Below are 288,358 nucleotides of genomic sequence, written 5' to 3'. Positions count from 1 at the left end.
TTTTTTAATTTATTCAGTTTATTATACGTGTTATACGTGCAGGACTCGAGGCTGTGCTTGTCTCACATATAGTTGCTTGCCAGCTTTGCGTGCGTTTGGCAAATTAATGAATAATACAACAGTTATATGTATGAGAGGTGTCTCATCCCACTGATGGGTGGATTAAATCGGTTTTATGTATACATGTGTGTATATATGTGTATGTGTTTATGTGTGTATATGTACATATAAATGTTCAAAAACTGGTTGCATTATACACGGGATTGTTTTGTAGTGTACACATATAATCTATTAATGTGAAAAACTGATACTTCTGGAAATCGGACGACTACGGTGGGCCGGGCACGTAGCCAGAATGTCGGACAATAGCCCGGTGAAAACGGTTCTCAATTGCAATCCGACCGGTACAAGAAGACGTGGCGCGCAGCGAGCACGATGGATCGACCAGGTGGAAGACGATTTGCGGACCCTTCGCAGATTGCGTGGCTGGCGACGCGCGGCCATGGACCGAGTGGAATGGAGGAATCTTTTGTATACGGCACAGGCCACTTCGGCCTTAAACTGTTAATAAATAAATAAATGATACTTCTGGATAGAAGTCAGATCTTCCTCCAATTACAGCTCCTTGGAGATCTCCAATGCAACAACTTACACAAGTCCAACAGGCAGTGACACCAAACTAGGAGAAACGGAAGCGCTGAGGAAAACACGGAGTCTATCGGTTCTTTTTTATTATTTCCCCTTTTCTTAAATAAGCAGGAATTCAAGAATTGTGTGAGTTAAAGGAGACATAAATGGGAGATAGGAATGAAGGTAGAAAACTGAAAAAATGGTAGGTTCTAGTACACATGTGTTATGTTATATATACAAATTGAACCATTAAAATAAATACGCGTCGATTTCCTGCTTAAACGGAATCGAAAGTTTTACTGTAATGTTACAATCCAATTGATACAAACATTACAGTAAGGCGGGGCTAGTTGATGGAACGATGACCTCGGAACATGTCTGGAACTGTACACGAAATGGGTCATCGGAAAGTCAATTGAGCTAACACCTTCCTAAATCCGTGAACCAAGTTATTTGCATGAATGTTTAAATACATGCAAACATCTTTTTTCTGTAAATCACTACCAGCTAGTGGGAGATAGGAAGGTTAACACACACACACACGCGCGCAAAATTTGTTTACGCTGTTGATGTTCCTCTGGCTCCATTTTCGCAATGGTTGCACAATGACTAATAAAACTTACACAATAGTAACAATACACCTTGGTGTTTTGGACCTTGGAGCGTTCCGGTCGAGAAAATGGTCCGAGACCAAATTTGTGGAAGCTCCTTAAAACAGCTGTTCTTACTGTTTTCCGGCGGAGTTGCGCAGACAAACGACGACAGTAGCGAGCCTAAATATGTTAGCCGGCAAGCGACAGTAAAAGACTTCACTTAAACATTTAATTTACACTACTGACTACACTATATCATTGGACTTCAAATTAAACGACGACTAAACATTGAGAACATTAATCCACATATAAGATATGACATAAAAAACATATACATAATGCCCTAATACACGGGGGTCGCTGTAGCGATCGGTTCGCATCTCTTGTCGGAGTTAATGTTCTGAGTACATCTTTTACGGTGTGTTCGCACCTCTTCTTTTCTGCTATCTCTAGAGAACTGTCAAATTGTCAACATAGTTGCCAACAATGCACATTGAACTAATTTCACCCAAAATTTTATCGAAAATACCCAATAGAAATAAAGTTACAATAATTTGAAAGAGATGCAATTTGATTCCGTACATCCAGCCCATTGACCAGAGCGCTTTATCCTGACAAAAACATCTTATTTAAGACTTTTGGGCATGCGCATGAGCATGAGCATGATGCTCGTACAATTAGGATGGGGTAAAGAGTTACACAAATCTGGATTCACCTTAATAAGTGATACGATCTATGTAACTCTCAGATGTGTTGTTATGTGTTTATTGCTCTGGGCAACCGGCTGCCGAGAATTTATGATAGATTTATCATTTTTTTAATTAATTTGGAAATGCTCGGTTTGTAAAAGAGCAACTGAACGTAAGCGACAAAATCCAGACAGCCATATTGTCAAAGTGAACTCAGATACCAAATTTCACATCATTTGGATAATTGAGGGGGTGTACCCCGCTTATTTTGCTTGAAATTATTAAAGTTAGTACTATGGGCAAATATGAGGAAAAAAATTAAATTAAATGCCACTTTTAAAGTAGCACCCCAAAAATTTGAATTTATGCATTTTTTGATGAAAACTACACTACTTAACGTAAAATATTTCTTTTCTTGGTACATTTTCAAAAAATAAATCAAATATATTTCTTACGTATACTTTAAGCACAACCAATCAACATCAAATATTACATGTTGAACCAAACCTTCTAGGTTATCAGGTCATTTCATAAGTAGTAGGTGATCGAATCAAATTAAACTTATTTGAGAAGATGCGAAGAAAGAAGACAGAAAATCGCGACCGAACTAATAACTTTTTATTAACAATATTAGCCTTGAAAAATTGTAAAAAAATTTCGAATGTGTGCAACGCACACACATCACATCAGTTGCGAAAAATCAAAGTTTAGACAATTTAGTAACATTTCATGTATAGACCAAGTTTTCTAGTTATATTTTGTCATGATTGTTACTTTCCTAAAGTAAGCATACAAATGTAGCCAATGCAGTGGTCTTAATCATTCATCGAAGCTGTAAATATACAAGAATCGAAAAACTATTTTTTCATGATATAGAAATCTGAATATATGAACTTTAATGCGTTTTTGCATTCATTCATAAATTGGCTTTGTAGTATGTACCTATTAACAGAATTAAAGTAGGATTGGCTGAGTGGAAATGAATCACGTAAATTTAACTGTTAAATCAATGAATTGATCAAACGTAATTTTTTCGTCTTTGCGCAACGAAAGCACAGATTGCTATCATGCAGGCTACGCATGCAACCGCAAACAAATTAGATATACTTACCTACACATTCGCCTCCAACATTTGAACCCAAGCGAACGGTGTTCAGTTGTACAATGCTCGAATCAAACAAATATGTGTACTTACACACATGTCCATGTACGAATGGAAGATAAGCACAAAGCAAAATGAGTCAACGCTGGTGATGTCTTATGACAAGTGCCATTTAGTACATTCCGAGAAAAAAAACAAATTTTCAAGGTTTGAGATTGAATATCTTGAATCTTATTAATGGTATAAACAATACAGGGAAGACAATTGATGTTTTCAGCTATTCTCTAATTATCTCTCAAATATTACGAAGAACGGTTGACTATATTGCTATATTGACGTATATACTATATTGACGTTTGTTATAAGATAGCACAAATAGTACCACGACGCTATGTTCACTGTGTTTGCATATGGAGCTCGACTGTACAAGCGATTTTATACGTGTTTTATACAAGTTGATGCTTTCGAAATTGTACAGAAAATGTGTGCCTGAAACGAGCACAGCGTAAGGGAAATCATGGTGTTTGATTGGACAAGCTCAGTCGCCTATTGAACGGCACTGGATAGCGTACCTATCTGCCACACTGGCTGTGAAAGCACTTAACGCAGTAGTCTGCCTGCCGTTCAATAGGTAACTGAGCTTGTCCGACCAATTCTGTTCCTTAAATAGTCGATGATGACGTCATTCATAGAAGCGTACGTCGTGCAAGACTTGGGAAGCGCTACCTTCTGTGTGCAAATTCGTGGTATTTTGACTATTTTATGCATTATTTAAATTTTTAATGCCATGATATCAAAAATCTATGAGATTATCCATTGGAATCTGTTCTTAGAAGTATTTTAAGCGATTAAAAGCGAGATGACTGAATTATAAGCGTTTTAAACCTAATCACTTTTCGTTACATACCATTTTTGTTGAATTTGCAATGTGCACCCACAGATCGAAAACAAAAACGTAGTCCTACGTCAACAATTCTTAGCATTTCAAAGAAAGTATCTTTGTTTCTCAAAAAATAGGGAAAGCTGAAGTTTTGAGGCATTTTATCCGAGAAATACACCATTCTTAAAAAATAATTCTGCTCTAGCAAAGAGCAAAATTTACATTTTTTGCAATTTTTTAATGTAAAAAAAACTCAGAAATCGAACGAGGCCTTTGCGATCTTTGTCAGAATACGAGAAGTTGGGGTTCTAGGGCATTTTGTCATACATATCAAATTTAATCATTTTCTTGTGCATATATCTCTATTATTCATCAATCAATTTTTATTTAAAGTAAATTAAATTCTCAGAAACAAAATGGAAATTGATTCGTTGCCTATAAAATTCGGAAACAATAGCCTTTTTGGTATGTTAGCGAATTTCAGATTTCTGTATTATGAAAAATTCGCAGATAATCTGAAATATTTGCACAGATTGGCATTTGTTTTGACCATCGTTGCGGTGCGTTGTGACGATGATTTTGGCGGATTGCATACTGACTTCATCACGTTTGACTGCTGATCATCTGATAAGAGTTGCTTGGAAATAGTAAATATGAATTCCTACCAATTCGACCCATATTAAAACCTCTACAGCATGATAACCACCATTGCACCCCCCCCCCCCACCACGAAAAAATATTTCGCATTAATTCGCTCTAAGCAAGCGACATGTAAAGCAAAATTTATTAGGTAGTTACTTAGTTAGGCTTCGAGTGCACGATTATTCGAAAGAGAAAAGATCTTGTTTAGTTTTTGAGCTTTTTGATAAACTCTAGGTAGCCAGCTACCGAGAGTATCCTATGTTCTCTAAACAAAGGCAATTTAAACTCCAACCAGCCGCCGTAGGAGTATTGCGTAGATACGCTCATGTTCTCTACGTAATTCACCGGAGCGCTAGTATTCAAACAGGTTTCGAATGATTACACGTAATATAGACAAATAATTATGATAGCGCGAAATGGTTCAAGGAAAATGATTTTATTCTTCATATCGGATTGTTTGTAAAATACGCGTAGGGGAGACCATGGCTGGTTGGTCGAAGGTAACGGCTGGAAAGGGTATTTAAAACCCAACAAAATGGTATAGCGGTTTCCAGTGTAACCTTACCTTTGTTTTTGTAAATTGTTTGGTGGAACTTGTGGGTGATATTGTGTTTTCGAGCATACCAAGTAAATTTTCTAAATTTTAAATACTTTGCGTTATTTAGAGTGATTTTCAATCTATTTCCCGAATGATTATATTGTTCGATAGCGCGTGAAAAGAGCTTTCAGTATCCGTATAGATATTACTGCCCATGATCGCAAATCAGTCCCATAAAGATAGGAAATCCCATAGAAAACAGGACAAGTATGCGATCATGGGCAGATTACATCTATCCAGAAACAAAAGTTCTTTTTTAAATAGTTTTTAATAAAATATGCGGTTGGGGTAAGATGGCGGTGCTGCACGCGGGGCAAGTTGGCGGAACTATTTACAGTGCAAAAAAGTCATCAAAAAATTTATTCCTGGAATTCACTCCAAAGTAATAAAATCTTTTTCTTTTCTTTTTTTCGCCAATGTAGGAAACATTTATTCCGGCCAATTGGATGAAGAATTTCGAAAATTTGCTTTTGAATAGGGAGTACGCGTCAAAATCAAAATACCGGGGTATTGAAACTGAAATATAATACCAGATGTCGGTTAATATACAGTTTTCTAGAAAAAACATTCAGCACGTTCTAAAAGGACCCTTGAAATAATTGAATCTCCATTTGATTGCTTAGTTTTTGGCGTATACTTACAAACTGCCAACTTACCCCGGTGCCGGGTAAATTGGTGGCTTTCCCGCGTCACATATTTTTGGCTCTAAAAATGGAGACAATGCATCAAACACTTTAAAAAAAATCAGCGATGTTGCCAAAAGTCTGCCCTTTCATGCCACGTATTCTATTTTGCAAGATCAAAGCGATAAAAATTGCAAACTGAAAACATCTCTAACTAAAGGTGTTTAGTAGTATTATATATAAAATTAAAAATGTAGCATACCAATCAGAAGAGTAAAATAAATAAATAAATCAACACTGCGGTCTAATGTGGCTACGCCACAACGCTTTACTTCGTGTGCTGTCCAAAATCGCTCCGCTCAGTCGGACCTAGACTAATTTATCGACCCTATGATTGAGTAAGTGGTGCAAACGAGGTTTGCTTGCGAGGGGCCGCCGCTTTCGACGGGTAGTCGGCGGCCACCTTGTCCAACGGATCCTCAGCGGTTCCTTGGCCTCTGTTTGAGCTGGCTATGCGGAAAATTTTAAAGCAGTTTCGTCCAAGCTTCATCGAACATGTTTTGTGTCTGGCACATTCGAAAAAAATTTGGACTATTGAATATTTCAGTAATATTTTCTGTATAATAAATTGCAACAGACGATCCAAATATGTTGTATTGTACCCCAAATTGCAAATCATCACTGAGAAATAAATATAACTGGCAGATCAATCATCATATAAAGAACAGCTCATGTTATAACGAAGGAAAATACCAATAAAAATTCAAATTTTTGTACTTTATGATTTAAAATTTTATTATTTCATTATTTGTTTAACATTAACGTATAAGTTAAAATCGGCTTTCACCAATTTCAGGAACGTATTATTCAGCTTATTTTTTAAACAAAACAAAGCAGTTATCGCAGATTTCCGATTTAATTCAAAAGCCCCAAATCATCATGAAAACAGAACAACACACAGTCAATAGTAGTCAGAGAAGGCAAAAGTAAAAAGGAATAGTCTACTCCACTGAAACACAAGACAGTATCGAACTAAGCAAATAAAAATACATGGTTATTAATGAAATGCAATTGAAAAACAACAGACAGTAGAAAATAGTAATTGATCGTAGTGGTTGTTTAACTTAGTTATACAGTAACCTTGCTTCTAATCAAAAAACTATGTTAAGAAATACTGCGATAGAATAAGAAACCGAGTGAAAAAGTCTTATTGTCCCTTACGTTTAATGCCTTTCAATATTAAATCCTTTCGACGTTTTGTTCATTTTGACCTTTTGCCCATTTCTACCTTTTTTTCCTTTAGACCTTTTATCTCTTCGACCTTTTGTTTCTTTCGACCTTTCGTCCTTTCGACCTATTGTACTTGTAGACGTTTTGGCCTTTCGACCTTTGTCTTTAGACTTTTTGTTCTTAAACCAGTTCTTCTGCTTACAATATAGTTCGTCCTTTGTCTGTATGCTTTGATAAGCTGAATGTCTGAAACATTGTTGTTCGTACAACTGCGCGTACCTCGTTGGACAAACATTAAAATTTGTTCTATTATTTCTTAAATTACTGACAGAGCTGTTAAATGAAATTTTATGTATACCATAACAGTCGAAATCTTCATTTACTATCATTCACGTTAACAAAATCGAATAATATTCCAGTCGAAAACTTTGAACCAAGACCCCTATTTGAAACGTTAGAAGTATTCTACTTCATTATCAAAAAGTAATACGGTTTATTAGGAAAAACGTCAAATATGATCCTACACAAAAAACGGTTTCAGGCACATCAGTTTACCCACGTATTTATACCGTATTTATTTATTTGGCGACCTGGATTCAACGAGCATTCAGCCTACAAGAATAGAATGAATAGAAAGAAAGCTGGTCTGGTGTGACCTCTTGACATTAATGGAAATTCAGCAAATTCGCCTACGCCATTATACCACATCCAAAAATGTTTGAGCAACTCGAATTGGTTGACATTCGAGTTTTTCATCTTACGAAATGCTAAAATTACCGTTCAAGAATTTGTTATGGTGCACCGCCATTTCGGCTAACTTCGTTTTTTTAAACAATAAGCAAAGAAAAATGACCCCCTCTCGAGTAGAATAGATGACAAATGGTTCAATTCCGCCAAAACCAACAAACCCAGTCCAACCGAGAGGGTGTAAAATAAAATTACTTGCATCCGAGCCAATAGACCGCAAGCCGCACGCAGAGTTCAACTTGGACCACCGGTTTCCGTTTCAACCAGCACAGCGCATCGTCGTCGCCGTCGTCGGCCGTTCCGCCATGTACGGGCGGCAGCCATAAATGATAAATTAATATTATTATTCATAATAGAAATGCCGGCAATGGTCGTTCCCTGCTCGCAATCGTTTGTGGTGGCGATATTCTCTCAAGACTAAAATTAAAATGCACAACACGACTCCGAATGGTTGTGGTATCGCGTACGTCTTCTTCGGTTGAGCTTCCTTTATTAGTGCTTCAGACTGCTTCAGCTCTGGATCTGGGTTGGTCTGAATAATATCGCGTCCGCGGAAAACCGAAACGGAGCTAATAAAATGTGGTATGTCAAATAAAATTGTATTTATGCTTTTAATTTCCTTCCGTCGGATCCTCGACAATGCAATGGTGTCGCACTGGATGGGTGTCTCGTCTGCGCTGGATTGTAGTTGTCAGGTTGAAATATTTTTATTAATTCAAGCATCCATTGTGCAGTAAGCTACACATACTTGAATGTTATTATAATGTCACATTTCTGCCTTGAACCATCCAACGGGTAGACATTTTAGTTGTCCCACAGTGATTGAGGGCTCTATTGTTAGAGGTAATTCAAACATTGCATCCTGCGGCAAGATCCCGACGAGTAATTTTACCTGCACGCGCTCGCCTTTATAAATATTCATTGCCAACCTGTTTCTAGATCTTATCGATAACATCATTTTCATGTGCCTGAACATGAAAAACATCAATATAATGTAAAACGCAAGCCAATCGCGAAACATGAGCAAGTTTCAGCCCCCATTTCCCCCGTCATGTCCGTACATACCTATAGGTACCAGCGAACGATGACACGCAAAGTACTTTTAGCCGCGGGATCGAGGCTACTCCTAAGCCCAAGGCAGTCAATTTTCGTTAACGGATTTTGCACCTTTGTGAATCTTTTTAACGCTTTTTCTGCTGCAGTGCCCTTTACGTGATTCGTCCTCGACGCCACGACACTTCGGGCTGCTATAAACATTCCTGGTCAACTTGTAGTAATTGAATTAGAACTAGCAGCAGATCTGCGCGTCACGCATCTGCACTGTCGTCACGCTCACTGCCGGGCTACTGGCGGAGCTGTCGCGTCAAACATGTTCCGACCAAGCAAACAGCAGGACAGTCCCTATCAGTTGGATAGCTGACTGGCGTTGCTTGCCCGGTCTTCTCGGTTGGTGCTGGCCGTGCCGGAGTGGTCTCTCATTATGTCTCTTCCATGTCATTCTCACTCGCTAGGGAACGTTTCATCCCGATAGTGGTTGGGAAGCTGGATGCACGATTCAATGCAACAAGCGTGATGACGACGGCAGCAGCGCGCGGTTAGGTCACGAATTGGCGACACGAGAACTCGGGATGTTTGTTGTAAAAGTGCTCCGGATCAACGAATCATGTCCCAGTATTCCCAGGAGAATGATTGTAGTAGGTACGAGAAGGCTTCTTCTAGCTATTTGTTCGCCAATAAAAATAATTGTTCGTGGCTTCGTGAATTGTTTAGAATTGCTAATCCGAAAATTTCGAGCCTTGAAAACTAACGAATTAGTCTATTGAAGAGCAAAGTACCGTCACATTTTACTCAAAGCTTCCTCCACAAACTTCACCGTGTCCGTTTTATCTATTTCCACGCATCCATTTTATTAGAAACACTCGAAACCAGGCCTATTGACTATTGCTACCTGCCACAGCATATCTTGCAGGGAAAAATTACGGTGGCAGTTCACGATAGCGAAGACACACGTAGCTGCATACAGATACCCGGCCATGGGTGGAGCATCAAACAGACTTTCGCATTTTCCGTATCTTTTCTTTTCCGTCAAATTAATGTGCAATTAATTTGAATGTGCTTGCTTATCCGTTCCCTACTCGGGGCCACAAGTCAAATTCGAAGTGACTTCGTAATAAAGTGGCATCAGTTAGTTTAGCATGCAAGTGGAGGAAGGAAATTAGGACCAGTTTTTCTCATATGATTATCATTGCTCGCATCTTTGAAGGCTCTCTCTGGAGAAATGCGCCCATGAATGGAAGACTGAGGCTTATCGACACATTTAACCGGCTAATGTGCTACCATTAGTGATGATAGTAATCCACGTGACCCATTTTTCGTGCACTGATGTTCAGTTGCAACATCCACATACACACACACACACACATGACGATTGTTGATTATCACACAAAACGGTTATTTTGCCGCTGTGTTGCTGCCTGAATGATCAAGGATTTTTTTAAATAACCGGCCCAATCCAATAGAATCCGTTTGTTTCGTTTGAAATTCGTGCTGAGGCCAAAGTCGTGTGACCATTACTTAGTTGTGTTCTTACATGGTTTCGCTCTTCCGATATGACATTTCGCCGCTCATACCTCGCGATCATAGGTTTGTCGCGTGACGAAGAGCTTTGAAGTCGCTCAACCGCGAATAACGAGAATAGCTAGGGATGATTATTTCCTCACATTTGTTGCATATTTTCTAGGACTTATTAGTAGCATTAGAAATGTGAAAATATGTCGAAGTGCATTCATTTACTCTTCAAATGTTCGTGTACATTTTAATACACCAACCGATTTAAATTAATGCCAAGCACAAGTTTTTGAAGAATATTTTTATAGATGTAATGGAAAAACAAATTGGTATACTACAGTGCAGGTTAGGTTGGGAAGCTACACAAGAGAAGAAATGCTGCCAAATAAACCTTTCAGATGCCTCAGATGTAAATTTTGTGACAACTGTGCGTTGCGTTGCGTTGTGACGATGATTCTGGCGAATTGCACACTAACTTCATCATGTTTAACAGTTGATTATCTAAGAAGAGTTGCTTAGGAAATGGTAAGTATGTTACAATCTCAACAGCATGATAGCCATCATTGCTGGCCGCCCCCATCTCCATCGTTTACGGGGAAGATAAAGGATAAGGTTGAGGGGAAGTGTTGATGCTTCACCAACTAAACGGAAGGACGACGATTCACCAGACTCATTCATAGATGTCGCAGAGTTGGAGGCTTAGAAGGGTATAAGATCTAGGATTCGCTCCAAGCGAGCGATGCGACCTGTAAAGCATAGTTTATTATCTAGTTGTTTAGTTAGTCTTCGAGTGCAGGATCACTCGAAAAAGAAAAGATCTCGTCTAGTTTTTGGATCATTTTCAACTCTGGGTAGGCGGTTACCGAGAGTATCCTATGTTTTCTAAACAAAAGCAATTTAAACTCCACGCAGCCGACTGTAGGAGTATTGCCTGGAAAAGTTAATCTTATCTGCGTAATGGGCCAGATCACTATTTATTGCAACAGTATTTAGGCAGATTTCGCTATTTCTTCTCTATGATATATTTTTTGAAAGCAAATACAAAGGATTGTTAACCTGACGCACGGGCTTGTTAGCAATAACGGAACTTGATATTAGATTCATTAAAGCAGTCTTATTGAGGCTGATTTCCGATCAAACATTCATATTTACGGTAGTGTCGTCTCGTTCTGCTATTGTCGGCAAAAGTCATAGCACACAGTCGTTGTCAGTCTAAGGACCATATGTCATCAATAGAGTTAGACTCGTGTATGAGATAGGAGGCTTGTGAGAACTATGTTATCTCACCATTTGATGACCTTTAAATTTGGGACAACTGTGAAATTACATAAATTACATAGGCTGATAACACTTATTCTAATAAAATTTATATCATCTAGGTACCTGAACAATCCTGATACACCTTTTTGTACGTACTTCAACATAGATTTTAATGCCCACTATTTTGGATTCGTCAAATTATAATCATTACTAGCATATACTGGAACCAATACATCTTTGGACGTGAAAATTTACTAAAATATTGGCCATTTTGGAACCCCAATTTAAATTTGGATAATATGCTTTCAAAATTATAACCTGCGCTTCCAAAAACAGTAGCAAATATTAGAAAAAAAAACTCTAGCAAAGAGAAAAACAGCGTTTTTGCAACGTATTCCTCGGCATTGAATGGCAACACGTCCAATGTTACAAGGATATGCAGTGTTCGATTGGATTCATTTTTTGACAGTTAAGCCCTAATCTAGTGGATCCAAAATGGAGTCTCCGCAGTATTATATCTAGAGTTTTTCTAGTGAATACGTACTTTTGTTGGTTAATCTAAACCATTTTCGACTATTGACTGAGTTTTCAGTAAAATCCGCCTTAGCGCACTGGATGGCTACTCCAATGTCATAAGAAACAAAATACAGTCATTTTTCTTTATTTTCTGCTTAGTTTGAACTTATCAAATGGTATTTAAATTTCTTATCATTCTTCAATTCTATTCGTAATAAACATGCTTGTTTCCCTTTCCAATAGTTAGAATCAAGTCTAAATTTCTCAAATCGGCCACTCCAATTAGGCATTGGAAATTTAAATCTAGATGGGATAGCGATAAACATTTTAAGTTTTTAGCCCGCTTATTTTAAAAAAAAATTCTGCGCGAGCTAGATGGCCGATTTTAAGGAACCAAACCACCAATGAAATTGTCGTAAGACACAGATTATTGTGGATCGCAAAAATCCGAAAAGTTACCATTTTGTATATTTTTGAACTATTGTTGTTGACAAAATGAAATAAGGAGGTGTTCTGGACCATCTTTTTGGTAGAAAAAAGCACATATAATTCTTTTAGTGCCTAAAACATGCAGCCGAGGAAGAAATGAGCCCCACGTTGTGACTAAAGTATTTTCAAGGAGAAAACCTGTTTAATCCACCTACTGGTGCAATTGTGCCTTTCTCATTTGTCCCAGCTACACGGAAAAAATTGTTCCCAAAATCGTGAAAAAGTGCTATGAATCCTGGAACAATCATGTTATTCATGTATTCGTGATCTGGTTCATGATACCTAATGTATGTCACGATCCAATATCCGTGTTCGTGAAATAGTTCACGAAATCATGAAATATAATTCTTGTATTCATGAAAAATCCAGCCAGACATTTGGTCGGTGTTAAGTCAGACCGGACCAAGTCGCAAAACATCAAAAAATGAGATAATGATAACACTAGGTAAAGAATTTCTTCAGCTACATTCGAATTTTGGCAGATTTGAAATATGTAACCAGAAACAAGAATTATATCAAAAAATAATTTCCAATTATAACGTAAAGGATGCTGCGATTCAAACTTTAAACCCGTTTTTCTCGAAATCAATATTTTATCACTTGGTCCGGTCTGACTTAACACCGACCATTTCTAAGAAGCAGATGTGAATTCAACTCAAGAACATAACCACTTTCCCGAAGCTTCCGGTTCCGCCGAAGTTGTCCAATGTGGTCAACGTGGGTTTGATTGGGCATCAGTGAGCTGAAACTATAAATCCAAATATTTTCGAACACATTTCATGAAATTTTGCATCTTTTAGATACCATGCTGATTCGATTTATATGGGACTTTCATGCGTGACCCAACTCTTCAACCTGTAACTCCGGAACCGGAAATCGGAATTAAATGAAATTCAATAGCAGCCTATGGGAACGTTTTACCTTTCATTTGAGACTAAGTTTGAAAAAATCGGTTTAGCCATTACTGAGTAACCGATGTGCTTATTTTTGTTCACATACATACATACACACGCACACACGCACAGTGCAGTGGTTTTTAGCGGGTCGGGTGATGGCAGCCCAAACCCGTTCCCTGGGACATTGGGGTTTTTGTACATTTTCCCTCACTCAGGGTTTTCCTGAAATTTTTTTTACTGCTCTCTAAAAAAACACACACACGCACACACACATACGCACACACGCACAGACATTTGCCTAACTTGACGAACTGAGTCGAATGGTATAAGAGGCTCAGCCCTCCGGGCCTCGGATAAAAAGTCGGTTTTCAGAGTGATTGCATAGCCTTTCTATAAAAGAAAGGCAAAAATGAAATATTAAGTGTTTTCCTGAGGATTTGAGGCTAAAAAAATTCAGGAGCATATATTGAGGTCGATGACCACAACAGTAAAGTGATTAATGCAATATTTTCTACAAACTGGTTAATTTTGTTTTGTTGGCGAAACGTACCGCTGAACGAAGTAATATCATTAAACACAATCCTCACATATAGGGGAACGGGGGGTAAGACGGACATGTTAAGGTTATACTCAAATAAAACATAGTAAAAGCATGTTTTTGTCAACATGAAATACTCTATGTTGTAGCTCCATATGTTGGCTTTCGAGTGCCCAGAGGGATTATGTTACAAAAATCAACAAGTATCTTTTTTGAAAGAAATAGAAAACAAAGAAATATCTGCACTTTCTCCAGACTGCGGGTGAAACGGACATATGGTGAGGGTAAGACGGACATATCGCCGAAAGGATGATCACAATACACAATATTAAAATTTACTGTTTCTAGCGGATGTTTTGGATAGTTTGTGGTTCTTCTTAATATATATGTTCAATTCGAGGTGAAAAATAACGGGGTTCAATTTAAAGTTGAAGCAAATGATGTATTTTCTAATATCGTTTTTTCCGTTGTCATAAAGAGAGATATACAATCAGTTCCAATGATCAGTCAAATCATTTATACAAAACTGGAAAGTTACATATTAAATACGCAATTGGTAGCATCAGTTCCTCGATTACACATAGTCAGAATATGGGACCTGCACAAAGTCTTCCACCTTTTCCAGGTCCTAGGAATTCCGTATTCAGCCTCGGTCACATTAACGTACATCTTGCGGTCTACTACATGTGAGACTTCAGCTAACTGGATGGTTCTCCACGTTTGACTGCTAGAATTTCGTTTCTACACGCGAGACATTCATATAAGGATGAATCAATAGAATTAATCAAGACAGGCCGTCTTGCCCCACCAGTACACATATTTTTTAAACGCTTGTACTTATTTACTCGTATAAGAACTTACCTGTTATTTTCCACGAAGATTTCATTTAAGAGTTACATTTTCGAAATAAAAGAAAAAATTCACGAAAAAATTGATTTTTTCCTCGATAAACCTTAAAATCAGAGACGTAAAAATTACATCCGCACGAAGATGCACTGCTAATTATCAATGTTTACTTACATTTTTCGCTTTTAACAATATTAAAGGCCTACTGAGTGCTTCATAATTCAAGGATATCCATAAAGAGAGAGTACTCATATAATGCAATTGAACTTTATATGCTATATGCCTAAAATAACCATGTGTCCGTCTTACCCACAGTTCCCCTACTTTTAAATATTGTATACAATGATATATTTATTATTTCGTCTAATCACATTTTATTTTTTACTTTTTGACGACATTCAATTAGCTAGAGATTACTTAGTAGGGAATTTTATAAAAATGTTAGCGTAATGGTACTCAAATCCGAGCAAGGATGTGAAATATACAGATCGGAAAACTAGAAGTGGCAGGATCATTAGAAACAGGCTTAAAATCTTCAGCCGTGTGATATCCGGTGGCGGCTGAAATCTCTTGCCGTATTTCACCAAAGAATTGACCCACTGGGTTTCTGTCCCCCATGTCGTAAGAGGCTACTAACAACACTTGTGCTGTCAAATGGTGAGATAACATCGTACTTACAAGTTTCCTATCTCATTCCTTCACGTGAGTGTATCGATGACATTTGATCGTTAGACCGGCGTCGGCTGGGTGCTAACAGCTGTAGCATCGGCGTGAGAGGGTGCCAACGGGCGGGGTTCAAAATCCGAACCGTAAAATTTATGCCCCAATCCAAGGTGTGACGCGACCCGTGCCGAGAGATGAATGGCGGGGGGCATTAACACTTCGAACCCCAACTCTACGTAAAACAAGGATTGGGATCCGAAGTGTTGACAAACACCAAGCCACAAACGGAGCCTGTGGGGCACCAGGGCGCACCCCACAGTATTTTTGCCCTTACCCTGCCAAGCGGGGCTCTGACAGGGTTCACTTTCTTTCCCTAGTTATTCGAGGGAACAAAACGGAAAACACTAAAAACACTGTAAACATGAGTTTGGCGATGGAGGTGGTGAACTCCTTTGTCAAAGGAGGTTTGTGAAGTCTTCTCCCAGAGGGGGGTGGGACAGCGGAGCGAACCATTTTTACATTTCTTATAAAAGAAATGTATAGAATTCGCTCAAACCTTCAAGATTTTTTCCGAGGCCCGGAGGGCCGAGTCTTATATACCAATCGACTCAGTCCGACGATTTGGGACAATTTATGTGTGTATGCAACGGACAAACTCTCATTCGTGTTTCTTAGTAATGGCTGAACCGATCTTATCCAAACCAATTTTAAATGACAGGCCTGTCACCCAGACAGAACGCTATTAATTTGTTTTTGATTCTGATGTTTAGTTTCCAGGATATGAATGCTTGAAAGTGCAAAAATTATGTTTTTTGTAATTTACTGCCGAAATTAACGACGTAGATAATCACTTAAAAAGCTTATACGAATACCTTTCGAACGATATATAGAATGTTGAAATCGGACTATTATCAAAAGAGATATTTAACTAATGTTACGGACGAAATATTTTTATCATTTCCCATAGCCAGAAATATGACCAAAAAATGATTTCATAAACGCCAAAACGACAAATTTTAGGTCAATAGTATCCTCAGAGAATTTAATGGATATAATAAGCCCTTTCTTTTGGTATTGTGATTTTACTTATTTATCCGCCTACGAGTAAGATATGTTTATAAATTTTCTTGGAAGTGATTGTATTGAGATGGTGCCTTCAGCTAATTTGTAGCTCTTAATTTTGCGAATAACGTTACTGAAGACATCAAATATCTATTTTAAATACTTCAAAAGTTATGGCTTGTTATTTGTAGATTGCCTGTTGTCCCCTATTTATTGTGCAATATAGCTATAATCCATTTAAATAAGCCAAATATTATTTCGATAAAACGAATTTCATGCTTCACTTTTCTATCTATAACCGCTAGAAATAACCATAAAAAAATTCCAAATTGTCTTGACTGCAAGTTTACTACCTTATAACCATCGGATCGATCTTAAACATATCTCGGAAAATAAAAGCGAAATAAATAACTCCAAGCAGCGGTGTAGCCAAGAGGAGGCTTTGGGGCTTAACAACAACCCGCCTCCGACCGAAAAAAATTGATTGAAGTTAATCATTTATTGATGCTGACTGATTTAATTCAATATTGCAATGGTAATTATCTGATCAGTACATTGATAACCTGTTGTTTTAAACATCATGAAAACCTTTAAATAATTGTGGGAATGAGATCCTTATCTGTAAATGATCTATTGGTCCATTCAAGAGTTCTGAAATCAATCATAACCCTCAGATTTCCTATCACATTGAGTTCACTTTTGAAGGGATGTACTGTAATATGGATTAGCGTCTTTTTTAATAGGAAGCGGAATTGGAATTGTCTATGAAACATAGAACTGCTCACCGAAAAATTACATAACTTTCAACTTTTGTTGATAATGTTTTTATTTTGGGATTATGTCGAGTTGAGGCGAAAATGCAATATGATTACTGCCCATAATCGCAAGTCAATCCCATGTTCTATAGGATATCCTATCTACATGGGACTGATTTGCGATTATGGACAGAACACTGTCCGAAAGTAGGGGAATTTATGAAAAATGGCGATTTTTGTTAGCATTTGGTTTTTGTTCTATTATCAATTATGAATAGGTATAATAAATGTTCGAAATCAGTAATTTAAGGTCAAGATCAGATCATTTTGAAACCTCCAATTTCGGAGGTTTATTATCTTTGATGAATTATACAAACGTTGAACAACACATCATCTGATAAAATTTTTTTGGCGTTATATCCTCCAAGCAGAATTTATGAAGAATTACTCTTATTTTTTTAAAAAATTGATTCTCCATAATGTCAAAACTTCAAAGATGACGGTTTCGGAATTATGCCATTTGGATAGTAAGTTCGAATTTCACCAAACCTTGAGCATGTTTCACCCCTTTCTGGAGCATGTTTTTCTTATTCTAAAGTTCTTAAAGAGCAAAAATAAAAACATTAATTTATTTTTAATTTTTTAGAAATAGTTATCAGACTACATCAAGCTAAGGGAAAAATATTTTAACGGCTTCAGTTTATTATGAAGACAAAAAATGTCCCGATTTAGGCAATGCCCCCATTTTGTCAGCCCAAAATACACCATGTGGCTGATAAAAACGGGTCTTTACTGTATTTATTATTCACTGTGTCCCACATTAATAGGTACATCCCATTTTTTGAGGATATTTTTTTTCAATTGCATCGAACTACACTAATTTTTTGATAGTTTTCAAGGGGTTATTTTATTGACTTCTTCGAAAATTCGGCGAACCTATTCCCATTCGTGCGATAGTTTAAGTTAAAAGGGCGTCCTAAATTAATTGGTGTATACTTAAGGGTTTATATGTTGCAGACGGAGAAAATAAAGAAACTCTCAGCTTTTTTCCTGAACAATATAACAAAAGCTTATTATACAACTTTCCCTATTGAGAAAATTATAAGGTATTTGAAAATTATTAATAGATTTTCAGAGCAGCGTGCACCCAGCGCACTAACGCAAGTGACGGAAGTTAATCGAAAAGTTTCGTGAAAAAGAAAGTTCCAGTAATGATGATGAATTCGCCTAATGGATTTCGAGAGTTTTTTGTTCTTTGGCATTAGGATTAGCGATAATAATTCAAATCAAAGATACTACTAGGAAGTCACTTATAGAAAAAGTCGATATCGAAGTAAAGTTTGAACTATACAGTGTATAGTATACACGCATGCACTTCAGAGGAAGCATGATATCAAGAGCTGAAATTTCAGTGCTTAGATCTCAGTCGCGTTGGAAATTTGAGTAAACGCTATTCAGAGTATGAACTTGAAATCGCATCAAAAGATTTTTTTCTATTTTTTTGGCCTAGCACAACATATATAACCGCTTTAGGAAAATCCATTATTCCCTACACAATGCATTGATTGAAGACTAGATATGTTATAAAGAGGGCATTAGCAATAGTTCGTTTGTATGTCTAATAGACATTGTCTATTTTATGGGCCATTTTTCCTCACCTCCGTTGATTTGGTTTAGCCTTTGAGATTTCTAGCACTATCCTATGCTTATTTGAGTGATTCTCTGAGTTCTGCCACTATCCCATGTCGTATGTGTTATCAAAAACATCGGGAAGCATCAAGTTCTAAATGTTGTCAATCGATATAATATTCGAAGAAAGTGATAAGAATTATAAAATATGTTTCATCACACAGAGATTTTAGATGGTCGTTCCAGAAGAGTGTAGAATCTAATCAAAGACCTAGATATTTGACACATTTCGATTCCTCAATTTCATAGTGTTCAGCTATTGGATGCGGATGATCTTATAGGGATTTTCTAGATGAATGGAATAACATGTACTGCATTCAGGTTGATAAATTTATGGAGAGGAGTTTATCGTTGAAATATCCGATAAGCAAATTCAAATCATATTCCATATCACAAACTATATTTCTTGAGCCATTGTTTGGATAAAACAAAGCTGTATCATCTGCGAAAAAACGTGGTGTGCCTTTCTATTTAAGTCTTCCTAGGTCGTTGATATAAAGAAGAAATAGTAACGGTCCAATATTGCTTCCATGGGGTACTCCTATTTCTACGCCTCTGTACGAACTAGTTACATTGCTAATAGACACGCATTGAAATCTGTTCGACAAGTCGATACGAATTAGATTGTTAGCTAAATCTCTTATGCCATATCGTTCTAGCTTTCCTAACAATATAGAGTGATTGTTAGGACACTAGTCTCGTCTATTCTAACACCTTCGAATACTAAACTTATGGGATCCGTGGATGTCGAGCTCAGGATCGCTTCACGGTACATATATGCATACGTTTGAAGTTGGCTGAAAGCCTTCATGTATCAACCAGTAAATTGCTCAAGGAAGCACTATATTGAGAGTGGGCGAATTACCCAACAATAACAAAAGGCCTCATGATAGCCGTAATTACTCATCGACGCTCGTGTCCCAAGCTGCATTAATTGCACCATTCATACGGTGGTCTAAGCTTCCACCAGGGACGAGACTCCAGGTAACTGGTGAAATTTATGATAGTAAGTTACTTGGCAAGGACCATGAGGAAATGCGAAGAAAGCAATTATCGTCTAGAAGGGACGATAGTAATAAAACTCTCAGACGGTTGCCAAATAATACAGCATTGTGTACGTAGGCGATCCCGGCGAGGCGCAAGTACCGCCACGAAGGCCGTAAAAGATAAAAATAATAATAAAGTGATCTAGCGACGGTCGTGGGAAAATAATCCAACATAAAGGTATCCGGTCTAGACCGATACCAAATAGATAATTTTACCCGCGCCGAAAGATATAGAATTGATTTGTTTACCAGCGCAAAGGGTTTAGGATTTGAATTGTTTACCCACCCTAAAACAGTCTAGAAGGCAGGAACATAATTTGCCGGCCGTACCGAATGGACGGCGGAATGGAATAAAAAAAACACATCACGGTAGGAGTGAGCGAGAAGGTTGGATAGCTAGAACTAAGTAGGTAGGTGAATAGTTAGATTAGGAATGTGTATATATAGTTTTAAGAATATGAAATTAAATCAGTCGTTCAGTCGCTTTTTCCCATAGCAGTGGTTTAGTCGTTTTTCTTTCTAAGTAGAAACCGATGACACGTTTTTCCTTTGTAGTGATTCGCAGTTAAAGAGGTCCCTACCAGCGCCCAGCAGACGTCAATCAAACCAACAGAGGAGTTGGTAGTGAAGTATCCTTTATCATATAATCTATTTCTTTTTTCTCCTTTCCAAGGTACAACCCGCTAGGAAAACCGTAGTCATCATAAGTCGTACTTCCGGCTTATGACCTGCTAGATTTCCCTCCGGGTAAAAGAAATTTTAAAAACCAAAAATAAAATAAATTCTTTATCAAATCCATTAAGGAAGCAAGTGCGAAGCTCAGTAACACGTCGTTGCTAAGCTAGAACCAAGTCGGTTCTAAATCCCAACGACAGTGGACTTGGAACGACCAAAAATGTTATTAATGTGTTTCCAGAGTTTCGAAAAAGGTGTGTTTGTAAGGATATTTTCAAAATGTGTCTTTTTGCAAAGTTTCTTCAGTTCATCAACTTTTTTCGTTATTTGACGAAGTAGGCTTTTGAGTTGTTCATTATTAGGATTATTTTTTACCCTTCTATGGATGGTTGCTTTTAATTTTGATCAGTGTCCATAAGTCAAAACTCATCCACGGACAATATACACCATTGCATTTAATAGTTTTAGAAACTGTCATCAAGCACTGAGTTAGTAGGGAGTTGTATGCAGAAATGATTCTTTTAAAACACGAGTGTACATCATTAATTACCTGGAAGCTATTCATGAAATTTTTGAAATGATTATTAACCCTTAAAGGCGCAAAGCAATTTTTTTCAAATTTTCTGAAAATTGTCTTACAGTTTTAATATGTTACTATGATAATTTTTAGATGGTTTTCGCAATGTTGTTTTAAAACAACATTGCGCATTTAAGGGTTAAGTTTTTCGTGGTTGACTATTGTTTTTGTTAGCCGTACTAGTTATTTTCCTACAACAAATTTATAAGAAAAAATCATTTGAAGGGTGTCACTAGCAGTCCTAAAAACCGTGTCATTTCGCAAACGTGGTACATCGTCGAGTCTACAAACAACGCGATCTAAAATATTAGAACCAGCTGGGCGAGTCGTAAAGGTGTTGGTACACGCAAATTCATAGGATTCAAGAAAATTTAGGTATCTAGTTACAGGATTGTTGTTCGGGAGATTTACTAGTATATTAACGTCACCTACAATGAAATGATTTTGTGTCTTCAGGATGAATATATAAGTTTTCCAAGACAAGAGCTTCTTGTGTTGATTCCTCCCCTTAAAGGATACTCTTGAGCCTTTACGAAAAGCGCATAGCAAATAAAATGCTTTCCCTCTTCCGAAAATTTCTTAAAAATATCAATTCATTATGAATTGATAGTGGAATTAAAAGTTTTTCGAAAACTTGCAATATTTTGCAATTTGCTTGTCAAACAGTTTCTCGAGTCCGGATTTTTCCTCACTGCTGCTATCCCGTGCGATCTGCTGCAAATATTTTGAACATCCATAAACCTTGTCGCGCCATCTACATATATAAATGCATAACATATGAATAATCGTTCCCGAGTAAATAAATTGACTTTTATGATGGCACGACTTCACCTCCGCAGACTCCGGCATGGAATAGATGTTACTCCTGCTTACCAGAATAAATGAAAAAATCGCCCATCCAACCAGCCGCGAAGCGACCGGGCACAGTAAATCAACGCTTTTGGGCAGCCCAGCGGCAGTGTTAGCCCGTTCCTTGCATCCTACCAGGAAGGAAAAAGTTGAACCTCGAACGGATTTGAATACGGTCGGACATCTGCAATGAATCACCGACTTTGGTTGCACTATTCATTCTCATTATAAATTGGACGGTATGTACACGAAGATGTAACGTGATGCAGAAGAAATATACTCTAGAAACTGCAACATTGTGAATATATTCATACTGTTTGTACAGTCGCTAATTAGCTTGAGGAAAAATAACAATTCCCAGAACACGGTCAAGCGAAATGTTTTGGGCTTTCCATCCGATATTGTACAAAAACCAACGCTCCTGCTTGTTCTGGATAGCCTCAAATCTTCATCCAAGATTCAACATTGTAGCCCCAATCCCAACAGGATCCAGATTAATTGAACAAATTCCGAACGTCGGCAATTGGTCTCGACACTGTCGGTGCAAGCAGATAATCACGTAAGCGCAACCCACCTCGCAGACACAGCACCAAATCGGTCAATTTGCATCCACCGGAGCCCACAATCGCATCGTGAGGCGGCGGCCGGCGTCGTCGTCGGCAGTCAACTTATTTCCTAAGGGCATCGATTTCGTGGTGACAAATCATTGCTTCGGATCCGGAGCAACGGAAGAGGGCTGAGCTGCTGTGCTACTGCAGCAAACCAAACGTTGTTGGCCGCAGCAGCATAATATATTAATTTTCTTGTCCTCCTTTCTCGGTTAGTTTTTCGTCGATCATATCATCGTGATGTGTAGGGGAAGCTGGGGGGTAGATGTTCGCTTAAGTGGTTTCCGATTTTATTCTTTTGTTACAAATATTAGTGAAAACTCGACAAACATATGATTACGGCTTAAAAGACAACTGTCAAAATTCTCTTTGAAAGGAAATTCCAGACAAACCGTTATTGGATAAACACAGTTCATAGCAGTTAATGAAAGAGAAAACTTTTCTCTTTTGTTTACTACCAACATCTGTGATTGGCGAGTAACGGTTTGTCCGGAATTTCCTTTCAAAGAGAATTTTGACAGTTGGCTTTTAAGCCGTAATCCTATGTTTGTCGAGAAAAGATGGACCAACCGAATAAATGTCGATTAATAATGGAGCATCCATATGACCCCGTTTCCCCCACCTCGGATGAATGTTGAACGTTTTTCCACACCTATTTCAATTTCAATTTCCTGGCGAGGGAAGGGAGGTGATGACGGCACTGCCTCAGTGCACGGTAGATCGCGTGGATCCTGGGCGTGCGTGATGTTTGCAGGTTCACCGCACAGCAGTGATAGTGTTGAAATTAATAAGAACTAGAAGGATGCTGCTTCGGGCAGTGTTGCTTCAAGGGGGCACAAGTCATAAAGGTGCTAGATGGTATCAGACATGCAGTTCTGTCCGTCCGCTGGTCAGCATAGTGTTCGTTTAGTTTACATGAGACCATGGCACGGCTACTGGCGAATAATTTATTTCTATATAATGTGACGTTTTAATGAATTTTATCTTCATGATCATACTTCTTTTAATAAGTTCAGTTTTGCGCCAGGGCGTCTCAAAGGATGCGATGGTATTGTCGACGTTTTGTTGTCTTCGTTGATTCGCCACCAACGATATTGGTACGTATTGTTTCGCGTTCAATTTAAAGTTTATTTCCAAAAGGATGGAAAATATAGAACAAAAGCATAAAGCTTATATGATTACGTTAATTAGTTGAATTATACAACTTTAAATCAGTAGACAACGGTTATGATAGCACTGTTTAAAAATAATAATTGAATAATTGAACGACAAATCGTTGAACCTCTCAAACAGAACGATACAACGTGCAAGATAATCGAAGCTCTTCATCCCAATTTGCATGATGCTTCTGGTAACTTAGCAGTATTCCTCTGTACACAGCCAAGCCGTTTAGAATTTCTTCTACACCCAAAGGACACCCTGCTTCCTATTTACATCTTCTCACCATCACGAGCATAATTAGTTGTCTGCAGATATCTCTTGAGCTGACCGACAGACGGACACACTGACACCGGGCGCTGCAGCTTCGCGAACGTGAAGTACTTGATCATCCGATGACCAAACGGCGCGGAGAGGTGCGGTGGTTATAACGGTCGAAAAAGCTGTTTAGGGGAAAAGAGACAAATCACATTATGTGCTGGGAATGAGCCAAGATCTGAATACTAAATTATATTCCTTCTCACTTCTTGAGCTAAGATGGCAGCGGCTGATAAGAAAGCGAACAGCAGGATCCAACGAGTAAATGCTGAATCTGTGTTGATAGTTTACATATTTAATATAGCGTACGCTGAAATTTGGAAAGATGACCTTTACGGCATGACGATTTATTTGGTTAGCTTAGATAAAAATTAATTTAATTTCATTGCAAAATTGTATTGTGATCAAAGAAAATGTTACCCCGAATAGAATTGTACATTTCACTGTAACAAGAACTAATTTGTGTTTCGGTCAAAAATTGGTCAAACGAGGATGAGATAGACAAAACTACCTATTCACTCTGATGAGCAACTAGAGAAGAGACTGGAGACCCCATTTGATCCTATTAAAGTGAATGTGTGGTTCAGTAGAATCTTCTTCCTTCTTCTTCGTATTTGTGAAATCTTTTTTCCAAGCACTTTTTCATGAATTGCCCAGCTGCTAGCGAGTTAGGTACGAAGTATAAAACTATTAGAACCTCGAGTATCATTTGATAAGATTCAGTGTATATAATTGATAGAACAAAATACCGCGAATCAGTTACACTTTTATGGTCCAGTTTATATTGTCACGTTACCAAGAAAAAACACCGATCGTAACCAAAAAATAGCAGATCGCAATAAGACGAACAGAAATTACGAATATGTACTATGATAAAACTGCTGACATCATGAACATGAGTCACATTACTCCACGTGTCAAATTAGTAGTAGTAAGTAGTAAGCTCTAAAATAAAATATCACGATAATGTGAATAGAAATTACAAAAATCGTGACTATGATCCTGAAATCATGAACATGAATCACTCTACTCATGACTAAAATATTACAATAACGTCAATAGAGGTTGGGACTAATATCCTGAAATCATGATCATAAAACCCGTTGGTCTGAGAGAAAAATCCGATGTAAATCTCATAAATAAAATAGCACAGTAACGAATTGAGAAATATTAGCAGTACCCTTCTTTTCAACGCTAATTGAGCGTTATTGTGCCCTATAATTGGGCTTTGCCTTTCTCAGTAAACTGGGCATTTAAATTTATCACAGCGATTGCCTTCAAAATGGCTCACAATGTTTCCATAATGCGAAGTTCTGAAACGGTTAGCTTTTAAAAAAATTAAACGACTTTTTAAGAAGTCTTCCTTTTTACTTCCACTATGTTGGATAAATTAGTTGGATAAATTAGTTAAAGTTCAGATGCCTTTTACATATTTTTTTGTGATATGTCAATAAAGTCAAAGAATGCAAATACAAAGTACAATTTGGAATGTTAAAAAAAATTCAAGCGTGATCTCGACACATAGTTTCCAAATCATCAACTTTGAAGGTTTAACAACTTCTAAGAAGCTTTCCAACATAAAAAAACTCATATTTTGATATACTAATTTTGGTGATGAAAACTCCTAAAAGTGGTTATGGAGAAGTAACTCTTCAAAAATAGTATGAGATTTGGTGTCTTCAGCAAAGTTGTTGATAATGTCATTTTAAAATTTTTTGTAGAAAATTGTAGCGGGCTAAATGACTGTTTCCGGTTTCCGTCTACCAATACGCTCCTCAGGACGTTTTAAACAAGTAGCTTTAGCGCTACCCCCGAAGAGCACTACTCGTCAGGTTAGAATTGCCCAGCATGAAACCTAACCTAAGGGCAGGTTATAGAAATGGCGCAAAGGAACGGTAGGTAAACACCAAATGTGAAAAGATGCACTACGTTTCGCGTATAGATGGAGTCACTGCTATGTTTAGCAAAGACACAAGAGAAATGATCGTTATACCAACTCGAAAGCTCATGCACTAAAAACGATCAGTTATCATCACAGGCAGAACTCAATCGAACACTCTTTCCCTCTCGCTTTGTAAGTAATAGTGGGGACTAGAGTCTGTGGTATTATAGAGTCCAGTACAGAGGAATGCGCAACACAGCCTAAAATGATGTCCTCTTCATTGTTTCTAGCACCCACAGTTTTCGCTGTAACTTTGAGTAACTTCAGCCGAGTTACACAGTGGAGTGAATTTAAAACCTACTGTTTCGTGGCTTACAGCACTTTATTCATAATACTATTCCATGTAATTTAATTTGCATTGTTACAAAAAAGTGTAATAAACTGAATACAGTGTCTTGTTTAGGCAATTGAAATATTTCGCCACATTATTATTTTTCTCGACACTAATACTTTTCTTGCATGTTCTCCGAAAGAAGAATGTTTGTTTACTTTGCACGATAGGCCATAGCCATCTGACTGTTCGAGCCTTTATAACATAAACGACGCATTTGGTGGGGACTAATTCCCGATAGCCCATAGGAGTAAACAAACACAAAGAAAATTCAAATCTACGGAAAACGACGCGAAACGTGAGAAATCTTCTCGGACCAAATTTACTACACGGGAAAGCTAATCAACATAAAAATACAAACATTTCAGGTAACACTACTAACAGAAAAACATTTTATTGAACCGATCGAAATTACTGCATTTTATTCTTAACCTAGGTTTTATATATCCATCAGCTTTACATTTTTCGTGTTGCTTCCCTTTCTTGCTAGCTTTCCCCATTTTCTGTCTATGTGCGATCAAAATTTCCTGCTAGCGGATAAAGATGCGCTGAGCAGTATGAATATGCACTCGGCTTTAGCTTTCGAGCGGCAAAGAAAGCTTTCGAAGATTTGAGTATTGTGTGTGTATGGATCTACGTGCACGGATCAATGATCTATTTTTAACTTACATTCGTTATTTCAAGAACAGCGTCGATCTAGCAGAGCTGCATCTCAGCTGGGTGCCGACTGGTATTGCGGTTTCGGCACCGACTTCCTATCGCAAAACAATTGCAACGATGGCGACGAACGGCGTCTACAATCGCGTCGCAATGATGATGCTATTTAGGCCTTTGCCTACCGGGTTCTCAATTTGGCTGACACTTTAACGATGAAGATGGCCATCGCTCTAGCGAAGCGCATTGATCGCTTTACTACTTCCTTCTGACCTTTTACCAAAAGCGTTGGGAACTTTCGAATCGTGGGGTTTGCAGAGTGGTAAACGAGACGCCTGGCGTGCCGAGCGTATGCGTCGCTAGAACGTGGATGGCGGAGAACGTCCAAACTTTCAATAAAAGAAAAGAAGCCGTGTTCCCAAAAAAAAAAACAGTTGAATATCCAAGGCGGCTCATTTTCAAAGATAGCACCGCCGATGAAACACCCAATAAAAATAGGTGACAAGGGACGCGGACGAAAATAGCTGAGCACGGGCCGGCTGGTTTGCCACCTCTTTTTTGGGCGAAGAATTTTGAGGCGACACCTGGTAGTCGCTAGTCGCCGGCGAAATGCCAATTATTTGAATATGCCAATTTTTCTTATTGCTGTATTTTTTCACTTTTCGGATCGAATTTTTCTCTCTGAAAAACCATTTTTCACTAGTTTTAGAATGTACACTGTGTTTCTAGATGTTTTCTGTGCACTTTTATTGTTCTCGCATCGGAAATCGGCGGCTCGTAATGCAAGGAAAAACTTTTTTTTTTCATTTGTCGAAATTCGATTTTCACAAACTGTCACCACTTGCTTCAGTCGAAAATATGCCGAAAAATGCTTTTATAAGCCACTTGGATTTGTATAATCGTTAAATTGCATCGTTATTCACACTTTCGATAACCGGGAGGCAGTAAACTGTGCCAAAAATGATGAAAATTAACCGATTCGAAGGCAGCTCTACAAGAGTTAACCGCTTGCTACGAAGATACACACTCGAATCCCTCAATATGTTACAATGAGCAAGAATTATAGAAAAATTAATTTCAAGTTATAATGTATAGGAAGCTGCGAATCAAACTTCAAACTCGTTTTTCTCGAAGTCAAAACAATGTCACTTAGTCCTTAGTGACTTAACACCGAGCATATAGTCTAATATATTTCGATATTCTGAACACAGAGAGTATTTATGTCTTCTTCAAAATTAGTTATTGAATGTCTTCAACAAAGTTTCTCTTTTAATTTTGATTATAGGGGCGTTAACTTTAGGCTCTTTTTTTCAATTTAGAATTTTTTTAACCTTATCTGCGGGGGTTGGCAATCGAATCTAGGTGAGATGCGTACAAGGCAATCGACTTATCAACTACGCTTTGGCCGCCCCATTCAACAAAGTTGTTTGAAATAGCATTTTCGAAAACTTTGCTGAAGGCATTACCTCTCGAACTTAATTTGTTTGAATTAAATATACTTCATGATTACTTATAGGAGGATTAACCTCCAACATTATTTTATTAGAAAATGTTTTACGTTGTAATGTACTTCAAAGGTACTAAACATCCAAAGTTGACAGTGCTGAAATAATGTGATCGTGACCGTAAACAATTTTTTTCCGACCAGTATTTTTTCTTTTCTTCACTATTAAAGCTCGCAAATCCAAAACGAGTCCTCGTATACAACATTTTATTACACCATTCAATTGAACACAAATATACACCATTAATAGCCACTAAAATGAAATGTTTTTAAATTTAATTATTTCCAATCTTGCTGAAAGGCTATTTATCTATTTGACTAGTGTCAACTAGTCGCACGTTGCTGCGACTTTCAAACCAAATTTGAGTAAGACACAATTTGTTCTAAAGCCCCATCTGGCGGGCAACCAATAGCACATAAACACGCTCCATAACAAATGTCTACTACGTATAAATTTTTACGGCAATCGGTTAAGCCGTTTGAGAGTTCATAAATCATATGCATGCAAACATTGACTTTTATATATATAACTAGCTAATACCCATCGCGCATTGCTGCGACTTTCAATGAAATAGGAGGAAAACACAATTTTTACGCAGCGACATCTAGCGGGTAGATAATCCCCAACCAATAGCACACAAACACGCTCCATCACAAATGCCTACCAAACTAAGATAGATATGGGTCATTCCACGCGAAGTGATAAAAAAAAGATGCAAACTTGAAATCGACCTTCACGGATTTGAACAAAATTTGGAGGAATTGTTTATCTAGGGCCAATATATAAAAACCCAAAATTTTTGTGTCAATTGAACCACCCCTCGGGTCATGAGAGCACCCCCCGTTTTGGAAAATTGCCAAAACCCTTGATTTTCTTTTGATCATATCTCCGATTCTATTTACTCTAGAATCAAACCACAGGATGGCTTTTGAAGAAAATTGTTCAAGGAGTCTATAAAAAATATTATTTTTTGCCGACAGTGTTGCCAACTATGCAATTTTTTCAGTTAAATATTAAAAGTTAATTTTTCTCTCAATACGTATATTTTAATTTTGAAAATTTTAATGCCATCGCGTTCCTCAGACATTTTTACATAAAAAACACTTATCGCCCCAATATAATATGAGCGCATCCTGAGATATACCGTTTTGAAGAGAAAAACTCCGATTTTCTCATATAAAAATCCATTTTCATTGGCCAAAATTGAGAAAATCTTCAAACTGTCATAAAAATCGACCCTGATCTGCTAGAAGCAAACCAAATACGTAGTTTTTCATCATTTCTCGTCTACTTCACGAAAAATTATGTTTGAACTCAGAATACTCAAGTTGGTTTTTTAGTGCTGTGCGCTCGAGATTTTATATGGGAAATTGCGGTTTTTTCTCTTCAAAACGGTGTATCTCAGGATGCGCTCATATTATATTGGGATGATAAGTGTTTTGACATTAAAAATGTCTTACTCCACTATCTGGGGCTAGGTGTCATTCTAAAATCTAAACTATCTCCCATGTAACGAAACTATGTAAGGTTTGCACGCTTATAACTCCGGTATTACTAGATGGATTTTAATCATTCATACACCAATCGATTCAGAAACACCTAACTTAAATATTGGTAATAATTTAATATCTCCCCAATAAAAGTAGACTTTTGGAAATTGGTAAAATTAAAAAGTTCACGAAAAACGGGAAAATTACCATTCGTGAGGCAGATTTCTCAGACACAGCCGTCAAAAGAGGGCAGCTTAGTGACTCAATGAAAGACGAAAAGTCATAAATAGAAGCGACGCATGTCCGTTTAAATCAGTTGTTGCTCTTGTCTCATACGAACAACATCGTCTCCAGGCGATGCAATAAGCGCTATCGATTTTCGGCAACGTTGGCATTTGCACACACTCGCACCTATGTGACTAAACCATATACGGTTAGTTTATAAATAGAGGTGACGCGTACCCGTTTGAATCAGTTTTTGTTCTTATGTCGAACGGGTAAGATCATGGCTGCAGCGTGTGGGCGCTACAATAAGCGGTAGACGCTATGCATTTTCGGCAGCGGTGGCCGTGTGCGGATTTTTCGGGTACCAGCACGGTGTCACAGAATGATTTGCAAAGTGGGTGGGTGGGGTGGTTTGGATTTAATTCAATACGGTGTGTGCTGCTTAAGAGTGTTGCGTTTGAATAAAATATATTTATTTTTATGCATGCGTGTGCGTTGTAACTTGTTAATCCATGTTTACGGCGCTTTGTAGCTGCCTAGGGTAAAGAGCCTATTGGTTTTCATATGTTTCATATTTTGGTTATATGTTTTTTATCAGTAAGGCATCTGGCAACGTGCTTCTGTAGTTATTGCACTGTTCAGCAGCGTAGTATTTTATATAGGGGAGTACACTCAGGTTTTATTACGCGGTATTTTTTACGCGAATTTTGAAATTTCCGCGGTTTTCATTTACGCGTTTTTTTTAAATTTAGGCGGTTTTCATTTGCACGGCCTGTATCCCCTGCGTAAAAAAACCTGAGAGTAATTGCATCGGAAACAATCACATTCCCAGCAGAACTTTTTGTTTTCTAATTTCAAACACTTTTGTTTCGTACTGTACACAACGGAAAATTTTGAAACAGAACTTACCGTCCCAGCAGCAGTTTAGGCGGGTGTTCTTTTTCGATTCAAATTCAAGCCATGTCTTAATCGTTACTGGACTTAAAATTGTTTTCCCAGTTTATCCAGTCAGAGTATCTGTCCTGCCCTATGTATTTAAAACACAGTTCTAATTGCGTTTTAAAGTATACAACAAATAGAACGGTTGGGTATACTAATTTAAATTTTAAAATATATCTGTTTGAAATTATGCAACAAACCGCTGTACTGAAGATATAATTATGTCAGTCCTATTACCACATAAAACACCTATATAACATAAAACGCTGCAGAATTGGTTTAATAATACAATGTTTACACTACAGAGTTATAACACGTTTTAATAATTAGCAACAAGAGAAAATGTCACCAAGATAGCATAAAACCCGTTTTAACTGGTAGTGCGAACGTTGCATAACAATGTAATTTATCAAATAATTTCATTTTTTTCACCACTAATCGATCAAGAAATACTTACACTTAAGATTGTTTACTTAAGTTCATTAGTACATTATTGAAAATTTAAATGGAAAATGAAATTTCATAATTTATGGAGAATCTGTATATTTCCGTTGGCGGGCGTGGGCTTCCTCATCACAGCTCTCAATATGGAAATTTTCTTTTGAATATATTTTCTGGACAGACCAGCCTATTTTTACTAGATGGATCAGCCAAATAATGCCAATCACCTAGTGAGATACTTGATTAATTAATAGATTACCGTTAAAAGACCTTCAATAAATTATGTTTTAATGGGGAGGGTATACAGCAAATTGTAACATATGAAAACAGGCGAGTGAACAAGAACGTGTGTCGATATGTGTGATAGATAAAAAAGCTATATTTTTAATGTCACCGTGGTCGTGTCCTGTACACAACCCTTTAATTTTTGTTCTTTTGCACAAAGTTTTCCGTGGTGTAGTGTCTTTTTGAAAAATTCGTGCATAGGAATCTTCCATGGGTGCATAATCATTAATAAGTGTTGTCTGATGAAACGTCCCATTTTCGGTTGATCCGCATAAAATGGTTACGTATATGCAGAAGCATTTTCACCATAAGAACAACATTAGGGACATCCTGGAAAATGCCAAGTTTCAGCTATTATGAAAAGCACTTCTCCGTATCTTGACATACATTTGCTAATCAGTCAGTCAGGGGTGTGTGGCGATAATTCATGTAAGCGTATCTCTGCACGTAATTGTTTCACTTCTCGAGTAGCTGATCTTACAGAACATTTCCAAAAATCAATAACAACACAATTCGTCTGCAGTCGTTTTCACCGTGTATCTATAGCGGAACGATTTTTAGTTTCTACTCTGGGCGAGATGAGAAGATAGACTGAGCTTAACTAACCGTTGAATAAAATGGTTAATTTTTATATTTTTGTAGTGTTATGCACGTACTAGTATTTTCCCTCTAAAAATGCATTGTGTTAAGATAGAACGGTGATTTTGGGTTTCACCAAAGATGCGTGTGAACCCAATTATAATGTGCGAAATAAAGAAATCAATTAAGTTCAGCTCATGCAATAGCAGCAGTGCTCAATTGCCTACTGTACTCACAGTTGTTTTATTTGCGTATGATTACTGTGTTCTGTGTCTATGTTGTTATCGCGTCCCTCATATTCTCACAGCTTACTTATGTAACTAGAAAATCTTTTTGATTTGATAATTTTAAACGAGAAATTTGAGCTGCATCCGATACCTTCTCATTTTGCTTACAACAAAAGCCAAAAACTGCTCCACCGCTACTAGCAAATAAATCAATCCATGTGTCGCTTTTTCTGCACAGTAGAAGCAAAATATTATGTTCCAAGCTACTGCGTCGAAAAAAATGAGTGACAATTACAAGCAGCAAGTGGCCTATTGTGGTCAAAATTTATTCCTATTTACTTTTCGAGACTTTCCTTAAGATCTATTGTTAAAAGTACAAATGGAGCTAAAGATGGCCATTGTTTACACCATACAATTTCACCATGTTAGACATAGCATGCTGATTATGTTCCAGACCATCAATGGAACAGAAGCGTTTGTTTCGCGAAACGAAATATATCCGCTCACTGTTAAAATACAAATTCTAAATCCCTCCGTGGGTTGGAAGTATTATTCCTGTTATTGTAGCACCTGCAGATCCTATTTTCCTTACCCCTAACCTTACCACTTCCGAAATCCTTCCCATCTGGGAAATGATGAAAAAACGATTCATGGCAAGGCACAGATCTCCGATCTACATGGGGAATGTGCCATTTGAGCCAGACGCTACTGATTCCTGAATACCTACAAATTTAAAAACTTGTAACTATGGCAATTTTACCCTATTTGGACACCGTGGAATAATTTATTTATTTATTAACAGGTTAAGGCCGAAGTGGCCTGTGCCGTATACAAAAGATTCCTCCATTCCACTCGGTCCATGGCCGCGCGTCGCCAGCCACGCAGTCTGCGAAGGGTCCGCAGATCGTCTTCCACCTGGTCGATCCATCGTGCTCGCTGCGCGCCACGTCTTCTTGTACCGGTCGGACTGCAATTGAGAACCGTTTTCACCGGGCTATTGTCCGACATTCTGGCTAAGTGCCCGGCCCACCGTAGTCGTCCGATTTTCGCGGTATGACAGATGGGCGGCTCCCCCAACAGCTGATGCAACTCATGGTTCATTCGCCGTCTCCATGTGCCGTCTTCCATCTGCACTCCACCGTAGATGGTACGCAGCACTTTCCGTTCGAAGACACCAAGTGCGCGTTGATCCTCCACGAGCATGGTCCAGGTCTCGTGCCCGTAGAGAACTACCGGTCTAATCAGCGTCTTGTAGATGGTCAACTTCGAACGAAGGCGAACTCTGTTCGACCGAAGTGTCTTGCGGAGGCCAAAGTAAGCACGATTTCCTGCCACGATGCGTCTACGAATCTCTGCTGGTATCATTGTCGGCGGTCACCAGTGAGCCCAAGTACACGAACTCTTCAACCACCTCGATTTCGTCGCCACCGATGCAAACTCGAAGCGGGCGGTTCTCATTCTCTTCTCGTGAACCTCTTCCTATCATGTACTTTGTCTTCGACGTGTTGATGGCAAGTCCGACGCGCTTGGCTTCTCTTTTCAGTCGGATATAGGCTTCCTCCATCTTCTCAAAGTTTCGTGCAATAATATCAACTTCATCGGCGAAGCCAAGTAGCTGAACGGACTTTGTGAAAATCGTACCACTCGTGTCGATCCCTGCTCTTTTTATTACACCTTCCAGCGCGATGTTGAATAACAGACACGAGAGACCATCACCTTGCCGTAACCCTCTGCGTGATTCGAAGGGACTCAAGAGCGTCCCTGAGACACGTACTACGCACATCACCCGATCCATCGTCGCCTTCACTAATCGCGTCAGTTTGTCCGGGAATCCGTACTCGTGCATAATCTGCCATAGCTGATCTCGATCGATAGTGTCGTATGCGGCTTTGAAGTCGATGAACAAATGACGTGTGGGCACATTTTACTCGCGGCATTTCTGCAGTACTTGACGAAGAGCGAACACCTGGTCCGTGGTAGATCGTTCGCTCATGAAACCCGTCTGGTACTGCCCCACGAACTCTCTTGCAATTGGTGATAGTCGACGGCATAGTATTTGGGAGAGTACCTTGTAGGCGGCGTTCAGCAGGGTGATTGCTCGGTAATTACAGCAATCCAGCTTGTCGCCCTTTTTGTAGATAGGACACACGACACCTTCCATCCACTCCTCCGGTAAAATCTCCTCCTTCCAAATCTTGGTAATCACCCAGTGCAGCGCTTTAGCCAGTGGCTCGCCACCGTATTTTAGTAGCTCGCTTGGTATTTGGTCAACCCCAGCGGCTTTATTATTTTTGAGCCGGGTAATCTCCTCCTGGATTTCTTGGAGATCCGGAGCCGGTAGTGTAATGTCTTCCGCACGTGCTCCCAGGTGTGTTACCGTGCCATCCTCGGTGTCTGCTGCATCGCCGTTCAGGTGTTCTTCGTAGTGCTGCCGCCACCTCTGGATCACCTCACACTGGTCCGTGAGAAGATTCCCGTTTGTATCTCTGCACATGCCGGCCTGTGGTACGTGGCCCCTGCGCGAGCGGTTCAACTTTTCGTAGAATTTCCGTGTGTCTTTAGCGCGGTACAGCTGCTCCATCGCTTCGCGATCTCGGTCTTCCTGCTGGCGCTTTTTGGTCCGGAAAACCGAGTTCTGCCTGTTCCGTGCCTGTTTATATCGCGCCTCGTTCGCCCTCGTGCGGTGTTGCAGCATTCTCGCCCATGCTGCATTCTTCTCTTCGACTAACTGCTCGCATTCGCCGTCGTACCAGTCGCTTCTTCGGTCCGGGCCCACCGTACCAAGTGCAGTGGCTGCGGTGCGGATCGGATATCTCTCCAGCCATCTTCAAGGGCAACTGCACCTAGCTGCTCTTCCGTTGGTAGTGCCACTTCCAACTGCTGCGCGTATTCTTGAGCCACTCTGCCATCTTGTAGCCGCTCGATGTTTAGCCGCGGCGTTCGGCTTCGACGAGAGCTATGCACTGTCGAAAGTTTTGAGCGCAAGCATACTGCAACCAGGTGGTGGTCCGAATCTATATTCGCACTGCGATAAGTGCGGACGTTTGTGATGTCCGAGAAGAATCTACCGTCGATTAGAACGTGGTCGATTTGATTTTTTGTTACTTGGTCCGGTGATCTCCAGGTGACTGTGGATATCTTTGCGAGGGAAGAAGGTGCTTCGGACTACCATTCCACGGGAGGCTGCGAAGTTCACACATCGTTGGCCGTTGTCATTTGATACGGAATGCAGGCTGTTAGGCCCGATCACCGGACTGTACATTGCCTCCCTTCCTACCTGTGCGTTCATGTCGCCGATGACAATTTTCACGTCTCGCAGAGGGTAACCGTCGTATGTCTGCTCCAGCTGCATGTAGAACGCTTCTTTCTCGTCATCGGGTCTCCCTTCGTGTAGGCAGTGCACGTTGATGATGCTGTAGTTGAAGAAACGGCCTTTGATCCTCAACTTGCACATCCTTGCGTTGATCGGCTGCCACCCGATCACACGTTGGCGCTACTTGCCCAGCACTATGAAGCCGGTTCCCAGCTCGTTGGTTGTACCACAGCTCTGGTAGAAGGTAGCCGCTCGATGCCCGCTGCAGCGCCACGATATACCGTGGAATAAGAAGCTGTCGAAATTCGCCTGTCTGGCATGCTATCTGTAGATGTGGCAATATGAGTCAACCGGAGTCTAATAGAAACCACGGACTCACGAGTTTCCCATGGCTGAAGAGATACTAACTCATACTGCACTAGAGGACTTAGGTTTAAAAGGGCCCGGTAGTAATACAAGCCTTGGGGCCCGACGCGGCTCTCGACGGCCCTGGCTGGGTGCCGACTGGTATTGCGGTTTCGGCACCGACTTCCTATCGCAAAACAATTGCAACGATGGCGACGAACGGCGTCTACAATCGCGTCGCAATGATGATGCTATTTAGGCCTTTGCCTACCGGGTTCTCAATTTGGCTGACACTTTAACGATGAAGATGGCCATCGCTCTAGCGAAGCGCATTGATCGCTTTACTACTTCCTTCTGACCTTTTACCTTTCGAATCGTGGGGTTTGCAGAGTGGTAAACGAGACGCCTGGCGTGCCGAGCGTATGCGTCGCTAGAACGTGGATGGCGGAGAACGTCCAAACTTTCAATAAAAGAAAAGAAGCCGTGTTCCCAAAAAAAAAACAGTTGAATATCCAAGGCGGCTCATTTTCAAAGATAGCACCGCCGATGAAACACCCAATAAAAATAGGTGACAAGGGACGCGGACGAAAATAGCTGAGCACGGGCCGGCTGGTTTGCCACCTCTTTTTTGGGCGAAGAATTTTGAGGCGACACCTGGTAGTCGCTAGTCGCCGGCGAAATGCCAATTATTTGAATATGCCAATTTTTCTTATTGCTGTATTTTTTCACTTTTCGGATCGAATTTTTCTCTCTGAAAAACCATTTTTCACTAGTTTTAGAATGTACACTGTGTTTCTAGATGTTTTCTGTGCACTTTTATTGTTCTCGCATCGGAAATCGGCGGCCCGTAATGCAAGGAAAAACTTTTTTTTTTCATTTGTCGAAATTCGATTTTCACAAACTGTCACCACTTGCTTCAGTCGAAAATATGACGAAAAATGCTTTTATAAGCCACTTGGATTTGTATAATCATTAAATTGCATCGTTATTCACACTTTCGATAACCGGGAGGCAGTAAACTGTGCCGAAAATGATGAAAATTAACCGATTCGAAGGCAGCTCTACAAGAGTTAACCGCTTGCTACGAAGATACACACTCGAATCCCTCAATATGTTACAATGAGCAAGAATTATAGAAAAATTAATTTCAAGTTATAATGTATAGGAAGCTGCGAATCAAACTTCAAACTCGTTTTTCTCGAAGTCAAAACAATGTCACTTAGTCCTTAGTGACTTAACACCGAGCATATAGTCTAATATATTTCGATATTCTGAACACAGAGAGTATTTATGTCTTCTTCAAAATTAGTTATTGAATGTCTTCAACAAAGTTTCTCTTTTAATTTTGATTATAGGGGCGTTAACTTTAGGCTCTTTTTTTCAATTTAGAATTTTTTTAACCTTATCTGCGGGGGTTGGCAATCGAATCTAGGTGAGATGCGTACAAGGCAATCGACTTATCAACTACGCTTTGGCCGCCCCATTCAACAAAGTTGTTTGAAATAGCATTTTCGAAAACTTTGCTGAAGGCATTACCTCTCGAACTTAATTTGTTTGAATTAAATATACTTCATGATTACTTATAGGAGGATTAACCTCCAACATTATTTTATTAGAAAATGTTTTACGTTGTAATGTACTTCAAAGGTACTAAACATCCAAAGTTGACAGTGCTGAAATAATGTGATCGTGACCGTAAACAATTTTTTTCCGACCAGTATTTTTTCTTTTCTTCACTATTAAAGCTCGCAAATCCAAAACGAGTCCTCGTATACAACATTTTATTACACCATTCAATTGAACACAAATATACACCATTAATAGCCACTAAAATGAAATGTTTTTAAATTTAATTATTTCCAATCTTGCTGAAAGGCTATTTATCTATTTGACTAGTGTCAACTAGTCGCACGTTGCTGCGACTTTCAAACCAAATTTGAGTAAGACACAATTTGTTCTAAAGCCCCATCTGGCGGGCAACCAATAGCACATAAACACGCTCCATAACAAATGTCTACTACGTATAAATTTTTACGGCAATCGGTTAAGCCGTTTGAGAGTTCATAAATCATATGCATGCAAACATTGACTTTTATATATATAACTAGCTAATACCCATCGCGCGTTGCTGCGACTTTCAATGAAATAGGAGGAAAACACAATTTTTACGCAGCGACATCTAGCGGGTAGATAATCCCCAACCAATAGCACACAAACACGCTCCATCACAAATGCCTACCAAACTAAGATAGATATGGGTCATTCCACGCGAAGTGATCAAAAAAAGATGCAAACTTGAAATCGACCTTCACGGATTTGAACAAAATTTGGAGGAATTGTTTATCTAGGGCCAATATATAAAAACCCAAAATTTTTGTGTCAATTGAACCACCCCTCGGGTCATGAGAGCACCCCCCGTTTTGGAAAATTGCCAAAACCCTTGATTTTCTTTTGATCATATCTCCGATTCTATTTACTCTAGAATCAAACCACAGGATGGCTTTTGAAGAAAATTGTTCAAGGAGTCTATAAAAAATATTATTTTTTGCCGACAGTGTTGCCAACTATGCAATTTTTTCAGTTAAATATTAAAAGTTAATTTTTCTCTCAATACGTATATTTTAATTTTGAAAATTTTAATGCCATCGCGTTCCTCAGACATTTTTACATAAAAAACACTTATCGCCCCAATATAATATGAGCGCATCCTGAGATATACCGTTTTGAAGAGAAAAACTCCGATTTTCTCATATAAAAATCCATTTTCATTGGCCAAAATTGAGAAAATCTTCAAACTGTCATAAAAATCGACCCTGATCTGCTAGAAGCAAACCAAATACGTAGTTTTTCATCATTTCTCGTCTACTTCACGAAAAATTATGTTTGAACTCAGAATACTCAAGTTGGTTTTTTAGTGCTGTGCGCTCGAGATTTTATATGGGAAATTGCGGTTTTTTCTCTTCAAAACGGTGTATCTCAGGATGCGCTCATATTATATTGGGATGATAAGTGTTTTTAATGTAAAAATGTCTGAGGAACGCGATGGCATTAAAATTTTCAAAATTAAAATATACGTATTGAGAGAAAAATTAACTTTTAATATTTAACTGAAAAAATTACATAGTTGGCAACACTGTCGGCAAAAAATAATATTTTTTATAGACTCCTTGAAAGATTTTCTTCCAAAGCCATCTTGTGGTTTGATTCTAGAGTAAATAGAACCGGAGATATGATCAAAAGAAAATCAAGGGTTTTGGCAATTTGCCAAAACGGGGGGTGCTCCCATAACCCGAGGGGTGGTTCAATTGTCACAAAAATTTGGGTTTTTATATATTGGCCTTAGATGAACAATTCCTCTAAATTTTATTCAAATCCGTGGAGGTCGATTACACGTGCCTTGATCACTTCGCATGGAATGACCCATATAGATATAGATAGATCGACAGATGTTATATAAATAATGTTACTTTTATATAATATATTATATAGATTACGAAACAAAAATCAAATACTCATAAAAACCGATCCTGACCAAACGGAAAAAGTAATTTTTCATAATTTTCCTTCTATTTTCCACAAGATTATTATCGTTGTAAATCACATTGAGGTTTTATGTTAACTCTAAGCAGGCCCGTGCGCAGAAAATTCTCCAGAGGGGGGGGTGATGTTTTTAACGCTTAATTTAAAAGAAACGTACAGAAACCCTCAAATTTTGAAGATTTTTTCAGAGGCCTGGACCTAGTCTTGTGAACCAAACGACTCAGCTCAACAAATTGGGTAAATGTTTGTTATCGAGAAGGAGTCATCAAAAGACACCACCGAATAGTGCTCGGAAGGCCCAAAAACGTGAACTTAATTCACTAGAGGTTGTAACACGTCAGGGTAACAATTTAGCACTGGGTGGGATTATACCTATTTGTGGGTATACATTCCGTAGAGTGTATTTGTTGACATGTAAAATTATGCTTACCGCTATTCGGTACCGTTCACTTTTTCATGTAAATTTTGTTCATTTACGCGTATGTGAACGGTTTTGTTCGTGCAGCTAGGTTAGATAATTTTTGTTTTATGTTTATAGATAAATAACATAGGGATTAGTTAGGTCACCGTTCTCCTTTTGCTGTGCAAAAGGTTTTGTTTTGGTCGGGTCGAAGGCGGCCATCGCGGTGATAGTTTTTTTAGTGACAGACCACGGTATATGCAAGACGTCCTCAATAAACCGATCCAATTGTATGAAGTGCGCGTGTGTGACGGAAGATCTTCGTCGGAAAGTGCCGGCCCTTGGTTTGGACACTTATATTGTGTGTGGTGTTGCATCGCCGTCAGGGGAAGCTAATTATAAAGGTGTTTTCGCTTCCCCGGCTAACCGCAAAGGATCCGAACGCATCATTCCGCCCTCGCTGGGAAGGATAAGCCTTGCTCTCCTTCCCAGCTAATAGCCAAGAAGGGCGAAGCAGGGTGGACAGCGGCTCCCCCTGGGAAGAACACTGCGGTATCTTTCGGTATTCTTTGCGAGGAAGGTTCCGAGAAAGGAGCAAAGCTCGCCTCCCTGGCTAATTGTTAAGGACCGCTGCCGGAGCAGCCAACGACCACAGGAGAACGCGGCCGTTGTAGTCCCAGGCGGTTGGAAGCAACCGTCCGCCTTCCCGTCATCGTCACCAGCAGCGGTTCGTAAGAAACGACCAGTGAAGTGTTGAGGAAGAATACACGGTAAAAGTAATATATTTATCTGGTCACTTTTTTTGTTGTTGCGAAAATCCGAAATTCTGTAAAGGCACCTAGGCTGCCCTGAAAAGAAGGGTTCGCCAGGCAATCAGAACCCAAGTAGTGGGCAAACCGCTACATACAAGGTCAAACCATCGAATATATTCACAGGGTATCTTTGGACGAATTGTTTGTTAGAATATTCCCCAAAAACTGATAAGAATTAAAATTAGGCATGGCTTACTACGATCAAACTAAAAAAAATAACTTTTTATGCTGACGGGGTAGAAATTTGGTAATAAAGAAATTTGTTGAACAACTTGAACTTGTAGGACTTAAAGTTATCGATTTATAAAGCGTTTTCTATAGCAACACCCTTAAATTTAGTTTTTTTTAATATAACTTTTTCCACTGTGACTTTTCGTGCGAACCATGTTCCGAACAATTGTGCAGTGCCTTAGAAAACGCTTTATAAATCGATAACATTAAATCCTACTAGTTCAAGTTGTTCAATTAAATTCTTAATTACGAGTATTTCTACAAATTTGTCGAAGACATCAACTTTCTACCTCGTCTGTATAAAAATATAATTTTCTAGCTCAATCTTAGTAAGCCATGCATCAATTCAATTTTATAAGATTGTGGAGAATATTCATACGAACAATTCCTCCAAAGACACCCTGTGAATATATTCGATGGTTTGACCTCTAGTGAACGTTTTTGGTATTTCCGACCACTGTGCGCTGCCTGCTGGCTCGTGGTGGATTTGGATTGGTTTGTAGTAGTTGTTAAGCCATCCGACTAAACTTAAACCTCTTGTATCTCGCAAACCTCATCCATCTGGGGCAACCGTTAAGTACTGTTTTGTGTTCTTACTTATTTTGTTTTGTGTTAATCGTCATGTTTTTGTCCATAGCTACTCTTCCTTACTTGCTGTCCAACCTTCGCGATACATCTGACCTGCGCAGGTCAAATCTATCGTCACCTGTTGAGACATGAACCGATCCGAAAATGTCGACCAAAAGGATTTACATCTGTTTACAGCCACCTTCGCCAGGCTTTCTACCCTTCTTGGTGGTAATCGTTCCTATTTATCTGATAGTTGGTGCTGAGAACTTCTCGGCGGCGGTATTTCACCCTATACCGATGTCCATTTTCGCGATCCGTATTTTTTCTTCCTTAGCTGCCGTTGCTAGCCCGCTATCCGACATCTGCTGTCTACTCACTACTGTTGCTAATATCGAAGTTTGTCGAAACGCAAACCGATCCTTCAGAGAAGCCATCCAACTTGACATACATTCCTTTCCAGCCACCCTCGTCAGGTTCGTCCTAGGTTTCTTCATTGACTTGTTTCTAGAGTGACCGAACTCAAATGACATTTTACTGGTCAAAACGGTTTGCAGTATATTTTTTTCCTGAACAGGAAGTTAATACATTTTCCAAAGTAATTTAAGACCTTCATGGGGGGAGGGGTTGAACCCCCAACCCCCCCCCCCTCCCTTGCGCACGGGCCTGACTCTACGCATTCTCAAAAAATACATTTCAGCAGAAATTCAAAATTATCCAATTTGTGTTTATAGACAATCAACGTAATCAAACTTCGCATCGCATTCGAAGCATTGTCCGTAATCCATATTTCGGCACATCCCTTCAAAAAGAACTCATGATAATTTGACAACTATAGGACCTCGGCTAAGAGTTCAGTTACAAGATTCCCATTATTTTCCATAACTCCTCATGATACCTAAAACAATAGATTCTTAATGTAGTGATCAGACAATATCCATAAAAAAATTATTGTACCATATTTAATTAAATTAGTCAGCTACAGTGGTGTAACTCTTTAAACCAATTTGGGCACTTCAATACTATCTGTCTACAGCACGTAAAAAGTACCAGTCTTAAGTATATTCTACTTCACTCTGATTGTATACCTGACGTTACTGACCCAACTCTTCTTCCTTACAAAAAGAATAAGAACGCAGCTTTTTCGCAAATTTCGGTCGAAATCCCGGGGCCCATGTCCCAACCTAGTAATCCCACCCGTGTAGACTGTACTGAATATTTTGGTATCTCGCAATACCATGCCCTGCTGGATAGTTTCCGAAATTTGCATGGCTTTTTTCCATGCAACATAACTTCGCATTTACAGTTTTTGTGAACTTCGACTTTATTGATGTTGAGCTGAATGCAGAAAATGTAGCTTCCTCGATGATAATTCATTAGCCCATATTAGCCGTTCCACCCATTTGTATCAAACAAAAACTGAGTAATCACTTAAACAGATGAACACATCAAAGATCATCATCATCATTACTAGCGAAGAGCAAGTAAAAGAAGGCCATTACCATTTACCAAGTGCATTAGAAAATTGTACCGGTCTTCGTCTTGATGGGATCTTTCTCGCCCCGAGGCTCCGAATCCGGGCTAAACCGCACAGGAGAAGCCCCCTCCAGAAACGACCTAGGCTGGGAACAGAAATTTCTCTACAATTTATTGAATTTGAACTGGTGGCTTTCCTGCATCGCCGACCGGTGCGGTGGTGCAATTCATTGAATGGCATTGCAAAAATACCAACCGTTCCCAGTCAGAACTCCGTTCTATCCTTCACGTGGTAGATAAAGTCTCCTAAATAGATACGAGTAAAAGTATGGAATGGAAGAGAAATTCTATTGTCTGTGGTTTTCTAAACTATGGAACCCCTTTGGCTATGCGGTGTGGTTGTAATTCTGGGGATCTGGGGATGATAGAAGAATGTAATTCTGAAAACAAATAAGACAAAGATTTTACTTGGTCAGGTAAGGTCCAGTGCAAAACAGCAAAGTTTAATATTTGAAGCATATTTTCAGCACTAATTTACCAGACAATTAAACTTCGCTTGCGTTGGTGTTATCTCCATTCTAGCACTATCAAGCCTTTATGAATGCCGGTGACAAATATCGCTATTGTGAAAGAACGCTGTTGGAATCCTATTAGTAAGTGCAAAGAGCAAATTGTTTACCACTTCATTTCAACAGCTCAAATTTCGAAGCAACAACCTAACAAGCGATTGAAGTTCAAAATGCTTACTGAGGTAGAAATATACTTTCTATAGATCCTGTAATGTAGCTGCCACCGCCGAAAGGCTTTCAGCAGCATCGCATGTGTTGAGCATAGAAATAACCTAAATGCAGTCGAGAATCGGCATTCCAACTAGACGAACCGACCCGTGCAACATTTGCTCCGATCTCCGGTGCAATTCTGGGCCAAAGAGCGCCAATATATTCTCCTTCCCTAAATTTTACCATGCATCGGGGGTCTTTCATATGTGTGCTGAGAAATTAGCATTTCTCGTCTGATTGGTCAGGCTTCGTTTTATTCCATTGCCAGTATCTCTATTCCGGCTGGTCCTTCGAACGTTGGTTCTGCCCAGACCAATCGGGCAGTGTATCGAATGGATCCGCTCTGGATTTGATTTAGTTTCTTATGGCTATATGAAGGTGCTTTACGCTTGACTTGCTGATTATTATTGCCATCTGTTGCTGTGGTCAGGTCCGGTAGTGTTTCGAAACATGTAGGTCCAACTAGTTGAAGCAGAAAATCGAAAAATCAACTTGTGATTAATCTTTTCCGTTCGCAACATCTGAAACCGGAATTCCTCAACAGTTCCCCAAATTTACCATTCCAGCGCTAAATTTATACGCCAGATAAGAGGTGGTTTTAGTGTGGGATCGATAAATAAAACGATCTCATTTCGGGATAAGCCGGGCTTGTAGGATTTGTGACAAACCGGTCAGATTGGCGCGAATTAAAGCAGGTTTGCGCATTTGATTTATGCTTCACGGACGGGTGCATCTTGCAGCGAGTTACTTGGAACAGGCCACTGGCTTCACTATACAGAATGGCAAACATGTGCTCCTCAATCATTTGTGTGCGCTAATTATCCGAACAAATACGATGCTCTCAGGAAGGCAGGGCATCGGTGGTTGTTGATAGGTTTCAATTTACCTTGTAATGTTGGGTGATATTTTGTTTTTTTTTCTACTGGCGAAGGGTAAAACCAGTTGTAGAGAAGGCGTAATAGGTTTGCTGTCGCAATTAGCATCCTACTATAGAGATAAGGGAAGACTCATAATAGTATAGAAACATCTTTTTAAATAAGAATTTTATTTCTGTTTCTTGTACTCAGAACACTTATTTTACATTGGTGTTCTTTTTTAGAGCACATGTTAGATCAACTTCCTAAGTCTTTCACGTTACAAAAATAACCATTGTAGTCCAGTCTATGTTTTATTTTATTTTATTTCAATTATAGAGGTTTCAACCTTAAGGTCATTCGCCTCTTCGGGTTAGAAAAATCTCCTATGAAAAATTTCTAACCCTAAGTGCGGTGTCGTGACTCGAACCCAGGTGCGCTGCGTACAAGGCAATCGATCTACCAACTACGCTACGCCCACTCCATTAGTCCAGTCTAGTCTAGTCTAGTCTACACATACAAACCACTTGCATGAAAGGATCCTTAAAAATCGACATTACTAAAGATTGTGAAACACAAGTATGTTACATATTCATTGAAGCGGCCTATGAAATTTTGTAGCTAAACAACTTAGATATTGGATAATCGCGAGTATTCATGTTTGAAATATACTGTAATTTAAAGAATGAGTACCAATCACTCCATTAAATGCACTCTTATACTAGCTAACAAAAAAAAAAAATTCTAGATTAGTTTCACAATTTCAGATTTTTAGCAAAATATCAGAAAATACAGGAATCGGAATATAATGGCTCAAATGTTGCGTTCCCTGGGGATTTGTACCTTGTCGTGTGTTCTCGTCATTCCCCTGATCGGAATGAAAGGAAGGGGATGGAGGAAGTAGTATTGGAAGAGTGGAAAAACAACAGCACAAAAACAAACAGCAGGTAAGTTAAACTCACAAGTAGTTGAAACAGCCTGCGAGGAAGCCTAAAGCTCTTTACTGCATTGGATAAGGAACTTTAGTAAGTCTCTGAGTTTCAGTCGTCCAAACACGATGTCGTAAGGTAAGGAAAGGACAGCCGAAAACTCGAAATCGTAATTGCGTTACTGTTCGGCACTTATATATCAGATGATATGAGGTTCCGCAGTCGAATTTACAAAGATCACTTGAAAATGCCTCAGCGTGCTGAATAGTTGCCATGTAATAATCGATTTTGTAGTGACCGGTTAAAGCACTGGTCAGCATGCCGCAGTGGAGTTTTGAAAAATATTGTAACTTTTTCGAAATCACTGGACATGGTTATTCTAGAAACGCGACACGTTTGTAGATTTCTCCAAAAATGGTGGTGCTCAGGCGAAGAGCAGGGCAGGATTTTATCTCTTATACAACTTGTCGAAATTGGCAAGGCGGGTTCAGGACCAAAGAAGTCAATTACTGTGCCTGCCGCGGCAAATTCATCAGTCCATTCTTTTACAATAATACCGCTACGTCCGGGCACCCAGACAAGGTAGATAGTGTTGAGAATGATCACTTCTTCGATTTGGGTTCGACACGCGATCACTAGATTGGACCGGACTTGTACTTGGAATAATCTGAGCTAAGGGCCTTTATTGCAACCTGAGTATCGGAGCAGAAGTTTACAACTTTGCCGGACAAGCTCTGTTGAAGGGCCGATTGTACTCAGCACAAAATCACAAAGATTTCTGCTTAGATTACAGTACAATATCTACCTACACCCAAAACTCGGCCGTAATACTTTTACGGTAATGAGAAAAAAATGGTCTAATAGCAAGACGTTTAATACTACAAAGGTCGCAACAAAAAATTCCCTAAACGGCAATACCAACAGATTCAAATCTACTCCATGTCGCACTCATGTTTTATCAATTTTTATACAATAAATATTAACGCATCAAGCTAAGTAAACACAATGTGGATAAGGACGAGTTTCGATTATCTCTACACGACGCATTCCGTATTTGAAGATCGGCTCATACTCGGCTAGCTTTAAAGCACAGTCAGAAAAAAACCGACTAGGAATAGTGGTGGGGTATTTCGGTCGGTGTTAAATTGAAATTTCTATTCTAACAGCAAGATAGTGACTGCACAAAGTATGCACATGCATTGCACAGTCCTTGCCGTCATGTACGGGAAGCAAGACCTACAGTTTGAATCCACGCATTCGAACAGAGGGTCCGGATCCAGACACTTGTCTGGATCTAAGCACCAAATCTGGGCCTGGTTCAGGTCCGTCGCATAAACGCAATCTTAGGTTTACATAGCCTCATTTAGACTAGAGACACTAGTGCAGTCATCACGCTGACGTCGCACAGTTGATCCATTCTTTAAGAAAGTCGGTCATAAATATATACAATGCAAATATCGATACAAAACCATATTTCATAAGTAAATTTTGGGTCGTTGAGTCCAAATCTTGATCCGAAAATTGATTATATCCACCCAATTATCATTATTTTTCGCTCTAACATTTTTAGAGTATCAAATAGTACATGATTTGATGTGCTTGTAAAAAAAGAATCATGATTTTTTGTTAAAAATTCTCGAAACTGCAGCTTTTGTGCTAGAACGCCAAACGCCAAAATCGTTTCCAGTGATCCTGATATCTCGTGAACCAAATAACAGACCAATTTTCAAATTTTGAATCTTGTTTGTGATTGTAATAGCAAGCTCACGACAAAATTTCAAATTAATTGTGAATTTTTCCCCAGAAGCAGAGCTTTCACCATTCATTCAAATTCAATCCGAACGAACCACAATACAGTTCAGTAAAACGCTTGCCTTCACCCCAACCGAATGAATTGCCACTATGGATACCGAAGCAACAACACGAGGAAACAGAAACAGGAACGAATATATCCACACACGCTTGCATAAGCACGTATCATTATAATGATGAACAGTTGTGAGTATCATTGAGAGAGAGGATATCAGTATTCTCTTCTCTCTTGAATAGTGGTTCCTCTTTGCTTGGTTGATTATTTAGTGAAATTGGTTCAAGAACATACAAGCTGTTGAACCATTCAGATTCATTGTGTAATGCTGAATCTGAACATAAAATTCTTCTGGCCATATTAGCGGTTTTCAGCGTCTTTCGCTACGTCAGTTAAGAACATATGGCTTGTGAAGCGGACATTAGGCAACAGGTACCGCTTATTTGATTCTGCTGAGGTTTGAGGGGAAAAAATTGAAGAACTAGTTCAGTTCACGATGCATTATAAATTTAGGGAAATCGTGGATATTCAAACATCGATATACATTTATCAGTTTTTTGGATGTTGGTTCCTCAGACGATTCAGCCCAACACATATAGGTTCATTTTTTTCTAACATTGTATCTCTAGCTTACGAATATTTGAAATTTTATAATCGTGAACCAAAACGAAGTGGTTATAAGCTTGGTTATAAGTTATTCGCATTTAACAAGGACAATATATGTTTCAAACTATGATGTACTACATTCTTTTCCTAAATGTTGTACAGACAGGTTAAATATTAACAAATATAATATTAACCACAAATTCGATGAGCAAGATTTATGACTCCTGATTAAATTGGATACCTACTAACGGAGTGTCTAAAATGTACGGCATATTGTGGAATATTTAATAATCAAAACATTACTTCGAGCTGCGTCTAAAGTTGAGCAGGAATAGCAAAATTACACATGCCCTTTAATCTTTGGGAAGAAATTAGTATCCCGCTTTAATGCTTTAGTGATCTGAACAGATTAGTTCGCTGCAATTATTCCGAGCTTGGCGAATAAAGTTTTATTCGGAATATCCTCCAAATGAATCTTGACAGTTGACTTTAATGCCTATATTCTAAGTTACCCGAGATTTTTATTGCAACCAGGCAACCAAAAATGTTTTCAAATTTTGTTTAAATGGAAAAAATCACACTATATTTTTTTCCTATTCCATCAACATTATTATCCTATCATTCAAATTTGTCAACTGGTTAATAAAAACAATTTAACAAATTGCATTCATTGACATTTAAATAAAACATGATTTACGCAATTCATAGTCATGTGAAATTAAAATTAAATCTAAAACATTTTTGATGCTCGTATATGTCAGGAGCAGAACACGTAAATTTTTACGATTTTTTCTAGTTCTGTGTAATACTAAAAAAACCCCTGAGTTGAACTTGAACAACGACTGGCTTATGAATATTTAAAAATATATTGTATTCCATAAGACAAATTGTTTTTGGTTTAATAATTGAATGTCTTCCAAAACTCGTTGAAATGTAATATGCAAAAGTATTCTGCGTATTAACGATTTTTTTTCAGAATTGATAATTTACTTTTTCAAAAGTTACAAAAGTTTTTCTGTGATCGTTTTTTCTGGTCAGGTCTACCCACCGCGGGAGCGTTGACCAAGGCTTGGGGAGCAAGAGAATTTTAAAATATCAGAACAAAAAACAATGGCATATAACATGCTGTTATCTTTTCTTCCCATATTGTTGAGATTCTTAGTACTAGTTAAAAATATAAAACGATTGTATTTCATGAGCTTTGATTTTTTTTAATGCATTGCTTTTTTGGATTAACTGTACTGATTACATTGCAGGTTCACGTGTCACAAAATCAGCCATAAAAATTATTAGTGTATCTATCTGTGGTGTCCTTGAAGGATTGATTGAAAAAAATTTCTCTTCTTTTTGGAAACGGGAACGATTTTTCCAAAAAAAAACACCATTTTCACCTGAAAAAAATTATTAACAAATCCATAACATTAATATGAAAATTTTGACGAATCGTTCAAGGACACGGCAGTTAAATTACGAACAAGCAAAAATAAAGTTTTGAAATCCGTTGCAAACTCTTTCGGCACTCGTAGTCACCGCAAATATCGTGATAATCGCGTTTAAAGTTTCAAATATAAGCGTAAGGGAGCAAGATGAAAAACGAAATGAAGAAGATGAAAAATTAGCTGATGGGATCGAAACAAATATAAAAAAAAATGAAGTACCAAATGGAACACGTTATTAATAATTGTTGAATTTCGTGCTTGGTAAAGTCTCCACATGTTCCCTTAACCCTATTTGTATTTTCACAATTCGACATATTCAATAGGTTGATGACAAAACTAAAAAAATATTGCACTTGAAAAGCGCACAGAATATCTCGAATAAAAATAATAAAAGACAACAAACACATTCTCGTTATGAGTGCTGCTCTCCGGGGCAGCTGGGCGGCATCATTTTTCGTACCTACATTCGCACCCAGCAAGCAAAGAGAATCTGGGTGCCTAGCTTGCTATGAAGAACGAATGATGCATAGCAGTTGATATCTCTTCGAATGGGAGAGAGAATGAGCAACGGGTACTATTACGCTATGCTCATATACCTACACTATAGAACAGCAATGATTTACCAGCCTCGGTAGTGGTGAACCAAAGCCGTCAACTCCGCAGCTCAGTGGTGAATGGTTCAATAGGGTGTATGTTCGTGAAGCGAAGAACGAATGAAGAGTGTTCGTTCTTTTTCAGCTGATTCGTTTTCCAAGCTCTGCCCAGAAGTTTTTATGAATACAAAGGGTCTTAGCTTCCTCATTCCTACTGTAAAAATAAAGGTTTTCGCATAAATTAAAAAAACCATCATTATGGTACCAATAATTTTAAAAAGAAGCATCAGTTCATGACTTCAAATTTATTTGTAAATTGGAACTACGAACATCGTATGAATCGCAACGGGCTTTCTAAAAAAATCCGTATTCGAGAACATCGTTGTGGTACGAAGTGGAGTGAGTCGTTTGCCTCGTCCATCGAATATTCCGTACCGACACGTATTTCGAAAAGCAGCGTCCAATAAATTAATATAACTTAAGTTGTAATGATCCGATCGAAAAAAAAATGTGAAAATAATAATTAAGCTATATAATTTCAATATCTGAAGTAATAATAAAATAATATAATTTTAAAATGTGAAATATTGTTTTTCGTCTTGTATTATATCTTCAAACATATACAGTATCTTAGACTCTCTAGGCATTTCTGGCGCAGAATTGCGCAACTGAAAACTAGTTTAAGTGGAACTGAATAGTCTGAAGGCCATTTTAAAGAAAAATTCGCAAGGGATATCGTGGGAAAAAGTTAGTTAAAGCCAAGTTCAATATTTGTAGCCAATTTATTCGAATACATATACAAACATACTCATCTTTCTACACTTCATATTCACCAAAACCCGATAATTATCGTTGAATACACAGCTAATAGTTACGTTGTCTGATAAAAAAATATTAATATTGATAACTACAGCTCGACAAAAAAATTCTGACGAGCAATCAATTATCGATATTATTTAACTTATCGGTAAATAACGAACCACCCTATGCATTCATCTATATACTAAAAAAATCAGTTCATTATTTGCAAAATCAACTTTGAAACAATAAAACATACATCCATAACAATATAATCGAGAGACAAAAACACGCTTTTGTCGAAATATTTTTTTTGTATTATTGGCCTATGACCACTGTGCCATGAGGTGATTTGCATGTGAAAGTCATGTAAGAGGGAATAGGTTTTGTCAGACGAATTTTCACCTCACGTACGCCGTTGCGGAGTCTTAAGAAGAAGTTCCTCCAATTATCTTTCTTAACACTATACACCTCTCCGTATTTTAACATGATTTGTTTTATAGCCGAGGAACTAGTACCATCTAGTAATCTTCAATAACTTATACCATATTTGTTCACGGAAAAAAACATTTTAGAACAATTAATGATGCCAGGTACTTTATGGAAATGATGGTTTTCTATTTCTATACATTTCGAAAGTGTTTGAGAGAACTAATCATAGGGATTTGTAGCACCCAGTGTTACAGGGATTAATGATACCTGTTGTATGTTGTATTTTTTTGTATGTGTTGTGAGACTTTTTATTCGTAAAACATGTTTTTCTAGACAAAAGCCCTTAGAAAGTAATCGTACTTGAAAATATTCAAATATAATCACTTCGACGATCACATAAAACCGTTCAAAAAATTTGTAAAAAGATCTTCGAGATGGATTTGAACGCATATTTTCTAATATATTATTTAACTTTTCCAAACCAAATTTTACCAAGTAGCAGATCGCTTGATGGTCGCTGTAGGTATATTCTCGCACGCTTTTCAGTTCATCTTTCCTGTTACTCCAAGGCTACAAAAATTGACATCTATAATGGATTCCCGGCTCTCCCTGCGGTAAATGCGTTTGATACCATTGTTTGTCAGATCTATATTTAGCTTTGCTAGAGCCTTCTTGATCGCCAGACAAAGTCCTTTTGATTCCAGCGTCCACCCGACAATTACGCATGTTCCTGGTTCTTTGAATATTCCAGAATTAAAGTCTCTTCGGCTCCTTGGAAAACGGCTTATTTGATTTTCATAAGCTTAGTCTTTAATGGAAGGTTTAGTAGCAGATTTTGATCTGGTCAAGTTCAAGTCGGTAACGCTACGATCCCATATGAAATCTTTAAATGTCAAAAGCCTTTCGGTAAACCTCATGCATATTGAATATTGAACCACATATAAATCGCCAGTAGTCTGATTTGAATTCAGATTGTATCCTTATCGAAATTATTTTCGAATGCAATAATCGATTCTGTCTCTATCGACTGTTGCATTTTAATCAATTCAGAAGCCGGTCTGTATTAGCCTTTCTATGAGATATTTGTTTGGTAATTCACAGGCGGGTCCTTCCTTCTGCGAACAGTAAACGTTTCATTTGATGTTGGACTGGATCGATGATTTCATTCGAACGTTATATCTACCCGAGAATGGTCAAAATAAAAATAATCATGGGATGACAATTTACAAAACTACCATAATAGTTTTCTATGATGAAAAGCAAAACTATAAAAGCTATTGTTGTTCTATAAAACGGGACATTCTTTTTTTTAAATTTAGGTTATTATAAAAAAATATTTGCCCCCTGATTTTTTCAGCGATTTTTAAGGGGGGGAGGGGGAAATAATTTAAAAAAAAAAGATTTGTAATGGCCTCATGGAAGCGTGAAAGTTTAAAAATCGGGTTTTGAAAAATACCACGAAATGGGGTGGAAATTGAAATGAAAAAATATTTCTGACCTGCATTGGTAACACGCAACGTTACTGTTACAGCAGTCACTGTGCGCAAATTATACTTGCGAGCCATTGTGTTGAATAACTTTAAAAATTAAACAATAAAAATCAGCAAAAATGAGATCAATTTTTTGGCGTAGGACTACGTCTTTGTTTTCGATATTTGTGTACCTAGCGCGCTACGCTTCTATCAATGACGTCATCATCGACTATTTGAGGCTCAAGTTACCTTTTTTAAGCATGTGTTACAATTGAACGCTTGGTAGTGTGCGTAGGAAAATTTGTGTTCAGCTTTACCACCGGATTATCCATTTAAACCTTTTCAAAACTTTTTCAAAAGCACCATCCAGCAAAGGCTATGGTTTTTCCAGCAGGTATTTTGTATGATTTAAATCGTGGTGATCTAAAAAATCGACTGATATTCTTCTTTTAGAGTTTTGGAAAGGTTTAAATGGATAATCCAGAGGCAAAGCTGAACACAAATTTTCCTACGCACACTACCAAGCGTTCAATTCTAACACATGCTTAAAAAAGGTAACTTGAACCTTAAAGAACGGATTTCGGATGTCAAAAGTTTAATCGGATTTGATCAATTACTACAAATAAAATGATCAGATATCCATGAAGGTTTGGTTCAATATGTAACTTTTTTATATTGTAACGACATATAATTAGCAAGGGACTTGGAAGGTGAAGTATTTTTCAAATATTAAGAGCCATAGTACTCAAGGGAGAGCAAGGATTTGAAGTAAGAAAGTTTAGAAAAGCGTGGAGTAGTTAAATGCGAATCACCTGAGTCTGCGGCATGTCCGGACAAGCGTAAAGTCAATTTAATGACCTATGCTGTCGGCTCCGACAGCATAGGTCATTAAATTGACTTTACGCTTGTCCGGACATGCCGCAGACTCAGGTGATTCGCATTTAATGCCAAAAGATCCTGACTACTGCGCTGCAGAAGACAAAAAGCTAAGTAACCGGGAAACTCTAAGCTTGTTCATTGACCCTACTCCACGCTTTTCTAAACTTTCTTACTTCAAATCCTTGCTCTCCCTTGAGTACTATGGCTCTTAATATTTGAAAAATACTTCACCTTCCAAGTCCCTTGCTAATTATATGTCGTTACAATATAAAAAAGGAAAAAGATTGACTCACTATAAGTCGTTAATAAAAAAGGAAAAAATCAATATGTAACGTTCGATGTTGATTGGTTGTGCTTAAACTATACGTAACAAATATATTATAAAATATATTTGATTCATTATTACTCTAAATGTATTAAGAAAATAAATATTTTACATTAAGTAGTATAGTCCTACGTCTACAGTTCGTGCAACCCCATAGGACTGCCCCTTGTAGTTTTTCTACTTGAAAATTAAATTAAATTAATTGAATAAATGATTAAAAACGAGTAAGTTACAATAAGTATTGTAATTGTTACTTACGTAGTAAAACAATCAGTATTTAAACTGGTATTGTCACGAGTCACATTTCCACTAACAGCACGAAATCTGACGAAACGCTAACGACAACCATACAACTGTACCTCACGCCAACTTTGACACTTGCTTCCATGAAGGCTATAAGCAAACTGGCTATACCACCTTTTCCTATTCTTAGTAGGAACTCAAAATTGAATTATGGTTAGGGTCCCAGGTCAGTAAATGCCGAATTCTCGTCTTCACACGGCCCCAAAGAAGGCGTGGGTTACATTTGTACCCCAGTGCAACGTTCTAGGGTTAAGAATCATGCTAAAAAGATTGTTTTTGATTGTAAATGTGACGAAAAAATCATATCAACTAACCCCGGCGGTCGCCAGCAAATAAGCAAATAAATGAAAATTAAATTATTTTAGATCTTATAGAACGCGAATGTTTTTTTTAATAATTCTGCATATCTATCGACATTGGCCATTAATTTTCATAATCAATGTATTTTGACTTCGACACGTACACTCTATGTTCAAAAGCTAATTTTCGAAATTCTTAAGTAAGTCCTAAGTAAGCGACCTTTGCAATATCTCATCTCATCACTAACAATTATAGCATTATACCAGTTTTCAATGCAATGTAGACTTCAATTCGTAACGCGAGAACGCCTCGCGGGTATGCAATCTGAAAATTTCATTAACGTTGTCTATCGACAGGCGTGATGCGACAATTTATGGCAAGAGAACATCAGATTAATACGTTATGACTACGACTGTCAAACATTATTGTTACTTACGTTTTGGGTTTCTAAATATACAGATTTCCAATTACCAAAATTGATGCCATGTTAGTCTATCAAAAACAAAACACTATCTTCATAATTCCTATAAAAGTAATTGTTCATGAATCTCCATACTTTTCCCATTACCCTGAAGTCGTTAAGAAGATTTGTAGACTGCTACTGAAGTAAGAATTTGCTAGTTGTTGTTGTAAATGTAAATAAAATAATCATTACACAACAATACTCGATAGTATCCTATCCAGAGTTAATTCTTTGATAGGCCAATATTTCTAGGCTATTAACTGATTATTCTAAATCGAAGTGTGTTTTAATTTTCGTTTTCTCAAATTGAATCTTCGCTCCGCTTTTTGCTTTACATTTTCGCCGTTACAAATTGCAGCATAACGTTCGGAATACATGTTAATTGCGTAATTAAAGGCGATTTCAGGACAGAACTAGAAAGTTGGAGCTATGAATTCGCCTGTAGTTTCGCAATTAACATGCCTTCGAAACGTTATTGTCCTGAGCGAATAGATTTTTCTGAAAATGACACAACAAATCCTTGGATCATCACTAATCATACATATCGCGAACTGATCAAATCCCGCAAAATGTTCGTTTTTTCGGCATGTCTTTTCTATCTCATTTTTCTTGTTACCGCTTCTCCTATTGCATTTCTCACTTCGCACAAGCTTCTTTATATACTTCGACCAAAGATTGTTTGTATCAGCGTTGCCATAATTGCGGATTTTTCCGCAATCTTGCGGATTTTCCGCAATTTGAAATAGAGTGGCGGATTTTTCTGCGGATTTTCTGCATTTGCGGATTTTTTTGCGGATTTTTCATGAATGAATCAAATGGTTGGCCTTAATTTTTCAATTTTAAATTGTATGTTTAATCACAATACGTACATTATATTAATTAAATTATGCAATCATTGGCGTACAGGAATGTAACTTTGACATATAGGGGAACATGGGGAGACATGACCAGGTTTTCAGCTAAACCTGCATAACTCTCTAAAAAGTTTTCAATCATTCAAAACTCATTGAGATATGATGTAGAAACGTAATGCGCGTGCTCATGATTTTTTTTTGCACAATTTTTAAATTATTTTTGCAAAAGATATAAAAGTTTTTCTGTGAACGTTTTCTCTGATCAACTGCGGGGAGACTTGACCAAGGCCTGGGGAAGCTTGACCAAGCAAAAATTGAAAAACCAGGACAAAAAATAAAGACATAAAACATACTGTAATCCTTTATTCCATATTGTCCAGATCCTCAGGTAACGGTAAAAAATATAAAAGGGTTGCGTTTCATAAATTTCGATTTTTAAATGTATTTCCTTTTAAGGATTATCTGTACTGCTTACATTGCATGTTCACACGTTACGAAATTATCCATACTACTGCTAACTTTGACTACTAATACTAAAATATATAGACTGGTATTTTAGGTGGGATTTTTGTGTGACGTGATTAACGTTCGATGTCGTGAAAATTTTAGTAATAATAATTCCAATGTTCCGATTAATGTAAAATCGTTTCACTATAAGGAATAAGATGTGATATAAGTACTTTGAATGTAATTACTAGTCGAGTGGATATGTCTATAGAAAATTTGAAAAAAAATCCATAATTTGACTTCAATTTATTAATTACGGAATATTTTCTATAAGGAAAGGATTTTTTATTCCAAACTTTTAAAATTGCCTTTTAAAATTACGAAGCATAGAAAAATTTTTGGAACCTAATAGAATTCGTCATAGCCAATAATAGAATTCTGCGCTTGGTCAAGTCTCCCATGTTCCCCTACTCACTTAACTCAGCTAGGAAATTTCCGGAATGAGTAAACAATTGATTTCGAAACGGCAAAGTAAATTTTGGTTGCTGAATTTCAGCGAAATAGTTTCAGCAACCATTGAGAACCCAATAAAAATACATTAAGTGTTGATTATTTTCGACCGTGTTCCTCATCAGCTTGCTGTGGAAAAGCTAAGGCGGACTAGACTGCCGGACTAGCTGACTAATTGGATCTTCTCGTACCTTGCGAACCGTAGCGCCTCGGTGCAACTTGGAACTATACTCTCGGATCCTTTCCACATTTCATCTGGCGTTCCTCAAGGGATTCATCTCGGACCTCTTCTATTTGTGCTCATTGTGAACAACCTCTGCAGTGAATTATCGTCTTCTAAAGTCATGTATGCTGATGATCTGAAAATTTACCGTGTCATAACAACTATGATGGACTGTTGTGCATTGCAAATGGACGTCGATAGGATCATTGACTGGAGTGTAGAGGTGTGCGCCGCGCCACCGATTTCAGGTTAAAATCGGCGGCGCGCCGGCGTCACACCGATGTGCTTAATATTTTTACACGCAACCGTTGGCGCGGCGCGGCGGCGGCGGCGGAACGCACACCTCTACTGGAGTGACAGAAACGGAATGAGTGTGAATATTCAAAAATGCAGCACAATCACTTTTACAGAGTTGGACTCATCAAACGCAACACTATGCATTACAATGGTACGCAGTATTCTAGAATATGGCGTTACTGTTTGAGCTTCTTATCACACCATACATATTATTCGTATCGAACGGGTACAGAAGAACTTTATCAGGTTTTCACTTCGTCGGTTACTCTGGAAAAATCGTTTCCAGCTTCCTCCATATGAAGATCGCTGTACCCTCATCAATCTCCCTACGTTGCGAAACAGAAGGATCTTTCTGCAACGACATTTCATTTTAGACCTTCTGACAGACAACGTAGACTCTCCTGCGCTTCTAGTAAAACTTGACCTCAACGTCCCTGGAAGATTTTTAATGTTTAACCCTTTAAACCTTATGTTTTGAAACTTTTCAATTCGCAAATTTTGATATAATCTTTATATCACAAAATTTTCAATTAACAAATCTTCAAATTTTAAAATATATAAATTTTTAAATGTTTAACTTTTGGAATTCTCAAATATATTTACTTTTGAATTAAATTTTTTTTTTAACAATTATATTTTTAAATTTTTTTGCATTTCAATTTTTAAAATCAGAAATTTCAAATTAAATGTTTAGGTCTGTAAATTTTTAAATGTCCAGTTGAACCTGCAAAAAATTAATATCTTAATTGTTTATTAGATTTTTAAATCTTCAATTTTTTATATTTCTAGGTTTCAAATTTTTAACTTTTTAAATTTTTGAATCCTCAGATTTTAATATTTTTTTTAAATTTTTATATCTTTCAATTTTCAATTTTTGATACCTTTAAACTTATAAACTTTTGAATTTTGAAATGATTTTCTTTTTGAAGTTTTAAATAACTTTTTTTAATATCATAGTTTTTAGATTTTTAAAATATTTAATTTCTAAAATTTATATCATTAAACTTGCAATTTTGAAGCATTTTGATTTTTAAATTCGAGAGTTCCTGAGTTAGATTACTTTTATTTCGATTATAGACGTTTTAACCTTAGGGTTATTTGCCTCCTTTTTCAGGATAGAAAAATCTCTTTATAAAACTCTCTAACTCTATGTGCGAGATTAATAATTGAATCCAAGTGAGCTGCGAACGAGGCAAACGATTTATTATCTACGCTATGCCCGGCCCTTTGAATTTGATTGACGCATCCCTAAATTGTTGTGCCTTTTGGTCATTTTTCAGTTCAGGTTTTTTTAATTTTTCGATGCTTTTATTTTTTAATCTTCATTGTTTTTTATTTTTGGAATTTATTAGGTTTTAATTGTGATTTTTCGATCATTTAATTTTCAATTTTTATATTTCCAATTCATGATTTTTTTAAAGGTTCCTTTTTAAAAAATTTCTGGTGCGCAGAACTAAATATGCGTCTGGTCGAATTTCCGCAGCTCCTTTAGTTCATTGAGAAAGTGGATTTTCTCCCACATTCAGCGGCGAGTGTGGAAAAAGTTTTCAGTCAAACATTTGAAAATTGAAAAGTAAAAGTTATTCATACAAAACGATAATAGATTGTAAAAAGCTTAAAAAGCCCTTAATAGTGGAAAAATTTGGGCTTTTATTGCTTGCGGATTATTGCGGATTTTTACGTCAGCCAGTGATATCAAATTTGCGGATTTTCCAAAATAAATAATGGCAACGCTGGTTTGTATTCATTTATTTTGTTTTATATGTTTGACTACCCTAATATGGCGTTGAGTCATCAACATTTGACGATAAACTGTTTGTACGATGGATTTCTTGATGTGTAATATAGAATGGGTCCACTGAGTCGTCAATGGCGGCTATCTTAGCAATTTCTTGCTCATATCCCGTCTAGGTTAACACGTTTCCGGATGTGGCATTGCTTTGTTTTTAATTTTTTGTTTGCTTCAATGCGTTCTTATAACGATTTTCAACTTGAACAGAAGTACATTGATTACCGAAGGTGGAGGCCATCATGTTAGCTATATCCTCCCACATTGCATGCTTGTTGCGGAATTGTTTGTGCGGTCCAACGTTCCTCATACAGATTGAGTGAGTATTTTGTTTCCTGCTTACTCCATAAATGTACGTTCTTTCGTACGTCAATCACTGCAGCACAAGATGATCCAGCATTAGGAATAAAAATGTTTCCTCCTATTTGCCACCCTTCGACATCCAACTGTGAGTCTGAAATTCATTCGAATACACCATTAGAAAAATGTGATGATTGTATGGAGATGCACTGAATATTAGGGGGACAGTGTTTATGATAACAAAACGGTGAATTAGTAATAACAGGTACATAGTAGAGCAACCTAGTTAGAGTGTGGCCAAAAGGAGGATGACCAAACCAAACGAGCAGAAAATTGATGAATCCACAATAGAAATATGTCAGATTTCTGCGCGTTTTGATACGTCATCTTCCTCATGCCACACTCTAACTATATTGCTTTAGTGAATAGCCGGAGAACGTAGAATACACTTGAGTTTGAGCTTTATACCCTTTTCGGGATTTTTCTCCGTATCTATTTCGCATATAGCTCCGAAATGCCCAACCTGGCATGTCCAAGTGCTACATTGCCAGCCTCTAAAAATACAATCATTAAAAGCATAGCATAATGACGAATCAATCGCCTATGCAGGATGCATCCGTACTGCGCAACCATCGTTTGCGTCCTCTAATGTGTGTGGCAAGTCTTGAAACTATTTTCTAACACGAATCAAATGGAATTCTGTATGAAAAAAAAACTCAAAGGATTTTTAATGTTTGTTGTAGTACCTATTATTAAATTTCCCACAATAAAATTAGTTTGTTTTAGATGAGTCAATGAACGACCTCTGGAAGTATTATTTTGATCAGACGTTAAAGAACTCAAATGGAGTCAAAACATTTATTGAGATTGAGAGCAGAAATTTGTCTCACCCTAGTGTATTAGCGCTAAACTAGACTAGTCAGAATCGTGTGCCCGGGGTTACACGAAGAGGCATTCGCTGATATCCGTTTTCTCCAAAACTTGAATAAACATTTAGTACTGATATAAATGATCCTTAGGATGGGCGTAGCGTAGGTGGTAAATCGATTGCCTTGTACACAGTGTACCTATGTTCGAGTCCCGACCCCGCACATAGGGTTAAAAAAATTTCAAAAGATTTTTCTAACCCGTAGAGGCGAATGACCTTAAGGTTAAAACCTTTATAATCGAAATTAAAAAAAAATTACCCTGCCTGGTTCATTCACATCCACTCGGGCTAGACCATATGCAGATGCAGCAGCAACTGTCTTAATTAGACATTTGTTCAACTCCCCAGCTATAAAATGTAGGAAATTATATTTATATTTATTCATTCATTTGATTATTATTTTATTCACTCGTGGAATGCTTCAAATATACTTAATCTCCATCTGCCATCACGTTTCCTTCACCATCAATCGCCAAATCGTAATTCACAATAAGATGCCGATACTTACCTGGTTTCGATGTTGGCTATACCGTTGAGCTCCTATTTCCAAGCCAACAGTAAGTTCGCGCTTCTGATTTTTCAGGTTTTGTTTACCTGGCAAACTTAAATGCCGAATTCCACTTAAAATTTTCCTGCTGGTTTCCGCCCCAACAAACTAGCTCTGAATTACCGTTCCTCTTGTGTCAAGGGACTTGACCACCGTCTGCCAATGGCCGCTCACGGGAAGCAAATAAAATAACCCGTATCGGCGAACAAAGCAAATGTTCAGATCACTGTTAAAACGCATTTTACGCAACAGAGTGTATTGCAATCCAGTAAACTTTATTTGTGCATAAGGCACTAAATCTACCACATTCGAATGGTTCCTCCATTGGCCGGTATCGAGAAGGATGCGAGTCAGAAATTCGTGATTATTTTTCACAACTGAACAATAAACATCTTTCTGTATCACTCTTCTGAGTTTGACGTTTCACCAATACGGCGTACTTCCATATGTGTAAGTAGAACTCTAAACAAATTTCAGGTTCGAACCCAACCAGTTCAATGACGAATAACCTCGGTTGGAAACTGGCTTCAAACAATGTTGCAAATATTCTTCGCCGAACTAGTTCATTCGTTCATCATCGATGCGATATTCGTCGTGTCATTCACCCATGCCTCGAATAACGCTGCGCCGTTCGTCACACGAAAGCACAGAATCATCGAAAATGAATAATACAAACAAACAAAAAATCCGAATCTGATGACTACTGTTCGCTGCTTGTTCGCATCGTTGTTTGTTGAATTTAGCCATTCGTGCAATGTTCATCTTCACGCATCGTTCGGATCGGCACACGAATGGCTTAGGTGATAATCGCCACTAGCCATTCTTCGCTAAGGATTCTTCGTTCTTCATTCCTCCTGCATCCTGTTCATTGATGGAAGGGTCAGAGCTTCATGACTGAAGTGGTGCAGAAATGCTTGCTATGTTCGGAATAGGATGACTTTTGCTATAAACAACAATTAGTATTACATAATGATTATTTGTTGATGTTTTTTTTATCAGATTTGAAACGGGAAGCTGCGTAAGCAAAGCAAAACAAATCAATTACATATGTAAATCTGCGGATGTCTCGCGGGCGAAAACCGAATCAACACAATTATAAATCTACATAGTAGACTATTGGTACTTCAAATAACTTTTTTTCTAATGATGAAATCAACACTGGGTGATAGTTTCCTTGAATCTACGTTTAATGATTTTCTTAGGACCATTTGGCACAAATAGCAACCGTAAGACGAAATACTCTTATATAATATAATTTCTATATCTATAGAAGTATAATCAAGCCACAAGTTTTTGACAAATCGATGCATTCCGATTTCAACCAAACTTAGCAAATATTAAACTTTTTGCCAAAACTGAACTGGTTAGTCTTATACCCTAGTATCAATTGAGGTTTTATCGTACTTTTATAGCCACTCATAACATTTAAATTGCACTTGTAGCGTGTTATAAAACTTCAATTGTTGCTTGTAAACATAAGTTTTTGTACCATGAAAGACTATTCTTTAGCTTAAATAGCAGCTAATATGGTTTTAATTTCAGCAAAATTTAGCATGTTTTCAATAAAGTTGTACAACAAAGCATTACAGAAAAAAATGCTGAATATGTATATCTTACTTGACATGACATCAAGAAATAAAATTTGGATATATTCTATTAAGGGGCTACACCACAGTAGAGCACGCCAAATATGTCATGAAAATGGACACAAAATTAATTAAAAAAGCTAAGCAATAAAAAAAAATCCTACGTACGTCGCTGGAGAAATCAATTTTGAATATACTGTCCAAGCGTTCAAAAATCATTTGTTCGAGTTACATTTGCGGCTTCGAGAAAAACACGGTTAAAGTTTTCAGTACACACGAGATATACATAAGAGGCATTGCGGTAGAATGGAAAATCTGAATATTTATGTATTGTTTGCGTCTTCCATGTTTTGGGACATGATTTTTAACATTCTAAAGCCATTTTTGACTAATAAATTGAAAATCGACTTTTTTTTATTCTACAGTGCTGTGACACTTTAAAACTGTTTTTAGATAAATTTAGTAATTATTATTTAACATAAATGTAATCTCTGGACATATTAAAAATATTTTAGAGCGCATGAGATGTTTAAGGACACCAACCACTAAACTATTTTCATTTGAAAGTTATAAGAACTTTGTCATCTTCGAATAAAGTGCCTGAAAGTGAAATTTGTTTTTTCCATAAAGAATATACGACTTTTTAGAAAAAAATGGCCTGAAAATGCCAAAACAATTTTTTTATATGTTGCAATATTCATTCAAAATCCTATATAAAAAGTGTTCATAATTTTTTCACGGAACAAACTAGAGTCTAGGGAATCAATATGTCAAGACATATCAATCCTCTAGGCCAGATTTTTAAAGGCAAAATTTTTCTTCGAAAACTTCAAAATTTCTTTTGTGGAGAATATGAGAAATGGACGTTAAAAATATCAATATTTTCCAATATCGCTCAAGTGTTCTACAAGTCATGACATACTATGAAGTTGAACGGAAATAAGCTTTGCTTGCCATAATCAGTGCTACTGGAATATTAAACAGAAATATTTTTAATGAAAAAGTGTTCATAACAGTTTCATAAATAAATTCAAAATGTCTAGCGTGAAAATGCGTTCCGCGATATGCTTTTTTTTAAATGACTTATTTTGATCAGAAATGTGTTGATTATCTTGAAGCTTGCGTTACTAAATTTGATCAAGTTGTTTATTTTAAGTGGGCGAAATTTAAATGTTAAATTGATTGGAACTTGGTACTTCTAGCATATTTCGAAAATGTACGAAAATTTAATTGCTCTGACGATAGAGTAGGGGAACATGGGGAGACTTGACTAAGTGTAAGATTCTACATTTGGCTATAACGTATTCTCTTTGGTTTTTATTTTTTTTTAAATATTTTTATGCTTGTTTCGATCCCTTAAGGTAATTATAAATGTTTGAAATGAAAAATACTTTCATCATAGAAAATATTCTGCTCGGGGCCGCCGTACACTAATTACGTAAGGCTTTTTTAGAACTATTCAACCTCGCCCTCCCCCCAGATGAGAGTTCGTATGATTTTGGTGAACTCCCTCTCCCCCTACATAAGATTTTATCTTACTTTGTGTAATTTTAAATCATATTGTTAATTCATTAAATTATTCGATAGCGAACACGATACTTATTGAATTATTAAAAGAGAACTCAGGACAAAATTTAACTACACACCAAAAAATTATAAATTTTATCATTGACGTAATTGCAAACATGACACAATTTAACAAACCGTAATTCACGAAATGACTAAATATTAAACATCACCGTGTTCCATTTAATTTTACATGAAACATATTTTCCATGCGCAATGACATAAAATTACACTTACTGTCATACAGAACAAACGCCATATGTGGAGTAAAATTACATGATTTACGAAATTCAATGTCATGTAAAATTAAAATCAAACGTAAAACTAAGTCATTTTTGATGCTCGTATATGTCAGGATCAGGAGACGTAAATTTATACGATTTTTTCTAAGTGTGTGTATAATCATCTGTAGAAATTTCATTTGCATCCTAATCTCGCCCAGTAGAAATTTCAGAATAAATTTTAAGAGATATTTAGAAACTCCGATTTGTTCCACATAATTTGCTTCGCTATATTCCACTTCCTTTGAATCTATTTTCTTGTGATGTAGAACTCAAAAGAATTTATAACCTCTTCTGGTGTGAATTTGTTCGGAGTTTCAACTATAACGCTTATCGTACGCATAGTTCCGACATAGCTATCTTCCAATTTTCTTGAAGTAAAATACAGTTCACACTCTGGAACTATACAGCCAACAAGTTCTTTGACAATCACATGACAGAAAATTTTTCATATACCTTGCGGGTTTGAAGCGAAAGTTTGAAAAGAAGGATGTTGGTCTAACAACACGAATGGTCTCAACACTTCTTAACTCGTAAAGCAGATTGTGACTCCAGTTCCCGATCAGAACAATGTACCACCAAGAGTCAAGAAATTTCTGTAACTGCTCCAAAACCATCGACAATTAAGCCGCCCCTTACGTTGGCAACAATAAATTCCATAACTAATTTAACAATCATATTTTGTCGCTGCAAAACACTTCGATTTGAGGTCTGCGTTTCCATGACCATGATGTACAGTATGTGCTCATTTTGATTGATATATAAAATGTTCATGGCACAAATAAGAAATAGTTTCTTTTCTTATGAGAAGAATATTTTTCTTATCGATTTCATTTTTCATGCATGTTTTATGATATTACTTAAGAAAGGACAAACCTTCCCTCCCCCATGTGAGAATTGGTAAGATATTTTGAAACACCCACTCCCCCCATATGTCCTTACGTAATTAGTGTATGACCCCTAATTAATAAATTTGCGTTAAATGATGTATTTTTTTTTATCAAACTGTGGTACCTACTGTTAATGTTAACCACGTCACAAAAAATCTCACCTTAAACATCAATCTAACTTTATAGCACTAGTTAACAAAGTTAGCAGTCATGGTTGAATTCGTGAGATGTGCACATGCAATGTAATCATTATAGCTAATCCCTAGAAGGGAATGCATTGAAAAATCGAAATTCAACAATTTTATATTTTTTGTTGGTATCTAAGGATCTCGACAATATGGAGTAAAATAATTACAGCACGTTTTTTATGCCAAGTCTTTCCCGATGGGGGAACAAGAAGTAATATTTGTATTGTCCATATTACACCCACAACACACTGTTCATTCTACAGCTAATTTATTTTTAAACAACCGTGCTGATTAAGCGAATTCGTCGTGATACTAGCAAAACATGCGCAATAGGTTAAATTATTGTGATATAACACCATGAGCAGATTAAAATCAAAACTTCATCCAAAAGAATTTTGTTTTGCTTATGCCGAGTTTTATCACCAAACATGGGTTCAATCTCCTTTGAATACTTGACACACAAGGCTTCTATTAAGATTGTACTATATTTAACAAATATTGCCTTGATTCGGCTGTTAATTTAACCCATAGTTTTGTACTGAAGAACCAGTAGCGCATTGGCTTGTTCCGAAAAGTACAACGCATCAGAATAAAAATATATTTCTTCGCGAGCCATCATTCTGCGAAGATAAAATTGAAGTCATCTTCGCCAATAGTTGTAAGCGATCATCGCTATGGTGAGGAATGGTTTGCTGATTCGTTTATTCGTCATTCGCTGCATAGCTTCCTCGTGCAGTTCATTCGGTCGTTCGATGAGTAGCAAGGCAAGAACGTATGGATAAGGCATTCGGGTAAACACGGATTGGCAGTCGGATTCATTCGTGGATGAATATCAACAGCAAGTTGAATATAACAGCGAAGAACGATGTTGGACGAATGCAGGTGATTCATATTCACCGTGCTTCGTCGCGATGAAGATTCTGAAGCAACATTGGCTTCAAACAAACGTTCTGACAGCAGTTAGGTTCGAAACTGAGTTAGTTCCAGCTTCAAGCAAAAACGGCATAAAACTAGAAGATCTTTACAGGTTAATCTGACTGACAACAGGTAAAAGCGCTGTCAAACATGTTCAGTGATTTAGTAGCGGTGGGGAAATCTCAAAGTTTCATTTGCAAAAGTTATGATAATATTTCCTCGTTTTAGTCCTTCCTCTGCCGCCAAGGACTACAACGAGTAGATCGCGGCGAAACTGGGAGCTAAATGGCTCCTGGTATCGTGCAAAACTGGGAACTTATTGGTTAACGAAACGGACATCTGTACCGAGAGAAATTCCGCCACATTCTGTAGTCCTTGGCTGACGGCGAACGTGGACTGGAGAGTGTGCGAGAAGCATCCCCATAGTGACCATCAGGCGATTCGCTACCGCATCGAGCAATGAAACCCTGCTGTAGTACGGAGAAAGACCAATGACACGCTAAAGTGGAAGACGAAAGTTTTAAACAAAAACCTCTTTATTGAGCCACTTTGGCGAACAGCGGAATCAAGTACGTTGATGCGGCTGATCTAACAAGAAGGATTGTGACGGCTTGTGACGTTACAATAGGCACGTTCTAAAATCCACCAGCAACTCATCGGTATGTTGATGACTTTTTGTTGCGGGAGAGTAAAGCGACGCGCTGTGACACCAGTGTGCAACATAAACAAAGCTTGATTATGTTGCGCGAGAGAGAGATCATCACATCAGACAGCTCAACAATCCATCGTACGGTGAGGGCCGATGATTTGGTCAACAAACTGCATCGAGAGGAAAGAGACTTTTAAAGTACACATACCAATACACCAGTTATTTGGCATGCGCTAGTATTGAATTGCTGGTGAATAAGTTTCACTTCTCCGTGTCAGTCGAGTGAGCAGTTTAGAAACTGATTGGACTTGCGCCTGTCGTTTTTTCCTATTTTCGGCCTGGGCAACTTATGCGCATCTTATGTACATTTTAGTTAATAAATTGCTTATCCTCAACACTAGTTGCGCGCTCTGAAAATAATAAACAAAGAACAAGTTCACTATCTCGCTTTTCAATTGCAATCAGAATACTCTACCTTTATGGACTATAAATGCATTTTTTTACCTTCCTACAGCTTATTATATAGCTATTTGAGTGTTTTTCGTGTTGGGTCTACTACTACTCGTCTCAATGATTCAGGCATTAATTGAGATGAAACCAAAACAGTTATTAGCATTTATAATTTAAGTTTGATTCGGTAGTAAGTAGTTTCTTCAAAATTGTTCGCGCTTTTGAAGATTCAAAATTTGAATATCTCATCTTCAGTTCGGTGTTTTCCGCGCAGCTGAACGGTCAGTTAATTTTTTCAATTGATAGTTCAGCAACGTGGCTTCAATTTACTGATTTTCAGTAATATATTTTCCGAGTTTCAGCTAAACAAACGTCACTTGTACTGAGATCTTGGTTAGCTCGGCTGCATAAAACTTGGTAAAAAGTTGCGGAAAAGTGAGAGTCGGTAGAACAAAATTAATGGTGTAGCTTCCAATCTGCTTATTTCGTTGACGTATAGGTTGTATAGGTACATATAATAGGTATATAATTGTATAGGTACAGATTAAAATGATGTCTAAGGAAACTACAGCATGGTACATATTTTTGGATATAAAATGGTAAAACAATAGTTTTATTTGACATTTCTAATACCTAGTAATATTGAGAAAGTGTATATAGGATATATAAATTTACGGAAACTGTTTTTCTTTGGTGTGTAATACAAATATATTTTGTAATTTGACTACTCCAAACAAATGATTTCCTGGCGAATGAACTTATTATTGAAACCTTAACAATAGAACAAATGATTTTTGCACTAAGAACTCAGTGTTTTTCATTTATTATTGACGGAAAAATAAAGCGAGATTGGAAAGGTTGATGTATAAAACACCCAAATTAACCAAATATTATTTAACTAGCAAAACGTTTGCATTAACTTATTGCTGTAAATTTCAGTACAAATTTTCTGAAAAAGTAGTGCGATTTTTTTATTCCCGGTAAATGATATAAAATGTGGCATCACTGGTACCAGCTTATTTTAGTTTCTCTTTGCCGCTCAGCAGCGAGAGGGGAATGGGTGTCGCAGCTCTTCAACGTGCAATGTTGCATCCGAAGTTTTGTATCACAACAGAGCAAAACTTTCTCTTTTGCTCACCGAAAAAAAAAACGCGGCGGCCATGTTTAACTCAACAATTTGGTCATCGATGACCAATTGTTGAGCAATGTTGAATTTCGAAACACGCCTAATGCCACGAAAACAAGATCCAGAAGGCGGGTTCAGAGAGCAACATCGGAGAGTGAGAGAGGAGCGCAAGCGACGTTTCGAGAAGCTGGGGATGCTTTCAAAGGCTTATCAAGCCAGTTTGCGGCAAGTACCGTGCAAGACCCATCTACCGATCAATTAACAGCGATTTCTACTTCCAACGCTCTTTAAAAAACAACGTTAAAAGGCATTTCAATTCGATCTTCGTTTTCAACTAGGTAGAATATTTAATCAACTATCAAGAAAAAATACGCAAGTTTGAAAATGAATTGGCAGACAGTGCAAAATAGCCGAAAAGCCCAACAATTCTAGTGTACCATTCACCGATCACTACAAGTAATAGATATCCATTTGCCGAAAATTTTAGGTTTATTATTTTTTTACCGACAAATTAGGTCCAAACATGTGTTGCAGACTTTGTTCATTCGGTTTGTGTATAATTCACTTAGAAATATAGTCCTTACACAGTTTTATTAACAGTTGGCTTTGAGTTAAGAGAAAAATGCGGTAAAATGGCAACAGATTTAATACAGCATTCAAATATAATTATTTGGAAAAATATGAAAAGACGAATAATGAAAGTGTATATTAAATTGATGTTCTACGTACTATTTCCATATTTCACTTAATTTATAATTTCTAAATTCCGTGCAATATTGGAGTCAAAACAATTTCGCCATCAAATTGATCGGTAAATGGAGGCCTATCGGTGGATGGGCTCTGCACGGTAGCTGTGCTGAGAAGTAGACGACAGTCCCTGGGTAACGCGTACTGAGTCGTCATGATGAAGATGAGAGCCCCTGAAACATGCCCGAGTAAGCTAAAGATAATCGTTGAGGATCTCTTCCCGATCCAACTACCTGGTCACAGAAACCGTACGGCGAAGAAGAAGTAGCAAACACAGCCGAGTGGCAAGAGACTAACGACGAGCTCAAAGAAGCATCGATGCGATTAAAATCAAACATTCGGACATGTTCAGGATGCTACTGCAGAAGTGTTTAGATGATGGAAATTTCCCCGAAATGTGGAACCGTACAGAAGCTGGTGTTGCTGTCAAAGTCAGGGAAGTACTGGGCCATCCAGCCTCGTATAGGCCAATTTCGCAGCGCTGCACAGAACAATGAGCCAGATCCTAAAGAGCTACTTCCAGAGTGGAGTACTGCTGCACGAGACGGACGAAGGGCACAAGTCAAAGCGAGTCGCAGCGGGCGTTCCTCAGGTCTCCACTCTCGGTCCAACTCTTTGGAACGGGATGTACGATGGGGTCTTAACACTGTGGCTGCCTGGAAAGTAAAAATCGTGCATTTCGCGAACGACGTGTCATTAACGGTGCTGAGTGAGACACTTGGAGAAGTGGAGGTGTCAGTGACGGAAACAATAGTTGGATGAACGGGGTCAAGCTACAAACAACTCACCACAAGACGGATGTGTTGTTGATCCGCAACTGCAAAACGGTTCAGCGGATACAGATCACCGTCGAAGGGCACGTGATTGCATCGAAGCGTGCACTGAAGCAATTGGGAGTGATAATCGAAGACCGGTTGAGCTCAAAAAAACCACGTTGATTACACCTGCGAAAAGTCGGTCTGTTATCTAGTGTTTCGTCATCGATACTGCAAAATGGGGTTCCAACCCAGGGTGCGGGGCTGAAAACCAAGCGGAACCTCGAAAAGCTGAACAGGACGCTCCAGCTCGGGGTCGTACGATTGCGTACTGAATAATATCTTCGGAGGCAGTATGCGTTATTCGCGAGATGATCCCCATCTGCACCACCCTGGCGGAGGATATCAATTCGATAGTGACATGGCAGCAGGAATGGGACAATACGGAGAAAAGAAAGTGCATCTACCAGCTCATCCCAAACCTTTCGACGTGTGTCAATCGAAAGCACGGAGAGATGACCTTCTACCTGAAACAGCTCCTGTCGGGCCACGGCTGTTTCAAAAAGTATCTTCATCGGTTCGGATACGCTACGTTAGCATTGTACCCGGAGTGTGAGAACGTCGAGAAGACACCGGAGCATGTGGTCTTCGAATGTCCGAGGTTTGAAGCTGCATAAAACGGGAGGACCGGGCATCAACCCGGATAATGTAGCCTACAGAATGACAAACAATGTAAAGCGGCGTGATGAACATCGGGTAACAGTTTCAGGAGAGCTATAACCGCCAGGGACCACTTCGCAGGAATAAGGTAGATACACCGCCGAGGACGAGTAGACTGCAACAGAGCACCGAGCATGGGTCGTCGTAACGCCAGCGAACCGGAAGCTACGCTCCATCCGAAATCGCCAGACCAACCACGGCACCCCACCAGTTATTTCGGTAGAAATATAGCGCAAACCAAAGAAGAATCGGTTTCGGGAGAACTTATCTTGCCGGGGAGCTCTCCGTTGGAGTAGGACAGGACCATCGTCGAGGACTTAGACTTTGAAGTTCGCGAACAAGTCGGGGAGCTAAATGGCTCATCAAGAAAGTAGTGCTAAATGGCACAAGAAGGGAACTAAAGGGCTTAAAGAAGTCGCGGTGCTAAATGGCACCGGACGCGGAGCCATAGGGCTCAAGACGTTTTGGTACTGAAACCAAAGAAGAATCGGTATCGGGAGAACTACATTCGCCGGGGAACTCTCCGTCAGTATACAGTTATATTCATCGACGGGAACTAGACTGAGTAGACCGCGACGAGACACCACCAATCGCGCCGGGGCTTCAGCAAACCGGACACCCTAATCCACCGGAATCGCCGAATTGACTTCGGCACATGGCTGGTTGGCTCGCTTCCGAACTTCTCTCGCCAGAGAACTCTTCGTTGGAGTATCTTGTCGTCGAGGACTAGACCGAGTAGTTCGCGAACAAGTCGCAAGCTCATCAAGGCAGTGGTACTAAATGGCCCAAGGGAACTGAAGGGCTCAATAAATTAAACAGTCTGAATTTTGCCGCCCAGATTGTCCTCGTAGAGGAAAAGCACTAATTCTCGACCCACAGCTAGCTTTCCCAATACCATACAGAAATTGCCACGTTGTGTGCATGGTCAAAAACTGGGAGTGTTTCAAAGATGGCTACTGTAAGCCCACTTATACTTTATCAGGAAATGAATTTTATCAACAAGTCACATTGGAAAGTTTTTTCATCATTTTATTTAAACCAATTATCTGCGGTTCATAAATATCTACAAGAATAATAAAATAATAATTAAAACATACCGGGATTAGAAACACGAAGCAAGACCAGCGTAGTGTGTGTTGCGCTTTAAGCAAATGAGTTTTTACGTTACGTACAAAACGATATAAAGTATTGATTGGTCTGCTGTTAAGCAATTCTCTAGTAAGGCAAGATTTTTATTTCAATTCTTTTTTTTTTTTTTTTGCTGTCGGATTTTTTGTTACAGCAAGTTTCTTTTTATTTTGCTGCCATATATTAGAAATATATTAGGATTAGTATGTTTGATTGTGTTAGTGTTTTCTTTTAGAAAAACAAAACATCTGCTGTTAGAAATCCGCGGGAATACTTGCATGATTGCATAGACTACTCGAGAAGAAGGCCGTCTCTATAGAACTCTGTCCTAATCTGTAGAAGTTAGGGGGACAACACTTTTTTTTTGAGGCGGTAGGTACGAATACTACTCGCTAATATGCTCATAAGGACTCGTAGATGGCTTAAGTTTTCGGATAAAACAATGTCGCACTGATTAGGATTAGGATGAGATTTTGAACGAGATAATCACTGATTATGGTGGGTTGAAACAATGCACCAGAAACTGAAGATCTAACAGAGGCCTATCGCCTCGAGTCGGAGGATGCTACGCAACGCTTGCCATACAAAAGTAATATTTTTCATTTAACTTGACTAAAACTATATCTATAATGATTGTTGATTTTGTTTGTTTGTTTCTTTCACAGATGCGTTACCCAGATTGTTTAAATATATCTTTTTTTGCTTTGCTTCGTATTTAACCGCAAATTTTCGACCGAGTCGTAGTTGCTAATTTCACAGATCAGTCTAAAACAGTTTTAGATTTCATTTCGATTAGGTTTGTTATTAACATTCGACTACACTTGTTTTACCAAAAGATAAATAAATTGCCTTCTTTTTTTGTATACAATTTCGAAACACGAATATATAAAAAAAATATACAATCAACAATTTTCTTAGCGCACTAGAATTCGTTTAAAAAAGTGGGTTGTATAAGAATAGAGATAATAATTTGATTATTATTGCTGCTGAGCAAACCGCCTTCGTAAGCGGATTGCCTTCTGCCTTATCAATACTAGCAATTATTTATAGGAAAACCTTTCTATCGCGTAAGAAGTACGATCGGCGCTCTCGCTTTCCCCGTTTTCCCCCCCAATCCCAATTCGATCCGGTGCTCGTTCAGTCATTCACTTGAGCGTGATTCGGACACCGCCGTTCGGTAGCTTTTTCATCATGTTCCAGACCTGTATCCGGGTCATGCGCTCGATCGAGAACTCGTTAATGGCAACAATTTCATCGCCGGCCTTGAGCAAGCCGGATTTTTCAGCCGCACCACCTGGGAATAAATCGATTAGTACTTTTGAGCCGAATTTCGTCGGTTGAAATGAAAGTTACCCATGAAGATTTTTTTGATCAGCAGCGGTTTGTTTCCGGTGGGTGAATCGAAACCTCCTTCGATGGAAAAGCCCAAGCCGGCACCGTCTTTTACGATGTCCACCACACGGTTGCCCACGCTCGATGTGTTCGATGCGACGATTTTATCTGGAAATATTTCATTTCAGGAGTCGTATACAGTAACTAAAAGAAAACGAAGCCAACTCACCACTGGCGGGAGTGATCGAGGAACATTTGGACTCATCGGCGGAAAGCAGACCATCCTCAGAGGCAGTTCCATCGAAGACACTTTCAGCTAGAAATTAAACATAACCATTAATCATATTAAAGTACATTTTGCTCGAATGGTAGCTTACCTTCGTTGGAAACGATGTCCAGATCAAGATCCAGCGAACGCGAAGCTTTGTGTTGGATTTTCATCTTTCGCTCGTAGTCGGAAATTTCGTTCTTTTCGGCTAACGAACTCAGCGAACCTAGCGACGGCCTCTTGGTCTTGCCCAAAATGCTATTGTCGACGACCAGCGATTTGGAACGGGTTATCACCATAACCACCTCGGGACGGGGTGTCTGTAATCATGATCAACGTTATAGTATTGTTCATTTTGTTGAAAGTGTAACCATCAAACTCACCTTAAGTACACTCAACGACTCACGATGAGTCAGCCCACGCATGCTCAGTCCGTTGATGGAAAGGATCCGATCACCGCGCCGTAGCCGGCCGTCTTTCTCCGCAGGGGAGTTGTTCAAGATCTTATGAATCTGCAATGATAAATAGATTTCTATAAAAACATCCACTAACATACTAGCAAATATAATTCCGCACCGTAATCTCTTTCGCTTCGTAATCCGACCCTCCAGCTAGCGTGATTCCGATGCTAGATTCCGGAGTCTCCCGTTGAAGAACGATGACAAACGCCTCCGGTGCAGCCAGCGGAGGATCAGCTTCTTCGATAATGAGCTGTAGATCCTGTGGGGTGATCAGGCTGTGACTGCTGCCCAGTGACGAAAAGCTGCCGTAATCCGAAGGAGTGCTTTGTAGAGTTTGCGATGAACCGGTGCAGTTGGCAACGGCATTACCTAGCAAACTGTTGGCCTGCAGTGAGGATACTCCCGACGAGGAAGATGCCAGTGAATCCCAAGACGAGAAGCGATCGTGCTGATTGGTGACAGTCTTCCCAACGGGAGTCGAATGCTCCTTTGAAATTGTTTTGACGGGCGAGGGAACCACAGTGCTGTTGTTAGATTTGGCCTCGAAAGACTTTCGAATTTCTGCCAGGTTTAATTTCTTAGAGTCCACCGAAGATCGCAGCTCTCGTTTGACTGGAGATGGCTTGATCTCCTCTCTGACTTTAGGAGCTTGATCGGAAATCGCTCGAGCATACTTTTTCGTCTCAGAACGAGCGGGAAGATCAGTTTCCTTATTCACGATGGTCTTCGCTGCTTCATGTCGAACCCATTTCGCCAGATCGGACATTGCCTTCGCTGTTCCGCTCTCAACCGAAATGCTCTTCGAAGCACTAAAACTGATCTTTTCCTTAACGGGCTCAATCGGTTTCTGCATAGGAATAACCACTTCCGTATCAACGCTGGCGTTTTCCTCAATGTCCGAAACGACCTCGACATAGGAAGCGACCTTTATTACCTTATCTACAATACTGTCTACCGTGTCCACCACCTTGTAGTGTGTCAGTTCCTTCTCCTCCAATCCATTGGCCGCATTCTTTCCATTACTAATCGATCCCCTCGGTTTTGACTTTGACTTCCGTCTTTCTTCTTCCTCATATCCATCCGTACTATCACCATCCTCATACCGCTTGGACTTTCCATTGGCAGCATCCTCGATCTTCAGATCTCCCCGACCGCTCCGGCTCTTGGCCGATGCCAGAACATTTTTCCGATTCATGCTCATTTCGCTCGACGAAGATTTGGAGATGCGACGGCTCATGTCGATCGCCGGAGTGCTGCCAACCGAACTGCAACTGGCCTGCGATCCGGAGCTGGAAGTTAACGTTGAGTTAGAACTCGCTATCGAAGTGTTCGTTTCGGAACTAAGCGTTCGAGTAAGGACATACTTTTCCGGCGGTGATGGAGCCACTGGGGAAACTGGTGGCGAAGAAACACGGGAGCTCAGCACCGAATCACTGTCGTCGCTTTCGTCTTCTGTAGTCTGACTACGCTGGTCCAGACCCTTCGGAGGAGGATAGGCTAGGGAGGTTCGTGGGGGTTTTGCGGGAGGTACCAGGCCGATAGGTCTACGGAAAATATCTTCGTCAATTTCAGCTTTCGGTTCAGATTTAACCGAGGAACCGTTGAGGTTACGGAAAATACTCTTGTAAGTACCACCAATGTCGGCGGATGGCTTGGGTGTCACCATCGGAGTGAACGGACTGCCATTGGACTTGGAGGGCGTTGGCAGCGTCGCAGTTTTTCTAGCATATGCGTTGTCCGGGGTTCTGCTAAGTACATTGGAGGATAAAATCTTTTCGGAATCTTTGCTTTTGATGATCGGAAGACCGATGATCTTGGAATCTGGTAGAACCTCTGTTTCGGGTACTTTCTCAGGAATAACCAAACCTCGCAGCTTCGACATCGATTTCTTTCTCTGTTCGAGTAGGTTCGTAATAGATGACTTTCTCCTTTCTTCAACGTTGTTATTGATCGAAGCTAGACTGTTTCCGTTAGAATACCCAGAGAAGCTAGTTGTTCTAGAAAGAAGCTTAGCATTCCCAAACAGTCCTCCGCTGTCCAATTTGTTATCATCACTCATTGTTTTGACTCCATTGGAAGGGTTTAAATTTTCCACGCTGTATGCTTTACCTAAAACCACCGGTTTCGAAGTTTCCAGACTGAACTTGGTCTTGTACCCTCCGTTATCCAAGGGTTTGAACTCGCTGCCATTCTGAATGCTATCTACTTCATCCAAATTCTCAACGCTATGGGCTTTCTTTCTCAGCGTAGCATAGGCCTCAATTGGATCAACGCCTTTCCTGGAATACCCTCCATCGCCAACACCAAGCAAATTCTCCGAACTCTTGGTGAAATCTTTGCTAAACTTCCGTAGCACCGGAGAACCTTCATTCTCTGAGCCTCCTCCTCCACCACCGCCGCCGCCACTGCCACCGGACCCATTGGAGAACATGGCAATTTTATCGCGGACGCTGCGCTCGGATTTTTCATCTTTGCGCCAGTTGGATCCGACCAGAGTTACCCGAGTGGGTGGTTTGTTAATTTCATGAATGTCGAACGATCGACGGCGTGTTTCTTCGCCGCCATTTGCCGCCTTTCCGGAACTAGTGTGCTCGGCCACCAGCGAATTGGAACGGGTTGGCTGGGATGACGGAAAGACGGGTGGTTTCTTGAAGACGGCCTCGGGTGATAGGTTCTGATCAAGCGCTTTCAGAACCAGATCCTGCCGGTAGACCTTGCGAGGTACGGGTGGAGGGTGACTTTTCGGTAGATCGGGAATGTCGTCGTAGCTGGAACGAGAATTTTTATAGTATTATTATTTGAATGTTTGAGGAAAATTATTAATGAAAATGATTGAGGATTGCTGAAAAATTGTATGCGTTGTCAGTGTTGATTGACTTCAAACAGTATAGGATATTGATATTGTCAATAATGACAAGCCGAAAGTAGTAATAGCAAAGTACTTGGTGGAGGTGCTCCACAAGTTTGTAGATGCAAAAAATAATGTTTATAAGGACATCAAGGAGATGGTTCTCAATATTCAAAAGGTGCTAATGTCAGCCGATAAGGAATATGACACGGCAACCCGGAGGGCTGATGTAGCTGAGCGAGCATTGGCGTCGGCTAATGCTACATCTTTATAGCCCCCCCGAAGTAGAGGAAGGAGAAGCAGATTGGAGTGGAGAACGCGCCAACCGCAACTCTAAAGAGGACAAGAACCTCGTCAGAAGACGGAAGACCAGGACCCAAGAGGCAGACGCTCGAGGATGTTGTCGTTACCGTAGGAAAGGCCGTCACCAAACAAGAATACAGCTGGAGTACCGTTTTAGGTCGGAAGGAGAAATATGGGAAACAGCAAAAGGAGCGAAAAGTGGATCAGAAGAGAAAAGGAAAACCTCCGGCTCATCCGAGGGCACCGCCGTGCTCGTTAAAGCCAAGGACGCGACGACTTATGCAGCGCTGCTCCTTCTTGTTAGAGAGGATCCGGAGTCTCTTCGAGTTGATGGAGGATCCCACGATTAACAGCTCGACCTTGCAGGAGATTATTACCAAATCAATGGGCAGGCAGAAGTTGAAGCCTTAAACCCGAGGGATAGTGATTGTGTGCAACGATCTGGATGAAATCACGACAGTAGACGAACTGAGAGGTGCACTGAAGCAACAGTGGAACATAAGCGATGATCCGGTTAAAGAAGGGGTACAGAGGAATACAGACAGTGATGATTCGCCTACCGATAACCGCTTCTGACAAGGCAGGTAAGCAAAGCTATGGTTGGATTATCAAGATGTCCATTGAGAGCTGCTTCATGAGTTAATAATGCTTCAAGTGTTATCTTGCAAAGATCCGGAGACTGCACGTAGAGGCCGAAGTGCATGCTTTGCACTCCAGAGGAAGGAATCCTCCATCGTTTAAATACTCTGCCTACAAGAGGGCGACTGCCAACGGTAACCCAGATAAATCTGAATCACTGTGACACCAAACAGCAACTGTTGCGGCAGTCTACGACAGAAACTATGTGTGGCGTCGCTTTAATTGCAGAGCCCTATTAAGTTCCGGATAACGGTAACTGGGTGGCGATGAGAACGGGAACGGCTACGATAAAAGTTATGGGCAGATTCCCCATTCAAGAAGTGGAAGAACGCTCATACGAAGGTTTCGTGATCGCCAAAACCAACGGCGTCTTCACGTGCAGCTGCTACGAACCTCCAAGGGGGACAGTCGAGCAGTTCAGCCTAATGGTGGTGCAGTTAACAGAGCAGTTGATTGGCAGAAAGCCGGTAGTCGTTGGTGGTGATTTCAACGCCAGGGCTGTGGAGTGGGGCAGTAGAGTAACCAACACAAAAGGGTGTATCCTGCAGGAAACTCTAGCGAGGTTAGACGTATGCTTGTACAAGGATGGTTCCCCACATTTCGGAGAGACGGGAGATAGTGTATCAACGACGTCACGTTCTGTAGTCATTCACTGACGGCGAACATGGACTGAAGAGTATGCGAGAAGTATACCCCTAGCGACCACCAGGCGCTTCGTTACCGTATCGGCCAACGGAACACGGAAACGGATGACCGGAGAGCGAAAATGAAAGCCTTCTTCAAAAACCTCTTCGTCAAGGCACTTCGGCCGGACAGCGGGACCGAGAACGGGGATGCGGCTGATCTAACAAGATGGATTGTGGCGGCCTGTAACGCTAGAATGCCGCGAAAACTGGAGCCACGTAATATACGGCGTCCAGCTTATTGATGAAACGAGACGCTCAGTATGCTACGCGCTGCTTGTCTCAGAGCCAGAAGACAGACTCAGAGAGGGATGTACGATGGAGTCTTGACACTGCGTCTGTTCAGGAAAGTGAAAATTGTGGGTTTCGCGGACGACGTGTCACTAACGGTTATGGGTGGGACACTAGAACAAGTGGAGGTGTCTGTGACGGAGACAATAGACGCGATCGAGAACTGGATGAACGTGGCCAAGCTACAAATAGGTCACTACAAGACGAAGGTGTTGTTGTTCAGCAACTGCAATGCGGTTCAGCGGATGCAGATCGACTTTGGAGGGCAACTACGCTTGCGAAAAATCGACAAAGAGAACGAACGCAATAACGAGGATCACGTCGAACGATGAGTGTTACAATCAGAGAAACACCAGAAACGTGAGGAAGAGGTGAACTTCCACCCGACTCAGCTCCTGTCGAGCCACGGCTGCTTCAGGAAGTTCCTTCGTCGGTTCAGGCATGCAACGTCACCGTTGTGTCCTGAGTACGGAAACGTCGAGGAGTCACCGCTGAATGTAGTCTTCGAATTTCCAATGTTCGAAGCGACACGAAGAGAGATGCTTCTCACAGGAGAGTCGGACATCAATCCGAATAATGTCGTGTACAAAATGAAGAACGATGTAAACACGCGATCAACAGAGTGGTGACGCCTTACAGATGAGCAACAGTTTCGAGTGAGCAAGTACCGGGAAACTCTCCGTCGGAGTAGACTGGATCCACCGCCGGGGACTAGTCGAATAGTCCGCGACAGAGCACCGGGTATGGGTTATTGGGATCCGAAATCGCTGGACCACGGCACCCTACCGGTTGGCCCGAGAGAAATATAGCGAAAGCAAAAGAAGAATCGGTATCGGGAGAACTTCCTTCGCCGTGGAACTCTCAGTCGGCGTAAGCAAGATTCTCCGCCGGGAACTAGACTGAGTAGACCGCGACGAGACACCAGCAGTCGTGGGTCGTCGGGGTACCAGCGAACCGGACGTCCTGCTTCACCGGAATCGCCGGACTGACCTCGACACCTGGCTTGTTGGCTTAGTTTCGGTAGAACTTTTCTCGCCGGGGAATTCTTTGTCGGAGTAGGCTAGGTTCATCGTCGAGGACTAGATCAAGGAGTTCGCGAACATGTCGGGAGCTCAACGAGTAAGTGGTGCTGAATGGTACTAGAAGGGAGCTGCGATGCTGAATGGCCTAAGGGAGCCGAAGGGCTCGGTAAATTTGACGCCCAGATTATCTTCGTAAGAGAAGAGTACTAAATCTCGATCCACAGCTAGCTTTCCGACCATGCAGAAATTACTAGTTTGCGTAGCTGGTGGAGAGCTAGTGGTGTGGCGAGGAGTGGTGCTGCAACCCTAACCCTACTGAAGGAACTTCTTCTAAGTAGTTGAATTAGAATGGGTGATATGCACATAAAAAACCCCTCCCCGAAGTAATTCCGTACGGTAATGCCGGGGAGGTTTTGGATTAGGCTCTGCTAAACCTCTAAATAAGCCATAACTTCGAAAGCAGCACCGTCGAAGCTAGTCTGTACCACTTCTGCTAAGATCCCAAGATTCCAATAATCTAAGATCTTAGCAATAAAAGCACGCTAACCCAACCGGAGTGCCAAACGGCACATCAGGATCGACGCCAGTAACATCTTGCTAATGACGAACGTCAACGTACAGGACACGGATCACGTATTGGACGACGACTTTGGGCTGACAGGCGTGCTGTTCTACTCTCCGACTAAGGAAGGATGATACCGATTTGAAATGATGAGTGGGCCCACAGCATGGTTGCCTGCGTCCCGGCAAAACCCTGGTAGATCTCCGGATACGTTCAGAACTCGTCACCATTTAGTTGGTAATTCTAGTTTCGGTTGGAGCATTCCCGATTTTACACCGATCCGGCTTTGAACACTACTCCCCATGAAGGATTGTGTCAATCCTAGCATAACCTCCCTGCTTCATAAAAAATCATGGGATCACAAGAGGCGGCTATGTACAATGAGTGGAGATAGTGGCCCAACCACCAAAATAGACAAAAAACAACAATCTGACATATACGGATCAGGATCGGTGAATCTATTCGCCAGACGTGGTTTGGTGAGGTCACCACCACCACTACCAGCTGAAGTCATTCAGCAAGAGCAGGAGGAGGAGAAGCGGGATGAATTACACTCCACAGAAGCCAAAAGTAGTGACAGCACTTGGTGAAGAAGCTCCACTTGCTTGTGGATGCGAGAAACAATGTTCATAAGGACATTATGAACATGGTAATCAGAATCCGAAAGGCGCTCCTGTCTGCCGTGAATGGCACGGCAACGCGGAGGGCTGATGTAGCTGAGCGAGGAGCAGTGGCGTCGGCCCCTCCGAAGCAGGGTAAGGAGAAGCAGATTAGAGTGGAGAACACGCCAGTTTCCGTAACTTCAAAGAGGACAAGAACCTCGCCAGGAGTCGGAAGACCAGGCGGGCCCAAGAGGTAGACATTCGAGGATGCTGTTGGTGTTGCCGAAGAAAAGGATGACACTTAACAGTTGGAGTACCGTTGTAGGTCGGAAGGAGAAACATGGGAAACAGCAGAAGAAGAAGGAAGAGCAAAAAAGGGAGCAGAATAAAGAAGGAAAACCTTCGGCTCGTCAGAAGACACCAAAAGAAGATGCACTGATCGTCGAAGCGAACGATACGACGTTCTACGCCACTCTTCTCAAGAAAGTGAGAGAGGGCCCAGAGCTAAAGGAGTTGGGAGAGAAACTTCGTTAGAACGAAGTGCACTCAGAAGGGCGATATCAAAGAGTTTTTATTCTCAGGTGATACGATCCTCAAAAACGCCGATCAGCCATGTTGGTTTTAGAAACGACAGCTAATAACATTGTTTACTAGTTCTCTCCATATGTTTGCTTGGATTTCAGTGGGTAAACAAAGTTGTTCGCTGTCATTTTTCTTCCCCGCAGTCTGCTGCACGCTTATCTCACTCCTCACCTAGTTACTGGCAAAGACGAATCACCTTATAACTCTAAGCACCTTGGGCGATATGATCGTCGAGCTGGAGAAGAATTCTTCCTTCAAGAGCTCGACCTACCGCGAGCACGTTGCTAAATTCTTGAGCAGTGAATCGAAAGTGAAGGCTTTGTCGCAGGAAGCCGTAGTCGAGTGCACGCTTCTAGACGAGTTCACGACCGTAGAAGAACTGAGGGGTGCACTGATCGAGCAGTGCAAACTGGATATGCCGGCGACTATCCGGATTTGGAAGTTGTATGGAGGCCATCAAACGGCGGCGATTCGAATACCGGTGGTCGTTGCCAACAAGCTGGCGGAAACCTGCAAGATAAACGTCAGATGGGCGGTGTGCTCGCTGAGAGTCGCTGCGCAAGTTACAAGCGGATAGAACGATGTCTCAGGTGATTGGACTTCGGACATCAGGCGAGGAAGTGCAAGAGCCCGGACAGGTCTGCACTGTGTAGAAAATGCGGAGAAAAAGGGCACGTCGCTAGAGACTGCACGAAGCAACCAAGGTGCATGATCTACAAACCGGAGGACGGAAACGAACACACGACGGGAGGCTTCAAATGCCCTACGTACATAAAGCCGAAGGCAGGCCAACATTGATGGAGATAACCCAGCTTAATCTGAATCATTGCGACATTGCACAGCAACTGTCGTGGAGTCATGTTCCTCCTGATAACGGTAATTGGGTGGTAGATAGTAGAGGGATGGCGGCAATCTAAGTAATGGGCGGTTTCCCTGTTCAAGAGGTGGTAGATAACATACAGGAAAGCTTCGTGATCGTCAGGATCAACGGAGTATTCGTCTGTAGCTGCTATGCTCCTCCAAGATGGACACCAGAACAGTACAATCGGATGCTGGATGCACTAACCGACTCGTTAGTCGGACGAACGTCGCTTGTTATAGGAGGAGACCTTAACGGTTGGCCGGTGGAGTGGGGTAGCAGGCTGACCAACGCAAGAGATTACAACTTGTTGGAAGCCTTGGCGAAGCTGGACGTAAGGCTGTGCATTGAAGGTTCCGCTAGCATATTCCACAAAGACGGCCATAATCGACGTAACATTCTGCAGCGCGTCGATGATGGATAACATGAATTGGCGAGTTAGTGAGCAGTACATATATAGTGACCGCCAAGCGATCCACTTGGTCTGCTGAATTGTACGGTAACGCGAAGACTGACGACTGGCGTGGAAGTGGAAAAGCTGTGGAAGCACTTCGTGCTGACAGCCTCGCTCCAATTCCGAATGCCGATGAGGTATCGGAAACAGTAGCGAGGGCATGTGATGTGACAATGCCGAGGAAAATAGAGCCGAGGAACTGCTGGTCCAGCGTATTGGTGGAACGAAAGGCTAGGCATCCTCGGGGCAGCCCGCCTAAAATCCAGAAGACGCGTTCAGAGAACAAGATCAGAGGCAATCAGAGAAGAGTGGAAGGTAACATTCCGGGCGGCAAGGGCCGCTTTTAAACGCGAGGTATTGCTAAGCAAGTCCATCTGCTACAAGGAGCTGTGCAGAGAAGTAGACGCTAACCCCTGGGGCCATGCTTACCGTGTCGTTATGGCCAGGATCAAGGGTCCAATGACGCAAGTCGAAGTGTGCGCCAAGAAACTGAAAATTATCGTAGAAGGTCTTTTCTCGAATCATGACCCAACCGCATAGCCGCATTCACCGTACGTTGATGAAATGCTGGAAAATGGTGGAAATGCTGGTGGCAATCAAGTCTCCTACGACGTGCTTTTATATTTTCATAAGAGCTGAAATCGAAGAAAGCTCCCGCACTAGATGATCCCCAACGTGGCACTGAAGACCGCGATATTGGCGTTTCCGGACATGTTCAGAATAGTCCTACAGAAATACCTGGACGATGGCTATTTCCTGGATAAATGGAAGATTCAGAAGCTGGTGTTGCTGCCAAAATCAGGGAAACCTCCTGGAGATCCAGCATCGTATATTCTTGGTAAACTCCTGGGGTCACCCTCAACAGGCTGACGACCTACGCTGAAAGTGAGAACCGACTATCGCAGGGACAGTTCGGGTTCCGCAAAGGGATATCGACGGTGAACGTTATCCGCACAGTCATCGCAAGCGCGGAGAAAGCATTGAAGCAAAAGAGAAAGGATAATCGCTATTGCGCCGTGGTATCGATAGACGCGAAGAACGCGTTCAACTTTGCTAGCTGGGGGGCTACCGCTGCACAGCAGGACTATCTGTGCAAGGTTCTGAAAAGTTACTTCCAGAACCGAGTACAGGTCTACGAAACGAACATGGGGAAGAGGTCGATTAGGGTCACTGCAGGAGTACCTCAGGGCTCCATGCTTGGCCCAACGCTCTGGAATAAAACGTACATTTGAATGTTAACACTGGAACTGCCAAGGGGAGTTGAGATTGTCGGCTTTGCAGGTGATGTTGTCCTGACGATAACGGGCGAGACCCTTGAGGAGGTGGAGATGTTGACGGCAGAGACAAAGACATCGTGGAAACCTGGATGGCTGACGTCAAGTTGTAGCTGGCTTACCACAAGATGGAGGTAGTGCTGATCAGTAACCGGAAAAAAATCCAGCGTGTCGAGATCAGCGTCGAAAGACAATCCATCCCATCGATGCGTGTGCTGAAGCACCTAGGTGTGATGGTCGACGATCGTTTAAATTACAACAGCCATGTCGGCTACGTATGTGGGAAGGCCGCGAGGACATCTAACACATAGGTGCGGATCATGCCTAATCAAGGAGGAGCAATAGGCAGTACGAGACGACTCCTGGCGAGTGTCTCATCCTCAATACTGAGGTATGACGTATCAGCCTGGGCTGCTTCGCTGAACTCAAAGCGGAACCGAACGAAGTTGACAAGCACGTTTCGCTTAATAGCTGTTCGTGTCGCGAGAGCGTACAGAACGATATCGTCGGAGGCGGTTTGCGTAATTGCCGGGATGATTCCCATCTGCATCACTCTGGCTGAGAACGTGGAATGTTACCAGCGGAGGAATACACGAATTGCAAGGAGACTGGTCAGAGCGGACTTGTTGGTTAAGTGGCATCAAAAGTTGAATAACGCGGAGAAAGCAAGGTGAACCCACCGATTCATCCTAAATGTATCTGCTTGTGTACTTAGGAAACATGGAGAGGTGAACTTTCATTTAACGCAGTTTTTTTCGGATATGGATGCTACCTGCATCGGTTTGGACATGCTCCATTACCGCTTTGCCTGGAGTATGTGAACGTGCAAGACACTGGAACACGTGGTCTTCGAATGCCCTAAGGCGAAGTACGAAGGGGTATGCCTGATGTGACAGTGGACAATATCGTCGAAGAGATATTCCACGAGGAGCATATCTGGGACGCTGTCAACAGAATGGTTACGAGCATACTCTCCGAGCTGCAGAGGAAGTGGTGAAGGGGCCAACAAAGTAGCGACATTAGTTAGAAAGCCGTCGTGAAACTACAAATCGGGTTTCAGAAGAAATTCCGCTGCCGAGGAACTCTCCGACGGTGTAGACTAGGTACACCGCTGGGGACCATTTGAGTAGTACGTGACGTTGCACCGAATACGGATCGTCGAGGCGCCAGTGAACCGGACGTCAGGCTTCATCGGAATCTCCGGACCGACCTCGATACCCTACCGGGTAACTCGTAGGTAGACTAGATCTACTGCCGGGGATTAGACAGAGTACACCGTCTCGAACAGCTATCAGTGGGTCGTTGGGGCGCCAGAAAACCGGAGGCTTTGCTCCACCCGGAATGGACCCCAGCACCTACTGGATGGCCCGTTGAGTAGGCTAGGTGCACCACCGGGGACTAACGGGTGTTCAATAAAAAGTGAAAATGATTTCAATACCTTTCTGTAATTAAAATAAAGAGCGTAATTTTTTTCTCTCCTAGAGTCTCTGGACTCCCTAGAAATGGCTGGCATGTTTCGTTTCGCTCGGATGCTGTCAGTTTAATCGAAGATGGCGACTAAACAACAAGCACTCCGCGAGCGTGTTGTACGGTTTTATGAAACGCATCGTCATCGTTGTAAAAAGTTTACGGTAGACCACATTAGAGACAAAAACGTGCCCGTGTTTACTGGATTCTGGCATCCCTGAACGTGGAGCGGAAGGCCGGTAGCTGCCGTCCAGCGAAGATAATGACGAAAAAGAAGAAGGAAGCGTTGAAAAAGCTGTTCGACAACAAGGACGGAACGAGTTTACGTGACGCCGGCCGAAAATATCATTGCTCCTATACCTTGATTTACCGAACCCTCATCATCTGTCGGAAGAAGACTCGGTCTCCCGAGTACACAGACGCTATAGCGATCGTGAAATCGCAGTGCCGATGGATGACGAAGAACTACCGCGGGACGTCGTTCATGCTGGACGGCGAAAGTTACTTTCCGCTCTCGAAGACCCACATTCCAGGAAATGACAGCTACTATTCCAGCGACAAATCGGCCACACCCCCCCAAGTAAAAGACAGAGGGATTTCAAAGTCGTGGTTCAAGCCGAGCGGTCTGGTCATCAATCAACAAATGTACCAGGAGGAGCGTCTTGAGAAAATTCTTCAGCCGTTCTTAAAGGGGCATCATACGCATGGGAAGTACGTCTTCTGACCGGAGTCTTCCCATTACATCTAAAAGACACTGGAGTATCTTGAGCAGAAAAAGATACCGTACGTGCCGAAAGAAAGGAACCCGACCAACTTGCCCCAGTGCTGTCCTATTGAGGATTTTCTCAGCTTCCCCAGTGCCCTAGTGTACTAAAATAATGGACTGGCCAAAGATGCGAAGCAGTTGCCATCGGGCTCCGGAATTGTATCCGGACGATGGATGTTAGTGCCGTTCAGCGCTCTTGTTGAGCGACTAAGTTGTGTCGTGCAGCTGACCAGGGCCGCTTCTCCAATATTCATTGACGTTTTACATTTCTTATAAAAGAAATGTATAGAATTCACTCAAACTTTCAAGATTTTTTCCGAGGCCCGGAGGGCCGAGTCTTATATACCAATCGACTCAGCTCGACGATTTGGGACAATGTCTGTGTGTGTGTGTGTGTGTCTGTGTGTGTGTGTGTATGTAACGGACAAATTCTCATTCGTGTTTCTCAGCAATGGCTGAACCGATATTATCCAAACCAATTTTAAATGAAAGAACTAAAAAATAGTATGAACGCTATTAATTTGTTTTTGATTCTGATGTTTAGTTTCCAAGATATGAATGTTTGAATGTGTAAAAATGGCGTTTTTTGCAGTTTCTTGGAATTATTTGCCGAAGTTGACAATATAGATTAACAATTTATATGTTTTTAGATAGCATTAACGAATACCTTTCGAACAAGCTATAGATTGTTGAAATCGGACTATTATCAAAAGAGATATTTAACATTAAATGCGGACGAAAGATTTTTATCATTTCCTATTGCCAGAAATATGACTAAAAACATGTAATCTATTTTTAATGCCAAAACGGCTTATTTTAGGTCAATAGTATCTTCGGAGAATTTAATGGAGGCAATATGCCCTTTCTTTTGGTATTGTGCTTTTGCTGATTAATCCCCCTATGAGTGAGATATTTTCACAAATTTTCTTGGAAGTGATTATATCGAAATGATGCCTTCAGCAAATTTGTAGCTCTTACTTTTGCGAATAACTTTACTGAAGACTTCAAATATCTATTTTGAATACTTTAAAAGTTATGGCTTGTTGTTTGTGGATTACTCTTTGTCGCCTATTTATTGTTCAATATAGTAATAATCCATTGAAATAAGCCAAACATTATTTCGATAAAACGAATTTTGTATTTCATTTTTCTATCTACAACCGCTAGAAATAATCACCGAACACTTCCAAGTTGTCTGGAAGGAACTTGATAACTTATCAGTGCAAAAATGTTCATTTGTGCGAACCTTCTGACTGCAATTTTTCTAACTCATGACCATCGGATCGATCTGAAACATATCGGAAAATGAAAAGCGAAATAAATAACTCCAAGCAATGGCGTTGCCAAGAGAAGGTTTTGGGGTTTAACACCATACAACGCCCCCCCCCCCCACCACACCCAAAAAAAATTGGAATGAAGTTGAAAATTTATTGATGCAGACTGATTCAATTCAATATTACAATAACAATTATCTGATCCGTACATTGATATCCTGTTGTTGTAAACATCATGAGGACTTTTGATAAATTGTCGGAATGGGGTCCTGATATGTAACTGATCTATTGGTCTTGATTTCACAGTTGTCTAATTGCATCAATATCAAATTCCTGCCTGAAAACATTCCAATAGAAAATTCCAGAGTTCTGTAATCAATCATAATCCTCAGATTTCTTTTCAAATTGAGCTCGTTTTTGTAGAGATGTACTGTAATAAGGGTCTGTATTTAATAGGAAGCGAAGTTAAAATTGATTTAATGTCTATGAAACATAGAACAGCTCACCAAAAAAATGCATAACTTTCAACATTTGCTAAAATGTTTTTGCCTTTCTCATTCACTCTAAAATTCGTCAATCTAATCCCGACCGGGAGGGCCGAGTGTCATATGCCAATCGACTCAGTTCGTCGAGATCGGAAAATGTCTGTGTGTATGTATGTGTGTGTGTATGTGTGTATGTGGAAAAAAATGTGACCTCTGTTAATCAGAGATGGCTGGATCGATTTGCACAAAGTTTGTCTCAAATGAAAGGTACAACCTTCCCATCGGCTGCAATTGATTTTTTTATTGATTAGACTTCCGGTTCCGGAGTTACGAGTTGAAGAGTGCAATCACACAGCAAATTCCCATATAAACTGAAATGAAAAATTTTCAAAATCAAATTTGTATTTTTGATGCCAAATGACTTTATAATGCATGAAACATCGAGATTTGATGTAAACTCGAAAAACATAATGTTTGACAAAAATTGATTTTTTTGGGACATTTTTGCCTTTCTCATATAGAAAGGTTATCCAATCACTCTAAAAATCGTCAATCATACCGGCCCGGAGGGAGTATGCAGTAAGTGGTTGCTACTTTAAAATTAAAACTAGTTTAAAATTTCTTAACAAGTTGAAAATTTTCGGCAGGACCCGAACCTCCCGGATCTTACTATGTGATACTGAAACATCGCTTGAAACCAGCGGCGGTCAGTATCTCAAGATCGTAGCTGTCGATCCATTGTACGTATGTGCAAATCGAACTGAACATGTAATATTTAATTCCACCATTGTATTGAACATAACCAGCCATGGAATCGTAGTCTGGACAAATGAGAAAAGCACAATTGCACCACTAGGTGGATTAAAACAGGTTTTCATTTTGGGAATGCGTCGAGTTGAGACGAAAACTCGATCAATCACACAATCCTCGATTAATATCGAGGATAACACTTTCCGAATGTAGAGAGAAATTTATGAAAAATTACGATTTCCATTCGACTCTAGCAGGTTCTGATCGATTTTGATGAGAATTTGATTTTTGTTGTATGACCAATTATATGTATAGGTCAAATGTTCAAAAACAGTAATTTAAGGTCAAGATAACATCATTTTGAAACCGCCAATTTCGGAGGGTTATATCTTCGATGAGTTTTACAAACGTTAAACAGCGCATCATTTGATAAAATAATTTTGACGGTATATCGTCCAAGAAGTATTTATGGTGAATTTTCTCAGGTTAATATTCATGACTACAATAAAGTCTCAACAAATTCGCTAAAAACACGAACTCTGTTACTATTTTTTGAAAAATTAATTCTGCATAATTTTAAAACTTCAAAAATTACGGTTTCGGAATTATGCCGTTTGGACAGTAAGATCGATTTTCACCAAACCCCCACCAATTGTAAAATTGGTATTGTAAACAAAATGTAAGGGTGATACTTCAATGCTGATAGGTGGGACCGAAAAAGTAAACAATCGTCAAAGGGGCGATACTATCATTTTGTCAATTTCAATAGCAAACACAAATTTTAATTTAATAATTTCAAATACTTCATGAAGTTTTGGGTTTCGATCACTGAATCATGCAATCTAGGATGTAAAAAACACAATATTTCTTAAATAGGAAATAAAACCAAGTCTGGAAATATTCACTGTTGATTTTCTTTGAATGGTGTCACTGCTAGTGTCGCTTTTTTCCAGAAAAAGCGTTGATATTTAGGTCTCAGTCGCGTTGAAAATTTGAGTAAAGTATAAACTTCATTCCGATTAAAAAAAAAATCGATTTTTTGGCTCAGTACAATATACATAACCCTTTTAGGAAAATTCAGTTTTCCCACCACAATGCATTGATTGAGGAATTTAGATATTTTATTAACAGAGCATTAGCAATAATTCGTTTGTATGTCTATTTTATGGGCCATTTTTTCGCTCTCCCATTGATTTGGTTTGAGATTTCTAGCACTGATGTTGTCCTATGCTGATTTGAGCGATTCTCTGTGTCCTGCCACAATCCCATGTAGGATGTGTTATCAAAAACATCGCGAAGCATCAAGTTCTAAATGTTCTCAAACGATATAATATCCGAAGAGAGTGATAAGAGTTATAAGAAATGTCTCATCACACTGTTAGGTGGATTAAAAGCGTTTTTTGAAGAATAAATATGCTTTTAATTAAAAATACTGAATTCGTTGATTTTTTTTTTGGTTTTTAACCCTCATTTTTTTAACGCCCGTTAGAAACGCAAACAATACAAATAATGTTGAGGAATTTGCATATTTTTCATGAATTAATTAGTTATTTTCATCTTTTCGTCCCAAAATTGAATAGTATTGGGTATGGGAATAAGTTTCCGTCCTTCTTTACACGAAAATAATATTTATTTAAAACATGAAATGCAAAATAATATTATGTGAAGTATGTACCATTCGAAGCGACAACTTTTCCCCATCTTTCAGGCAGCATACGGATTCCTCGAAGAAAGAAGTCAGGGTTTTTCGACTCGATCCATTCGTTGAGCCATTTTTCGATACTTTCGTAAGAAGTGAACTTTTCTCCAATCAGGGCTGATTGCATCGATCGAAAAAGATGGTAATCTGATGGCGCTATGTCTGGGGAATACGGCGGGTGGGGCAAGATTTCCCAATTCACCCCTTCCAAATATTTTTGACAGATTTTGCAACGTGTGGCCTAGCGTTATCATGCAGCAAAATTAGTTTATCATGTCGAGCAGTCCAATCCGGTCGTTTTTCTTTCAAAGCACGATTTAATCGTATTAGCTGCAGTCTGTAACGATCGCCAGTGATTGTTTCGGATGGTTTAAGGAGTTCGTAATAAATTACACCACTCTGATCCCACCAGATGCACAACAAAACCTTGGAAGCATGATTTTTTTTTGGCGTGAATGGACCCGGTTCACCTGGCAGCCCCCAACATTTTCGTCGCTTCGGGTTATCGTAGTAGATCCATTTTTCATCGCCAGTGATAATGCGATGCAGAAAATCTTTTCTTTTCTGGCGCTCAAGGAGCATCTCGCACATCACCAAACGTCTCTCGATATCCCTCTCCTTCAATTGATGTGGTACCCAATTGCCTATTTTTTGCACCATTCCCATTGCGTGCAAACGTTTACCGACGGTCGATCTGTCACCATTCAACTCATTGGATAGCTCATCCAGAGTCCCACATGAATCTTCATAAAGTATATGTTGTAGTTGTGCATCTTCAAACTTTTTGGGTGCTCCTTCACGTTCTTTGTCACCGACGTCATAATCGCCGCTTTGGAATCGTCGAAACCACTCTTTACAGCTTGTATTAGATGGAGCATGATCACCGTAAATATTCCTTAATATGCGGTACGTTTCAGCTGCACTTTTCTTTGAAATGTAATAATGCAGCAAAACTTCCCGCAAATGCTGCTTTTTCGGAACGAACGTTGACATTTTTGACGCCAGATTAAAAAGGATGTTCACACTCGAAGCGAATATCAACTAGTACAATCGAGACCTTACACATACAATTAGAAATGGTAAGTAGAGTAGTTGAGCTAACACAGCTGTAGTATCAATAATGACCTATCTTTCAAGAGGGCGGAAACTTATTCCCATACCCAATATTTCCAACAATGGAAAAGAACATGATAAACTGTTAGGAAGGTCTATTCTTCTTCTTTCCATAATAATAGAAAAATTCTAAAAAGGCTGAAAAATGACAGAGTAGCTAATTGTTTAGTGTCGGTGTTTAGGGCCCCACACAAATTTTTTGACATGTATCAGGATTTTGAGAATATATTTAATTATTCAAACGTCGTTTTGTGTTGTATTTGACCATACCTACAACCTTTACTAGGTCACTTGAAAAGAACATTCATTTGTTGTATTTTTTGTTGTTGGACCGACACTGTACACATCCAGAAAATTTTGCTTAAATCTTGAAAAAATAATGATTTTTTCAAATGGCGCATATTTTGTATCAAAATTTTATAAAACTTGAGTTAATGTTTTACAAATCGTGATTTAATTTGCAGAAACTTTGTAGAATTATTCTTCAAAATAAATTGTAGATAATTTAATTAAAATACATTATGATGTTGTCTTAACTTAATAAAAATATTTTGTATATTGAGAAACAAGTTCTGTTTTTGCAATTTTAATAAAAAAATGGCAGATTTCGCCTAAATTTTGTTTTGCATACTTTTTCAAGACATTTTAAATACATTTTGAATAAATTTTGTATTAATTTGAATTTTGAATAAATTGGTATAATTTGAATAGATTTGGATCACTTTCTTTAGAAGTCTAATTGTACAATATACAAATATTTGCAAAAAAAAAATTTTAGAAATTTTTATGTGAATTCTGTAGAAATTCAGTAGAGGTTTCGAGCAATTTTTTAACTACTTTTGTTAACAAAAAATACATAAACTGATCAATATAACGCAAACCCACAAAACAAAAAAAAACTCCTACAGAAAGAAGCTACTGAATGTAAAGTTCATTTACTCCACAAATCCACCCACCTGGAATGTTTATCTCCCTTGGCACCGATAGGGGCACCGGTGCTTCCTCCGTTGATGACAGTCATCGTCGCGACGCTCGGTTCGCTAAAGTTTGGCGGAAATTCATGCCCGTCCGGTGGCAGCCGTGAGAATGCTGGTGGTGCTGCTGCTGCTGCTGCTACTGCCGCTAGTCTGTGGTAGCCAATCGTCGTGGTCGTCGGAGCCACTACTACTACGGCACTCGTCTGCTGATGCACGGTACTGGCGATGGCGGTAGCTGTCGTCGTTGTCGTCACCACATTATTCATTTGGTCCATAATCGTGACAGTTTGGCTGCTGGTTGCGTTCAGTTCGTCGGCGTCCTCGTTGGTGCCGATGGAGGTGGTGATGTTGCTACCGGCGACAGGGGCACCAGCAGGCGTTAGTATTTGATGGGAAGAATTGGTTGATTCTGCAAATGAAAAAAAAAACAGAGCACGGTTTTAGATGACACGTGAAATATGAGCTGCAATTAATTTAAATTTGTTTTGCTTAAAGAAGTGCATTTCGAGTGGGTATGGCACTCAGTTCCGAGGACTTGATTCGATGCACGATTTCCCTGTTGCATGCTCCACCACCACCCGGGGTGATTATTATTAATCATCAAAGCAAAAGATCAGTGAGGTGATGGGTTTCAATTACCCGGGCTTGCGATGAAAAATACTTCCAGTTAAGGGTTTTGCGCGATGCAAACAATAAATTTCTCATGCATGACTCAATATTTTACGGGATCGTTCATGCATGGCACGTACGGCACGTATATTAAGTCCCACTGCGCGGTAGAGACCGATAGGACTCTGTTCAGCATGAAAAATAATTAAACTAGATCAAAAAGCTTCGCAACTGCTTTGGTATTGCACTCCGGGACACTGTTGATCATACAATGCTTACCGCATCTGAATAGCAATCGGAAAGGAACGCTGAGTCACTAAGAGGTAGAAAATAATAACTCTAAATAATATATTCACCGGCATTTGTGGTTAATGCAAAATAGTCATAAATCGAATATTATCCAAAAATATGACCATTCACATAGTATACCTACCCACTATGCAGTTTCAGTCAGCAATTCTGTTTTTTTTTCAAATCGCACTTAGCCCGCAGGTCACACCCAACTGCACAAATCAATTATACTTCAATTGAAACAATATTTGCCCCGCGGTAAGCAAGTACTTCAACGCGGCCATCCATCAACACTTGGCCATTCAGACTGATCGAGGAGGGCCCTCCAACTTGACGAACTCTTAATTTCATCTCGAACTCTCTCCCTCTTCTGTCGATGGGCATACGTTCTCGGCGCTAACAACTTTACAACAACTTCCAAGAACCGACTACCTGCCACTTCAGGGGTCATAGGCACCATCAGGCAGTACCTAAAATGTAGATCACTCACTGCCCACCTCCCCCAATTCCGATCGGCAAACGCAAGGTTGCGTGTGTGCGATTCGATTGCGCTACGCCTTTGATCAATTATCGACCGATCGATTCATCCACACCGGCTCTCGGCTCTCGTCGGCAGCAAACCCCGACCGAGGGTCCCAAAATCAATAAAGCTGCTTGATAACTATTTTCCCTCCTCTTTTGTCGGAACCGTTCCGGGCATCACCGTTTAATCAACCTGATAATGCGACGGGGAGCTCTATATATCAGGGGGGCTCCCAAAATGTGCGTGACTCTGCTCATTACCTACACATACTCGATGTGCGAAAAGATAAACAATCAACGCCGAAGTGATGATCCGAACAGCCAGCCAGCGTACCCGGAAAACAGGCGGAGTCATCCTGGGAATAATAATAAAACGGATTTCTTTTTTCTAGGGTAGGTACTCGAAGGGGGGGGGGGGGGGGGGTAAATTGAAACTGCTTCTGATAAACTATCTTAGTCCGGTTTTAATTGCGGTTTTGTTTCACTTTAGCAAGAGCGGACGATATAGGAGGTGATTTTGAGAAAGTTCGATTTCACATGGCAGCTGAAACGGTCGGTATCTTAAGTAAGATCGTGCTCTTGGAAAATTGATTGACGGCGTGACTAAAGCAGGATTAGAAGCGAATTTCAATGGCACCGAAAAAAAAACGTTTCTGCGCTAGAGAGAGATAAAAAATGCGAATTTACGCATGGTGATGGTTCAGTAACCTTTGCTAGGGCGGTATTTGGTGTGGGAAAAAAAACTGCATGAAATGGAAGAAAATTTGCAGCTTACGGTTCATTAATCGTAGGAGTTGAGCAGATTCAGATTTAGGAGCCAAGAATTTTAAATTAGCTAATAGAGAAATGCAGAACAAAGATGTTTCCTTGTTTTTCAAAATGCGCTGGTAGTCGAATTTAGAATGTGTAATTCGAGGAAGTGGAACCAGACATGAAGCAGATTAAATTTGAATATCCATGGATCCATGGCACTTGACTAAGATGAAAATAGCCCCACCGTGCAAATCCTCGGTCTATTCCACTAGGAGCGTCTGGAGGAAATCGATCGAGTCAAGCTACCGAATCTACGTTCTTTAGTTTCGTATTGGATTTATCGCATCATATTTTTGATTTTGAGAGTAGAACTACTGAAGCTGTAGAGCTAGAATCTCAGAAGGACTCCCCGTCAGAATCACTCACTACAATTGCAGACGAGATGGGAGATGTCACCTACTAAATTACTGATGAAGGTCGTTTGCAGCGGGTAGTGATTCTGAATGAGATATTCATAGTACGGTTCAGTATATGCGGGTGTAGTGACTTCACTATCGCGTGTATCATTGCGATGGGCCCGAGCGTTTGTACGTTAACTTGTTCGATGGGAGTTTTTATGTCGCGTGTGTTAGCGTGTATAAAGTAACTTCGTGTGTATAAACTCGATTTTATAATCATGTGGACATATTCGCGTGTGTTCTCAATTTCGGTGTACGGTTCAGATGCTAGCAGAAAGTGAGTTCTTCCATATCACTAGAGTGCCCGGTCCTGTCACCATGGAAAGTGTTGGCTAGTGATTATGAGCGTCGTTTTTTTTTTCGATTGGTCCAACTGAAGGCTATGCTTCAAGGGGTGAGGGTAAGGAACTTTCGGACGTGACCGATTCATGATTGCGCAAACATATGTGTTTGTAGGTACGCGCTTGAGACCGCGTTTATAAGTTTATAAGTGCTGAAGCGTTAGCACAATTTTTATTTTATTAACAGATTAAGGCCGAAGTGGCCTGTGCCGTATACAAAAGATTCCTCCATTCCACTCGGTCCATGGCCGCGCGTCGCCAGCCACGCAGTCTGCGAAGGGTCCGCAAATCGTCTTCCACCTGGTCGATCCATCGTGCTCGCTGCGCGCCACGTCTTCTTGTACCGGTCGGATTGCAATTGAGAACCGTTTTCACCGGGCTACTGTCCGACATTCTGGCTACGTACGTGCCCGGCCCACCGTAGTCGTCCGATTTTCGCGGTATGACAGATGGGCGGCTCCCCAAACAGCTGATACAACTCATGGTTCATTCGCCGTCTCCATGTGCCGTCTTCCATCTGCACTCCACCGTAGATGGTACGCAGCACTTTCCGTTCGAAGACACCAAGTGCGCGTTGGTCCTCCACGAGCATGGTCCAGGTCTCGTGCCCGTAGAGAACTACCGGTCTAATCAGCGTCTTGTAGATGGTCAACTTCGTACGACGGCGAACTCTGTTCGACCGAAGTGTCTTGCGGAGGCCAAAGTAAGCACGATTTCCTGCCACGATGCGTCTACGAATCTCTCTGCTGGTGTCATTGTCGGCGGTCACCAGTGAGCCCAAGTACACGAACTCTTCAACCATCTCGATTTCGTCGCCACCGAGGCAAACTCGAAGCGGGCGGTTCTCATTCTCTTCTCGTGAACCTCTTCCTATCATGTACTTTGTCTTCGACGTGTTGATGGCAAGTCCGACGCGCTTGGCTTCTCTTTTCAGTCTGATGTAGGCTTCCTCCATCTTCTCAAAGTTTCGTGCAATAATATCAACGGCATCGGCGAAGCCAAGTAACTGAACGGACTTTGTGAAAATCGTACCACTCGTGTCAATCCCTGCTCTTCTTATTACACCTTCCAGCGCGATGTTGAATAACAGACACGAGAGACCATCACCTTGCCGTAACCCTCTGCGTGATTCGAAGGGACTCGAGAGCGTCCCTGAGACACGTACTACGCACATCACCCGATCCATCGTCGCCTCCACTAATCGCGTCAGTTTGTCCGGGAATCCGTACTCGTGCATAATCTGCCATAGCTGATCTCGATCGATAGTGTCGTATGCGGCTTTGAAGTCGATGAACAAATGATGTGTGGGCACATTGTACTCGCGGCATTTCTGCAGTACTTGACGAAGAGCGAACACCTGGTCCGTGGTAGATCGTTCGCTCATGAAACCCGCCTGGTACTGCCCCACGAACTCTCTTGCAATTGGTGATAATCGACGGCATAGTATTTGGGAGAGTACCTTGTAGGCGGCGTTCAGCAGGGTGATTGCTCGGTAATTACAGCAATCCAGCTTGTCGCCCTTTTTGTAGATAGGACACACGACACCTTCCACCCACTCCTCCGGTAAAATCTCCTCCTCCCAAATCTTGGTAATCACCCAGTGCAGCGCTTTAGCCAGTGGCTCGCCACCGTGTTTTAGTAGCTCGCTTGGTATTTGGTCAACCCCAGCGGCTTTATTATTTTTGAGCCGGCTAATCTCCTCCTGGATTTCTTGGAGATCCGGAGCCGGTAGTGTAATGTCTTCCGCGCGTGCTCCCAGGTGCGTTACCGTGCCATCCTCGTCGTCTGCTGCATCGCCGTTCAGGTGTTCTTCGTAGAGCTGCTGCCACCTCTGGATCACCTCACACTGGTCCGTGAGAAGATTCCCGTTTGTATCTCTGCACATGTCGGCCTGTGGTACGTGGCCCCTGCGTTAGCGTTAACACAATCACCGGGGTGTTTTCGTGTTTTTGATTTCTAGGGCGTAGTTGCACGTGGTTGTGGTGCAAGCGTTTGCATGTTAGGTTGTTTGTCGCGTGTACTACCGTGTAAGTAACTTCGCGAGAATAAATTCGATTTTATAATCGTGCGGCCATTCACATATTCGTGTGTGTTGTTCAATGATCACGCGGACTGTGAATCTGATGGTTAATTTTCAATTTACGGCTCAGACACTAGAAGAGAGTCCATATCATTAATAGTCCCGGTCATGTCGCCATGGGAAGCGTTGTTGAGTGAATATGAGCATCAGGCTGCTAGGATAGAGACTTGCAGACATGACCGATTCATGATGTTCACCATATTACCGGTGTGTATTAATGTTGATGAGATCGCGGACAGCATGTGATTGCAATTGCATATTCGCGTTTGTGAGCAGGTTTGAGTTATCGCGAAGGTCACGAGCGTTAGTACTTTACTATTCAATAGTACTAGTACTTCACTATTCAATAATGCTCGAAAATATTAAGACAGGCTACTTCTAAAGATTAAACTCTGTTTCAAAATTTCGGAAAACAACAACGCTGTACGATTCCCAACGCATTAAACTTTTGGTGGGCTAAGTAAATGACAAAATTTTATTCCGAAATGAAAATGTATTAAATTTCAAAGTATGAACGTCTTGAATTTATAAGACAAAACTGATTTCAATGACCTCTGAAAATCAAGCAGAATAACTTAATATTCTTAGTCTATCTCGATCAGAATCGTTAATAAGAAACTTAAGAGTCTCTCGAGTAGAGGTGTGCGCAACGCAGCCGCCGCCGCGCCGCGCCGGCTATTGCATGTAAAAATAGTAAGCACATCGGCGTGACGCCGGCGCGCCGCCGACCTATACCTGAAATCGGCGGCGCGGCGCACACCTCTACTCTCGAGGGGTGATTGACCATCACACCCTCAAATCTCAATCGTTACTAAGTTATTAAACTTTTTGTTTTCAAAACTTAGTTATCTTAATATATCCCTAACTCAAATAGTATACTTTGTATTTCAAATCTTTTAGGTCCATTGGATAGGTGAGGAAATTTTCCATTGAACGATGTTCTCAGATGTCTCAGCTAAGTAGATTAAGTAACCTTTTTAAAGTAATTTATATAAAAATTTAACAATTTTGATCGACTTTTCGTTCATTTATCGGAAATCTTAATGGTTAACATCATCATTTTAATAATTCAGATTGTTAGTCTTGAAGAGCTGCATAATTCGTTCTTTGACATGATACACTTATCTTTTCTTGTTTTCATGTGTTTGGGTTATTGAACTTGGATATTTTTATCTCATTTTCACTAATACTAGCTCTAATTTAAAAAGTATGGCACTTATTGTACTTTTTCTTCTTTTCATTCGAAAGCCACGAAAATTTTGCAGGGAAAAATGTGTTAATACCTTTCAGTTAAGTGAAGTTAGTATTCTTTTAGAAGTAAATTAATTTAAAATGAGTGTAATTAGCATTTTCGTTATTTCCTTAAAACAGTAAATAATAAACTTCACCATTATTATCATGGAATTAATGCATCTCAGCAAGTTCTACAATTCTTTCTTTGACTCTATTAAATTATCTCTTTTTGTTTCGACGCGAAATCATTTTTATCACATAGTTTCATATGCAAAAACAACGATTTTGAACCCATTACATTTGTGGTGAGATCATGCTGTGTTAACTATTAAATTGCAGCGAATTGAAAAGCGATACTTATAAAGCTTCAAATAACAAGTTAGAGAATGTTAAGGGACACCAAATGAACAATAGTTACGATAAATTTAGTTGATTAATAATTAGAATAATTACAGAACTCTAAAAAAACGCTAATTTTAAGTTATTTTACTAGAAAAAAAGTCATTTAGTACACTTAACTAAGAGATATTTGCACATACATCGAAAGAATATTTTCTCAGCATTCCAATGAAACCTTGGAAATAACGATATTAACCAGACTTAAAGACTTTTAAGCACTTGCATGTCGATTACAGGAAAAGTTTAGTAATGAAATTACAAACAAACGAGAAAAGATAGAAATATGATGTTGAAGGACAAATTATGAATCGTCCTAAAACCTAACTATTGGATAATAGATATTGCTATAATCATAATTTATTATTTTGAGAAAATCAACAAAAACCTCAGCAAAAACATAACCTTTTAACTACTTTACAACTAAAAAGCAATTAAAACTAATTAACTGAAAAATATAAGGACACCATTCAATAGAAAATTTTCTCAGCTTTCCAATGGAATTGATTTAAAATACAAAGTATACTTTTCGAGTTAGAGATATTTTAAGATAAATAAGTTTATTACACAAAAAGTCCAATAATTCTGTAACGGTTAGGAATATGATAGTCAATCCCCCTTCGAGAGGTTCTTAATCATAAACTAAAAACCCTGTATATGTTCGCTGAATATTTGCGATCATTCGTGGCTAGCTGTGTAAATGCGACGAAGCTGCTGCTTCAGGACAGTACATGGCGACCGGTATACTGAGCAGACAATAGTGGTTAGTCCGATCAGGCTGGATTGTTTGCTGTTAAGGTGTTTAATTTGTACCCTTTCCTGCCAATACTGGGTCAGGTTGGGGTTATTCAAATTTCTAACTTTCGGGTTTTTTTTAATTTAAAAAACGACAAGGGTCAACCCAATGAGATTGTACGAAACGTTAACGTAGAAGTCCACTTCTAAATATAGAATATTTTGGTATAACCATTAATTTGTTAATATACTAGGATGTATAATAATAATCAAAAAACTGTACTTCTACTCTCTTGGCGAACATGGTTGGGTTCTCCAAAAACCAATTGAGTTATTTAACGCCAAAGAAACATAACCTGATTTTATATGTGTACATGTATACCTAAATAGAAAGAGAATGTGTGCGCATGGAAAGTTTAACGCAACTTAGGACACCATACAATTTAACCTCAATCGGCGCCCTAACACAACCATTATATTTTACAAATACTTCAAACAATTTTAGATCGGTTACAATATTTTAATATTACTATTACTATTTTTTCATTAGACGTATTTGAAAGTTGGAAAGATTTAATTACCCATACAATGCGCAAACAAGTACAAGAAGTGCCTATACCCCACATTTGAGCGATTAATTTTCGGCTCAACTGAGGTATTCGATAAAATTCGGTACCATTTGATTGAATGCGTAAAGCATAGATAGCACCCAGCGTTTCAAATAACAGCTTTAAATATAAATGAAGAGGTAAAAATTGAGTTACAACAGCTTTCTATAATTCGTGTTTAGTAAATAAATCAAATTTTTCCCATACGCAGCAAGCAAGAGTGCCATTTGAGCCAGACGCTGCTGATTCCTGAAGCAAGAGTAACATCAGTCGCTTGAATACGGGCGTATGTTTCATTGTGATTCCCAAAGCTGAAAACACTCTGCTGAGAGTGGCACATTTGAGGACAGTCTTCCGCCAACTAGCTGACCGACACGGAGTACTGTTTTCAATATATACATACGGTTGCGGTGTGCTCAAACACAGCGTGCAGCGCAGTATTTAAATATACCAGCCTGCTGCTGCTGTTGTTTCTGATCCGGGGTCGTCCGTTGGGAGAATGCGTTCGCTCGAGCCATGCTAGCATTCAATTAGTGGAGGATACCGTCATTCATAGAAGCGTAGCGTGCCCGTTGCCCAAAACTGTCGTCCCAGACTAGATAAGCGCAACGTTCTGTGTGGAAATGCATGGTATCTCGACGATGCTTTACGTCATTTAAATGTTCAAAGCCAGGTCATCAAAATGTAAAATTTTATTTATTTAAATCTTTGTTACGAAGCATTTTTGAACGATATATAAAAAACTATCGACAATTTATCGTGATTTGACTGAATTATAAGCGTCCAAAGTCTAATAACTTTTGATTACCGTAAACCTGGGTGACATTGATCACTTTTCGAAGTAATCATTACATATTTTTAGACACAATACATTTTTTCAAGTTAAATATTTTTAAACCATGTACTGATGTATGGAGAACAAGATTGGATGGTTTTACCTAAAATTGTCCGCTTATAGCTATTTTTTCAAAAATGATTTCAAGTTGAAGTCCGTTTCCGTGTTCTGGGGTGACTTTGATAACCTGCATGTTCACCCACATTTAGTTATTGATGTCAATGTTTTTCATTCAATTGTTGTTGAAACTAATTCTGGAAAGATACTCATTGTTAAATAGATGTTAATTAGTATTATACAAAGTATTTCAATATACTGTAAAATTCGAGTAATTGAAATTCTTATAATTTGTGCCCAAATAGAATAAAAGATTCTGAAAACCTTTAAAACTGCTAAAAAATTTTTGTTTCAGTGTTTCATCAATGTACAAAAAGTTTCATCCATTTTAACACGTTGGAATATTGAACAATACAAAAATGTTGCGAGTTTTATCTTAAAATAATTTGAAATAATTGCCAACTAGTTTCACAAAAAATGTATTAAAAATAAACAAACTCTTAAAACTAAATTTAGCATATCCCTTTAGATTGTGATATGCTAAATTTAGTTTTAAGAGTTTGTTTATTTTTAATACATTTTTTGTGAAACTAGTTGGCAATTATTTCAAATTATTTTAAGATAAAATTCGCAACATTTTTGTATTGTTCAATATTCCAATGTGTTAAAATGGATGAAACTTTTTGTACATTGATGAAACACTGAAACAAAATTTTTTTAGCAGTTTGAAAGGTTTTCAGAATCAGAACATAAAAAATCGCTTGTAATTTATTACTCTTGCTCAAATCTGAGATTTATTTGTTTTATAAAAAATAGACACTTTATGAAGCGTCGTAAAAATCAGGTAAAGTCAAAATTCGGTTTTTTGTAGTTTTTGTGCCCAAAAACCGCACAATATACTCAAAAAGTATAACAAATCAGTATTTTATAAGTTTAGAGTAAAAATTATTTCAAATTAAAATGATTCGGTAGACTATTCTAGTTTAATAAGAGATCTACGAAAAAAGTTTCGAGTGATCAAAGTCACCCCGATGATCAAAGTCACCCCGGTTTACGGTACCCATCATTTTTGTTGAATTTGTGAAATTTACCCCACTATCTAAAACTACGTTCTTAGTTTTTTGTTAAAACTGTCGGTTTGTGTCAGGTTCGGATTTATTAAATTTTGAATCCTAGATTTTTTTCAATTTCAAAAATTCTCGGGTTCGAGTCGGACTAGAGATCCAAAAAAATTAAACACGACCATCTCAAGCCTTTAGCAAGTTCCATTTATAGTGTCAGAAGAATGCTTTTGTACCGTTGCGGAGTCAATGACATAGTATTTCCTTTGTTTGAAAATTTGCATAAATAACGAAATAAACAATTTTAAAAATGACGAAGGGGATGATATAGTACAGTAATAACTAGCACCATAGCATGTCCAGGTGTCCATTATGCTAAGGTCCTAAACGATTCCAAATACAACGCATTGTTTATTTAGTCGATTTAATTGATGGCGTAAGTCATACCCATGCGCTATTTGTTGCTAATAAGGCGTCTGCAATTCGATCTTCATAGCATGTTTTGAATGCTTATAGTTCGATCCTACCAGAGACGGTAATAAACTTTGCATATGCCGCATTGACAATTAAATTGATCAACATGCCATAAGATCATCTGTTTACACCATTTTCATCGCAACGAAGCCTCTAACCTAGGACTTATTTTGAGCTTGGCCCAAGCTGTATTATGAGTCGTCGTGTAGAATTCAATTGATTGGTTCTGTCCAGTGCCGTTAGAAGATTTGGACTGTCAAATCCTGTCGGGGAATCTATTTCATCCTTGATAATAAAATCCTATTCTATGATACCACATTTGTAGTTTTCTTAGCGCCGCCAACCAGGTAGCTATAGCTCCACCGGAGCACTTTAAAATGGTCCAGTAAAACACCCAAGTCGCAGGCGTGGTCAACGCAGTGTAGGCAAAGACTATCATCACACGGTCGTTGAAACCTCCTCATTTAGGAATTGTTACTTTCAGATTGTTACGTCGAGCTCAATCGAAAAATATGTCTAGCTTTCTTGTCAAACGATGACAGTCCACAAGTGAGCGTACTATCGAAAACAGCTTCAAATTGTCAATTTATCAGACCTTGCGTCAGTCACTCAACGATAGCATGGCATCGTTGAAAAATATGGAAAATAGCAGCGTGCCCAAATTGCTTCCTTGCGGCACTCCGGAACTACTTGGTTGGATCTTCAAACCTGCAACCTCAATCAACGAAGTGACAATTGATTCAACTGTTGCAGAATATCGTGTTGCAATATCCGATCAAATCTTCACCGAAACGTGGTTGAATGATGATAGGATTTCCCGTCAGGTGTTCGGCCATGATTACGGTATTTTTCGTTGTAGTCTTAACTCTAGCAACAACCAAAAATCTAGAGGAGGAGGGGGTGTATTAGTGGCTTAATTCTAGCTGGAAAGGGCGAGTTGTGGATACTACCTTGAAAAGATGTAGATGATAATTGAGCTTGGTAACTTTGTAAGTTGTTTTTGTGCCTATTATACATTACAGCTGATCGCAATAGTGGCATCGAATCGCCGTAGCAGCTAACGCAATCGAAGAGATTGTTATCCTACTTGGTTCAAATTTGGAAGATTCTTCCAAAAATACTTGTTTACATAAGAAATCCTAGTTTAGGTAGACCGCTTCAGCCTTCTTCCGAAATGTAGAAACAGGCCTAACTGAAAACTAAAACTATAGGAAGAATAGGGTTAGAACAAATTGAATCGTTTCGTACGGTTGTTTGAAGTACCAACAATCGTTTTTTGTGCAATTTAAATTGGGAAAGTCTAATCGTTGTCTACTCAATCCAAAATTACTTTTCATTCTGTTTCTAACTACCGAACACAAAGATCGTGATACTTAGTCTGTTTTCTGTTGCGAGCAGAGTCAGTAAGAAGTAAATAATAAACAGATGTTTTACATTTCTTATAAAAGAAATGTATAGAATTCGCTCAAACTTTCAAGATTTTTTCCGAGGCCCGGAGGGCCGAGTCTTATATACCATTCGACTCAGCTCGACAATTTGGGACAATGTCTGTGTGTGTGTGTGTGTGTGTCTGTGTGTGTGTGTATGTAACGGACAAATTCTCATTCGTGTTTCTCAGCAATGGCTGAACCGATCTTATCCAAACCAATTTTAAATGAAAGAACTAAAAAACAGTATGAACGCTATTAATTTGTTTTTGATTCTGATGTTTAGTTTCCAAGATATGAATGTTTGAATGCGTAAAAAGGGCGTTTTTTGCAGTTTTTTTAAATTATCTGCCGAAATTGACAATATAGATTAACAATTTATATATATTTAGACAGCTTCAAAGAATACCTTTCGAACAAGCTATAGATTGTTGAAATCGGACTATTATCAAAAGAGATATTTAACATTAAACGCCGACGAAAGATTTTTATCATTTCCCATTGCCAGAAATATGACCAAAAACATGTAATCTATTATTAACGCCAAAACGGCTTATTTTAGGTCAATAGTATCTTAGGAGAATTTAATGGAGGTAATATGCCCTTTCTTTTGATATTGTGCTTTTGCTGATTAATCCCCCTATGAGTGAGATATTTTCACAAATTTTCTTGGAAGTGATTATATCGAAATGATGTCTTCAGCAAATTTGTAGCTCTTACTTTTGCGAATAACTTTGCTAAAGTCAATAAATATCTATTTTGAATACTTTAAAAGTTATGGCTTGTTGTTTGTTGATTACTCTTTGTCGCCTATTTATTGTTCAATATAGTAATAATCCATTGAAATAAGCTAAACATTATTTCGATAAAACGAATTTTGTATTTCATTTTACTATCTACAACCGCTAGAAATAATCACCGAACACTTCCAAGTTGTCTGGAAGGAACTTGATAACTTATCAGTACTAAAATGTTCATTTGTGCGAACCTTCTGACTGCAATATTTCTAACTTATAACCATCGAATCGATCTGAAACATATCGGAAAATGAAAAGCGAAATAAATAGCTCCAAGCAACGGCGTAGCCAAGAGAAGGTTTTGGGGTACACCATACAACCCTCCCCCCTACCACACCCAAAAAAATATTGGATTGAAGTTGAAAATTTATTGATGCTGACTGATTTAATTCAATATTACAATAACAATTATTTGATCCGTAGATTGATAACCTATTGTTGTAAACATCATGAGGACTTTTGATAAATTGTCGGAATGGGGTCTTGATATGTAACTGATCTATTGGTCTTGATTTCACAGTTGTCTAATTGCAGCAATATCAACTTCCTGCCTGAATACATTCCAATAGAAAATTCCAGAGTTCTGTAATCAATCATAATCCTCAGATTTATTTTCAAATTGAGCTCGTTTTTGTAGAGATGTACTGTAATAAGGGTCTTTATTTAATAGGAAGCGAAGTTAAAATTGATTTAATTCTATGAAACATAGAACTGCTCAACAAAAAATGCATAAATTTCAACAATTGCTTAAAATGTTTTTGCCTTTCTCATTCACTCTAAAACTCGTCGATCTAATCCCGACCGGGAGGACCGAGTGTCATATGCCAATCGACTCAGTTCTTCGAGATCGGAAAATGTCTGTGTGTGTATGTATGTGTGTATGTGGAAAAAAATGTGACCTCTGTTTCTCAGAGATGGCTGGACCGATTTGCACAAAGTTAGTCTCAAATGAAAGGTACAACCTTCCCATCGGCTGCTATTGAATTTTTTATTGATTGGACGAAAAATGACGATTTCCATTCGACTCTAGCAGGTTCTGATCGATTGTGATGAGCATTTGATTTTTGTTGTATGACCAATTATATGTATAGGTCAAATGTTTAAAAACAGTAATTTAAGGTCAAGATAGCATCATTTTGAAACCGCCAATTTCGGAGGTTTAGTATCTTCGATGAGTTTTACAAACGTTAAACAGCGCATCATTTGATAAAATAATTTTGACGGTATATCGTTCAAGAAGTATTTATGGTGAATTTTATTCATGAACTCTGTTATTATTTTCTGAAAAATTAATTCTGCATAATTTTAAAACTTCAAAAATCACGGTTTCGGAATTATGCCGTTTGGACAGTATGATTGATTTTCACCAAACCGAATTTCTGGTTACGCCGCTGATTTCAAGTAAGTAGAAACAAAGTCGTTCTACACTCGTTCAAAAGAAACTTCTTCGAATGCTGAATATCTATTATAACACATTGAAACCCCAATTTTATCAGCCAAATATGAATATATGTTTGATGGGCTCTAGCAGACGAACAAGACTGAATTCGAGTAAATCCTTTCTTGAGCATGTTTTCCTTATCATGAAGATATGCGAAATAAGCGAAAATAAAAAGTTCATCATAATCAGAAGTAGTTATCAGACTACATCAAGGGACGTGAAGAATATTTTAACAGCTTCAGTTTATTATAAAGAAAAAAAATTGCCCGATTTAGTCAATATCCCCATTTTGTCAGCCTAAAATACGCCATGAGACTGATAAAAATGGGTCTTTATGGTATGTATTATTCACTGTGTTTCACATTAATAGGTACATTTCATTTTTCAATTCGTATTTCAATTAATTGGTATACTTAAGGGTTTATTTGTTGCAGATAGAGAAAATACTGAAATTTTCAGGTTTTTTCCTACACAATATTACGAAAGCTTATTAAACAATTTTTCCTAATAAGTTTGTGAAAATTATAAACTATTTGAAATTTTTTAATGGTTTAATTTTTTATTTAACCGTGATTTTTTAATAAATAGTGACCATCGCTTCACAACGTAGTCTATTTTTCATGGCTTGCGGTGAGCACGATCTCTCGAATTGCTGAACTGAAAATTATGGAATAGAAATTAATTTTTAGTATTCTTTACAGACCCGCTGGTGCCCTAAGATGATTTCGCTAGATTTTCAGAGCACTGTGCACATAGTAGTTCTTAAATAGGAAATAAAACCAAGTCTGGAAAAATTCACTGTTAATTTTCTTTGAATGGTATCACTGCTAGTATCACCTTTTTCAAGAAAAAGCGTTGGTTTCTTAGTTCTCAGTCGCGTTGGAAATTTGAGTAAAGTATAAACTTCAAATCGATTCAAAAAAAATTTCCATTTTTTTTTGGCTCAGTACAATATATAACCCCTTATGGAAAATTAAGTTTTCCCACCACAATATAGATATTTTATTATCAGAGCATTAACAATAATTCGTTGGTATGTCTATTTTATGGGCCATTTTTTCGCTTTCCCATTGATTTGGTTTGAGATTTCTAGTACTGATGTTGTCCTATACTGATTTGAGCGATTCTCTGAGTCCTGCCACTATCCCATGTAGTATGTGTTATCAAAAACATCGCGAAGCATCAAGTTCTAAATGTTCTCAAACGATATAATATCCGAAGAGTGATAAGAGTTATAAGAAATGTCTCATCACACTGTTAGGTGGATTAAACACGTTTTTTTTCTTACGTGCACTATCCGAAGAAAAATGAAAATTGTTACTTTTATTTCTACCATAGTGATCTATCGAGAAGAGTCAGCTTCAGTAGCAGTTTTTTTCGTATCAGACCGAGTATTCGAGATATGAAGCTTTTACTGACGATGAAAATGGAACTTAGATTCACGAAACTCGCCTTTATTCGATTTTTTCATCTTGGTAACACGGTACTGATAACGTTCAAAAATGGCTTAAGCACTTGGTTCCAATTACAGAGGAGACTTCAATATGCTTCCCCATAGCTCTATTTACGACCAAAGTCTGACGGTGTCTGAGCTAGCTAATGGTACGCAAACTGTGATAATAATATCTCAAACCTGAACGCGATATACTGGGGCTACAAATAGATAACGAGTTAGATCTGCCTGGGAAGGGGTGGTGACGATTTAGTTATAAGAGGCATTGGGGGTAGATGGGTCCATTGGTAGGTATTATGGCTGTGGCGGAGATCACAATACTGTTCAGGAATCTGTGATAACATCATCACACTCCTCGATGGCGGGGTGGTTAACGCACCCAACTAGAAACTGGGAGATCGCAGGTTCGATTCCTCCTTGAGGGCACATCTTTTCTCAGTGTGTCCAATAAAAGGTGAATTGTCACCGTTCCGGTCATTCTTTCTCTCTCTTTTATCTATTGGACACATTCCAAAAAAAAAATTCTAGGAATGTAACTTGCCGGTATTTTGGCCCACTTACGGACAATGGCTTTCTTCAGCGTCTCGAGGCTGGTGTACTTTTTACTTCGGACCTTGCTCTCCAAAATGGCCCAGAGAGGATAATCCATTGGATTCGCATCTGGCGAGTTCGCGAGCCATTGTTTGGTCGAAATGAAGTTTGGGACGTTGGTTTTCAGCCATTCTTGGTTCGTACTTTGACGCCAGACTCCAGGAAAACTATTGGAGAGCGCACATTTGCGGTTACAGCCAGGACCGCCGAGAGGAGGGTGGAGACGGGGTGTTTCCCCCCGTGCCCGGAGTTTTGAAGGGGGCCCGGATTAACGGAAACTAAAATTTTGGTCAATACTTTCAAAACAAAATCCAATATCTTGTGTATGATTTTAAAAATTACTGCATATTGGATATCAAATGTATGTATTTGTACCCAATCAGAAGTTCAGACCAGGGCGGGCATAGCGTAGTTGGTACATCGAAGCCATGTACGCAGCTCATCTGAGTTCGATTCCTAACCTCGCACATAGGAATAGAGAATTTTTTAAAGAAAATTTTCTAACTTGAATGAAGAAGTGAATGGCCCTAAAATTAAAATTTATTTAATCGAAAAAAAATTAGACTTGCTAGGGATAAAAAATTAATGATTTGATTAGAAGTCATGAGGTTGTATTCAAATTTCGTCAATATGAAATCGATTTTTTTTTATTGTCATGTTTTCGCAACTGCTGGGTAATTATCAAAAGTAATTAGAAAGAAAAAGAAAACTTCTCAACCTTCTATTTAGGGTTGCCACACCGGTTTTTGCAGATATTCAAGGATGTGAAATACTGCCCCCACTAAATCAACAAAACTCTTCACAAATGCAAAAAAATACATCTAAATGCTCTACCACAACATTTCACTCTGTGGTGAATGTGCAGAATATATATTTATATATTTTGCGCTACGAACTACATAAGAAATAAAGCAGAGCCTATTTAGCTTTTATGAAGGTTTTCGAAACCAGCATAGCGTAAAATCCTTGTGGTTGGATTTCGTAATTTGATCCATGTTTCGCTATTTTCGCCATTTTTACATGGATTTTTTAAAATTTTGTTAAAATTTCGTCGATCAATTTTTTCACCACTTTAAAAGGCACTGTTTTGAGCGACTTATTGGAATGTTATATTAAACACTTTTGTATGTCTTTCGCATATTGATACAAACACTGATGAAGGCATATTGATACAAACACTGATGAAGACTGCAAGTCGTGGTATATCTGCAATTTCAACATTCTGCTTTTTTATGTATTTCCATTGCTACCATATTTTTATTTTATCCTGCTTTTCACGCTGTTTATTTTTGCATTTTTATCCATACCACTTACCTTAATGTTTAGTCATTGCTGAGTTTTTCCATTTTATTTGCAATTTTTCCACTTTATTTTATTTTGTCTGTTGTATTTTACTACCCTGCTTTTTCATTTGTTTCTTTTGTCATTCCATCAAACTTTTAAAATAAGTTTATTAGTTCCATTCATTCTTATCATTCCCTTTTTCTATTTTCTTTTTTCTCTATATATTTTTGCATTTTTCCTTTTTTAAATTCATTCTAAAATGTCTCATTGTCCCTTTATCTACATTTCTCGTATTTTGGTACATGTTTTCTAGTTTTTAGCTTTCCGTAGTTTTATTTTTTCTCATTGCTATTTTAATATTTTTTTTTTTATTTTTTACACATGTTCCTTAATCTTTCATTTTGTCCATTTTTGTTATTCTTCATTTTTCCATATAACCTATTTTGAAAGTGCTTTTTTTCTGCTGGCCATTTTCCAATCAGTTTATTTTTTCATTTTTTTTCTAGAAATTTTTTTCAAATTTGTGTGTTTCTATGGTATACCATTTTAGTTTTATACTATTTTTTGTTTTCCATTTTGTCCGTTTTTGTTCAATTCATTTTTTTAATTTCTTCATGTTTGTTTTATTTTTGTCTTTTATATCTATTCATCTACTTTTATGCATTCTTAACGCATTATTCACTTTTCTGTTGCTTTAAATATTTCTTGTTTTTAATGTTGAATATATTTTATTATTTTCGAGCTTTTCAGTTTTATGCATTTTTATTTTATGTCAATGTTCGTATGTTTTAGTTTGTTTTCATTTTCATTGATTCTCAAAATTTTTCAACATCTGCCGATTTTTTTATAATTTTCACCATTTGTTCAACAATGTTCGACTTTTTTAATCTTTGCAATTTGATTGTCTAGTTTCCTAGTCTAGTTTTCTTTTATCGATTCTTACAGGTTTTGTTTTGGTTTTTGTTTTCGATTATACATTTTTTGGCAATTGACTTTAATTTGTTTATATGGTTGATTTTATGATTTTTAGTTTTTCTGTGCACACTTTCAATATAAAGTTTTCCTTTATTTTGTTTTTTGTACAATTGAACAGAGGGAATTTTTGAATATTTTTTTGTTTAGATAATGTTTATAATTTTTGCAATTATGTACTACATTTTTAATATTTCCATTTCTTTACTTTTATTAATACTATTGATGAAAAATTCCTCTTCAAAGTCACCAAAACGTACGAAGACGTATTCAAAATACTATAGAGTATTAACAGCCCTCCGTTTTTACCGTCATTGGCACTACAAACAACTAGAGCAAAAAACTGGTACATAGCAACATAATTTCAGTGTAAAATAGGTATATAATATCAGTAAGTACAAGGAATTTCAAACTTTAACTTTGTGATGCACGGGCAATATACAGTGGTGGGGGTCCGTACGTTGGACCCCCCGGGCCCGTATTTTCTATCTACGGCCCTGGTTACAGCGGCACAGACCATTATTTGTGACGGGTGCTGCCACCTGGTGGCCGACCGATGGCTCATATTTTCATACTCATTCAATTTTCAGTTTTTTGCAATGAAAATTTGAGAAGATATTATTCAATCGTGGTATTATTATGTGGATTTATTAACATTTTCTGTAAGCCCAAACCAAATTTTTAATTGTGTCTTTTTACCGAATTAACCTCACCCCCCCCCCCCTCCTCATGAACAACTTAAAAATTACCTCTAGTCCATCTCACCTCCAGCCAACAAGCGGTGTTACTCTCACAACTAAACCAGCCGCCGCTCCGGTGATAAGAAACATCTCTCTAATAGGATTAATTATGCTAATGAAGCAGATTCGCTGCCACTTTTGCGCCCCACGATCCGTTAGCCATCTCGCGGTTGGGGCGTTTTTTTTTTACCTTTCGCCTCGATTATACGCGCTGCTAGATTATTAACCCATCCCGGGAACGGAGTTTTAGACCTAACCAAGTCAGCAAGTGATGAAAAAAGGAAGATCGATGGGTAATAATTTATTCAAGTTCTAATTCACCACGGGAATTTGGCCTTTTCCGAGAAAACAAAAATGAACCTAGAGACGAAAAAGGGATAATCTCTTTGATCATCGGGGTTTGCCTCGCAGTTCATAAACAACAAAACCGCAGCAAAGTTGGTTTCGATTCGCACTCAAATGGTTGTTTGCCCGGTTGCGCCGGGCAAAGCGAAAGAATACCTGCTACTGGTAATTAGAAAAGTTTCCCAGCACTCCGGGCAACAAAAAATAAAAATTAGTTGCAGCAAGTTTACGAGTTCGATTCGAGTATATTTCACAGGCGATGAGTTTTTTTTCCCCCCGTTTTGGTGCTCATTTTCGGAGAAATAGTACCTCCTAGAATTTGGACCTCTTCTAGGAAGCATCCGAGCGGGTTATCCCAAGCTTATCCCGAAAGTTTACGAGCTTCAGAAAATCAGCGATCCCAAGAATACAGTCATCCAATTTCGGTGGAACCAACTGGATGGAAGAGGGTGATTTACGCGAAAAATAAAAAAGCGACGCGCGGAACGTCGTCGTTCGCTAAGAACTGTAATTAATTTATTAGCCAATTTGGAAGTTAGCCTCGCAAATTAGCCATCTTTCTGTGGCGTTCTCGTTGCTCGTTGGTCAATCAAAGAGAAAATGACTTAATTTTAAGGCGCGCACACACGCACGCTGCTCGATGTTCCCAACCAACATTGGACACACATTGGTTTGTTGAATCACAAATTGAACCATCAATTTCGCCCCCTCCACCTCCCGCCGGAAACTGCCAGAACCGTAGTTAGCCACGGGATCCGGACCATGGAATTATGATGGTAGCTTTCTTTCGAGTTTTATTGCTGTTTAACTACAACCCCCCAGGAAACGAAATGTATCCCGCTTCGGACCCGCTGCTGGGCGGAGGATTCATGCCAATACTAATGAATGGCTTGTTGGTAAATAATTAGATCGAAGGTACTAAATTTGTGGAGGTCGATCGATGCGGGACACACGGGGTGATGTTAATTTGCAGTATCGATCAGAAGTTTGGAGCTGGATTATGGTAATCGGTTTGCCACACACACACACACACACACGCGGGAAGCGACGCGGAATCATGTTCGCTCTCTGTTTTGGGTGTAGGCAAGCGTATCGCTCAAATGAGACATCATTATGTTTTCCATTAAATTACTAGATTCCGTCGTATAACAAATGGAAAACGAATCAATTTCAATTTCTATTTAAATGATTCGAATATTTCTTGGGGTTTTGATAATTCGGGCTTTATTCACTAAATTAGTGTAACTATGAAATTTAGCAAAAAAATACCTTTGTACGGTACACACGATGGATTTTTTTGTTATGTTCTTCTATTTAGGAAGTGAAGGCTATCAAATACAACTTTCTTTTCTTAAATGTTTGGCAGACAACAACTTAACTGCAGATATCATTCATTGTGAGTTTTTATACATTCCTCATACTAGGATTACGATAGAATACTTGTTTTCAGATAGAAATTATTATAATAGTTTAATACCACGTAATTATATTAAGGGGTTATATAGAAAGTTTGGATTCAAAAAATCGAAAAAAAATTCTTGAGCATTCTGAAAGTATATACTTTTTAAAATATCTGCGCGAGATTTCATCTGGATCGAAGCATTAGATTTTAAATTACAGCCGTTTGCAGCGGTTCTTCCAAGAATGAAATTAACACGAAACTTTAAACGCAATTATCTCGGAATGAAGTTTTTTAAAAAGTACCGTTGCGATTAACGTGATATCTCAAAAACTATTCATTCGATTTTCAATTTTTTTTATATGTTTGTATTTACATTCTCGTGTACTTAAAAGGTTCTTTTCGATTTTAAATTTTTTTCGATTGGTATTTGTTTAAAATTTTGAACACCACAAAACTCAAGTCAACTGTCAACTAATCCAAATGGTATTAAATGTGTATAGGGAAAACGCATGGTCTTGTCTGAGTGAAATAACGACTTCAATTATGGATTGAGAATTGACGAATTCGCGAGAAAGACCGACAACCAGTTATCAATCTCCTTCAGTCATATTAGCATGAATAACAATTGTCGATATTGTCATGTTCATCGGCTTACTTTTAGTTCGTTGAATCATGTTGATTACATATTTTTTCTCATTTTATTGAGTACACTTTTGAGTAGTATATACATTATATTATTAATTGCCATGTAAACCATGTTTCATGAGCATAATAATATTCTTTACTAACAATCTCCATCCTCCCGTGGCACTAGGGGAGTGCGGCCTCTAGTAAGAGCAAGTGTCAAACTAACATTCCTTACCTTTCCTACTGCGATCAATAAACAATTTGGGATTGCCAGGAGGACTCTTTTCAAGTAAATTTGTATGTTTGTCACTATCAGCCAGACATTTTTTCAATACCATGCCAATAACTTTTTTGGATACCTCGGATCATCTCTTGATTTTATTCAACAAAAAGTTAATGGGCTTAAATGTCTCTATAAAAATCACAGACTTTATCTGAACTGTAGTGTTTTTTCATATATGCTGATTAGAGTGATAAGAAAAAACCTGTTTTAATCCACCTAGCGGTGCAATTGTGCCTTTTTCAATCATGGTCACGAGAAGTTTTTAGTTGCTTATAATTTTTAAAAGCTTTCAAATGCATACATTACAATTTTATTATACATAGCCCACCAACTATATACAAGAAAAGAAATCTTAATTCGAATTTTAAAATTTTGTGAAAGAAAAAACAGCCACGGTAATATTGAATTGAAAAAACCTGTTGTAATTCACCTAGTGATGCAATTGTGCCTTTCTCATTTACCCAAACTATGATTTAATGGCAGGTTTTGTTAAAAATAACATTGTGGAAATATCTATTACATTCTTATTACACTTGATGAGCACATATAACTGCACGACTGTCACGAACCTGATAAGCAACATGTCGATACGGACGCACTTGAAACAAACAAAAATATAATATTTATATAGCTTAATCAGCGTGAGTTAAATGTTGTCTTCATGTTAACTTCATGGTGGAGAAGGGGTGGGATACAGTTACTGGGAGAGGGAGGATGCGTCGGAAATCATCTAACTTATTGTAGCATACGGGGTGGATGAAGAGAATGCATGTGGGAGGTTGGTCTGAGAGGGTGGCGGGTGAGAGAGGGCTGGAGGTTGAGAGGTAGGAGGTGGAGGGGTGGATGGAAGGTTCAACACCGAACTTCATATTTTACCTTCCATTTGAGACTAGGTTAGTGAAATTTGGTTTTCATCACCGAAGTGGCTTTAGATCTGGAATTTGCCCGGAACCGCGGGAATTATCGATAGTGAACAATACATTTCAATAATTTTTGATTCGTCAGTGATCTAGGCCTGCAAATCGAAGTAAATTGATGTTCATTTCAATAGATTTTAAACCTATGAGGTATTACGATTGTACCGGTTTATATGAGAAATTCTTATGTGATCGCAATCACCAACCTGTAACTCCGGAACCAAAAGACAGAACTGAATGAAATTCAATAGCTGTCAATGGGAGTATTATATCTTTCATTTGAAATCAAGTTTGTAAACATCGGTTAAGAGTTTGCTGACAAATAGGATTAGGACAAATAGGCTCAAGATCCGTCATAGGTGACCAATGTGGTTAAAACTACTTTAATTGGTCACTAGTGATCTAGACCCGCAAATTCAAGTAATGTAGAACGTATTTGAATATGTATTACATTATTCGGACATCATAGGGTTACCAGTTTATATGGGAATTTGCTGTGTTACCACACTCTTCAACCCGTAACTCCGGAACAGGAAGTACGATCAACTAAAAATTCAATAGCGTCTTATAGAAGCGTTATACCGTTCATTTGATTTTGTGCAAATCGGTTCAGCCATCTCTGAGAAAATTAAGTGACATTTTTTGACACACATACATACGTACACACACAGACATTTTGCTATCTCGACGAACTGAATCAAATGGGATATGACACTCGGCCATCCGGGCCTCGGTTTGAAAATCGATTTTTGGAGTGATTGCATAGCCTTTCTTTATATGAGAAAGACAAAAACAACAGCTATTGGCCCACCCCTGAGTCGATTTGTAGTCTCACCAGGAGTATTTGCCCAAAATTTGAAGCAAATCGGACAAGTCTAGCTATCGGATCAACGTGCCTGAAGTTTGTATGGAATTTTTCGACAATTTACATGGAGAAACCCCACTAGCTTACATTTTCGCCACTAGGTGGCACTATATGCGTCGTATTATCACTGTAAGTGAAAATAAGAAAGATAATTTAATAGTCTACAACTTTGTCGAAGACTGCAAGTCAATCCGGCTTTGTGAAAAGAAGTTATTAAACTTTTAGCGAAGTGATTTCTGAGTCAGTTTTGCATGAGGCCTAGCAGTGCATGGTTGTGTATGAGTACTCGATTTCCACGAACTATACATTTTTGTGAAATTGTGATAATACAATGCATATAGTGCCACATAGCGGCGAAAATGTGAGCTAGTGGGTTTCCTCCATATAAATTGTCGAAATATCCCATACAAACTTCAGGCAAGTTGGTCCGGTAGTTAGACTTGTCCGATTTGCTTCAAATTTGGAGCAAATAGTCCTCGTGGGACTAGGAATCAACTCAGGGGTAGGCCGATTGAGTTTTCAAAAATTCATTATTTTTCTGGGCAGTCTAATGTTAATGCTATTTCCATATAAACTTCAATCCCCTTTAGAAATATTTTTGACCGATTTGGCATAGATTTGGAACAGAGTCTCAAAGTGGCATGGGGTACTACGTGTTCCGTAGGTTGCCACTATCTTGGGCACCCTAATGTATCATTAGATATTTGTAGTTGAACTAGCACGGGATCCTGCTTTGATATATTACACCGCAATGAGAGAATTGGGTTTAAACTATGTTGTGCATAAAGAGCTCAATACCAATAGTTGCATTAACTCGTGGATTTCCGTTTTATTTTCGCCTCATCAGTATCTGGCAGACCTACTTGGGTACACCAATCTAATCCTAAATTCGCAACAAATTAGCTTGCTAGTTGAATTATGTTTCGATGGTTATGATATCATCAAAAAGAACACATCGGTTCCTTTGGAAAAGGGTTACTTTCAGTATGAATCATCAGCAATAAAAATATCAATTTTTTTTGAAACTCGTTCAGATGATTAGTGGATATTAATAATAGTATTGCTCACTTACTACTGCGATTGTGTTAAAAATTCACTATGTGCGACTGTATTTGTTTAATTGTTGTATCAACACTAACAGGCCCCTTGGCCTTAGTCAAGCTACATTTAACCCTCCGGAAGACGCGCAAACGACCCACTGAACGAGCAGCCGCTAGTGCACTAGCACATTTTCGCCAGCTTTTCACAGTAGCGTGCACTCAGTGCACAAGCGCGACTGCCGGAAGGTTAGGGACTTATTTTTAATTAAATTTAAGGACTTATTTTTAATCGTAATTCTAGTTAAGTGAAAGTCGAATCCTGTGGCAACTCTAGAGACAACTCGTTGAAGTCCGGTAACAGAGCTGTGGCGACCGCGGTTAGTTCTTCTAAAAGGTTGTCACAGAAGAGAGTTTGTATTTGAATACGGGCTTAAAGATACAGAGGTTTTAGAATTGTAGTCCCTCCGGACGCTGAGTGGAATAGGAACAGCGAGCGAGTTTCACTGATAGCCCCACTGGCTCGGAGCTCGTCCTCCAGTTATCGTCGCGCAATCGGGCTTTTATGCCATGGCGAACAGCAATAAGCACACCACCACCCGACGTCTTATGGTTGTTGAGGGTGTTACGGTCACAGCGCACAGTGACGGATCTTCGAACAAAAGTCGGACAAAACCTAAAATGCTCACTAATTTGGATGAAAATCACAAGTTAAACTAATGCGGAGATGCTGAGTTGATTTCTGATGCCAAAAGTCATACAACAATAGATTTTTCCATACAGTGACATCAAACCTCTCTTATGACCGTGATCCCATTTTTATGATAGATTTTTCTTTAACGACCACCTATACCAACAATATCATAAAAAGTGAAGCACACTACTTCAAATCTATCGTATATTGTGTTGGTTTACTGTAGATTTTCTAACTATCTTGCAGAAAACACAATGTGTCTCCATATCAGTACGAAAATTCAAATACTGCTTGACCCGTTTGCGCACCGATATGGAGAACGAGACCGTAATATTCTAAAAGTACAGGTAATTTCCCATAGAATATATAATATTGGACCGTTCCGAACTGTTTCGCCTGATTGTGCAAAATATATTAGTGAAGACGAATTAATTAGTGAATTAAACGAAGAACTCTTAGTCTGAGCAAGCTTGGACAATATATTATAATTGCAAAGGAAGTCCTTTCGTTTCTCTACGAAATGAGATTAGCTGTGCTAAAATTAGACCAAAATCATAAAAACAACATGCATTTAATTGAACATAGAAATGGTGTAATGAAAATCATTAAAAAAGTCCTGACATAACTACGCTTAAACTTCTGTTAAAATCGTGTTTTTATTGAATGGTCATAAAATTTTGAATATGTATTATTCATTACATGAGAAGTTTAGGAAAAATATCAAATATCAGTAATCAAAATACGACTTTTTGAGGTTTTGCCCGGCCTGCATCCACTGTGAAGCTGTATACATCAAATCGTCGCTGTTGTGCTATCTTATGACAAGCGCCATTTAGCACATTTCGAGAAAAACGATTTTTAAAGTTTGAGATTGAATATCTTGAAACTTATAAATGGTATAAACAATCCAAAGAAGACAATTGATGCTTCTATCTGTTCTGCATTAATCTCTCAAATATTACGAAGATCGGTTGACTATGTTGCGAGTTTTTACTATGAATGTAAACAAAAGTCGCACTCACACGTGTCATAGGCGTGTATTGATGACAAAATTTGTATGACGTGTCATAATCGTGCATGGAAAATTTTCCATAGAAAAAATCATCACTTTTTAACTTTTATTCATATCTTTGGGTTCATATGGTCTATAAACATTCGGTGAAATGCATTTTAAAAGAAATGTGTCAGGGAATCTAGAAAAAATGGTTATTCTTGATTACAGTGTTGCCAAATATATTTTATTTCCAGTTCAAAACTAAAACTGTGTTTTTCTCACAACTCGTATAATTTTCTTTCGAAAATGTTTATGCCATTGTGTTCCTCAGACATTTTCACACATAAAACCGTCTAAAACTTCAATATAACTTGAGCCAATCCCTAGATATAGTGATTTTAAGCAAAAAACTCACAATTTCTTATCATGTTTCTAGCTATATCTAAGTAACCAAGTAGAATTTCAAAATTCTGAAAACGCCACTTTGTAAAGATTTTTCAAACAAGTAATATGGCATATCTAACTCAGTTTACCCCAAAATGGCGTTTGTCATAAGATAGCACAACAGCGACGAAATGCCAAACCAAACAGCTAATGAGGCAGAGCACGGTTGTCAAGCCAAGTCTCGGTCCAGGCGATGACGTTATAACAACAGCCCGTAGTAGCTAGCAAATAGCTGTCCGCTGATGAATTTAGGCCACCGACGTTCTGGTAGTAAACCTCGATACTGTTGAAGGTCGGATCAAGGTCGGCTGCAATGGCGTCGACAGTACTAATATGAGAGAGCGTAGCAATGTTGTCTATTGTTAATGATATTAAGATTCGAGACCTCACAAATCCATATAGTTCTAACTCAAACATTAACTTTGGACATTTTCAAAGGCATCCGGTTGCTCTTGGGGTACCAAAACTATTTAGTTCAACCGGTCAGAATTATGTGTATGACTTGAGGAACAGAAAGACATTGATCAATTTTTGAAAACATTCATGAATTGCTTTCTTGAAAAAAAGTAAATTTGTTTCTAACAATATTCGACATGGCTCAGTGTGTTAGCTTAACTGAGCCGTGGTTTCACATATAAACATAAAATAAAAATAATGCCTGTTGATCTTTTGCTCGCGATTTGCTAGTTTCTATGGATTTATCCATTTTCTGTTTCGATTAAAGAGAGGGATCTTTCGCCTCTTTTTCGGGTTAGTTTACCCTCTTTTAGAAAAATTCTCTAACTCTATGTGCGGTGTTGGGAATCGAACCCAGGTGACCCACGTACAAGGCAATCGATTGACCAACTATACTATGCCACCTCTAACGATATTCTTTCTCGGCCGGAATCCATGTTCAGGTTCGCCAGCTGCTGTTTGAAGGTCAGCTAGAACTATTTCTATGGACTAATTCATGTTTTCATCGCTGTTGATGCTTTAAGTTTTATGATGGTCTTATGGAACTAGATTAGGATGGACTGGAATTGATTGGAATGGACAGCAATGCACTGGAATGGACTGGAATGAACTTGAATGGACTGGAAAGGGTTGGAATGGACTGAAATGGACTGAAATGAACTGGAGTGGACTTTGGAATGGACTGTGGAATGGACTGCTTAATGAACTGGGAAATGGACGGTATAATGAACTGTAGTATAGACTGAAATGGACTGTAATGGACTGAAATGGATTGAAATGGATTCGAATGGACTGTGGAATTGACTTGGGAACGGACTGCAATGGGTTGGAATGGACTGTGGAATGGACTGCTTAATGAACTGGGAAATGGACTGGAATGGATTGGAATGGACTGAAATGGCCTGTGGAATGAACTGGATCTGGTTGGAATGAACTGGAATGGACTGGAATGGATTGGAATGGACTGGAATGGACTGGAATCAACTGGAATGGATTCGAATGGATTGTAGAATGGGCTGTGGAATTGACTGGGGAATTTACTTGAATGTACTGGTATGGACTGTGGAATGAACTGTGGAATGGACTGTGAAATGGACTGTGAAATGGACTGTGAAATGGACTGTGAAATGGACTGTGGAATGGACTGTGGAATGGAATGTGGAATAGACTGTGGAATAGACTGTGGAATTGACTGTGGAATTGACTGTGGAATGGACTGTGGAATAGATTGTGGAATAGACTTTGGAATAGACTGTGGAATGGACTGTGGAATGGACTGTGTAATGGACTGTGGAATGGACTGTGGAATGGACTGTGGAATGGACTGTGGAATGGACTGTGGAATAGACTGTGGAATAGACTGTGGAATAGGCTGTGGAATGGATTGTGGAATAGACTGTGGAATGGACTGTGGAATGGACTGTGGAATGGACTGTGGAATGGACTGTGGAATGAACTGTGGAATGGACTGTGGAATGGACTGTGGAATTGACTGTGGAATGGACTGTGGAATAGATTGTGGAATAGACTTTGGAATAGACTGTGGAATGGACTGTGGAATGGACTGTGTAATGGACTGTGGAATGGACTGTGGAATGGACTGTGAAATGGACTGTGGAATAGACTGTGGAATAGACTGTGGAATAGACTGTGGAATAGACTGTGGAATGGACTGTGGAATGGACTGTGGAATGGACTGTGGAATGGACTGTGAAATTGACTGTGGAATGGGCTGTGGAATAGACTGTGTAATAGACTGTGGAATGGACTGGTGAATGGACTGGTGAAGCGACTGGAGTGGACTGGATCCGACTAAAATGGACTGAAATGGGCTGGAATGGCTTTGAATGGACTGGAATGTACTGCAATGGACTGGAGTGGGCTGGAACGGCTTGAAGTATACCGGAATGGGTCGAAATGGCCTAAAAGATTGTTGACCGATTCCTATGTCAGTGAATACCAAAGCGTATTTCTAAAAGAACGACAACGTGTTACCGTGCTACAAATCCTGGATAAATACAACCTGCAGTTTGGGGTGGGCGTAGCGTAGTTGGTAAATCGATTGCCTTGTACGCAGCGCACCTGGGTTCGAGTCCCGACCCCGCACATAGGGTTAGAAATTTTTCATAAGAGATTTTTCTAACTCGAAGAGGCGAATGACCTTAAGGTTAAAACCTCTATAATACAAATAAAAAAAAACCTGCAGTTTCATCATTGCAGTTGAGCGAAAATACGAAAATTGAGAAACCCAAGATTATCAAACTGTTCGACAAATAAAACAACTTTATTATTCGGAAAGTAAAGTAAAGTAAATAAAGCAAAAATGGCGTTTTGCGTTTTTCTCTAGTAGATCAGGATCGGTTCTTTTGGCGATATTAGATTTCGTATGCAAGGGCTTATTCTAAAGTGATGGACTTCTAAAGAGAAAAAAGTGAAATAAACCGTTTTTCATGGTCTAGAGTACGACCAATCTATCTATGATAAGCTAAACTAATCGATGTATGAATTGTGAAATATGCATTGTTAAAATCCTCTGAACATTCGTCCTTTACATAATCTCGTACTAGGTCGTGAACAAAGAAAAGTATGCACAGTCAAGATTTCAGGAAACAAGTTTTTTTGCAAATCGGTCAACATATTTCAATTTTATTGCTCATCACCTCCTTTTCTGGTGAACGGACCCATCTTCTAATTTGGGTATTCCCCATTAGGCATAAATAATTTAGGCATACGGACGTTTGGAACACGTACGTTAGGCATAATGGGCATTAGGCATAATTTACTTTAGGTATAGTGAACATTAGACATTGATTATCAGGTTGAAGTATCGCCTAAAGGAATTTGTTATTTTTGGCAGTGATTACCTCGGATAGTAAGAGCGTGAATATTCGAAGTTGTAGAATTTCTATGGAAGCGGAACTAATCGATCAACATTTTATTCTGCTGTATATAGTTGAAAAAATCTGTGCTCGAATAAGGGAAGAAGCAGACCGAATACTGGGCATGCGGAAACTCAGCTTGTGTTAATTGCTCGACGTACGACCTATAAATTGCACATAACTAAAATAGGCTCAAGTTCCTTTGTTTAAAATTGATCTCATTTATGTTAGGATCCAAGAAGAAAATATATGCCTTGAAGAACAGCTCATGAAAGAAAGAAGGATACATTTTATTATTCATTCAGCGAATATGCGAGTATTGCTGTTTTATATCAATTATCTCCTTTATCTATCCGTAATATTTATCATTGTTTAATTATATTAATTATTCCGTTCAATGATTATTGTTTTGAGGTTGTCAAATGTCCGATACTTTTATATTTTGGGAATTATAAATTAGTTATGGAATATTCGTTCCAGCTTCGTCTCATCAGAATCCAACCCACACTTAGTGACACGACTAAACTGGCGCTGGATTGACGCTAGCCCAAAAAACGAACTCTAAAGAGTTCATTTTAAGCTGATGAGAGCTACTGAAATCGAAACATTTGATCCGGCTTGGCAAGCCAGTGCGAATTATGCATTATGCTATATTTCTCCCTTAGAAGAAAAATTTGGGTGAAAACCAATTTTCCTTCATTAACCTTCCGGAAATCGCACTAGTGCACTGAGTACATGCTGCTCTGAAAATCTAGCGAAATCGTGCTAGCGCATCAGCGGCTGCTCGTTCAGTGGGCCATTTGCGCGATTTCCGGAGGGTTATGGAGAAAATTGGGCAAAACCCCGTTTGCGCGATTGGGCACAAAACCTATACCTAAATTAGCTATGGAATTTGCGCTTCGACTTCGTCTCTTCAGAATCCGACACTAACTTGGTGACAGGACAAAATGTTTGAATTATTGTGAATTTGTCCTATCGTCCATTGTGCCCAACGTATATTATGCAAATCGTTCATTATTCCTAATATATATGTACCTAACGTCGCGCACCCTTCTAATTTATACAGTTCATTTACTACAAAGTTTTACAAATCAAAGTTAACTTTTCATTTTACACATCCAAATTAAGACTAAGAGAAACGAAAGCAATGAAATTGAAAGACGGATAGGTATTCTAGAGCGAATCAGTTATAAACTTAGAACGGAAAACTAGAACTAGGCAGGCTCATATGGGCATGATCGAAAGGAAATGTGAAGAATTTTTTGCCTTCTGCAGAGTAGGAGTTGGGCGTTTCACCCAAGTCTACCGCATGGTCTATGGTAGAACATAACTCATCATCATGTTTTACGCCGGCGTCGGCGGTAAAACATGATGATGAGTTATGTTCTACCATAGACCATGCGGTAGACTTGGGTGAAACGCCCAACTCCTACTCTGCAGAAGGCAAAAAATTCTTCACATTTCCTTTCGATCATGCCCATATGAGCCTGCCTAGTTCTAGTTTTCCGTTCTAAGTTTATAACTGATTCGCTCTAGAATACCTATCCGTCTTTCAATTTCATTGCTTTCGTTTCTCTTAGTCTCAAATTTGCCGAAAATAGCCAACAAAATCGATACAGTAGAACCTTGCGGCAATTAAAACATAGTAACACATCCAAATTAAGTATAAAGCAACATAAAGTACAAGGATTGGGTTTCAGTTTACTTCTATTGCAAAAAAAATCGATAAGATATGGAAGGTCCGAATTGGACCAAGGTTTAGATAATTCGGACCTTTGAAGTATTTTTGCGCAGTACAGTTTATACGAAATATGGTAAGAAATTGACATTTTGGTAGAATGTTGAACAATTCTAAACTACCATCATAAACGATTATTTCTGAATAGGCCGAAATACTTTGCTAAAGATACTTAAGCTGTTGGACGATTAGCTTCTATTATATGCTACAATAACGCAAGCACTACGGTTTACTGACGATTTATCCACTACAGGTATCAGCTTTCCAGTGGTGAATATTTATTCGAAAAATCATATTTTAATATTAAATTCAAAATGTCGGTAAAATCCTATATGGCAACTTCCAAATTTTGATGATGCAAATGAAAGTCCTACTTTTTTAATTTCCAACATTGTGATTATAGAACGTAATTCCCGCATTATCCGAGGAATTACGGTTGAACAATGAGAAAAATCGAATAATTCGGGAATAAGTTTAAGCAATTCGAAAACCGAGGTCTATCGATTTCCACAACCATTTCTGATTACAGAAGACTACAGCTGCAGATCGAGAGAAAAATGTTCACTTTTCAGAAGCTTGTATAAATAACGACTCAGTTTCTTTGAGAATTTTCCTAAAATGTCAAAGGATAACTAGAAAAAAGGGGGGGAGGGGTCTGCTAGTATCTCTAGAATACTATATTCGAGCCCCGGAATTATTTCGTGGATCCAAAACAGTTTGAACTGTTCGATTCTCGTTATTCACGACCAACCGTAAGTTATTATTTGTTTGTGGATTTTGAAACAACGTACGATTCAGTTGAACGAAACGAACAGTGACAAATAATGCCCTGACCATAACTTTCCGCCAAAATCGATAAAGCTCATCGATTCATATGCAATTGCTGGAAACATCAAACGCAAGCGACAAAATAGCTGGCCAACTCGTGTGTCAAATTAGATCGATTGAAGCAGGGCGAAGCAACGACCAAAGTGTTGTTCAATTTAGAACTTGAAGGTGCGAAACGAAAATCTGGTGTGCAAATGAACGGAACTATCACCACACGATCACACTTGATTTTTGACTTCGCGGACAACATCGACAATGTTGGAGTCGACCGCAAAGCAGTGAAAAAAGTCTTTTAAACGGGAAGCTGTAAGAATCAGACTGACTATTGCCTCGGACAAGACATGGAGAACGAGGCAGTTTAAAGATAGAAATAGGTGGGGTACGGTACGAGGTTGTCGACGATTTCATATATCTTGGAACACTAGTGACATGTGTTGATGGTGTGAAGATGTAAAAAAACGCGTGTCGCGGCTTCGAACAGAACTTTCTACGATTTGCGAGTAGATAAAATCCCGTAGCGCACAAAACCTTTCCTTACACAAATCGCTGATACTCAGACTCAAACTATACTGGAGTTAAGCATGTAGCGCGAATCACGTAACAAATATCAGCGAAAATCATGTGCAACGGAGAGCCTGATCTTTGATTTCACGTCGGAACCCGAACACGCTTATACGGAAAGTTACGGCCAAAGATCCAATACAGAAGTTGCGTTGCGTTGCGTAAGCACGGTATACTTCGACTGATGGCTCTCATTTCCAGCCAGACTACTTGAGGAGCATTGTTTGGGAATAACAATTGATCCAGTCCAACCGAGAATTTCGCCTGAGAACCACCATTGCTGGCCACAACCATCTTTACCGTAACATGAAAGAAAGAAAGAAAGTGTTGATGTGGTACTTACTTAACAGAAGGTCCCGACTCAGTAACACTCCCATAAGTACAACGGATTGGGTTGACCAAAGATCCAACACAGAAGTTTGCAATTATTTGAAACACCCGCATTGTTCGCCAACAATGATGATTTGGGATTTGGATATGATTTACCATAAGCTTAAGAGTCTAAAAAGTGTAGAATTCCACTGATTTTAGCAGAACTGAAGCTAATAAAGGGCTAACACGAAATTATTGCGACACCTAAAATGTCATGCCAATTTTCTTATAATGTTTAAAATCAAAACAAAAAATTTAGGGTAGTTTTATACATATATTTACTTCAAAAATCAAAAGAAAAGTTAATCGATGGAGCCTTGAGTGTAAAATTGAACGCATTTTCGCTTGATGCCCTCCATCAAAGTCTTTAAGTGTCATCCGGTACTAGTTTCTCAGTTTTTTTCCATTTTCTTAACATGTCCTTCTCGTCTTTGACTGTCTTCTTGCTCTTCCGAAATTCCCGCTTCATCATTGCCCAGTACTGCTCCACCGGCCACAGCTCCGGACGGTTTGGCGGATTCATGTCCTTTGGAACAAAATGAACAGAATTGGCCTCATACCACTCCAGGACACTTTTAGAATAGTGGCATGATGCCAAATCTGGCCAAAACAGCGGAGCTTCGTCGTGCTGCTGCAAGAACGGCAAAAGGCGCTTCTCGAGGCACTCAGATTTGTAGATCTCGCCATTTACTGTGCCCTTTGTCACGAAAGGCTCACTCCTCAGTCCGCAAGAGCAGATGGCCTGCCAAATGAGATATTTGGAGGCGAAATTCGACATTTTCTTCTTCTTAAATTTGTCGTCCACATAGAACTTGCTCTTGCCGGTGAAAAACTCCAATCCCGGAATTTGCTTAAAATCGGCTTTTATATACGTTTCGTCGTCCATCACACAGCAGCCATATTTTGTCAGCATCTTCTCGTAGAGCTTCCGTACCGGTGTTTTGGCCGTCGATTGTTGCCGCTCATCGCGGTTTGGGAAGTTCTGTACCTTGTATGTATGTAGTCCAGCTCTCTTCTTTGCATTCTGGACGTAGCTCTGCGACATGCCGATCTTTTTAGTCAAATCACGGCTTGAGACGTTGGGATTTGCTTTAATCATCCGCTTCACCTTTCCCTCCGTCTTTTTGTTCTCCGGTCCCGGTTTTCTTCCAGCTCCTTTGCCGTGGTCCAACGTCAACCGCTCTTGGAACCGCTTCAACACTCTGGAGACGGTTGAATGGTGAATGTTCAACATTTTTCCCAACTGCCGGTGCGACAGGTCAGGAAATTCCAGGCGTTTGGAAAGAATTTGTTCTCTCGACTCGCGTTGGTTCACCTCCATTTTCGTTGAATCGAAAAACACGACTTCGAGTTTGACAGTATGTAAACAATACACATCAATGAGAAAGTGTGCAAAATTTGGTTGATTTTTACCCAATGGTAAAAAAGTTATGCCCTGTTGAATGTGTCGCAATAATTTCGTGTTCGACCTTTAGTTACTAAGGGTTAAATGGAATGCTCCGTCACCGACGACGTACAGAAGCGTCGTTTCAAAGCTTTTCTACACAATGGATAGCTCTCTGTAATGAGTGAAGCGAAGTTATTATAAAACACTTTGAAACATTTTAAATTAGACCTGGCGCTATTCTAGTAAAGGAGCATTTTGCATGGCTGGTTTGCATCAGCTGTCGTGTTGCACTAACTGAGGATCAACAATTAAGAGTTAGTAGTGATACGGTTTCTGCGAGAACACTCCCAAAATATATATGAATTTCTAGAAAAAAGGAAGCTAGAGCACCATAATCGCATCCCGGCATCTTTTCATGGATCCAAAAGCTTGGACCCATGCTTGGATTTTTCGGTTCTCGTCATATTCGATCCACCCGCAGTCATTATTTGGATTTTAAGGCAGCGTACGATTCAATTAAACGAAATAAACTGTGACCAATAATGCGTAAACAAGACTTTCCGATAAAATCGGTCAAAAGATTTGCTAAACTATGGACACCTTTCTGCAACGAGGGAAACGATGTTGCAATGACAACTTTGAAATATTTCAAATTAGGCCTAACGCTATGTCAATGATGGAGCATTTTGCATGTCTCGTTAGTGTTGTTTGTCGAGTACTGCATGTGAAACCAAAAAAACATAAATATTTCTAAAAATGTATTGCTCTTTTCTACTGTCGAGCTTGAAGAAATTAGAGCAATTGGATTAAAAATTAAAAATTATTTTCTGATTTCTTCCTAAACGATAAACCAAAGTTTGCTACATTTCTGATACAATTTAATGTATTTCACCTCCATTGCAATTATCGCATCTACAAACAAACATTCGCCACTTCCTTCACTTTCTAGCCTGGCAACTTTCGAAGAAACTTGAGCACAGGCAAACAGACACACCATACCGTACCTTGACTGCCGCCGTGCCGGAGCAACATTTCGGACAATTATACTTGGGCTCTAATAGCCATCATTATGATTTACTGCCTTCCGCGGGGGACGGTATCGGCTGGAATCACGTGGTGGAATGGAGGGGGCGGCATCGAAAGCGACAGCACTTTGACGCACCGTGCTGCTGCATATAGCTTCGAAACCAGGACCACAGGTTCAAGTTCAAGGGCGTTGGACTGGGCTGCGGAATCGTGTGGATGTGGTCGATGGTTGCAGTCGTGAAGTGAAACTTAATTTGACGTGCGAAAAAAGGGAAAGTCTCTGGTACCGGAGCCGCCGATGTCCGCGTTGCACCCTCCGGGATCAGATGATATTTCAAAAACAATTACGCGCGCGTAAAATGACGATCGAACCTCGTGATGATGCTTCCAGAAGGGAAATGCTAATTACCATGCCAGTTCCTTAAATCTATGCTAAAACGGTCACGATTTCGGTCCAATTTCGCGGACTCTCGCGGGAACGTCACGGAACGGATACTCTAATCGCAGTGTAATGAGCAATACACAGCTGTCAGGCCGCTTCCACGGATTAACCCGAAGTGGTTTAGATAGTGAAAACATGACCGGGAATAAACAAACGAAAATGGAGCCGGCTCAATCTAGCATTTTCTATTTTCTTTTTGTTCGCGTTTTTTTTTTTGTTCGATTGCATCGGATTACTTCGGGCAGTAAGCGTGAGGGAGGATTCCCAACCCACTCTGTATGTCGGCTGCCATCCAGCAGTTAGCTTTTGCTTTTCTTTGATTAGTTTAAAGCATTTGGCTGCTGCGGTCGTTGATGGGCTGCTGATCGGGAGGACGACCATCATCCGTACCCTCTAATGATGGGTGGATGATGACGGGTGGAAAACTTCCGTCACGAACTGAGAATTTGGCTGATGGGCATTTCACGGATTCGGAGTGCGCCTCCGCCTGCGTGATGTTCTGCGCACCAACTGACGTGGGAACCGTGTCGGTTTGATAGATATGGCCGTTTAATATTCTCTTGGCGTTTGAGTTTTTATGGGTCGTCCATGTAGCGTTAATATTTGAAGTTTACTGGTTTCTAATTTAGCTTCAAAATGATTCGTGAATTTGATCGAAAGATGAATTGTTAGTGCATCTATGTATAAAACGAGGAGTGGAAAGCTTTGTGATAACCCTTGCAATGAAATTTAAAGGTAGAACATACCTGTTCCAGTTTAAGAATTATAAGAGCCTAGAAGCGCCACTCATACTCATGTTATAATTTAAAAAGGAACAATGCAGTAACTGGTCAAAATAGATAATGTTGAGAAAGCTGATTATTTATTAAGTTAACGAATTCTGACAATACTGCAAAGAAGCACGATCCACGGTCACGCACACAGTACACAAAACTCATAAAAGTTAGATTTGATTAGATCCAATCAGTGTTCAAATGTACCACAATTAATCTATGCCAACCTATTCTCATTCGCACAAAGTTTATGATTCTTCTCTCCAATAACTTGGAATCATCGATTTGCGAAAAAACAACCATCTCCCCGTTAAAATACCAACGGATTACGCGGAGTAAGACATTCCCGACTTGATTAATCATCGTCAGTGCAAAACTCACGAACCAATGCCCCACAAAAAGACAACTAGATCTGCTCGATAGCACAACGGCTCCAATAACCCAGAAAAACAGAGCCTTCAAAGTTACACACTCATTTAATTTAATTTATCACGTCTTGCTGCTTCACCTTCGTTATCGCCCTTTCACCATCGGCATCACCACTATCGTCACCGAGCAAGGGTCCAGCAGGGAGCTCCTGTAACGGGGGAAGGAGAGTATAGCATTTTTTTCCTGCCTGCGCCAGCTGCCAATCTTTCTCCGACCTTCCGCTGGCAGCTGCGGCCGGTAAGTGCGGCAGAATTTCGCCGAGGCTTTTCTTTGCTCGCCAACCTTTCCATTCCACCCAGCCAGCCAGCCACCCACCCAACTTTATAGGTATGGATTGGCAAACGGAAATTTATCGCTTACAAAAACAATTCAAATATGGGTCAGTCATCGACGAGACCGAGACTGTGCTAAACGGACGCTGCTAACAAGGCTGTAGATTACCCAGTGGCGTGCGATCGCGTCAGTTCAATCAGTCGATAATCAATTTAAATCAAATTAATAGATGCTCACGATTGATGGTGGGGAAGAAAGAAGGGGAGAATGGAGCGGTCGACTTCGGCTCCCAAGAAGGGAATAATAAATTTGGATTCCTGCAACGTATTAGGAAGTTTGTAATTGTTTGCCATTTCAGACAACTTCGCTAAATTAGAGTCAATTTCCAGAGGAATTTGATGCCGTTTGAAATGAAAGCTTGGCCGGGTCCTTGTGGAGTTTGTACTTCACTGTATTATGCCGTGTACTCAGTGGAGGTCAGAGTGGCGAAGTTTGGTTGATTTCAAGATTGATTAATTTTGTTCGATGCTATCAAAATTTGTACAACTTTGAACAATCGGATAAATATTTATAATCGGATTCACAAAGATCACACGAATAATACTCAGCACGCCCGATAGTAGCCATGTGATAATTTAGTTTCGATAGAAAGATGAACGACAATTTTGTTTTCGGTCATGAGAGATAGTGTTTGGTCACGGGTTTTCTAACAATAATATTTTATTGCGTTTTTAGATGCAATAAAATATTATTGTAAGAAACTTGTGACCAAACGCCATCTTTCATAATTGAATTTGCAATGTCCAGTCAGTGCCTCGATTATAATACTTCAATGGGTCGGTGTTAAGTCTGACCGGACTAAGTCGCAAAATATCAAAAAATTAGATAATGATAGCACTGGATAAAGAATTTCTTCAGCTACATTCGACTTTTGCCAGATTTGAAATAAGTAACAATAAACAAGAATTATGGCAAAAATAAATTTCCAATTATAACGTAAAGGATGCTGCGATTCAAACTTTAAACTCGTTTTTCTCGAAATCAATATATTGTCACTTAGTTCGGTCTGACTTAATACCGACCAATTGTACTAGGATAGATGCAGCAAATTCTTTGACATTTTCGGACTCACATCCGGCACATTGTTCGAAAGCAAGTTTGCAAGCTATGCCAATGGTTGAAATGTTCGGATGTAACCCAATAACGCATCTTGTGCTTTATGAAACTTATCGACAGCGGTAGAACTGACTCCGGACCAACAAAGCCAGTCCCAGCGCGCGCTGGCTCTTGCGCGTTCGTCCGCCCATTGATTTCCAGTAATACCGGAATGACCGAGTACCCATAAAAAATAGATAGCATTTTGAAGACTAAGTGTAAACAAATCAAAAAGTGTGTAAATGCAAATACCGGTAATCATTATATGATAGTAATCGGCGAAACCAAATGTCGGAAACCCAAGCTCATAAAGTTTCCTCAAAAAACCACCGGCTACAAGGTTCCATAGAAGTGGTGACAGCACACCACCTTGAGGACATCCACAGGCACTCAGTTTCCTTATCTCTACTTGTCATAACGATGATCACAGATGTCGGTTGCTAAGCATTGCGTGTATCTAGTTCGTGATACATGAAGGTACTCCAAGACCTCGTGCTGATTCCAAAATGGATTCGAGAGACACGTTGTCAAAAGCACCCTCCATGTCAAGAAACACTTAGAAGTCTTGATTTGCTTTGCGAAAACACTTTTTCAATGGTGTAGACAGCATTGTGTAACAGGGCGGTTGTAGACTTCTCCCGCTGCTATGCATGTTGCATTGCATGCAGCGGGTGCTCGCCCAAGCTAATATCCCGAATGTAGTGGTTGATTACACTTTCCACTGATTTTAGAAGAAAGTCAGACTGATCGGTTTAAAGCGGTTTGGCTCCTCATAAGTAGCGCGGTCACCTTTGGAAATGAATTTGACTGTTATTTCCCGCCACACTGATAGCATGTATCCTGTTGCAATACTACAAGTAAAAACTTTTTTTTAAATATGCTTGAAGCGGTGCTGTACAATCTTACAATGGTCTTTGAACTGTGACGGTAAATATGAAGTGACCGTATCACTACAAAAATGACCGTTATTTAATTTCGCATAGGGTTTCAGTTAACTATCTCTCACAGAAGCCGTGAGAGAGAGCGCATTAAAGTGATAAACAGATTGAGTACCAATTAATTTGTATTGGTATGGTAAACAGAATATTATCATTGTACTCAATTCAGGCAGCATGTGGTGCATTGTTGATTTTTCTCCACCCTTCTGTTTCTTGTATGCAAAGCAGGCGGCGGATCCAGGGAGAGGGTCTTGGGGGTCCGGACCCCCCCCCCCCGAAATTTTTTACTTGTTGAGAAATTTTAAATTAGTTTCAATTTTATATTAATTTCAAATGCAAAATCATTCCAAACCAAATTTGTTCAACAAAACTGATATTTTTTAAATAACGTTATTTACGTATTAAGAATTTAACAATGTTATTTTAAAATCGAAATTTCAGACCCTTCCCGAATTTTTTTTCTGCATCCGCCCCTGATGCAAAGCTATTTCTGTGAATCCGTCTTTTTGTTAATACTAGCTCGTTGTTCGTAATAAGATGACCGTCATAACCGTGTTTATATTGTAAATGAAATGAAGGTCAGTTTCAATTTCTTTCAATAATGATTCCAATGAGTGAGAGATTCAGGAGAGAACCGTCTTACTGTTGTCAATTCATTGCAGTGAGAACCGTAACTCAATAAGCATCGCTTACAGTTTTGACTGCTAACCGTTTCATTCTCCTTTGTCTAGCTGGTTTGCCATCAGTAACGTGATGGAGCTCAGCACTGGCTTGAAGTGTTCGTACCCTCTTTGAAGTAGAACTGGAATGATTCCATCTTTCCTGGAGACCCACGCGGAGCAAAACTTTCAATCGCCCATTTGATCGATTCGATTATCACAGTTCTACGAGCAAATGCCCAAGAATCAGAACTACCTGAAAATAACTCTGGGGACATAAAAATAAAATAAAAAGACAGTAGAGTACTGCATCATTGTCAGACGAGTATTCACCATTAGCAGTCCTAATCAAACTGACTTCGATTTCGAAAGTAATTTATTTAATCTATTTATCTTGTCTTGAGTCATTTGTGTAGAAGTTTTTCCAACCACTTTGCTCAGAAGATCTAAGAACATGCTTTGCAAGCCAACTTAAATGTCTCCAACTCGTCCCTCTGTCTGCGATTCCAAGCTCTTCTATATAACTTTTCGAGTCGAATAAGTTCGGTATTCCACCAAGGTGTCCGTCTAGAAGCACGCATAATTCGAAGCGGACAAGCCTCTTGGTATGCTGCTACTATGAGAGAAACTACTATGAGTAGAGATCCCAGTTCGTAGGCTTGGGATCACGATATGTGAAGATATCTAGCGAGACGTTTAAACGATCAAAGACGACGTACTTACGATCAGATGCCGACGGTTACAGCTCATTTTGTAGGAGCCAGTTTACCAAACTCATGCGTAATACAGTCAGAGCAGATAGTTACATCTAACAACTCTTCTCTGCCAGCTCGTGCAAATGTTAAACGATTCCCTACATTAGCTACATATATGCAAATTTGTACTACTTAAGTATTCCATCAATTCTGTGCCTGACATATTGATATCTGAGCTCCCTCAAATTATGTGGTGGCCATTTGCAACACTGCCGATTATACTAGTTTACAAGAAAAATGAAGCTCCAAGAAAAAGTATTTTTTATACTAATTTTGGGTCGCTGAACACGAAAACAATATTCATTTTTTTGTTCAAAAAAGCGATTTTGTGATTTTCTCAAAAAACTCGTTTTTGAGCACTTTTTGTAGTTTTTAGTCCATATTTCGTGTCAAAATCATCCAATTAATATAGTCAATATGCAAGTTGAAAGGTGCCGAGATGCCCTTTCCAAAAACATATAATATGTGTCGATCATATGTAAAAATTTTAGTGCTGCAAGCGACCAAAGTTTAAAAAAAGTGCATTTTTGACCATTTTTAAAAGATACTCATTTTTAAAAGATTTTTTACCGAAAAATGAATTTTTTTTTTCAAACCTTTTAGAATCTAAGATGACAGATAATATGTTTACGTTAATTTTAAGCATACTATCACTAACATCGGATGGAAAATGTTGATGCTATGGCACATTGAGCGAAATGGAATTTTTTTGATTTTAGCGGACCCTGCCCTGATGCGGCGGTTTAGAGGGTGTAGCACTGGGCTCATAAGCCAGTCTTCAAATATTCGAATCCCTATCGGGAAGGAGTCTCAGTGGGATCGTAGCACTAGCCACGTAATAATCTGTGAACTGAAAATCTGCTGTGAAGCCTGTTGAAGCAGAAGCCGAAAATTCCTTTAAATCGTAAAATATATACTCACCACAGAGAAAACAAAACTTTTCCAACGATATTTCCGCATTTGAAAAAAGCACTTAGTTGTACAATGAAATATCCAAACCATTCAAATGCCACAGGATGGATGGATGCAAGCTCGAAAAGACAGTACCCAACACAAACAATAACTATCAAGTATAGAAGATTATTTCAGCCGAAAGTATGATTGTGCGAAAAATAAAAAGTTACAATTTTCACTCAGTGCTTCATACCATCTACATTTTTAATCCGACTTTTGTGACCATTGGATAAAAATTTATGCAAAAAGATTATTTATCTCATTAGATTCTAAAATAATTTTCTTCTGTCCTTGATTTATTATTAAAAAATTACTAGAAATATGCATTTTTTTTTAAAAAAAGGTCGAGCATTAGACTTTTTTTTTAATTTGGTCGATTGTAATCATAATAAATGTACATTTCTCGACAAACATACGATTACAGCTTAAAAGCCAACTGTCAAAATTCTCTTTGAAAGACAATTCCGGACAAACCGTTACTGGCTAAACGCAGTTCATAGCAGTTGATGCAAGAGAAAACTTTTTTCTTTTGTTTACTATACACATCTGTGATTGGCGGGTAACAGTTTGTCTGAAATTTCCTTTCAAAGAGAATTTTGACAGTTGTCTTTTAAGCCATAATAATATATTTGTCGAGATTTGATCCACGCATATTATACATTTTCGAAAAGGGCGCATCAATACCTTTCGAACTGTTTCGATCGGATCCTTTTTGAACAAGATATTGACAAATAACTAAAATAGTGCCCCTTTTTCAAAGAAATCTTGAAAATGTTTTTTTGAAAAAAAGGACTATTCAGCGATCCAAAATTAACTGAAGAAACACCTTTCTTCTTAGCTTATCGCGATTACCTTAAAATTGTTAAAATCTGTCACATTAGATTCTGAAAATATGAAAAATTATTATTCTGTAATAAAAAATAGAGCAAAAACAAAAAAAGCGGAAGCAAAAGAAAAACTTTTTTTAACTTGAACTTCTTTTAAAGAGAAATAGAGTATTATTTTCGTATTCAGCGACCCAAAATTAATCTAGAAAACACTTTTTCTCGTAACTTCATTTTTCTTGTAAACTAGTGTAATCTTATTTAATCTTATTTAAGACCAAAAGAGATATGTGAAAAGCAGAGCAATTTTCACTCGGTGCTTAATAACATCACCAATTTTTGTCGGATTTTCGTGATCTTAGGTTTAAAAATTCACGTGAGAAGTTTGTCTGTCACATAAGATTTTAAAAGATTTTTTTTGCTGATTTATTTTTTTATGAAAAATCAACTAAAAATTAGTAATTTTACCAAACACTACTTTTTTTGAATTTGGTTACTCTTAACCCTAAATTGTTGATATTTTATCCTGACATGTTATACATTTTTGGAATGGGCACATCAATACCTTTCAAATGGTGAGTCGTTTGCGTTAATCGGAAGATTTGTTCCTGAGATATTGACCAAAAACTACAAAAAGTGCTCAAAAACACCATTTTCAAAAAATCACAAAAACGGTTCTTTGAAAAAGAAAATGAATATGATTTTCGTGCTCAGCGACCCAAAATTGACTTAGAAAACACGTTTTTTCTTAACTTCATGCAATTAACCCAAAATTTGTAAACTAGTGTTATGAAGGGAAAACCATTTCTGCCACAGTATGATACAACCCTTTTGAAATCATCAGAAGATGACGGTTCATTATATGGCAAATAAACCGAACGTATTTCTCATTTATGTTATGTTTATGTTTTATTTGAGTTGGGTCTTGTGCCCTTAATTCGCAAATGGATTTAATCTGATTTTCCCTTTTGGGAATTAATATTACATAATGCCAGGCATTTGATTCCCTAGCCAAAGGACAAGAGTTCGTTTTCGCTTTTACGTCAGAAAACCAGGGCTTCTGTATTTGCTTCCCGGGACATCACTCGGGACAAGTTAGTTGCGTTAGGCGTTCACATGTTGCGTGTGAACTGTTTGGAATTTTTTGTGTCTAACTAGTGCTAATTTGAGTACAAATTGACATACATGGTCGAACTAGACACCCAGTTGGTGTTAGTTACTGACGAGATGAATTTGAAAAACAAATATCAAACTTAATTTAAGTTGGGTCTTGTGTTCTCAATGCGCAAATTGGTTTAATTCAAATTTCCCTTTTAGGAATAAATATTGCCTAATGGACTTTACAATTAGAACGGCAGTGTTGTTAGATTTATTTGCACAGTTGCAAAAATCTTCCCACAACTGAGATTGGTAACTAATCCTTGCTGTACTCTTATGAAAAAAAGTCCAGGGAATCGAATGCAGATAGAATGTTCGCACTAAACGCGTGATTTCGTTTTACCCCAATTTATTCCGTAACTCAAGTTTGAAGTTATTCCCGACAGTTCGGAAAAAGGCTGAGTACGGTTGAATAAAAGTTGTATTTCTTATATAAAACAGTCTATGAGAACGATTGAATAGTTAGTTGGACGAAACGTGTGAACCCATTTAATCCTCATGCTCTCAATATCACAACTATTTTTTGGGAGTTTTCCAACTTAAACTGTAAAGCTTGGTTCTTTGGGTGGTTCGATGTCAAAATCACTCACTAAAAGGTGTTTTATTACCTAATTTTTTCAAGAAGGATATTCTGACAGCTGAGTCAAGATATGATCTTAATTTTTTTTATTACTTCAATTTATTTTGTAATTTCATGGTGCAAAAATATACTTATGCATGTACCTTTCCAAATTTTGGAATTTTCACTCAAAAATGACCATACGGTCAATCAAACTTTTAGTAGATTGCTGCCGAAGAATTACCCTTTCAGACGCAGCTCATGTTTGGACAAATGGATATGCAAACAAACAAAACTGCCTATTCGGTGTCATGAGCAACCAGAGCAGATCCTAGAGACCCCATTGCATGCTAAAACAGTGACTGTGTTATGGGGTTTGCACGCGAATGGTATCAGCAAAAATTGTGTTAGAGCCAACGTGTAAATTCTTGTAGGTTCGTGCGGCCCGCTAATCTGATGTTTAATTTCGAGTATATGGTTCAGAGGCTAGAAGAGTGTGGGTTTCCCCATACCACTAGAGTTGCTGGCAAATATCGCCCAGATACATGTTGATTAGGCGTATTTTTTTTGAAGAATAGTCCAACTGGAAGCATGGATCTAGGCTGCTAGCACCGTGTTAACCATCCTTTATCCCACTGTCCGGTAGCGGTTTACAGAAAAAAGTTATTTCCATGTATTTATATACATACCTGCAAATAACTTGATTCCAGGATTTAGGTAGGTGCTAGTTCAATTTATTTTCCGATTACCCATTTCGTATACAGGGCAAACCACGTTCCGAGGTAATCGTTCCGTCAACCAGCCCGCCTTAATGTAATCCATAGTAACATTTAAGGGTGTATGGTGGTTTTATAGCCACTCATAAAACTTAGATTGTAATTGTAGCGTGCTATAAGTGATCATTCTCCATACAAAAGTCAACTTGTCAAGTGTTATGCCGTTTCCGAACTGTTTTAAAAAGAGGCATAACTACTTTGAATATTATGCTTCAAAATTTCATGCACGATTTATATTTTTTGTGCATGTCTGAGTAAGAAGAAAGGCTTGTGTTGACTAAATCGAACGGAAAGTATAAGTCCGATGAATAGCCTGTCAAATGATATTGTTTGGAACTTAATCGGAGTATTGACTAAAACGATGTATTATTTTGAATAAAAGTGGTTTTTATGCAGTTTTGTTCAGAATCCATCATCTATTCCACCTTTGAAATACCGCAAAACTTTTGCTCTCAATATATAATATTCTGAAAAATTTTATTTAACCTATTTATACTCATATAAAAATGTTTATTTGTTAAAATCAAGAATAAAATTTTGAGATTTTGTCCATCTAGGCGACGCTGTGTGAGGTTAGGGGCTTCGGGAAGGTATCGATGCAGGTTGGCGTGGGAACACGTGTTTGTATAATAGCACTTGAAGCCCCGTTTTACTTTATCACAGGGGTGTTTTATGCTTACAAGATCGCGGGCGACGGCCTACGTGGATGATCACAATTGCATGCTCGCGGTTATGACCAGGGTTGTATTATCGCGCAGAGCTCGAGCGATTCCATGTTAATGGGTTTGGCAGGTAGGGCGTGTGCATGACGCGTGTTTGTGAATTCGCATGTATAAATTCGTTTGTATAAGCGTGTAACTGCTTTCATATTCGTGTAGGCTTTTAAATGTTACCGCGAACCGCGGTATTGAGTGTACAGTTCAGATCATTCCCTTCCAGATCACTAAAGTATCAGGAGCGGCGCCATAATACTTTTAACGTGAACGATTTTTTTTCTTTTTTGAGGCGATGATTGAAGGCAGGAATCTGGGCTGCTAGGACCAAAGATGGGGGCTTCCGCACGTGACAGATTCATAATAGTTTAGGAATGGGCGTCGGGATAATCCCATTTGAGACCATCTTTATATATTCGTAAGTGCTGACATAAAGGGTGTCCAACATCAAATTTTATTACGGAAAAAAACGCTGTAGAAAATTATCTAGTGGACCAATGGTTTTCGAATTTTCAGACAATAAAATACAACCCGTTAGTAAGCTTTTGGCATACGCTTAACTCCACTCATTAGGCTCTGTACAACATCTAGCTGCAGTTTCTTCTCAATGAAAATCCACTTTATCTTCATGTTTCCCTCAGATTTGGCCTTCTTGGCATGCTTCCGTAGTGCCTGCTTCACAATTGGCCAGTATTTTTCGATGGGCCTTAGTGTCAGGGCGTTGGGTGGGGAGGGGGGGGGGGTTTCATATCCTTGGATACGAAAGTGATCCCGTTGGCTTCGTACCACTCCAGGAATTCCAACATTTGAATTGTGGCACGAAGCTAGATGTGGCCAGAAGATCGTAGGGTCCCGTGTTGCTTCAACAGAGGAAGCAGACGCTTCTGTAGACATTCCTTGCGGTAGATCTCCCCGTTTACAATCCCGGTTGTCAGAAATAGTGCACTCCGTTTGCCACATGAGCAGATCGCCTGCCAAATCATGTATTAATTGGCAAACTTTGAAAGTTTGTGCTTCCTTACATCCTACGGAACATCAAACTTATACTGGGCGGTGAACAACGAAGCTTCGCCAGCATCTGGGTGTACACTTTCTGGGCCCATGATTTCCCCACCGTATTTTGCCGTTCGTCACGATTTGGAGCCTTCTGCACTTTTTACGTATGCAGTTCCTCCCGGTTCTTGGCTCTCTGAACGAAAGACTTGAACAGATTCATCTTTTTGGCCACATTTCTGACCGAAGTATTGGGATTCCATTTAAACGCTTTCACTATACGCTTGTGATCCTGATCGCTAACAGAATATCCATTCTGATAGCGTTTCTGATTATGTTCGATGCTCAGCGTTTGGTAGCATTGTTTAATTGCACGACCAACCGTTGACCGCACGAATCCGAGTTGTTTTTCAATGTCCCAATGAGAGAGAGAGTGAATGATTTTCCAGTGCTTACGCAAAATAGTTGCTGCCAAAGTTTTCAGGAGAAAATTCCCAATGGGTTATTTTCTACAGCGTTTTTCCGTGATGCAGTTTAATAAGGGGAACCCTTAACTGACTTGATCACCGAAGCATGTTTATGTATGCAAGATCACGGGCCTAGATGTGCGCGAATAATCCCGATTGCGAGGTCGCTTGGGTGGTCAGATTTATATTATCACAAAAAGTACAAGCGTTTCTATGTCAACGTGTTTGATAGAGTGACCGTTTTTACGTCGCGTATGCTAGCATGTGTGTAACTTCGCGCGTTTGAATTCATTTATATAACAGAGAAGCCTTTTGTATATTCGCATCAGCTCAGACGGTTCAGATGAAGGAGGAAAGCGAGTACCTTCATTGAAGTCTCCAACCGTGTCGCCCTGAGACTTCCGCATTTTAGAATGGGAGCTCTCGGACGTGTATAAATCATAATTGCAAGAGAGGGTACTTTTGACCTAATTACCGGAACGTTTGGTTGGTTGCGAGATCGTGGGCGTATATTCGTGAATGATCGTTTGCGATCGGACTAGTATTATCGTGAAAGTTTCGAGCGTTTGTATGTTATTGTGCACGCTCTTTTTTATCGCGTGGGTTTTTGTATGTCGCGTATGCTAGCGCGTTTGTAATATGTGTTTTATTAACCGTGTGGTGGTTGTTAATTATCGCGTTCTTTTGAGTGTCGACGTACGATTGACGTACTGTATGTTGCAATGCACTAAAGAAAGACAGTACATGTCACAATCATGAACATTAAAAATATTTCAAATGAAATGTGAGAAAGACAAAAATATACAGCATATGAAAAAAGAACATTAGTATTCCGAACACTGTACAAATATTGGATAAACTAACTAGTGGCTAAACTTTTTTGGGCAGGTGAGAGTAGGAAAAGGTATGCAACATAACAAAAGACCAATAATCCCTCCCGGCCTATTCGGTGCACCACTATCGGGGCGTATCGCAATCAAAATCTTAAAGCAACTTTCTGTTAGAGCTCAATATGATAGGCCACAATTATTTTCAATAAAACATGAATGGCTTTATGAATGAACTAGTATTAATTGTCGATGATTGATGTATTAAGTTTAATCAAACTAATACATATATTATTACTTGACGATATCTGCAATCAGTCTAGAAGAGGATCAGAACACAAATAGTTGTTAACAGATTTTTCAAGAATGTTCTATTCTGAGTAAGTGCCACAAAGAGAAACAACTCAACTTCATAATAGAATAAATTTTAGACACTATCACGGATGAACTGGCAGTCTTCCGCAATATTGATCTGAGGATTTTGGTATCTGCAAAGATAGTCAAAGTCTATTTTCCGATTGCTTTGTGTATTTTTAATCTAGATTAGAAATTCATGTTGTTCATGTAGACTAGAAATTCATGTTAGTGAACCAGAAGTAACCGAATATATTTATATTATGAATTTTATAAAGTCTACTTCAAATAGAATTCGAAAGGTTTATATATTTTGGAGTAGCGCCTCAAGTGGTCGGATTTGGATTATTTTACATAGCGATTTGTTTAAAAAAATGCAAGTATTTCAGATGTGAACGTTTCGTCTCCATACGTGCAGCATTATAAAAGATGGAAGGCAAGAAGCGAACATTCGTCCTGCGCACCCATGTAAAAAACCGGACATTTGACTGATCACCCCCAGCGGCCATTTTATTTCCACTTCAAGCCATTCGTGCCATGTCCTTAGCCGCCTTTCCAGTAATGGTTCTCAACAAATTCTCAGAGTGAATAGTACAAACTAAATAAAGAAAATCTCGCCGAACTGGGCCAAGTGGAATATGAGTGTCGACCATCCAGACCTTAGAAAATCGATTTTCAGTGTGATCGTATATCCTTTCTGTATGAGAAAGGCAGAAACAGTGAACTATATCTGTAGGCGAGTGAACAAAACAACGGTAGCAATCGAAACAAAAAAGCGTTCCTTGTTTTATTATTTTATCCTTATTTTCAAAGGAAAGAGGATTGAGATAGAGCGATGTGTGTTTTATCCATTGCAGATAATAACTGCAAAATTTGATTCTCTGTGAATATCCGAATAAGCATTTCAGGGCAGTAGGAACTAATTAGTATGTAGGGGCAGGGCAATTGTTAGATTATGCTGAAAAACATGGAGCATTGATTTTCACAAATTTTTTCAACGCTGAACACAAATAATCTAGGATCCCTTCTCACTCATTTCAGACCATCAGGGGAAAAAAGCTATGAGCGATCATGCTATGAATCGAATTATCGTGCTACACAATACCGCTTTTTTAAATCCGACTGATGACCCATAGCACCGAATGGAAACAACAAGAAATATCTTCAAATCGAAAATGATTTCGCGGGTGGTCTCGCTAGCACATAAATCAAAAAATTGGTTCCCCGAAAAAAACATCAATAATTTTGCAAGCTCAGTAAATATTAGCTTACCGTCAAAAGTATCCAGAAATGGCCATAAATCTACACCCAGGAAACCAACGCTTAGTTGATAATAAGAAAATTATAAGCCGGTCACACTAATAACACCGGTTGAGCTTTCGCCAGCATGGCGAACTATTCCTCACAACTACCACCCAGAATGGCAGTGTCATACCGAACGAAAAAAACAGCAATATTCCATCGAACCGGTCCCATTCCGATTATGTTCCGTTCCAATCGACACAGAAAATTAGTTATTAATTTCATTATAATTTGCATTTAAGCCCGTATTTCTTCGAATGCTCTTTGTGCCACACAGGTAATCCCCTCCCCCTGAACGTCAAGCATCCCGAAGGGGCCTTCATTCCAGTTTTGTCGTCATACCCATACGCTCCCTCTACCGACCTTTTCCGATGTTCTAAACGAGTACCGGGGCGAGTTAGCGGCAAGATCCACTTCTATGATCTACAACAACCTGCTCCAACGACTTTCTTCCTCTGACTCTGACGCTGGTTTTTCGTTCGATTATGATCCGGTCGCCACCAAACCAGGAACACGCACACCCGCGAATCGTTGGAGAGTCATTGAACCGCGGCCGGTGATTTCGCTCTCGAAAGAACACATCCACGACCCGAGACGGTCGCCGGTCGCCGCAGAATATTATGGATTAAAGTCGCAGAAAAGAAAGCAACAGAACGAAAATATGTATAAATAAAAACAGCAAATAAATTAAGCGAAGGTATAATCAATGCTAAGCGCGGAGTAGATTTAAATTTGGTTTATTTTATGTTGTGTTGCGATTTTTTTTTCTTCTACCCTGGCTTTCGCTGTTTTGGTAGAAAGAAAGAAAAACGGGTCTCCAGCAGCCATATCACAGTCAGGTAAGCAGGAGAGAGAGAGACAGACAGACAGAGCCTTCCCACTCAGATTCGATCGGAGTTCTTGCTGTTATTTATAGCGATATGGCCACGGGGAAGGTTAACTTTCCTCCGCGCCATCCAGTCCATTAAGATATGGGAGAATGTGTTACAGCGTGGGAAGAGATTGGAAGAGTGGCTGAAGTTTTCGCAATGTCGCACGACAGATAATCTTTAAAGTGTCTCCAGTTTTAGTTGTCATTCTAATAGTCTTCGAACAACTAATAAAGATAGTGGATCGTTTAGGCAATCATTTTGGAACTGTGTGATTTATACGTCTTTCAGTACCTATCTAGAAAAATATTCGGCTAGAATTTTACATGCTTATTACTATGGGACGATCATGCATCCAAAACCTAATGTTGCGATATTCTGGCAGAGGCAGAAAGCTGATCGTTTCACGTGGTCACAGCGCAGAGCAATAGTCGTTCGACTACTTTCAGCGCAAGAACAGTTTTTTTTCTTCTGCTGGCTGGGTTAATGAACGGTGCGCGGAGGGAAAACCAAGTGCGGTTCAGAGAGGACTTCATCGGAGATAATCTTGGTCACCGCGATAGTATAGAACGGCCGCAAACGCAAACATGGTGGAGGATGAAGCAAAAACATACGCGAAAAAATTTCTCTAAACCGGATTATGCAACGTTTGATCGGAAAGAAGTCGCTGACCGATCATGTCACTGTAGTCGAGGGTGGTGCGATTCGGTGTTTAGGCAGGAGATGTCGTTTATTGATTTTTTGAATCTGCTGTGATCCATGAATATCTGTTTAAGCCATTTTTGTGTCAAATTTTCTTTCCAGCAAAATATCAGATAAATTCTTGAAAAAAAATTTAAACCATTTTTCAAACTATGCACAGTCAGGTTTGGAAATGATTCAATAAGATATATGTCGTTCAATAGAAATAAACCAACACCACTAGCTTCGAAATTCTACTGTTTAGACGTGGCACAAATGGTATAAAACGATAATACAGAACTAATACGTGTGATTCTGGCCTTGATACGTAGAAAGCAAGTCTCATCTCCTGAATTAATGGGCCGATATTACAATACCTAATGTCCAGCGCCACGTTGTTGCTTCGAAGCGATGAAGACTATTGCTTGCATGGCTCAATATTTTTATACACTGCCTTGCCCGGGCCGTTTATAAGTAACTGTCCTTGCACTTGTTCTTCTTGGTTCTTGGGTAGAAAAGCTCTACTTCGATCTGTGTTTTACTGGTACCAATCAGAATATCTGTACCCTACGATTAAGGAGAAGAAATTCAACCGTTCCAGCCTGAGTACAAAGGGTGGGCCTTGTTACAAAGTTACCCTTATTTAGGTCCAACATGTACGAAACGTGACATTGGTTCATTTCCCAAATTGATTCACACTAGATGAATTTCTCTACAAGAACAGCATAAAACAATTCGTGAACATCCATATTTCCGTGTATGTATGTAAAGAATGATGCAGTCAAGGTTCGACTACACGACCTGTCCACGGGTAAACTAAATACGGCAATCCGAACATTTATATCACAATACGACCTAGTAGTCTCCGTAAAAGACGATTATTTCTTTCCCGACCCTACCAATGGTGTTCGGATTGTAAGAATGCGGCTCATCCGCTGTATTCCTTCCTCCGCGACCCTGGAGTTGGCACCCTTTATGCAATATACAAACATCAAGCTTTCAATGCTATAAAAATCTTATACACCGTACCGTTACTATTACAATGAGTATTTTGTGAATCGAGATGTATCAGCATGAGTACAAAAAAGACGTTGTTTCACAGCTGTCATTGACTCCACAACCTTTAGAGTTCACCAGCTTGTGCTAGAAGGTTAGTGCTCGTTAAAAGAGGAAATTTGTATTGCCAATTATAAAGCAATACAGGTCCAACATATACGAAATGTGGTTCTGGTACAACTCTACAACTGACGCTGATACTAGATGAAAGGGGTTACCGTCAAGGGGGACTATCACACAAACCGCCAAAATCAAACTGAACTTTTTTTTATTTTGATTATAGAAGTTAGGGTCATTCGCCTCTTTTCGGGTTAGAGAAATCTCGTTGGAAAAATCTCTAACCCTATGTGCGGGGTTGGGAATCGATCCCAGGTGAGCAGCGTACAAGGCAATCGATTTACCAACTACGCTATGCCCGTTCCCTGCAAACTGAACTTTTTTTTGTTTTGAAGATTTATTTATGGAAACGAAAATTTTTTATTCGTCAAAGTATGGTGTTTTTTTAAACGTGCTAAGACGACTTGTTTTTTCAGTTGGCGTCCAGGATTGCCAGAGAGCCACGTAATTGATTTTTACAATATTCATATTAAATTAAAGGTTATTTTCCAATTGTTCAATGTAAACCTAAATAAAGTTTAAAAAAAACATTTTTATGATCTTTTTGGCTAAAAAACAGAAATGATTTTTTATGGTTTTTAACCAAAAATAATAAAAAAAAACTTTTCTTATTTTTTAGGTTTATACCTTCAATTTGATATCAATAGCATGAAAATCGATCAGCCCGTTCTCTTGTAATCCGGGACGCCAAATAAAAAAGCATGTCGGCTTTGTGTGTTAATAGATTCCAAATGAACTAATATGCTATCGAAACAAAATATTACAATCTTTATAACAATATCTTCAAAATAAAAAAAAGTTTAAGTTTTTAAAATGGAAATAAAATTTTAATATGACTTTGGCCGTTTATATTATAATCACTCGTTCCCTCTATAGTCTCTTCAGTTTGCAATTAGCACACAACACGTACCGTGAACAAAAATGAACAGTTCGAAATATGTATGAGATAAAAGGAAACAATTACACTGTTCGACAAAAAAGAACTCGTGTGCTGTGACCGTATATTGTTTTCAGGAAAGTAGACGGAAAAGTATCAAAAACAGCGTTCCCCGTTAGTCTGCCAAAATTTCTCGTAAGGATTGATTTTATGGGCATTTGAAAATTGTTTGTTATATCTTTTATAAAAATAGTCACCCTTTGGGATTCACAATTAAGCAAAATAATAAAAAGTGAAGTGGGTGGCTAACTATGGTGTACAATTGAGTGCTGAATCGAATGGCGTGACTAGATTTTATATACAAGGTCGCATTGATGTTATGCACGCTTAAAGTAAAAAATACTGAACTAAATGTTTCAACACAGTTTTCCACATTCAAGATCACAAAATCACAAATTTTTCCTTTAGTAGATTTAGTTATTTTTGCAGTACTCTCGAAAAAGTTTTACATGATAATACAGCGAATATATTGCAAAAAATACCCAAAAGTAGTTATGGAGAGTCCATTTTTCAAAACACTTTGCTCAGAAACTCGGTGTCTTCTGTAAAGATGCTGAGAATGATATCAGAAACAACTTTATTGAAGACATAAGGGCTCTATGTATGCAGCATACCGAAATATAGAACAATATTAACGAAATTTTTATTTTCAATTCTCTTCAGTATTACTATTTTATTGTTTTATATACTCATATCTTGGACACAAATTTCATTGCTGTGAAAAACTTTGTACAAGGTTAAACAAGTGTAAAAATTATCATTAACATTAATATTACAGCAGCTTATTTTAAAGGGATTTTTCCGAAAATAATCTAATGTATCTCAATACTCTGGATAAATAAAGCATTCATGTCTTCTGTACAGTTGTTTTCAATATCACTCTTAACAACTTTATTGAAGACACTAATTCTCTTAGTAATGTTTTTTGAGCATTTATTTCAATATTCTTGACTTCAAAGTGCGTAACTTGAGAGCGCAACCTTGTACATAAAATCTAGTAACGCATTTCGATTCACCACTCAAATTTATACCATAAATGTTCACTTTCTTCATTTTTTTTTTATTTTGTCTAATATTCGACAACTATTTTTACAAAATAATAAAATGTCTAGGGAAACCGATCCTGACGTGCTAGAGATAAACAGAAAACGCCTTTTTTATCACTTTTCTTCTACTTTCCGAAAAAAAATTATGCGGTCTCAGCACACCCAAGCCAAGGCTTGCTAAATTTGAGAAAATATCACCCAAATTTCCAAAATTTGTATGTAATAGATTCCATAATTGAAAAATTTGATAGAACGAAAGGTTGGTTTTTTTGTCTGGAAGCTGCTAAAAGCTCTGGTTGCGCCGCATAAATCTGGTATAATGGTATCCCTACACCCAAGTTGTTTTTTGCCAAATAATGTTATGTTACAAATTGCCACACAATTAATTCTATTGTCTCAATTTATATTTTAATCTGTATTTAATTACCAAAATCTACTGTCCACTGTGTCCTCTCGCCCAGAGCAGAAGCTAAAAATGGCCCCGCAATACCTATCGGTAAAGCAAGCTAATAGTTATACCTACCGCTTTGTTGTTTATACACTGCACAAACAGTAGAGTATCGTTCCCCAACTGCGAAAAAATACTATTGCGTTTGACGTCAAATAAACTCGTACTTGTAAGTTACTAAATGTGAAAATGGAGCCAAATCTTATGGAAAATTACCAAAATCTTATATACAAATATGGGCATCACGAATCAAATAATAATGGTCAGTAAAGAACAGCTATTCCATTCGTGGGTTGGCTGTGAACGCTGAGCAGAAAATAACAAAAAACTTGCTTGATTCACTGGTTGCGAAGTGGTTTTTAGCTTCTGCTGTGAGTCTTACAAGACACACTATACATGATGTTGCCCACTGCAGGAAACTTCAGTTTACTAATCTACTAGAAAAAGTGTGATGGTCACAGTCGAGATGCGTCAATACGATTTATCACCGTATAATAACGTAAATAAGCACTGTTACAAAATTCATATTACAGTATTCGATTCTTCCTGGGGAGTGATATGCCAGCTAGCCCGCGGCAATCCTTGGTTCGTGTCTTTTGCCACAGGCATACTCTTCGCTCAAGCAACATTATTTACGTACGAGTATGAAACCGCCACGTGCCAGGTACTATACAAGAGTACTAAACTAAACATTTCGTTTTCTAAGTTTTTGAAAGCAATTTTGAAAAAAAAATGGTTCACACACTAGCTAAGTAATTCACCAAATGAAGTAAACCTGTTTAATGACGGGTCACCGTCCCGTGGCGTTTTTTTCACACATCCTTAAGTGATCTCTTTTAGAATCTGCAAAGATCCTATTTTGTTTGCAATCTGAATGGTGTTTACAAATGATAGTTTTATAGTCTTATCCGTTATGTTGCCTGTATCCTTGAATTAAAATATTGGAAAAAAAATTAAATATTTTTTCCCAACAGCTTCTACGAATGAAAAAAAACTATTGAAATAACTTACGCTAGAGTAGAGTGGGGTCAGTTTTCTTTGGCGATCTCGTGCGATGGTATTTTTGCACCTATTTTGTCAAACAAGCACTCGTTGGAAAGGCTGTACATCTAGAAACGTTTTAGTAATAATGATTTTAGGTCTGACTAAATATTTGTTAACCTAAATCCAATAAGGCGAAGGTATTTTTTTCGATGATTTTAAAATTTGGGGGTACGATAGGTCACTATATTCGAGGTTAAGTTAAACAATGTACACGTCTAGAAAATCACCGGTTCAACTTTTATTTGAAGAGTATTAGCACTACAGATTATTTAAAAATTAAATTGAAGTCATTCAAGTCAGAAAATGAGGAAATGGCAAATGATGAGAAAAATCATGAAACTGCGAAAGGAAATGTCGAAAAACATGTTGTTTCGGCAGCTGCGTCTGGCTTTGTACTTGCGAATGACTTCTTCGGTGTCCTCATCGTCGCCAGAGTGTGGAATTGAAGTTGTTCATTCCGGCTCACGTGGTGGCTTAGCTGTGTGACGATCAGTTGTGACTTGTAGTGCCCCAAAACGGTTGACCTATCGCGCCCCCAACCGCATGTTTTATGTAGATATCCGTTTTTTTTTTTCAAAAACAAAAATATCGTAAAACCAACACAAAACTCGTGTTCAGCATTAATGTTTACGTAAGAAAAAACTCACTTGACCTATTTTTACATTGATTGAATGCGCTGTACTGAGAACAAAAGATAATGCGTTTTCGTAGAACAACACGCGAAAACATAAACGACGCCGTAACTAATACAGCTGATCCACGGTAACAGCCGAAATGATACTCGTTAACGATGTTCTCTACCGTGTATCTAATTCACACAAGATGAGCGACCTCTGCAATAACATAGCAAAGATAATACCCTATACCTACCTACGTATTAGATTTGTCGGTTACGTACGGCTACGAGACCTTGGCAAAAATCAAAATGTCGTCGTCTTCAGAAATTAACCCGATAATAAAAGGATTCGAAACAATAAAGTTGTAATTTGTCTCCCATCCTCCGAACCACACCGAACACAAAAGTATAGGCAGACAGGGGCAAACACTTTTGTACCGCAAAGTTTGTGATTTCTTCGCCTTAAGGAACCGGTGCGAATTTGAGCGCAGAAAAAAACTATTCATTGACTTATTTATGCAGTGTAATTGTAAGGTCGTCCGGTTACAAACTGAAAACTATCTCTATCTCACAATCTTTCTTTTTGATGGGTAGGTACATATTTTACCCCTGATCAGACCCGTAGCGTCCGGTTGCCTAGGTTGGCCCCAGCCAAGGGCACAAGCATTAGGAGGGGCTTCGAAATCTTGATCTACTTTATAGCAAAAGTGGAATAATAAGTTAAAAAACAAGCCAGACACAGTGTGCCATTTCCAAATCAAACTGAAAAAGGAAACCAATGTAAACATCAAACAGGCGCAAATCTGAGACTCTATCCAAGGCACCTGAAGGTATGCCATCCTTCTGCACGTTATAACCAAATTTCTTCAATACACTGTTGATCTCAACTTTATTGGCGGGCATGTAGACGCGGTAGTCCATCATAAAAATTTCCTGCCGGTAATGTCATTTGCCTGGTTTTGACATGATATCACGGTTCTAAGTTTATCTGGGAGATATCTGTCGTGGCTGAATATTTCTACGCTCTGTCAAAATCTTTAGAATAATTAGTGGATTGCAGTTGATCTCAAAGAAGATAAGGTGTGATCTGTGTTCAATGTATACGATTTTATGCGGGAAGTCGGAATCTTCGAAGACGAATTTCACATTGAAAGTAAAAAATACAAAGGAAGAGACTGAATTTACGGATAATATAATTGAATGACGAGTCAGGCGATAGTAGAGCAAAAATGTGGTCAATTACCTTTACTCGATGTATGACTAATAGGGTGGGACAAAAATAGATTCCAGCTCCGAGCAACTTTTTAGGTACCATTTGGGTCCTAGAACAACTGTGCAAATTCTCAGCTCGATCGGTGAAACTATATTTTTGCGCCCACTGTTTAAAGCTTACATGGGATTTTGTATGGGAAAGTTAACTTTTACAAAATAATTCCTCCAGGAGCCTTCCTAAAATAAATCGTTATGTTGTTTGTATAGGAAATTTAACAAAGAAACAAAGTCTCGAAAATCACGAAACGATCTGATGCTTGAGAAAAAAGTTATTAAGCAGAAACCGATTGATGCTCTGACGATTGGTAAAATATTCATTTTTTCTAGCACCACTGCTGTTGATTGTCCAATTATACGCAATTTTGTTTTAATCCTCTCTTAACGTATCTAAATCGTTTATCTATACTATTTGGCCACTTCGCAAGGTTTTGAGGGATAAATTGAGGCTTCTTTTTTACATAATAAGAGAAAGTTAAAAATTTTGTATATAATTAGACCGTCAGAAGAAGTGATGCTATGAAAACTGAAATTTTCATCAATCTTCAGGGCATCAATCGGTTTTTGCTTAATAACTTTTTCCACAAGCATCAGATTGTTTTACAGTCTTCTAGACTTTGTTTCCTTGACAAATTTCCTATAAAAATCAGACATCTGTTTATTTTTAGGAGATAACGGGCGACTCTTGGAAGAATTAATTTGCAAAAAACAATTTTCCCATACGAAATCCCATGTAAACTTTAAACCGTGGGCGCAAAAATATAGTTTCACCGATCGAGCTAAAAATTTAAAGAGTTGTTCTGGGAGCTAAATAGGACCCAAAAAGTTACTCGGAGCCAAATTTTATTTTTTTCATATAACCATGTCCCACTCTAATGGCTATATGCTACCGATTTTTTTAGCAAATGGCAACAGGAATAGGTAAAAACCTTTGGCAGCAACTTGCCATAAAACCATCTTTGTTTCACTCGCTTGCACTAAAAGATGGATGGAGTGATTACTGGGATATTACCAGAATGTCGTAATGGCACTTGGACTGGTAATTCAAAGGTTATGCATCGCAATCAATAATCCACCAACCGGATCATAGCTTCTAGAAATTATCGCCTTAGTATACTGATCTTGACCACAACAGTCGCCTGCATAGATACTCCGTCCGTGTTAACCAAACAACTCGCACCGACAGTTTAAAAACGAAAATTTACATAAAGTGAGCGACAGTCAAAAACGTATGCGCTTCGGTCGAATCTTTTAGAATCCGATCTGTACGTACTATCTCCCGAAAAAATACTCCGTCTGTCGCATTCTAACGTCAAATGATTTCATAAAGAATTCCAGGAGAATGCTTTGTTCGTCACAAATACCGCAACGATGATATTACAGACAAATTCGCAGTGAACTTATATTTAAAATTTCACACAAGTTTTGTGTTCTGTTGGCGCTTCAAATTGATGGCTTTGCTCGAAATGGGCAGGGAAAATTCGGTTTTCCGCGTGGCTTTCGAAAGATTTTATAAAAATCACTTTCATCTCCAGTACGTTATATCCAAATACTTCATTTTTTTCGTTTTTAAAATTATGAATATATCCGGCATCCTTTACCGTTTGGGCATATTGTGTGAGGAAACAATAAGCCTGTGAGCATGCCAGAGGCGTCATTCTATATGGTTTTTAATCGAAACTGTCTTGCCATGTCAGCATGTCTTAAGAAAGATACTTGGAGGAACTTCTTCCCAGTTGTTTCCGATGGTGTTCATGTCTGAGAATGCGTCCCATGATGCTCTCCTATCTGACTTCTCGAATCAAAGCCAATGAAGGTTTATATACTCATAGAACGCTGGTTTCACATCCGGAACAGATCCCTAAGTGCTAACAAGAACACTTCATTAACATTCTATTGTAGACCTTTGCTACTTTTCCATTATTTAAGATTGAATAGAATATAAACGCCGTTAGAACTCAAATACTCGCCATTTCATTTGTGCGCAACATTCTTGGATACCAAGGGATACTAACCATTCCTTTATGGCTTTGCAGTAGATTGATAATACTTTCAAGATAATACAATATCACTTGCATATTTTTGCAATTTTTTTAGAAAACTGGCTAAGAAATACGACATCTTTAGTCAAAGAAACATCTCTAACTCTTTATATAAGCATCGGAGCGGCATAAAATGTTCAACAAAGTTGTGGCGGTTTACAATATCTAAAACATTGCAGAGAACACTGTTGTAGAGAAATGAATATGACAAAAGTTATTTCCAAAAAACAGATTTTAAAGGGTGCTAACGAAAACTTATCGGCTGTAGATAGTGTTAGTATCTTCGGTTAAATTACTTAAAATGACATTCTCTACAACTTTGCTGAAGACTCAAACCGCCTATCTCCTTTCAGTAAAAAGTTTTATTTCAGAAATGACTTTACACTTCATTTTGGAACATGACCGTGTATTTCAAAAAATCTGCCTTGATAACTCCAAAAACTTGTCTGAAATCACCAAAACTCAAAATCCTATAGTTTACCCACAAAATAATTAAAGGCATGGATTTGCTCATTTTGATCACTGTGTAACGCCACGTAGTAGTGAGCCCAGTTTATATCATCTGCCAGTCATCCATGTTTTTATATAGTTCTGTGGGTTACGAGTTTGTGTTCATACCTTTTCGATTAGGTTTTTATATTTTGTTCGATAGACATGCGACCCAACGAAAAAATAGGCATGCATCGAGCTCAACTTCATAGGTACAAACTGTTGTCTGAGCGAAAAGCGTCTCACTGCTTAGGACAATAAACGATGGGATTTGGCAAACAAGGCACATTCGCATAACTCTAGCTACAATATTAGACAAGGAGAGAAAGCCTTCGAATTCGCTATAAATGCAATCCATATTAGAAATCGATAGAGTGTACATAAGAGACGGTTTTTTGCCCCGCGTACTTTACAGTAACAATAAACAGTGCAGAAGAGATTTCATTTTAACTAAAATAAAGATAAATATCGCAATTTTTTCAGTTACTATGCATTTTCTATCCAGAAACGAAATTGGACTTCTTTTTCGGGAATCAGATTTTTATTAATTTTTCAATTTATTCGAAAGAACTATTGGCATTTTGGATTATCTTGTTCCAGAATTTTTATATAAAAAGAAATATTTAAATTCTCGATATGATTTAAGCCGGTTTCGAAATACAATGCTTTAAAAAAACTCGTTTACTCCATATAAAATGGTAATTGCATAATTGGCAACAGGAAACGCAAGAATATATTTTAAATGATTTATTAAATCACTTTCTTCCGCTTCCTATCAACTCCACGACAATTGCTGTGCAATTTTATATATTTTATTACATTGAATTTTTAAGTGATGTTGTATAAAAATGTCTGGAAGATTAAGAATTAAAATTTTCAAAATTAAATTACATGTACTGCGAGAAAAAAAAACTACTTTTAATAGAGAGCTGTAGAAATTCCATATTTGGCAGCACTGCTCTCAAAACTATTAATTTTTATAAATTCCTCGAATTTCTTTCAAAATCTCCAAATAATAGCTCGGATATGAACAAAAGAATATAAAGATTTGTAACATTTCGTCAAATCCGTCGGGACCCTTGGATTAACAAAAAAACTGGGAGAGGAACCATTGATCAAGGGGTAGTTCAATCGACAATAGAATTGTAAGTCGATTTCAAGTTTGTACTTTTTCCAGTCACTTTACAAGGAATAACTCAATTGCATCTACACTAAACGATAAAGAAATAATAATTTAAAATAAAACCGCAATTTGTAAAAGAGTATCTGCTCGCACTGGTCATTTCGGACGGTGTCGGAAACCCTGGATCAGATATGAAGTAGGTTCGGAATAGGTAAATGAATTACAGTAATCTGAATTATGATCGAAAAAAACGAATGCTGGGACATTCCGGTTGTGAATCTAGTTGACAAGTGCGGCACGTTACACGCATACGAAAAACCATCGAAATTTGAGTTCTTTTGACTCAATTTGGGGAAATCGGACAATAAGGTAATTTTAGGTAAGCCGCGTTTAAGGTAGTTTCCATTTGACCATACAAAAAGTACAATTCGTTGCCAGATTTGTTGTAACTAACCTTGTGTTATGTATTCTCCCATTTAAGATAAATCTGCTTAATTTTGAATATAACTGAACCACACTAAAAGTACTAATATTTTACGGATGAGCTCGACTAGGTCGAATCTCTGATATTGTTATTGACAATACTAATAAGTGCGAATGAGGTGCAGAACTCAAAACTACCTTAGTTTAAGTAAAAATAACCCGTTCTTTTCAATTATTTTCCTGGGAAGACGCGCAAATCTATGTTTTTGTGTTTTGATTAAAGAGGTTTTTAACTTTAGGGCCATTTGCGTTTTTTTCTGGATAGAAAATTTTTGCAAAAAAAATCTCTATCCATATGTGCGGCACTAGGAATCGAATCCAGGTGAACCATTTAAAAGGTAAATGATTTAACAACCACGCTATGCTTAGCTAACATAGGGGCTATTTTTACCTTTTTGATGGGGAACACTGAAATTTTGTTTTGGTATTGAAAATTTCATCAGATGCACTCCTTGCTACTCGAAATTAATAGCTGAGAACCAGCTTTCGAAACTGACAGTGCAGGCGCCATAAAAATATTTTTTTCGCACACTTTCCAAAAATCAACAACATCGCAACAGCTGAATCGGTATATTATCCGCAATTAAAGAACTTGTAATCTGATCCTTTCGCAACCGATTAAAACGACTGTACAGGTACATACAACAAGCCGTCCCCAGCGCAGGTCGCAGTTCACGAAGCAAAACTTTTCGTGGTCACACGATCCCAATTTGAAAGTGTCCAATCTCCGCCTTTCACTTCAACATTCGACAATTGGACTGGATCGGCGACGGCGACCCAATGGTCAACTCGCTCCAGGATGCCTCTCAACAAAACGAACATGTACGTAACCTCCGCTTTATCCGGTTTTATATGCAAGCTTAAAGTTCAATTAGTTTCATAGGGTTCTGATATGGCCTTTGTGTGCATTTTTATCGCAAGTTCCCTCCGGCCACAACCACCCCCGGAGGGTAACTACGGATCACGCAACCTGAACACCTGAACCGATCCCACGATTCGGCACACACATAGACACATCATCCTCTCCCGAAGCTTCGACAGACAGCACAAGTGAGAGTAATGGCAGTTGATTTCCAGCAACCATCAGAGCACTTGCGCAGGCCTGCAAAAACCCATCCCATAATGATGCTTAATTATTTACAAACATCATAATTAAGCTGGGTCCGAAGTGGCCTCCCTCTTCACTGCTGCTCTGCTACCAGGCGCCGCCACATTTGATTGCTATTGCGGGAAAGGCTTGTTACTGTGCGGTAGCCGCAACATCGAAATTTGTTGTTATGTCGATGCGCATGCAAATGGGTGATTTTTTTTCGTACCATGTCGTACCACCCACCGAATCTAGTTGCGCGATTACGATTACCAGCAGCGGCTACTAGGCAAGGCGCTATTTCGGCTGTCAATTTGTGGCGGAACTTTTTTTTCAGTTCCGCCTGTTGTGATTCGAAAGTAGCTGTTTTGAACTGAAGATAATGGATTTCTGAGATGTTAAAAATTTGCTTCGTTCGCGCTTTTTATTCGAACTAAGTTCAAGCCGAAGGTAGGGCCGGGTAAGCTTGTGTGCATTAGCGCGAGGACAGGATTGCACCTCATCAGAATCACAAGTCTGACTAAAAAGCTTTACTTTACTCGCTTTGACTTGAGAGATGTGGAACAATCTTCAAACTATTACGATTCGTTACAGATTCAAGTCGTCCATCACCCGTTATGCGGGGGCGCTGCGTATTCGTTTCGGCACATTACCGTGGTGTACCGTTATTGCGCCAATTCGAATGCATCAATTGCAGTAGAAAAATGCAGCCACAATCCGGCGCCCGGTAAACCAACCAGCGAACCGGTGGTGCGAGCGAGGGCACTCCGAATGACATAATTGCGATTTCGAAGATGATCGCCACTACTTTTCCGGCGGGGCGCCGCAAAATTGATGGTCGCGTGTAAAGCTCCAACATCGCTGATGTTGTTGTTGTTCGATATGGATGGGAATCGTGGGTCCATCCGAGGGGAGCTTCACAACGGCTCTAGGTACAGAGCTGGAATGGTGACTGGCCGTGTCGAGTTGACCGAGTGACGTGACGACTCCGAAAGACCGCGGTGTTGGCGTTGGGGATCCTCGTCCACTTCAGCAAAGCAAACCGGAGCGAAATCCGTGGAAAATTTTTAATGTAAATAACGGACAGATTGCGGAACGTAATTAAAGCTGTCAAAATTGTATCATGTTCGGGTAGTTTGCAGTTTTTTTTTTTCATGTGCGGTTCTGCGCTTTCGCTTGTACTATTATTTATATGCCTCAGGTTGGGCTGCGGTGCCGTTTTAACTGAAAGGTTCGTGTTTGGCTACCGCCTGGTCCGGCATGGGTGAGCGATTTCGGGTGAAATTTTACATTGTGGCAAAAAGGTGGAGCAAAACGAAGCTTCTTGAGTTATGGACAGTAGCAGGGCCATTAAAAACATTAAAATAACAACAGTGACTTTAAAGCATGGTAACTCAGTTGAAAAAGATCTACTGACAGTGTGACTTAGCCCGATAAAATTCAGACTTAATGCATTTACACTTTGGGTTGCGTCCAGGGACTTCAAGACTTTGGGGCCCTCAATTCTTAAAGCGAAGCGTTTTTAAGGGGTTTCATATGTTGAGGTCAGTCAAAAAATCGAAAAAAAAAATTATTCCTCTATCTTAAAGATTAGGTTCTTAAGAATGTTATCTAAAATTTGTATAGAGATCGGAGCACTAGTCGCAAAGTTATAGCGTTTTTCATTTTGCTCCCTTACGGAGGCGTAGCTTATACTTGAAACTTTAAAAGCGATTATCTCGAAATCATGTTTTCCAAAAACGTCTTTGCGGTGACTACGATTGCCGACAAAGTTTTCAACCGACCTTAATCTTTTTTTAAATTGTTCGTAATTTAACTGCCGTGTCCTTGAACGATTCCATTTTTTCGTCATAATTTTCATATCAATGATGATTTTTTTAATAATTTTTTTTTCAGGTGAAAATAGTGGATTTTTTTGGAAAAATCGTTCCCGTTTCCAACAACAAGATTTTTTTTTCAACGAATTGTTCAAGGACACCACTTGTATCTATACTAATGAATTTTTTTTAGTTTTATGCTTTCACTTGAGCTGTTGGACTGGAATCGTATTCACAGCAAACCTCTTTGAAAAAAAACGCGTTTTGCGGAAATTGTTATAAATTCGGCAATTTTTAATATTTTTTTCATGTTTTCAAGTGGATTTTGCAAATTGGACATTGTACTACGCCAGACGTATAATAATTATTTCATAAGAATATAGCTACATAAATTTACAAAAATTCAAATTTTCCCTTATTTCGCGAATCTTAACATATATAACCTCTTAAGCATTTTGTGATAACATCCTTTGGCTACCACAGCCACAGCTGGATCATTTCTTAACACGGTCCATATTTAGATATTGGGTAAAAGTTCGACAAATTACACCATTCTTGAATCCGATTCCAACTGTTTTCTATCTGCTAATTTTTAGAGAGTCTATTACGATGACTATAAAGATTCTAACCTTAATGTCATTGTCAGAAAAATAAAAAATTTTAACCCTATGTGCGGAGTTTGGGAATCGAACCCAGGTGAGCTGTATGCAATGCAATCGATTTACAAACTACGCTATATGCGCCCCTTATATTTTTACTTTTTTTCTTTCTCTTCAGGCTTTTTTAACAAAACATAAAAAATGGGATTTATTGTAATTTAAGTTTTTAACATAAATTTTAGATTTTTTAAAAAATGTCACTTTTTCAGTATACATTTTGGGCGAAAAATCATTCATTCCCTGCCACAAAAACTTTTTCGTATGGTATAATATATGATAATCGATAAAAAAAAATTATTGGAAAATGCTGCATGTACAAACTACACCCTTTTAGAAATTGCTGTTGAGTAAAAATGAACTGCGGAAAATGTTTAGTCTTCCATGCCGGTGAAACGTGTAAAGTTACGTAGGATTCGAAGATGGTCGATCACGAATTCCTCTATAGCAGGTCTGTTAGTGATTCAAGCTCAGAAAGCATTTTAGGAGTATGAACAAAGTCAAAAATAAAAAAAAACAGAAAAACGAAACAACATTTTAACGTCAGCTTCAAATTTAAATTTTAGTTTCAGGTTATGTTTGTCAAATAAGACATAAAATTTTGTTGTTAATTTTATTTTGATTATAAAGGTTTTAAGTCTAAGGCATATTCGCCTCTTTTTCCGGGTTAAAAAATTCTCTTGAGAAAAATTTCTAACCCTATCCCGATCAGAAATACATAACAAGAATATTTCAAAACTATATCACCCGTTGCTACTTGTTATAATTTTCTGTTATTTTAACTACTAACGAGACCAAATTTATAACACAATTTGTTACGAAAATTGCATTCTGTTACAATCTTGTAATTTCATTTTGATCGGGATGTGTGGGAATGGGAATCACACCCAAGTGGGCTGCGTATAAGGCAATCGTTTTACCAACTACGCTATGCCCGCTCCTAAATTTTATTGTTTTTTTGTGTTTATTTATTTTTCTTCGGCACATCTGAATGCTTGTTTTGTTATGAACAAGAAATTTCAACATCTCAATGCGATTTCAATTTACTTTCATTTATTGTAGAATTAGAATGGTATAGGAAAAGTTTTTTCGCACGATTTTTCATTTTACCCTTTAAAACGACCGAAAAGATAAAAGCAAAAAAATGAAAACATTCTACTTCCTGTCGTTGGTGAAAACGAAACATTACAATATATGTTTGAGAAAATTGCATTGCCTGGACTCAATCAAATAAACCATATAAAAAATCAACACAATCGTTATTTAGATCTGCTATTAACAAACATTAATGAAGATTTCTGTGTTGATGAATCTCATTCTCCCTTATGAAAAAATTAACGTTTCACACAGCAATATAATTCTCTATTTTTGTGCACAAGAATCATAATTCCATTGATTGTAACTTCGAGGACGTCTTCGATTATAGAAAAGCAAATTATGAAAATCTTATATATAAATTAAGCAATGATAATTGGCAGTCCCTCTTAAAAAATCAAGAGAACATTGAATGTGCAGTGGAGATGTTTTATAATATTTTATGGCAAATAATACAAGAGGAAGTTCCACTCACGAAAAAACGACGAAATCATGCATCCAAAAATCCAGTTTGGTTCAACAAGGAAATTATTAATTTGAAAAATCGGAAGCAAATAGCTCACTAAATTTACAAGAAACACAACAATTAGGATAATTTGGAAAAATACCTCAACATTCGTAACCAACTAACTTTGGCTATTTCTTCGGCACTAACTGTATATAAGGCAAAAACTGAAAATGAGATCAAGTCATGCCCAAAAAACTTTTTAATTTACATTAAAACTAAGTTGAATTCATGCAACTTCCAGTCAAAAATGTCTTTAAATGGGAAAGAGGGTGAAACTTCAAAAGATATTTGTAATCTCTTCGCAACATTTTTTTAAGAAACTCATTCTAACTTTTCAGACAACGATCGTGACTGAATATTTTTCTTATTTTCCTGATCATTCAAGGGATGTTGGTGTCAGTCACATTAATGTTCAAGATATATTGTCTGGTCTCAATGATCTAGATGCCACTAAAGGCTCAAGACCGGATGGAATTCCACCTGCTTTCATAAAGAATTTAGCAACTGAGCTCACGTCACCTTTATTCTGGCTGTTCAATAAGTCACTAGAATCTGGTATTTTCTCAAAAGATTGGGAAAAATCTTTTTTAATACCTATTTATAAATCGGGTAAAAAATCTGATATTCGCAATTATCGTGTATCGCATTCTGTCTTACTTTCTCAATCTTTTCGAATTGATCATAAATATAAACATTTCCAACCAAGTCAGACATAAAATAACAAATTCGCAACATGGGCTTTTTGACGGCCGTTCAACTAGTACAAACTTTTTAGAATTTGTTGATTACTCGCAGGCATTGTAATTCTCTCTCACTCACGCGAAAAGAAACTTATCCGATGTCCAACTTTTCCGAGATAAGATGAGTCGCAAAATTCTCCGTCTCCACAAATAGCATGAGAATGATTTTCCGGATAAAATTTATTTGACTTTTTCCTTCTCACCGGAGAAGGTGATAAAATTTTAATTTCGTGGAAATCAATAAAAACTTAAAAAAATACACTTAATTACAAAGAAAAGCGGCAAAGAAAAATGATAGACTTGTTTTTTCGTGTTTTGGAATAACGGCAGGAAAGCAGCGAGCGAAGAAAAGATACCGTGAAAAACTCATTCACTCATTCTCCGGCTGTTTAATTTATCCGGAGAAATAACACGTTGTATTTATCCGGAGAAGTTGTGTGAGTGCCAATAACTTTTCGTGTGAAAATGTGAGTTTTTATTGTCGCAGTAGCAAACTATCCGGGCACATTTACTCATATGAGCGATAAATGCAATGCCTGATTACTCGTTAAATGCCATGGATAAAGGAAATCATATAGAAGCTCTTTACACTGACTTCAGCAAAGCTTTCGATAAACTGGACATTCCAATGTTAATTTTCACACTTGAAAAATTGGGAATCGAGATGAGACTCCTCATTTGGATTAAGTCGTATTTAACAGATCGCCAGCAAATAGTAAAATTCTATGAGATGAAATCTGATATAGTTAAAGTTACTTCGGGGGTTCCTCAAGGTTCACACCTAGGACCTCTTCTTTTCATTTTATATGTCAACGACATCTCCCTTATTTTAAAAAAAACATTAAAATTCTCATATATGCGGATAATATGAAGGTATTTTTAGAAATTAGCAATAATAATAACGATAATGTTTTTCACAATGAAACACAAATCTTTTATACATGATGTTATAAATGTTTACTATAATTAAATGTTAAAAAATGTAATCTCATGACTTTTAGCAGAAAACAAACCACGGCCTCCATGTCAATTACATTAGGTAATTGAAGCGTTCAGAAATGCGATAAAATAAGAGATTTAGGAGTTATCTTAGATAAAAAATTAAAATTTGTGGAACATTACAACACAATTGTTCATAGAGCTAGTAATATGCTTAATTCTATAAAACGCTTCGGATATCACTTTCAAGATCCTTATACAATTGTAACTCTTTACATAGCATATGTTCGGTCTATTTTAGAATATTGTAGTATTGTTTGGTCACCATTCGTAAAAAACGCGAAGTGAGAATTGAGTCAATCCAAAAGCAGTTTCTATTATATGCACTACGCAAGTTAAGATGAACAGCATTCCCTCTTCCATCTTATGAAGCACGTTGTATGTTGATAGATATTCAAACATCGAAAGAACGCCGGGACTATGCTATGATCTCGTTTCTAAACGATATCGTCATGCAGCGTATTGACTCATCTTACATACACACCTAGAAAAAATAATGTAAATTTACGTCTCCTGACCATGACATATACGAGCATCAAAAATGACTTACTCTTACGTTTGATTTTAATTTTACATGACGTTTAGTTTCGTAAATCTTGTAATTTTAAGTCATTGCGCATGTAAAGTATATGTTTCATGTAAAATTAAATGGAACACGGTAATGTTCTTTCATTTCGTAAATTACGGTTTGTTGAATTGTGTCATGTTTGCAATTACGTCAACGATAAAATTCAGATTTTTTTGGTGTGTATTGTCAAAATTAAATTTATATGCTCTTACTCGTCAATTACGCAATAGAAATTTGTTCGCGATAGGTCATCACTGTACAGATTATGCTAAATTCGGACCACTAAACCAGATGATGGCTGTGTATAACAAGCATTGTGATAGTATTGACCTTACCATGCCCCGAACAAGTTTAAAACAGTTTTTCAACTCATTGCAGCATCATAGTACATAGGAATAGTATACAGTATAGTATATAAGCAATTAATATTTGTATAATGTAGTCTACAATTGATTGACGAATAAATAAATAGATTGGCGCATCATTTATTTTCTTTGCAGTAGCATGTGCAATCGTGTGCATATCAGCAAGCCGCTGAATGGTGGTTGATGGAATAGGGAGTCCGAATAGCCCCGTATGCTCATTTCGCATAAAAGTGATGGGTGTCTCGAAAAAAAATTGTGTTTTTGCCTAAACAAAAAATATTCCATAAAATAGGAGCCACAAGCTTTCCAAAATAATTACCTGATATTATTTAATTTTTATTTGTTGCTTTAATCACGGTTTTACCCATACAGTGATTTTTGCTTTTAGGATGGCAAAAAATGAAACACGCTGTATCTCTTAAAAAAAAACTAAAGAATTAGATTCAGCTGCAAAAATTTATGTTTTAGAGCAGCGGTTCTACAGATATGTAAGACAGTCAGAAAGTGTTACGATTTTCCGAGAAATCAAGGGGGTCTGAATTACCCCCACTGTCTTAATAGCCCCGGGTTTCACGAGAAATCGGCCCACCGCAAAATATGACCATCGTCGATTCGAACGAAACTTTGCAGTTGTGTTCGGTTTATGACTCTCCGTGATTTTCTCTGTCAATTGCAATATTTTGACACAAGAGCAATTTTTCAAAAGGGCGTAAACGTTTCTGCGTGCATTACCTTTCGAAATTTTTGCACAATTAATGTATTTTAAACAGCAAAACTATCTGAGAATGAGTTACAGGGAATGACTTTTATAAGCAAAAAATATACATTGAAAAAATGCTATGTAATTTTTCACAAAAAACAAAAATTTATATTAAAAATTTAGATTTCAAGCATCCCATTTTTTAAATTTGTAAGAAATATTTTGAATGTGATTCCAGATCTTATCGGTAAAAAAGTTTTTCTAACAATAACTTTATACATGTTCTTAAATTTCATACTAGTTGACATACAAAACTGAAATTTTATTACAGAATATGATTCTTAGTATCATTTGAAATCAAAATGCATTTAACAAGAATCTTCCAAAATGCTATATTTGTCGAGATATTTGTTAGTTATTTGTATTTCCCCAACATAAAATGTCAACAATATAATGTTTATCGTTTTAAAGATGCCACCGATTTGTAGTTAACCTGCGCAGAAATGCGAACATCTAGCTACCATTGTTCTATAGAAAAAATGCCGCCCAGTGTTCCAATTGGAGTATGCATTTCCAGGAAAATCACAAAAAAGAAATGAGAGAACACGAGTCTAAGTACAAGTGTTGATTCAACCACATTCCACAGTCTGTTGAAAGCGTAGTTTCTCCGCCGTTAGTCTGTTGATTGAAATCTCATATCTCACAGGTTTCATAGGGTTGGTACTTCCGGCTCAACTTTTGTTCCAATGCATATCTGATTCACACAAGGAAGTTACTTAGGATAATTGTTCTTTGGTTAATTCGTCAACGACCTATGCCACTATGCCGAACAAACTGATTGCTGTACTGTGAGACCAATCCGTCTTCGAAAGAGCTACATATATCACCGAGCAAGCAAACAACCCAACATCAAAAACGATCACATTCTGGATCCGATAGCTATACGGCCAGGTGCTGACGAAACGTGGACGAACGATCACCATGATCGACGATGGAACTTATGCGAAAACCGATTTCAAGCACATCCCTATCTGGGATTTTAAAAGTTTCTAGCAGAATAAAGTTTGTTTTCGCCTAGAAATTCTCCAAAAAAAATATGATTTGGAAAGGGATCTGTTCCTATGGCAAGAAAATCGGTGTTCTAACTGATAAGATTAAGAATTCACTGCCCATGATCGCAAATCAGTCCCATAAAGATAGGGAATCCCATAGAAAACGGGACAAATATGCTATCATGGGCAGTTCAGAAGTTGATAAAAGGGTTTCACCTAACAAACGGTTTTTACCTTTCCTTAAGTCCCACGATAATCTAATTGCGTTATGGCCAGATCTGACCAGCTAGCATAACAGCAAGGATTTTGTTATACACTAAGGTTTTTTTTTACACGGGGGATACGTACCGTGTAAAAAAAAACCGTGCAAAAAAAAACCGCGTTAATTGCGAAATCCGTGTAAAAAAAACCGCGTTAATTGCGAAATCCGTGTAAAAAAAACCGCGTTAATTGCGAAATCCGTGTAAAAAAAACCGTGTTAATTCAGAAAACCGTGCAAAAAAAAACCCGCGTTAATTCCGAAAATCGTGCAAAAAAAACCGCGTTACATTCAATGCAAAAGACTTAGACGATTTTAGGAAAAGGGATGATTTCGGAGTTTTATCAAAAATGTTCTAAGTCCTTTTGAAGGCAAAAGACTTAGACGATTTTTGAACAGATTTTTTTTGCACGGATTATGCAAGTAGCACGGTTTTTGCTTTTTGCAATTCCTTAGGTTTTTGGAAAAGTGGAAACGTCGGATCTTGAGGTTTCCTTTTGTCCCGCACTTTAACAATATGGTTGTTTTCGGTACAGTGTTAACGAGTAGGCACCAAATATCGATGCCTGAGGCCATTTGGAATACCAAGATGACGACTTCCGGTCTAACAGAATTTTCAATAACCCAATCAGTATGCATATTTTCCGAGCGGGCCTAATGAGCGCATGATAGAGATCAATGTCTGAGGCCATTTTGAAATACAACATTGAGACTATCGGCTTAGTGATATTCTGTATAAGTCACAACATGGAGTGTTTTGGAACTGGATTGACAAATATGCAGTTGCCAGAGGTCTGACGTCATTGTAACACCCAAGATGGTTCTGATTATTTAGTATAAATATCCAGCGTAAAACAAAAAGATACGTTTATTTTTGTATATTTTGCATTTATAAGATAAGAAAAATGTGCTCATGAATGGATTTACTCGAATTTTAATCTTCATGCGAGACTCAAAGTCGAATCAAAAAGCTGACATAATCAGGGGGAAATAATAAAATCAGGTCTTCGCTGTATTATTAAGGGGGGCGTCTGGTGTAAAGTGCTCAAACCGAAAGTTATTGTGTTTTACGATTTTGAAGGCAAGGAAACAATGCATCTTTTATGTAATGTTAAGCTTTAAATTTGTACGTTTATTCTGTACGAAAAAAATATTTGCACGGCCTTATTCTGCGCGGCGTGTGACGTGAGACGACGAAACTCACCTCACTTTACGTGACTTTTCTCACCCGATTCTGAGAGTCGACTCGGGTGAGGTGAGATTCCTCATTGCGGTTAAATGGGAGTCTCACGTCACCCGAAGTGACTCTTCAGAATTGGGTGCAGTCACGTAGAGTGAGGTGAGATTAGTCGTCTCACGTCACACGCCGCGCAGAATAGGGTCGGCAGCCACGCAGAGCCACACATACGAGCGTTGCAAGAGTAGACGTCCAACCATTTCCACGTCGAGGAGCGCCGCGGCTAACACGATGACTCTTGATAAAATTGTTTGACACAGCAAATTAAGTAAAATTTGTAAAGCTTAGACTTGTAGTTACTCGATGAACCCAAAAAAAGTTCGAGTTTAGGAAAATGGCTTCATGTAAACCGAAAAATCTCATATTTTTCTGTAAAATTCGTGCGCTTTTCTTCAAAATAATAGAGAGAACAATTTTTTCATTCTGTTTTCTGTTGTTCACCGACAGGCTACACATATTGTGCATTTTCATAAAAAAATCAAGTCAATTCTTTGATTAGTTTTTGAGTTATTGTGTTCACCAATTTGAAAAACGCGGTTTCGAAAAAACGCTATTAAAGGATACTCCATAGCAAATTGCATCACGGAAAAAATGACGTGGAAAACAATCCATTTGGTATTTTCTCTTAAAAATTTGGGTGGAAGTAGTTTAAAGTGTATGTTCACACTGTATTTTTATCGCTGTCAGTCTTAAGAAAATTGTTGCCGATAGATTGAAATCTGCGTGTGTCACAGCAAATACGCGCGAGGAATGCATGGCTGTTTAAAACAAAAGAAGTTCAGCGTGGTCACCGAGATTGCGGGAGACTATTCTAGAGGCTCAATACTAACAATTAAGCGGATAAAAAAGAAGTCGATTTTTTTGCCCATTACATCAGACGCCCCCTTAAGATGAATGAGATGTACACTAAAGCAGAGATGATGCTTATAGAGATGCGCGAAGACTGAAGCCAAAAGTTCCAATCGAACCCAAAACAACGGTTCCAAACTAGCAATGTAAACAAATATGGCGGATTTAGGAAGTAATGCGTGGGGAGTATCGAGATTGAAATGAAAAGAAATGCATGTCTGCATCCTGCATCCTCGATACATTTTTTCTAGTGCAACGAAAAACATGTAGACAGGCTCAGTAACGTAAATCAATGCGTTTCCAAGTTACATGATTGAGTATTGTGGGAAATATTTCAAAAAAGGAATTCGCCAAGCATTCATTAAAACTACAAGTCACTCGCTGTTTACACAATATTCCTGGTTGCCAAAACTAGCAGACAAATAATTTGTAAAACCGTGCAGCCAAATTTACTGTTTTTCTCGCCGCGTGTCTTTATATTTAAAACATCGTCTTGGCACTAAAATAGAAGTCACCATCTTAGATGAAAACATGAAATGATGAAATTTTACTAAACCGAAGTAGCCATCTTGATTTTCGAAATGGTCTCAGACATTGATATTTGGCACCTACTCGTCAATCTTGTTCCAAAAATACTCATATTAATTGGGCTTTGGAGAATTCCACAGAACCGGAAGTCGCCATCTTGAATTTCAATATGGCACCAGACATCGATATATAGCGTCTATTCGTCAATTTCATTCCAAAAATACCCATATTGATTCGATTTTAGAGAATTCCAATGAACCTGAAGTCGCCATCTTGGTTTTCCAAATGGCCTCTGACACTGATCTCTATCATGCGCTCTATTAGGCCCGCTCTGAAAATATGCATGCTGATTGGGTTATAGAGAATTCCACTGAACCGGAAGTCGCCTTCTTGGTTTTTAAAATGGCCTTTAACATCGATATCTGACGTCCACTCATCAATCCCGTTCCAAAAATATCTATATTGATGGGGTTTCAGAGAATTCCACTGAACCGGAAGTCGCCATCTTGGTTTTCAAAATGGCCTTAAACATCGATATCTGACGTCCACTCATCAATCCCGTTCCAAAAATACCCATATTTTTGGGGTTTCAGAGAATTTCACTGAACCGGAAGTCGCCATCTTGGTTTTCAAAATGGCCTTAAACATCGATATCTGACGTCCACTCATCAATCGCGTTCCAAAAATAGCCATATTGATGGGGTTTCACAGAATTCCACTGAACCGGAAGTCGCCATTTTGGTTTTCTAAATGGTCTCAGACATGAACATTTGGCATCTACTCGTTAATGCTGTTCCAAAAGCAATCACTTCCACTTTTCCAAAAATCTTCGAAATTCTTTGCATTCAAAATGGAAAAGCAGAAACCGTGTAAATTTCAAAATCCGTGCAAAAAAAAACTTGGTCAAAAACCGTCTAAGTCTTTTGCCTTCATAAGGATTTTTGCTAAAACCGTGTTAATTGCGAAATCCGCGCAAAAAAAATTGATCAAAAATCGTCTAAGTTTTTTGCCTCCAAAAGGACTTAGAATATTTTTGCGAAAAACCGTGTTAATTGCGAAAACCGTGCAAAAAAAACCGTGCTAATTGCGAAAACCGTGTAAAAAAGCCGTGTAAAACAAAACCGCGCAAAAAAAACCGTGTAAAAAAAAACCTTAGTGTATTTCTACCTGAGGAGAAAAATTTAGGTGAACACCTATTTCTCTCTAATAAAGAGAAATTGGGTAAAATCACTATTGCACGTGAACAGCACAAGCATGGTACAAATTGCATTGGGTTCATACTCTGTTGCGTTTCGGCTTCGCCTCATCAGAAACCGACACTAACTTATTGCCGGAATAGATTAGCGCCGGCTTGACGCAAATCCCTTAAAACTAAAACACACTTTGTGTTTCAATCGAACGACTGATCAAACGTGATGTCCCGTTCGACCAGAAGTTCTGTTTATGCCGATGAGACACAGTGAAGCCGAAATTTGTCTTGGATTAGCAGGCCTATGCGAAAGCACTATGCTATATTTCACCCTAAGGAGGAAAATTTGGTAAAAACCAAAGTTTCTCACTAGGGTGAAAATTTCTTGGTAAAAACCAGTCTTTGTACAGGGGGGCACAAATCCTTACAACAAATTGAGCGATTGAAAATAATAGTCGCAAGAACAGATAAAAATGTAAAAATCGTCTAAAAATTTTAAGCATGTAAATGGGACAAGGATTTTTGGACGTAAAAGTCCTTTAAAAACCCTCTGCATGAAAAACAGGAATAAATAGATCCGGTTCCTACAAAGTAGTACAAATAGTGATTTTTCACCTACTTTCAATCTGGAATATACAGATAGCCATTCGTGAAATTTATGTGGTTGATTGGGCAATTTTAGTGCTAGCTTGAATATATCGTCAAACTAGCCCCAAGTTGGTGCTAGTTACTAATGAGATGCATTCGAAACACAAATCTGACTTTTTCTAGGTGGTATGCTTTTATGCACATTTCGGTCAACTTTTTCCCTTTTGGGAGTGTTTGCATATTTTAAACCAGTTTTTCTACTGAAGGTTTATCATGGCTGAGTTTCTCGGTGAATCTTTTAATCGATTATAAGTACGATTTAAGTCAGATTGAAATTTAAATTCGTTTCTCACATTCTAATACGTTCACAGCGGAAGCATGTTACGCTATTGCGACCTGTATTTTAGAACGTTCAAATGCAAGATACGCTGAGTATGTTTTCGAGTAGGGTCGGAGAATCAATACTTGCACTTAACTCAACGTTAATCTGATAATCTAATGGGCATCAGCAAAAACATTCACTGAAATTCATAAATCAGCTTGCCCTTACAAAGCGAAGTAAAAAAATACGTGCAATAGTGATTTTTTGCATTTAACCTCCGGCACTCGCGCGAATGGCTCCCGAATGAGCAGCCGCTGGTGCTGAAAGATTCCGCTAGAGTTTCTGAAAGTGTTGCATTAAATACAACGGTGCGAGTGCCAGAGCGTTAAGAAAGGTAAGAGTAGTATTTAATTTAAATTTGGCTTGATATCCTATTAAATTAAAAAATATCCATTTCAGTTACCTCCTAATTCGGTATGGCCCAGATACCGCTAAGGGTCTAAAAACGGTCGTGTTCCAACATACTCAGCTCAAAACTACCCGCTAATGAAGGCATATAAATCGCAAAAGAAAATCTACCATCTGCTATACTGGACCTTCCACCTAAATACACAACCGCCAGTACAATAACAAAGAGTCAAAAATGCAGACCCAATTAATTCCAGACATCTATCCGCTAACAATACCACGCTCCGGTTGTGGCAGGAGCTCCGTTCCGCGGGGATAGCGCACTCGGCGTGAGACTCATAATTGAACCGATTAATCCCGAGATATGAGAAATCGTGACAAGATTGCAATCACGCCGTGCAACACCTCCTGTTTCCTTCGCTCGCGCAAAAAACGGTTGGGTGCGCTACCTCTGCCCGCAGATCACTGGATATGGCGCCTAGGCAAAGGTCATCTCCGGAAAGTTTTTTTTTAAACATGTGATCAATCGTTGAATGATTCATTGCTGGAACTGCCAACCGAACTCACTTAACCATGGAAAAGCAGCTGCAGCTGCCCGGTTTACATTGCATAACCAACCAGCTCGAAGAAGTGTTTCTTTTTCGGGTCGATCGAAGACGATAGCAAAAAATAAATAAACAAACAAAGCCAATGACATCGTTCGCTAAATTATGCGCTGAAGGTTCGCGCGTGTGTGTGTGATGACTGAATAATTATATGTTCTAGTTTGAGTTTTTGGATAAAGACTTGCCCCTTGACGCACGTAAACCCGTAATCGCGTAGATCCTCGCAGATGGCTTAGCCGCGGAGTTATTCGGGTCTAATGTGCGAGCGATCAAATGAAGGTCGTTCGCTGATGTAGGTACCTAGAAATGCGCTCGCTGACGACCGGTGGATTTCAGAGTAGGTGTCGCCGCCATCTGGATGAAAGACTCACCTGAAATAATAAAGAGACAGAAAAAATTGAAACATTAGTAAAGGAGTAGCTTTGCCCGGTAAAGAATGCGGTTTGCTGGAAGTGAGAAAATGAATAGGCGTCGGTTTAGTTATTGTTTTTTTATTCCGCTGACGTTGCTGCCAATGCATATATCAAAAGAACAAGGTTTCTATTTTTGTTTCCATTTGCCAAAGTTGGCAAAGTGGAGTAAGAAAACAAACGAACAAAATGAATTATGTCTGCTGGTCGATATCCGACGACTTATTCACATGCCATGGCCGGTGGAGGTGTCAAATAGCGATGAGGCGCGTAGATTTTTCTTCGATTGCTAATTCAATGGGGCTTGTTGTTTTTGGGGACTTTGTTTATTTGCAAGAATTTGATCAATTGGCTGCTGAGACATTTCTAATATGTTTACTAAACAATTGCACACATTTTGTGGATTGACGTGTCTCAAAAAAAACGATAAAATGCACAAATGTGGAGTTGGCATCCACAATTCTCGCCCTTCGAAGTCATTCTTGTGGATACCAAAGATCAAAATAATTAAGCACTAAATCGTACGTTCGTTTATAGATAAAGATTAAACGGCAAACCGACAACAGACCTGACACCACAAACTAATTATGTCGGCACATGGCGAATAATAGGGACTAATCAGAACTTCGTTTATGCAACATTCTCAATAAATCGTGTTTTCTGTCATTTGCTGTTCGTTTTACCTTTAAATTGAATACAATGTAATCGTTGTGATTGTTTTCGGCCAATTAGTTCCGTAAGACGGCATGTAACACATATTAAAAGTTATAATGCGACCTTGCTAGTTGTTGTGTTGTAAAAAGTTTGATGCATGCAGTTTGAGGTGAAATATGTTCCAATCAACTGTACGATAAAGCTAGTTTCCAATTCGTAACGTTCATGTTTTCGGCTACTCACTACAAAGGCATAGGATAATTGGCCTATTTTGGCCCTATTGGGGAGTGGGCTGCACAATTTTTGAATAACTTTTCAATTAAGCTATAACCTTTCTCAAAATAAAGTATCAGAAAGTTTCCTAAACATCTATATAATACTAATTTTGCAGAAAAGTCTCAAATTTTAGCATTAATGAAATCAAAGGTTGTATTCTGTGCATCTATTCTCGCCGCAACAAATCAATTATCGCCTTTTGGGCGAGTCAAATTTCACCTCATCGAAAAAAAATTTGGTTGAAGCACTATGCCTAAAACTTTCTAACTAGGTTCCAGATCATGAACGCCATCGCATGATTTTTAAAACGAAATATTCTATCTTTTTCACTCGATCAAAACAAACATAAAAAACACACATATGAAAGCCGTTAGAAGAAGAGCTACCAGAATTGCGCTCGCAAGAAATTACCATGCGAAAGATAACAAAGGGTAATGACTAGTTTCACGTCACACATTGCATTGTCCCGAGCAGATGAAAATAAAATCCATGCAATCAGTAATCAGTAGAATAAATTGCAGCAATAGCTTACTTATAACAGAAATTGCATTAAAATATATTTTCAAATTGCAACCTAGATTGAATTCCGCCAAAAAACATTTTTACGTAGGTGCTTTCAATATGCACAGGCAGTAATGCATTTGTCTGCTTTCTATCTCTTCCCAAGCCTGGACTACTAGCAAGTAAATCAATTGACAAATAATGGCAAGCTCGATTTGATGTGAGGAATAAGTGAAAATAACAGCCACAGTTGATCTGGACAACGTTTGTTGGAGATGAGCGAGGCTCTGCAGTAAAGTTCCACACAGTGGTTGTTGACCTTAAATATTGCCGTATTCGCCTTTCTATTCACGAACGGGTGGCGCCCAGGGGTTGTGGAAAATACGGAACGCTAGCTAGTATTTGATTTGCTGGATTGTTTATCTTTCGTTATTAATGAAAAGTAACGAAAAATAATTTTCAAGGTTTTATAAAGATGATGATTACACGTCGTCGCTGTTGTGCTATCTTATGACAAGCGCCATTTAGCATATTTCGAGAAAAACGATTTTTAAAGTTTGATATTGAATATCTTAAAACTTATAAATGGTATAAACAATCCAAAGAAGACAATTGATGCTTCTATCTTTTCTGCATTAATCTCTCAAATATTAAGAAGATCGGTTGACTATGTTGCGAGTTTTTACTATGAAAGTAAACAAAAGTCGCATTCACACGTGTCATAGGCGTGTATTGATGACAAAATTTGTATGACGTGTCATAATCATGCATGGAAAATTTTCCATAGAAAAAAATCATCACTTTTTAACTTTTATTCATATCTTTGGGTTCATGTGGTCTATAAACATTCGGTGAAATGCATTTTAAAGGAAATGAGTCAGGGAATCTAGAAAAAAAATTGTTATTCTTGATTACAGTGTTGCCAAATATCTTTTATTTCCAGTTCAAAACTAAAACTGTGTTTTTCTCACAACTCGTATAATTTTTTTTTCGAAAATGTTTATGCCATTGTGTTCCTCAGACATTTTCGCACATAAAACCGTCTAAAACTTCAATATAACTTGAGCCAATCACTAGATATAGTGATTTGAAGCAAAAAACTCGCAATTTCTCATCATGTTTCTAGCTATATCTAAGTAACCAAGTAGAATTTCTAAATTCTGAAAACGCCACTTTGTAGAGATTTTTCAAACAAGTAATGTGGCATATCTAACTCAGTTTACCCCAAAATGGCGGTTGTCATAAGATAGCACAACAGCGACGACGTAGATTACTTTGAACAAATCAAGAATGCAAAATAGGCAGTTTGAGGAAAATGTGCATATCCCCCACATCATTTATGGAAAGTAAAAATGAATCTTAGAAACTTACGAAAGTCACCAGTATACAGTTCCATCACATACGAAATTTCAAAGTAACACTTCCAACAAGTGATTGCCGATATTCGTTGGATAACCATAAACTTGTGCTTGTGCGCACTTTTGGCTTATAAATCAGTTGAATAAAGGTTGATGTACGCTTATTTTCAACGAATTATGTTATAGAACACTTAGAGAAAAAGCTAGTCAACAAACTGCGTTGCTTGGATTTTATATTGATAACGTTCAATAGTTTAACCAAGGAAACAAACTACTTTGGCGTTAACAAGTTGAAACAATGCTGATAAGAAATTGATTTCAGAAGCGTCCCAGATCCCGAAATTTGCCAAATTAGCAAATAAGCTGACACAAAACAGGCGAGCCGCTATAATATGATCTATTGTAATGTGACCGTGAACAGAACAATCAGAATGAAAAGGCTGTTCATGTCAGAACCTGTCAAATTTCCAAACAACTCGTTGACGATTTGTCTACGGTTTTTGTAGTAGTAAACATAGAGGCCAGTTTCAAAATATTTGCGTTGGCCCTCAAATCATAAAATTAGTCAGAATAAGTGAGCTATTTCCAGATACACGCTAAATTATAATTCTAAAGTTGACCTAAAAAAGAAAGCCAAAGGGGATGCAAAATTGCCTCTCCACCAAAGACACTCTGGTGGAAATATTGAGCCACTTGGGATTTTTGGTGTTCCTCGAAGCGCTGAAAAAATCGTTGGTAGATCTCATATTTCTAAGACCAGGAGCTGTTTGCACCGGTTTTGTGACAGCGTTTCCTGAGAGGTGATTTATTTGGCGGCCTTTCGAAAAAAAAATTGTTTAGCCTTTACAAGAAATCTCATCTGTCTCTAGTATTTACTAGTAAACAGATGTCCCCACGTAGGGATCATCAGAGTTGTGCTTTTCCTAAGCCAAAATAGTAAAATGATTTGTCGTGGCAAATGGTGTAGCTCCCTTTAGCATCACTGCAAAAGAGTGCTTAGAGCAGCGTTTAAGGAAAAGCCTCAGATTCTCCGGTGTGCTGCTCGTATGCGGGGCATGATAATAGATATCGTGAGCCCTCCCCGCAATAGGCACACTTTTTGACATTCCCAATGCAATAGTCGTCGTCATGATTCTCTGCGCACTTGCTACACCATTATTTTTACAGCGGCCCATTCCCTTGTATTTAGAGCAAAACATGACGCGCGATACAAACAGTCGAACAAGCAAACGAACATTATCGAAGAAGTCGTTATTAGGTCACCCAAGACGAGTTTGAAATTTTACAATTTTCTTCCGTCCTGTGCGATTGTCATTCAAAATATTTATTCACTGGAGCAATAGGTTCTTCGAGATAAAGCAGAAGACAGAGATGTGACGAAAGCACAAGGAGTCCCCATGAAGTAATACCTCGATATAGTACCGTGGGGAAGAAGGGAGAAAAAGGAGTTAGGAGTGTTTTTAGTGGTTAGGCATGAAAGTGAATCGTGAGTCTTACACAGTGCCAATACACTACAGGCCTGGCTTTTGAAGCTTTTTAGACCTTACTATAAAACATCGTTTGCGGAATCGGGGAAATATGTACTACATCCACACAGATAGAGGCACGAATGTTTATCTAGAGTTGTACGAGATTGTGAGTGTCATTTTAATGTTTGGATGAAAGTTTGTTAGAGGCAGCAATGAGCACATCACCACCACCACGTTTTTACGCTGCACTGTTAGAATCGCGATCATTCAGCCACGTTTCGATCAGAACAATAACATCATGATCGACATCTGAAGCAGCGACGAACAGCTCATCAATTTTTGCGCGTAGTCCTCTCACGTTCTGATAGTAGATTTTTAGATGCCCCCTCAAGTAGCCTCCCGATGGTTGAACGGTGGAAGATCGAGTGGCGGTGGTACAAGCAGACGCCTGTAATAAGGGTTATTGTATTTTCCTGAGCGAACGGATACAAAAGTTCAATGTTCATTGAATTGGTCTGATTGTTTAGAGCTTTGTTATCTGATGGAAAAGGTCGCTTTCGTATCCTTCAAGTTCCTCGGTGGGCAGATGGGTGTTGCTAACGGCCTGATTACGTAATCGTAGACCAAATTCACGGTACGTAGTATAGCTTGAATAGCTTCGGGAGGACATTTACCCTTAGCTTAGCTTTACCTGATCAAAAAAGGTCTCCGCCAAAACATCCAAGTTCCGGGACAAACAGATGGGCGTCGGTGATGGAACCGAGCTGATTACGGGTTGCGTTAGTTTCTATGTACTGTAATCGATGATGCGGCGTGACTGCCCAACTCGAGTTTGGTACAGGGGGCACTCAGAACTCCAGTAGGCATGCTCAGTTTGCGTTTGATCTTCAGGGCTTCTCGCCGCATTAGCATTGTGGCAATTAATACATTTTCGGATGTCTGAAATATATTCTTAATGCTCGTGCCTTCGACGCAAAACGATCAGCATGGGGACTTATTGCATGGGACAGCTTTAAGGCCGTACTCCGAGCACAAATAGTAGCGGGCACGCTTACATATTCAGAGGCCTTGCATAGCATCCAACCTAAGTCGATACGTTGTAGTTGCATCAGCTTTTCGAACGTTTTGGCATCAGTTTCAATAATAGCAAACATCGGATTATCTGTGTTTTTCGTTTTACACGATTCGTATCACCGATAGGTTGGCAGACTCAGAAAAAATGTTTTTCTGAACTACTTGTTCCACGAAGCTATGCGTAGTGATGTCGTCAGTACAACTAGCAGATTTTTACTTTAGGTTTTAGAGTCAAAACCTAAACGTCAGCGTTGTGCATCTCAGATAGATTTGCTTTTACTGTACTGAGCAATCTAAGGGCTGATTCACGGGAGGCACATCTAACCGTTGCTTCTCTATTGGATTGGCATAATACTTCTTTGATACCCAACAAAATAGGTTCAAGCTTGCCTTGGATTTCCTACTTTGTAACAGTCACGACTTGATACTCGATCGGTCAAATGACGACCATTTGCTATCGATTGACAATTTCATTGGATTTAACTGACTTTACAGAAAAAGTTTACATAGGAGTGCGCTTTTGGGCGTACTTCAGTAGAAGTACTTCAGTAGATTCACTCAATACCAAATCGAATCGGTGACTACGCTGTCGATCTCAACTATATGAGTAGGCATGTGGACGCGTGTGGTCGTTCATAAAAGACTTGCCGCCAGTCATATAATTTTCAATTATTAGGTCATCTGCGCAAACTTTCGACTGTCAATTGCGAGATTTTCTTTCAGTCACCGTTAAACAAAAGACAACACTTATTGTCGTTACTAACTACAAAAAGGATTGAAAATCTACCTTTTTGTCGACCGGTATCGGGCTCAATATTGCCCTGCAGTTTATTTGGTGTTACATACTGCCTGCAGATTTGTCAGGTGGAAAAGAGGTGATGATATTGGAGCGTCGTTCTCGGCCATGCATTCCCACGCGTTCAAGTGATTAAGCGGACCAAGATGAAGCTATACAGCACCTGTCAGAAAATCATTCAAAATCGGTGTAAACTTTCCAACAGACGCGCTAGTACACAGAATGTGCGCCACCCAGATAAACAAGCAAAAGCGTCTTTGAAAATCAGCGCCTGCTTCTTCAGTGAGCCATTCACGCGATTGTAGGAGGGCCAGACATAATGCTATCAACAGTGTAGAACTTCTGAACGGGCGCTTATGGACAAACGTTCGTTTTAAAGGTGAAGCCTAGTCCTATGAGAATAATTTATAACATAATTACAGATTTGGTAAATAGTGAAGTTATACGTTTCTTCCGGAAAATTGCGTTTGTAATGTTAAAAATTATCTTTTAATATTATTAATGCGAAAAATCAGAAACAAAAAAAGTTATAAGTAAAATTAAGAATTTAAAGAGTTCATCACATTGTCATTCATGTCATTCATTGTTCATTCATGTCTCGCAACTTGATTACTGTGTGATAGAGACAAGATGCCTTCTGTAAAATTTATAAAAATACTCTTCTCTACAACTTTGTCGAAGACAGTCAAGCGCTATCTCTTTTGGTTCAAAAGATACATTTTCTTTGGCCTCCTATGATCAGTATTTTTTTAAATAATATTACCAAAAGATAACACTTTTTACACACACACAAACATTGTAGAATATGTAAAATCGCTAATATGAACAGTATTGGCTCCAATACAATCTAATATTATGTGTCTACAGGGTGATTTGCTATTTCATAATGGAACGGCACCGGCTCACCATCCTCAAATTATTCAACGGCACACTTCCCATGAACATCGACAATTTGTACCTGTGTGCAAAATTTTGTGCACGCGTTCGACCTCAAACATGCTTCATCTCGATGTACAGATTCGCCTCGAGCATCGAACCAGATGTACAAACTCTAGTTCAAACATCCGTGTGCGTGCACGAGAACGATTCGCACAAGGCAAAAAAGGTTAACGCTAGTGATGAAGATAGTGAGAAAGAGAATACTGGTGCCACGAACCTATGTGTATGCACACCGTATACGTACATAGGGTTCAGTTGTTCAGGCGAACATGTGCAGGTGTTCAGTACGAAATAGCATGTTTGAGTTCGTACACGAAGTGTGGGTTTAATATGAGCCCAGAATCAGAGCGAACATTTTGTACGACGTTCGTTTGGGACGACTGTTCAACGGTATTACGAATATCAGCGCTATGTGGCGAATGTGTTTCGTGCACTCCGGCCATACTATGGTGAGTCCACTATTCGCCATACAATCGAAAAGTAAGAGTCACAGTTCACGTTATTGGATGATAATCGACCACATCTAGTACGCAGAGGAGAAAACATGGCGGCGGCGACCGAGAGTGCACGCGATGATCGCGAAGAATCGATTTGACACCGTTCTCAACAACTTGGTTTGTCGAATGCAACAACATGGCGTGTTTTGCGGGAGTTTTGGTTCAAAAGCATGTTAAGAGACTGGTTACTGCCCGAACTTGAAGGCAGCAGTCTTGACAACATTTGGTTCCAATAAGACGGCGCCAGATACCACACAAGCAACTTCACAGTGGAATGATTGCGTACGAAATTCGGCGAACGTTTAATTTTTCCCCGTGGACCTGTCAATTGGCCGCCTATCACACCTATAGACTTTTTTCCATCGAGCTATGTGAAGTCAAAAATATATGTGGATGTGATTGAAACATTGGAAACCAGCATTGCTCGAGTAATTTATCATATACCACTTGAAATGCTCGAACGCGTATTCCAAAATTGGACCACTCGAATGGACCACCTCGCGTACTGCCATGGTCAACATTTAAAAGAAATTGTTCACAAATAATAAATGGCAAAGAATGTTCATTCGAGCAAATTTCTGCAATGAGCACACCACCACGTTTTTTCTCTGCACTGTTAGGATCGCGATCATTCAGCCAGGTTTTGATCAGAACAATAACATCATGATCGACATTCAGATGTCGAGGCAGCGACGAACAGCTCACCAATTTTTGTGCATTGTCCTCTTACGTTCTGATAGTAGATTTTAAGATGCCCCTGCAAGTAGTCTCCTGACGGTTGAACGGTCGCGGTGGTGGAAGCAAACACCTGTAATAGGGGTGAGCTTTCAACGAAGGCAGCATCCGTATGTCCTATTCCGGTAGATGATATTCATTCATTGTATTTCCTGAGCAAACAAATACAAGAGTTCAATGTTCTTTGAAATCATCTGATTTGTTTAGATAGTTGTTATCTGACTGGAAAAGGTGGCTTTCGTGTCCTTCAAGTTCCGCGGTGAACAGATGGATGTCGGTGACGGAATCGACCTAATTACGTTTGCTGGCGAACTGCAATTGTAGACCAAATTCAGGGTACGTAGTATAGCTTGAATAGTTTCGGGAGGACATATACCCTTTTATTCATTTTTTAGTGTTTTTGCTAGTTTAAAAAAAAACTCATGATGAATCACCCTGTACTTTCGCGCTATGCATGAATTCCTATTGCATTATATGAATGGCTCTGTAAATTCGCCGCTTACTCGAAAATGTACAGGTGTCAATGTGATATATTTAACAGGTAAGGGTGAATGTCAGATTTATATAGATTAGAACCGAAAAAATTGAAGAAACACAGGTGTACACGTGAAAATAAAACAACGCAAAGAATAGGTTCTTTTTAATTAAATCTAGCTAGTTTTGAATTTTGCATCTCATTCGCACTTATTAATGATGTCAATGACATAACGATAGATTCGACTCAGTCGTGCTCTTCTGTTAAATAAACTTTTGAGTTGTTTGAGCTATAAATTGAACTTAAGTGTAAGTACACTAAACCCAAGGTGAAAGCAATGAAAAGAGGTTTTTTCCGTGGTTAAATGGAAACTACCTTCAACGCTACCCCAAAATTCAGCCAAAAGATCTCAATTTTAGATAGTTTTTCGTAGGCGTCTATGGAAATCGCAATTTGTTACGCCATAAATATACAGAGATCGAGCGAAAATCTCGACAAACTTATGATTAGGTCTCAAACATCAACTCAATATTAATTCGTCAAAAGGGCGAAAGTGTTTTTTGTAAACAGACTTGTTTCGCTCATTAGTCTGCTGAAGAGTGGAAATTCATGAAAAATATGCGTTAATGTAAATTTTTACCCTTCGTAGAAGTAATTTCAATTGTTTTGTGCATTGAAATTATAGTAAATTAAAAGAAACCATCAAAATAAAAGTTTGTTTACAAATCTTATTCGCCCTTTTGCATATTTAATATGGAACTGTCAACATTCACTTTGGAGGGAAATTCCGGACGAATCGTTTATCGCCCAGCGCAGCCGTTTATAGCAAACAAAAGAGAAAAGTTTCTTTCTTTTGTTGACTACTATGCACCGTGCTTGGGTGATAACGGTTTCTCCGCAATTTCATCTCAAAGTGAATTTTTACATTTGGCTTTTGGGTCCTAATGATATGTTTGTCGAGAAATGTAATAGCATTGCCTCACCCATATAAAATTCAACACATTGTACAGATACAGATTTCATTTTTTCTAGGTGTGTAGGTAATATAATGAGAGTCACTCTTTGTTTACTTTCTTATTCGATTATACAGTTCATATCGTAAGGCATTTAGCATTTGGAAAAAAGCTAAGGAACCAACGTAAAATACCACGAGTTCTTAAAGATAAAGAAAACAAAATAACAAACTCATTGATACGTCATAATGACAATTTCTTCCTGAAATAATCAATCAAAAATTTTCAAGCTTTCACCTTAATGCCATTTACCTTTGTTGCTATAACTACCACTTCTGCTGTTCTTCGGCTTGAGGAAGATCACTCTCGGTTCCATCATCGAACTATCCTGCGCGCACCCGAATGTAACAACCTCGGAACCATCTGCTGGCTGGGGACACGATTCGGCGGAACTGTCGTCTGTGTTCGATATAGAATACTCTCACGTGTTTTCACTTCACACCAGGCATGATGCTGTAGGTATACACACACACAGCCAGACAGAGACAGATACTTCAACCGATCAGGCAAACAAGAAACACAACACTCTTATCTATTGAATGCTACGCTTGAAAATGTCAAACTATCAATTGAAACGAATTAAATTTCCATCCGTTTCCTGGCACGTCGTCGTCGTCGTCGTGTCGAACAGCTCCACCAATAATAATGGATGGTTGGCAGAGGGAGAGAGAGAGAGAAAGAAAAACACTTGTTGGCACTTTTATTGTTATGGCTTGGTCGTTCTCCAAATTGTCAAGATCGTGTTCACCGATAGGGACTGTAGGTTCTTAGAACACCGCCTCTTACAGCATGCTCCCAACGAACATTCACACACTTCCCGGTTTTTATTTATTTCCTCACGTCGACTTCAAGTTCACTTCGGTTGTAATTCTGTGTTATTATTTATTTTTGTTCATTTTTTTCTGATTTCTTCGCTTCATTAGCTCACTCACTAAAGTATGCATGCGCTTTCGAAAGGCATGAGCGTGTTTCACTAGCCGTTCCTAAAAAAATGTATAACAAAACAAATGGTTTGATTAATTTGTCGCTTGCCTTGACTAACCCCCCTACCCCACCCGTGGTGGTTGCATCAGCGATCGTCGTCGTAGTCGGGTTGGGGCAGGGGAGCAAGGGCAAGTTCACGCGCCATCGCAAAGTGATTCGTGGTCCCACCTCGATTAGCAGATCGCCGCAGGCGACTCCGACTCAGATGGGGAAAACACTAGCATTTCTATCGCTCGCAGGAACAGGAATGAACCGCTAACTATTTGCCCGTTTATTTTGGTGTGTGTGTGTGTATATGGTAAGCTTTCGTGGATTCTAATGACTTTTTCGGGCACTATCCCGCTATGTTGTTAACTAAACAGGCACAATAAAATCAAAATTAGTCGGAATTAGACCTAGTAGTTGTTTTAAACAATTTGTTGCGCGCTGCCCGTACATACGTACATGGGTTCTTTCCAGCCTCGCTAACTCACAAAAGTGATGTGTTGTGAGTGAGCGAGATTGTTTGTTTAGCCCAGTTAGGCTTGATGGCACTCATCAAGGCTTGTGTAAGACCGTTAATGGGTTCAGTCAGACCAGGGAAGATACCATCACCGATTTACGGATAACTTTCGGATGGACAAATTGTTCCTCTAATTGCACGCCGGAGAGGATGGGGTTGGAGGAGGAAGTTTAATCGGTTCGGAGAAAAATTGGCATGCCAAACGCGCCAAGATATGTACTGACATACGCTGAGTTCATTAGGGTGGTTGGAAATTTTATATTGTTGTTCTACAAATGTGGTTAATTTTTTTTTAATATTTCATATTAACCTTCCTCCATTGGTTCGTTTGCGCGGGTTTTTTATATTAAAAAAGTGACCTAAATTAGTAGGTACACTTAAGGGGGTAGACTGTTTCGGGAAATAAAAAAAATTGATTTTTGGAAAAGGAAAGACAAGCTCTAAGCATCGCATAAAGGAGTAAATTAATTAAAAACCTGATCAAAAGTCAAAAATACTAAATTAAGCTACCATTGTTATATGCTGTTTAATGGTGTAGTGTGATGATTTCCGCACCGTTTGACAGATTTTATTGGTTTTAAATGTTGTGTTGACCCACGTTACAAGAGATACTAATCGACTGATTTTAGGTTCTTTTTGAGTTGTATATAATCCTCAAAAATTGTGAGTTCAATTCAAAAGTTCATGAGAATCCGAAGCGATTTTTATTCAAAACTGTCATTAAAGTTGTAAAAAAGGCTTGTAGAATCATATTACGTTTTTCTAATTCAAATAAATTACCTAAATATTTACCGAGCATCATAGGCACACATGTATTAAATATAAGAATGAAAATTTTCTAGTGCACTTAAAATTTAAAAAGTTGATTTCCGATAGTTTCCGATTGAATGAAATATATCATATGACAGACCTGGCAATTTTTATCCAATTGCACATATTTCAAGATATGGCGGAACTGTTTCCATAGTTACAAGAAAGCATCATTTTGATTTAATGGAGGAATGTTCAGAAAGGTGTGTTGCGAGCGATTCAACAAAGTAGATGAAATATTTAAGGCCATTGACCCATTCTGGCTTACAAGATAAAAGATCATAGACTTCATCTTATAATCATCATAGAAATGATTTCAAGTACGAATGGGAGACAACCAGTTATAAGAAGGAATATTTCTTTACCACGCAAAAAACGCTTATAAAACATTTAAATTCGATCACCTTCTTGGACTAAATCCGCACTCTAGACAATTTGCCGACATAATCAAATTAAAAAAAAAATAGGTGAATACAGTAAGTGTCGCCGAACCTTGCTTTTTTGTAGAAGCTACTCTGATGTGACGAGACGTCCCGTATTGGGCGGGACAGTTCCGGATGTCAAGGTCTTGTCCCGCATGTTAAAACGTCCCGGAAAGTGTTCCTAATTTACCAAAAAGTTGATTTGATTTGAAAAAGCTGATTTGTGTTCCAAAACAATCACAGTTTATAAAACACTCGAACTATGTACGTGGGGAATGTGTAAATTGAGCCACTCTATTCGGATTGTCGCGGTGCCCTTTTCGATTTCCAATATGAGCCAGGTCATGAATCCTTGCGAAAAGTTCCGTACAGATTTCATTTAAGAACCATCTATTTAATTTTAATTTCTCGCAGGTATTTTTATCGAAAATGATGAAATCAATAACGAGAAAATTAAAATATCGCTTCAGGGTGAATTGATTTTTCTTCCATAACACTCCAGTCTACTTTTTATAAAGTTATAAGTGTTTTGTTAAACAAAAAACCTTCAAAATAATTTTGATCAGGTTTGGTATATTGGATACTCCACTGTACATCGATGGAATGCATTGAAGGTTTTTCTTTCGATCCTTTCCTTGCGATTTCATTTCTAGTCGTCTGATAGGCATGAAAATTTCAATAAACACTATTAAAAATGTGCACTTCAAATATATGCAATATTTTTTAGGCTTTTTGGCCGGACTGCCTATATAAAGGAATTCAGTTTTTCTATCATGGAAAAAAATCTCCCCAAAATCGTGATTAAATTCTGGAAAAAATCATGATTTCACGTTACGAAAATGGGACCATGAAAAAAATTATGTGTTTTATGATTATATTCAATCTCCCTTTTGTTTTGTGAACTTTGGTCTCGGTTTCCATCATGTCAATAAAGTATCATGGTACCGTGATGAGAAATCACAAAAATCGCGAATAAGTTCCTGCAATCATGAGCATCGTTTAACTGTGGGCTGTATATTCCCAAAGTATGAACAAGGATCATAAAAAAACTAAACATATCAAGGGACACCCACGGTCACCCTACCAAACATTCAAATGTAACGCCATGTATATATTCGGTGCGAACTGGTTTTTTTGGAACAAAACTAGTTTCATGAATACGAGATTGTTTATTCATAATTTTAGGAACTTGGTCATGGTTTTCGTGTATCGTTCAGTTCATGACTTCGTGCTCTTTTCTTCATGAATTTATGAAAGAATTTTTTTCCGTACATCCGTAATCTTTTCAATACACATTTGAAGAGGTGGATGTGGTCAGGGTAGCCACATTCACAAATATTTCTGTAATGCCACAGATTTTTGGATTTTTTGTCCGACACAGATTTTATTTGACAGACCACATATTTACAACACTTAATGTGTGTTTCGATCATCACAGATGGGACACAGATTTTTTAGCTTAGAACATTGATTTCACTGTAGCAGCATTGGCTGTGGTCTCTCGCCAAACAATATCCTAACACAACGCGTGGGTTGCATATCTTTTACCGTAATTTTACATGTTGATTTGGTGGCATTGTAGTGGAGCGTGTATTTACTGATAGGATAGGTGTGCTAATCAATAGCGTATTTAATATAGGTGAGAAATACGCATGGTTTTGTCTGAGTGGAACCATGATTGATGAATTGTGTTTGATAATTGAGAGTTGACAGTCCGCGGGAGAGAACGGGAACATCGGCAATCATGTCAGCATGAAGAACAAATGTTTCATTTAATTGTTTATTAGTTTTCTTTTATTCTATTAAATCACATTCATTATATTAATTGTTATCATGTTAATTTCCATATACTTAGTAACATACCGTTATGAGTGGCACAGGTATTTTTTATTGTCATATCCCATATTTCATCATGTGCGCGTATCGAGATCATGTGAACAATAATGTTATAATTTGATTATTGCGGTAAGAGGCGACACAATGGAGGTCTCTTCTTCAATTCTTACATCTTCTGAGTTGTGTAGTATTATGTTGTTGTATTAAAATAGTGAAGTGATCTCTTGTTGTTCTTTTTGTTTACTATTACTTCTTGTATTTTTAACAGGAACCTTTAAAAATTACGCATGCGTGTCTTCGGTTATGTATTCAGCATACAAAGTTGGTCGATTTGGATAATTAGGTAATTTTTGTTTTATTCAGATCAAAATGCACTGCAGGTAGCACAAAACAATCGCTAATATTTATTGAATACAAATATGTATTTTTTCAAACATTTGTGAAGAAATAATCGTTTCATTGCCACTAGTAAAAAATAATAAATATTATTTGTATTACGAAATTTTCAAATAAAGCAAAAATAATCGCTTTACATTATATTACATTATTATTGCAATGTCGAGTATCACCGGAATTAAGGACTATTAAAATCGCTCGCATTTCGTTTGATTCTATTATACCTTAGTAGCTATGTAATACTTCCGACGCTCATTTTTTGCAAACTGAGAATTTCCGAATTAATTTAACAAACGATTTGTCTATCATTAATTGTCGGTAGCCGATTGCCCAGAGCAATATACGTATATAGCAATATAACACCTGTGAGAGTTGCATAGATTGTATCACTTATCTAGGTTAACCCAGATTCGTGTAACTCTTTACCTCACCCCACTAACAAAAACTCCTCCCCGAAGACAAACGTGGAGATGCGGTCACACTAACATTCCTTTCCTTTCCCGATGACTGTAAGAACGTGGCTGGCGCCGTTATTGGAATTCCAAAGTAAAGCGCTCCCGAAACGTGCGCATTAAGAATCGATAGCTACTCGCAGGCTGCATTCGGTGATTCTCTGTGAAATTTCCCTTGTTCTGTTAAATCGTGGAATAGTAACTACGAATTGTGGTCATGCTCATGCTCAAGCAATTTTGTCTAATTTTACATTTAATGAGCTGATTTTTTTATTTTATTAATTTGATTGCAGTTAGGGATTCTACCTACTTTATGAATCTGACAACTTTTTTCCATTTTTTCCTCTATTAATTTTTTAATATAACTTGTTTCATTGATTTGAGGTCTACTACATATATTTTTTTACGGCAATCGGTTAAGCTATCACACCTCTAGTTGGGCGTCTACTTCGCATGAGCTCTGCAAACTAATGGGCGATCTAACAGTAGTATGTGTTAGAAATGCATCATCTCACTGCTAGGTGGATTAAGTCGGTTTTTTATATTTTGAAGTAGAATACTTCTAACGTTTCAATAGGTTTCAATATTTTCGGTCGATCTTTTATCTGATTTTTAACATGAATATCTGGCATTTGCGCCGTCTGATGTTTACACTGGAAATATGTACGACAACTAACTAATGTAATTAATTTTTAAGAATGTGCAGTTAGCGATAATTACAGAAATAATGGATTTCGTGAAAGCATTAACATTAACTGAATCATGATTGGTTAGTACTATTTGACCGAGCTAGCTAGAGTTGTCAGCACGGCCCTTTTGTCGTCAAATGAGCTGCGACAGACGTATACACACATAATTTTCTTTGCCGAATCTCAGCTTTTTTTTACATCTTTTGCCGAAATCTCAACAGCTGAAATTCAGCAAACAATTTTTTTGCTGAGATCTCAGTAAAAGTGACGTTTGAGGGCCGTGACTCGGAAAATATTTCTCCGAAAATCAGCAAACAAATCTCACTTTACTGAGATATCAGTTTCTAGATTTACTGACTTCACAGCTGTTGGAAAATTACCGAGGCGAATTGAGTGTGTAAGGCATGGTCTAGCAGTTTGTTTTTTGACGCCCTAGCAGCTGATTGGGGTTGGCCGTCAAACGCAGTCAATCGCTCGTTGGTTAGCCAAAGCCGTCAATATGGGGGATGGGAGAGAGATATAAAATACGTGAAGTTAAAAATAGTGGTGTAGCTTGCCCGTTTGAATCATTCGTCACTCGCTTGCCAAACGAGCAACATCATGACCATAACGTCCGGACGGTATAAAAAGCGATTAAACAGCGTTATCCGTGTTTGAATTTGCACTCGTTTTTTTTTGCTGTGTGCAAACGAACAAGTCTTTTGAAACATGTACGCAGAGTTTGTCGAGAGACGTTGAAATCGATTGCTGAAGCTGACTGGTTAAAATTCGTTGCAGACCAATGATGGCTCCATACATACTATAGCTAGTGCCAGTGGAATGGTAATCTGAGCATAATGTTGTTGCGTAGTGCTGAGGGATTCCATGAGAAACCGGCCGACCGCAAAATATGACCATCATCGATTCGAACGAAACGTTGCAGGTGTGTTCGCTGTATGAATCTCCATGATATTCTCTGGCAATTGGAATATTTTGATACAAGAGTAATTTTTCAAAAGGGTGTAAACGTTTCTACGTGAATGAATTTCAAATTTTTTTGTTCGATTACTGTATTTTATACAGCAAAACTATCTGAGAACAAGTTACAGGGAATGAATACTTCTGTCCGACAAAAATATACACTGAAAAAAATGTTGTGTCATTTTTCAAAAAAACAAAAATTTATGATAAAAATTTAAATTGCGAAAAAACTCATTTTTTTAAATTTTTTATATTTTGTTACAAAAAACCTAAAGAGAAAAGAAACATTTCAACCATAGGGTCTGTTGATTAAACTATATAGCTGAATCATATGTTGATTGTTTTCATGTAACTTTAAAATGTTTCACAATATCGCCTTGATGTCAAAGAGAAAGTTGCACGAAAGTTTACGGGCCTTTTGAAAAACCTATTATTGTTGATGGAGAAACGCGACTAACTTATGAAAAGGTCGCAATAAAACAAAATAATTGTGTTGTTAAAACAAAAGTTAAAATATCTCGAGAACTACTACATTTTAGAAAATTTTGTTAAGAGCATTTCGATTTAAAATGACGTTTAGAATCATACTCAAACAGAAAATTGTTTTTTTGACTGCAAATAGTAAGAATTATAAAAAAATGACAAAAGTTGTTGTTAAGAAAACTTTTTTATTGAAAGCTTCTCCATGATCCAAATACACTAAAAAGGTTGCTTTTACGTCTTTAAAACGATGAACATTAAATTTTTGACATTTTTTGATGGGTTAACGCGAATAACTTTAAAAAGAGCATAATTACACGAATTAATTGTTTTTGAAGCAGCAAAATATCAAATATCTCGAAAACTATCGCATTTTGGAAGATTTTTGTTAAATGCATTTTGATTTCAAATGGTGTAATAGAATCACAATTGTATATACCTATTAGTATGAAATTTAAAAACATGTACGAAGTTATTGTTAGGAAAACTTTTTTACCGATTTTTTCTCCATCATGCAATCACATTCAAAATGTTTCTTTTCTCTTTAGGTTTTTGGTAACAAAATATAAAAAATTTTAAAAAATGAGTTTTTCTGCAATTTAAATTTTTATCATAAATTTTTGTTTTTTTGAAAAATGACACAACATTTTTTTCATTGTATATTTTTTTTCAGACAGAAGTATTTATTCCCTGTAACTCGTTCTCAGATAGTTTTGCTGTATAAAATACAGTAATCGAACAAAAAAAATTTGAAATTCACACACGTAGAAACGTTTACGCCTTTTTGAAAAGTTGCTCTTGAGCCAAAATAATCTTATTACCTGTGGAAAATATTTAGTCTTGCATGACGGTGAAACGTGTAAAGTTTCATTGGAATCTAAGATGGTCGGTCACGATTTTAAAGATTTTCGGACGGATCTTCGTGGAATTCCTCTGACTCGAGGTGTGACGTTTATGGTGATTTGTTCTAAAATAGATGGGGCATCAATACGACCTTGCAGAGTGCCAGCAATGAACAAAACTCTTGCAGTACTCCTTTGAATATGTAGGGGCTCTAGTTGAATCAGCTGACGCCGGTTTTCATAGCGGGGTAGCCAGGAAGTAGTCTCTCCATGGCAATCTACGAAGCGCGAAACGTAAAAAGCGACGCTGAACGAACTCTATTCTCTCAACGCTGTTATTGTAGTTTGGACTCCACTTCCACTTCGGAGCAATATTCTAGGATTGATCGCGATAAAGAGCAGTGGAGTGATTTGAGACAATAGATATGCGTAATTTTTATGGATATCCTGAAGATTCACCCAGTGTTCGAGATGCTTTACCAACTGCATCGTAGACGTGATGTTTAAACGTAAGTCGAGAAACCAGAATCACTCCCAGATCTTTGACGTGACTGACGCGTTCAATGTCTGTTTCTAATAGATGGTAGTTAAAATGAATTGAATCATTTTTCCGTGAAAATGATATTACCGAACACTTCTTCAGGTTCACGCACATGCGGTTCGTATTACACTTATCAGCAAAGACATCAAGCTGCTGTTGGAGAAATCTACAATCTTCAATTGAACGAATTAGGCGAAATATCTTGAGATCATCTGTGGAGGACAATCGTGGAGTCTTCAGAACTAGATGTACATCATTGAAGTATAGCAGAAACATCAACGGTCCCAAGTGGTTTCCTTGTGGTATTCCTGACGTACAAGTGAAGGAGCGGGGCCTGACAAACTTCTATGATAACCGCTTTCTCTCGGTCTGTGAGGTAGGATCGAAACAACTGCAAAACACTACCATTTATTCCGAATCTCTACATTTTTGCGATTGCGATATCGTGATTTATCCTATCGAAAGCTAGAAAGATGAACGACCACTTTGTTTTCAGTAATAAGAGATGGCGTTTGGCAATGCTTGCTCAGTCTGCTAGTGATGTGTGCGGGGACCGTCTGTTGTAGATCAGTGCGTTGTTTTTTCCGTCTAAATGTTCAAACCAACTTGACTAAGATAATATTGTTCGTGTTTTTTGCCCAGAAGATCCGTGACCAAACGCCATCTCTTATTACTTATCGAAAGCTGCAGATAAGTCGGTGTAAACAACGTCGCACAGTGTCGTCTAGCCGGACAAAACCTCAAAAATTTATTTTGGATTTTTCCCGATTTAACATTTTTATCTGTGTGTAAACAGGTCTTCTCAAAATATTAAATCTTGAAGACGAAAGATGGATTTTTTACAGAACTTCGAATATGAAATAGATGACCAATTCTGAAAAAAACTGTATTCAAACCTATGTTATTCAAATGAATATATCTTTTTAGTTAGGATTCCGATTAGCGTCGAACTAGTTTAATTTAAAAGGTTATTCGCTAGACTTAAACTTGCCCTTCAATTTAGTCGATACAAGCCTTTCTTTTCGCACAGACATCAAGAAAAAGTAATAAATTGTGTATCAAATTACAATTATAATGTTAGTAGTGGCTGTACTTTTTTTGAAACAGTTCAGAAAAATCACCTATAATTAGTGACGCTTGAAAATTAGTGTACTTTCCGAAAATGAATGTCTTGTTTTGCCCCTTTCTGTGATTTTTCATTATATGTCTGAAGGAGACGCATGATAGTGTTTAACTACCCAGGGTTCGTAATATAATTCATAAATGTCTCTCAGCATAATCAGCATCTGAAAAAATGTGCATTCTGATAAACATTCACCACACCAGATTTTTTGGAAATGAATTTTCAGATATAGTGCACTTTATATTCGTAAATGTTGAATTTTCAAACCACACTAAGTGCTAAAATTTTGAGGTAATTTTTTTTTTAAATAACATCAAATATGAATTCAGCGCCACAAAATTATCCCAATGTGAAATTTTCATCCAATTCGGGCCACTTTTGAGGTTTTGTCCGATTTTTGTATGGAAGGTGATCACTGTGCGTCGGTTTAACCACGACGTTCCATACTCTCTGTTCTGTAGGATGTTAAACACAGCAGGTTAGACGCTGTTGAATATGTTGGCGCACACGTTTCATATTTCAGATATACGTGATGAGGTTTTATCACTAAGGCATCTGATTACATGCTTGTGTAGGTATTTCTAAAGCACAGGCGGACTCAAGTTGGCTTGTGCTTACTTAAATGCGGAGTTAGTTGAAGATTTTAAGTACAGCCCTTGCAAATGTCGCCCTGGAGCAAATATTCATTATTTTAAAATCCTTGCATATTCCAGAATACTGAAGCGATGGTATTTTTTTTTTTGGAATTTTATAAATAGCGATTGAGATTGTTATTTACCAACTTTAAAAAAATCATCCCAAGCGATTTACTTGGAGCTTCCGATGATAATTTACGGCACATATTTAGAAGGAAAAAACTTATTTGTATTCTACTTTATTGCGGTTATGTATCTGACATTACCGACCCATTCTTTTCTGGAAATTTTCCTTCTCTTTTTACTACTTGACCTTTTACAAACACATTTAATCTATTTTTTTGTAACCAAAATTTAATACTGTCATCCTTTGTTTCTATTTTGTCTCCAGAAGAGACTCCAAAACATTACGTAACTAGTGTGCAAATAACTTGTTCTGATGTAACGGGTTCCAATTCCGTTTGACCAGAATATCTTGAAAGGCAGAAAAACAGTTATGTACCGGCGCATATGTAGGTATATTTCCAAACTGGCACCAATATTTATCAGACTAGATAGGTAAGCTAGAATTAGTTCACCGCAAGAACCAAGAAAAAGTGCGCCCTACATCAACTGTCTTGCCGTAGCACTCGGTCCCGCTAAGGTTTCCCCAAGCCAACCCAGCTGACACTGCACAATTTTTTCTCCAGGGTTAAAGGCAAAGGTTCCCGTACAGCTAAATCTACAACTGGCGACACGTGCAACACAGCCTGGCAGGATGATGTATCGAGCAGAACAAGGCTCATTTCGCGACGGGGTACATTGGTATGGTGTGGTGGTTCCGTGCCGTAACACGGGAAAGCGCGCTCAGTGTAAACTTGTTGTTTTATTTTTCCGTAGAAACCCACTCCCACTCCGGGACCAGTAGCGGTGGAAAGGTCACGTCTCCCTTCAACCACGAGCAATGGATTTGATTGTGCGCATAATTGCGAATAGGCTTTTCGGTCAAGGGCCCTCTTCTAAAGTCGAATTAAGCTCTACCATCGCATCTACCAACACGAGCCCGGGGGGCTATTAGTATATTATGCGGTGTGTAGGGTGTAATGAGAAACGAAGCAAATTATGCTAGGGAGCTAAATTGAGGGGACCACAGCTGATTTCTTCAACCAAGCAGTCAGTGGCCGGTAGCAGCATGTTGCCAGGTTTTGTGCGATGGTAGGTAGGTAGGTAGGTATTATAATTCAAATTTCGACTTTTGCATAATACACAAGCTGGTCGGAGCTAAGTGGAAACGAAGTGACGCCAGATGGGTGGCCGATTAACTTTAAATGGCTTCTGAGAGTAGGACAAGTGCTATAAGCGTAATAAGCATGGTAAGCATGGGCCTTTCGTCCCTGCCCAGTCGAACGACAGCCGGTCAGCCGGAAATTCATTCTTTCGGGAAACAAAGTTGAGTCTATATAGCTGATGTAGAATTAGCCTCGGAAGTCGAGATAAACGTTTCAGTAAATGAATCGCAAACGTTCACAGAGATACCGCGTAGTTGTCTTTTTTTTCCTTCCTATAGTTGGGCCGCGTGAAAAACGAATAACATTGCATGCTACAGATAGTTTAACGTAGCTATCTGCGCTGGAACAATTAATGGAAATGCCAGATAAGACCGGAGCAACCTCGCATAGCAACGTTAACGGGTGGGAACATCGCAAGCTATAAATCTGATCTGCCGAGACCCCGAACAGCTCCTAACAATTGCGCGAAAAATTTCTGCCGGAACTTTGTTTGCTGGGGCTCGGTTGCGTTGCGGGCAAAAACCTCATTCATCTAGTCGTCCCGCAATCTGCTCGCTCGGACCCTTGCTGGGTTGTTTGACCTCCGGAAGGCAGCAGCAGTGACGTCTTGGGTGGGGCCATAACAACAACAAAAAAGTAAAAAAAAAGGTCAACACAATCTATCTAGTCAAAGCCGCCCGGGAAGGGTCTTCGCTGCCGATGATCTAGCTGTTTTTCACCTACTTAGAATATGTGTGAGACTTCGCACATGGTCGGTACAGGATGTATGCTTTGCTGCATTTTGTGTTCGCTTTAAAGCCATTCATGTCGGTGCGATCAATTTACGTCAGTCAGGCTGATGCAATTAGATCATTCTAGATGGATTGGAATCCGGTGACGAAGAAAGAATATCGAACTTACAGCAGCATTAGACGGAAGCTCCCGCAACACAGATGTTAACGTCGATTACTTTGGGTTCGTTTGAATTATTTTTTGTTTGTTTACCAATTACAGTTTATCACGGAACACATACCTAACCAAGCAGCACAGCTCCAAATTGCCAGTTGTGAAGCAACCCGCTCAACGACCCAGTCTCGCCACGCGCGCTCATTAACCGATTAACAGTCGAAACTGAAAATTCGGAAAAACCGTTCGGCGCATCCGGAAATTCAAGCTACCGTTTCGAAGCGCATAACGCAAACAAAACATCGTCTTCGTCTCACGAACAGACAAAGAGGCGGAAAACGTGACGCGGTAGAAAAAAGTAAGTATATTTATGGAATTTTAATTCGTACACAAACCGAGTCCAAAAACGTCGAAAAAAAAAAGGAAAGGAAAAAAGTGCATCGCGCCCGGATTATTCGCCTAATGTGGTAACAACGCTGCGCTGGAATATTCCTGCAACATTTTCAGCAATGAAAACCGTGAAAACCTGAACCATTGTGCACTTCCCAAAAAAAAATAATGTGCAATTTTTCGTTTGGATTTCTTCGCGCGGCTAGAGTTTCCTGTAACGAATTTTTTTAACCCCGTTCCGCGCATGAAGGCGAAAAATGTAATCCTGCGGATTTTCCGTCCTCCCTCGAAACACCGCGGACCGGCTTTCTTCGGTTGATGAGCCAAGCTTTGGTTAGACGAAAACAAAAAAAAAATAAAACGCAACACCAATTATGGCATATTTCTATACGGGACGATATAATTACCCCGCCTTTCGGATTGTGGCGAAATACCCCGATGAGTCGTGGGAATTACACCCATATCTAAGAGCGGTTGAGCCCCGATGCACGAGAAGTGCATGTCGCTACGTGTAGCTGCTATCGGCGTAAAATGCGATTATGAGCCGTGGTTCACCTCACGGTAGAGGTACAGGTGGAGCGCGGAAAGAATCGCCAGCCATCATCGCCCTTCCATCATTAAAGCGCAATTAATCTTCTTATTCTTATGGTCCTTCCTGCCGGACACAGCCCGTTGTTGGTCCGAGATTTTCAACGGCTCAGTCAGAATGTCTGTGGTTGAGGGAAATATTTTTGTGAAATCTTTATTCCTGGTCATTTTCGGGAATTATTCCGGACTACACTCACGTGACTATCCTCCCGAAAAGGTGGTCGAGTTGCCGTTTGGGAAAGATTCTTATCATTTCAACGAAAATTCGTAAACGGCTTTTGCCTGTGTCAGTTGGCAGTTTTTTATGCTTTGGTGGCGTAATTGGTCAAAGGAAATCGTTGATAATTTGCTGATTCGAGCAGTTCTGGTGAGATCAGTTTCTCGAGGCTACAACAATGTTGTTTTTTTTTGGCGTGAGAAACGCCGCAGTCGGGTTCATTTATTTTGAGATTTGTTTCAAACTGCATCGTTTAATCAAATTGGAACCATGTGACTTCCGGCACATATTTTTTAAACTATCTGCATTTTGAGTAGTTCTGTATATTTTCAAGAGCACAATCCCACTAATTCTGAGGAAATCGCCATTTGCATAGTTCTTTATATCAAAAATTAAATCCCTGGTAAATAATCCTTCTCAGTGGAAAAAGGTCAATTGTGTTTCCTGTGTTTATAAAAGGAAATTACCGAGGAATTACGTCGTTGTGTGCTTGTTGCACAGTACTCTTTGCATCTAGTTAAAGTTACGTTTACCCTAACCAACATGTATTCATCCCAAAAAGATCAAAATCTATGAGCTTCGTTCAATTGTCTTCTTCTGCTTATGGACGGCAAAGTTGACCGCGGAATATTTTGGGAAATATTGAAGTTCTTTGGGTCGAATCGTATCTGAGTGATCTTCAGCTTATAGTGAAAATTGAATTCGTATTTTCCGCCCTGTTTTTAAACAAATCGGATGTTCCACAAGGAAGTAATTTGGGTCCACTCTTGTTCACACTATTTATTAATGTTCGAGCTATAATATTACCACATGGGTGTCGACTATTTTTCGCTGATGATATAAAATCATGCATGGTGGTTAAGTGCATCTGAGATTGCTTTGCTTTAAAACAGCTTTTGGGCAGATTCGATGGTGTTGCTTAAACTTCCTTAATACAAATCTGGTTAAATCGCTTAACGACGTGTTCAGGATATCATCCAAACTAGACATGGAATTGTTTTACCATATGGGTTAAGGTATGTGTATAGTTTATGTTTATTAGGGTTGCTAACGACCAGTACTAGTAAATGCAGTGTAATATCGAATCAGCGCAAGCATCAGTCAATTTCATATGCCAACTGCATTGAAGATCACAACCTTGAGAGTGTTCTACAAGTGCGCAACCTTGGAATCACTTTGGACTTGTCACTCACGTTTCGACCTTATTCTGACTATATCATCAACAAGGCAAACCGCCAGATGGGATTAATGTTCAAAATACCCAAAGAATTTAACGACTCCGCTCACTATACTGCATATTGATGCGGTCAATCCTAGAATCCGTATCAATCAACATTGATAGCCAGGATTGAAGCAATACAAATGAAATTCGTTCGTTATGCACTGAAATACTTTCGGAGCCAAGACGATATGAATTTTCTGCCATACGAAGACCGCCGCAGATTATGAGGTCTGTATATGCTGGAAGTGAAAAGAAGAGTAGCCCAAGCTGTTTTCGTACTGTATTGTATTGTATTGTATTGTATTGGATTGGATTGGATTGGATTGTATTGGATTGGATTGGATTGGATTGGATTGGATTGGATTGGATTGGATTGGATTGGATTGGATTGGATTGGATTGGATTGGATTGGATTGGATTGGATTGGATTGGATTGGATTGGATTGGATTGGATTGGATTGGATTGGATTGGATTGGATTGGATTGGATTGGATTGGATTGGATTGGATTGGATTGGATTGGATTGGATTGGATTGGATTGGATTGGATTGGATTGGATTGGATTGGATTGGATTGGATTGGATTGGATTGGATTGGATTGGATTGGATTGGATTGGATTGGATTGGATTGGATTGGATTGGATTGGATTGGATTGGATTGGATTGGATTGGATTGGATTGGATTGGATTGGATTGGATTGGATTGGATTGGATTGGATTGGATTGGATTGGATTGGATTGGATTGGATTGGATTGGATTGGATTGGATTGGATTGGATTGGATTGGATTGGATTGGATTGGATTGGATTGGATTGTATTGGATTGGATTGGATTGGATTGGATTGGATTGGATTGGATTGGATTGGAGTGGAGTGGATTGGAGTGGAGTGGATTGGATTGGATTGGATTGGATTGGATTGGATTGGATTGGATTGGATTGGATTGGATTGGAGTGGATTGGAGTGGATTGGATTGGGTTGGATTGGATTGGATTGGATTGGATTGGATTGGATTGGAGTGGATTGGATTGGATTGGATTGGATTTAATTGGATTGGAGTGGAGTGGATTGGATTGGATTGTATTGTACTCTATTATTTTGTTTATCGAATCAAGAAGATGTTGGGTGCTTACGCCAATTTAAGAAGAATTTACATAAGGTTTCACTTAAATTGGTCTCCAGCTTAATACTTAATGCATAATATTTCACAAAGACCAACACGGTAAGATGATAAATAAATAAATATTGAATATTGAAGTAACTACGAATCAGACTCGAAAGGGAGTTTTTTTTGCAAATTGTTGGGTTACTGGTCCTTCGCGGAATCGTTGTAAGATACCGGGAAGTGGCGTAACAAGATCAGGTCCCTTCAGCCGAAACAAATTCAATGTAATGCGCCCAGCTTGGCTGCAGCATCTTCCACAGTTCGAAGTTTTCGAAGCTTCCTAGGTTTGTAAGGACCAAGAAGATCGGCAAATACCAGAAGCGTTTCTTACACATAATTTTCTCCTGAAGACATTTGGCCAATTCAGCCTCTCGAGCCAAATACTAGGGTACTACACCTGTACTATACCATGCCCCAAACAATAATACTAATTGAGCAAATGACATTATACGCAATCCCAAACCTACGCCGTTACATCCCATCCCAAACATATAGCTTCCCACGATCCAAAAAAAAAACTCAGATCGAACATGACAAAAGCATACCACACAAGAATTCCCGACAACGATAACATAAACCAAACCCTTAGACCATGCATTCCATTCTTAACGCATAGCTTTTAACGACACAAAAACCTACTTCATAAACGACAACAAGTTCAATCCCAAACATCACCAAGAGCCCATGTTTCTCACAGCTAATACAAATCTTAAACAGCGACCTACATACCCTCAAAACAAGACCCACATTCTTAACTCCTCAAGTCAAAAACAATTAAACTCCAGTCCGACTTCCCATGAACAACGACAAGTTTGTACCTGTGTATAAAATTTTGTGCACGCGTGCAACCTCAAACATGCTTCGTCTCGATGTACAGGTTCTCCTCGAACAGGCGGACGATGTAGAAACTTTAGTTCAAACATCCGTGTACGTACACCGGGTGCGTACACGAGAACGATTCGCACAAGATAGAAAGAGACAACGCTAGTTATGATGAGAGTGAGAAAGAGAAAGCTGGTCCCACGAACCTGTGTGTACGCACACCATGTACGTACATGGGGTTCGGTTGTGCAGACGAACATGTGTACGTGTTTTGGTACGAAACAGCGCGTTTGAGTTCGTACAGGAAGTGTGGGTTTAATATGAGCACAGATCCAGAGCGAACACTGTGTACGATGTTCATACGGGAAGACTGACTCCAGTGCCTTAAACACTTGCCTTCCGCATCAGAACAGCCAGTCCGACACAGCATTGACATACAAATCTAAAGCGTATTCCGCAACTAATGATAATAAACAGAAACGGCTCAAATTACAAAATACCCACATTCAACAAGTGACAATGACAATGACATAGTCAAAGACACGGTAACTCGCGGTAACTCATGCTCAAAGTCCCAAAGCCGACGGAGAGAAAGTAATGCACGCATGCGCAAAATGATTGTATAGCGCACGACAGAAAAACTAAAACTTAGCCCCCTCCCTTTGACCTAAGGAAATACCAACACTACCATGATAGCATTAGGTATACAGATTAAGCATGGCAAGCTTTCATAGCCACGCCCGATAGAATGTTATTTCGCTATCCGATAAGAATCTAGCTTGTAAGTCATGCCTTCAATCTTGATCTCAACGAAAACAAACTCATATAAACTAGAAGTCTCAGGGCGCCAATAATCCAGAAATATGGGGGAACTCACTCCCTTCTAGATCTTAACCGTACACTCAAATTCGCGGCTCGCGTGAACAATCAACTCGAAAATATAGGCGGTTACACTGGTATCCAAACGATTTTTTACACGCGAAGTTACATACACGCCTACGTGATCAAACCAGTTAACATACCAACGCTCGAGTTATGCGCGATAATGCAGTGATAATGGTCACTAACTCGAACATGCAACTGCTATCAAAAAAACGCAAAATTACGCTCATGATCTGGCAAACATAAAAACACTCTTGTACTCAAGTGAAGGTTTTAACACCTACAATAGACTGCCAAAAATCAGAAAAAAAATTAAAAATTCAATCGGCCCATGATGCCCTATGCAAAACTGCCATCACTTCATTAAAGTTCAACAACTTCTCCCAAGGAAGCTGGATTGATTTCCAGTCTTCAAGAAAGTTGTAGCCAATAAAATTATCTTTCGTATTTTTAGTTGTACTTATAAACCTTATAAACTTATAAGTTGCATACAGTACCACATAGCGGTGAAAATGTATTTTAGTGGGCTTCCTCCATGTAAATTGTCAAAAAATCCCGTACAAGTTTACAACACGGTCCGGTAGCTGGACAGTCCTGATGGGATTAGAATTTGACCCGATGGACTTTATTTTTTCTTGGCATTCTAACCTAAAATTGATAAACGCGGTCTCAAGTGCGATTATACAAACGCGCTTCCCCACGCGATCATGAATAGGTCATGTCTGGTAGTCCTTACCCTAGGTCCGGGAACCATAGGTCCATAGGTCTAACAGTTCTAACCTCTGAGCAGTACACTCAAAATTGATCATTAGAGTGACAGGAAAAAAATGACCACCATCGGCCCATCCCTGAGTCGATTCCTAGTCCCACCAGGAGTACTTGTTCCAAATTTGAAACAAATCGGACAAGTCTAGCTACCGGACCAACGTTCCTGAAGTTTGCATGGGATTTTTTGACAATTTATATGGAGAAAACCTACTAACTCGCCTTTTTCCGTTAGGTGGCACTGCATGCATCGTATTATCACTGTAAGTGAAAATAGGAAAGATAATTTAATTGGCTACAACTTTGTCGAAGATTGCTTGTCAATCCGGCTTTGTTAAAAGAAGTTATTAAACTTTTAACGAAGTGATGTCTGAGTCAGTTTTCCATGGGGCCTAGCAGTGCATGGTTGTGTATCAGTACTCGATTCCCACGAACTAAACATTTTTGTGAAATAACCGTTTGATTTAGCTCGATACTATGTACAGAAGAGTTGTTGTATATAATACGAGTCATGTTTTGGTTAGAAAATTTTAGTTCCACATTGTACCGCATAGAGAGCGCCAACACTAACTTTTCAACAGAAATAGATAGATATTAGGTGTCTTCTACAAAGTTGTAGAGCAGGCATTTTTCAATAATTCTTCCGAACATTTCGATATTCTATTTCTCTTCTATGAAAAGTTAGTACTGGCGCCCTCTATGCGGTCACAGTTGGAACTAAAAATTTTCAACTAAAACATGACTCGTATTATTTACTACAATTCTTTTTTTTTTTTTTTTTTTTTATTTCAATTATAGAGGTTTTAACCTTAAGGTCATTCGCCTCTTCGGGTTAGAAAAATCTCTTAGGAAAAATTTCTAACCCTATGTGCGGGGTCGGGACTCGAACCCAGGTGCGCTGCGTACAAGGCAATTGATTTACCAATACGCTACGCCCACTCCCTACTACAATTCTTCTGAACATACTATTGAGCTTAATCTAACGGTTATTTCACAAAATGTATAGTTCGTGGAAATCGTGTACTGATACACAACCTTGCACTGCTAGGCCCCATGAAAAACTGACTCAGACATCACTTCGTTAAAAGTTTAATAACTTCTTTTAACAAAGCCGGATTGACAAGCAATCTTCGACAAAGTTGTAGACAATTAAATTATCTTTCTTATTTTCACTTACAGTGATAATACGATGCATACAGGGGCATCTAGCGGCAAAAATACGAGTTAGTGGGTTTTCTCCATGTAAATTGTCGAAAAATCCCATACAAACTTCAGGCACGTTGATCCGGTAGCTAGACTTGTCCGATTTGCTTCAAATTTGGAGCAAGTACTCCTGGTGGGACTAGTAATCGAATAAGGGGTAGGCCAATTGAGTTTCCAAAAATTCATTATTTTTCTGGGCAGTCTATTGATCATTAGACTCGCGATAATATTCAAGACTGGCACTCATGACTTAAAAACGCCCACGCCATCAAACACGTTAACATACAATCGTTCGAATGTGTTGAGATCATCCTTACACTCCTAGGTTCGCGATCTAGCAAACATTATAACTCCCCGGTGATTAAGTGAATGTTTCTTATAATCATTTGAACGCGCGAACCTGCAAATGCCCGTATTTGAGCGATCATGAGTCCGTGACCTCAACCTACCCGAATCGTTTTAAAAACTTGAATGAGGAAGAAACGAGGACAACCGTACTGACCGTTTCAGTTTATGGGGGGGTTAGAATGAAACGTTGGGAGTGACTTTACTCCTTTGGTCCTTTGGGATGGGACAGAGGTATTTGCACCTTGCCCTGGTTCATTAAGCCTAGGTTAAAGCGCCTTTACTCGGGACTGAGCAAACTAATTTATTTGTTTGTTTAGTGTTTATTTGACCAAATAAGGAACTAATCCACTGGGCATTTAATGTGCGTAAGGAATACGCATGGTATTGTATGAGTGAAAAAAATGGGAATTGATAGTTTCTCGAGAATAATCAGAAGCCAGCTAATAATTCGTAGCAGTCATACCAGCACGAAGAACATACTCTTTATTGTTATATTCATTGGCTCACTTTTAGGCCAATAAATTAATTAAATTAAATCAATCATTTATGGTCCATTTAATATTGTCGACAACATTTCCGACAGCCGGCTGTCCGGAGTTCAAGTTGAAATCAAGACGAAACAAACTCTTGATAAACGGTTACCCAGAGCTAAAACACCTTCGCATCGCGAACATTTACGTATCCTAGTCAATAAACTATTCAAACTTCTTATGCACGAAAATAAATTCTCAGTCGCATCGCTTGCTTGAGGCGATTCCTGACTAAGGACCCACCCACTACCCAATCCGTGGTACTTATGGGAGTGTCACTGAGTCGGGGCCTTCCGTTAAGTAAGTACCACATCAACACTTCCTTTCTCATATCCCAAGCTACGGTAAAGGTGGTCGTGGCCAGCAATGGTCGTTCTCAGGCGAAATTCTCGCTTGGACTGGATCAATTGTTATTCCCAAACAATGCTCCTCAAGTAGTCTGGCTGGAAATGAGAGTCATCAGTCTGCAATCTACGAATGATACCGTGCTTACGCAACGCAACGCAACTAGCATGCGCGACATGCAAACCACCGCGCGATCAAACACGTTAACATACAAATGCTCGAGGACTTTGCGATTATACACAAAAGGCGAACATGCAATCGCGATCATCCACGCAAGCAATTACGCCCAAGATTTCGCAAACTCAAAAATGCTCCGATGATTCAATTAGCAGTATTTAGCATTTACAATCTGATCAACGCACATTTGTCCCAAACGTAAAAAAGACCGATAAAAGTATTTGAGGGTTTCCGATGATGTTTTCGTGCATAGGTGTCTTCAGCAAAGTTTGAAAAAAATTGATCAAGTATCCGAATCGGTTAGTACTTTAATTTTGTTTTAAGGGGGTAATTGCATTTCGGTTTTTTAATTCAACAATAAAAAATATTTTTCTTCTGCCACCTTGCAGAACAGTTAGTTTAGAGTAATTTTGATGAAGAAACTGTTTGCCTATTAAATTTTTTATAGCTACCTTCAAGTTCGTTTTTTGCTTTTTTTCCATACAATGAATTTCTATCACACTTACGAATAACATAACTTGCATGGACACACTATCTAGTCTATCTGTCAATTTTGAGCAATAAGCTACGCACGCTGGTTCTGAACCATAAAACGATGGTTAAAAAGCTGACTACTCGTTTCAGGTTTCTGATTTTTTCTCCTGACTTTCGTTGGAGATTTCGTGATAAATTCGCTTCTGCAAAGATTCGTGAAACTTGATTATGCATCAAAATTAATTAGCACCTTAAGTTGCCCTAACGGGATATTCATTCTTTTATAAAACTTTTCCTATTAAAAAATAAAAAAAAAAATATTTCGTCTTCTTCAACCCCATAGAATAGTGGATTTGGAGTAACTTTGCTGAAGATACTATTTGCCTATTAATTTATTTGGGGACATATATCCATATATTAGTACAAGTGCCATAAAATCAGCTTTTAGACATTTTATCCATACAATGAATTTCTATCCCATAGGTATATTCTAAAAAGTTTCAGACACTAGTAAGTTACACCATTTTACTGAACATATTAATTTATTTGGAGGGGTTAGGTGTATGGCTTTGCAGTCTAATTTTTAAGCAAAAACAAACTATTTTGTCTTCATCCGACGTTTCGGTCCGTTTGGGACCTTTTTCAAGGATTCTAAAAGTTCATTGATGTGAAAATTACTGTATAACATTGTGGTATAAATTTTACCGATAATTGTTGTTTTATTGTCAGATCTGTTGTTGTATCGGTAAAATTTATACCACAATGTTATACAGTAATTTTCACGTCAATAAACTTTTAGAACCGTTGAAAAAGGTCCCAAACGGACCGAAACGTCGAATGAAGACAAAATAGTTTGTTTTTGCTTAAAAATTAGACTGCAAAGCCATACACCTAACCTAAAAATTGGAAACAGTCGACTCCAGTTCAAAGTTTATTTGGATGACAAGTTTTGGAAATTACCCTGATATTTAAGCTGACTGTTACGAATACTATAATACAACACAAAGAAGATTAGGTGCCCAAAAATACCAATTGATATTTTAAAGTGCTTATACAACGCATTACAGTAAACTTAATAATGTTTATCATTGGTTCACAAAGTTTTACAATTTTTTACTGAAATTTTCGTTTTTATTCCAAAATTTACATCTAAATATATTGATGTGTTAAGGAATGTTATGAAATCCACTAATGTCTAAAACATTCTGAAATAAACCTAAGCCATAGAAATTCATGGTACAGTAAGAAGGCCAAAAGAATTATTTTAAGGTGCTTCTATCAGCAAAATATATCTGTAAATAGTATCTTCAGCAAAGTTACTCTAAATTAACTGCTGTATATGATTACAGAAGAAAATGATATTTTTATTGATGAATGAAAATGGGAGTATCCCCCTAAGAAAAGTAAGAGCGCAAATTGATTTAGATGCATTGTTCCATGAAATTTTGCTATAGATACCTAAGCAGAAAAACGTCATCTAAGGCCAGTAAATACTTTTGACCATCTTTTTTGCATTTAGGACCACTGTGCAACGCGGTCTCAAACGCGAACAAATAAACGCTCATTCACACGCGATTGTGAGGTCCCTACGCACGCACATCTGAACCATACACTCAATAATATCAGCAGCCTTAAGCAGTTTTTTAATGGTTGGTATTTCCCGCCCCGTCTGCAGTTGTAGTGAGTGATTCTGGCAGGAAGCCCTTCCGAGAATAAAGCTCTACAGCTAGAGCTACAGCTAAAAAACAAAACGATTTCTTCAAGTTTGAGAGGTTACAGACCTTTTCGTGACTAAAATTGCGGAAAGTTAAAAAGTTTGGAAAAGTATGTAGCAATGATTTTATTACATTTTTAGTGAAAAAAACTATTAGTTTATAATAATATCAATATTTGACGGAGTTATGGCCCTTTTCTCAAACTCTTTTTATTTTAGGAAGCTTGAGGTGATCACGATAAAGATCCAGCAGATCAACTAAAATCCTACAACACAAAAAATTCCATTAGTATGGGATGCGATCAATTTACCGATCAGTTAATTGAAAATTTCTGTAAACGGGAAAGCTTTTCCTAAAAAAGATGATGTTGTAGCTCAAAAAATCATTTTTGGAAAAACTACATTTCGAGATATTTGAGTTTATAGTTTTTAAGTAACCATTGCTCTTGGTGGACGAGGCACGTTTAGAAGCGAAGTTGCTAAGAGTGCGAAATCGAAAGTTTTATAAACTTTTTTGAAAAAGGTGCTATGAGTTCTGCGCAGAACTGCAATTACACTTTTACGTCCTCACACGGAACTTGAGTCAACCTGAAATAATTGACGTCAAAATCGTTTTGAGTGAATCATGCAGAGTCTAGATCCCGTTTTAGTCTGAAAAGCGTTCTTCAAATAAAAAAAAGAAAAACAATGGGAAAGAAAAACTTATTTCCGATACCTGATACGAAGTTAAATTTTTGTGCAATTTATGTAACTTTTCTTTACATTCAAAACCGAACCGATCGAAAGAAAATTCATAAATCGATTTTTACTTTGAAGTTGTTTATGCAATATTGAAGCTATCGGTATGCTACCACAAAACCAACCAACTTTCCAAACTACTTAATTTATTCTAACTCAATGAAAGGCAACCCACTGGCATGCACCATTTAGCATAGAAATGAGCCGACCGATCGGTAGTCACCCAGAGAGAGAGAGAGACCCATGCCGGCCAACAGCCGGCAGCAGTCAAATGATAACATAATACTGCCATAGGTAGATCCCCGCGCATCCACCGCGCACTCACCCCGTGTGTCGCGTTTCCCCATCAACCCGTCGTTCCCGGCCGGCAATCAAATATCATCATTAGGCGCAGGGTGTGATGATCACAACCATTTTATTCATTTTTATCAGATTTTGTCTAAGCGATCGACTTTCCAAGATCAACCATCCAAGAATCTGGCAGTCGTATACGTATTCCTGTTTAGTGGGTCAACGAGATCTCTGCTGTCGTCCACGCGGGATATCGCGGTAGTCGACTGTCGGAATTCGGTAGCCTTTTGATAAATTATTAATAAAATAGATTGGTTATCTCTGAACTGAACTGGAGTGTGGTCTTGAGGGGAGGGAGCATAAGGGCATCTATAGCGAGCGCGTGCAGCTGATTTGGAGATCTGGTCGCTGCCAGCTGCGAGATAGGCAGAAATTCCGGTGGATTAAGATCGCATTTTCTTCGATATTCTCGGAAGAGTCTCCCGATAACAAAACATGGACCCTTTCGCGAGAGGTGGTATGAATTTCTCTTTTACCCAGGCGAGACAGCAACAGCAGCAAACCACATGTCAGTATATTATGCGGCCAAGAGTTGGATCGAGTCCCGTTAATTGATCTTTGCGGGCAGGTTGTCGTTTGTATGGTACCGGTAAAAGTGCTGCTACAGAGGGAGGATTTCTGGGATCATGGTTGGCTTACGGGATAGAGAAGAGTGACGAACGATGGTAGATCATCTGAGAATTTGAATAAATAAATGCCGAAGGAAAAAGATAGATTTGTGGTTGCTGATCTTATAAAGTGATCCCATCGGAAAATATTTTGCTGTTCTACGATCTAGGCTAAATCTAGTGCTAAATATATGGTGAAAATCGGAACAGTCATCAATGGTATGCGGGAATTTTCCCTAAAGTTTGTTTTAGCCTTAGAATTCTACAGTCAGTCAGCAAGTTGATTGTGGCCCTCGATTTGGCTTCGCATGATGTGCTATAATTTCTAATCGACAAAACTTTCTTGACTCACTCAATATCCTTTCAAATATGCATATGGTTCACAGAATACAAGACTAACAAAATAATAATTTGCACAGCTGTTGCTTCGAATGCAATATCGATGTAACGTTTTGCTCAGGAACCTAAAGACACACTTGACAGTGACCCTCGCACCAGCCGAGTACAAGCAAAATCAACCAATTCTTCGATCATGAGTCACTGCACTATTACACAAAAAATAACCAACCTAACTACACGGAAAAAAAACAAAACCAATCCAACCACTAATCGTTCATGTTACTTGAAATGGGCCGGTTTCGATCACCATCTATCGATTGGTTTACTACCCCACCTGCCCTCCCACTATATGTATGTAGTACCTAGCTAGCTGAAGCTTGCAAAAATTCGTATTAGAAACCTACAAACGAAACAATGTTGGCCGTACTACGCACCCCGAGTCACATTGATTGTCCGACTAGCCGGGGCTGCTTTCTCGTTGAGTGGTCCGAATTCGCTTGCTGCGGGTACGCACGACCTTACTCAGCTGCATCATACACCGCAGCGCGGCGTGGCGCAGCGCGGTGCGGCTAGGCGGTTGCACTAAGGAGAAAGGTTTAACAGCTAGCCGCGGAGAAAGATTCCTATCTTGGCTCACACGGTCGATTTTTTTTGGTTTGGGAAGCGGGTACCAATACGTAGGTACCACCGCATCTTTGCGCTTTCGGATTCGCTCGCTAGCTGGCTGGCTGGCTGGCAGTTTTCTGGTGAATGAATTTGCGACTTTGTTTCGAGCAGGGCACGGAAGGCGGCCAGATGGGAATCAATAAAAAAAGTGAAAGACGCACCAAAAATTGCTAGTGCATGAAATTTTAAGGTCACTGTCAGAGAGCGATAAAATGTTATTGTTAGTCGCTGTTTGCTGTTTATTGTGTTACGGGACAAGAGAGTTGGGGAAGAAAAAAAAAAGACGTAGGCAAAATGCGTGTGTGGGAACTTTATAGATTAGCTGCTGGCTGCTGCGGTGGGATTGTTGCCTGCGAATGGCGACTATGGGTGTGGCGTTCGAGCTGGGCCCGGTTTAGATGACGGATTTGATGCTGCTAATAGCAGTTGAAATTGTAATTTCAGGAAATTAAACTTGATGATGATTCAGTAAGGTTAGTTACCGGTCAAGGAAATGTAGGTTATAGTTTTCTTTTGTACCGGAACAGAGAAATCTACGGTTTATTTCAAATTCTCAGACTCTTTTTCTTGAATCCTTGGATTAAATTTAAGGAGGTTAAAATAACCAAATTATTCCGGATTAGTTTTTATGAATTTATATAATTGTGAAACTAAATCTTTTACTGAACACAATAAGCTTGATTCCAACAAAATTTATGTAAACAGTGAAACCGAAGAAAATAGGAGTTCAATTTCAGTTTATCCGGGGAAAAATAAAGAGTGTGTTTGTTCTTCCGAAGTTGGACATGTTGAAAATCCATCTTCTCCGCAGGTGAATGCTATACCATTGCTATCAATCACCCTCAACGTACACGTATTCTATCGTCAGATGATAATATGTGTGAACAACTTCGAATATAGTACCAGAACGTGAGAGGAGTTCGTACAAAAATCGATGAGTTGTTCGTTGCAGCCACGGATGTTGAATTTGACGTGATTGTTTTAACTGAAACATGCTTGAACGATAAAATCAACTCGATTCATCTACCGCAACGATCGTGATCCATCAAGTACTGGAAAAAAACGCGAGGTGGTGGTGTTCTTATCGCGGTATCCAATCGGATATCGTCAAAATGAAACACAACTAACAACCACGGTATGCTACTATATGTATAGGTGTTATGTATCTTCCTCCAAGCTCAGCTGATAATGCTAATGTTGTTCAAGCGCATGTCGCCACTGCGCCTGATATCACAAACTCCCTAGAACCGAACACTGTTCATTTTCTGTTTGGCGTTTATAACCAGCCTGGGCTTATCTGGAAGACCACTCATTCTGGCTACGCTTCTTCTGAACCATCTGAATATACTTACTCTTGGTCTAATATTGCTTTACTCGATGGGATGTCCATTTTAAACGTGTCACAAATGTGTGACTAACAAACGGAATCGAACCTGTGGTTTACCAACGTGAAAGCTTTAAAAAACTGTTATATTTCTGAAGCAGACGAACCATTGGTCGATATTGACTCCCTTCACACTCCTCTCGCAGTGACACAGACCTGCCCTCAGTGGATTTCTTTCGACGAGATTTTTGAAGACCGGAGTTTTAATTTTTACAAAACCGACATTCTTGGTCTAAACAAGAACTCAATCTATTATTGAGCTTTTGGTCTTTTGTAAATGGAAAGCGCAAGGAGAATTGACTTTCTTTCAGTATGTGTCTGGAAGATGAATATGAAAACACACCTCGTGATATCTGCGATCTGGCTGAGAAAACTTTTACAAGCGTATTAGAATCATTTTCGGCCTTCTCAACTGTTCCCTGTGTTGTGTTGAGTTTTTACAAAGAAAATATTCTTGCCGTCATTGTAAAAATGAAGTCATCAACATTAGCTGAACCGGATTGGATTCCTGCTATAATCCTGAAAAATTGAGCAAGCACAGTGTGTGCTCCGTAGAAATTATTCTTCATCAAAACACTATCCCGAACAGTGTTTCCGCTGTGTTGGAAGATATCGGTCATGCTAACCGATCTGAGAAGATGTGAAAAGATCTGACAAGATCGGAAAAAATCTGAGAAGATCTGAGAAAAGATCTGAGAAAAGATCAGAAGGTCTGATAAAAGATCTTAAAAGATCTGATGGATACGGGAAGATTTGAGAAGATTGGAGAAGATCTGAGAAGATCTGAGAAGATTTGAGAAGATTTGAGAAGATCTGAGAAGACCTGAGAAGATCAGAGAAAAGATTTGAGAAGATCTGAGCATATATCTGAGAAGATCTGAGAAAAGATCAGATAAGAACTGAGAAAAGATCTGTGAAAGGATCTGAGAAAAGATCTGAGAACATTTGAGAAAAAAACTGAAAAGATCTGAGAAAAGATCTGAGAAGATCTAAGAAAAGATGTGAGAAGATTTAAGAAAAGATCTGAGAAGATCTGAGAAGATTTGAGAAAAGATCTTAGAAGATCTTGAAGATCTAAGAAGATATAAGAAGGTCTGAGAAAATATCTAAGAAGATCTGGTAAAAGATATGAGAAAAGATCTAAGAAAACCTAAGAAAAGATCTAAGAAGGTCTGAGCAAACATCTGAGAAGATCTGAGAGAAAAGATTTGAGAAAATCTGAGAAAAGATCTGAGAAAAGATCTTAGAAGATCTGAGAAAAGATATGAGAAGATCTGAGAAAAGATCTTAGAAGGTCTGGGAAAAGATCTGAGAAAATCTGAGAAGATTTGAGAAAAGATCTAAGAAGATCTGGGAAAAGATCTGGGAAGATATGAGAGAAGATTTAAGAAGACATGCGAAAAGATCTGAGAAGATCTGAGAAAAAATATTAGAAGATCTGAAAAAATTTGAGAAAATCTGAGAAAAGATCCGAGGAGATCTGAGAAAAGATCTATGAAGATCTGGAAAAAGATCTAAGAAGACCTGAGAAAAGATCTGAGAAAAGATCTAAGAAGATCTGAAAAAAGATCATAGAAGATCCGGGAAAAGATCTGAGAAAAGATCTGAGAAGATTTGCGAAAAGATCTAAGAAGATCTGGGAAAAGATCTAAGAAGATCTGAGAAAAGATCTAAGAAGATCTGAGAAAAGATCTAAGAAGATCTGAGAAAAGATCTGAGAAAAACTGAGAGAAAAGATCTGAGAAAAGATCTGAGAAGATCTGAGAAAGCATCTGAGCAGATGTGAGAAAAGATCTGAGAAGATCTGAGAAAAGATTTTAGAACGTCTGGGAAAAGATCTGAAAAAATCTGACAAAAGATCTGAGAAGATCTGAGAAAAAATCTAAAAAGAGCTGAGAAAAATTCTAAGAAGATCTGAAAAAAGATCTGAGAAGATCTAAGAAAAGATCTAAGAAGGTCTGAGCAAACATCTGAGAAGATCTGAGAGAAAAGATTTGAGAAAATCTGAGAAAAGATCTTAGAAGATCTGAGAAAAGATCTGAGAAGATCTGAGAAAAGATCTTAGAAGGTCTGGGAAAAGATCTGAGAAAATATGAGAAGATTTGAGAAGGGATCTAAGAAGATCTGGAAAAAGATCTAAGAAGACCTGAGAAAAGAGCTGAGAAGATCTGAGAAAAGATCTAAGAAGATCTGAAAAAAGATCGTAGAAGATCCGGGAAAAGATCTGAGAAAAGATCTGAAAAGATTTGCGAAAAGATCTAAGAAGATCTGGGAAAAGATCTAAGAAGATCTGAGAAAAGATCTAAGAAGATCTGAGAAAAGATCTGAGAAAAACTGGAAGAAAAGATCTGAGAAAAGATCTGAGAAGATCTGAGAAAGCATCTGAGCAGATGTGAGAAAAGATCTGAGAAGATCTGAGAAAAGATTTTAGAACGTCTGGGAAAAGATCTGAAAAAATCTGACAAAAGATCTGAGAAGATCTGAGAAAAAATCTAAAAAGAGCTGAGAAAAGATCTAAGAAGATCTGAAAAAAGATCTGAGAAGATCTAAGAAAAGATCTAAGAAGGTCTGAGCATCTGAGAAGATCTGAGAGAAAAGATTTGAGAAAATCTGAGAAAAGATCTTAGAAGATCTGAGAAGATCTGAGAAAAGATCTTAGAAGGTCTGGGAAAAGATCTGAGAAAATATGAGAAGATTTGAGAAGGGATCTAAGAAGATCTGGAAAAAGATCTAAGAAGACCTGAGAAAAGATTTGAGAAGATCTGAGAAAAGATCTAAGAAGATCTGAAAAAAGATCATAGAAGATCCGGGAAAAGATCTGAGAAAAGATCTGAGAAGATTTGCGAAAAGATCTAAGAAGATCTGGGAAAAGATCTAAGAAGATCTGAGAAAAGATCTAAGAAGATCTGAGAAAAGATCTAAGAAGATCTGAGAAAAGATCTGAGAAAAACTGAGAGAAAAGATCTGAGATCTGAGAAAGCATCTGAGCAGATGTGAGAAAAGATCTGAGAAGATCTGAGAAAAGATTTTAGAACGTCTGGGAAAAGATCTGAAAAAATCTGACAAAAGATCTGAGAAGATCTGAGAAAAAATCTAAAAAGAGCTGAGAAAAGATCTAAGAAGATCTGAAAAAAGATCTGAGAAGATCTAAGAAAAGATCTAAGAAGGTCTGAGCAAACATCTGAGAAGATCTGAGAGAAAAGATTTGAGAAAATCTGAGAAAAGATCTTAGAAGATCTGAGAAAAGATCTGAGAAGATCTGAGAAAAGATCTTAGAAGGTCTGGGAAAAAATCTGAGAAAATATGAGAAGATTTGAGAAGGGATCTAAGAAGATCTGGGAAAAGATCTGAGAAGATATGAGAGAAGATCTAAGAAAATCTGCGAAAAGATCTGAGAAAAAATATTAGAAGATCTGAAAAAATCTGAGAAAAGATCCGAGAAGATCTGAGAAAAGATCTATGAAGATCTGGGAAAAGATCTAAGAAGACCTGAGAAAAGATCTGAGAAAAGATCTGAAAAAAGATCATAGAAGATCCGGGAAAAGATCTGAGAAAATCTGAGAATAGATCTGAGAAGATTTGCGAAAAAATCTAAGAAGATCTGGGAAAAGATCTAATAAGATCTGAGAAAAGATCTAAGAAGATCTGAGAAAAGATCTGAGAAAAACTGTGAGAAAAGATCTGAGAAAAGATCTGAGAAGATCTGAGAAAAGATCTGAGCAGATGTGAGAAAAGATCTGAGAAGATCTGAGAAAAGGTTTTAGAACGTCTGGGAAAAGATCTAAAAAAATCTGAGAAAAGATCTGAGAAGATCTGAGAAAAGATCTAAAAAGAGCTGAGAAAAGATCTGAGAAGATCTAAGAAAAGATCTGAGAAGATCTTAGAGAAAAGTTCTGAGAAGATCTGAGAAAAGATCTGAGAAAAGAACTGAGAATAGATCTGAGAAGATCTGAGAAAAGATCTGAGAAGATTTAGGAAGATCTGAGAAGATTTGAGAAGGCCTGAGAAGATCTAAGAAGATCTGAGAAGATCTCATAAGCAACACAGTTATTTTCTATTATGGGTGTACTGGTAATTTTTCAACTTTCAGTGTGTCCAAATGCTCCTTAATCTCATTTACCCACAGAAAAAAGCAAATCTCTTGGAGTTACATGATCTCATTACATTCTCAGCAAATAGAAACCTTAAGAACGTTACCCAAGGAATTTGGAACAAGTTTGCGTATCAGCATCCTTCAATGGACGTAAGCTTATTCTTCGTGCAATATATATGCCACCAGATAACAATGGAGATATCTGTATGATTGAGTCGCATATTGCAATATATACATTCGGAGTCTTAAGCTGAACTCAAATCCTAGTTACCAGTTTTCACGGCGTCATTCGCGTTGCGGTTTGGTACGTCAATGGCCTGTCTGACGTTTTCTTGATGTCACATCAATAGCGTTGGAATGCTCGACTGTTATGGGCTATATAACCGATTTTCCGCTTCATTTTTTCATTTTTAATCATATCCTATTCATATTCAATAATGTTAAGAGAACAATATTTTAACCGCCTGTATGTCGTGGGATTTTATCTAATAACGTAAATGCATTTTTACCTCACGACTAGCATCGCTATTACATATCACTAGCGTTTTAGGATATAAACATTCATCTACAACCTCGTTCCGTGCCCCATCGATTTCCACCTCGGAACAATCACCAATCATCTTTAGCTACCACATACTTTGTCTTATCAGAGTTTATTGCCAATTCGGTTCTCGTAGCCTTTCCTTTCTAAAAGACACAAATGTCAAAATCCACTGCTCTGCAATCTGCGTCATGATTAAGAAGCATTATGATCTCGTAGGGATGGCTGCTTCCTTTTTTTGCATCAGATTGAGCACCTTCGGGTAATATGTAGAACAATAGATTAGGGATCATCCATAAATGACGTAGCATTATATAGGGGAGGGGGAGTTTTCTCTATTGTGATGATGTGAGACGATAGGGGGGTAGGGGGTCATATCATGCTACGTAGTTTTTTTTAAAGGGGAATAGAAAAGAATTTTTAAAAAAATTAGCGGGACAAGGGGGGCAGGGTTACCGTCAAGCTACGTAATTACCAGGGGGTATTTAGAGGTTTGTGATGAAATGCTACGATGGGGGAGGGGGGTGTTTAAAATCACTCAAAAATGCTACGTCATTTATGAATGGTCCCTTAGAGAGTACATACCCTGGCTTCAATCCATGTACTGTCGAAACCATACGAATATCTTACCGACTATTTCAACGCTTAATTTTGATTCATCCAGCGTCATACAAATCAGTTTGATCAGTTTCCTTGGAAAACCATGTTCAAGCAGCTCACATCGATTCACTGAATCGTACGCTGCCTTGCAATCCACAATCATATAGTGAGTCTTTGAACTACATTCTCAGGATTTATTCAGGATTTGTCGTAGGAAAAACATTTGGTCCGTCCTCTACTGTACTTTTTGAAACCAGCTTTGGTATTTACTGGCAAAGTACTCAGTCAGCGGGCGTAGTCCGCTAAACTTTCCGAGTAATAGATCAGCCCTTTCCTTTAATTCGTATTCAGTGTCAAATGGCCTCACCGTTTCCCACCGCTTTTACACTGAATTTTAGGAACTAATTCGTATCTACAACCAAAGTCATTGATTCGGGAACAGTTTCCTCATGCTAATTCCGTCTTCAGGGCAAATATTAACTTTAGCTATTAAACGCGCTCCAGTTAAATAGAACAACAAACTCCAATGGGATTCCGGACTGTATCCGAATTACATTAGGCACTGCACACTGACGAAGCCGAAACTCTGCTGCATCGCAGCCCATCTACCAATCAATGGATGCGCTGGTGCTCTAACAACAAAGGGTCTGTAATCCAATTAGTTTCGGAGAACATTAAGACTCCTACTGCACCGAATTTCCATACGCCCAATCGACGAATGACCAATTCATTGCTCGCTCGAGTGCGAGCTGGCAGTGTGAGCTCCCCAAAAGGAGGGCCATTCCAATTTCAGTATGGTGATCCCGGGCTTCTGGTGTTCAACAATGCCAACGCAGCTGACGGGGAACAGACTAAACTGGACCGGGACTGCCGTAATTAGTTAATTAATTGTGAGAAACAAATTAAACTCGCTGATCCCACCGATGAAGGGTGTACTCCCAGCTGACGCTTAATCCATCGTGGGAACTGTTTTGGTAAAACCTGAACGAGGTTCAGTTATTTCGGATAGATTTGTTGCCGTTGTGGTAATAAATTTGTTGCAATCTAAATCAACCAGAAGAAGGCAAAATAGATACGTTTAGTGGGACAATCAGAATCCTCCACAAAGCCATAAAATGGACACGTTCTGTACAGCCCAACCGGATACATCTCGGCGCCAAACGACCGGTCCCGGCAATAAAGATGTTACAATAAATTGGCCCAACCGGCAACAAAATCAACATCATTATTTTCATTGTCAAATAATTTGAAATAAGGCATAGATCTTCCATTCAAACGTGGCACCTCATCGCAGCCGCCACCTCCTACGCTGGTAGTGTGGTTGGGCGATACACGAGAGAACATCGCACACGCAAATAAGCACCGATCTTCAGCAACCAACAAAAGTGGCAATAGTTTAAACAGGTTTGCGTTTGTGTTCGGCTTGTTCTGCTGCCTCGGATCCTCTGTACGATTTTGGCTGCAGCGCACCGCGCCGTTTGGCCTCGGTTACACCACCGTCAGCAACAACGTTATTGTACATAGATGCTACGTATGTAGGTAGGTATAGGTGCTGCAGATGTACATTTTAAACAAGCATTATAAAACTGTTCTTCATTTCCGCATGAGTAGGGGCTACCTAGTAGACGCTGCCTCCGTTGCCACCAGTTAGCGCACCACCAACGCACGGGGTGTGCATGGTCACGCGTGTCTTTATTTTTGACTTTTATGTAGGAAGTAAGAATTAAGAACAATTTGTTAATTGGAAATGGGGTTATTAATTTCGAAATGAGCATCTTTGGAGATAGAAACGTAGGATGTTCTAAGCGAGGGAGCTTGTAATTTTGGAAAAGGGGTGAATTTTGTGATATTTTTTTTGTTCGCAACGGTAGTTAACTTTGAGCTATCATTTAGATAACTCCCGCCCATTCATTTCAAAACTGAACCATTCCACGGAGGAAACAGTTCTGTAAAAACAAATCGCGAGGTACAAGGCCAAATACCAGGTTCCAACGATTAAACATAGCGGCGAAACTGTCATAGTTCGGGAAACCCATAGAAAAATTAAAATGTTGAACCAGTACATCGAATTCGGTTTAGAAAGATCTATTTGATATCACAATGTTATGCCGGTAAAAAGATGGAAGAAGAGAGTGGATTTTTTCAGAAAAATAACGACCCTAAACATACCTCAAGACTGGTCAAGTCTATAATACGGTGATCATCACGATGACGAGATCTTAATTCGATCGAACACCTATGAGGGAGACTCAAGCAACAAATTCGTTATCCTGTGTTTACGAATCCGGATATTCTTATGGGAGCAATCAAACAAGAATGACGTAAATACTAATTGCTCTTATTAATTCTGGAGTTTGGTATACATTATTTGTTCACCTTGATGTTGAAACTGTAGCTATGACGGCTATAATCACTACCCAAACTTATATTAGAATCATTTAAGCTATTGCACACATTAAGGTCACTCATGATGCCGATGAATTTGCTTGGCACATTTATTAAACTTCTTTTTAAATATAAAGAAAAATTAATATTATAGCAAAACTTGGGCTTGTTGCTCTTTAATAACCACTGCCAGAGAAAACGAAGTGAGTTGTGTGCACTTTAAAAATTAATAAGATTTTAAGTACTGGTCGCAGTATCCTACAAAAAAAACCTCCACCAGCTTAACTAATTGAAATCCAATGAGTTATTCAAAGCTTTATTGCTGCATGAAGATTGTTTAAATTGCTTTCTCAATTACTGACTGACTGACTGGCAGAATGCCCTTTGGTTTGATTTCTGAAATTAAACTTTTTTGTCAGATGGCATCACATAGGCGCGAGGATCACAGGGGAAACGATACAAGCCCAGATACAATATTCCGACGATTAAATATGGCGGCAAAACTGTCATGGCTGGAGAAAAACGCATTAAAATAATTAAAATTATATTCCTATAATTAAAGACAGTTTTTGGACAATTTACGTCAAATTTGGTTTAGAAAGATCTGGTTGATATCACAATGTTATGCTGGTGAAAAGATGGAAGAAGAGAGTGGATTTTTTCAAGAAGATAACGACCCTAAACATAACTCAAAACTGGTCATGAAGATTGTTTAAATTGCTTTTTCAATTACACTAAATTATAAATATGAGCAGAACAACTCATTTCAACGCAGTCGTACATGGCCAGCGAAATAAAGACCAGGTCAACTGTAAGTAGTAAAATAGTATTTTTTAAAGTTCTCTCAAAGCCAATACTCCCCTCCCCTCATGTTACGACAAATGTATGCAAAATTTGACATCATTTGGCACAATTTTTGACTCCTTCACAGTGGAGCATTAAGCTACTTTCGACGAACAGAACCGCTAGGGCAAAATTTAGTCATATTTAGACAACTTTTGTTTTGGTCTAGATAACTTGATCTAGATAAGTTCTATTTTTTGATAGAAACAAAGTTGTGCGCTTTAATATTTTCGACGTATGCTCCGAAGATACTCATGGTTCAACATGTAAGTTTCTTTACATATTGGTTCAGTGTGTCAGCAATTAAGATTCTCACTAAGAGTGCCCAGAAACAGATTTCTAATTGGTAAATTATGGTTTTCATCCAATTTAAAGTAATATTTTTCTGACAGGGTACTGATGGTAAACAATTTTCAGAATGGGGTACATCATGGGGATAAATATTCGGAAAGGGGTACATGGAACGAAAAAGGTTGAAAACCACTTATGTAGAGTATATACACTTTCAAGTAATATGTCAAAGTTAACAAAACAAAAAACTTTTCTCAAGAAAATTTTCTTTACTAGAACATCTATGTTAAACGATATAACTGATCCAGATCAGCCAACTGTTCCTCAACCACTTCAATTAAAGTTTTTGCCATTAACACTATGGGGAAATAGGAAGGAAAAATACACTGAAACCTCCATTTACAGACTCTTTTTATATTATTCGACTTTTTGAAGAATTTAAAATCGAAAGAACTCTATTTTTACGAACCTAGTTCGTAAGAAAAAGTTAACGACTGTCATTTCGGCTATTACCGTGAATCGTCGTTTAATTTTTCGTGTGTTGCTCTGCGAAAACCCATTGTCTTTGGTCCTCAGTACAGTACATTTAATCAATGTAAAACATATAAAGGTAGTTTTTTTACGCAAAAATTAATGCTGAGCTTTTTGTTTTTTTTTTAAATAGTGGCATCAATATGAAACATACGCTAGGTCAGCCATTTGGGGGCACTATAGGTCAAGAAATTATTTTTAATTGAAGATTTTCAGCCATTGCCCAAAGCTCCACTGCGCAAACCATCGAACCGAGCCCGAAAGCGACATAAAGCTGCACTTCTCACTGATTTAGTGATGCTGAGCAAGCTGCTACAGCTGAAAAAACAACCGCCGTAGCCAGAAAAAATAACCCGCTGAAAAAAAGAAAAAGAAGAGGCAGCAAAACGGCAGAAACAGATGGAAAATGAACGACAATTGATCGAAAAAGAGAAGAAAAAAATCTAAAAAACTGCTATGAAGCGTAAACATGGTCGTGTAGCAGCTAAGCAACCACGTGAGCCGGAATGCACAACTTCTATTCCATACTCTGGCGACTACGAGGACACCGAAGAAGTCATTAGCAAGTACAAAACCAGACGCGACTGCTGAAAAACACACGTTTTTTCAACATTTCCCTATATAGTTTCATGATTTTTCATACAATTTGCCACTTTCTCAATTTCTTGCCTGAATTAAGTCAACGAACACCATTTATTATTTGTGTTAATAATTTTTAAAATATCTGCAGTATTCATACTCTTCAAATAAAAGTAGAACTGATGATTTTCTAGGTTTGTACATCGTTTTGTTTAACATCGAATAAAGTGACCTATCGTTCCCGCAGATTTTAAAAATTTCGAAAAAAAGCCTTAATGGATGTAGCTTGAAAAATATTTAGCCAAACATAAAATCATTATTGCCAAAGTTTTGTCAGATGTATAACTTTTCCAACGAGTGCTTGTTTTTTTCTAACCAGTGCAAAAATACCATCGCACGAGCTCGCCAAAAAACTGACCTACTTGACCCCACTCTACTCTACAGTATGAAGTTGTATACAATTTAGCATATTCTTAACTAACTGTTATTAATAGATGCCGAAAATCGGTGTCCAAAGCCATATTGAAAGCCAAGAATGTGACTTCCCGTTTAGATAAATTCTCGATAACCTCAACAATATGGGTATTTTCGGAATAGGGTGTACGAGTAGATGACGGAAATCGATGTCTGAAGCCATTTTTAAATTCAAGATGGGGATATCCATTTTAGTTAAATTATCTAGAAGCTCAATAATATGGGTATTTTTGGGATAGGGTTGACAAAAAGATTGCGATTTTTGGAGTCATTTTGAATTTCAATATAGCGACTTCCGGTTTGAATAAATTCGCTATAACCACAACAATATGGATATTTATGGAACGGAGTTACAAGCAGATGACGACAATCGATGCCTGGAGCCATTTTGCAATCCAAGATAGCGACTTTCGGTTTAGATACATTCGCTATAACCTCAACTATATGGGTATTTCCAGAAAGGGGTTGACGAGTAGATGACGGAAATCGGTGTCTGAAGCCATTTGGAAAACCAAGAATGCTACTTCCGGTTTAGCTAAACTCTCGATAACCTCAACAATATGAATATTGTCGGAATGAGGATGACGAGTATTGATGGAAAACGATGCCTGGAGCCATTTTGAAATTGAAGATGTCGACTTCCGGTTTAGATCAATGCTCTATAACCTCGACAAGATGGGTGTTTTTTCGGAATGGGCTTGACGAGTAGACAACGGAAATCGATGTCTGAAGCCATCTTGAAATCCAAGATGCCGACTTCTGGTTTGAAAAAAATTCTCTGAAACCTCTATAATGTGAATATTTTCGGAATGGGGTTTGAGCATTTACGATATGAGATAATTATAGAGTAGCTATAGGTATAGTGATTAGTGATGAAGTTGATATGGTTATGGAAAATTTTTCTCAGTTGTGTCACAATATGTAGGGGAGCTGTAAAGAAGTAGGAATGAAACACGTCTAGTGGCCTGCTCTTCTGCTAGAAAGTGCAACACCAGTGCAATCCACCGCCCCGGGGTTTTTCAATGACAAACCCCATATGATACATAGTCGCATGCGTGACTTGTATTATTGCAAAGGTCACGAGCGTTTCTATGTTAACGTGTTGATCACGTGAGCCTTCTTATGTCGCGTATGCTTGCTTGTTTATAACTTTGCTTGTTTGAGTTAGTTTATATAACCATGCTAATTCCAAAAATGATCTAGACTTTCTTTTGAAAAGGATCAAACATTTTTATCATTTTTTTTTTCAAATGACTGACTAAAAATGACAACAAAATGTTATAGGAGTGATTTTCACAAAATTAGTCAAATTTTTGAATAAAAATATTGAAGAAATTCTTCATCGACTCCTACACCAGGGATGCCACATTGAAATCTGTGTTTCAGTCAAAAAAATCTTTTACCATCTGTGATGAGTAAAACGGATAAAAAATCTATGAAAATCTGTGTAAAATTTCCAACAAATCTGTGAAGTATCACAATATTTCCAAAAATCTGTGGAAATCTGTGAAATTTTCATCAAAATGCCAAAAATCTGTGAAAAATAATCTGTGATCAAAAATTGTGGAAAAAATCTGTGAATATGGTAACCCTGTCCCACACTGAAAAACTGATTTTAAAAATTTAAAGTCGATTTACAGAAAAAATCCCATTTTTGATTTGGATGAAATTTTGTTCCATGGTAGGTAATTATGTTCCCTACCTACCGTCAAAAATCGAATTGGGCACTTATCACGGAAAAAAGTTATTTAAAAAAAACTTTTCCTTGTCCAATCTGAAGATTTTTTTCAAAGAATTTTTATCGAAAACTAACCCAATAAATGTCATAATTATCTCAGAATCCAATTACCCAACTGCTAGTTGCCTGATGCATGCAAAAAGTATCAGTAACCAATTTTTTATATATTTCCCACACCCAATTATGACATTAGCAAATGAGTTGATTTGGATTGTATATCGATTCAGGCGATAATTCAAATATTAACTTGTTTTAATTTCAGCAAAATTTAAAAATTTTTATAAGAATTATTCTCGTAATGAGAATGCAAATAGTTCGGCTGCATTAGTTCTAAAAACAAGTAGAATTCAATGCCAGTTTTACCACACCTTTAAATCGCCTGCCAGATATGAGTTTTTTGGTGAAATTTCGAAATTTTATTCTTTTTAATTATTGTTGTTCACGAAGTAAACTGAAGTTAATTCATTTAATTTTTTTAATTAATTAAGTTAATTTTACGCAAATTTTGTCATCGATCACGATGTAAATCGAATTGAAGAGTAACTGCATTTCCGAATACGAATTTATGCGATGACAATTCGCGAATTTGTTGTCTCCTGCACCTCATTTTGGTTTGGAACTTATAAAGATTCTGGAACTCGGTCATCTCAAATCGTAAACACTATTGAAATTACATATTGTATTTTTAGGCCCTCCCGAAACAAAATCCTGAGTACGAGCCTGTTTCAATACTTCTAATATGAAATAAATGGAATTCAACATGTCTGTCATTTCAATGAGCTCTCTCTCTCTCTCTCTCTCTCTCTCTCTCTCTCTCTTGCAGGGCTTCTGTGAGAGATTGTTTACTGGATCACTATGTGAAGAAAATGGAAATGAAATGACGGTCATTTGTGTGGTGACACGGTCATTTCATTTTTTTTGCTGTCACAATTCAAAGACCATCGTGAGATTGCACAGCACTGGTTTTGATACACTAGATTCCCAAGAAAAACAAATTTGTGGTACAATTGTATAATTACTCAAAATATAAAAATCTGTAAAAAATTGATTGCGAATTTATGATAAAAAAAATTGCAAGCTCATCTCTGGAAAACAAATATAAATTCATTTTAAAATGATTCAAATAACTCCAATCCGAATACATAATTTATTAATAGAATTGTAACTTTTCGTGCTGTATAAACCGAACAAAACTGTTCCTGAATATCGATTTCACTTTCCCGAAACGACAAACCCAGCCGAACGTACACTAAAACAGCACCGCGGGTTGGAATATATTTACGAGTCTCATTAGTTGTGGCCGCGCGCCGAGGGTCGCCATACAGCGCGGCGATGGTCGCTCCGACCAAACTTCGGATGAGACAAACCTAAAGTTTCTTCCGGTAGTTTTCATTTCTTCCAAGGTCACCATTTGACGTTCCAGTTATGTTGTTGCTCCGCAAATTAGGGGGTCCGTCCGAAAGGGCGATTACGGCAATCTCCTCTCCCGCCGCCGGATGAACTAACGATCCCAACGATGACCACGGCCAATAACTTCTACCGTTGAGCGATCGGTCGGTCGGATGATTTTGATTCATTTTCTGATCCGCCCTGTCTGTTCGTGTGGTTCGAAAACGAGCCAGCAGCTGATTGAAGAAGTGAAATTTGAACGTCGAGAGAAACGGAGGGGGGATAATCTAGTTCACGCCATTACAAACGAATAGTGCAAGCAAAACTGCAACACATTTGTAAAGTGTTTGTGTGTGTGTATGTGGTGGAAATAGCTAGATCGGAAAGGTTGATGGTTGCCCGCTGTTGATGGCCTTCCCCGAGAAGTGGAAAAAAGGAAAAAAACCTGAAAAGAAGGTAATCAATTACGGCTGAACTGTAAAATGAGACGTGGTGCGTACAGTGAGGGAATGGGGCGAGAGTGGCTGCGAGATGGAGATCTATTAGAAAGGTTAACATTTATAAATTTGGATCAACATTAAAGTGAAAATCGCATGCCTAATGATATGAAGGCAGAAGAACACAATGAGTTGATCCACTGTCCAGCTTTTCCCGTGAATTTGAACATGCTGAAAAACCATCTCTAATGTAGTAATAGAAATTTCAAAACGCGTGTTTTAGTTCCAAACTATGCATACCTAAAGTGAACTGTCGTTGCGATTTTAACTGCAAAAATTTAACAACCCTGATACTGAATTAAATGTCGAATGATAATTGAATCCATTAAGAGCTAACTATCTCAGCTAATAAACCTTCCGCATCAACCGCCTTCCTGAGCTAGCCGGCAAAAAAGAGGTTTACAACCGATCACCCACGGAATTGTTCTTGTGCAAGTTCTGACGCCTTACAGCCGGTGTCACTTGCCAGATTGAAATGTCGATAAGCAAATGCGAGCCCCGGGGGTACCGAAAAGCTCATCCCAGCCAGCCAGCTACAGCAGCAGGCTGCGAAGTGCTCGTGGGAGTGAACTCTCATTTTCATCAACACCTCGGTGCGACTAAGTACGATCCGCCGATCCTCGGCAAACCCTTTACCACGGTATCCAGGGCCACGGCGACATTCACCAACCAACCAACCAACCAGTCAACCAACGACGGGAGAGGTTTGTGTCTGTGTGAACCATTATTTATGCGATTAAATTTATATAAAAATATCTTTCATCGCGCAAAACGCGTACGCCATACTGCTGGTTGCCGAGTACGTTCCTCCGCGGACCGGTAGACCTGGATAGGAACCGGTTGGGTTCCTTTCTTGCCATACTTGGACGAGCGACCGAGCGGACACAGGCAGCAGACATTTTATTATAGAATGCTCTTTTTTGTGAAGCACAGTGTCTGTTCTTAATGCTGCTGGTGCAAGTATGCAACTTTTTTTTACTCAACCTACTACCGCCTGCTGCATCTGCATCCGCTTGCGAGGTTGCGTTTAGGGAGAATCTCAACCAGAAATGCAGGTCTTTATGCGTACGTGCAGCCAAGTGCAGCAAACTTTCTTTTCTAACGCCTCGCCGGTAGCGATGAATTACCTCGGCAAGGGGGGTGCCCGTAAAGGTCGTCTGCCAACGGTGCAACGCTGCAGCTGCTTGCAACTTGAGCATCACTATGTCGAAGCGCGGCAGGAATGTTCCCCTCGCATTGTTTTCGTTCGATGGCAGGCGATCGCTGTACACATCACCAGCCAAGACCAGTCGCGACGAGATTTCTCACACAGCAGATTTTCCCGCGCTCACTCACTAGCGAAACTAATGACAATGTTTTGCGTTTCGTACCGCGCTGCTGATCCAGAACAGATGATCGATAATAAAGAGGTTATTAATTTGTTCTGACTGACTGGGTCCCATGCGCGGTTCGCGCAATGTGTTTCCCATCCGCTGCGATGTGGCATCTTGAGTGCCAACGCGGATGTAATAACAATCTTCAAGAGCTACCATCCGGAGGTTGATGATCGCCTAGGATGCTGCGTAAGATCGTTGGAATGTATCTGCGAAGGGAAATCATATCTCATGTGCTGGAGCACCGTTTCGCAGCGGATTCGTTCCTATCGAGAAATGTATGTCAAAAAAACAATGAACAATGAAGGAATGTGTATCAAAACGGTATTCGTACAAGCTGACACTAAGCACGGTGCGGATTCTAGCACCTTTCAACCCGAACATTTGATTTGTGACGGTCGCCAGTTGGTCAGACCAGCCAAGCCAAGCCAAGCCAGGCGTCACGGAGGCTAATCCCAGAAGCCGGTTTAGAGGTCCGAAAAACTGGAACAGCACATAGCAACGCATCTCGATCGCGATGCGAATAAAGTGTAGACGTAATAAAATCAAGACTCGTCGAGAAAATCCTTCGGGAACCATTCCGGGCTTAAAACTGTAAAATTCAAATACAAACTCTAAATTCATTATTTCTGCCCGGCGGAGGAGGCTGTCAGCAGGCCGTGTCATTTGAAAGCTTCCCGACGCAAATTCGGACAGGCTTAACGTCGTCGTCGTCGCTGCTCGCGATGGCTAAAATCATTCCATTGTGGGGCTGGGATCGCAACGGATTTGCTACTTTTATGATTGTGTAAAGTGTTTGGATATTATTCAAACATAAAGTGGAGCGACAGGATTACGATTCCAATTAAAATAATTTTCAAAGCTGCTAATATCCTCAGTTCTAAATCTAAAGCCTTGACAGCTTTTGACCGTGACCTTCGTTCGCCCAAACCAAATTTTAGCCAGTGGTGTTCGGAAATCTAATACATATTTGACATATGTAGTTTCATTTCAATCTTTAATATATTATAGTATACGAGTCACTCCCATCTATTCTTCACTTAATGAATGTCGAATTTATGTGTGTTTCTTTCTTGAAGATAACACGTTAAACACGCACAGAGACAGACGAGCAGACGGTTATAGAGACCTAGTAGCATTTAAAACGCGCTAGCATAGGCGACATACAAACGTCCACGTGATGAAAAGGACACGCACAATAATATGCAAACGCTCGAGCCTTTCGCGATAATACAATTCAGGTCGCAAAAGCGATGCTTCACGGGTATCAACGCCTACGATCTCACAAACATTAAAAAAATATCAGTGACTTAGTCTATACTTATACAATTATAAACGCGATCTCAAGCACCAACATACAAACACCCATTCACGCGCGATCTCGAACCGTACACGTCCGGGTGCTCTCGCTCTAAAATACGTAACTTATGGACACTAGACAACAAGTCTCAGATATTCTCGCTAGTTTTTTCCTTGTATCAGTTGAGGTATCAGAAACATTTTTGCGAGATTTTAGGTGATTTGGCGCAAAACGAATTTTTAACCGTTTTTTGAAGGGCATAACTCCAGTGTTTGTTGCATAATTTGATCACAAGAACTACATCCGGTTATTTTCGTTTTCGAAGAAACGGCTGATTTTATGAATTGCAGTAATTCACCAAAATTACCCATATGATTAAATTACATCAAAAAATTGCGCAAAATAAGAAACTGTTTGGTATAGTTATTGTTTAGATAACTGTTTATCATGAACTTTGATTGAATTCAATCTTCTAAAGCAGCGGTTCTCAACCTTTTACGTCCCGCGGCCCCTTTTGGAATTACTCAGGATTGTTGTGGACCCCTGCGGCTTGGCTTAGCATCCACTTTGTGTACTATCCAAATATTATTTTCAATCTATTACAAAAAAGGTCCTTCCGAGATAAATAATTTTTTTTTCGCGGACCCCTGGTAACTACTTCGCGGACCCCAGGTTGAGAATCGCTGTTCTAAAGCAACAACAATACCGACCGCGATCACATTATACTTATTCGAAAGTTTTTAATATTCTTCTTAAAATAAGCCCATGCTAGTTTTACAAAAACTTGCGATAAGCAGTCAAAATTTAAAAAATTTGAATGGAGACGCATGGTTATTACTGATATTATATTCAAATAATCACTTCATAGTTAGAACAATGTCATAAATACATGCACAACTTTCATAGCATTGAAGCATTGATCTACGAGGGTTTTACTAGTGATCAAGAGAGAGAGGAGCCGAGTGGAAAAAGTGATTTCGTAGATGCTAAAAGTATTCATAATGTTCAAAATTCAGTAAATATTTTCAACCTATTGAAATATGTCATTGGAACTATTTCCTGATATCCTACGCAGTAACTGTCAAATTAATTTAACAGAGTTGCGTTCTAGTCATTTGATAAAACTATTTTGATTAGAATTTGTATAGTACTGATTTATCTTGAGGGTTAGCGAAAAATAAATAAAATAAATTAAGATCATTTTTAAATGTACCACATCCGCGGAAAAAGAGTTTTCAATTAATATTTTATGTAAGATATGAAATAAGCGACCAAAGTTACTTAAAAATACACCTGCAAAAAATCGTAAAGTTCCTGTTGATTAGTGATTGCAATTAAATATTCCACTAAGATGCTCAAAGATTTTGTTTTAAAAATTAAGTAAAATGTAGTTTTCAAATCAAGTAACCCATTAATGAATTTAGAGTTCCAACATTATTCGGACATATCTTATGTAATCCATAAAAACTAAAGAATCATATCGAAGCACCACAATGTGATGTAAATTAGTTCGTTTCAACATTGAAAATAAATTCAGTTTATCATAATTACTACTGAAAAAAAAATATTACACTCGTAAGGATAAAATACTTGCTTTTGAGCCACCCTAATAAGTAGTAAAGTTAATGTCTAATATATTCTAAAACCAAAAAAGGAATTTATCGCACAACAATTTCTTAAAAAAATAATGATAGACTTTCACACGAAAATAATTCTTTTTGAGCCACCCAAATGTATAATGCAGGTTTTTTTTTAACAAGTGTGCTATAAAAAATGATGTTGCGCACGAAAATAATATAAAAATCTTTAAAGAACAGTTCGATAAACTAGACATTTTTGAGATGCCCTAAGTAATAGCAAATTTGTATATTTTATTTGTTTTAATATCAAAAACGAATCCAGCGTACCAAAATTACACAAAACCGTCCTATTTGAACCGATACGGCAAAATTTTGACATATGTCCTAAAGTGGATTCAAAACAAGTCAAAACATTGTCGTATCGATTCAAATACGACGGTTTTGTGTAATTTTGGTACGCTGAATTCGTTTTTGATATTAAAACAAATTATATATATACAAATTTGCTATTCATTAGGGTGTCTCAAAAATATCTAGTTTATCGAACTGTTTTTATAATTTTTTTTAATATTATTTTACATTATTACACGAATTTCGCGCCAACTCGAACAAATGTTTGTAGCACCCACTCAGATTTTAAATAAAACTTTCTGTACAAACTGTGTCAAACTGTTCTTACCAATTTTTTTTTCAAATTTCTAAAAATGACAAATCCTACAAAAAAATATTGTGGGAGTGATTTTCACAAAATTAGTCAAATTTTTGAATAAAAATATTGAAAAAAATCTTCATCGACTTCTACACTGAAAATAATCGATTTTAAAAATTTAAAGTCGATTTACAAAAAAAACCATCTTTGATTTAAATGAAATTTTGTATCAAGATAGGAAATTATATTGTCTACCTTCCGTCTCAAATTCAAATTGGGCCCTTTCAAGGAAAAAACGTTATTTGAAAAAAGTTGATTTTTTTTTCGGTGTATTTTTATCGAATACTACACCAACGAAAGTCATCATCTCAGAATCCAATTTCCCAACTGCTAGTTGCCTGATACATGCAAAAAGTATCAGTAACGAATTTGGTATATATTCAAAACAAACTCGAATGAAGACTGGAAGACTGGAAGACTGGGCGACTGGAAGACTGGAAGACTGGAAGACTGGAAGACTGAAAGACTGAAAGACTGGAAGACTGGAAGACTGGAAGACTGGAAGACTGGAAGACTGGAAGACTGCAAGACTGGAAGACTGGAAGACTGGAAGACTGGAAGACTGGAAGACTGGAAGCCTGGAAGACTGGAAGACTGGAAGACTGGAAGACTGGAAGACTGGAAGACTGGACGACTGGAAGACTGGAAGACTGGAAGACTGGAAGACTGGAAGACTGGAAGACTGGAAGACTGGAAGACTGGAAGACTGGAAGACTGGAAGACTGGAAGACTGGAAGACTGGAAGACTGGAAGACTGGAAGACTGGAAGACTGGAAGACTGGAAGACTGGAAGACTGGAAGACTGGAAGACTGGAAGACTGGAAGACTGGAAGACTGGAAGACTGGAAGACTGGAAGACTGGAAGACTGGAAGACTGGAAGACTGGAAGACTGGAAGACTGGAAGACTGGAAGACTGGAAGACTGGAAGACTGGAAAACTGGAAGACTGGAAGACTGGAAGACTGGAAGACTGGAAGACTGGAAGACTGGAAGACTGGAAGACTGGAAGACTGGAAGACTGGAAGACTGGAAGACTGGAAGACTGGAAGACTGGAAGACTGGAAGACTGGAAGACTGGAAGACTGGAAGACTGGAAGACTGAAAGACTGGAAGACAGGAAGACTGGAAGACTGGAAGACTGGAAGACTGGAAGACTGGAAGACTGGAAGACTGGAAGACTGGAAGACTGGAATACTGGAAGACTGAAAGACTGAAAGACTGAAAGACTGAAAGACTGGAAGACTGGAAGACTGGAAGACTTCAGTTCAGTTGTTCATCTTAGAAATGATAAATTTTATGAAACAATTGACAGACTTTTCTAAAATTTAAAAATAAGAAAAACTTTGCAAACCTGTGTACATTCCATTTAGGGCTCTCACTGGTTTAGTTTTCGATTAAAGTATTTTGAAAAAAAAAAAAACAGTTTGGACAAGGAAAAGTTTTTTTCAAATAACTTTTTTTTCCTTGAAGGTGCCCAACTTGAATTTTTGACGGTAGGTCGGAAACATAATTACCTATCTTGGAACAAAATTGAACCCAAATCAAAGATGGGGTTTTTTTTTAATTGTCTTTAAATTTTTAAAATCGATTTTTTTTCAGTGTAGGAATCACTCCTACAACATTTTTTCGTAGGATTTGTCATATTTAGACTATAGTTATTTGAAAAAAAAGGTAAAAAAAAAGTTTTACCCTTTTCAAAAGACAGTCAAGATCATTTTTGGAAAAAAAGTATGCAAAGTGGCTTTTTGTGACATGTACAGTAAGCTTCATCAAAATCTGAGAGGGTGCTGCCAACTCTGAATACGATTTGGCGCGAAATTCGTCTTTTAGCACCTAACAATATGTCAAAGAAAAAAAAAATAACCCACAATTTCTAACTAATATATTTCAGGCCGAGCGTCGTCGTGCATGGATTACGAACAACGGATTGAACGCGGAAACAGCATGCTTTATCGCGCACCCGCATTGGCCGACATTGCTGTTGCAGCTTTGGTTGCATTATCAAACGATAACGAATGGAAGCGAGGTAAACATTTGTTCAGTTGATAAATTTGAATTCAAAGCAATAACATATATACAGACCCATAGCGTGCGGTTGGTCGGGTTGGCCCCTGCTAAGGGCGCCAACTCTAGGGGGAGGGGCGCTGAAATCTTGAACTACTTGTTCTACTTGTAATAAGTCGTAAACTAAGTCAAAATTCGTGTCACTTCAAGGTACACACTAAATTTTGCAAGTCGAACTATAAAAGAAAGCCAATGTAAACTTTCAAATCCGAATGCTTCAAACTGGAAAAAAGGCGAAATTTATTACCGGATAGTAGATAAATCGATTGCCTTGTAAAAGGCTCACTTGGGTTTTTCTGCGAAAGCGAGTGTTACCATTTTCCATATTTTGACTGTTTCTAACCAGCATTCAAAAATCAATTTAAAAATGTTTTGTTAGTAAACAGAATTTTGAATGCACAACAGCAGTAAAAAGAATTTTAAAGGCAGTGCAGTAATGCTGTCGTATGTTTTGCCTATCACGGTTTATTGTTAGCATTTAAAACTAGGCGGTGATCGCGCCGTCGATCTCTACTTTGTAGGCGGGAATGTAGACACGGCAGCCCTTTATAAAATACTTGTCGTTAGTAATATAATTTGCTTGCTTTAGATAAGATATTACAATGCTGAAATTGTTTATGCATGCTTTCAAGATAGTGAGCAAACTGAAAAGTTAAAGAGACAACAATTTCGGGAGGTATAAGAAATTGAAAGACCAGTCAAGTGATAGTGTAACCAAAATGTGACCTACCTTTTCACGAAATATGGCTGGATGTTAACGATACCAAATGGCAAAATCAAGTGTAATTGGCAAGAAAAATGTGTAAAAACTTGTAACAGCAGGACATCATAAAAGCTTTTTTACTAGCTTGTGCAAATAAGATTTGACGGAATTTTAACTGGTAATTTAAATGTACTATTGTGCACGGTGAACAACAATTCACCAACCAGGCCACAGCTCACAAAAACTGTCTCTATAGTGTGAAGACTACTGAATACACGCTCCGTCCATTGTCTTCAAAAACCTAGCGTCAAATGATTTCACAAAGTTTTCCGAGAAAATGCTCTGTCCGTCTTTAGTCACCACATTGATGATATTGCAGACAAATCTGTGAATCAATGAAATAATATTTAACATTTGAGGAATTCCACGAAGATCCGCCCGAAAATCTCTAAAATCGTAACCGGCTATCTTAGATACCGATGAAACTTTCTAGATTACACCGGCATGCAAGACTAAACATTTCCCAAAGCTTATAAGAATACTTTGACCCAAGATCAATTTTTAAAAGGTCGTAGACGTTTCTACGTGCATAGATTTTAAATTTTTTTAGTCTGATTAATGCAGCAAAACTGTCTGGGAACGAGTTACAGGGGATGAATACTTCTTCACGAAAAAAATATACACTGAAAAAATGCTGCGTAATTTTTCACAAAAAACTAAAATTTATGTTAAAAATTTAAATTGCAATTTAACCCATCCTTTTAAATTTTTAAATTTTGTCAACAAACGTTTGAAGAGAAAACACATTTTGAATGTAATTGCATGGTGGAGAAATTATCGATAAAAAGTTTTTCTAACAATAACTTTATGCATGTTTTTAAATTTAATACTAATTGACATACAAAACTATAATTTTATTACAGAATATAATTCTAAGAATCATTGTAAATCAAAATGCATTAGATTGGCCCTCTCTTGTATATTGAATCTTATTTCTAGTCTTAAGATAGCTGAAAACTTTTTTTTTCCTTTGTAAAAAAATATTTCAACATTGTAACCTCCTAGTTTTAAGATACGCAAAATGTAAAAACATAAGCATTTGGCACCGCCAAGCTAACGCATTTGTGCCTATCAAATAAACGAAATGAACAAAAAAAAAATGCATTAGACAAAAATCTTCCAAAATACGATAGTTTTCGAGATATTTGGAATTTCGCTCCAACAAAAACAATTAATTCGTGCAATTATGCCCTTTTTAAAAGTTATTCTCGTTACCCCATCATAAAATGTCAATAATCTAATATTTATCAATTTAAAGACGTTACAGAAGCTCAATAAAAAAGTTTTCCAAACAACAACTTTCGACATATTTTTATAATTCATATTATTTGCAGTCAAAAATACAATTATATTTTTGAGTATGATTCTAAACGCCATTTTAAGTCAAAATGCTTATAACAAAAAATTTCTGAACTATAGTAGTTCTCAAGATATACTAAATTTTGTTTTAACAACACAATTATTTTGTTTTATTACGACCTTTTCACAAGTTATTCGCGTTTCTTCATCTACAACAATAGGTTTTTCAAAATGTCAATAATATTTCCTATAACTTTATCTTTGAAATTGGAGCCTACAACAGGGTACAAAAATCTGTGTTGTAACCCCGTCTACTTTCTGCTAATAATACAACTATTTTAGACCTAAATCTACAGAAACTAATCTTTTTTCGATTGGAGAAGCAACGTCCCAAACCGATTAACCTCCATTTCCACCCGTGAAATAGTTATTCGCCAATCAAGCTTACGCCACTTTGTGACATCCGTCGCCGGTTTCTGTTAATCCATCTGCAGCCGGAAAGCAGAAATAATCTATAATAACTTCTATTACGGTAGCAGCGAAATAGCCAATTTAAACAGCCCCTACCACTATTATTGCTACAATCGAGCTCCTTTAATGTGCAGATGATCCAACAGGTCCCCTGACCCTGACACCGACCTTCGTGCCACAGTGCAAATCCCATGTGTGCTCTTGATCGACTAGCGTACCGAACGTCTTACCGCCGGGGACCACCACTACCCCGTGGGGCAAAGAAGGGTCGTTTAGCCTAATTCAGCGTGAAAATGATCGCATACTCTCGAAAAGCGCCACAAAACCCACTCATCTAACAACTAGTCATGGTTATCTAGGTGCGATGAAGCTGTTAAATGATCATAAAAACCTGCTGACATTTGGGTCCACCGGCAAATTGGTTCCGTTTCTTTAGCCATTGCCATTGGAAGAATAAAAGACCAACTCAGTGGATCGAAAGACCGTCTGAGGGTACTCGTACTTCGTACAGATATTGTGACAGACAGTGATTATTTTAAATTCCGATAGATGACGTAATTGTGCTACAACTACGGCTAAGAACGGGTCGTAAAATGGGTTGATTAATTTTTACGGTGCACCTACGAGTGGCTGATGAAAACAACGGCGGCGCCTGCAGTAACCCCGATCGGAGAGCTGCTAATTAAATGATTTTATCTGACCGTTGTGTGTTAGTTCTCTTCGTCGCTCGGCAACTAGTCTGATTAGTCAATGCTGACCGAGGCGCAATCATGATTTGCATGGAACTATAATAACTCATCTGTCAAGGATGCTTCAGAGTTGTGAAATGTCAGCTGAGAGTGCCGATTCAACCGGGGTTTGCCGCCACATATGCTGAAATGTTTCGAAGTTCAACAGAACGTGTGCCGGATGGCCTTGCCCGACTCGGTACCTGAGACCTACGCACCTCACATTGATTATTGTGTTTGATGAAGAATGATAAATGTAGGCTTCGAGCCTCTAGATAACATGTTAGCCAAATTTGGCACGTTGCGGCAAAATCCTAAACCGGTACAGTTATTCAAGCCGTTCAACCAAATCCTCCCCTTATCTGGTCTAATAATCATGAGAATCACGAATGGAGATTCTCGCGAAAATAATAAACACCTTGGCAGGCGTACTTGCAAATTATCTTCTCTATGCAAACAAAAAAAGACCGATCCGGGTCTGATCCAGTTTCGACGATTGCGATTGCGCAGTCACGACGCACGATGACGATGGAGAAGACGATGAGGCCGATGACCGGACCGCACTTTCTTCACACATTTGCTTCTTCGGTACCGCGACGATGCGACGGAGAGCAGCCTACACGGTAGATCGCGGAAAGTTTGATTCCGTGTCCTAAGGAGGCCGGTGCTTTAGGACAAATATGACCTGGTTTAAGACGCAAGCCATTGCCGTCGACGACGACGATGACGACGCGACGCTTAACTGCGACATACTCAGTGCGTTCCACAGCCTCAGCGCGTTACGACCCGATGCTGGATTGGTGCGGGAATGGGCTCAACGAGGGCGACGAATCGGGAGAAACGGTGAGTTTCTTGACACTAGAATCCGTTACACGCGATTCTGCCGGCCGGAGCCACCATATCCTAAGACAGAGAGGGAGGGAGAGAGAGAGAGAGTGGGAGAGATTGAAGCAGTCCCGCACATGGTAGGACAGATATGGTGGTACACGCTCGTGGAGAAAGGTCAATTTCGTGTAAATAACCGTACTACCTGCGATCTTTCCGAGCCTGTCTCACCTGGTGTCGTCGTTTTGCTTCGTCTCGTGACGCGATCGGGAGAGTTAGGCAGCAGAGAAGGTGAAATGGGTTGGCCAGGTTGGCGCAGGTAGTTAGCCATATACGGTGGATTTACGTTCTGTTACGCTTCAATGTGCAATGGATCGGTAGCTCCAATAGAAGTCAATGTAAGAAGAAAGAACAGGGTATTGGTATTTCTGGCAGAGAAAGAGGAGCATATTAAATTTAAAGTAGAAAAATTTATGTGGATTACTTTCTGATTTGGAATTTGAATTATTGAATCCTGCAGGCACAAACTACAGGAAAAGATTTGTACACAACTTCCGCGGTATGAGAGAACTGAAATTCACGACTGAAGGAGCAACACAGAATTTAATCAGAACAAACAAAAATATGGATTAAAGCAAAAATTATTGTATTTATTTTATACATCAAGAATTGATATTTTGAAACTATCGAAATAGGTTCATTGTCTTGTGGTTCGAAAGCCCTTCTCGGAAGTTAGTATTGTATAGTATGCTTCAATCTACCTTCTGAGCTCACCCAGAGCAGAAGCTAAAAATTATTCTGCTATAGCTAGCAATAAAACAAGTAATCTATTTACATTGCTTTGTTGCTTATCCACTGCACTAACAGTGCAGTATCGTTTCTCCGGCTGCGCAGTAAAATCAGAAAACTACAGAAGTGAAACGTGCCTCTACTACAAGGATTACCATTGCGACTCACTTAAAACAAGCTCGATTTAGACCAACTATGCGGTTGGTGGAACAGTTCCAAAAGGTATAAGAGCGTCAGAAGTTTATTTGATGCTGGAAGCATTTTACTAAAGAAATTCGCACAACACAGAATCGTTTGAGCCAAGATTTCCGTGTATATGAAATCGAGGTACGTCGAATTGCATCACACATTAACGTGGAGTTTCTTGAAGGAATCATGTCTATATACGAAGACTGAAGAAGGCATCCATTATTCGAAAAAAATGTTTTCTCATGTATTCGCAACAGGTCCTGTTGTGAGAATCCCAGATGACGAAACATATTCCTTCTTACCTCACTTTGGATGCAAATCAAACAACAATGATCACAAACTCAGGACAGATCCCTATGTGCCCTATTCGGATCGGGATGACGTACTAAGTCAGCTTTCGTTCTTTTATAGATTAATAGTTAACAGCAAATTTTGGACAGGCGTGATTTAGGTCACAACCCAAGTAACAATTGAAGTTTTATAGCACGCTACAAGTAAAATCTAAGTTTTATCAGTGGCTATAAAACTACCATAAAACCTCAATTGTTACTAGGGAAGCCTATTATGTTGGCATACATCGAATAATGGGAACCAACTCGAAGGTCGCTTATAGGAGATTCTAAAAACAAAATATTCAAATTCAATGATAGATCATTTTAAATAGCTAAAATATTCAGCATTAAAATAATCGGCGCAGTACCGAAAATACCGGTACTTTTATTTACTTAGCACCGGTATTTTGGCAGTAACAGTGGGTCAGTATTCGCAGGATTTTCGAATACTAGAAATGCAATCATTTACACAAGCTTAGAAGATACATCTTGAAATGATGTAAAGTGTTTACTCATCACAAAGAAAACTATTATTAGTGGAAAAAAAAATTCTATGAAGAAAAAAATTGTGAAGCGATGGGATTGAATGGAACTCAAAAGTAAAATACGAAACTCCAACGTTTGTTGCTCAAGAAAACTACCTGAGAATGGATGGTAGATGATTGAGTACACACTTGAAAAATACTGTGCATTTTTTGATAACATAATTTTGGTAATTACTCCTCCTAGAAATAGTTATGAGTGAGTAACTGGATGTCTTCAGCAAAGTTGTTGAGAATGTTGAATACATCAATGCGCTATATGATCGAACTATCGAAATGTATTAGGTTACTTGCGAAATTTTGAAAACAGATTGTTCTAATATTAGTGTTTAAGATAGATATTAAATTTAATTGACCTTCAGCCAAGTTGTTTAGAACAATTAAATACATATCTCAATGCTCGGTACGAGTCACTAAAGTATTCAACAAAAAATGTTAATTATAACATTTTGGATTTCACAAAATTTTACCAATATCATTGTATATCCGAATATAAAACTTATAAGTCTTCAACGAAGTTGTTTGTGACATCTTTCTCATCAACTTTGCTGAAGACACCAACTATCTATTTTTTTAATGAGCTTCAATTCTCCATGATTACTTCAAGAATCATTAATTATCAATGTTATTTTATCGAAATCTGCTGTATAATGCCGTAATTTTTTTGAAATCACTGAAATTTCAAAATTTATGGCTTTGAAATTATTCAAATGCTTATTGAAAATCGATCTCAATACTATTACGCCATATTTCTTTTACTTTTCGATTCACAGTATGAGTTGTCAAAACACTCAAACCGTTTTTTGGATGATTAATGTTATGAGTGGAAACCCGTTTCTTCCAACCCTTCCGAAATCATCAAAAGATTATAGCTAAATAGCCGAGCAAACGAAAAGCCCATAATGACCCTATATCCATGAACCTAATTCACCCCCACTGCATGGTGTTTTGATAGTCTTTGGAATGGGCTCAACCCATAAAAACACCATCAGCATGGTCTGGTAGATCCCATTTGAAAATCATATTTGGGAGTATTTATGGGTTTTGAGACTATTTGGTCGGTGTTAAGTCAGACCGGACTAAGTGACAAAATATTGATTTCGAGAAAAATGAGTTTAAAGTTTGAATCACAGCATCCTTTACATTATGATTGGAAATTAATTTTTGTCATAATTCTTGTTTATTGTTACATATTTCATATCGGGCAAAAGTCGAATGCAACTGACGAAATTCTTTATCCAGTAATATCATTATCTCATTTTTTGATGTTTTGCGACTTAGTCCGGTCTGACTTAACACCGACCATTTCATCGTGTTTCGGTGATCGCAAGATTTGGCGCGGACCATGTTCATAGTATTTTTAAGGGGTTGTATGGTTTTTGAACCCATAAGAATTTTCTCGGATATCTAGAATATATATCGAACAATTGAAGGTCTCAGCACATCTAACAAAAAGTGTTTTGGCGACTTCTAACAAATTTTTATCTCGTTTGGTGTGAACAAAATTGGTGCGAAAATGATTGCGATTTCCAACCACCAAAGACAACGAACGATCACGTTACTCAGTGTGCTATCTGCTTTTGTCCGAACCAGCACAAAGCGAATGACAAAAACAGTTAGTTCAAATCTTGCCACGGTAATCTGTCTAGAAGAGTGAATCGCAGAATCAAGAAGTGGTGCTCCGGTCAAATACGGTGTCTATAAACTTCCGTTCTTTTCGCATAAGACCATGCATACGTGATGTGGAACACACGGTGAAGGTAAGAATAGAGCTTAGGTTTTATCGAGTTCTACCATGCCAGGCATATAGTCCTTATAACTTTCAACGAATTGTCCCAGAGAAAATCATTCATTTTACATAACAACTTAAAACTAGTGGTTGTGTGTGAATACGCTATAATCAAGATCCCCATGTATATGATCGATGGAAAATTGAGGTTCGGTTACACGATCTGACAAAATACTTACTTGGACAGTGGCCACTAAAAAATTCATGTCAAATTTAGGAGAAATCCATTACAAAGGACACATACCAACTACTTCCCGGTTTATCAAATGATGTTTTATGGTGAGAATGTAAGTGGAAAACCCCCGCTTCATCCTACTTGACTCGGTAGGATGAAAAGCCATATGATTGTACCATTACACAGCATATATTTGGTGCAGATTAATATGTGCCAGTTTTGTGACAAAAAAGTTTTTAAAAAACCAGCACAAATTATTTGCAATCTTTATCGCTTGTTTACATAGTTTCATTAAAATACCAGTGGGCTACATATGTGGTCATGGGCAATGAAGCAGCACCTCTCCTTAAAGCTGTAGCAAAGAGTAAGCTAGATCAATTGTAGTCGAGAAGACTACCCTACGTACTGTAAGAATTGATTCTCTGTTTGAAATGTCACGAGATTTTTTGTGTTTCGGGAAGCGCTCAAAACTCAAACTTCTTGTTTTATATTAAATTTCTAAGATCAAGAACTGTTTACTTCGGCTTTGTGTCAGGACTTGCTCGAGCTAGTATATTTGATGGCTTCTCAAGAGAAAATTTAAGTTTTTGCAGGGAATCTCATCTGCCGATAATTCTTGGATGTCCCCCACGGGGATCATCAGAATCACACTCATCAGCCAAGAGGGCATTATGATTTGTCGTGGTGAGTGGCGTAGCTTCTTTTGGTATTTCTGCAAAAGCGTACTCAGAGCATATGCTTCAGATTTCTCGGACGATGCTTGTACGCATGGCAAAGGTTACTTGATCCACGATTGAAACGATACTCCATTTTATCCCGTACAGTGCAGTTGTCATTCAAAATCTTCGTTCCTTAGAGTAAGGGGTCCTTGAAACAAGCAACTCCATGCTTCAGTAGATCCACCCATAACAAACTCGAATCGATGACTACACCGTCGTTCTAAATTTTGTTAGCGGGCATGTAGACACGGTAGTTCTTCATAAAAGGCTTGTCTCCAGTAACGTAATTTACTTGCTTTCAACAGAATAACACTATTATGAACTTATCCGGGCGAACTATCGAAATAAATGTCTTGGCTGAATATTTCTGCTTCAGTTAATTCGAAATCTTTAGAATACTTAGCGGATTGATCGGGAAGTGAGCGGATTTAGACGAATTTAGACGGGAAGTGAGAGTCTAATACCATCAACTGTTTTTTTTTTGTCAGTAGAATTTATTTATGTAGGGTTCTGAAACCCAAAGCAAATTGAAAAGTTAAAGAATGCGAAGGAAGAGGTAGAAATTACGGGAGATATGATAAATCGAAAGACAAGACGGAGGATAGCTAAGGAAACCGCTTAAAAATGCTACATCATTTATGGATGTAATCTTAGATTGGTTAGCCAAATGCCGCAGAGGTCGCAAGACTGAAACTCCGCCAAGGGCGCCAGAAGACCACGCTGCGGCTCTTCGTTTCGTTTATCTTATTTATACACCCAATACGAGTGCTTTCGGAAATATTATCTGATGTTCTTTTTTCGGTTTAAATAAAACTGTTTTCTAAAACACATCACGGATTTTCTATTAGTACAATTTTTATGTGATCTAACAACATTAATTTAAATAACTTTTTGAACGACTTAGTGTAATGTAGAGGGATAATTAAATAGCCGTACTTTGAAAATGGAGAATCTAAAATAAAGAAATCTAATTGTTTCAGGGATCGAGGAATTCTGTGGAATTCGAAAAATAAAAACTTTTTGGTGGTATCTTACGGGGAAAACAGATTAAAATGGTGAGTTAAGAGAAAGCAAATATGTGAAAAAAAATTTCCCCCTGTGGCAAGATTCGAACATGCAACCCTCGGAACCCCGGACCAATGCACAAAACCTTATGCTATCCCTGGAATATGATCACGTCCCAAAAAAAACAATATTGCTGAACACATTGTGTGAAATTAGAAAAAAAACTTGAATGTAGTTTTATTAAATTTGAAAATGTCATAAAATTGAGTTAGTATCAAATTCGCGTGATACCTCAGAACTGATAATAGTAGCAAGACAGTAGTAAGATCAAGAAAATAAAACTTTAACGCTTTGTGACGCAGTGGGATGTATACGTTTCACCTACTTCTTCTAAGTTTTTATTGTATTTTCTAGTTAGCATCGAAATATAAATACGATTTTTTTCTTTTAATGAACTCTTAGGAATGTAAGTTAGGGCATCGCAAAAATTTTTTTTTTTTGAGTTCTCAAAGGCCCCTCCTCTCATGTTGTGATAAATGTCAAAGTAAGGTCAGATGCCAAATTTCACATCATTTGGACAATTCTAGACCCCCGCCCACATCGCTTGAAATTTTTTGAAATTGGTACTATGGGAAACTATGGAGGAAAAATACATTAAATGCTATAACTTTTGAAGTAGTAATCAGAAAATTACAATTTATACGTCTTTTGAAAGGAAATACTCTTAGTATTTGAATTGTTTCTAGGAAAATACGGGAAAGTGGGGTACAGGGTCATTTTGGACCCAAAATCTTCTATTAGGAACCCTTTTGACCTTAGTCCGAATACGAGAAGTTGGGGTTATAGAGCTTTTTGTCATTCATATTAAATTTTATCATTTTCTCATGCATATATCTCTATTATTCTTCAATCAATTTTCATAAAATGTAACTTGTTGAACGTGTAAAATTCTGAGGAATAAAACAAAAATAAAAACGCTAAAGGTAAAATTCAGAAACATCAAACTTTTTGATATTTACTCTACAAATCTCATTTTTTTCATTATTTGTCCTAATACCTCAACTTCCCCTATTTTTTCAGGAACAAAACTTTTTCATGTGATCCCTAAGCATATTTTACACTAAAAGTAGTAAATTAAATAATAATTTTGTTGTTAAATGGAGTTAATATGTGCGATTTTATGATAAAAATGTGAAATCGACACTATATGTCAGATAATTTAATGTTCCTGAATATTACCGGTAACAAATTTATTTTTGTTATAATCCTAAGGATTTTCCCCGTTCAACAAGGTATAGTTTATGAAAATTGAGTGAAGAATAATAGAGATATATTCACGAGAAAATTATGAAGTTTAATATGAATGACAAAAGGCCATATAACCCCAACTTCTCGTATTCGGACAAGGGTCAAAAAGGCCCCGATCGATTTTTGAGATTTTTTCACATTAGAAAAATTACAAAATATGTATGATTTGCATCACGGAGCAGAAAAATCATTTAAAGTAAGGGATTTTGGGTCCAAAATGACCCAGTACTCCACTTTCCCGTATTTTCCTAGAAACAAAAATATCTCCATTCAAATACTAAGATTATTTTCTTTCAAAAGAAATATAAATTGTAATTTTCTGATTTCTACTTCAAAAGTTATAGCATTTAATGTATTTTTCCTCCATATTTTCCCATAGAACCAATTTCAAAAAATTTCAAGCGAAGTGGGCGGGGGTCTAAAATTGTCCAAATGATGTGAAATTTGGCATCTGACCTTACTTTGACATTTGTCACAATATGAGAGGGGGGCCTTTGAGAATTAAAAAAAAAATTTTTTTGCTATGCCCTAATGTAAGTAGTACAACTAGCACAAAAAATTATGTGAATTTTTTAATCAGGTACTTATTAGTCATAAACAATTAAAACTCGAAATTTTCGTTTTTTTACAAAAAATTCGGCTGTGTCTGAACTAAAAGTCATAGAGATCTAAAAAAATGTTTGCAAGTATCTCAAAAATCGAACTAAATAATAGATTTTCTGCAGAATTTTTCGTGGGTCAGTTTTTTCGAAAAAAAATATCAAAATATGCAAAAAAGGAGTTTATTATTATGTTGGTCTATAAAAGATTCTGAGAGACAGGAATAACTTCTCAACTAGCATAAAAATAGATTATGTGGTTTTTGAGGTCGCTGATCACGATTTTGATGCCAGAAATTCCACATGGCGCCTATAAAATGGCAACCATTTTTTACGAAATTGGCAAATTTTCTTACAGGCAGTACAAAAATCGATCCACGGGTTTTTTGCGGGTCGCACAGTTGCCATATTGGATCCGCCATTTTGAATTTTATATTTTCAACGTCAGAATCAGAATCAACGACCCCGAAAAACCCATTGTAAGACGTTTTAGGCCAATATAAAAAAAAATCAATTTAGCCAAGCACAGTCGCCATATTGAATTCGCCATTTTGAATTTTACATTTACGATGTCAGAATCAAAATCAGCGACCCCGAAAACCCCCGTGTAAAGCGTTTTAGGCCAATATAATAAAATTAAATTTAGCCAAGCACAGTTGCCATATTGAATCCGCCATTTTGAATTTTAAATTTTCGACATCAGAATCAGAATCAGCGACCCCGAAAACCACCACCTTGTAAGACGTTTTAGGCCAATATACAAAATGAAATTTGGCCAAGCACAGTCGCCATATTAGATTCGTCATTTTGAATTTTACATTTTCGATGTCAGAATCAAAATCAGCGACCCCGAAAACCACCACCTTTTAAGACGTTTTAGGCCAATATAAACAAAATGAAATTGAGCTAAGATCAGTCGCCATGTTGGATCCGCCATTTTGAATTTTAAATTTTCGACGTCAGAATCAGAATCAGCGACCCTGGAAATCCCCTTGTAGCACGTTTTAGGCCACTATACAAAAAATGAAATCTAGCCAAGCACTGTCGCCATATTGGATCCGCCATTGTGAATTTTACATTTTCGACGTCAGAATCAGCGACCCCGAAAATCTATATAAACCTAAAAATAACAGTATTAACAATGCAAAAATAATCGCGTCGCAAAAGGTTAACCGTTTATCCGCTTCTACAAATCGTTTGCCAGATTCGAAATGTGTAGGCAAATTTCGATATTCTCTTCACTCGAACATTCTCTGGATCGGTAAGCTTCGACGCCCAAGTAACCAGTTTTATAGCGTGCTGCAAGTTTCACGAACCCCCTCCCCTTTTTTGGAGTTTTTCGAACATTAAAAAATCTGTAGTCAAAGGCTGCACCCACTTATCCGCTTGTCCGATTGCGCAAAAAATATTTTTTGATGTAATAAGCATTTTATGCACGACCTTATGCAAAATTTTAAAGTGGCGATTTTTATTTATATGTTTCCTATAGAACAATCTACTTCTCCATACAAACTTTGCCTTTAAAACCCGTTCCTATTTCTTTTCAAAAATTTCTTTACCAGGGGTTTCCTGGGACCACAAATATTGATCATTTTCTTTTGTTTTTCTCCCCGATCTTGGGTTGAACAGTGTTACGTTTCAAAACTACTGCAGAATAAATAATGAGTAACTTACGCACCAACCACTCCATTGATTGGAAATAGGATTTACTATGAGTGGGAGTTTGATGGATAAAAAATAAGTTGATGTTCTGTAGGATGAGATATAAACATTTGCTTCCATATCCTGACACTCAGGTCTATGTCAACCTAATCGTTTTGAATTATTCCGGTAAATTGAAAATTTTGCGTGAGGCTGCTCGGGTTGAGAAAACCCGGGGCACTATTCCAGAATCGTAAAAAAAACTGCACAACCTTAAAGCAATTCATAAAATGATTCTTACGACAGGACAAGCACTCTCTGTCAGAGGGGGAGCAATCGCATAAAACGTCAGGGAAGCCCAACCATCACAGCAGTAATAAATCCAGCAAGTTTTACTCGAAAAAGCAATTCGCTTCGATTTATTACCGCACCCTAATTTATGCATGACTCATCCCAGGCCCGTGGAGCCATTCCAGCTACCTAACTGGTGGACTACTGCGGAAACTGTCCTCCTGGTGGTGCCTTCCGCACACACCGGGGGCCCAGGCCAGGCCCTTGTCGAACATCGTTTCAGTAGCACCGGGGGACCTGCTGCACTTGAACTATGGAAATAAATTTTGCCATAACTAATGCAGAACATGACCATGAATTAGATGCAAAATGGCTTCGGCTCATCGTGCAAACACTCACCCAAGACGCTGCTGTTGGCCAGGCAGCGAAAATGCATGGCTAAAAGGTAACCTAACCATTATTTGAATAATAAATTTAATTTGCATTGAACAGATGCACACCGACACCGTTAGGTTTCCACTTGTACGAACAAAAAAAAACAGAAGGTATACCTTCAATATTTTTCCTCCCGATCAGCTGCCGACGACGCCATCCACGCCACCAACGTCGAAAGATTCTTGATCTTTGGCTTCTTCCTTCATAGGAAGCTCCTGTGGGAATAAATTTAAAGTTAACTTCTGGGTTTTTTTTTGTTGCGGCCATCCATCGGTAAGGTGAGCCCCACGATTCCGAAGTTTGCTCTTCATGATTAATTCACGCTTATTTCTGCATAAATAATTGCTTATGCGCAGGCCCTTTAGGCCAAGTATTTCGGTACTCGCGCGGGCGCGCGCGCTCATTCTAAACCACCAATAGACACAGACCCCGGTAGTGATCGAACCATAGCATTTGTGGTAGCACCACTCAGCAAGGCTCAGGTTCCCGTTTTCCATCAGCACGATTATTTGCACTTTTTTCGCCCATTCCCGCTATCCCTGTTTCGTTCCAAAAGGGGGCACTCGGTGTGCCCCATGCCACATTACAGCACGATAGCGACGGATTGCCCTCCGGGATCTGCCTTTTCTTTTCCCCATTCATGGATCGAAGATATGCGAATATCATTGCCCCGAGGTGCACGATTTAGGTCAACCGGGGTCTGCGCTAGCTGGGGATTTTTCAAACTAAGAGAGCATTTGTGGACGAGGGCAAATTTTGCATGATGGTGTGCGAGGAAGTCAACTTGTTGTGGTATGGCAACGGCAACGGCAGCGGTGGCGGTTGAGCAGAGACGGTCGCCATACTCATAATTATGACGATTTGGGCAGTTACGGGGTGTTCCTCCAGTTGCTTTGCCGAAAATCAGCAGTTGCGATAATTGTGGTTGCGGACGGGGCATATTTTGACACATTCCGAGTTACGCTATTTGGTTAATTTGAGCAATTTGTTAGGTCTTCCATGTAAAATGAGGCGTTATGTACAGATTGTGGAGTACATGGAAAGTCTTCGTTCGTCTGAGTTTTATCGTATTCCTTAGTGTAGACAACGAGAATTTCAATTTTTGTCAGCTGACGTCTTGTCCGATTTTATGCTGAAATATTACGTGAGAACTTATTCCGATATTCAAGTGCATTAAAATGCAGATTACATTATTTTATTCCTTTTTCATTAAAATTTAATAAAATTTCCACATAAATATGAAGTGTTGACATAATCAACCAACAGCACGCTTTTGGTTCCCAAACCCCACATAGCAAATATAATGGTAGATCAAGCTTCAAAACCACGAAAAAGGCAAATGGCGTTGAAGCCAAAAAGTGAAATATCAGTGTTGCCACATATACATTTTTTTTTTTTTCATAAAACGTTTATTTGACACGGCATTTGCAAAAGCTTTTTTACGCCGGGGTTTTTTTTTACATAACATGTTACAAAGGTTCTTAAGACTATCACGTTATAAAAAAATCACTTTCTAATGCTAACACTGAGGATAATCATCATTTTGAATGTTTTTAATTATAATCTATTTTCTTGAATTTCATTGTAAACCTATTGATAGTTTTTCTGTAATCTTTGTTTTTTTTCTTTATTTATATCGTTTTATCTAACTTAACTAACTGCGAAGAAATCTAAATTGTTTGTGGGTAGCAAGGGAAAAAACTAGAAACATTGTGGGGATAATTATATTTGAATATTTATTGATTTCAGGAAATGATAAATATGGCTCATGTATGTAAGATCTCGTAAAGCGAGGATATCACGAACAGGTACATAGGGTGGTTTTCTTCTGGCTCGTAAGGAGTCTATTAATTGGGATCTGGCTTCACGATATTCAATGCAAGACCAAACAACATGTTCAATGTCTTCGTAACCCTCTCCGCAAGCACATTGATTATCTTCTGCGATCCCAATACGGCGGAGATGCGCATTCAACGTATAATGGTTGGACATGACTCTAGACATCACACGAATGAAGTTTCGACTTACATCCAACCCTTTGAACCATGCCTTCGTTGATACTTTAGGGATAATTGAGTGCAACCACCGTCCCAGATCTCCATTGTCCCATGATGTTTGCCAACTAGTAAGCGTCCTCTGACGAGAAGCGCTATAAAATTCATTGAAGGCAATAGGTCTTTCATAGATGTCACCGTCCAGCGCCCCTATTTTGGCTAAATTATCCGCTCTCTCATTACCCGGTATGGAGCAATGAGCGGGAATCCACACTAAGGTAATTTGATAAGATTTATTTGTTAATTTGGTTAAGTATTCTCGTATCTTCTTCAAAAAGAACGGAGCGTGATTATCAAGCTTTAATGAGTGTAGTGCCTTAATTGTGCTGAGGCTATCTGTGAGGATGAAATAATGGCTCGGAAGTAAAGTATCAATGATTTCCAGACTATGGTGAACTGCTGCTAGTTCGGCTGTGTAAACAGAGGCAGGTTCTGCAAGCTTGAAAGAGATCGCGGTGTTATGGTTGAAAATACCGAAGCCAGTGCCCTCATTGATTCGTGACCCATCAGTGTAGAACATTTTATGGCAGTCAATGTGTTGGTATTTACTTATGAATATTTTAGGGATCTCCAGAGAGCGCTGGTGATCCGGGATTCCACGAATTTCCTCTTGCATGGACGTGTCGAAAAATAAAGTGGAATCGGGAGTATCTAATATATTAACACATGTCAGAACATAACTAGAAGGCGTTATTTCTTGTGACATGTGATTGAAGTACACTGTCATGAATCTGGTTTGGGATTGAAGCTCGACAAGTCTTTCGAAATTTTCAATTACAAGTGGATTCATAACCTCACATCGTATAAGTAAACGAGAGGAGAGATCCCAGAATCGATCTTTTAAGGGAAGAACTCCCGCTAGAACTTCAAGACTCATCGTATGTGTCGATTGCATGGAACCTAAGGCGATTCGTAAACAACGATACTGTATTCGTTCCAATTTAATAATGTGAGTGTTTGCAGCTGAACGGAAACAGAAGCACCCATATTCCATTACTGAAAGTATCGTTGTTTGATACAATCTTATCACGTCACTTGGATGAGCACCCCACCAAGATCCGGTTATTGTTCGGAGAAAATTTATCCTTTGTTGGCACTTCTTTATCAGATACCTAATGTGGCCTCCCCATGTACCTTTAGAATCGAACCAAATTCCGAGATATTTAAAGGTCATGACTTGGGCTATCATTCTACCAACCAACTGAAGCTGAAGCTGAGCTGGATCACGCTTCCTTGAAAAAACAACCAACTCTGTTTTCTCCGTAGAGAAATCGATGCCTAACTTCAAAGCCCAACTTGATAAATTATCCAAACTATCTTGCAGTGGTTGTTGTAAATTTATGGCTTTTGGTCCTGTGACAGAAACCACGCCATCATCTGCAAGTTGCCTTAGAGTGCATGGGCTGACAATACAATTATCAATGTCATTCACGTAAAAATTGTAGAGAAGGGGGCTTAAACAAGAACCTTGTGGGAGACCCATGTAACTTATTCTGAATGTTGCCAAATCGCCATATGCAAAATGCATGTGATTTTCTGACAATAAGTTGTATAAATAATTATTTAATATTGGTGAAAGACCACATTGATGTAGTTTCTCTGAGAGAACATCAATGGAAACAGAGTCGAATGCTCCTTTTATGTCTAAGAACACAGACGCCATTTGTTCTTTCTTTGCGTAAGCTAGTTGGATTTCTGACGAAAGTAGCGCCAGACAATCATTCGTTCCCTTTCCCCTCCGAAAACCAAACTGGGTATCTGATAGCAAGCCGTTCGCCTCAACCCAATTGTCGAGACGTCGTAGGATAATTTTTTCCAACAATTTCCTGATGCAGGATAGCATTGCAATCGGTCGATACGAGTTATGGTCGGAGGCTGGTTTTCCCGGTTTTGGAATGGCGATAACTCTCACTTGTCTCCAGTCGTGCGGGACTATGTTCTGCTCAAGAAGCTTATTGAATAAATTCAACAAGCGTCTTTTTGCTAGGTCAGGCAGATTTTTCACCAAGTTGAATTTAATTCTGTCTGGACCCGGAGCATTATTGTTGCATGAGAGGAGTGCAATTGAAAATTCCATCATTGTCAAAGGCGAATCTATGGAATCGTTACTTGTGGGAGCATCGCGAATGATTTTCTGCGCAGGAGCAGAATCTGGACAAACTTTCTTGGCAAAATTAAATATCCAGCGATTCGAAAAATCTTCGCTTTCATTAGTTACGTTTCGATTCCTCATTCTTCTGGCTGTGTTCCAAAGAGTACTCATTGATGTTTCTCTTGACAAGCCATCAACGAAACGTCTCCAATAACTAGACTTTTTGGCACGACGGAGACTGTCAAATTTGTTCTGTAAAATCGAATAATTTTCAAAGTTTGCACGTGTACACCCTTTCCGTTTCATAATTTCTTTGTAAGCAACTTGTTTAGCTTCATATGCATCCGAGCACTCTTTGTCCCACCAGGGATTAGGAGGCCGGCTGTTCATTATCATGCCAGGATTGCATTTCGTTTGGGTTTGTTCTGCTGCTTCAATAATCAAACCCGCTAGAAATTCATATTCTTCGGTAGGTGGTAGCTCTTCCGTCGAAACAAGAGAAGTGGAAATTAAAGATTGGTATTTTTTCCAATCAATATTTCGTGTCAAGTCATAAGGTACATTGATTGAATTCGTGAGGCCTAATTCACTGCTAATTGAAATAACGACTGGCAAATGATCGCTACCGTGAGGATCAGGTACAACCTTCCACGTGCAATCTAACCGAAGTGATGTCGAGCATAGAGATAGATCTAATGCACTTGGTCGTGCGGGTGGTCTGGGAATGCGTGTTGCTTCGCCTGTATTTAAAACTGTCATATTGAGCTCGTCACAAACATTGTATATCAAAGAGGATCGATTATCATTGAAGAGGGAACCCCACAATACTCCGTGCGAGTTGAAGTCTCCCAGTATCAGCCGCGGAGCAGCCATGGATTCCACTACCTCAAAAATCTGACGTTGTTCAATTTGAGCTTTGGGAGGTATATATATAGAAGCGATAGACATGTCTTTGCCTTTAATATTCGTTTGGACAGCTACAGCCTCAATGCCCGCAAACAAGGGGATGTTAGTTCTATAGAAAGGATAGCACTTTTTAATTCCTAGAAGCACTCCTCCATATGGGGTGTCTCGGTCTAGGCGAATAATGTTGAAATCATTCAAGTTGAAATTAATGTTTGAGGTAAGCCATGTTTCACATAAAGCAAAAGCATCGCATTTCAAATTATGCAGCAAAATTTTTAAGGAGTCAATTTTAGGTATGATACTTCTGCAATTCCACTGTAAAACAGTGATGGGATCTTTCATTGGAGGAGGTGAATTACCCATTGAAAGATACAATCGCTGCAAGGATGGGCCATTGAGCAATCAGCTGCTCTAAAAATGTTCTAATTGTTGGGAGGAACGCTGAAAGTATACTTTTTAGTGGTTCAGAAATATTGAATGCTTTGAAAATCCAATCAACAATTTCAGAAAATTTCAATAAACCTATCCCCGGTTGAGGCTCGGAGGAAGTTGAAGTTTTATTATTTCCAGTAATGGTGTTCTGTTTGGATTGTACATTACCAAAACCGGGAGGGACTGGCTTCGGTATTGCATCGGAATTCTTTAGCTTTGGCCGCAATTTATTTGTTGGAGGAGAAATTTTAAGGCCCTTGCTTGGCAGTTTGGGAAAAGAGGATTGTTTTCTTTTCCTGGATCCTCTAGGTAAAACAAATGATGTACCTTCGGACGCTTCGTCAGAGTCAGACTCTTTCGGCAATAGAATAGCGTATCTGTTTTCTGGGACCGTGGGTTCAGGAGTAGCATTTTTCAGTATTTCTGCATAAGAGCGCTTAGATCTCTCCTTCAAGGATCGTTTAATTTTCTCCTCCCGCATTTTATATATGGGACATGCAAGGAGCTCGTGTGAAATTTCTCCGCAATGTAAACATTTTTCTAAGTTCTTATTGCATGTATCCTCTTGATGAGGCTCCCCACATTTGCCACACCGTACCTTATTGGAACAGTAAGTGGCTGTGTGGCCAAGCTGTTTACAATTGAGGCAATTCATCACACGAGGGATGAAAAGGCGAACGGGGTGACGAATTTTATTAATGAGAACATGGCTAGGCAAAGCAGACCCATCGAAAGTTACACGAAATGAATAGGATGGTCGGTAAGCTTTTTTCTCTTCTTCAATTGATACTGAGTACAATTGCTTAACATGGAGTATTTTTACTTTATTAAGCAGGGTGTTCTTGAAACAACCAACACCATGCTTAAGTATATCCTCGGCAGTGAGGCTGGGTACATATACATTTTGTCGTCGTTAAAAATTATCAAATTTTTCGTTTGCAAATCCCTGCTAAATCGATCCTTGATATTTATACGTCACATGGATACATTTTCTGAACTGTCAACTGCACTCGCTCTGATCTGACTTATGCAAATCTGGCAACACTTAAAATCATACATTATGCAGGTACCCTGAAAAGACCCATAAAAGCAACACGCTCTACTCCGAATCGACGCGTGTTGTTTTGACAGGAAAGCAATTTTCGAACATCCACATATCGCGCTTCATAATCAATCTCATTACACACCGCTAATGGTATCTTTATCGTTTTTTTGATTTTCAACTTGGAAAGCGCAGCCACTGGCAGTCAGCCCCCAGTGCAAACAGCCGCCAGTGCGTGATGGGCTGTTGGTTGTTATGCTTGCCGTCTAGCCGAACCGCTCTGGAGAACAGCTTGGTGCGGCAGCTCTTTCTCTATCTCTCTCTCTCCCTCGGTCCGTCGATCGATTTCGATTTCAATTTCCGCGTACGTCTTCACTTCTACGATTTCATCCACCGTCGGTCGCACGATCGGTGGCCATTAGCGACGCGCGGTTGGTCCTAAACTAAAACTTGCTACCGGAATTCGTCAGAACAAATTGAGTGTAGCGAATCCCTTGCGACTGGGCGGCATAGAGAAGCAGGGTAAGAGTGTGTGTGTATGTGTGTGGGGGGCTAGACACTAAACGGTGTTAAGCCCGATCGAATGGATGTTAGAAAGATCTCCACGCGAACGAAGAGGCTTTTGCGAATGGTGGTCGTAGGCGTTGACGAAGTGCTTTTTTTGCTACCCCGGTCGGCTAATGGTTCGATGGTACAAGTTCGATGATCCTTGTTTTGCTCGAAAAATGCTTAAAACACTGGTTTTGTTGTCAGCCTACGCTTTAGCAATGGTCGATCGGCATTTCCTGATGTAAAGATTATGAGATTCGTCTGATCTGAGATCGATTGAATTGAATTAGTGTTAGTTACATTTGGACCACTTTTGAAGTGTAAGTAGTGCTGAATTGAACTTAGCAACATATGCATATAGTTCTGCAATTTATATAATAACAAACAGGGAGAAGTTGTTATAAACCCAGAACCAAAAACTCTTCCATAATCAGTATGTCCAAATGTCTCTTGCAGTTTTTCGATCTAAACGACTTAAAATTGGTCATTTATGTTTTATGTTCACTTCGGAGCGGATACATAGAAACTTGTTCGATACAGTCCCCCAAGCAAAATATATCTTCTTTTAAACTGGTCGCGGTGGGTCGCGGTCCACTAGGAGGTTGATAACAGTATGTTATTTTTCTCTGAACAAAACCAGCCTAGAGACCGTATGACATCCGGCGAGTTGAAGTATCTTAACCAAGAGTTGATCTAACGGGTTGCTGCTCCCATGTAGGGTTCGTCGCGGTTGCGGTAATTACCGAAACCGCGCGGTATTTACCGCACCCGCACCGCAAAAACTGCGGTGCGGTGAGACACTTTTTCTCGCGGATGCGGTGCGGGAAATGAGCTTTTACCGCGCGGTATTACCGCAACCGCACTTAAAAATAATTGATAAAGCCTGCATTAAAAAGTGAATTCTAATTCTTCTACTTTTACCATTTAATAACGACGCCACTTATTACCTTACAATAGTGAAACATAATAAACATTTAATTGCTCTAATTTCCATGGACTTTACAATGATTTGAAAATAAATCCGAATATAATCTGTATTCGACCTATCGCTACTTGATTTTTTACATTTTGTTTATTATAACATGATGAAACAATCTGTTACTAAGAAATAAAATCTATAAGCTGTGTCCAATATAATTTGGCATTATCATTTTTACGACATATTTTGAACACTTTGAACAATTTACAAGCGAACCTTTCCAAATACAGGTCGGACTCGATTATCCGGGGATTTGAAAAAAATCTCACCCCGGATAATCGAATCACCCGGATAATCGAATCAAACTTTTTTTGCGTTATTTCATGAATTTAAGCTTCATTCGTGGAGAAATTGGAAATAAAATGACCAGGGCAAATTTTCCTATTATGGTAAATGTAAATGTACCTATTTTGGCCCTAGTCGATTTTTCAGACGTTCAGGGTGTGATTTGTATTTTCAGTTGGTTTTCATTTATTATTCATATTGGTAACGAGTTAACGATATGTATCAGTTGTTTATAGCTATTTGTACAAGAATTCTAAGATAAACTTTTTAATAAGGTGTGTCTTTTGCAATACAAGTCAAACTCGAATACCCAGGGCTTAGATTTTCCGAGGTAACTGATTCGATTACTCGAATACCAGAAAAAATAAATTTAGTAACTAAACTGGGGGTCGTCTGTTTCTTGGCTCCAGTTTAATTTACGTGGAGTGTCACATATCACAGCTATCAAGTCTAGTCATTCTAAATAGAAGAGTGCGTGTTGCGCACCCACAAAGAGATCCTTGTCCTTGTCCTTGTAGCATCATTTAGTTGACCAATACTGGATTGTCAGGTAATAACTACGCGTGTAGTCTTCGCAAACTGTCCCACTCATACTTGTCACTAGCGAAGGACTATCAGGTTCCCGGGCGCCTCAGCAAGCAGTACTGCTGGCGCCCTCTTTACATAGCCTATCATCCATATTTGCTTGAGCTACCCAAGAATTGAAACCACCTCCAGTGACGGCCGGGTCTCTTTTCAGAATCTCGTTAACCATTTCTTGACCAAATTTTTTCTACCGCGTATAGGGTCCCAAAACTATTTTTCCTTAAAACTGTTGGCGTCAAGAAACGCGAAAAACCTGGTTTAAGAAAGATAGGTGCTTCTTTTGCAGCTGCTCAATATTTACCTTCCGATCTAGTCCAATTGCATGAAAAAGGTAATTGAGGGCAATCAAAATTAGAAAGTTTTAGCAGTTTTCAATAATATTCCCAGGCTAAGAAAATATTCCAAAATTTCATTTTCGCCATTAACAGAAACTACCCTTGGCAGCACTGCTTCAGCGGAACCCAATCAGATTAATTGTAATAACTTCTGTTCTAATGCTAATATTTATAACTTTTAGTGCTCAAATGAAAGATCTTAGTCACAGTTATTAGCCTTACTTGACGTTGTGTAAACCAAAAGTTATAGTCATATAAAAACATGGTTATTCATCAACCAGAAGGGCACGAACGGGTTAAAGATGCTATTGGAATTTTGAGCAGGAATAACTTATTGAAGGGGATAATGGGAGAAGAGCAATATTGTTTGTGTCAAAGTCCACTGGAACTCAAAGCAGGATATTCATCAGAACATTACACCGGATTCCAATGATAATAGGACCATGATTCTATCAGTATCTGGACTAAAGCATAATCTTCAGCGGAATTCTATCTTAAGAAAGATTCCACTAGACATTTAAGAAGCTTTTCTCTAGAATCCTGCAACAAAATTCAGAGAAAAAACGATAAATATTGAATCGAAGTTCTGAAATAGATTTCATCGGGATGCTAAGAAAACTTCGATCAGAATCTTGAAAAGTATCCAAACAGAATCCTGAGAAGCATGTCATCATTATCCCAAGAGATGCCAGAAATCGACCGAGCAATGTAGGTATAATGACGTTTTATGTGGCCTACTGTAACCGATGTATTACGAGAAAAATGTACTTTTAGTGTAAAATTAAAAAGTTGCATATTTGGCAATAATGGCATTAAAAACTTTTCATTTTTTTGGAATCCCTTAACAAATCTTTAAAAAAAATATCTCGCTGATTGATTCTAGTGCAAACAGAAGCAGAGATATAATCCGAAGAAAAACATTTTTTTAAACAATTTGCTAAAATTAACCGTTATGTGTCCAACAAAAAACACCTATAACAGGCCAACGAGGGTACCCGGGTACTCACAAATTAAAATGCTCAGAACTATGGTTTCCTTCAACCGATTTTGACACTTTTAGATGTTTTAGATTCAGGAACTCGTCCACTTTTGGATTCTGTAACATTGAACCGGATGAATGGATCTGGTTCTTGGTAATCCGGATTTTCCGGAGTAATGTTCCAGTACTAGGGTATGATTTGTAAATTTAAATAATGCCCTAGCAAAATAAGTATCAAAATTCTTCAAATTGTCTCGGAAGTCTGTTATTTATTGTTACGGGATATGGTAGTTTGAAAAATGGAATTGGAATGGAATGGCCATTCACGGCCCTACGGGAACCTGTTCCGGAATGTCCGTTCCGGAGTGAAATCACCAAATGGTTCCAATAGCACGAGATACAGCCTATTGATGCTATGCCAAGAATTTTGATACCCATATTGCTAGTATTCCATTGAAATTCACAAATAGTATCTAAGCACTGGAACATGCTTCCGAAAATCGGGATTCCCGGGAACCGGTTGAAATAACCCGATTCGTTTTTACCAAGTCTAAAAGTGGATGAGTTTTTGAATCCAAAACACCCAAAAGCATCAAAATCGGTTGGAAATTACCTTAGTTATTGGCATTTCAGTTTTGGGGGTACCTGGGTATCAACGTCGGCCATAGTAAAAAATTCAGGAGCCCCTCCTCACTCCCTTCTTACTACATCAAAAACATTATTATCCCAAAAGCTTGACTTAGTGAAGTTCTAAGATGTCACAAAGTTTCAATTTCCAGCTACGGATAAAACATCGGAATTTCATTATTTGTAACCTAAAAAGGTATCCGGGTACCGCGTCGGACACATAACGGTTAAGAGTGTTCCCATGGACTGAGGGGCTGCTTAAACGACACAACAATTTATGTTATTATATATTGGCTCTAAATGAACAATTTCTTCAAAACTGGTTCCAATCCATGAAGGTCGATTCCAAGTTTTGTTTTTTTAAGTCACTTTGCGCGGAATAACCCATAGGGTAGACGAGCCCTTATTCGTCTCATTAGTCAGGTTGTCACACTATTTCGCTGATAACTCGGCTTACAGTGATTGGATTACGCTTATATATGTATTAAGGTTGCACAGAGAATGCGCAAAATTCGCAAACGAAAAAAGCAGTTTTTTTCCACACCGTATGTCAGATCTTCATAAAAATCAATCAGCGTATGTAGAATGTTGTTACAGTACTGCTGATTGATTTTTATGAAGATCTGACATACGGTGTGGAAAAAAACTGCTTTTTTCATTTGCGAATTTTGCGCATTCTCTGTGCAACCTTAACATCTTTGCTTCGTTCCTAAGAAACAGTTCCATAAAAGATCTAGCTTGGAAAATGTAAAATATTCGCGTTTGAGCGAAGTGAAAAGTTGAGTACGACGCACCCTTATTCATCCTACCATATGAGCTAATGCGTTGAATGGAGATAGCAGACACTGCTCTAACTAATGTGTTCAAATGGGTGAGATGAATAGAGGTGCTAAGATGAATTAGGGCACAGTAACCCTATATAAGCTATTTTTGAGGTAGGTTAAAATTTGAGAGGAGGTTAACCCTAGACCCCCCAATTGCCCGAAAAAATGTTCTATTGACTGCAATGGTCGAATTAGCACTATAATAAGACATTATAGTTGAAATTTGATTTTTTTTTCAAAACACCCGCATAATCGAATCATTTTCCCCGGATAATCGAATCACGGATAATCGAATCCCCGGATAATCGAATCCCCGGATAATCGAGTCCGACCTGTATATAAAATGCACAATTCAATCATTGAAAAACAATTTAATGGTACTGTCAAATCCAATTTAAAAATGCATCATTTCTCGCTATTCCTCTTGGCAATCGTTTAATTATGAATCGTTTACGATGACGTTTTCTCAACTGTGAATTTTGATTAATTTGGAGAGCTTAAAGATGAACTTAAAAAAGTCTTAAGACTTAAAAACATCCCAAAGAATGTAATTATCATCATTAAACCAAACGAATTTGGAGGAATCAGCAGTAAGGGAGAAAAATGTTTGAAAAGCGTCCTAAATAAGAAGGGGTCCAAATTAGGCTGATAACCTTATCATTCGTTCTTCAACATCGTATTTCTTTCTCTTCGGGTTTCTGTGTAAATTCGCAATGAATTTTTCTACAGTCCGTTTTTAAGACTCCTTCTACATAACTTTTTGCCTTTCTCATATAGAAAGGTTATGCAATCACTCTGAAAAATGTCAACCTAATCCCGGCCCGGAGGGCCGAGTGTCATATCCCATTCGACTCAGTTCGTCGAGATCGGAAAAAGTCTGTATGTGTGTGTGTATGTATGTATGTGTGTGTGTATGTGTGTGTATGTATGTGCGTATGTGTCAAATAATGTCACTCATTTTTCTCAGAGATGGCTGGACCGATTTGCCCAAACTTAGTCTCAAATGAAAGGTGCAACCTTCCCATCGGCTGCTATTGAATTTTGGATCGATCGGAATTCTGGTTCCGGAATTACGGGTTTCAGAGTGCGGCCACACAGAAATTTCTCATAAAAACTATAGGAAAAATTAAAAATAGAATTTTTATTTTTGATGCTAAATGTATTCAAGGTGCATAAAACGTCGAGATTTGATGCAAACACGAAAAAAATTTGACGAAGATTCACTTTTTTGGATTTTGCACATTTTTGCCTTTCTCATATAGAAAGGTTATGCAATCACTCTGAAAAATGTCAACCTAATTTTTTTTTCGACTCGCATAAGGTTTCTGGATTTTAACAGGGGCGTAGTTGATGGTTTACGGAGAGGGGTTACACCCCCCTCTACTGTTCACTCCCCTCCTTTAAAAATCTCCTTAAATCACCCCTCAGACCACCACCCCATCCAGCCCTCATACCCCTCCCTTTCAACTCCATCATCTTTAAACCACCACTATATCACAAAGCATACCAATTTAAGCTGGGGAGTCGTTCGTTCATGGGACTTTCGCCCTCCTCACATACCCATCCCCGCATGACAAAATGAGTTAGCAAGCAGATAACATTGATCTAATGCTGATTAGGCTAATGAAGTATGATATTTTTTTGTTTCAAGTGTTTCACCGTCGACACGTAGCTCATCAAGTTCGTGGCTGGCATGCCATTGTGTATAAGTGCAAAGTGTACTAAGAATGTAATGGACATTTCCACAATTATGTTGAACATAAAAAGCCTCCGTGCCATAGTTTAGAGAAATGAGAAAGGCACAATTGCACCGCTAGGTGGATTAAAACAGGTTTTTTTCATATACGTCCATTGTTCATCCAACGGGTAATATTTTCTACCAAATTAACAACTAATATTTTTCAGTACGAGTATTTCGTAACTTTTTGAAATTAAAGCTTTCGAAGTTAGGGTATTTCGATATTTTTTTGTGTTTCTCATATTGTGACAAGTGTCAAAGTTAGCCCAGTTGCCAAGTTTTGCACAGTTTGGACAATTTTTGACGCCTACCAACTTCAATTGAAGTTTTTGCCATTGGTATTATGGAAAAATATTATAAAAAATACATAAAAAGGTAGAACTTTCGGAATAGCTATTAGAAAATTACAACTCATACAATTTTGAGGGAGAAATCTTAGTATTTGAATAAGAATACATCAATTTCTTGAAAAATATAAAGTAAGTTTTTTGAGGTATTTGGTCCTAAAATCCCCTATTTATAATAACATTCCCTCTGTATGCTGTAAATCATACAACTTTTGCAGTTTTTCAAATGTCCTTCCACAACTCTGTACCGGTAGAAATGGGATGGATTCCTGTTATGATATCTGTAGAACGATTTCTGATAATAAAATTAAAAGTTTTCCTATTAATTGTTGCGGAAGAAGTTTTTGTATGTATAATGATGAAATACAGCTACATTTCAGGACTTCAGTGCTATGCTAATATTTACCTTGTTACGAAAGTATTTATCACAAAATGTACGGCATTTTATAAATACGACTTGCAAAGTTTAATAAATGTTACATTCTGAGGAGTCCGTTAAAGTTAATGTTATTTCATTATATATGGTTATACAAAAAAATGAATAATTTTTCAACACACTTCAAAAATACAGAATTTTACCGCATTTACCGCATTCCCGCGCGGTGCGGTGCGGTAAATGCAGTGCGGTTGCGGTACGCGGTGCGGTTTTATTATTTCTTTGCGGTTGCGGTGCGGACTATCCATTTACCGCCCACATCCGCACCGCGACGAACCCTACTCCCATGTCGTAAGAAACTACTAAAAAAAGAAGTCCTCAAGTCACGGTGTTTCTCCGTGCCGAGGCAGTGCTAAAATATCCCAGTCGTGGATATTTTTGCCGTATAATGAATCATCACCTTCTGATAATTTCAAAAGGGTTGTAGCACACTGTGGCAGAAATGGGTTTCCCTTTGTAATCAGCGGTGATGCAAAAGCTCACCAAATGATTTAATGCAGCTCAGATATCAATTTGAGAGGCACCGAATTGATGGAATACGTAAGTAGTACAGATCTTCACATACCTAATATAGGAAATCGCCCAACATTTGCACGAGCTGGTAGAGAAGAAGTGTTAGATGTTACTCAATGCTCCAACGGAATTATGCATGAGTAGTCAAACTGGCTCGTACTAAACGAGCCTAAACCGCTCGTACTAAACGAGCCTAAACCGTCGTTATCTGATCATAAGTAGGTCGTCTTTGATCTTTCGAACGTCTCGCTAGATATCGTCACGCATCGTAATCCCAAATCTGCGAACTGGGACTTCTACGAAGAGGGCTTGGCGACTAGGTTTCAGGGGTATTTTCCGACGATTGAATCTCCACGTGACTTAGATGAGGTCGTGGATAAAACAATCGCACTTAACAGGCCCGCGCGCAGAAAATGCTCATTGGGAGGGTTTTTATTTTTCTACGTTTCTCATACAAGAAAAGTTAAACGTTGAAGATTTTTTATGAGACCTGGAAGGCCAAGGATTGTGTACCAATCGACTCAGCTCAACAAATTGGGTAAGTGCCTATTATCGAGATGGAATTGAATTGGTTAGTGGTAGTGTCTGATTGGTTTGAAGTAGTTAATCTTACCGACTAAACTTAAACCTCTAGTATCTTGCCATCCGCATCTTTCCGAGGCCACCGTTACACGGTGAAAACATTGTTCCTAAAATCGTAAATAAAGTACCATGAATTCTGGAACATTCACGTTTTTACGTTACGAAAACAGGAGTATGAACGAAAATCATGTGTTTTATAACTATGTTCAATTTCGCTTCAGTAACGCCCTCATAACACTTTTATTAGTAAAAATATTTGTTTTTGTTTCGTGAAATTCAGACACGGTTGCTTTGTCATTAGCAAATCGATTTTCTGTATGTGAACTAGTTCAGAACTTTATGATCGTTAATCTCAGTTGAATCATAATGTTTTTCATAGATAGTTCGCAAAATCGTGAACTAATTCATGATGCCTAATATATTAGATACGACTTATTATTCGCGCTCCTGAATAGTTACAAAATCATGAAATATGTTTCATATAGTCGTGAACTCGTTAATCATTTCTAGTATAATAGTCACGACTGACCATGCGTACCCGTGAAATTAATCATAAAACTATAAAATGTTATTCATGTCGTGAACTGGTTCATGTTATCTAGTATAATAGTCACAAGTTACCATTCGTGCTTGTAAAATAGTTCACAAAGCCATCAAATATTATTCATGTAATCGTAAACAGGTTCATGATTCCTAATATATTAGTGACGATCCACTTGGGAATGATTTAACAATCAATAACCGTGCTCGTGAAATGGTTTCCATGTTTATTATATATTATGTCTTCGTGAGCTGGTGCATGATTTTTAGTACATGATTCATGATATATTTTGCGTGAAGATATCCATAATCATATTCAATTTCATGGAACATGGCAATGAAACTTTTCCGTGAACTAATTTAAAAAAAATGGAGGATTAGTTGTGGAATCATTTTTGTTCCGTGAACTTTTTCATGAAATATCCAGCTGCTAGCGACCAAGAATAAGTACGAGCTGCAGATGCAGAAAAAAAACTATTAGAACTATTATCGTTATTCATTTGATGCGGTTCAGTGTGATGTCTGGATAGAAATCGAAAACTACGCTGAGCGCCGCAATTCGTGTTCGTGATATAGTTTACAGAACAAGATCCCGCGAACCAATCACACTTTTATGATCCAGTTCACCTTGTCTCGTTACTACGAGTAAAAAAACTGATAGTAACAAAAAAAAACAGATCGCGATAAGGCGAAGAGAAATTACGAATACCACGATGAAACTACTGATATACATAAACATGAATCCCTACTCGTGACTAAAATATCACGACAACATGAACAGAAATTATGAAAACCATGACAAAGTTCCTGCAATCATGGACATAAATCACGTTATTCCTGATTGAAATTTTTAAAATCGTGACTAGGATCCTCAAATTATGAACATGAATCATTTTACCATGAATAAAATAGCGCGGTAACGTGATAAAAAATAACAAACATCGGGAATTAGCTCCTGAAATCATCAACATCGCTTGACTGTCAGCTGTGTATTCTCTAAACATGTCCAGCGAGCAACAGTGACTCAACAAAACATTCGCATGTAACGCCATGTATATAGTCGGGGCGAACTAGAAAAACAGAAAGTTTCATGGATACGAGGTCTATTATTAATAATTTCATGAACTTGGTTACGGTTTTCGTAAATCGTTCAGTTCAAGAAATAGAGATAATTTTTTTCATGAATTTTTGAACGGAGTTTTTCCGTGTATGCGCTACTTCAGTAGGGATTGTACTTATGCTCTTTTATTTTGTGTTAGTCGTTCATGTTTTTTCTATTGATGCTTTTTCTTGCTTGCTGTCCAACCTTCTCGGTATATCTGACCTGCTCAAGTCTGCTGCAAATATCGTCACCTGTTGAGACACGAACCCATCTGGAGGCGTCGACCATAATGATTTACATCTCTTTAAAACCACCTTCACAGGGTTTCTTATCCTTCTTGGCGCTACTCGTTCCTATTTATTTGCTAGCTGCTGCTGAGAATTTCTCGTCGGCGGTATTTCTCCCGATACCGATGACCATTTTCGCGAGCCATTCAGCTATCAGTCACTCCGACGGAGAGATCGGCTGTAAAATTTCTGCAGATAACGATATCTCGATTTTCTCTGACAAAAAAAATGGAATTGGAATGGAATGGCGACTCACGGCCCCACGGGATCCTGCTCCGGAATGTCCGTTCCGGGGTCAAATCACCAAATGGTTCCAAAATCACGAGATATAGCCTACTGATGCAATTCCAAGAATTTTGATATCCATATTACTAGCGTTGGAAAAGTTTCTGCACAAAAGGCTCAAGTCTCAACGGAACTAGTAGCTTAAATAAGTTACTTTAGAAACAGAAAGACTTTCGTGTCAGTTCGATTAGAACTGCTAATGGTTAATACTAATTTGATGAAGATATAGTATTTAACTGTATTTTTGAAGCACACTTTCCGTGTTGTACAAGGCCAACACTGATGACTGCCCCTGAGCTATTTTCAGGTAGCTCTGATTCTTGGGCATTCACTCGAAGAATTGTGACAACCGAATCGATCAAATGGGCGATAAGTCTTCTGGAAAAGATAGAATCATTCCAGTTCTACTTTAAAAAGGATATGAACACTTCAAACATATTGTGAAAAAAAAAATTCTTACTTGTAGTCTTGGAACAGGATACATTTCATTAACGTATCGGGAAATAACTGTAAAATTCATTCCCAGAGCGATCAGTCTGACCTTCTTCCTTTTTAAAACGGTGGAACGTTTAATCTACCACTACATTCGGGATGTTAGCTTGGGCGAGCACCCGCTGCCTCACTGGATGAAGTCTACTACCACCCTGTTACACACTGTTGTCTATAACATTAGAACAGTTTTTTCGCAAAATCAATCAAACTTAGTACTTTTTCTTTGGAAGCAGCACAAGGCCATATCACAAACTGGATACAAGCAATGCTTAGCAACCGATAACTGTACTCATCGTTAAGACAAGTAGAGAAAAGGGAACTGAGTGTCTGCGGATGCCCGCAAGGTGTTGTGCTGTCACCACTTCTATGGTACCTTGTCGCCGATGGCTTGTTGAGGAAACTTAATGAGATTGGGTCTCCGACGTATGGTTTCGCCGATGATTTTCATATAATGATCAGCGGCGTTTGCATTAACACACTTTTTGATTTGATGCCTTACACTACCATTCAAAAGTTTAAGTTCACCTGCTTTTTTTGAATTTTACATAATGGAGAAGGTTTCTTAGTATACTTTGTCAAGCACGTGCGTCTTTACTATATCATGTTGCTACACGCTACTGGTCAGAGTGTAGAAGAGGTTTTGACGCCTTTGGGTGACGCGTAGATCACAAACAATCTTGTTGTGACAGGTTGTATTCTTTTGATGCGTCGAGTACATAATACGTGTAACATCTTAGTGATACAAGAACTCTCTCTAAAAATTATATTTTAAATTGTTTTTCATATTTTTCTTTATTAAGAGGTAAGTAGAGTAATTTTTGTATTGAAAATCGTATCTATTCAAATTTACCTAATTCGACGATTATCATCTCATTATTGAAAAGTGAAAAAACTACATATTTTATATGCCTATCGTAGAGAAATGGATCGAAAAAATATATAAATAATAGTAATTAATATCAATAAGTGAAGAAAACCACAGCATTTTGAATAATACATTAACATTGTAGGGTGAACTTAAACTTTCGACTAGTAGTGTATGTGTTGTTGAGCGTCTTCATGTTGAACTATCAGTTAATCTAAATAAAACTTCAATGGTGTTCTTCACACAAGGAAGGATTACAACAGGACTCTTTGACGCTTGAATTATTGCCGCAGATCAAGTTAATTACGTTGGGGTAATTCTTGACTCAAAATTTAATTGGACAGCTCAACATCGATTTCAGAATCAAGAAAGTATGCATGGCCTTCGGCTAAAGTAGACGGGCTTTCGGCAATTCTTGGGGTCTCAAACCCAAGTACATGCAGTGGATCTACAGAACAATTATTAGACCAATAATAGCATGCGAGCATATTGTTTGGTGGCAGAAAGGAGTTGTCATGCGTTCTAGACAACACCTAATGCTGCTTTCGAGGAACTCTTGAACAAAAAAATTATCGCATGGTCGTTCTAGGTGAGGATTTGTGAATTTTCTTTTGACGGCGTCGGCGGTAAAACATAATGATGAGTTATGTTCTATCAATTACCATGCGGTAAACTTGGGTGAAACGCCCAACTTCTACTTAGCAGAAGGCAAAAGACTTCACATTTCCTTTCGATCATGTCCATATGAGCTAGGTAGGCTCATAGTTTTCCGTTTTCCGTTCTAAGTTTATAACTGATTCGCTCTAGAATACCTATCCGAAAATAGCCAACAAGGTCGATATAGTTGAACCTTGCGGCAGTTAAAACATAGTAACACAATTGGAAAATGTACTCGTGTAAAGGTAACTGTGTTACTTTACCACAATAGATCTAAATGCTGGTCACAGTGGTTCGTATCCAACAAAAAAAATGTGCTGTATTTTTGAATGTTCACACCTGTCACTTCAATCAATGATCCTATCGACGCCCATTTGCAATGCACAACGGTCTACCATAGTTGTTATAACATGGTGAATTTTCAGATCGTCAGCATACACGATTTTAGACGACGATAATTCACTGCAGAGATCGTTCACAAAGAGCACAACTATAAGAGGTCCTAGATGACTTCAGGAACGCCCGATATAATGGTGAATGGATCTGAGAGTGTAGTTCCAAGTCGCACAGAAGTACTGCGATTTGAAAGGTATGATTAGATCCAATTAATCAGCCAGTCCGGAAATCAATTGTGCCCAAGTTTTTCCACAGCCAGTTGATGAGGAACACGGTCGAACACGGTACCCGCTCATTTCAGTATTACTGAAAATGAATGGGAGGGCACTACGACTGATTTTATTGGTCCAGAACCAGTTCTACAACCGGCCCTTGGATAGCAAGACATATTCCTTCTTATTAAGAAGTTTCTTGTCCAAGTACCCGCCCGCGAAGTAGAGATGAATGGCGTAGTCTCTAACATGGGCCTTGAAGATCCGCTGAAGTATGTGGTGATCTCACGACGGTATCATCGAGCATGCTCTGCCATATATCATAAGCACACAGAATGGCGGCTCGTAACTTTTACAGGTTAACACATGTAAAATTTCATGATTGGTAGGGTTACCACTCCCAGGGATGCGAACGGTACCGGTAAACTGCATTTTTTCCAGTACATTTACATTTGCACAAGCCGTACAGCCAGCTACAGCGACGCATCATTACTGCTCTTGCCAGAACGGTAGCCAAACCGAGTACACTTTTCCGTACAGCAGTAAAATACACACCAAAAAAATCTGAATTTTAACGTTGACGTAATCCCAAACTTGCTATTATCTAACAAACCGTAATTGACGAAATGAGAAAATAAAACCGTGTTCTGATTAACTTTACATGAAAGATGTACGTTCTACCATCAGTGCCATAAAATTTCACTTTTTAACGTTTTAAACAAACGCCATATGTGGAGTAAAATTACGTGACTCGCAAAATTCAACGATATGTAAAATTAAAATCAAATGTAAAACTATGTCATTGTTGATGCTCGTATAAGTCATGGTCAGGGGACGTAAATTTACACGATTTTTTCTAGGTGTGTACATTTTTGTTTTGATCCTGTACTCCAACTACTCGGTGAACTTGTGGTGTAGTAAAGTTTGTTCTCTTGCTTTGTACACTTTTCTCTGCGTAGTCAAAGAGCGGCTCGCACACGAAAGCGTTGCTGTCAGTCGTGGCGTAAATGAACCGCATTCATTGTCGTCGTTTCCCGATCAGAAACACACAACAGAAATATTTCAAAACTATATCTCGCATTGCTACTTGTTATAAATTTCTGTTATTTTAGTTACTAACGAGACCTAATTTATAACACAATATGTTACAAAAATTTTGCTCTGTTATAATCTTGTTATTTCATTCTGATCGGGTTGTGACTAAAAATATTGAATAGATTAAAAATATTAAAAAGTGTCTGGTGGCTGTACTGGGGGCAGTATTTTTTGTCATGTTACTGCTTTGCTTACAGGCTGCCGTACAGCGCTGGGCGTCCTGCACTAGCGAACGACAGCAGCGTCGTATGAGAAAGGAGAATGTAGGCAGAAAAATTACAGCCGTAGAAAAGGTAGGCATTTTGCATCCTTGGCCACTCCACAGGCTTTGATGCGGAAACTACGGTTTTTGGAGGCCAATTTCTGCGGCTCTGGTGAGACGATGAATTATTTTTACTACAAGTTCTGAATTTCAAAGGAATTCTTCCGCGTTCACACTGGCAGCGTTGACCAAGTGCTCCATTTTTGGAAACTTCCCCAACGACTGTGGTGACATTTAACCGGATTTGTTGCGCCCCGCAAAGAATTTCCAAAGACACAGCAGTGTACTTCCCACTCTATGTCTCTTTCCTCTTCCTGTTCGTTCGGTTTATCCTCCACAGCGAGAGTGGCTGGTGGTTATGAATTTTTTGCGGTTAGCCTGGGAAATGAAATTCAACACCTATCTAAACTCACAAAACTGTTCGTAAACGCGATAAATTTACAGCTTAACAGTACAGACACACGTTACTCTTTGCCAAAACAAAGCCCTCAACGGTGGAAGTGAGTCAATTTGGTAATTTTCCAACCAGTAAAAAATTGATAACTTCAACAGTTACAAAGGAATTGCAAGAGTTAAAGCTTGCTTCTTTGCAACTAAGAAGTTTATTACCTACTCAACTAAAGTGCTCTAAAAATTTAAGCGTCGCTGAGTCGGTGGCCTTCCTTAGGTAAGTATTAGATCAACATTGGTCATGGGTGGCAATGACGATTCTAATGCTATTGCACAGTGGTCCAGAATGTAAATTTAGCAAGAATTTTAACTTTTTGCTAAAATTAAATGACTTAGCCTTACAATATGTTTGGCAAAGTTGTTGTACTTTGCAAGGCCCTTATTTTGGTTTAAACAGAGGCTAGAGTGGTTCAAATTTTAGCAAAATTTAAAATTGAATTTTTTGACGGTTTGAAATAGAGTTTGACTGTCTTCGATGAAGTTGTAAAACAACAAATTTTAGACAAATTTGCTGAAGACACGCAAACTCTAGCTTTAAACTTTCCATTGGACGACAAATCTAAACGTAAGCTTTATGGTGTTCCTAATTATTATTATTAAAATTATCCTTGATTAATTTAAGGCGCATAATTTGTTTTATATAGCAACTACAAAACTTCGTTACAAAGTTATGAGAACTTTTAGATAAAAACATAACTTTTTAAAATATTATATTACCCCCTCTTGTATATGTATAAGTTAGCTGTAAAGTTTTTTTTTAGTTTCATTATATAAAACAAAATAATATTGAAATGGGTAACCCCCTAGTTTTAGGAAATTCAAAATGTAAAACAATAAAAAAAGCACCTTTAAGCTAACGCATACGTGCCTTATCAAATAAACAAATTGAAAAAAAAAACTTTTTAAAATAGCATTATCTTCGATTTGGGCACTTAATATTAAATACCGTTGCTGTCATATGAAATAGAAAATATAAATGTAAAATACCATCTTCATATATTCCAATATTTGCTCAAAAAATGGTTTATTTTTAGCAAAAAGTATGTATACTTTTCTAACGAGAGAAGTTAGAGGTTCAGTATATTCAGACAACTTGTTCAGATTCAAAATATCTGAAAGTATTTCTAAAGTAATCCTATTGAAAAATCAAAACTGCAAAAGTTATATTGAGAAAACCATTTTTTAAGAAACACTCTATTTTAAAAAAATAATTTAAATTTCCAACCGGTTAACCGAGACATCACTCGGTACCAGCCAATTGCTTTAGGCGTTCACACATGTGTTAACTATTTGGATGAAATGTTTATCTGACGCCAATTTGGTGTTAGTTTGGATATATCGTTTAACTGGCAGCAAGTTGGTGTCAGTTACTGAAGAGTGGAACACGAAACATTCAAATCAAACTTCCTTAACATGATATGTTTCTCTTGAAGCTTATGCCACATCAGTAAAAATCTCCGGGTGAAAATTTCACCAGATGGTCGTAATCTTAATGATCAGCCAGAAAATTACGAGGAGGTCTTGTTTGCATCAACTGTAATATTCTTATTTTTTAGAAAGTAGCCATACAAATTTCCTTTTTTTATAAATATTGTGTTTTTGCAAACTTCACACAACTACATATGAAATATTACTAAAGTACTAATGTAATCGAGAAAAAAAAATATTTTCCCGCGTGATAATTTGTGCGGTATGCTTAATTCTAACGAAGAAAAATAGTAAGAAGATCCCACCGAGAATTTGATTCGGAATTCCAGTTCCTTTTCGATAATATTCCGGCTCAAATTATATAATCGATTCCGAGTCGGAATCGAGTGTACCATTTGAGTTGTATCGTTTATTCAACACAGCTCAATGACGAAGCCGATGGTCTTTTATATACTTACATGGAATGTAAGCTAGTAACAATAAAAAAGTTATAATGGTTGTACGTCTTGGGAGTCGTTCAATTTCTCTCTCTCGCTATTGTACACGTCCATGTCATCATTGTGGTTGCCGCTTTGATGTCAGCGATAAGATGTTATTTTTGCTTCTTGCCGTTACGTGTAACGAGTGTGAGCCCTCTGTCCTCGCAGATGGTACTGGCTGTAAATTTCGAGGTACTTGGCACAGCTATTGTAGGTATAAATAAATACTTTTAACTTACTCTCTGTAAAGCTTCTTCAAGACCGCCTTAAAATTTCAGCTACAGTGAAGACCCAATTTTATCAGCGCTTGATTTGTCTACCCCCTGATTTTATCAGCTTTTTTGCTCGATTTTGTTAGCGTCATATGAAAATTGATACAGTAAAACGTCGTTTCTATCAGCCCCTTGGTTACTTTTAGGCTGATAAAACGGGGACATTAACAAATCTGAATATATATTTTTCTTTCTTTTTAATAAACCGAAACTCTTGAAATATTCTTTTTTAGTCTCTAGATATAGCCTCATAACCCTTTGTGAGTATTTAGTTAAAATTTCCCTTAACCCTTTGCGACGCAGTGGGTGTACGTCTGATCAAAAAGTCCTGGGGATCTAAATTGTTTTTGCGAAGGTCAGTTTTTTCGAAAAAAATATCAAAATATGCAAAAATGGAGTTTATTATTATGTTGGTCTATAAAAGATTCTGAGAGATAGGGATAACTTCTCAACTAGCATAAAAATAGATTATTTGGGTTTTGGTTCGTTGATTACTCGAAAATTCAAAAAGGCGCCTAAAAAATGGCAACGTCAGAATCATAAACAGTGACCCCGAAAACCTCATTGTAAGACGTTCCAGGCCAATATAAAAAACATTTTGAATTTTACATTTTTGATGTCAGAATCAGAAAAAAAATAAAATTTCTGTTTTTGCATATTTAGGATCTCTAAGATGAGTAAAACAGCCTCAAGAAAAGATTTACTCGAATACAACTTGATTCGTCTACTAGAGCCCATCAAACTACCAACCATCAATGTTCAATGAACATTGTTCATGAAGCTGAAAAAACGGGGGTAACAAATCAGGGACTGATAAAATCGGAGGCCTAAAAAATCGGGTCTTCACTGTGGTTGGTAGTTTGGCTCTAGCAGACGAATCAAGTTAAAGTCGTGTAAATCCTTTCTTGAAGATATTTTTGTTATCTTGGAAATCCGAAATATGCAAAAAAACTGCGTTATTTTTTTTTTTTTTAATTTTGCGCTGTTAGACTACCATAAGGGAAATTTACACTGAATAATCAGAAAGGGTTGTGATGCTATAACTAGCAACTAAAGAATAATATTTTAAGAATATCGGTTTCTTGAAGAGAAAGAAAAATATATGCCCCGTTAATGTCCCCGTTTTATCAGCCCAAAATTCAACAAGGAGCTGATAAAAATAGGTTTTTTCACTGTATCAATTTTCATATGACTCTGACAAAATCGGGTCAAAAAGTCGATAAAATCGGACATAATCGGGAATTGATAAAATCGGGTCTTTACTGCAGCTGAAATTTTAGTGCTGTCTTGAAGAAATTTTACAGAAAGTAAGTTAAAAGTATTTAATTGTATCAGCAGAAGCTGCGTCCAGTACCCCCAAATCAACAGCTATTACCATCTGGTGGCACCATGAATTGAGTCACGGTTGGGTTAATGCGGGTGATTTTTTCTCGCCACTCTAATAACTTAAATCTGGCGTGGTCGTACATTTAAGAATCCTAAAGTCCTCAAATTTTGTAGGTTCAAGATTTGGTATCTATATTATTTTTACCATTTTCCATTCAGTTGCCAAAATGGTATCGAAGCAACCCAAAATATTTCCACGCGAAGTTGGCGAATCTCTGAACGCTGCCAAATAAGCTAAGACAAACGCTTTAAAATTTTTCGGGAATGTCTTACCACAGGTAGGAAACTCAGGAGGAGACCAAAACCAGAATTCCGAAGGAATTAAATGAAGAGTGGTCACCAGTTCCAAACGTAATCCTAACCATTTCATTAGAGATGTCGGCAACAAATTGAGGATATCGCACTAAACAACGTAAAAAAAAACAAGAAACGAGGCCGGCTGTTAAAGTGTAGAGGTACAGGGACACCGAATGGAGATGATAAGCAAAACACCACGGCTAAAACAAGAGCTTGCAAGTTGTACAAAATATTGTTGACCACGTCTACTTGCATTGTAATGGACGCACGATGAAAGATTCGCCAATGGTCAATATAAGTTTAAGTAGAAATAGTATTCAAAGTTCACGAAAAATACTTAGTTTGGCAGGCGATTTGCACATATGAGCCAAAAAGCTAAATTTTCGCTGGTTTCCTTTTATAATAAATAGAGAAAGCTTGATGTTTCTCTTCTAAAAAGATTTATGTCATTGACAATAATAATTTCACACTGAAACACAGATGGCAGCACTCGCCATATACGAGAAATAGAAGTTGCCCATCTGTTACGATATAGTCCCAAATATTAAAATTTTAATTGTCTATAAACTGAAAGGAAATTTTGCAGATAATATACAAAACAGACGCCAAAAAATTACCCTTTACAGATATCGTTCAAATCCAAAAAATCGGTTGACTAACAGTATAGTTGGTAAGTCGATTGCCTTGTACGCAGCTTACCTGTGTTAGATCCCCAACCACGCACATAGACGTACAATCGGGATAGAAATTTTTCAAACCCTAAAAAAGCAAATTGAGATTTCTTTAATCGAAGCCACACAATATATGATGGAAAGGTTTCTTCTTCTTCGCCTTCTTCTTAAAAATATTTAATTCGAAAAGGTCACAGCCGAGCTACGAAAGCAAAACGCATCCAAATCATTGTAACGTCATGAAAACATAGATCATTAATATATTAATAATACATCATCATTAAAATATTAAACATTTATAGTCACAGTTAATACTCTCCGATCTGGTCAGTAAAATAATGACTTCAATGCCAGAAGAAGAAAAAAGCCGTTGACAAACCTCGTCCCCTCCTCCGGTGGGAAGCTGGCACGACGTAATCAACTTCTCCCGGGACTAATTGGATTGCCGGTGGCAACATTGTTAATTCCAGTTCCTTACACTACTCCTGCGCCCATATGTGTGTGTGTCTGTGTAAGTACGCGCAATGGGGCAGAAGTCAGAACTTTTCCATTACGTTAACTGCGTTAGCATCGATTCTGTTGCCGCTACAACAAAAACAGAAACCATCTACATAGAATAGGATTGGTAGCAAAAATCACTGCGCGGGACAGGAACAGAGTCGTGTGAGAAACGTGTGACTTTTTTTCTAGTAAGTATTTTCTTCTACCCATCCTAGGTTCTTCTAAGTGAACCCGAGTGCACGGCAGTTTCGACCTTGGAGGTGGACAGTCCGGCTCCTGCAAGGAACAACTTCTGTATGGTCAGTGGAGCAGCATTTCCCTGAATTTAATTGGATTCCACATCGCTGCCGCTGCCGTCAACAAGCTGACTCCAACTGCTCCGCCGGCAATGAAATGAAAAAAATAAAATAGCACAAGTTCTGAGTAGCCGCAGCCGCAGAAACTCAGGGGTGGTGCACTTCTCATGGCAGGTAGTAATAAAATATTTAATTGGTATTAAATCAAGTATCGAATGGTGGTCCGGTTCGATATGTAGTCCGGTGGGCTCTGCAACGAATTGAGTTGTTATAAATTTGTGCGGTTTCACCCGCGCCCGGATTGTGAAATCAAAATTAAGCCACAATCTTCATGAAACATTACACAACGACTCATTACTGTACACGTTTTCGAACGTGTCTAATGATATCATTCACTTCCTGTCGCCTCCCGCTGCACCTACCACCGGCCAACCAGCCAAGTCTTCCGATGTGTGCTGCGGCTATCAATGGGCACCAAGGGGTTTTTTTGTTGCTGGAAATCTATCAAATGAATCAGCATTCCAACGAAATCGCTCGTTGGCCGCGGACCTGCCGCCGCCGAAACAATCCCTTTCGCGAACTGATAGCGCGAAATATATGCAAATATGCAACCGAACCGCCCGTCCGTTCATCCATCCGTCCGCAGCAAACCGCGCGGCATTATCGTCGTCAGTCAGTGCAGTGCAGTGCAGTGAAAGAGGTGGGGCCCACTCTGGTGCAAATAAAACAGCACCACCGCCGTACTCAGGCGACCGGCGGCGGTGGCCTTTGCGCCGTTAAAACATATAAATACAATAATGAAACCTTGAATTTATACCAGCTCAACAGCAGCAGCGGTTGATTTGTTGGTCGGTTGGTGGCGGCATTTTTTCTCTCCTTTGTGAGTGATTTTTAAGATCAACGACTTAGTAATGCGCAATGCAGTCACCACTTGGCTACTTCAAAGTCCAATCTCCAAAGGTCGGGGGGTTGCTATAGCATGCAGATCTGGCCGAAATGAGTAGTGCTCGTAACATCAACACCACCATCAGCAGCAGCAGCAAGCGTCAATGCGCCCCGGCCGCTCAATAGCTGCCGGACGACCAAAGCACCGCCAAAGAACTTTGTTGCAAAGTAAAATCCCACAACCGACGCGGTAGGCACTGCTGCACCGAGGTCCGTGCAAGATCTGACAGTTGAATATGTTTTAATTCGAGGACCCACCACAATTCAGTCAAACCTCTTCTCGCGACTGAAACGATGGACCGGGTTTGACCCATCTGGCAGCTGATGAGTGATGAATGCTCGGGATTGTAGATTATGTACGATGCTACTAGGCAGTCATTTGGAGTGGGTTTACGATTTTGGACAAATCCTTCGCGCCGCTAGCCTGTTTTGGTGAGGGTCAAGTTGTGAGATGGTCATGATTGGAGGGAGGATACTGTTTGATTGTTTTACTTCGGTAACGTTTGTCTGCTATCTGGAATCGAGTACCAAATACGTTTCAGTCATATTTCCAGCGCCATTTTTGTGCTTTTTAAATAAGTTGGAATTGATTAATCAACTATTTTTTGTGTCGACATATGTCGTTTGAATTTAATTTTACTTCTAAACGAGTTAAAAGTTTGCAAATTTTGAAAAGTGTAGCACAGCGTAGCATAACAGAGACGACAACACTTATAACATGCGGTCGATACAGTGAAATCTTTTAATACAATAGTATAGTCCACTGCCTATCTGGCCATGTTTTCGCCAGCGAGAAGGAAAGGTTACGAAGATACGGAGTGCAAACGCAATATTCAGAGGTATTGCGAATTTTTCGAAATAATTCGGTCATACTAGGGCTGACGAGGCACCACCTTTAACGTTCAGTCGTCCACTCCGGAACAGACGCTGTTTCATAAGGCTCATGATGAGGAAAATGCTATCCCAGTTGCAAACAATCTTACCGGGACATCATTATTCGAATGATCGATAAAAAACCGGGTATCCAATCCAAATGAGTGGGTCTAATAAGCTAATTTTTAATACAGTGGTACTCGGCTTCAAATACAGTAATGTTCGTCCACTTCGTGAAACGTAGTCTGGGTGCGCGACGTTAGTCTTAAATACGTTGGGCATAATGGACGATAGGCGTAATCCACAAAAGTATAAAAGTACACGGAAAACAAATTGTTTCCAAAATAAGTAAAGTTCCATGAATTCTGGAACAATCACGTTTTTACGTTACGAAAACAGGACCATGATCAAAAATCATGGCTTTTATAATTATGTTCAATTTCCCTTCAGTAGCGCCCGCATAACGCTTTTATTAGCGGAAATATTTGATTTTGTTGTGTGAACTTCAATCACGGTTTCCGCCAAGAACTAGTTCACAACTTTATGAATATTATTCATAAAACCAAAGGTTGACTCATGATTTTTTTTTTCATAGTTATAGGAACAATAGTTCACAAAATCAAAATATTCTGGCTATTTTTTCGTGAACTATTTCACGAAATTCGGAATTTTATTCATGAATCCATCCTCGAGAACTAATTCATGATCCCTAATATATTATTCACGATCCAATATCCGTGCTAGTGAAATGATTCACAAAATCATCAAATATTATTCATGCATCCGTGAACTGGTTCATGATTCCTAATATATTAGTTACGATGCAATATCCATGCTCGTAAAATAGTTCATGACTTCACTCGTAAAATAGTCACCACTTACCATTCGTTTTCGTGAAATAGTTCACGAAATCATAAAATATTCATGAATTCGTGAACTGGTTCATGATTCCTAGCATACTAGTCACGATCCTATATCCGTACTCGTGAAATAGTTCACGAAATCATGAAATATTATTCATATATTCGTGAACTGATTCATGATACCAAATTTAATAGTCACAACTTATTCGTTTTCGTGAAAAAGTTCACGAAATCATAAAATATTATTCATGTATTCTTAAACTGGTTCATGATTCCTAGTACATTATTTACGATCTATCTAGTATCTATTTGCGTGCTTGTGATATTTAGAAGATATCCCTAAACATTTACAATTTCATGCAACATGATAACGAAATTTTTACGTGAACTCTATCACAAAATTTGGAGTATCATTCGTGGAATCATTTTTGTTCCATGCACTTTTTTATGAAATACCCAGCTGATAGCTAGCAGCAGATGCAAACAAAAAATTGGAACCCCGAACATCGTTATTTATTTGATAAGGTTCATTGTGATATCCGGACAGAAAACGAAAACTGTATTGAGAATCCAAAATAGTGTGCGTGATATAGTTCACAGAACCAGATATCGCGAATGGGTCTTATTTTAATGATCTAGTTCATATTGTCACGTTATTAAAAGGAAGAAAAAAAAATTAATAACCAAAAAGTAATAGATCACGATAAAGCTAAGAGAATTTACGAATACCATGATAAAACTGCTGATATCATGAACATTAGTTACACTACTCTTTAAAAGTAAACTCTAAAATAAAATATCATGACTAAGATCTTGAAATCATACAACTAGTGACAAAAATATCTAAAATCGTGACCAAGATCCTGAAATCATGAACATGAATTGATCTATTCATCACTAAAATATCACGATAACATGAACAGAAATTACAAAAATCGCGACTAAGATCCTGAAATCGTGAACATGAAGCACTCAATTCATGACTAAAATATCACGATAACGTAAATGAAAATTACGAACATCGCGACTAAGATCTTGAAAACGTGAACTTTAATCCCGCTAACGTCGTGAGTATTCACAAGAATCGCGAATAAGCTCTCGAAATCATGAAAAACGTTTGACTGTCGACTGTGTATTCCCCAATCACGAACAAGAATCACAACAAAAACTAAACATGTCCAGGGAACAACAACAGTAACCCAACCAACCATTCTAATGTAAAGCCATGTATATATTCGGAGTGAACTGGCATTTAGAAAACACAAATAGTTTCATGAATACGAGGTTTATTATTCATAATTTCAGGAACTTGGTCACGATTTTCGTAAATCGTTCAGTTCATGAAATTGTGACCTTTTGTTCACGAATTTATGAACGGATTTTTTTCCGTGTAATGGCAAGTTTTTTTTCGTAGAGATTTCAACCTTATGCTCGTTTGTTAAGGTTAGAAAAAAACTACGCTTTGCAGTATACAATAGCATACCTTCGTATAACTTTAATGAAAGAAAAGTTTTGATACACGCACCTTTCAAGACTATTGGATGTATTACCAATACAAATATATCCAAATATTGGAAAATAAAGCCTAATAATAAAAAAACAGCAATTTTTGGAGCCTATGAAAATTTGCAGTGTGGACCCGTTAGCATTAGGGCGTTACGGATGTTACCTTTGTATTGATACCCTTTTTGTTACGGTAACTCGTCACAGTACTTGAAAAAACTCTCCCTTGTATCAGACAGTTTCCGTAGTTCGATTTTGGCCTGAAGAATATAATAATTGAACTGAATAATATGGGAGATAACCAATTTAGCAGCAGCAAATGCATCATTTTTTCATTCATGAGCTGTTCTTCAACACATATATTTTCTTCTTGGACAATCGCACCATGCATGTATGTGAGAACTAATCTAAGTTAATGTGCGTTATTCATACCTTAACCCATTATATCCTAACGTATGAAATTTCATGCGCAGAACTATCTAACTAATCTAATCTAGCACACGCGCCAAATTTTTTAACACGAACACTCGCGCGTCGTACTTCGTACAACGCAGATAGCCTTTAGAATACTTCGTGACCCGTATCATTTGGAGCACTACTTTCTTCTGCAAACTTGAGCGGTAGATAATGGCCTTTCGGATGGGCGAATGAACATGACGGAATTCTAGCCGCCAGGCGGCGCTAGTGGGCAATATTTTTTTTCGATCTACTGTGTTTTTGATTTTTCAGCAGATATCTGTATTCGGTAATGTTGTTCTAGTGATCGAAACCTACGAGGTTGTATGCGAAATAGTTCGATATTCTGCCACTAAGCGGCGCTAGTGACCATGTCATTTTTGGCCTACTGTATTTCGAATTCCTGATTTGTTAGCAGGACGCGGTGTCTTCGATATAGTTTCACAACAGATAAAAAACCTACAAAGCGATACACTGAATAGTTTAGGATTCTGCCACTAGATAGCGCTAGTTGCATGCATATTCATGATCTCTGAATCTCAAGATTGCGACTATTTAGAAGTGCAGTGTCTTTGCCACAATTCATGTCATAAGTGAGCTATACTATTTTCTAATAATTTTTCTGTATTTAGGAAAGTTGTATCATTATTTCTGGGCATGTTATAAGTAGCCCTTTTTACCGATTACCATCGTGAGTGGTTGATTGGTATTACAGAAATGGTACACAGGAGTTTTACGACTTCCATATCCTTAAATCTTTGCGTTCATATTCCAAATTCATAAATGAAAAAATTAGTTTCGTTGAGTAAGAGGAACGTCATCTGACAATTTAATGAACTTTTTTCTCGGAATACCATCGACTTATTATTTCCCTTGGTGACATTCACTATTTTCGGTTTTATTTCGAAGAAAAAAGAGAACAACGATTTTCCAGATGGTCAGAAAACTGAGGTACAGTAGGTCGCAAAAACGACATGCTCAACTTCACTATTATTATTATCCTATATTATTCGATATACCACCTCGATGGTTTCGATCTCGTGAGCAACTTTGCCGAATGCACTGACTCGCTAAAAAATCTGGAAATTCTGGATACATTAGGTAGAACAACTGACATGCCTGCTAGCGCCGCCTAACGGTAGTTTTCTCAAACAGCCTTTATACCACCTCATAGGTTTTGATTTGCTTAGCAACTTCGTCAAAAATACGGACTTTCTAAAAAATCTAGATCTTTAGATTCAGTAAGCTGAAAAAATAACATGCTCACTGGCGTCACCTAGCGGCAGAATTTTATTTCAAACTATTACTATAGCTTTTGATATTCTGAACAAGTTTGCCGAAGGAAGTAATCCTCTACATGATCGAGATCACGAGATATATTGAACAGAATATTGTTTGGTCGAACTTCCCACATCGCGCGTTCTATTGGTCTGGTTTTATCAAATAATTTCAGATTTTATTTTTGCGCTTGAGTTGAGCAGCCTTTAGAGTAATTCTAAAACATCCGAAAAAGTTCCGTCCATTATGTCAATCGTCCATTATGCCTAACGTATATTAAACCTAACGTCCATTATGCTTAACGTCCATTAGGTTAACGTCCATTATGCCTAACGTCGATTATACCTAACGTTATTATGCCTAACGCCCATTATGCCTAACGTCCATTATGCCTAACATCCATTATGCCTAACGTCCATTACGCCTAATGTTTTTAGGCTTAACGTCCATTATGCTTAATGGGGTAAATGCGGGTATTACTTTTTTTAAGCAGCAAAGGTATAGCAATATTGAGGATGTCCAAGAACAGAAGTTAAATCATGGATGGGGCATTGTACTGATATCAATCTCTAATATGCTGTCGAACATAAAAATGCAAAATATTATAGCTACGTGAATATCGACGCCGATGCACAGAGGTTCCAAAGTGCAAAAAGGAGGCTTTTTTGATGGCGTCATAACTCTTGATTTAATCAATGTGATGTCTTTGAAGAAATGTCATGAAATGAAACTTTCCTTCTTTCCAACTCATTGGATCGATGATTATACCCCTAAGGGACCATCCATAAATGACGTAGGAGGGAGTTTTGTATTTTGTGGTGATGTGTGACGACAGGGGGGGTAGGGGGTCATTTCATGCTACGTAACTTTTTAAAGGGGAATAGAGGTTGACCTGATGTCATGACAATCTTACCCGTTTCATCTAACTAAAACCGTTTTATTTTTTTTAATTTTTTTGCGGTGACAAGGGGGGGGGGGTATTTAGAGGTTTGTGACGAAATGGGGAGGGGAGTATTAAAAAACACTCAAAAATGCTACGTCATTTATGGATGGTTCCCAATAGTGAGTTACGAAACTAAATTTCTACAATAATTCAGATAGAAAAATACTCATTTCAGCGAAGTTGTAGAGACACCACAAATATTTATTTGAAAAACATCAATATTGTGTCTATCACGGTTAATAGGGCGTTATTTGTGTAAGATCCCTTAAAAATTATTATCTTTATTTTGACCATGAGATCTTTTATGAAGTTTTAAACGCTGTCTGATGTTCAAGAAAGTTTTGTAGGCTACCCAAATAGACAACTTTGCAAAAGACGTGTACTCACTAGCACTATTTTTTAGAGCAACCTTTCACAAAAACGCACTATATCTCGAAAACTTTAATAGTGACAACATTGGTGATTCCGAAAAAAGCTTTTCTGCAACTTTTCTGTGAGTGAGTATTTTTCAATGTGAATTTTAGAAGAATATAAACTTCGTAAAACACTATTGGGAGGTTTAATCATCAATTCGTTGAGATAGAAAGAAGGGGAGTTTCATTCCAAGAAACTTCCTCGAAAATATCACATTTCCAAAATCAATAGTTTTGACGAAATCAAAAGGCCCCAATTTTTCCTTTTTGGAGCCACTTTGCGAAGCAATAAAAATGCGACTGCACAACTACGATCTGTGTAGCCATCAGATTGGAATAAAAATTTCATGTTATAGTACTGATAAGTGCACTCTATTGAAAAGAGCCACAGGAGGATATTTTTTGTGGAATGATGAAAAATGTTCGACTGCTTCATCGTTTATGATTATTAAACAATACCCTTATCATGCTCAGAACACTTTTTAACCTATGGACCGCATGTGCCTCGTCTAAATGTAGTCCGACTAGAGCGAAATGTGACATAGCCTTTTTCGAAGGAATAAACATTTGGATTAGAAAAATTATAGGCTGCTACTGTCAGTGAATAGTGGTCCAGAATGAAAATTTTGCAGGAATTTTAAGTTTTTACTAAAACTAAACAGTGAATTGATTCTTAGTAGTATATTTAAATTACTTTCACTGTGGACAATATAAAAGATATCATTTCGTTCTCACGATAAAATTTTGCAGTTTACAAGTATTTTCTAATCTTTTAAATAGTGTGTTGGGTGGTTCTAAATTCATTAAAATCTGAAGATTACCTTTTTAATGGTTTGAATTTTGTTGCACGGTTTTTACACGGCTTATTACACGGTTTTCGCAATTAGCGCGGTTTTAGAAATAATATTCGCGGTTTTAGCAGTTTTGGCTTTGGCGGTTTTGAAGACAAAAGACTTAGGGATCATCCATAAATGACGTAGCATTATATGGGGGAGGGGGGAGTTTTGTATTTTGTGATGATGTGTGACGACAGGGGGGTAGGGGGTCATGTCATGCTACGTAGCTTTTTTAAAGGTGAATAGAATAGAATTTTTAAAAAAAATTACGGGGACAAGGGGGGGGGGGCAGAGTTACCGTCAAGCTACGTAATTACCAGGGGGTATTTAGAGATTTGTGACGAAATGCTACGATGGGGGAGGGGGGTGTTAAAAATCACTCAAAAAATGCTACGTCATTTATGGATCATCCCTTAGACCATTTATGAACAAGTTTTTTTTTTTGCATGAATTGTGCAATTATTTTTTTGTTTTTCTTCTAAGTTATTTTGAATGCAAAGAACTTTGGATCTTGAAACTTCCTTAAGCCAGCACTTCCACAATATGGATGATTTCGGAATAGGATTTACGAGTAGATGCCATACATCTATGTCTGACGCCATTTTCAAAACCAAGATGGCGGCTTCCGGTTCAGTGGATTTCTCTAAAACCCCATCAATATGGGTATTTTTGGAACGGACTTGACGAGTAGACGACAAATATCGATGTCTGAAGGCATTCTGAAAACCAAGATGGCGACTTCGGTTTAGTAAATTTTTCTAAAACCATAACAATACGAGAATTTTTGGAGTAACATTGATGAATAGATACCGGATGCCACTTCCGAAAGTCGTGCTATAATCCAAAATGGTGACTTCTAGTTTAGTAGACATCTCATTAACCTTCATAATACAGCGAAGACACTGTTTCATCTACACCCGAATTTGTCTGGCCCCAACTTTGTCTACCCTCGATTTTGTCAGCTTTTCGACTCGATTTTGTCAGCCAACGTTCGGCTCTAGCAGACGTACCAACTCAATTCGAGAAAACCGATTCTTGGGTACATTTTTCTTATCGTATAAATGCAAAACGTATATCAAAAACTACTACATTTTCAAATTTTGTTATGAGCATTTCAATTTGAAGTGGCAATTAAATTCATATACAATAAGAAAATTGTATTTTCGACTGCAAATAATATGAATTTTAAAAAATATGTTAATAGTTATTGTTAGGAAAACTATCTTATCAATAGTTTCTTCATGATCGAAATACACTAAAAAAATATTGATAGTTCATGATGAAGAAACGCAAATAACTTAAAAATAGTGATAATTCCATGAATTAATTGTTTCTGTTGAAACAAAAATGAAAGCATCTCTAAAACTATCTTATTTCGGAAGATTTTTATTAAAAGCATTTTTATTTGCAATGACATTTAGAATCACATTTAAAAAAAAGGTTTTAACTGTCAATTTGTATGAAATTTAATAATATTTAAAGTTATCGTTAGGAAAACTTTTTACTGGTAGTTTCTCTATAATGCAATTACATTTACAGTGTTTCGTTTCTCTTTAAGTTTTTGTTGACAAAAGATAATAAATTAAAAAAGTTTTTTCCCCAATTTATTTTTGACATACATATCTGAAAAATGTCACAACAATTTTTTCGGTGTGTATTGTTTTAGTGCAGAAGTATGCACCCCCTGTAACTCTTTCTCAATGAGTTTTGCTGAATAAAATCGAGCGGTTATAGAACTTTTTTTTGTATTTGCTGCACGCAAAGACTCATACGCCCTTTTAAAACATTACTCTTGATTTAAAATGATCTCGTTGACTATGGAAAATGTTTAGTTTTCCATACAGGTGAAAAGTATAAAGTAGTTCCATCGGAATCGAAGATGGTCGGTCACGATTTTAAAGATTGTTGGATTTCATGGAATCAAAGGTGGTCAAAACATAAAACAGTCTATTCGATGGTAGGGAGGACAACCACTTTGTTTTTAATATGAATAGATGGCGTTTTGGTCATAGACTTCATATGACAATAACTATATTTCGTCTAACACCAACGTTTCGAAGTTTTATTCCTTAATCTTCACGGCAAAACTAAAATATTTGACAATAATAATGAATACATCCAATATTAAAACATTACATAAATTACTTACAACGGTACCAGTATTAAATTTGTCAAGTTATTTAGGACTTTTAAACAGGAAACACAAAACGCAAATATATACTGCAAAATCAGAAATTTGATTTGATTTAAATTTAAACGGTGATTTTTTACAATTTGCCGAAAACTTCAAACAGAAGGACCCCGCGCACATCCCAAGCAGACTGAGCAAAGAAATCTTTCAAAAAATGCAAAAGTGTGTGTTGAAAATTCTCATAAAAAAGTCGCATAAAAAATCGCATAGAAAGACTTCAGTTTATTCAGAACAAAACCGAATTTTCCTATTTTAATGAAATATTTTGAACACATTGGCATTAACATGTTTTCGGTTGATGAATGAAGGTTATCAACTAGACTGGAAAAGAATAATGCTTAAGCTTTGATGACCGACTGGTCCAATAGTTGTACATATATCTGCGGCTACACCGGGAAGTACATTGAGGTGTTCTGTTGTTTTCAACTTTCATTAATGATGCAGCGTTACACTTATGCCTCTAAAGCCTGTCAAATGCACTTCGAAGAATTTTTCTCGTTCAAACGATTAAGAACTACGATGTTAGATGGCGCCGATCGTTGAATGGTAAGTATACCGCCACGCACCCCAGTGGGTCTGGTTTCAATCCCAGCCGAGGTTATTGAATTGTCTGAGGTGACAAATCTGTGGTTACGTCTTCCTTCGCAAGGAAAGTAAAGCGTCGGTGACTGGCACTCAGTGCGAATAGAGGTCGACGAAAAATAGGCGAGAAAAAACATCTCGACTTAGGTTTTGGACGATTGTGATATCGATTTCTTTTAATCTTCAATTGATGCGAACCTTCCAGCCCTTGTTGTACACCATACGTTTGGTAACAGTTCAATAATTTTCAATTTGGTGTACTTGTGACACATTTGGGGGATTGTCCTTTTTCGACACGAATGGGTATTTTCTAATGAGCCAATCAGCCATTTGTTTTACGTAATGACGCAAGAACTTCGACGATTTGCCGACATATTTCACATGGTCTGGTGTTGATTCGTTGTTGGCAGCTATTAGCCATCCTTTTCACTTAACTCATGGTGCGAAAACGCAAAATACGATCCATCATCAACAATTATAAATTTTTCATTCGAAAAGTGCTTACGGTGTCGTGTACGGCAGCAAATTGGTATTTTTTCGAGTTGTTTGGCTTTGAGAAATGGCTTCTATTTGAACAGTTGAAGAATTTTTTGTGCAGTGAGTCGTTCGAAAGATCAGCTTCTGCTACATTTTCTTTCTAAACAACTGTGCAATTTGGGGTTAAAAGTGCGGTAGGAATACAGTAGAGTGTGACAAGTGCAGTTGTGGCATTTTTGTGCTTGTTAAAAATTTGATAGTAAAAATTAAATCATTGGTTTAACAGAAGCAATTATATGAAAAAATCGCCACAGAGGCTTCTGCTGAAAGAGGATTTACTGTCACTTGTTTAATTCTGCCATATTCTGCAATAAACAATCAGGAGAATGTGATTCCAATATTGCCTCATTGTATGAATATTATCTGAATAAACTTTCACTCTGTATCGCAAAAAACGATTTTTTGCCACCATGATAACTTTACCCCCACGCCAAATACTAAGCATGGCTGTGTTTTTGGACCTATTTTCTAGCAAAATCGATTGGTCTTTTATTACAACTAATTTTACAAAACGTGGCATTAATTTAACAAAACATAACACTCTGAAACTCTGAATATTAATCAAAAATTACAATTATCTCAAAAATGAAATCATAAGAAAAATCCAATGAATTTCCCATTTTATTGAAATATTTTGAAAACATTGACATCAACATCGACAGATTTATGCTGCAAAAGAATGATGCTGAAGCTATTGTGACCGAATGGTTCTACAGATATTCCTTAACTCGGGAGCTACATCGGGTAGTACTTTAAGATGGTTTGCTATTTTCAACTTTAATGATGTAACGTTACAATTACACCTCTAAAGTCGGTCAAGTGCACTTCGAATAATTTTACTTGTTCGTACCTTTAAATACTGCGTTTTTGAGCCTTTTGAAGATAACTGAACAATGTTTTCAACTGTCAAGTATAACTACTAGATGTCGCTTAAGTACAATGCAGTCTGCTGTGGATCGTACAGTAAGAAACAGGTTTAGATCAGCAGCGTATGTAAGTATGCATTCTGGTGGAATGATATAAGAAACATCATTGAAGAACAGAGAGAATAACAAAGGTCCGAGGTTGCTTCCTTGGAGCACGCCGGACATATTGCTAAAACTGTATGATTGATTATTCCCCAGCTTTACAGATAGAGAATGATCGACGAGATATGATTTGATCCATTCGGTAAAATCAGATGATGCTCTCAGTCGTTTAATATTTGCAAGTAGGAGGAAGTATTCTACACTGTCGAACGCAGTTTTAAGATTATTGTACACTGTGGCATCCTTCTTCAATATGTTTAATGCAGTATTAAGTGAGCCGGGTCAAATTGATTATCATGTCGGTACATAGAATTGCACGCTTGTGTTTCACGGAACGGAACATTTCCTGCTAGAATTTCAAACAATTTCGACCCAGTGCAAAGATTAGTTATACCTCGATAGGTTTCAATATTTTGCTTATCTCCTTTTTTAAACACGGGAGACCCGAAAGATTTTTTTCCAACAGGTTGGAAACACTGATTACGACAACAAAAAATAGCTTTAGAGGTGCCCACAATGCACTCGCCCATCGTTTAATAACAACAGATGGGATGCCATCTAGCTCTACCTATAACTTTTAGTAAGCAGTGGATTTGTGTTTCGATTTCGTTTCATCAGTATCTGGCCGACCGACTTGGTCATACAGATAGACGCCAAATTCAAAAAGGGAACGTTGCTTCTGCTTATATGTCTACGGATGATGTCCTGCAAGCACAGAAGCTCTGATTGCCAATTAAATCATGACGAAATGCAGGGTGGTTTTATTGGCAATACAAAACTGCTGCGCTTATGGGACATAATCGGCGATCATTTCTCTAGTAGCCTTGTCAGTCTACCGGATACTGATGGGACAAGGTCAAATAAATGAATTACTAAAGATTCTAAATGATTTTACTTAGCATTGACAATTGAATGTTAAGAATCAGAATAAATAGGCTAATAGAATAAAATTTTCATCTGAAATATTACATTAATATGCCATCAATTTCAACTTAGTTTAATATAACACTTCGGATGACTTAAACGTAGGAAAAAATGTTTGATTTTGCGGAAATACACAGCCCGCTACAAGCCCGGTTTTGGCTGCGCAACTGCCTGATGTAGAATTAAAAATAGAATTAACCCTATATTATAACCGAAGTCCCAATTGTAGACAGAATAATAAATCATTCAGGAGCAGCATAAAGATTCGTAACTGCTGTTAAATTATGAAATTTCAAAGCCTCTTCAAGACCCTCCAAGTAACTAAGTACTCTTCCTCCCCACACGATATTGCAAAAAATTGAAATCCCCCATTCAACCAAATTACTTGCATTCGATTCCTGTACCGACGACCTTCAACAGAAACATCTCCGGCAAACCTTCGCTATGCTTCCAAATGTTCCACAAAAGACGCTAACCGAGCTAGTGTTTTCCCACTGGAACTAATCGGTTCACCCGCGCAAGTCCACCCGCCTACAGGGTGTTCTGTTCAGTGACGCAACTACTACGTTCTCGTTGGCCAAAGCTGTGCAAGCACCGCACGAATCGCAACAATTCCGTCCACGCCCCGAGAGCACCCCTTGAACCTGCGGCTCCCCCGGCAGTCAGTGTCAGCTTCCTTATAAAGGCATCTCAAACATTCTCCACCATCATCGCCGTCTTGGCCTATTACGGAGCTGGTCAAACTGCACACACATGCCGGGGAGAGGCAGCAATGAGGACAGGTAGCCGCGCGTCTGCCTTTCAACGAACGGGTCTGGGCTGCCTCTGGGACGGAATGACATTTAACTCTTTGGCGATTGGGATTCGGTTACAAACTGCGGTACTTGAACACCACACTCTCCCTTCCAAACTTGTTCGTCCACGAACCACTTTGCATGCTGCGCGCACTTTGCTTCTATACGCACATACACACACACAAACACACTTGTGAAACCATTCACTTTCAAACGATTATAATTATTCAGTTGATTCGCAACAGAAACACTGCACTCCACTCCTGGCTCCTGAATCGCGGGTGCATAATACTAGTTTAGTTTGTGAACGATCACTACAAGCCTCTTAAAGTTTTTGTCGGAGGAGATGCGCGGGGAACATCTCGCGAGATAATCACCGCTTTTAAGATGCACAACAACAGAAAAAGGTAAAAGGTTCGCGCTTCAACTTAAATTCAGCGTCACACAGGAACACGCAATGCAGTCACACAGCGATGACGGTGGTAGCAGCGGCTTGTTCATAAATTATAGAAGCAAATAGTAGATTGCAAATAATAATTAACAATTAACGTTCACTCTGCACCACCCTTCACCACCGGCCTACTCAGGCGCAAACGGTCCCACCAACTTCGTTCACACCAAGAGGTCGCGCGCGACCCGTGACCGGTAGCCAGGAGTACTTTCCTCTTCTTCACGTCTTCAGAGTTGCTTTATGGGAGCTTTATTTCCACGCACACTTCTACTGCTGCCTGCTTATGCGCAAATCAGTTGCATCGTCACGCACCGTTGCACGCGGATTAAATCGCAGGCGGCTGCGCTGGAGCCAGCCAGCCAGCCAGTACCAGAATGCTGCAGCAGAGTAGTCGTGAAGAAAGTGGCGACGAGGCGCCGTGTTACGCGTTATACCTTTCTTTCACAATCTCCGCACTTCTGACGCGTTGAGCTCTTCCTTTTTTTCGAACTATACACAACACACACGCACACGCGCCCGCAGCTGAACCGAACGAAAACCGAAACTCCAGTACCGGCGGTCTGCCTACCCGATCCGGTGAATGTGCTGAACTAGACTGACTGCTGCATATGACTGCTAGCGGCCGCAAACGTGCCCCGCTATGGCTATACGAATTAAAATTATTCTCCTAAATGTGGTTCGCCGTTTTTCTCCCCTTTTTCTGCCTTCGCTCATTGCTATCTTGGCCGATTCATGCCGTTTGTTGTTGTTATCTTTATTCATGGAAACAACAACAAAACGCAAACCAATCGCTCCTCGATTTGCTCTCTCCCTCTCACTCGTTCTCAAACACAAACGTGATCGCCTGCGAACTCGGTTGCAAATCCATATGAGAAGATCTCTCCCCAGAGATCGAGCGATCGCGAACGAGAGAGAGAGATCGTACATATAGATCGGTAGAAGCGGCGGCTGTTTCACGCACCATGGGCGGCTGTTTGCGATGTTGGACACAGTTTTAAGCCAGTCAGCAGCGTGCGCAAACTCTCATCCACTCTCCGCCCAGCTTTCGCAGGGTAGCCTCTCGCGAAACAGAGGGTCCATCCGCGTCCAGCGCACTCTTTCGGAACTGAAACTTTGCATGTACATACATTGCTCAGCGAAGCATACCCGGCCGCCGACGAGTGGACCACTATAATTATAAACATAATGCTCACACGCCGTGGGTGCATGTAGGTTGGCTAACGAACAGCGATGTGTGCAAGTGTTTGTACCTTTCTCAGATTTGTTGCGATTCGAGTAGTTGGGTCGGATAGTTAGCGTTGATTTGACATTGTCAAACACCAACTGAAACTATTTTTCTGCTGAACATATTCTAAATATACAATCTTTCAAAATAAACAACAATAAAGCATTACGCAACGACTACTATTATCGCAACAGATACTTGTAAGCAATATTGCTTGTCTCGAATGTTTGACACTAACGCCGCCGTATGCTTTTCGAGCGCGGCTGCCAGTCTAATTAGCTTATTCAGAAGCAAAACAAAAAGAGAGAAAAAAAGTACTTTGAAATAATTCCACATGCTGCGATGTTCGTGGGGAACACGAAAAGATATAAACGTAACACACGTCAAACGGGGCGGTAGCCTTCTAATGTCTCGGCATAATAATTGTTGAGAGTTGAAAAAAAAGAAGCCAAGCGACTAAACAGTAATCATGTGAAAGGTGTGCGATGGTTCTGCGAAAACATTGCAATTAAGGGTACTGTCCGTATTTTGGAGCTCCTGCATTAAGTGTGGCAATAGTAGCTTAGTACGAATCAAGCTGATAGTAGAAAATATGGATGACAACCCTAGAAAGCCATTTAATGGGGAGTGCTGTCGTAAATTTGGTTAGCATCGAAGCTTCCTCCTTTGCTGGAATGCCAGGTGCGAAAGTACATTAAATTTAGATATCACTTCGTAGCTCGGGAAGACAGAAGGCTGAAACAAGCCCTGCAGGTCAGGGACAGCTTTCGTGAGAATGTTTTTAGTAGCGTTTATTACCGATTCCAGATGCCAATTACATTTATACCTTCACATATCTGGAAAGATTATCACGTATTTTGGTGCAAGTTACACTTTTTTCAATGCTGGTATTATACCACTGCATTCGTGCGGCATTGATTGATAGAAACACTTACAAGTTATCCGATATTTACCGATAGCGGTACTGACCTGCAATAGATAGAAAATAATATGGAATTAATAAGCGGAATGTTAATTGTAATAATAATAGAAGATGTGTTGCATGGGATCATGAAATACTTATTTCCATAAAAATAGTCAAGAGATATCATGGACCCCCAATTAGAGGCG

The 288,358-nt window shown here is 38.5% G+C and overlaps 1 protein-coding gene across 2 annotated transcripts; it reads right to left on the bottom strand.

Moving 5' to 3' along the window:
• Positions 1 to 72,299: 72,299 nt before the first annotated feature.
• Positions 72,300 to 286,641, bottom strand: LOC131689135 (mediator of RNA polymerase II transcription subunit 1). 2 transcript variants are annotated; one of them, XM_058973997.1, is made up of 10 exons: positions 286,458 to 286,641; positions 181,741 to 182,471; positions 93,115 to 93,544; positions 75,850 to 77,253; positions 74,601 to 75,774; positions 74,408 to 74,536; positions 74,134 to 74,344; positions 73,986 to 74,072; positions 73,778 to 73,924; positions 72,300 to 73,718 (listed from the first exon to the last, which is right to left on the bottom strand). In XM_058973997.1, the coding sequence occupies exons 2-10, from the start codon at positions 181,805 to 181,807 to the stop codon at positions 73,570 to 73,572; spliced, it is 3,798 nt and encodes a 1,265-aa protein (XP_058829980.1). In that variant the 5' UTR covers positions 181,808 to 182,471; positions 286,458 to 286,641; the 3' UTR covers positions 72,300 to 73,569. The 2 variants fall into 2 exon arrangements, with proteins under 2 accessions (XP_058829980.1, XP_058829979.1); XM_058973996.1 differs by having other exon boundaries at positions 74,601 to 77,253.
• Positions 286,642 to 288,358: the final 1,717 nt, after the last annotated feature.

The sequence above is a fragment of the Topomyia yanbarensis genome, chromosome 3 (genome assembly GCF_030247195.1).
Source record: "Topomyia yanbarensis strain Yona2022 chromosome 3, ASM3024719v1, whole genome shotgun sequence".
Classification (NCBI taxonomy): Eukaryota; Metazoa; Arthropoda; class Insecta; order Diptera; family Culicidae; genus Topomyia; species Topomyia yanbarensis.
This window is presented reverse-complemented; position numbering and strand designations above follow the sequence as displayed.

Bases quoted from the DNA above. Each gene is read 5' to 3' on its own strand.
- LOC131689135 (XM_058973996.1), bottom strand. From the start codon at position 181,807: ATGATGGAACCGAGAGTGATCTTCCTCAAGCCGAAGAACAGCAGAAGT. The intron at 93,545-181,740 runs GTAAATGGCATT...TTTCATTTGCAG, and splicing joins TGGTAGTTATAGCAACAAAG to AATCAACCAATTCTTCCCAT. The intron at 74,073-74,133 runs GTAAGCTACCAT...TTTAATTTCTAG, and splicing joins GGACATCGTTTCCAACGAAG to CTGAAAGTGTCTTCGATGGA.